Here is a 288,358-nt window from a genome sequence, read left to right as displayed (position 1 = left end):
GTACAAACATACACTTAGAGGAAATCATTTCTAGTGTTTGAAAGCACAGTGAAATGACAGTTAACAACAATTTATGGTATATTTCAAAATAGCTAATTTGATTATTACACATTGTATGCAACATGTATTTGTGTTACAAAATATCACATGTACCTCATAACAACTACACAGCTATATGTGTCAATGAACACACACACACAAAGAAAAATAAGATTGTGAATAACTAAAGTTTAAAGAAAGGATTAATGAGCTGAATTAACAAAGACAAAAGCTGAAAAGTCAAGAACTTTTCAAAAGCTCCAGTGGGGCAATGCAGGCACTGGGAGTGGAATTGTGAGCTTGGAATGAGATGTTCTGACATCCTTCTTGTCAGCACCTCGGATTTTACGTCATAATCATTGCTCTGGTCTTTAGGCTCACTAGCTGAGATGTTATAAAAATGCCACCCATAAACTGTCTTAGTCTGCTCTCATGCTGCTAATAAAGACAAACCCGAGACTAGGAAATTTGTAAAAGAAAGGGGTTTAATGGACTTAGAGTTCCACATGGCTGGGGTAGCCTTACAATTGGTGCAAGATGAAAGAAGAGCAAAGACACATCTTGCATGGTGGCAGGCAAGACAGCATGTGCAGGGGAACTTCCCTTTGTAAAATTGTCAGATCTCCTGAGACTTATTCACCATCACAAGAACAGCACAGGAAAATCCCCACCCCCCACCATGATTCAGTTACGTCCCGCCGGGTCCTTCCCACAACTTGTGGGGATCGTTACAATTCTAGGTGAAATCTGAGTGGGGACAAAGAGCCGAACTCTATCATAAACTGATCCATTTCAATGAACAAACATGAGGAGACCATGAATAGTATTATTTATATGGCTTAAGAAAGCGAAGCCCTGTGTTCTCATAGTCACACTCTTGTGAATGCTGATTTCTAAACTTACTGTTGTAATTAGAACATTTTAAAAATGATATGAGGAAAATCCTAGTTTCTCCGCTTACCAGCTCTTTGACCTGGAATATGTCACTCAGTTTCTTAGAACCTCAGTTTTTTCATTTCTGAGTTGAGGATAACAATGCCTATATTGAAAAGTTATTGAGAGGTAATATGATTTATTTTCTCCTCATTTTCCTTCTGGGCTTTTCTGTGCGTCCCAGGAAGAGTATAAACTATTTAAGGACATTGCATGTGCTATTATTCCAGTGCAAGGTGGTTTCTCTCCCTCTCTGTTTCTTCACACCTGCATGCATTCACTCAGCAGATTGATTTTCTCCACTGCCAGGCAGTAATTACAAACAGAAAGAAGTCCTGAATGCCTGGCTCCATTCACTTTGGGCAGCTCTTTCGTGCACTCTGTGCTGCCCAAAATAAATATCTGTTATTTTCTATTATTTATGCTGCTGTCATTTCTATAAGATCCCACATAATTTATACTTTGTCAAAACAGGGTCACTATTCAGACTTCATCTGCTGGCATGCTCCCGCATCCTTGCAAAGCAGGGAGGCAGTGCACTGTTCAGTGTGGAGCTCTGTAGCTCCCTCACCTGCATCCTTCTCCCATTTCCTGCCCTGGCATTCCAAAGTTCCACAGAGTGATGGCCAGAATAGAAAAGAGCAGAGAAATCTGGTATAAAATGGAATTTCCTGCCATGATGACATTTTGGAGACCAGGGTGACATTTAAATGGTGCTTGGCTGAATTTGACCTTCACAAGGATCTCTGTTATCTTAAAAATCTGTTATTTTGTTCTAGCCCAGGACATTTGCTGACAAGTGGCATTTCTCAGTAATGTCCAGGAGAACCCCTTGGAGGAAAAAGCTCAGAATCAGGAGGTTGACAGTCAGTGTCTTTTTGCCCAAATAACCTGTGAATGAGAGGGTAACTTTAAACATGAGTTCCTGGATCCAAAGGGCTTTTTAGAAATACCTGTTAAGGGCTACTTTAGAAAATCAAGTAGAGGGCCAAGTTTGGGGCTCCAAGCCCTCCATACTTATTTAAATCAGAGCATCTAGAAGCTAATCTATTTTTAATATTGTAGAATTATTTATGAGATTAAAAAAAACAGTTGTATTACTAAAAAGACATTTGAGCACATCTGAAATGATGCCTTTGGGGCCTTGTGTGGAAACGTCCAATTCCTTCCTAGACTAAATGCCCTTGTGCTTTTTGAAAATCCGTGACTTTTAAATAACTATTAAAATGCAAAAGATGTTTAGGGGGAAAGAAAAAGAGTGGTCAGAACTGGGAAGGGTCTCAGAGCCAGAAAACTTGTAAAAACTAACAATGGCCTTCTATTTCTTCACTTCTCAAAAATATTACTAATTTCACTTCCTTACTGCACATGAACAATTTAACTCACTCTTATCTGACTTCCATCCTCATCACTCACTAAAACCAAAGTCTTCCTGTGACTTAAGGAAATGAGCATTTCTTAGTCCTTCTCTCATTTGGTAGCTCAGCAGTATTTTACACTGATGGCCATTTTTTTAAACAATGCAAATCCAATAGATTCCATGACCTCAAAGGCTTCTGGTTGTGACTCTGCTCCTCAAGGGTCTTTTTGAGCATTCATCTTTCTTTTCTCATCTCATCAGTTTTGTCCTAGGTTCTCTTGTCTTTTCAGAGTTCTGTCATTTTTTGTGAACTCATTCACTCATGATTTCAGTTATATCCAAGTGCTAATGACTACTAAATGTTTTTTCAAACTTGAGCTGTAGATCCACAAATCCTCATTTGTATTTTTCATACACATCTCATTTCAAAATGTCCAGAGCCTATTTTGCCATCTTTCCTGTAACCTGGTCCTACACTTTTAGTTAGTAGAGTTATCACTATAGCCATCTGTGTAGCTGCCCAAGCTAGAAACCTGGGCATGTTCCCTGACTCCAGAATCCCCAACCATTTCCCAGCCCTCTTCGCCATCCTCATGTCTAATCAACCATAAGAGAGCCATTTTGACTTCTAAATATTTCTCATATCTTTCTGCCTCGCCTCTACCCTTCCACTTCTTAGTTTAGCCCATCCTCATCTATCTTCTGAATAGCAGCCATTACCCCTGGTTGGTCTCCCAGTATGCAACTGTAACTTCTTCAGCTTATTCTCCATAATTTAGGCAAACTGATCTATCTAAAATACAAGGTTAGTTATGTCTACACGTTAATACCCTTTAGTTTTTTCTTTGGTAAATTCAAACTATAAACTACTTTAACATGACTCGACAAGACAGTGCATGATGTTACTCCAGCAGCACACTAAAGCCTCCCTTTTGTGTGTTCTGTCAAAATTGGAGCCCATACATTCTTGTTGTTCTGCAGCCTTTCCATGTGTTGTTATTGCTGTTAGCTGGAATGATCTTCAGTCTCTTCCCAGTTATTTACCTGAATAACCATGACTTTGTCTTCAAATTGTAATGCATACATTACTTCCTGCAGAAAACAGTTGCTAATCCCTCAAGCCTTGGTAAATTTACTACCTATGTGCTCCCATTGCTGCTCTTGCTTATTTTTAAAACAACACTGATTGCATTGCCATTGTCTGGTTATGTTTTTAACTCCCATCTAGACTCCAGACTTAAAAAAGATAGACCTGTTCTATCTCTAGCATTTAGCAGTGTGCTTAGCAGTCAGTGAAGAATCCCCAATGAATGAACTAATGAATGCCCTCTAAAAAAATAGGAGAAAATGCCTTAGATTAAAGACTCCAGAGAGTTGGCATTTTAGATGTATTAAAAAAAAGAAATAAAAACAAGCAAACAATGGGGAATTTGCTTCCAACATTGAAGGGATTATTTCACATCACTTCAAGTATGAGTCATATTACTGAAGACCAAATATGAAGGATATAAGTGTTTCTGGAATTGACCACATAGATGTAAAACCAGGCTACATTTTTTAAAGGGATATCTCAGATTGATATGGGATACTACATGGTAGAAAATGAAAACCTTAAAAGTAACAGAGAATCTCAAATATAAACCCTAAATCTTTGAGGGGACAGTACTCAATAAATACCCAACAAATACCTCTTCTAAGTAAGGACTGTGCTGGGTGATTCAGAAATGAGTTAAACTCTGTTTTCTGATTTAATGAGTCTACAACACTGACGAAAGAAACCAACAATGACAGCAAAAAAACGCTGTAATGAATTGGTAAGTACAACAGCTAGAATGAAGGAAATACTGTAATTGCATAAGAAGGGAACTACTAACTCTACTTTTCAGGGAGATATTCTAGAAGAGGTGACAATTGAACCAAGTCACAAAGAACAAATGAGTAGGATGTGATCTGATGGAGAATAAAGGTAGGGGAACTTTAGGGAATTTTGGACAGAGAGAGCAGTCATCACAGGACGAGAATCACTAAAGAAAAACATGGCATGTCCAGGAAGAGCAAGCAGATCCGTGAAGCAAGATCACAGCAGTCATGGGGAATAGTGGAGGATGATGAGGCTGAAAAGGCCAGTAAAACTCAGACCTTGACCACCATGCTATGGTGGCTAACAGCAATGAGTAACCACCAAGTTTTTAAGCGGTATTAGTAATGTCATCAGATTTACCCTTTAGAAAATCTACCCAACTTATTGGAAAGTGGGGAGACTAGAAGAGGCAGTGATGAGTGCTCAGGCAATAACGCAGGGATCTTTAGGTGACTTTAAAAATAAATGACTCATAGAGATGATAGACTGTGTGTGTGAGTGGTGTAGGGTATATATGTGTGTGTGTGCACACGCACATGTGTGTTTGTGAATTTGGGGAGGAGTAAATGTGGGGGAAGACAGGTTTTTGAGGGATGGGAGCTGGATTACAACCTCTACTTCTCTAAATGCTGGATTTTCTCACAAGTGGTGCCTTGGCAATCTTATTCTTACACACAGTTTGAAAAGGTCAAATTCCCAAATTCATTTCATAAGGTGAAGGGCAACTCACAGAAAAGATAATGAGGCATATCATGAGAAATAAAACAAAGTGTTTCCTAATCTGCAGAATGACTTTGTGCTATCTAAGTAGATCCATCTGCCAGGCTTCACCTTGTCTCTACGGCACCTTTTCTTAGATGCTAGGGCAGTGATTTTCCCCAACATATTTTACATGAAATATTAAAATCTGAGGTAAATGCAGAATGCTAAGACCAATGCATTTATTAAAACGTCAATACAACAAGAACAGCTGGCTTGTACCCTTCCTTGGAAAAAAAAAAGCTTTCTGAATGTTTCTGGCAGATCTGTCATCTCTTCCTCAAATCAAGTGACAAGTGAGTTATACAATGGGGCTTCAAAAGGTTCAAACCATATTGCACAGCAGATGCTCTAAAACTATTTTTCAGAGAGTCTGCTCGGGCCCCCTACTGCCCTCTGATTCCCTTTAAGCAATTTCTGACCTACTCTCTTTTTACATTAGTTACACCATGACCACATTAATTCACAAGATGCATTAACCTCACCTCTACTTCAATATTTCTGAACACCCCCACCACTACACCCCCACCACATCTCACCACCATATATACACATTATTCTCTTTCACATATTGTCTAACGCAGGATTATTCCAGAAATATATCAGTGTCAAAATGACCAATGTGCTACACACTGAACTTTTACCTAATGCACTGGTTCTGGTCCTTTCTGCTTTTGTTTTACCATAAATCCTCCAGCAGCTTTCATTTCTGAGGATAACGGTCCTTTTCTCATTTCTATTTCATCTTATTTCCCAATCAATCTCACCTTAAAATTAACCTGGGTTAGCACTTCATATGATGCTCATTGTATATGAAATTCTATAGCTCGTCCTTGGATCCACATTTTAGAGGTGGTCTTCATTATAGTGCTACTTTCAATGAATTCTTACCTTTGACATATTGAGACTACAAAATACTTTGCATTTATAGATCTTGTTGAATTCATGACTATTACCTATACAGCAGCAAATCACGAAAATTAGAGTTAGTAAAGTCTCATTAGGATTGCGAATTCATCCCCAGAGGCTATCTAAGAATGTTACTTATAATTCAGCATTTATTAAGCCCTCAAAATAGAGTATGTTCTTTACAGAACAAAAAGCGGCACAGAGTTTCAGCCTAAGTTATTTACAATAATGCACCATCACCCTGCCCATTTTTCTTTGTAAGGGCTCCACAAATGGGGCTTCTAAGGTGTGTTCTACAAACAAAGTTTGTGTAGCTTGATAAATTTTTCTTATGAGAATCAGGAACAAAATAAACATATAGAATATGAACTCTGGGAATAACTCCTTTCAGAGTTTCATCCAATTTTCTTTTCTATATTCAAGTAGGACAGAAGAAAACAAATTTGCAGGCTATATCATTTCCTACTTTGTAATAATTGAATAGTTGAATAATGTCTCCACACTCCTATCCTTCTGCTTTCTTCATCTCCCTCTCAGTGAAAATACATTTGTATACATACCTATCATTTAATAAAATACATTATACAGTGCTTGACATATAGTGAGCACGCAATACATTTTTGTTAAGTAAATGTGTAATAAGTACACATTTCTTGGAAAATGTGATTGTGGTATGCCTGACTCATCTTTGCATTGTTATATGGAAAGTACTAGGGGCAGTATGCTAGTACTTTCATTATTCACTCTGCTTTAAAAAAATCCACTGGTTCAAATGCACAGTTCTTCAACACCCTCAAAGATATAGAGAGTCACAAGTCAGAGAGAATTTAAGGCAACTAACATTTGCACCAAGGTTTTGATTGTCATTTAAAAATTATTTTAATTAAATATACCACTGTCCACCGGAAGAGTTTTAAAAAATATACCATTGTCACCGGGAGGAGGAGTGGTAGAAACTACCAAGATAACTAATGATGTCCCCCCTACACTTTTTTTTAAACTTTTATTGAATTAATTGTACTGAACAGTTATTGGTCTCAGATATAGATATGTTATTTAAATAAATATGCAGGTGCTGTGGAAACTATATAACCAATTGATGAACTGAATATATTACTACATTTCACTCCTTATTTCAGTGCCAGGATCTATGTATTCAATGCAAATACCTCAGTGTGCAATTTGTTACCCACTCTTTCATCTTGGCTCTGGAAATAGAGTAATAATTATTCTTTTAAAAAACCCTGTGATATTTGCCATACAATAAATAAAACATCGATCCTCTATTTTCCTGCCAAAGAGAAATGGATGTTGGGCAGTAGTATTTCTCTTCTAAATGCTCTCTTGACCTATCACACCCTTTCTTGTATCCTCATGGAACTCCCACCCCAATCAAACAGTGGGGACACTTGCATTAGTATTACTAATGCATTTGCCAAAAAATAAAAATATTTGTCATAAACTAAGTCTACCATTCTGAAATTTATGTTCACTAGATGTGAATAAACAAAGTGTGAAAATATTTGCAATTGAAAGTACAAAGATGATCAGTATTTAGATTAAGTGGTAGGCAATTGCAGTAAAACTTTGCTTCATTAGAAGCCTCATTTAGGAGCTAAATATATATAATGGCTACAAAAGAAATCTCTACAGCTCTGGTTTGCTAGTCAGAAATCTGTGGCCTCAGATCTGCCACTAATTAACCATGCAAATTCCTGAAATGCATGTCCTTTTCATGGTTTTAGTTTATTTGCTTATGAAATCAGGAAGATTAAAGTAGGTGATTTCCAGGATCTTTGCTGCTTAATAAATCCCATGCTTTCAAAATGTCACGCTTTCAAAAAGTATGCTTTCTAGATTTTTATATATTATAGCAGATATGATTTGACTCTGGATATCATAACTATATACAATAAAGTTCTCATATGACATTAAACACCCATAAGGCAGATATAAGAAATTTCTTTCCTTACTGATCATTAGCATTTCCAGATGAAGAAACTGAAGTTCAAAGAAGATAAAGAACATAGGTTCTAGTGAAAGGTGGAACTGGGATTAGAATTCATATATAACTGCAAAACCTGTGCTTTATATTGTAACAGACTGGATTTTAAGCAACAAGTTAGAGTTTGGTGTGGTGCTGTATTTATAATTTTCTATTCTTTTTTATTCCAGGAGCCACTGAAACATAATGATATGTAATATACTTTTGCCTTTACATTGTGCCAGACATTGTTCTAAGCACTTGACCTGTGCTATGCCATTTAAATTTACAATAATCTTAAGTAGAAACAGAGGGGGACAAAGAGAGAGATCAAAGTCATAGAACAACTAACTATGAGATGAAGATTGAGATTCGTATCCCTATTTCTGACGCCAGAGGTTGCTACCTCATACCGACTCTACACAAAACACCTCTGGATTTACACTGAAGTGCTTTCTTAAATAAATGGAGAAAATACTTACAAAGCAAAGTCCCTGCATAGATATCCGAAGGAAAAGTATTTTGGGGGATAGGTCTTATTGTGGGTCCTACTTCCTAGCATTTCAAAACATAGAATATGTGGTCAAATCTCTGCTCTCTCATACTGCAGACAGCTCCAAAACATTTCTGGGGCAATCAGTTATTTACCTATTATGTTCTTGCTCTATTGCCTCTCTGAACTTCGGTAGTAAAATCTCTAACCTGCTTCCATTTCATATGAGGCACCTGATAGCCTTAATAAATATATGTGGGTCGTCACAATAGTGAAGGTGTGCTTTATTACTGAACACGCTGAGTATTAAACAATTGAGTATTTAGTAAGTATTAATAGTACATACATTGGATAAGTACCAAATGAATCATACTTTGTGTATTTTAATATATGGGAACCAAGAAACATGTGTGCATGTATATAAAACAGAGACTTTTTGTTTTATTTAAAATGTAGCTGCACTGGATTTTCAGTTTGTATATATCAAGTTTTCATAAAGGATGACATAGCAGAAAAATGGAATGTTTGGAAAAAATCAATTTCGAGGCTCTCTTTTTAAGGAAAAGTGCGATTGCACAACCCACTGGCATTCTCCTTGTTGGCAGGATATGCATTTATATTAATCATGCCTAGAACTATCATCTTCAGTGGGTAGAATGCATAGTCTCCCATGACCCAGAAATGCTCAATTGTTTGTTTCCTCACAAGGGTTATGCTTTTGGTTGTGACACACTGAATAAATCCATCATATTTTTGTCATAAAGTAGTATCCCAATTTATATTCTTTAGCCCAAGCAATCATATTGTGTCCACAGATAAAAATGAATGAAAGAAAACAACTAGCTACTGACTGAATTCAACAGTTTCCCCTTTACCATCTTCAAACAACCGGTTCACTACATTTATCCATATACCCAAGCTAGTTTGTACATAAAAGCATAGTAAGACATATTTAGCTTCTTAGTATATTTCACCTTACTCAGTAAAAAGGACATCTGTTATTGACTGATACCCCCTTAATTTGATAAATACTATCAATCTTGATTTTTGAGGCTCTGAAATGATGAGAATCTGGAAAGACTTCAACAACTCTATAGAACTAGCTGTTTCTTGTATGTGAAATGCTCCCCTACAATTATCTGTATAGCTCACTTCCTTTTCTATTTCAGGATGCTGCATAAATGTCATTTTGTGCTTAAGGCTTACTCTGATCAGCTCATTTTAACTTACCACTGTACTTTCTATTTATTTCTCAATGAATTTCCTCAGTGGCACTATTCCATCTAAATTTCCATAATTTTTTCCTTGTTTTTATGGTATCTTTCACCACTGGAATGTAAATTCCATGAAGGCAGAGAGTTTACCCTATTTTGCTCTCTACTGCGTTCCTAATGCCTAGGGCCCATCGTGGGTGCTCGATAAATATTTATTGGATGACTGAAAGAATGATATCCTCCAAATATAGGTTTGGAGCACTTGTTGTTGTTGTTGTTGTTGTTTTTGAGACAGAATCTCACTCTGTCACCAGGATGGAGTAAAATGGAATGATCTCGGCTCACTGCAACCTTCACCTCCTGGGTTCAAGCAGTTCTCCTGCCTCAGCCTCCTGAGTAGCTGGGATCATAGGCACACACCACCACGCCCAGCTAATTTTTGTATTTTCATTAGAGATGGAGTTTCACCATGTTGGCCAGGATGATCTCGATCTCCTGACCTTGTGATCTGCCCGCCTCGGCCTCCCAAAGTGCTAGGATTACAGGAGTGAGCCACCACGCCCGGCTGGAGCACTTTTTGAACATCCTATAACGTCCAACTTTATATTTAAATGTAGTTTCTAACAGAGATACACTCTATCCAAAGGCAGATTTTCTTTTCCTAATTATAACAAAAGTGTTTGTTGTAACATCCAGAGTCTTTCTTTCAAATACTTCAAATATCCAGGAACCTGACAGCTGCAAGATGTGTTCCAATCTTGGTCCACCATTGTCTACAGCAGGGTGACCTTGTTCAAATCACTTAGATTCTTGGAGCCTCAATTTCACGGTAATATAAAATAAAGGACATAAACTAAATGTTCTTTTTATTTTATTTTATACTCTGAAATTCTATGATTCTTTAAGATAGCTTCTTCTACCCATCAAATGTTTGTTTTCCTTTTTAAATTTTAATTTTTAAATGTTATATATTTATGCAGTACAATGTGATGTGTCAGTACATATATAATTACCATTTCTTTGTGGTGGAACATTTAAAATCCACTCTTTTTAGTAATTTTAAAATATACAATACTATTAACTACAGTCACCTTGCCATGCAGTAGATCACCAGAACTTATTTCTCCTGTCTAACTGAAACTCAATACCCTTATCAATCAAATATTTTAATCATTCCATGTGTATAGACATGTGGTGGTTAATCCAAAAAATGTAGCGAAGATGTAAGACCTAGTGCTAACACTACAGTTGTAAGAAATAATCAGGAAGATCTATTATCCAGGATTTTATATGTAAATTTATGTGAAAGTCACTTAAAAAAACCAAATGCTTCTGCTTCCTTACCATTACTCCCACCATTGACAGTTCTGAACTTGTGAATTACACCCTACATGAGCACAGTTCCTTAACTCATTTTTTATCCAGATTACAAAGCCACTGAACTGTCTTTTCATCTTGGATGCTCCATTGAACATACCATACAATTTTTCAACACCATAATTTGATCTGAGAACATCTGCAAAAAATCAGGAGCACATTTTTTTCCCCCTTCTCGGCACTTGACTTCAAGCCTCACGTTTCAGACATTGTTCCGCAGTTCCTGTGACATATTATTGAACAAACCATCAGCTATGCTTCTGTTTTGGAAGGTGTCAACATGAATAGAAAATGAGCCAGACTCACATCACCATTAACAGAATTAATTACCTGCTTAACCTTGTGTCTTCTAGAAATAAGAATCTCTTGGCATTTTCTCCACTGTTATTCTTTTTTTTTTTTTTTTTTTTTTTTTTGAGACAGAGTTTCGCTCTTGTTACCTAGGCTGGAGTGCAATGGCGCGATCTCGGCTCACTGCAACCTCCGCCTCCTGGGTTCAGGCAATTCTCCTGCCTCAGCCTCCTGAGTAGCTGGGATTACAGGCACGCGCCACCATGCCCAGCTAATTTTTTTTTTTTTTTTTTTTTTTTTTTTTGTATTTTTAGTAGAGATGGGGTTTCACCATGTTGACCAGGATGGTCTCAATCTCTTGACTTCGTGATCCACCCACCTCGGCCTCCCAAAGTGCTGGGATTACAGGCGTGAGCTACCGCGCCCGGCTCCACTGTTATTCTTTATTTAAAATGGCTTCTTATAACCATTGAGATTATTTCGTTCACATATATATATATTTTTTTCAAATAATCTGAATTTCCTGGAAAGAACTGCAAAGTTTTCTCTGGGCTCGGTGCTTCAATAGGTGAAAGTTCAATGTAAGGAAGTTCGACTGACAATTCAAATTTTATCTCAGTCACGCACACATGAAACCTAACAGTTACCTCCTCTTACTCTCATTCCATGCCTATGAGTCTTCTACGCCTTGTTTTCTCCTTCCCACAGAAATTCAGTGAGAAAGGCCACCATATTCTTTAATTCTAAACTCCCCACTTTTCTCCTTTCTTTCCTACTTGCATCCCATTTTCATGGGGAGTTCCTCCATCTGCTACTTTTCTCTATTATTATTTTTATCGGTATTTTATTTTATCTATTTTCTAATTCTATATTGGTTCACTAGGGCTCCCATTACAAAATGCCATGGACTGGTTAGCTTAAACACGGACATTTATTTTCTCAGAGTTCTAGAGGCTGGATGTTCAAGAGCAAAGTGTCAGCAGGATTGGTTTCTTCTGACGCTCTTTCCTTGACTTGTTGATGGTTAACTCTCACTGTATCTCCAAATGGTTTTCTCTTTCTGCATGCTTCCATGTCCTAACCTCCTCTTCTTAGGAACACCAGTTGTTTTGGATTAGGACCCACCTATATGACCTCATTTCATCTTAGTCACCTCTTTAAAGGCCTTATTTTCAACAACAGGCACATTTTGAGGCACTGGGGGTTAGGACTTGAACACATGAATTTTGGGGGAATATAATTTAATACCTGTGTTTCTCATTTTTCTTTCTCTTTGCTTACTCAGCTACTTTTCTTCCATTCTTTCCTATTCTTTTTTTATAACTTATATTTTAATGTTGGTCTCTATCTTTCAGATCCATCCCCTTTGCAGGACTCAGGGACACTACTTTCCTGGGTCACCCCTCTTTCCAAGCATCCCAGCAAATGGCCAAAACTTGTGGCTTTTGGTCTTGAGACTGAAGAGGGAAGATAGGAGATAAGATGAGACAGCAATCATGTGTGCGCACTCCACCCTGAATCAGATCCCAGGAAGTCTTCTGTGGCCGACCCTCTACTACAGCCAATAATAGGAAAAGGGGCAGAAAGACCAGTCTGCCAGATTTTGATCTTTGTGTTTGTTTCCATAAAGAATTAGATGTGTACTATCAACTTTGTTCATTTTAAATTTGCTGCTGACTCTTCACATTTAATAACTGAGCAGAAATACATCTGTTCTTCTTTCAAGTCTACTATATTTACAAGATAAATTGCTATCGATCTTATCAATTACCAGCCAAAACGCTGCACTGTGATGTTGAACCGTGGGCTTCACACTGTGTAGCCAGAGAACCTCAGAGAAGCTCTCCATGTTTTCCTTACTTAGAGGTGCGGGGTGACTAACAGCTCCTGACTGTCCCTTTCTGCTTCAGGAGGCTTGACCCCAATTCTCTTGCTCCAAGTGTTGATTGAATTGGAGCCTTCATTCTCTTTTCTAATGTAGAGTACAAGAGTAATACTACTGCTCTGGAGACATGTTATGTCTGTGATGTGTTGAGTTAGTTCTGAGTTTCGCAGGAGGCAGAGTAAGCCTGTGTTTAGGGCACCGTGCAAACCAGGAACACCAAAAAGATGTTTGAAAGGTTTTTATGTTTATTAATTATATATATTTTTAAATTCATTTATTTTCCTTTCTGTTCTGTGAGCAACGATGTATTTTTTTAAAAGCACCAAATGAGCTATCTTTGAGGGGAAAGTAAGATCTTTATTAGACTTCTTTCTTTTACTTTACATCTTGGTCTTACTATTTTTGTAATTTTGAATTAAATATGTGAAAAGAATGGACACGGCGTAAGATTTTTTATGCCGCTCTGTCTTAGTTCAACTTGCTTTATGTTTAAAGTGCAATTAGAAATGATAAACTTTTTATTTTAAAAAATCTTGAATGGAACCAGCATTTTAACTTGTTTTGAATAGACTTAGTTTTTAGAAGGCTCTGAATTCACGACATCCATAAAAAACATGATTCATAATATTCACTGGTTCTGGGCTTGCAACGTGTTTGTTCCTTTGTAAGTTGTACATATATTTTTAAACCCTCTTAAATTCTTACCTGTTGATGTCTCTAAGTATTTCTTTCATGTAAACTAATCCAACAGGAATTTCTGAGAGTGACAGCTCAATCATTGGCCTAACCTCATCTGCAGACTTCAGCCTCATCAAGAAACGAAGACAAAACTTCTTTCCATTAGGGGGGACTTTAAAGATCTCTAGGTTAAGAGAAACAAGACAACAAAAATATCCAGTTAGCCTGTTTGCCCTCCTTGATCTCAAGATCCAGTAACTGAATACTGGTATTGGTGAATTTCCCAATCCCTGGGGGATTATAGTCTTTCTCCCATTCTTCCTAAAGGACTTAATTTCAGTTCCTGCAGTACAGTGTCTTTTCACCACAGATGTTCATTCCACCTAAAGACAGAACTGGGAGGGGATTTATGGCAGATATTAGCCTATTTTTCTAAGTATTTTCTACTAGTTCTACCAATGAGAAAATTAAAGCTCAGTGACTCGCCCCAGGTCCTATGTCTTAAAGCCAGGTCTTCTGATTTGGCCTTATAGATACTGCTCTCACCTCTGCTTCACACCATTGCCCCTAGATAGTGTGCTTCCACATTCCACAGCAAATTTGACAACCAAATCAGAAAACTTTAAATGGGATTTAGTCACCCAGGGGTTATTTAAGAGCAAAAATTAGAAACATAGGTCGAAGAATCTGATCTAGACCAATTTATACTGAGTCTACTTTTGACTCTCTGGGTGACTGTGGGCCCATCCCTTAACCTACAGGTTTCAGTTTCCTCTTTTCTAAAATCAGGGAGGTGTTCATACAGTTCTGCTCAAAGTGTGGCCCATTGTCCTGTGCATCCACTTCACCTGGGAACTCGTTCCAGTGTAAGTTCTCAGGCTTCACCTCAGAACTTTCTGGGGAATGGGACCAATATCTATGCTTTATACAGCCTTCCAAGTAATTCTGATACACACTAATGTTTGTATGTGTAAAATACGAATCTATACCAGGGTTCAGCAAACTGCAGCTCTCAGGCTACCTATTTTTGGAAATAAAGTTTCACTGGAACACAGCCATTCTCATTCTTTATGCCTTGTCTATGTATGCTTTTGCACTCCACTGGTGGTGCTGAGTAGCTGTGTCAGGGCCAGGTGCAGTGGCCCAGGCCTATAATCCCAGCACGGTGGGAGGCTGAGGTGGGAGGATCATGTAATCCCAAGAGTTGGAAGCTGCAGTGAGCTATGAACCACTGCACTCCAGCAAGGGTGATAGAACAAAACCCTCTTTCAATTTTTTTAAAAAAGATGCTATATGGCCCCTAGGGCCTAAATGTATACTATCTGGCCCTTTGCAAAAAATGTTTGGCAACCTCTGGCCTAGGCCACCCTTCAGTTCACTTACTAGACTCAAATTACAGTATTTAAGGAGTTGGGCATCAATAATCGACCACTGGTAGGATTGTTCTGAAAATTTAGCCTTAAACAATAAATGAGATTACAGACATAAAAGAATATGATTCAAAACTGAGGAATGAGGCCTTGGAGCAGTTCATGCCCCTCTGCTTGCCCACTCTACTTCTGGGAAAGAGAAGCCAGTATCAGCTCCACGCTTGACCTCTTGCACTCCCCTTACCCATCTTACATTGCTTTCAAAAGCCCAGGGTTGGAAAGTCTAATGCTGATTCCTGACCATGCCAATCAAAGCTATCTTTTGTTTGACTTCTCTTGCTCAGCAATTTGCAGTATAATTTTTGTCTGTTGAAAGCTGCAAAGCTCAAAAAGTAAGGTAAATACTAGAATAATGTACAAATCAATGTTGCATTGACTAGAATCCTTCTTTTGGTTTATCTAAATATTTTTTACCCAAATGAACTTTAAATGACTCGTACATAGTGTATGTCCTCATTACTAGAAGAACTACTTGAATAATGCTGTTATTAATATGCATAGTCACACAAATTTGGCCCATGAGTATAAATATATTGCTCACATAGTGTACCTACATTAATACTTATTCTCTAAAATAAACATCTCTCCACTTAACTGGAGGGAAATGTACAATATTTAGTAGAATACTGAGCATGTAAAATGTACTAAAATGATGCCTATGTGATGGTGCAATATTAAGCATGTAGCCACATTACTGAAGAAAGCTCTCTGTAGTAAAGTCCACTAAGCGGGGAAACTTCTTGCTGTGCTGTTACACAAGATAATGTGTGAAAGCTAATGTATCACAGATAGAGAAGCAAATGATTTGAAGGAGTCTCTAGTCAAACCTCCAGAGGGATATAACTGCTTTCCAGTTTCGGCTTTTGTTTTAAATCAAAGCAAAGCAGTAACCATGTAAATAACCTTTGCAGGAAGAGTGTGTGTTTGCTGCTAAATGTTTCACTTACTAGGAAAAGGACTGAATGGGTGGAGTTCCAGTGAGCCACGTTTCCTAGCAGGCATTCTGTCCTAAAGGAAGGAGGAGGATTTATGAAAGGTCATTATGTGGTAAGAAATAGTAATAAGAAATTGAATGCATTATTTGCAAATATCTTCATTTGACAGATGTACAGTGAGACTCAGAAAAGCAGTGCAACTTACTTAGGGTCACAAAACTAGTCAACAACAAGCCAGAACCATGTCCAAACCTCTGAATTCTCTACCTCTACCTGTGTGGTATTTGGAGATGGGATAGAGGCTTAAGACAGTCAACTCGTAGTCAGCATAGGAGGCTATAAAATAATTTATATCTGTAAAATCCTTCTTTCTTACACTGACTCACTAATCTGTAAAAACTGAGGTAGGAAATGAGCACTGACATCAAAGAGATTAGTTATCATTAGCAAGCCTGTCTTTTTCTTCTGCTCCTAGAGCTGCCTGTGCCCAATTTCACATCATCACAGGCTGTTATCCAAGTGGCAACAGGAACTTGTCCAGGACAGATAAGGCAAGTGATAAAGTCAAGGTAGACTTTCTGAGTTGGGAAGGATCTGAGAGGCCACCTATTAAAATGCGCCACCCATCACAGAAATCTTCCCTGTAATGTTATTGTTGATGGATGGACGATTTGACCTTTGTTTACTATTTTGAGTGTCAAAGTTTGCTTTGTGCTGAGCCAATGTGACCCATCACATAGTGCAGTTTATCTGGAAATTGGTGATCAAGTCTATATAGTATAGTTTATAAGCATTTTGCGATCTGCAAGCAGATGTTAGGCTAAGCAGAGAGAGGGGTAACTCGAATCCAGTAGTCCCATACCCTGCAAGTAATGGTCTACATGGACGAAGGGACATTTTTGTATATAACACTTGTCAGCAGTTGGACTGGGGGAAGATGGAGGGGAAAGGACACACAGGTATTTTTTATATATACAGATGGGGTATAGGCTAGCTGTGGTCCTAGTGGGAACATGCATGCATAACGCTTCCAGACATCAAGTGAGATCGGGAAGAAAGGGATGTAAGAATCCTAACCTGGGTACTCAAGCCCAGCAGTACATTCTGCGATGTGCTAACTAGATAAATCAATCTTTTAGTTTTATACCACACCAGTGAGTTTCTGCATTCAACAGACGCCAAGTTTGCTGTATCCTTTGGAAGGAAAAAGGAAGCAGGACTTGGAGACCTGGACAAGCTTAAGGATGTAAGTAAAGAACGTACTGCTGCTGGTGGTCTGGGGCACTGCATGATTTCTGAATGAGGCAACATACCAGATTCTTTTAGCATCTGGGCTCCAATCTAACTTTCCAGCTTCATTTCCTGCCATTGGACCCCTCCCTTATCTTACTTACCACTCCCCTTCCCCAAACCAACACCGCCTTTGTTCCAGCTGTACTATGCTTTCCAGCAATGCACAAACCCCTCAACAACGCTCTATGCCAGACTTTTCCCTCAGCTTTGTCCAGCCTGTCCTCTAAGTTTGACCTGGGATGCTCCCATGCATACTCCTGACCCACCTTTGCGAAGCATGCCCTCTTCCAAGGTGAGGGCAAAGGCAACTGTTTCCATATCCCTCAGGTTTTCAGGATGGACACTGTTTCTTACTTACTTCATGTGCTTGATATTTAGAATAAATACACAAATATTCAGTGGTATATAAGTGCAAATTAGGGTTGTCCTGAAACAGTCTTTCCCTGGAATTAGCTTTTATGTGGTTGTAATGTTCCCACTCTATCTTCCCACATTTCTGAAATTCTAAATCTATGGGATCTTTAGAACTTTAGTTTTTTATTTAAAATTGAGGCAATAGCATTAATACCTCATAGGTTTAGAGCATTAAATGACATAATGTATTACCATGCTTAGCAAAGGGCCTGGTATATGAGCAGGGGCTCAGTTATCATTGGTTTATATTTCATTCTCATGGTGCTTATGCTTTTATTGATTGTTCTATTGATTTTTGATCAATTTTGACTATCTGTTTATATGATTATTCTAATAAGACTGAAGAGGGGATTTACGAGCTAGTAAGAAAGGCTAAACTTCTACATCTAAAACAGGAACTCACTGGCCTTACACTAAAAAGAAAATAAATGTGATATCAATGGAGAAAATCTTTGCTTTAAGTTGTGACCCACATATTTCTCAGCAGGAACTTGTTGCTTTGACGTTTTTGAAAACTAACTTCCAGTTCTTACCTCCAGGAAGAATAGAAACAAACCACGTAGGGTCAAATGGCATCTTTGCCCTTGATCCATTTCCCTTTGTGGCTTCTTGCAAAAGCTCAGTATCGGCACTGTGGAGCAAACTGGTCCTAGGTATAGCCCAGATATTTCACATGGCATTTAAAATCCATTTTCATTGCTCTGAATTTGGTTGGCATTAAGATCACCCATCACCTTCTTCTACATAAAATATATTTTATTATAAATTCAAATCATAGGTCATGATTTAAGCATTTCCTTCATGAGCCAAAAATCATCTCATTCCTCATAGACCCCATTTGCATCATATTTTTAAACTCTACCTAGTCTGAATTAAAAATCACCCAAAAACTTATCAAATTGGTGCCTTGAATATGCTTTTTAGTTCATGAAAACCAATGTCATTGCTGCATTCATCTGTATCAAAGAACAAGTTTAACCTTATTCAGATCTGTCACAATTATTTGTTAGGCTGAAAGCTATTGACTATTAATGGTAATTACTTGCTTAAGGAGTCCCTCCCCAGGTCCTGAATTTCAAATCATAGCACCTCCAGGCTTACCGGCAGGGGCTATGACAGAGGCTGAGCCAAGAGTGGGGAGCTGAAGCTGCCCCGTTTCCTCTGGGAGGCTCCCAAGGAGATTGATGGAATCACAGATAGTCTTTAACCAAACACCAAGCCTACCTGACAGGAACCACACAGCAATTCAAAGGGTCCCAGAGCAAGAGCGATGCATTTTAAACATACTCCCAGCCTTCCCTCTGTCAGTAACAAATTAGATTTGTCACTTTCTCCAAGCAGATTTAGTGAGGACATTACCAATGTTAATGATCTGTGCTCGCCACAGGAGGAAGACTCTGGAAGCAGAGTTTAGTAGGACCCAGGGAAAGCTTTCATTTCTTTCTTTTCTTTTGGCTGCATGGTAGCATGACAAGGCTGCTTTTCTAGTTACCCCATTCTCAAGTTTGGGGAATTTCAGGTGATACGATGTGAAAATCTCATATATTTTACTCCTCAAAAGACTGGCCAACACTTACCCACTGTTGGTTCATATGCACTGGTTCAATTTGGGAAAGTCAGAGGAATTACCCTCTACAAACAGTGTGTGTGCTGGGAGGCAAAGGAGGGAGGATATTCTATAGGACACAGGCTCTCCAAAGTTGCCCGTTGAGAGGTAATGTTGCTTGTTTGTTTTGAGACAGAGTGTTCCTCTGTCACCCAGGTTGGAGTGTAATGGCGTGATCTTGGCTCACTGCAACCTCCGCCTCCTGGGTTCAGGAAAGTCTCCTGCCTCAGCCTCCTGAGTAGCTGGGATTACAGGTACGCGCCACCATGCCCAGCTAATTTTTTGTATTTTTAGTAGAGACAGGGTTTCACCTTGTTGACAGGGATGGTCTCGATCTCTTGACCTCGTGATCCACCCGCCTCGGCCTCCCAAAGTGCTGGAATTACAGGCGTGAGCCACCACGCCCGGCCTCTTCAGGACTTTTTTCTTTTCCTTGTCTTCTTGCCTCTCCCGTATGCATTTCTTTGGCACACACTTTACTTCTCTCTTCCCTTTTCCCTTTTAGAGCTGCCATCCCTAACTGGCCATTCTTAGTCAAGAGATGACTAAGTTCTCTGAGACATCTCCACTGGGAACCTTGCCTCAGTGTGTGCAGGTTTGAATTGCAGGCTGGCTGCGTTTTTGATAACTCCTGAACATAATGTATTATCATCTAGGGATAGAGGAAGCCAGTGGCATTTGGACTGAGCAGCTCAAGGAACATATTTTTCGATGTATTGGATTTTGCAAAGTCTGCATTGGATTTCGCCCCATAGGTATACTGCTTATTTATTCTTTTAATTTTCAGGCTTTTGTGGATTCGAGAGGGCCTGGATCCACAGGAGCCAATTATGCTGAAGCCTTTTTAAGTTTGGCTTAAAATCTAAGATGCAAAGAAGAATATTCTGAACTTTGTAAGAAATAGTTTATTGCCAACATGTTAAACAACTGTGTTTAAAATCCAGTAGTAAGCAAAGGATAAGCATGAAGTAACATCTGTTAACATATGCATGTGTCACCTTTTGCTGTGGAAGCAAGGAAACCCAAACTTTCAGTTGTTTATACCACACACGTTTATTTCTCACTCCTGGGTTCTTTGATTGGCGGTGGCTCTCCTGGGCTTGGCTGGGCTTCTCTGGGCTTGGCTTCAGCTTGGGTTCAACTCTATTCCACTAATCCTCTTTCTGGAAACCAGGCTCAAGAAGCATTTGAGATGGATCAAATGCCCCCTGAGGGCCTTCCTGGTACCCCCAAAACGCACTCCCCTCCACCTCCCACTCCACACACAGCATGGAAATAAAGGGAAATCTTCAGGTCCTTCAGGGAGCATAGCTAGCCCTGAGTAGTAAAAGAGGAGCTTGATATGCAAGAAGGTAATAGTAGCTTAAAACAATAGCCAAGGAATAGTAGCTTAAGACAAGTCAGTGACCTTTGTTAGAGTCACAACATGTTTTGTTTTCTGTAGAAACTAAATATAACATCTTTTCCTTTTTAAGATTATCACTCTCTATTACCCAAGCTGAAGTGCAGTGGTGTGATCATGGCTCACTGCAGCCTCAAGCTCGTGGAATCAAGTGATCCTCCTGCCTCAGCCTCTTGAATACCTAGGAGTACAGGCATGTGCCACTAAACCCAGAAAATGTTTTAGTTTTTAGTAGACATGGGGTCTCACTTTGTTACCCAGGTTGGGCTCTAACTCCTGATCTCAAGCAATCCTCCTGTCTCAGCATCCCAAAGCACTGGGATTACAGGCATGAGACACTACATCCAGCCAACATCTTAACACATGTCCGCGAGTTGTTTCTCAGAAACTCAGACTACCACCAAATAGTTCCTCTGACACACAGATAAAGGGAAACTGAGGCTTGAACTCTGATCACTGTTCTTTGTTCTAAATTTCTTCCTGAGGGGCCTGGAAGAAGCCATGTCCATGAGCCAAAACTAACATTCTTTTATGCTGTTCCCAAATGTTTAGATAAACTGTTCCCTCCTTAACCAATGGCAAAGCAGAAAATCTTTGCATTCATCTATGACCTGTGGGGCTGTGCTTTGAGATGCCCTGACTTTTTAGAGCAAACTAATGTGTAGTATTTGTGTATTGATTTATAACTTTGCCTGTAACTTCTGCTTTCCTGCCTTTAAAAATCCTTATGTAGCCATTAGAGAGCTCGAGTCCAAGGCATAAACTGCTCGATTATCCTTACTTGGTGCCCTACAAATGAATGCCCTTCTTTCTCCCACAGCAAACTTTAGTGTGGATGTTTGGTCTTACTACAGTAGGCACACGGAACCCAGCATGGTTCAGTAATACCTTTACTATCTGGGGCAAGCTGTTCAGGTGACAAAGGACTGAAGCTCAGGAGGGAAGTGGAAACATGGATTTCTCTTAAATTCTTTCCTTGGGGCTGGTACAACATCCCTGCCATCCACATTTCATTGTTCCAAGCATGCCATTGGACAAAGCCCAAAGTCGATGGGACATAAAAGGTTCCTGACACATAGGTCTTAAAATCCTTGGAATTTACTCTCTTTTGTATGCTCATGAAATAACTAATTTGGGAGGGAGTCTAGATAAACTTCAGGAGGGGCAGGCTGTTCCCCAGGAAACAAACCATTTGATTACAGAGTTAGAACTTCTAGCCTTACCACCCTGGGATGGAAAAGAGACTGGTGATCATATTTAATCGCCAACCCCCAATGATTTAATCAATCATGCCTATGTGATGAAACCTCCGTGAAGACCACAAACAATGAGGTTCAGGCAGTTTCTGGGTTGATGAACACATCCATATGCTAGGAGGGTGGTGTTCATACCCAGATTGGGCATGGAAACTCTGTGTCTTTCCACCCTGACTTTCTTCCAGGCATCTTGTTTATTTGGCTGTCCGTAAGTTATATCCTTTATGGCAAACCAGTAATCATATGCGATGCACTTTCCTGAGTTCTGTGTCATTCTAACAACTGGACCTGGGGGGAAACAATTCATTTTAATCCCAGAATTGGAAGTGTGGGTAGCCTAGAGACCCTACCTTCTCCCAGCTGGTGTTTGAAGTGGGCACTGTTTTGAGGGACTGAGCCCTTAACCTGTGAGGTCTGTGTTAATTATGGATAATGTCAGAATTGAATTGAATTGATAAACACCAGGTCAGTGTTGGAAAAATAGCTGGTGTTGGAATAGAGGGTATTCTAACCACAGGGAAATCAGGCTCTAGGGATGAATAAATATGAACAAATCATGCAGTCTATCACAAGGTATTTTGGAACAGATTTAAGTGCATTGCAAATGCTTAGCACTGTTGAGTATTCTCAAACTCCAATTTCCCAGTTCATTCCCTACTCAACTGTGGCAATGTCTCCTTCCTTAATAAAAATATCAACGTCATTCAGCATTAGACTCAGGAACTCTTGTTTCCTAGTGAACATTTCATATTACTTTAAATGATAAGACAGAATTATGAGTATAGATTTTGGGTCCCTAGCGAGGCTTTAAGAACTTGAAGGAAGATGCTCCATCTTATCTATTCTGTGTATTTATTTATGCAAAGTCTGGCGCACAGACAGTGGCAGGTGCATTTTGCCTATTGATACCCTATAGGTAGCAGAGGTCTTATTATCATATAAGTATAATTATAAAGACATGTACTTAAAGAATGTTTAAGAGTCCCCTAAGAATATCACATATTTGTTTACTCAAGCTTCCCACCCATCTCTGACTTGTCTCCCACTCAAATTATATGATGAAAAAAAAGCAAAGAAATGTAAAACAACACAGAGAAGTCCAGCATAGTCCTGGGTGCTTTCCTTTCTTTAGCAACTTCGATTTGCCTACAGTTCTGTGAGAGGAATATCAGAGCAACACTTTCACCCCCAGTTGTCCAGATGAGGAAGTAAAGACTCAGAGACATAGTGTCATAATAGAACAATTAGCAGGTAACAGAGCCACCAACTGAACTTAGTCCTGTACAACAAAAGCTTTACTCTCTACTTGATATTTTTCCACAGCACTGGTCCCAGACCACATCTTAAGGAATTAGCAGCTAAGAAATGCTGTCATCAATAGTATGAAATCTATCAAATGTTACCCACATGTGAAAAAGAAAAAGATAAAGTAAGGAGAAAGGAGCCTGGTGTTAGCTGTCTCTGGCAAACGTTATTGTTTATGACCAGGGTTCATTTGCTTATTTTCCAGAGCCCGCTATGCTCATTATGCTTAAGTATACCATAAACAACCCTCCAAAAGTTGGCAAATTTGTGAACTGGCAATTAAGCAAAGAAGATAAACAGGCTGAGTGCAGTGGTTCACACCTGTAATCCCAGCACTTTGGGAGGCCCAGGTAGGAGGACTACTCGAGGCCAGGAGTTAGAGACCAGCCTGGGCAATGTAATGAGACCTTGTCTCCACAAAAAAAAAAAAAAAAAATTAGCCAAGCATGGTGATGTGCACCTGTAGTACCTACTACTTGGGAGGCTGAGGAAGGAGGATCACTTTAGCCCAAAAGTTCAACGTTATGTTGAGCTATGATTGTGCCACTGTACTGCAGCCTGGGTGAAAGAGTGAGACCCTGTCCCTGAAAAAAAATAAAATAAAAAAATTAAAAAAAATAAACAGATGGCAAATAAGCACATGAAATGACACTGACACCCAACATTATTAGCCATTAGGAAAATGCAAGTTGAAACCACAGTGAGACACTGCAACACGTTAGAATGGCTAAAATGAAAAAGACGGACGATAACAAGTGGTGAATGGTGTAAAGTATAAAGTGACTGGAACTCTCATACACTGAATGAAAAGTAAAATTGTATAGCCAAAACTGTACAATCACTTTGTAAAATAGGTTGGAAGTTTTTGAAAACTAGTATATGAACTATATAACCCAAATATTTGACTACTAGGTACTTAAGAAAAACAAAAACATATACATACAAAAAGTCATACACAAATGATCATAGTAGCCTGATTTATAATAACTCCAAACTGGAAACAACCGAAATGTCATCCATGGATGCATGCATAAACAAAGTGTGGAATGTCCATTCAGTGGAGTACTGCTCAGTGAATGAACTGTAGATCCACATAACGTGTAACTGTAGATATACATAACATAGATGAATCCCAAAATAATTGTGCTGAGTGAAATAAGCCAGACCACCCAAAACACTATGTTCTTCAATTTTACGAAATTCTGAAAAGTGTAAACTGATCTGTAGTAATAAAAAGCACATCAGTGATTAGACAGGGATGGGAGGTGAGGAGATACGGAGGAAGAACTACAAAAGGGCATCATGAAACTTTTGCAGGTGATAAGTGTTTATCATCTTGATTGTGGTGATTGTTTCATGGCATCTACATATGTTAAAGCTTATTAAATTGTACCCTTGAAGACAGAAAAGTTTACCATATGTCAGTTATACCACAAAAAGTTTCTTTTATTAATTTATTTATTTAGAAACAGGGTCTCTCTCTCCCTCTCTCTCTCTCTCTCTCTCTCTCTCTCTCTTTCTCACCCAAGCTCAAGTGCAGTGGTGCAATGACAACTCACTGTAACCTCAAACTTTTTGACTCAAGTGATACTCCTGCCTCAGTCCCCCAGGTAGCTAGAACCATAGCCATGCACCATCACACCCGTCTAATGTTTTAATTTTTTTGTAGAGATGGGGTCTCACTATGTTGCCCTGGCTGGTCTTGAACACCTGACTTCAAGTGATTTTCCTATCTCAGCTTCCCAATGTATTGATATTGCAAGAGTAAGTGATGGCACCCAGCCAAGCTTTTTATAAAAATCATATCATATAGGCATAGTGTAAAGAAAAATTATTTCAGATATGAAAACTTAGATCAGTGTCTGGCACATTTTAAATGCTCTATGCATGCTAAGATCTTGTGATTATTATTCTCACTGTTATTGAAAGGGATGTTGCACCATTTGCTGGTATTATATATAATCTGTAAAGATCTACTTTGTACTCTCTAAGGTAATTGCCTTCTTATGTCACCACTCAACCATGACAAAGTTGACAAAATCTAGGACAAAGCCTTAAGACTAACTCTCACCAAAGAACATTCTCTCATGTCTACCTTTTGCACTGTGAAAAGTATATTAGGAAAATAGGATCTCGTCTGTGTGAAGCCAATTCTTTCTCCTGAGGAAGGCTTTTGATAATCCTTAACATGACACAGTAATTTAGCATTACTGAGCTCAAGAATGCTGAATAGGACTCAACAGTTTCTAAATGTTTCATTATTTCATGGGGAGCCAGAAGTGAAGCTAGCCTCACTGAAAGATTCATCAGAATCCAGGTGTTTTGGCAGTTGTGCCTATTTTTTCCCAGATATTAAAAAAGATTATATTCTCATCACTTCTTTACTCATGTACTCATGCATGATGGTATTCTAATATCATTGCTAGGTGTTTCGACTTCGTGGCGCCCAAATTCCTGTTGAGACCCAAAGACTCTACAGGAAATAGCCTTGAAAATGTAAGTAGTTCAAGAGTTTCTCTTTAGGTTAGAACTGTGGGTAAGAAATAAAAAGTTTACTAAGAGTACTGGGTACTGACCAGCAGCCACCAGCAGAATGAATGTAAGCTGTAAGCTATGTCTTAAGTGAGAATGTATAAGTGACTGCATTTGCAGATTAGGTCTGGGCTGATTGGTGATCAAAGAAATAATGGAGATCTGCAAAGATTAGACTTGAAGTGTGTTACCAACATGTCTAAGCCTTTTAAATATACTACCCTGATAGCTTTCATCTTCATTATTTAATGGCAATATCTTCTGCTCTCAATTTTGTCTCCACTACTCTCTATATAGGGGCTCTCTGTTTTACTGACCACTAGTGGGAGAAAGAGGGGTGAAAAGATAAAATTCATGATATTTTTATTTTCATTATCAGGTATTAATTTTGCTTATTTTCTCCCTTTTAGCAATCTCCTGTATGAAAATTAAAAGAGAAGGCTGAATTCAGGATGGATTGAACATAATCCTTGTCTTCATATTTACAAATAAGCAAAATGCAGCCTCATTGAGGTCAGGGGAAGTATCTTGCTCATCATTTTTTTCACAGTACCTAAAACATATTGGACCAAGAAACCACAGTGTATGTAAAAGAGAAACGGAAACAACCAAACAACCTGTTTTATACACAGGGAAACCGTTATTCATTCACCTCTATTTCTGAGATGGGGAAAATAAGAAACAGAGTGTACGTGATTTTCCAAAGAAGAGAAAGCAAGGAAGTTACAGAATCAATATTTTTATACGGAAACTTGTTATTGAAATATAAAAATATACAGAAAAGTCCACATGTGCTAAATATCTAGCTAAAGAAAGTTTGAATTTAAATGACCAGCTTGGGGTGGAATTGATTTCTTAAAATTTTGAGTTTTCTAATTCATGGATATAGTAATTTATTTATGTATGTCTTCTCAAATTTATTTCAGGAAGTAGGTTTCAGTATAAAAATTGTATCCATATTTTATTAGATCTGCTCCTAAATAATTAATGTTATTTGTGCTTCTATAAATTGTATTTTTAATAAATTTCAAATAAAATTTATTTTAGATGATACATTAAAATATAATTGATTTTTGTATGTTGACCTTAAATCCAGTGACCTCATTAAACTGGGTAACTATTCTTTTGCATTTTTCTGTAGATTTATTTGTATTTTGTCTTCACACACTAAGGCATGTATGAATAATGACAACTTAATTAATCCTTTTAAATGCTTACAACTTTCATTTCATTTTCTGACCTTTGTGCATTGCCTAGGGTTTTATTACATATTGATTAGAAGTGGGAATAAATAAATCCTTACCTCAGTCCTGCTTTTAGCTGGCAGTTTTGGCTATTTTTAGCTAAATACTGATCTTAAGAATGTTTGTTTCTATCGCTAATTTGTAATGGGTTTTTATTACGTATGACTAATAGATTTTTGGCATCTTTTAAAATGAATATATTATTTTTCTTTCTTTTCAATATTAGTGAATTCCACTGACAATTTTTCAAATGTTAAGCCAAAGATACAATCATAAAATAATCAAATTAGGTCATTTTATAAAAGGATTACTACATATAATTACATACAGCTGACTAATATTTTATTAAAACTTTTGTATATGTGTTCATGATTTACTGACCTCTAATTTTGTTTGGCTTTACTACACCGTCATTTTCCTAATACCTTGATTTTGATACTTAGGTACTTAATTTCTAGTCTTTCTTTTTAAAATATACATATTCATATATACATAAACATATATGTGTGTGTGTGTGTATATCTGTATACACACATACATTCCATAAACTGCACTCTGCAACAGCTTTAGTTTCATTGCACAAATTTTGATAAATTGTATTTTCATTGTCATCTACACAGCAGGATTAAAATCCAGAATTTCTAACTACATTCTAGAATTCTTTCAACTGAAGGTGTAGCACCATTTTCTTTGTCATTCATAAATAAATGATTTTCAAACTTTTAGTTGAAAACAAATATCAAAGGAAATAAAATTGCCATTTTTAGTTTGCAAACTCTGCTAGCAAGTGTGTCATGCTTGTTCTTTGTTTCTTTATGTTTTTAGGTTTAACACTTACAACAATCTTGGAGGGATGTGCCTTTTTACCCTCTTTTCAAAAATGAAGAAACATATGCATAAAGTGATTATGTGATTGTATCTATCCAGCTAAGAAATATGTAGCTGAGCCAGGATTTGAAGATGAACTTCCCCAGCTCCCACATCTGTTTTTCTTCCATGCCCCCTACTCTATGCTACCTCTACACATACCCCATGCACTCAAGTCATGTCATCTAGGAATTACAGCTAGAGCAAGCAAGGTACCTCGGGCCCTTATGTCTTGCAAGTAAGAAAACAGTCTCAGAAAAGATGCCTGGCTCATGCAAGACCATTTTGCTAGTGAATGGTTGAACCAGAACCAACTCTAAGGTGTCCTAATTTCTAAGGTAACCATCTTCCTGCTTTTGTAAACTGCATAACAGCTCGCTTTGAAGAACAGGCAGTGCTGACCCACCATCAACAATGCTTCCATGAACAGGTAGTTCAACTGGTAGAAAACCTTAAGAAGAAATTAAAGGCATTTGTCAGGATTCTTCTTTTTAAAAAGTAAAGAATACTGACATTAGTCCCCATTAGCTCCTTTACATTCTTTGAATAACTTCTTTAAGTTGTTGAAACAAAAGTTTTATTGTATCCCATTGGCAGTCACTGAAGGGAATTAATATGGAGAGTAGGTAATAAGAATTCCCAAGTTGTCAACAAGAGATTTCCTGGAAATGCCAAAAACTGTTAACTTGGCTTAAACTTAATTTCAGTGACCAGAATTCAGGCATGTGAATTCTCTGAGGGTTGACTGCTAATCCACCTGCTACTTTTTTTCATCTTTTTTTTTTTTTTAAGATGGAGTCTTGTACTGTTGTCCAGGCTGGAGTGTAATGGTGCCATCTTGGCTCCCTGCAACCTCCGCCTCCTGGGTTCAAGTGATTCTCCTGCCTCAGCCTCCCAAGTAGTTGGGATTACAGGTACCTGCCACCATGCCCAGCTAATTTTTGTATTTTCAGTAGAGATGATGTTTCCCATGTAGGCCAGGCTGGTCTCAAACTCCTGACCTAGAGTGATCCTCCCACTTCAGCCTCCCAAAGTGCTGGGATTACAGGTGTGAGCCACCACTCCTGGTCTTTTTTTCTTCTCTTGGCCTCTGGCAGTTTTGGATGTTACCCCTCTAATCCCCAGGCAATTCTTTCAAGGAGACCCAACGCTTTGAAATTGCATCCCTGTGGGCTGTGATAGCAAAGAGAAGATAGTCGCTGCATGATTTAACTTTTCTTCCTTATGTACACCCCTGTCAGAATCTCTGTCACACAGTCTAGAGGCAGAGATGAAGCCAGTGAGAGAAAATATAAACTGTAAAACTCTGTTCTGAGAAAACACATCATCCAATGAATGCCTTGTAGCTTTCGCTGAGAGACAATAAATGTTACTGCTCTACAGTAAGGAGAAATGAGAAATCCTATTCCCAAGGGAAAGAAAATATATCTCCACATATGACAAGTAGTTAACATTATGGATGGTATCTGCCTGGGCTCTTATCATGATGTAAATTTGTTTTCTATTCACTGGCTTGAATAGTAACAAAATAATATTGAAATGTGAATAAAGAACCATATTTGAATTTTATTACAGCTTCACAGTAATCTGATTGTGGGGGGGATGTTTAGTAGTAAACAAAAGCAGAGAGCAGTTAGTCAACTTGAATATATATACTCCATATTGGAAAGTCAATCTGTTTATTAATAATAAGCCAAATGCTTATTGGAATGAAGCTTGTTTTTTTGTTCAGCATCGCCAACATTATATGATTGGAGTTTACATAAAGTTCCTAAACTGGTTTGTACTAACTTGTTGACAAGACTGTTTATCATCCCTTTTGAATGAAACATAAAATAAAATTTTGGCCACAAGGCCCATAAAAACTATCTTAAAACTATCATAAAAACTATCTTCTGCCTTTTTCTCCCCCAGGAGTAGACACACTACCTGTGAGGTTCTGGATGAATCTCCTTCAGATTTATCCTTTATATTAAACTGTTCAGAGACAGAACTCATAATTCTTATAAACTTAGTGTAGCACATAGGTTTAGGTGAGTTTGAAGGTGTACAGTGACAATAATGAACTGAGGACTTTTAAGACTTAAGGTGATGCAGAAACTCCTAGTTCTGCTGCATGAAGTGAACTCTAGCATTTCAAGTAGACATAGGAGATTTTTTAAGTTATCTTTTTACTCCTTGTATCCATAATTTCATCAGGTCTGTCACTGAACTTTTAGAGAGCTACTGATTTTTACCATCTGCTAAATTAGATGTTTACAAGTCCTTATTTGAAAAAGGAAAGTTAATGACGGAGGTGTCATATCTTGAAGAACTGTAGAAAGGTCTGTTTACTGTTGAGGGATAAAATAAAAAGTGGTACATTTATTCAGTATAATGTGGTCAATAACCTAAATCACATTATAAAATAATTCTCTCTCTACCATCTTAAGTTAAAAAAAAATTAGTCCTGGTGAGGATATGGAAAAATGTAAGGAAGTAAGAAAATACTGAGTGTTAGAAAAGTCAATGAATTTGCTGAAAAATACATTTTGACGTTCTTGGCATTATAAAGACCAATCCTGAAGAACGTAAGTGGTGACCGCATTGTGTTGCATAAGACATAGGGATGGATAAGGCTGTAACACAGGTAGGGGAAGGAAGAGGTAAGAGAGACAGAGAGAGACACAGAGAAAGAAAGAGCAAGCACGCAAGTGAGCCAGGAGGTGACAGAAGATCTTGCATGCTGCACTATGACATCTTCTTGTGACCACCCACCTTTTATTTTTATCTATAAAGAAAAATCACAAAACTTGAAGAAAGAGCCTTGTGTTTAGGTTGGTGCAAAACGAATTGCAGTTTTTGCAATTACTATATATATTTTTTTGAGATGGAGTTTGGCTCTATCGCCAGACTGGAGTGCAGTGGCACAATCTTGGCTCACTGCAACCTCCACCTCCCAGGTTCAAGCGATTCTCCTGCCTCAGTCTCCTAAGTAGCTGGGACTACAGGTGCACCACCACACCCAGCTAATTTTTGTATTTTTAGTAGAGGTGGGATTTCACCATGTTGGCCAGGATGGTCTCTATCTCCTGACTTCTTGATCCACCTGCATTGGCCTCCCAAAGTGCTGGGATTACAGGCATGAGCCACCATGCCTGGCCTGCAATTACTTGTAATGGCAAAAACCACAATTACTTTTGTACAAACCTATAAAAATCAGGTAATTAACTGGGCTTGGCATTCAGAGAGTCTGCAGGTCTCACAAAGATTAGAGGAAATAATGTTAGGGCTCAGGGCCAGGCATGGTGGCTCATGCCTGTAATCCCAGCACTTTGGGAGGCTTAGAGGGGCAGATCACTTGAGACCAGGAGTTCAAGACCAGCCTGTCTCTACTAAAAATACAACAATTAGCTGGGCATGGTGGCAGATGCCTGTAATCCTAGCTACTCAGGAGACTGAGGCAAAAGAATTGCTTGAATGCAGGAGGCAGAGGTTGCAGTGAGCTGAGATCACACCACTGCACTCCAGCCTAAGCAACAGAGTGAGACTCCATCTCAAAAAACAACAACAACAAAAAAGTTAGAGCTCATAACCAAAGAGAGAAAATGGAGAGACATATAAAGCCTTCAAAAGGCACCGGAATAACAAAAGGTCTTCACATGGCAGCCAGCTCTACAATTGGAATTTCAGCTGTTCACAGATCTGTGAGCGGTGGCAAGGTAGGGTGCAGCTGACATTGGCCACATGTTTACAGTAGGACAACACTGTATGTACAACTTTCTGGTTTTTAAATTTTGTTTTGTTTTGCAGCAAAGAAGGAGTTTACTTGACATGAGGCCAGCCTTCCAGGAGGGAGACGGAGTTATTACACAAATCAATTTCCCTGAAGTGTGGAAGTGAAGAGTTTCCAAGGATAACTTGGTGGGCAGGGGACTACAGAGTGGGGAATGTTGATTGGTTGGGGATTAAAATATAAGGGTGTTGAAAATGGTCCTGTACACTGAGTCAGTCTCTGGGTGAGGGCCACAGGACTTTTTATATATGTGTGCATATGTGTATATATGAAGGAATTACATATATATGAAGGGATTATATCAAACATTGATAGTATTTCTCTCTCTGGATGCTAATGTCATATGGGAGTGTTTTCATTTCTATCTTCCTCTATTTCCTTATTTTCCAAATTTCTATAATAAATACTTGCTATTTAGTATACATAATTAAATATAATTTCCCTAACAAAATCCAAAATTCTAAGTTTCCCATTTGTATCTTTCTAGTCTTTTAGATTTTGTGGGTAATTTTTAATAAAAAGTAGTAATTTTCACCAGCTAACTAAAGTAGGACTGGTTTTTATGAATATCTTTGCTACTGCTATTTCTTGCATATTGCTTTTTTCCTTGGCGTTCACTTTTCCTCAGGCTGACGTGTTTTAAAAATAACCTTCAGTGAGGGTTTATGAATGGTTAAGTTTTTAAATATTTGTGGATCTGCAAATGTCTTTACTTTGCCCCTTAGTTTTTAAATGATAGTTTATGGGAGTACAGAATTCTAAGTTGTCAGTTATGTTCTCTTTAAACTATAAAGATATTACTTCATTGTCTTCTGCCATTTATTATTACTGACGAGGAATCTAACTGCCAGTCTACCTTTTTACTTAGAAATCTGCCATTTCTGGTAACAACTTTCTATTTCCAAATTTTAAAAAAGTTTCAGATACATCACACATACAGACAACACTAAATAATAATTGTAGTGTAAACACCCAAATAAGTACTGTTTGTGTCAAGACATAGAGTCTCACCAGCATCTTACATTTACAATGTGCCCCTTCTCAACTGCAATGTCTTCTCTTTTCTCTAGGAGTAACCAGTAGTTTGGCCTTTATGATAGGTGTATTCTGATTTTTTAAAGTAGAGTTTAATTGTATTATAGAGATCTCTAAACAATACAGTAGAGTTTACTTGCTTATGAAAATTTATTAAATATGCTAAAACAGACCAAGACCCCTTACCATCCCCAGTAAAGAGAACAATTTTCTTTCCTTTCATTCAGTATTCTGGTAGCTTTTTAAGATGTCCTCTTTCCTTGGTCATCTGCACTTTCACTGAAATGTGCCTACATATTATTTTTATTTATCCTTCTCATTATACACAGTGGAATTTCAATTTGAAACTCATTTTGATCTGGAAAATGCTTATCCATTATGTCTTCAAGCACAGTTTCTTGGAAAGCTCCCCTATTTTTTTTATTATTAAACTTCTTTTAGATGTACATTGTCTCAAAATCTGTGCTTCATGCCTCTTAATTACTCACTCCCATAGTTTTAAAAGTCTCTGTCTCTCTCTGCTGTTCTATGTATTTCCTTACTACAATCATTTGACTAGTTTTATGGCTGTGTTTAGTTTAGAGTGTGTATACTTTCGAATAAATATTTATTTTGGTTACTATATTTTCATTTCCAATATTTCTAATTAATTCTTTTTTCTACCTGTTTTTGTTTTGCTTCTGTATCTTTCTTTTATATTAGTAGTTGTTATACATATATTTCCTTGATGATACAAACATGTTACAGAATTTTCTCAGAATGTTTTATTAATTTAATATCATCTAGAAAAAATACGATGTTCTGGCTGACATTTTTGTAGTCTTTCTTAGCATGAGTTTTCTACTTGTGTTTTGGATTGTAATTTGCAGCCATATACAGTGGGGGTTATTTCTCCTATGTCTCTTCATATATAACTACTTTCTGGTTATAGGATATCTTTACTCAGTCTCTTCTATGCTCCCAGCCCAGAACCTAGTCTTATACTGGTAATCTGAAGACAGCATAGATCTAGTTGCAGAGCCCATGGGTGGTTTGGCTCAGGTCTGGTCTTTTTTTTTTTTTTTGAGATAGAGTCTCGTTCTGTCACCCAGGATGGAATGCAGTGATATAAGCTCACTGCAACCTCCACCTCCTGGATTCAAGTGATTCTACTGCCTCAGCCTCCTGAATAGTTGGGACTACAGGCACATGCCACCATGCCCAGCTAATTGTTGCATTTTTAATACAGATGGGGTTTCACCATGTTGGCCCAGATGGTCTCAATCTCTTGACTTTGTGATCCACCCACCTCAGCCTCCCAAAGTGCTGGAATTACAGGCATGAGCCACTGTGCCCGGCCCAGGTCTGGTCTTAATGTTCATGTCTTCTCATTTCCCTCCCTCATCTCATTCTAAAGCTCTTATAAGTATGATTTCCCTTGTACTTTCTCAAATGTCTGAGATGCAGCCCCATCAAAGCCATAGATTCTGGTAACTCAAGAAAAGCATTTGCAGTTCCCTTTCAGAAATAAGTTAGGAGAAGGGGGTACCTCCCTCGTCTCTAATTTCAATCTATAATTTTGTCTTTTACCTATTTCTTTTTTTGGTGTTTGTTGTTGTTGTTGTTGTTTTTGAGACATGGTCTCACTCTGCCACCCAGGTTGGAGGGCAGTAGTGTGATCATAGCTCACTGTAGCCTGGAGCTCATGGGCTCGGGATCCTCCCACCTCCACCTCCCAAGTAGCTAGGACTATGGGCACACACCACCACACCAGCTAATGTTTACACATTTTCAATAGAAACTATGTGCCTAGGCTGGTCTCAAACTCTTAGCCTCAAATAATTGTCCCTGAGATTCCTGTCTCTGCCTCCCAAGTTCCTGGGATGACAAACATGAGCCACCACACCAGGGACCTATCATTGTGAAGGGTTTGGATCCACAGAGTAGTTTATTTCTGAAAGGCATGTATTACTTTAATAAATTAAAAATAATATAAATAATATGGTTTTCTTTAAAACACAGTTTCATGTGAGATGCATTCACTTACGCTATTGAAAGTCAATTTTAGAATAATCTAAGTACAGACAAGTGATCTCAGGTTCTGGAGAACAATTTCAGTGTTGAGAGTGTTAACAATTATCATTGATTTCAATCGTTTCATTTTAAAACTGTGGAACTGAGGCCAAGGCTGTGAGTTGCCTCTCTAACACCCAGAACCCAAGCCTGTGGGAATGAGGGACAGAAGGAGATTCCATTCTTTCACTAAGGCCAAGTCTGTGATAAGCCTTCTCCCCCTCAGTATGCTGCCCAAGGACCAAGGGATCTTGCCTGCATTATGAAGGCAGAGAAAAGGAAATCAAACTGTTTCGAATCTTCACTACACAAACTACAAGGCTGAAGAAGAGAGGTCAATCAATATGTGTGTCACTGCATTTAGTGCTGGCTGGAACACTATCACAGACAAGCCTTAATTCCAGTTTCTGGTCTTTGTAGCGGCAGAAGTCTGCCAGGTCCCTTCTGCTGAGTGCTTATTGGTAATAGTCTTTTTCCAAAGTGCAAAATATCAGTATTCTGTGACTGGATGGGCTGTTTACATCTATAAATTGATTCCAAGACCCAAGTGAGAACCCTCTTAAAGTGACACAGTCAAATTAACTTATACACATTGAGAGTATAGTGACTAGAAAAGAAGTATGAGAAAGATCTTGCTAAAACTGCTGAATTCCTGATACACTTTAGCAAGGAAGAAGTCACTGGCAGGAATATCAGAACATTCAAAAAAATTACTTGATAAATTTAGATTTCCTTCCACCCCAATAGCCAAATATAATAACATTAAAATCTTAGGCTCAGGTGCAGTAGCTCACACTTGCAATCCCAGCATTTTGGGAGGAAGAGATGAGAAGATCGATTGAAGCCAGGAGTTCAAGATCAGCCTGGGAAATATACTGAGACCCCATCTCTACAAAAAAAAAAAAAAAAAAAAAAAAGCCGAATATGACAGGGTGCACCTGTAGTCCCAGCTACCCGGGGGCTGAGACAGGAAGATTATTTGAGCTCGATTGCACCACTGCACTCTAGCCTGGGAGAAAAAGTGGGACCCTGTCTCAAAAATAAAATAAAATAAATAAATAAAAATTTAAGACTGCTTTATGGTTTTTACATATCTTATATATCCCAATTCTCAATCAAATGATAGGAATTAGATATTGGGATAGCTACTGTTGTCTCCACGCAGGTGTCTTTGCCACAATCCCTTTCAGCATCTGCAAGGAAATATCAGCTCTGGCTGCTCACAGCCCCCGTACTCCTGAGTAATTGTCCTCAGCCTCAGAGGATGTCCATACCTAAAATTTTGCCACCTTCCAAGATGTCACCTGTGGCCACCTCCAAGGAGAATTTACACTATTGATCTGGCAAATGCATTATTTTCCCTCTGCATTGGAAAAGAGTTCAGAGTGGTTCAGAAACCACTCCCACTCATCTGGACTGATGGATCACAATGTACTTCTGCAGTCTCAACTGTTATTTATTCTGCTCTCCCCCGGGCCCTGGATTGTCTGGTTTTCTCACAGCTTATTAATTGGTCTACTCTGTTGATGATATAACACTAATTGATTAAGTGAGTAAAAAACTAAAATGGCAAGTACATTGGAGGACTTGGAAGAATATGCTTCAGAGGATGGAAGATAAAACCTAGAAAGACTCTGAGACCTGCCATATTAGCAACATCATGTTATAGGTTTTGTGGTCTTGGTGCACTAGGATGTCCTCTTCTATTCACATAAAAGACAGGTAGCAAAGCAAATCAAAAGTAAATTTAATTTACTTTATCAATCCAAAGTAAAGCAGACATTGTGTCTGGCACCTCCCATCACTAAGAGAGAAACACAATGTCAGTGTTTTCCCACTTGGAAATACTGCACTTAGCCATAATGAGAATCCCGTGGACTCAGTGTGAGCCAGGTCTAGGTCAAGATTCCACGTGTTTTCTGAACACTATATACGCCACTCTATCGGGGTGACAACTTTGTGTTCCAGAGTATCGGTGTCAGCTTGGACCATGTATCCAACAGTCCTTGAAAGGGCCAAGATTTGTCTTTCCCTAGCAAACATTTGCTGAGTGAATGATGGTGATTACACAGATTCTGGCTCTGAGAACTGGCTCATGCCTGGAAACTGAGCAGGGATGCTGACCATGTATTAAGGTGTTTGTTTTTTCCTCAGTCCCCAAATCATCTATTCTCAACTTTTTTGTTGTATAAAATAAATATTATTCTGCTCATTTATCTTTCGCCAGAAATACTGTGTCCTAGTGTTTCCAGAGGTCTGAAAGCCAGACTTCTCAGCTACTGCTCAGACCTTCACACTTGTTGCAGTAATTGTGCCTACATGACTTTGCTCCAAGTGCAGCTACCTGGACCCTATAATTTCCCATCATATCATTCCATTGTTATTCAGGAGGCCAACTGAGTCTCCTGGCCTACAGAAGACGGAATACCACTTAGCCTCTTAGTGATATTTTTGCCCAATTCTCCATGGCATTTCATATTGATTTGGTAATCAGAGTGTCCTCTTGAACCCTCTAGAACACTGTTGAGAGGTGAGTTTTCTGGCCTCCCTCTAGCATGCTCATTCTCTAGGCCTTCTTATCCTTCTTTCCATCGTATGTCATGAAAGTTGTGGGTCTTAGCTTCCCCAAGCTTCTAGTAGCATCTCATCAGCATATTTGCACCATTTCTTGTGGTCCTTGCCAGCGTGTTAAATATTATGCTTCCATATTGATATATTCTTTAAAGTGAGATATCATTGCATTCTACTCCTTTTAATTTGCATCCTCAGGTTCCAGTCTCATGTGCATGCTCCTCGCTCTTGCCAACTAAATGCTAAGTTCTGTCAACTTATAGGGCCCTTTCCTTCCTTTGCAGATCCAGCATTTCCTAGGCAGAGCTGTGTTGAGACTTGACTCTAGTTGCTTGACCAATGAAGGCTACAAGGGTTGGGGGAGGGGGTGACAGACAGATTCTGAAGACATGTTGCCATACAAGGCAAATGTTTCTGCACAGACTTCAAACAAACAGGAGCACCAGCCTATTAGCAGGGAGACATGAGTCATTCCAGCATCCCTAGAGAATCTGAAGCAGTCTGAAGAGTCAAGATTTTCAATTGCATGAACTCAGGTCTGCCAACCCAGGTGACACAGTATTACTTCTTCCCATTACAGCTCTGGCTTTAGTATACAAGGCTTGCCAAGGCTGAGAGGCCAACCCTCTTTGGAATTTTGCTATCCTTATAACTGAGTCCTTTTCCTGATCCTTAGCTTTCCCTGGCCTCCAGCTTGAGGATTTCTTTACGTTCTGCAAAGAAGATCTCCAGCGTATAGCCTTCATGTTAAATTGATGATTAACCATTCTTTCATTGTCTTTCCCTGAAGCATCAGTAGCTCCCAGCCACAGACATCCGATTCTAAAGCTCTTATAATTGTAATTACTATTTTCCCTGTATTTTCTCAAATGCCTGAGACACTCACCTGCCAGAGTGCTCCCTTTCACCTGTATTCCATCCCAATATGCCACCACTGAAAGCTATAATATTGGCATATGCTACAGCATCACTGGGTTCTCAGCACTCAATCTACCATTAGTGGTAGGTTCCTTTTATCCAGCCGGACTGCTCCTGGTCCAGCTCCTCCAAAATGTCATTTTAAATCTTGGTTCCCAGGAAGCAAACCATCTTAAGTCAGGTTATCTGGGAAATGGATTATGAGACAGAGATTTTTCTTTAGGAGGTTTTCTGGGAAGTGGAAGTGAAGGAAGCAAAACTGGGCAGAGGGAGGTGTTGAACTGTGATTAATTGCATCAGAGACCTGAACTGTTCCTACAGCTACCCCTAGAGCTAGGATGCCACTTCAGAATTGTCTCAAATCACTGTAAGGGGCTGGGCCCTTATACCCCTACATTAACTAGACATTGGAGAGGGGGCATATTTTGGGTAAGACAAGCTCCCTTTGACAAAGGGTAATTCCAAGAAAGAAACTCAAATTTGAGACATCAGCAACACAGAGTTCTGACAGATGGGGGAATGAGTACTTCAGTTATAAAAAGGCAATTTGGTCTGTATACCCACAGAATCTACTACAGTGGCCCTCAATTTAGATCCCTCAGGATAAGGGTCTGAATCATCCCATCAAGCAAACTACCTAGACCGGCCAAAGTGCCAGTCAAGCGGAAGGTAACTCTCAATTGGGCAGAGCAGGAAGGGGCTAGTGAATATCCGTCACAACGTTAGGATCCCCTGCAGCAGGAGTGACTGTAGTGTGGGTCACTGACTCCTCTCTTGTGTCTTTAAGAATGAGACCAATGAGAATCTTAAAGAAAGTGTTCCTTTAGAGGTACACTTACTATGTGAAGTAAGTAGATCTGATTCACATAGGACATAGACTAAAGACAATTTTGTCTGGATCTCCTTTTTAGGCCAAATCATCTACTCTCCACAACCAAGAATATGAGCTGGTGACAGGGTAGGGCTGAGTCCATCACTGAAAATTGCCCTTCACCAAGGGATCTTCTTTGCTCAAGATTTTGCCCCATCCCAGGGGGTGTCTTCAGGTAGTGGCTGGCTGAGATGAGTGACTTGCCTTCACTTGGGTCCATAGAGATCTCTGGCCCTGATTTGGCATGTGTTTGAAGGGTCAACCCAGTTCCAGAATTCTCTATTGGATCAGCCGAGCCCTTAGTTGCAACCACATAGCAGGTAGTTTCTCTTTCTGCACAGCAATGCACTTTTTACCTCCTAGAAGACATGTATTCCAAGAATTTCTTTCCCATAAGTCTTCAGCATTCAACTGTCTGTCTCACAGATTGTTTCAGGGAACCCAGTTTAGAGCCGTTATTAAGCCCATTCTCATTTATATGAAAGTGACGCTTGCCAGAGTCCCAGGTGAGAGTTGGAAGAGTCAGGCCACTTATCCAAATTTTCTGACATCAAATGAATTTGTATTCTGCTCCACCAAAATTCTAGCATTTGTCCTTTACTCTAACACTATGCCTGGGGAGAGGATTAAATTTCCCACTGGCTTGCCTTTGAGTTGTAATGCCACCAATAGAAGGCATATCTTGACAGATGGAGTAATAAGCCCTTCAGAGGTAAGTAACAAATTCCTTAGCAGAATATCCAAGAAATCTTTCTTTAATGGCACTATTTATTCCAAATTGATGCATGAATTCATAAGCTTCCTTTCTACCTACCAGTGTTACAGGTAGGTTAAAGATGGAGTTCAAATTCTCAAAGAAGCCTTTCCCTGTTTGAAGTCACATTTTTCTCTCTTCTTTAACACAAACAGCACTGAATATACCATTAAGTCCTCAATAGTCAGATTGAGAAAGTGTCAAGGTTCAGTCATTAATGGATTCTTGGGATAAATAATGTCTCGTACATGATTTTAGAAGTGGTATGGTATTAGGTAGTTAGGATAAAGGGTTTCAAGTCACTCTAACCTAGGTTTAAATTTTAAATCCATCATTTATTAGCTATGGGCTCTAACAACTTGAGAAAGTAAATTAAGCTCTTTGTGACTCAGTTACCTCACACTGTCAAATGATAATAATGATGGCCACCAATGCAATGAGTCATTTTAGCATCATGAATAGAAGGATAACAAGTTGCTGACCTGAATCCCGATGTATTGCACTGTGCTTTTTACACAGCCACCTATGAATATTTTTTGCCAAAAATATCTAACCTGAATCTAATCAAGCCTTTAGAACTAACTTCCACTTAAGAACACAGGAAATAGACGAATATGTTAAACAACATATAAAGGAAATAATTTGAAAAAAAATCAGAATTTGCAACATTCTACGAAGTAACTATGCCTCTCTTTTTTAAAGCAAACCTTATTTTTTATTTTTTTTATATAGAGAAAACTTGCAAAGGTAATAGACAATTCCCACATACCCCCATGCAAAGGTAATAGTCAGTCCCCACATACCCCCATGCAGTTTCTTGTATTATTAGTACCTTATGCTGGTATAGTGCAATTATTATAATTAATGAACCAGTAACATTATGTTATTGTTAATTAAAGTACCTATTGCATTCAGATTTCCTTTGTTTTTACCTAATGTGTTTCTGCTGTTCCAACATCCCATCAGGATGCCCCACTGCATTTGGGCATTCTATTTTCTTAGATTTCTTCTTGACTGTAGACTCTTTCATAGACTTTCCTTGGTTTCATGATTTTGACAATTTGAGGAGTACTGATCAGGTATTTTGTAGAGTGTCCCTTTTTTAGAATTCATTCGATGTTTTTCTAATGACCAGGCTGGGTTTACAGGTACTGGGGAGGAAGACCTCATAGGTAACGTTCCATCTTCATCGCAACACATCGAGTGCATGTTCTGAACATAAACATCACTGTTGATGTTGACCTTGATCATCTGGATAAAGTAGTATTTGTCAGAGTGCTTCCTTGTAAAGTTGTTCTTTCTTCTTCTTTCTATACTGTATTCTTTGGAAAGAAGTCACTATGCACAGATGATGCTGAAGGAGTAGGGAGTTATTCTTTATCTCCTTGAGAGCAGAGTATTTACATAAATTATTTGCAATTCTTCTGCATGGGATATTTATCTACCCTATCCCATTTATTTTTTATTTAATAATTTATATCATCATGGATTCACAGATATTTAATTTATATTAGTGGTTATGATCCAATACTACTTTATTTTGTTGTTCAAATTGTTCTAGCTTTGGTCATTGAGAACTCTTTTGTTTCATTCTTTTTTCCCTTTGACATAGCTCTATGTGGGAATTTTTTAGCATTTCTTTTATTTCTGGCATTACAAGATGCTGTAAGCTTGTCCTATATATTTCCTGTCCCAGTCTTAAAAATCAGCTATTTATCTAAAGACCCTTGGGAAATGGCATTAGAAATCAAGATCTGGGCTGTAAGTGTGCTTTAATATTATAAAACTAGTAGTAATATTAGTTTTATAAAATTTATTAGAAAATATTATCTCCACCTCTGTTTTCTGAAAAACACTGTAGACAATTGATATGATTCCTCATATCATGTCATTGCTTCTAGGCCCACTTAGCTGACAGCAAGGAAATGTATGTGTGTTTTTTAATCTATGTATATACACCTATCTATACTCCTTTCTATAAAGATCTGTGTTTATATTAAGCTGAACATTAAATTCAAACTGATGTCTCCAACTCTAATCCATTACTGCATGGTTATTCTAGCTTTCTTTCCTGAATATCTGTAAAGACCCATTCCAACAGTGAGAAATCTGGCTCCAGCCATTCACCATCCCTTTCCTTTATTGTTAAATTCCTCAGTATTGTGTTATCTATTTTAGGTCTTTTCTTTCCATGTAAACTTTAGAACAATTTTGTTGATATCCACAAAATAATCTGCTGTTAATTTCATTGGTACTCTGTTGACTGTATAGATTAAGTTGGGAAGAATTGATATCTCAACAATAATGAGTCTTCCAGTTCACGAACGTGGACTATTTCTGTTGTCATTTAGGTTTTCTTTAATTTCTTTCATTACACTTTTGTAACTTTTCACATATGATTTCTGTGCATATTTTAGGAGGTTTATCTTATTTCACCTCTTGGATACTATTGTAAATGGTATTATGGTCCTAATTTTAAATATAACATGTTCATTGCTGGTATATAGGAAAGCCATTGACCTTTGAATGTTAACCTTGTATCCTGTAATCTCGTTATACTCAGTTATTAATTTCAGGAGACTGTTTTGGTGAATTCTTTGGGATTTTCTACACAGTCATGATATCTATGAACCAAGGCAATTTTATTTCTTCCTTCCCAATCTGTATAACTTTTCTTTTCTTGTTTTGTTGTGCTCTATCTTGAGGAAGAGTGGTGGGAGAGGACATCCTGTGTGTTTCCTGTAAAATTTCTGAAATTACAGGGAAGCATTCAGTTTCTCACCACTAAGTATGATATTACCATAGATATCCTTTATCAAGTTGAAGGAATTCCTCTATTTCTAGTTGGCTGAAAGTTTTTATTAGGAATTAGTATTGGATACTGCCAGATACTTTTTTTCCTGCAAATTGATATGATAATTTTTTTCTTATTTAGTCTGTTTATACAATGCATTACACTGACTGATTTTCAAATGCTGAACCAGTCTTGCATAGATAAAATTAATTTTACCTGATCATAATGTATCCATCTTGTACACATTGTATTCAATTGCTAATTTGTTTCTAACTTTATGGAGGTATAATTGGTACACTAATAAACTGCATGCAACTAATGTGTATCATTTGGCATTATATTCATCACCTCTGAAAGCTTTTTCTTCCTTCCTTCCTTTCCTTTCCTTCTCTTTTTTCCCTTCCTTCCTTCCTTCTTCCTTCCCTCCCTCCCTCCTTCATTCCTTCCTTCCTCCCTTCCTTCCTTCCCGCCTTCCTTCCTTTTTTATGGTAAGAACACTTAACCTGGATCCACCGTCTGAAAATTTTAAGTACACAATACCTATTGTTAACTATAGGCATGTGTTGTATAGCAGGACTCAGGAACTCAGTCACCTTGCATAACTGTAACCTTATACACATGGAACAACAGCTCCCATACACCCTATTCACTAGCCCCTATTTGTTGATAATTTCTTCATTTGTGTTTATGGAAGATGTTTGTCCATTTTTTATTATAATGTCTTTGATTTTGGTATTAGAGTAATACTAGTTTTATGAAATTTATTAGAAAATATTATCTCTGCTTCTGTTTTCTGGAAAAGACTACAGACAATTGATATGATTCCTCACAAATGTTTTGTAGAATTCATCAGTGAGCTGATCTGGGCCTGGTGCTTTCTTTTTGGAAAGTGTTTTCATTATTGGTTGCATTTCCTTAATAGATATAGGTGTTTTTCAAATTATCTACTTCTTCTTGTATGAGTTTGGTACTTCATGTCTTTCAAGACTTTGGCCTATGTCATCTAGGTCATCAAATTTGTGGGCACAAAGTCGTTCATAGTAGTTTTTCATTGGTCTCTGAGTATTCATAAATCAGTAATAATGACCCCTATTTCATTTCTAAAACTGATTATTTGTATCTCTTCTTTTTTTCTCATGAGACTGGCTACAAATTTACCAATTTCATTTATCTTTTCAGATAACCAGCTTCTGGTTTTGTTGAGTCTCTTTATTGTATTCTTAGTTTCAATTTCATTGACTACTGCTCTAATTTTTTTTTTTTATTCTGCTTGTTTTTGGCTTAAATTGTATTTCTTTTAGTCTTATGTGAGAGAAACTTAGATATATTTTCAGATTTTTCTTTCTTCTAATGTATTCAATGCTATAAATTTCTATCCAAGCAATGCTTCTGCTGAATCTCACAGTTTGTTAAGTAATATTTTCATTTGTATTTAGTTCAAAGAGATTTTTAAATTTCTCTCAAGACTTACTTTTGACTCACGTTATTAGAAGTAAGTTGTTTAATGTTCAAATATTTTTTATTTTCTAACTTTTTTCTGTTACTAATTTACAATTTAACTCCCCTGTGGAATGAGAACATACTTTGTATGAATTCAATACCTTTAAATTTGTTCATGTGTTATTTGTGGCCCACAATGTGTTCATCTTAGTCAATGTTCCACATGAACTTGACAAGAAAGTATAATCTGCTCGTATTGGATAGGGTATTCTACAAATGTCAATTCAATCAAGTTGATGGATAGTGTTGTTCAGGCCAATTATATCCTTTCTGACTTCCTGCCTGCTTAATCTGTCAATTATAGAAAGAATATGTTGAAGTCTCCAAGTACAATAACGGTGCTGTCTATTTCTTCTTTCAGTACTGTTCATTTCTGCCACGCAAATTTTTATGCTCTGTTGTTATACATGTACTTATTAAAGATTGCTATGTCTTCTTGGATGATTAACTCCTTTGTCATTCTATAATGAACTTCTTTATTCTTGATAATTTTCCCTGTTCTAAAGTTGGTGTCATAAGAAATTAGTATAGCTACTCCAGTTTTCTTTGTACTGATGTTAGTATAGTATATCTTTCTCTGTTTCTTTACATTTAACCTATCCGAATTTTTATATTTAAAATGTATTTTGTAGACAATATGTAATTGTGTTTTGTTTTATTTAACTCTCTCTGAAAATCTCTGTCTTTTAATTGGTGCTCTGGACAATTTACACAAAAATTGCTTATTGGCATAACTATATTAATATTGGCCTTGTGTAACTTCTTTATATTTGCTTATCTCATTTTTTCCCTCTATTTCTTTCTTATCTGACTGTAGTTGAGTGTTTCATGATTCCATTATATAATTTCTCCCTGGACAACAATTATGCTTCTTTTTAAAATTTTTAGTGGTTTGTCTTTGCAGTCTACTATATTTACCTTCAAGACACTACATGCTTGCACCCTATAACACAGCGTTCCTATTTTCTCCCTGCCATCACTTATTACATCGCAGTCATTCATTTCCCTTATAAAATATGCTATAATCACCTAATAGATTTTTACTGTTATTATTGTAAACAGTTATATTTTAGATCAACTAAAAATAAGAAAAATACAAGATTTATTTGTATTTACTTTTTCTATGACGCTTTTTCTTTCTTTACATGGATTCAAGTTTCTAATCTTTGCCATTTTCCTTCATTCTGAAGAATTTAAACATTTCTTTTATGATTTTCTGCTGTTAATGAATTCCCTCACTATTTATTTGTCTAAGAAAGTCTTTATTTCTTTTCTATTATTCAAGAATAATTTTTCTGGAAATACAATTCCAGTTTGGCTGGTTTTTTTTTTCCCAACCCTTTCAATATTTCAGTACACTCTCTTTTTGTTCACATGTTTTCTGACAAGAAGTTCGCTGTAATTATTACTCTATAATAAATAAGGTGTTTCATTCTCTGGCTTCTTAAATAATTTTTTTCCATCATTTTTTCTCCTCCTTTAAATATGATGTTCCTGGGTGTGGATTTTTTGGCATTTATTCTGCTTGGTTTTCTTGGAGTATCTTTGATCTGTGATTTCTTGTCTGTCACTAATTTTAGAAAATTTTCCATGATTATTTCAAATATTTCCTTCACTCCATTTCTGCTTCCTTCCTCTCATATTTTGATGAAGTGTGGGCTATGTCTCTGATTCCACCCTACAGCTCTCTGATGTCTTACTGTTGGTGTTTCTTGTTCCTTTTCTCTTTGAATTCCATTTTGGTAAGCTTTATTGATATCATCAAGTTCATTGACTCCTTCCTTGGCTGTATGCATTCTCCTGAAGAATCCACCAAACACATTCTGTGTTTCTGTCACAAAGATTTTTATTTCTAGCATATTCTTCTGATTTCTTTCTTAGAGATTTTCTTTTTCTATGTACATGACCCATCATTCTTGCATGCTGCCCATTTTTTTCCATTAGAGCCCTCCATATACTAACCACAGGCATTTGGTTATATCCTAATAATATTAATATCCTAACATGTGTTGTGTCTGAGTCTGGTTCTGATGCCTGCTTTGCCTCTAAGATTGTGCTTTTACTTTTGTTCTAACACACCCCGCAATTCTTGTGGAAAACCTGCCATAATGTGTCAGGTAATAAAAACTGAAGTAGATACCTTTTGTGTGTATTTTTTAAAATATTAATCTGGCATATAGTTGGGCTAGGTTTGTTTTGGTTCTGTTTTTATAAAATCTTTCTAGCCAGAGCTGCATGTAATGCCTGATGTAGTTGTAGGCTCCAGAGGCTTCTTGCCTTAGTCTTCTTGCTTTAGTCTTCTTTATTGTCAAGGAAGGCTTATATAGAGTCTTTATCTTACAGCTCTTTCAGTCATAATCCAACATTATACTGGACCCTGTGGATGTGCTGGTAGAGTTTGGATGAAGGAAAGCATTCTATAATCTTATGATTAAACTTTGATCTTTAAATGAGCCTGTGTCCCTGAGCTGTGACTTTCACATGTGTTTCTTTCTGCCTCCCATTACTTCACTCACCTTGGATGAGACAGGAACCCTAGGGAGGACCGCAGCAGAGCAGATGCCCTTTCTTCAGCTGGGGTAAGTGACAGTCAGTATTTTCCTCTAGAGAGCAGGGCTTTGGGAGAATTATCATAATGGTTACTTCTCTGCTTCCTCAGCCAGAACCATGAGAAGATCTTTCTCAGTTCTTCAATGTGAGAACCTATAGGGTTCTTGTAAGTAAATACTCAATAAAGTTTTGGGATCCCCTAGATTCTGGCCCCCAAGAGTTTCTAACTTTCATTTTTATTTCTATTCAGCCTCCACCGTTTTATCAAAATTACCCTTTAAATGTTCCTACCACTGTTATTGCTCAGCAATTACTGTTTCAGGTAAACAGATCTTGGCTGAGGCTCTCTGGATTTGCTTAGGTCTCCAAATTCGGGGTGGTAGTTTTTTCCTGAGACCTCAACTCTCTGAGAGGTCCAAAACTAGTAACTGATTATCAGTTTATTCAGCCTTTTTCATGTTGCAAGGACAGGAGTTATGATTTCCAAACCCTTTAAATGTCAGAGCCAAAACTGGAAGTTTCCTGGTCTCTTTGAACACTTAATGCCATGAAAAAGAAAAGGACAAAGGTAGGACTGTCCTAGAGGAAAAGTGTGCTAGCAAATATGTTACCAGCTGGGTGCAGTGGCTCACATCTGTAATCCCAGCACTTTGTGGGGCTGAGGTGGGTGGATTTCTTGAGTCCAGGAGTTCAAGGTCAGCCTGGGCAACATGATGAAACCCTGTCTCCACAAAAAACACAGAAATTATCTGGATGTGGTGGCACAATCTTGTAGTCCCAGCTACTCAGAAGGGTGAGGTGGGAGGGTCGCTGGAGCCTGGGAGGTGGATGTTGCAGGGATCTGAGATTCTGCCACTGCACTCCAGATGGGTGACAGAGTGAGATCTTGTCTCAAAAAGAAACAAATAAGCAAAACAAACAAACAGAAAACTCATAAATACTACCAAGTGAAATGAAGGCTACTATATTGGATCTTAGTTTGAACAATATGTATTTTTTATATGCCACATAATCTGTGTTCAACTGGGAACATTGTAATGTGAAATTGGTATTAGGTAATATTAAAAAATTGTTGCTATCCTTTGGTGCTATAATGGTATTGGTAATTGTTATTTTGAAACTGCTTACATTTTAGAGATGCATACTGAAGAATTTGGGGTAAAATTCTATGATGTCTATAATTTATTTTTAAAAACTTAGATAAAGTAAATGTCAAAATGTTAAATCTAGTTAATAAGTATATGGATGCTCATTGCACTATGCCACCAAAATTTTTAGAAGTTTTAACTTTTTCATAATAAAATTTAAAGGTATGTAATAAATAAACCTATCTTGCCATGTTAGCAAGTATTAAATGGTACACATGAGACAACATAACGTATAATCCATGGCATATAAAAGGTGTTCAATAAGTGATACATAATTTGATCCCCAAACTGGGAATTTTTTCTTCTAGGGTAAGGATTCTGTATTCATTTTGAATAAATAACGTAGTCCTCTAAAATTCATTTCACTTTTCCTACCACTCATCTTTTTAGAGTAATGCAGGGTAAATCAATGTTGCTTGTCAAACAAACACTATTAGCATGAATGCAGCATATGTCTGTGCCATGGCAGCTTAAGGATAAACGATCAATAAAAGAGGTAGACACCTATAACATCATCATCCCTGTGTGACATTTGGTGGTCATCCACTCAGTGATATATGCTTAGTGAAGGATTGGCAGGTAGGTCAGCAAATTTTTTGATTTTCGGGGCTTCTGAGAATGCTTCAGTCCATGAAAATATGCATCAACGTGATTAACATGTATTTAGTACATACATAGTTTGCAAACATGAAGTTACAAGTCTTCTTCACACACCATTAGGCTATTTGAACATTCTACATTCTATGAGCTATGAATTGCTTTCAAAATCAATGAGAACTTAAACATCATCTGAAACAACTCCCTCATTTCAAAAGTGATGAAACTCTCAGATAAATCAAATGACTGCCCAGATCAGAAAATAGGAAAATAGGACTCTCAGTCCTCAGTTCTGTGTCTTGATTTATATACATAACACATACGAAGGATGCTTTTAAAAAAATATTTGAATGTGACTTCAACATAATGCTTAGAAATCACCCTGTATTTTTCTCACATAATTTTAGTTCAATCAGACACATATTTATTAATCACTTACTATGTGCCAAGTAATAAAGCTGCTAAAAGAAATGAACTGTTTCTTGCCTTCAACAAACACATAATCCAGTGGGAAAATGCAGTGAGAAATGAGAAACAAGTCAGCTGTGGGTTGTGGAGACATCAAACAGGGAGGAATTAACTCCATGAGAAGAGAGGGTTGATGTCACCAAAAAAAAAATGTATTTGATGTGGGTCACAAAGATAGTAAGTGTGAATTCACTGGATGAAATCTGAGAGGCAAAGGACAGAGCGATCAATGGCACAAAAATTTAGAAGGACTTAGTGCCTTTAGAGAGGGGTGAAGAGTGTGGGTAGTTGTGATGTGTGCAGCAGGGAGGTGTAATAACAGGAGTTTAAGTTACTAGGATATGATCCTCAGCTACGGCTGTCTATTAGAATCACCAGAAAACATTCTAAAAATCCTGATGCCCAAGCCCCGACTTCCAGATCAATTATACCTGGACATCTGGTGGTGGCTGCAGGCATGGATATTTTAAAAGTTCCCCAGGTGATTGTTAAGTGCAAAATTGAATACCAGGGAATTAAGAGCCTGGGCTCTGAGGACAGTGCTGGGCATAGTAGCCCCAGTTTCTCCATTCTTTTATTTATTTATTATTATTTTTTTTTATTGCATTTTAGGTTTGGGGTACATGTGAAAAACATGCAAGGTTGTTGCATAGGTGCATACGTGGCAGTATGATTTGCTGCCTCCCTCCCCTTCACCTGTATCTGGCATTTCTCCCCATGCTATCCCTCCCCAACTCCCCACCCCCCCGCTGTCCCCCCCTCCCCCCCAACAGACCCCCGTGTATAGTGCTAACATTCGATCAGAGGACTTCCTTCTATCAATTCAGTTCAGCACTTCTAGCTTCAGCCTCTCGTTCTTTAAACAATCCATACAAATGACAAATTTTGAGCTTGATTAAAATATGGAGTCACTTTTCCCATCCCTTCTCTTATTATCCTCTTCCACTTGTCTTCCATATTAATCTTTTAAAAGCATCAGTGTCACTATACACCACACCCTGCTCAAAAATCTCCAGTAGTTCCCCATGACTTGTAGCAGGCATTCTATTGACATTTATAAACCTCCTTTCTCTGCCGTTTTTGAGGACTACTGTTGTGTCAGCTCCTGTTATTGAGATGAGTACGGCCCAGTCCCCAGGTATATTAGAATGGAGAATAAAATACAAACTCTTTACACTAACTGCAGTTATGCCTGACTTCTCTTTTCTGTTCAGTCTTACGAACTTCTGATAAAGGTGCATTAATGCACTCTGTTATCAATTCACCTTCCATATTCCTGCCTGAGATGTCGATCTTTACCCTGATTCTCCTACCTAAAACGTCCCAGTACTTTTGATCTCTTTCTTTCTTTAGCAATTTGTTTCTCTTGAACTCTCTCTCTTGTTATTATTTTAATCCCTATTTACTTAAACATAAAAATCGTCTCTTGAGAAATCAGGGCTTTGTTTCATAAATGTGTGCCTTGCTCATAGCACCTAGAAATACTGGGCACACAGATGCAGTGCTGGGTGAATGCAAGAGCTTTAGGTTTAGAAACTGCAGACCTCAGTTTAAGTCTAAGAGCCAACATAATCAAACTCATTTTCCATATATCTAAAATGAGAATTATGGCACTTGCCTTTCAAGTACCAAAGAGTAAAATATTAAATCAAAGTTTTTTTTACAAAAATAAGTAGAGATATGAGGATATCAATTTGCCAACAAAGAAACATACCATTGAAAAAACTTCACTTAGTTGTTTACTAGCTAGAGAAAAAGAAATCAAGGGAGTTTAAGTGCTGGAAAGGAGGAGTTAATGGTCGTTATGCTAGTGAAGCTTTGAAGACTAGCACTATAGGTAGAAGAGAATGAGTCTGTGGGTCCAGAACAATTGGTTGAAATGCATCCCATTGTTCATGGGTTACAACAGCGTCTTCATTTATGTCCAGTAAGAGTCTAGAGTACTGGAGTCATTCAAAAGTCATGTCTTCCATCTGTTTCAGCTGGCTAGAGTAACTTATGAAATACAACAGTGAATTTTAGTATCTTCTAGGAAAGTGCTGGCGTCAGTGAAAAACGTCGTTTATAAAGACTTCTTGGAAAATATCTTAAAAGCCAAGTAATTAAAATGTATACGTTGTCCAGCATATAGTAAGCATTTAACAAAATTATATGTGGCATTCTTATTGAGTAATATTTGCTCATTAATTAATTCTTAGATTGGTCCCAAAAGGCTTGCCCTTGAGTTTTGGTTATCTTTGGAAATAATTTTGAAAATGAGAAGTAAAATTATTTTAATAAATATTATGTTAGAAGCTGTATGGCTAAATTGTGTCCCCACCCCCCACCCCCCAAATTTTTGTGTTTAAGTTTTTAACTCCCAGTACTACAGAACATGGCTATTTTTCTATTTAGGGCCTTTAAAGAAGAATTACAGTAAAATCAAGTCAAAGGAAGTGGGGGCTAATATAATATGTCTGATTTCCTTATAAGAAAAGGAGATTAGGACACAAACACATAAGAGAGGTCCCAAGAATAATGTGAAGACACCAGAAGACAACCATCTACAAGTCCAGGTAAAAGGCCTCAGAAGAAACCAACCCTGCTGACACCTGTAAGGTAAATGCACCTGACACCAATAATTTAAACATACACTTAGAATAACCCTGTATGGCAGACACACTTTAATGTGTGTTCTGAATGATCGAATCTGGGAGTGGCCAATATGAAGATTCATTTCTTGTCTATGATAAACATCTAAGCCCCCCGTCCTGTCCCATGAAACACGAGCTATACAGGGGATTGAGGAAGGCCCTGAGTTTTCGGTTAAATGAGGTTCCTAGGTGGAGATCATTAGGGGAAGGGTGTTAAGTGAAAATTCGATATAAACTGCATGACATTCGGAGGTGATTGTGTTTTCCTGTCCAGTTTGCTGCCACTGGGCCATGCAGTAATGTTGTTCAGCCTGCCACCACTGGACCATTGCTATAAGTAAGTTGGATTTCCTGTCTAGCCTGCTGACACTCGACTCTCCTATATGTAAGACCTGGTAAAACCCTATGTCTCATTTACTGGCTCTGGGTCTCTTCTTAAGCCTCTTGAACCTGGTTCCTTCCCAGCTGAAGTTACTGGGGTTTGGCACAATGCCACCTTGACATTGGCTTCTAGCTTCCAGAGTTGTAAGGGAATATATTTCTGTTTAAGCCACCCAGACTGTGCTCGTTTATTATGGCAGACGTAGCAAACTAATACAGAAGTTTCATATGCTATATCTACTTCAATCATAACCCTGTGTAGTAGATAATATCCTCATTTTACAGATTCAGAAGCTGGAGTTAGAAAAATTAGGCAAACTGGCTTGTATTTTTATAGTGTCCTAAATGCTAGAGATCTCGTTGAATCTTTAGGATCAGGGTTCAGACCAAGATGAGGCTGGTGAAGTACTTGTCTCAGGCTCAAAATTTAAGGGATGCCAAAATATTCATCAATAAAGATAAATGGGCCGGGTGCAGTGGCTCACGCCTGTAATCCCAACATTTTCAGAGGCAGAGATGGGTCGATCACCTGAGATCAGGAGTTCAAGACCAGCCTGGCCAACATGGTCAAACTCCATGTCTACTAAAAATGCAAAAGAAAGGTTAGCTGAATGTGGGGGTGTATGCCTGTAATCCCAGCTATGTGGGAGGCTGGGGCAGGAGAATCACTTGAACCTGGGAGGCAGAGGTTGCAGTGAGTCAAAATAATCCCATTGCACCCCAGCCTGGGTGACAAGAGCAAAACTCCATCACAAAAACAAAACAAGACCAAAAGATAAATGGCTCAATGCAATATATTTTACTTTCAACTTCTTTTGGGGGTAATTGTAGATTCACGTGCAGTTATAAGAAATATTACACAGATCCTTCATGTACCCTATTCTCAGTTTCCCTGAAGGATAACATCTTCCAAAATTATAGTACAATATTATAGCAGAGTATTAATCTTGATACAGTCAGATACATAACATTTCCATCAGCACAGAGACTTGTCCTTTTGTAGCCACACCCACTTTCCCCATCCCCACTCTCCCACCAACCTCTGAAAGGCACTAATCTGTTCTCTATTTCTATGATTTTGTCATTTCAAGATTGTGAAATAAATGAAACCATAGTAACTAAGCTTTTGGGATTTTTTTTTCATACAGCATAATTCTCTGGACAGTCATCCAGGCTGTTGTGAGTCTCAGTCGTTTGTTCCGTTTTATTGCTGAGCAGTGTTCCATGGTGTGGATGTACCGCAGCTTGTTTAGCCATTTGCTCATTGAAGGATACCTAGATACTTTAGTTTGGGGTTTTTAAGAGTAAAGCTGTTATAAACATTGTATACAGAATGTTTTGTTTGGTTTGGTTTGTCAGAAGTTTTCGCTTCTATTTTCCTTTATAAAATTTTTTCCTAGCTTTATTGAGACATAATTGACAAATAATATGGTGCAGGGCTATACGTCTTCATTTCTCTGGGATAAATACCCAAGTGCAATTGATGGGAGTTGAATGCTTAGTTTGTTGAGAAACTACAAAACTGTTTTGTAGAATGGCTATATCACTTTACTTTCCTACAAGCAATGTGTACCCAACCCAGTTTCATCACTTCCTCAGCAGCATTTTTAATTTTAGCCATTCTGACAAATTAAGGGATAGCTCATCGTGGTTTTAACTTGCACTTCCCTAATGGATAATGATGTTAAATAGCTTTTTGTATGCTCACTTGTCATCAATCTATCCTCTTTGGTGAAATATCTGTTTATATCTTTTGTCTTGTTCTAATTGAATTTTTTGTTTCTTGCTTTAATGCTGAATTTTAAGAGTTTTTATTAGTCTACATACTAGTCATTTGTCAGATTTATGACTTGCAAATATTTTCATCCTCTTAAAAGGTCTTTTTAAAAAGTTTTTAATTTTGATTAAGTCCAGTTTATTATTTTTCTTTTATAGGCTGTGCTTTCGTGTTGGGTTTAAGAATTTCTGCCTATTGCTAAATCCCAAAGAGTTTCTTTTACATTTTCTTTTCTAAAAGTTTTACATATTTTCTGTTTTACATTTAAGTCTGTAATCCATTTTGAGGTAATGCTTGTATAAGATATGAGACAGGTTGAGATTAATTTTTTTGTCAAGGATGTCCACTTTCTCTGAAAGGCTACGTTTACTCCATTAAATTATTTTTACATCTTGGTGAAAAATTAGTTGGTCATATTGTATGGGTCTATTTCGTGGTTCTTTAATCTGTTCCCTTGATGCATGTATCTGTCCTTCTGCCAGTCACCTACTGTCTTGATTACTAAGAATACATAAATATTGAAATCAGTTTGCAAGGCAAGGAACACACTTGCCTTGTTCTTAGAAGGAAAGCATTCTGTCTTTCACCACTAACTGCGGGGTACCCTGCAGGCTTTTGGTAGATGTTCTTTGTCAAATTAAGGAAGATACCCTCTACTTCTATTTTGCTGACAGATTATTTTTTTTAGTCTTGAATGTCAGTTTAATCATGTCAAACACGTTTCCTACATTGACTGATATGATTATGTGATTTTTGGTTTTAGCCTTTTAATGTAGTGACTTGCATTAATTGACTTTTGAATATTGAACCAGACTTCCAGCCCTGGAATAATCCCCACTTGGTCATAGGAATTTATAATAATTCCTATTATATGTCACTGATATATGTTTGTTGATATTCATTTAAAAAATTGTACTGTCTATCCATGAACTACTTTGATCTAAGGGTTTTTTGTTTGTTTTTATACTGTTGTCAGATTAATGCTGGTTTAATAAGATGGAAAATGTTCCTTTCTCTTCCATTTTCTGGGAAAAGCTCTTTTGAACTGGTGTTAATTTCTTTTTAAAAGTTCAGTAGAATTATCCAGTGAAATTATTTAGGCATAAAGATTGCTTTTTAGGGAATTTTAAAATTATAAGATCAATTTTTTAATATTTATAGGGCTATTAAAATTTTCTATTTACATTTATTGAGTTGTATTTTTTCTGACATACTGGTTCTTTTCATCTAAGTTGTTAAGTTTATATATGTAGAGCTATTTGTGATATTCCCTTATTATCATCCTGATGCCAACAAAATCTCTGATGACATCCCCTATTTCATTTCTGATTTTGATAATTTGTGTGTTTCTCTCTCTGTCCTTTTTTCTCTCTCTCTCTCATCAGTCTTGCTAAAGGTGTTTGTGACTTTTATTGATGTTTTCAAAGAGCCAGTTATTTGTCTTATGACTTACTGTTTTTTTTCTACTGCTTTTCTGTTTTAATTTTATTTATTTCTGGTTTTATTGGCATTGTTTCCTTCATTCTCCTTGTTTTTGGTTATTTGGTTCTTCTGTTTTTAGATTCTTTTTTTTTTTAATTGTACTTTAGTTTCTAGGGTACATGGGCAGATCATGCAGGGTTGTTGCATAGGTACTTATATGGCAAGGTGGTTTGCTGCCTCCATCCCCCGGTCACCTGTATCTGGCATTTCTACCCATGTTATCCCTCCCCAACCTCCCCACACCCCTCTGTGCCTCCCCTAGCCACCCCCCAGCAGACCCAGGTGTGTGATGCTCCCCTCCCTGTGTCCATGTGTTCTCATTGTTTAACACCCACCTATGAGTGAGAACATGCAGTGTTTGATTTCCTGTTGTTATGTCAGTTTGCTGAGAATTATGATTTCCAGATTCATCTACATCCCTACAAAGGACATGAACTCATCCTTTTTATGGCTGCATAGTATTCCATGGTGTATATATGCCACATTTTCCTTGTCTAGTCTATCATTGATGGACATTTGGGGCTTTTAGTTTGGGGTTTTTAAGAGTAAAGCTGCTATAAACATTGTATACAGAATGTTTTGTTTGGTTTGGTTTGTCAGAAGTTTTCGCTTCTATTTTCCTTTATAAAATTTTTTCCTAGCTTTATTGAGATATAATTGACAAATAATATGGTGCAGGGCTATACGTCTTCATTTCTCTGGGATAAATACCAAAGTGCAATTGATGGGAGTTGAATGCTTAGTCTTTGCTATTGTAAGTCTTTGCTATTGTAAACAGTGCCACAATGAACATAAATGTGCATGTGTCTTTATAATAGAATGATTTATAATCCTTTGGGTATATACCCAGTAATGGGAGTGCTGGGTTGAGTGGAATTTCTATTTCTAGATCCTTGAGAAATGGCCACACTGTCTTCCACAATGGTTGAACTAATTTACACTCCCACCAACAGTGTAAAAGTGTTCCTATTTCTCCACATCCTCTCCAGCATCTGTTGTCTCCAGAATTTTTAATGATCACCATTCTAACTGGCATGAGATGGTATCTTAATGTGGTTTTGATTTGCATTTCTCTAATGATCAGTGATGATGAGCATTTTTTAATATGTTTGTTGGCCTCATATATGTCTTCTTTTGAAAAGTGTCTGCTCATATCCTTCACCCACTTTTGAATGGAGTTGTTTGTTTTTTCTTGTATATCTGTTTTAGTTCTTTGTAGATTCTGGATATCAGCCCTTTCTCAGATGGGTAGATTACAAAAATTTTTTCCCATTCTGTTGGTTGCCATTTCACTCTAATGATGCTTTCTTTTGCTGTACAGAAGCTGAATTTTAATTCGATCCCATTTGTCTATAGTTTAGATATTATTCGTTGATGGTGTTATGAGTTCTTTTCCACATTCTTACTGATTTTCTATTTAATTTTTCTATTAATTATTAAAAGAGGAGTGTTAATGTCTCCAACTATAGTTGTAGTTTTTGTCTTTTTCTCCTTTTAGTTCTATCAGATTTTACTTCACATATTTTGTAATTTTGATGCTTGACACATACATATTTAGATATCTTTTTGGTAAAACTACCCTTTTATTATATAATGTCCCTCTCTGGTGATTTTCTCTCCTCCAAAGTCAAGTTTATTTGCAGACTTTATACTTGTATCAAAATATCACATATATGCCCGAAATACGTACAACTATTATGAATTCACAGTGATTTAAAGTTTTTTAAATGAAAAATTAAATTCTAATTTATGTAATGTTAATATAGCTGCTTTTGCTTTATTTTATTAATGTTTGCTTGATATATCTTCTTGCATTCTTTGATTTTTAATCTGCATATGTCATTTTGAAGTGATATTCTTGTAAACAGCATAAAGTTTGGTTATATTTTCAATCCATTGTGCCAATCTCTGTCTTATGATTGATATATTTATATCCCTTACATTTAATGTAGTTATTGTACCATTTTATTTCATTTTCTGTGTTTTTTTTCTTTCTTTTTTTTAAATCTGTTTTGTTTTTCCTGCCATGTTAGGAGGCTACTTTAACATTTTTTAGAATTCCATTTGGATCTGTTGAAAGGATTATTAGTGTATCTCTAAGTGTAGCTTTTTTTTTTTAGTGGTTGCTCTAAGTATCACCTAATTTAAATATAAATTATTGTAATCTATTGCTGTCTGTCTAAGTGACATATAGAAAGCTTATATTTCTTTAAGTCCTTCTACCCTTTCTTATATATCATATAGTTGGATTAAATATTTCCTCCTGTATGCATTTAGAATTACATCATATAGTGTTATAATTTTTGCTTCGATCATCAAAAATAAATTTAACACTGACAGAGGAGAAACCTATAATATTTACCTATATTTTTGTTTACTGTGTTCTTTCTCCCTTCCTGATATTCTACGATTTCTTATTCTGCTATTTCCATTCTGTTTGGGGAGTTTCTTATAGACATTTCTTATGATAAGTGTACTGGCAACAAATTATTTTGGTTTTCTTCTATTTGAGAATGTATTGATTTCCCCCTTATTTCTGAATAATATTTTGGCTGTCTATTGAATTCTGGCTTAATAGTTCTTTTCCTTCAGGACTTGAAAAATATCGTGCCACTTTTTTCTGGACTCGATGTTTTCTAATGAGAAACCCTGTTGTCATTGAAATTGTTTTCTCCCATATGCAAGGTATCATTTACTTTGACTGCTTTAAGATTTTCTTCTGTCTTTATATTTCACAGCATTTGTTATGATGTGTTCTTAGTGGATTTCTTTTAGTTTATTCTTTTTAGAGTACATTCAGCTTTTTGAATTTGTAGGCTTATGTGTTGTGCCAAATTAGGGAGGTTTTCAGTCATTTCTTCAAGTTCTTTCAAGCCTCTTTCTTTCTCCTCTTCTTTTAAGAATTGTGAAACATTCAAAAAGTCCATGAAGTGCTGTCCATTTTAAAATTTAGTTTATTTACTCTCTGTTGTTCATATGGGCAATCTCCAGTATTCTACCTTCCAGTTTACGGATTCTTTATTTGTTCACTTTATTCTGCTCTTGAGACTAAATAAACCCTGAGCTTTCCTTTTGGTTATTGCAGTTTTCAGTTCTAAAATTCAGTCAGATTTTAGTTCTGAAATTTCCACTTGGTAATTCTGCATATCTTTATTTTTTTTTTGCTGAGATCTTCTACCTTTTTGCTGAGGCTTTTAAATATTTTTATTGGCATGTTTGTAATTGTGCACTGAACCATTTTATAATGGCTGCTTTAAAATTATTGTCAGAATTTTAACACCTCTGTCATCTAGATATTAGCATACACTGGTGTATTTTTATACACGTTGAGGTCTTTCTGGTTCTTAGTGTGATGAGAGGTGTTACCCTGGATAGCTTGGATTATGCTATGGGATTCTGAATCTTTCTTAAATCTTCTGTTTTAACTGGCTTTGGTCGACACCACGGCAGCAAGAGAAGGGAGAATGCTGTCTCATTGCTGTTAATTGTAGGTAGAAGTCAGGGTTTCTTACTAGTGTACCTTTGACATTGGAGGTTGAAAGAACTTTTTGTTACTGCTGATGAAGAGTGTAGTGCTGGTTTATCATGTGGGCTCTACTGATCCCATATTTTTTGAGGATTCATTACTGTTGGGCAATAGTAAAAGCCTGACTTCTTTAGCCCTGTTTTGACATTGCCCCAGAAAGAGAGGAGAGAAAAATTTTGTTACTACCAGTGGAGAATGGGAATGACACTATCACAGGATGAGACTCAATGCCAGTCAGGGGGAATAAAAATCCTTGCTTTTGGCCCAGCTGCCGTTTAAGAAGCTTAGAAAATATCACTCTATCCTAACAACAAATAAAAAACTGAACAAACTGAAAAATACCAAATTCCAGCTCACCCTCACCGTCCTATTCCACTTATGAAGGGTAGGAGGGGCTACTGAGAAACACTTGTGAACTACACAGTCCAGAGACATAGGCTCACTAAATGACTGAGACCTAATTTTAAAATTATAGAATGATTACCAGCACTCAGCCTTTACCACCACATTAACAAAGGCCTATTTACTACATTTTCTTTTAATGAGTATCATATCCAACTATCAAGAATAAATCACAAGGCATATTAAAAAGCAAAAGCAAACACAGTTTAAAGAGACAGCACAAGCATCAGACCACACTTGGATATGGCAAAGGTGTTGAAGTTATCAGACCAGAAATTTAAAGCAATTCATTAATATGATAAGAACTTTAATAAATATAACAACATGCAAGAACAGAGAGGAAATGTAATCAGAAAGATGGAAATTCTAAAATAGAAAAGAAATACTAGGGATCAAAAATACTATAAAAAATAAATAATACCTTTAATGGGTTTATTAGTGGACTGTACACAGCTGAGGAAAAATCTCTGAACTTTGAAACATCTCAATAGAAACTTCCAAAACTGAAAGGCAAAGAGATAAAAGACACATATACACCAGAAAAATCCTATAATGTCCAAGAACTGTGTGAAACAACTATAAACGGTATAACATTACCAGAGAAAAATGAAAGAAAGAGAGAGAGAGATGCAATATTTGAGGCAATGATGACCGATAATTTTCTCAAATTAGTGTCAAATACCAAACAACAAATCCACAACTTTCAGAAAACATCCATCAGGATAAATGCCAAAGATAACTATACCTTGGCATGTTATATTCAGGTTATAGAAAATAAAAGATAAAGAAAAAAATCTTGTAAGAAGTCTAAGACTAAAAAATAAATAAAAAATATCTTACCTAAAGAGAAGCAATGATAAGAATTACATTTGACTTCTATTCAAAAGTAATAAAAGCAAGAGGATGGACAAATTCTTTAAAGTGTTCAAAGAAAAAACCACCAACCTAGAATTCTGTACCCTGAAAAAATTAACCTTAAAAAGTGAAGGAAATATAAAGACAGTTTTGGAAAACAAAAATTGGAGGAATTTGTTGTCAATACACTTTTCTTGCAAGAAATTTTAAAACATGTTCTTTAGAGAAGGAAAATTATATAAGCCAAAAGCTTAGACCTACATCAAAAACTCCAGAGTAGCAATAAGTCAAGGTAAAATATGAAATTTTATTTTCTTATTGTTATTTGATCTATTGCTTGCCACTATTCTTCTGGAACTTATTCTTAATTGATCTGACAGATAATAGGTTCCTTCAAAATTGTAATAACAGTGTATTTGAATACATACACACACACAGAATTCTATATGCTTATATATAAATGAAATGACTACGAACAATGACACAAGGGACAGGAGGAAAGAATTAAAATTATTTTGTTATTATAAGATACTTTCACCACCCATAAAGTTGTATAATATTTGAAAGTGGACATGGATTACTTGTAAATGTGTATTGCATATTCTAGGACAATCATAAACAAAGTAAAAGATGGCCAGGTGTGATGGCTCACACCTGTAATCCTAGCACTTTGGGAGGCCAAGGCAGGCAGATTGCCTGAGCTCAGGAGTTCAAGACCACCCTGGGGGCAACATGGTGAAATCCTGTCTCTATTAAATTACAAGAAATTAACCAAGCTTCATTGTCATGGTACGCATCTGTAATTGCAGCTATTCAGAAGTCTGAGGTAGGAGAATTGCTTAAACCTGGGAGGTGAAGTTTGTAGTGAGCTGAGATTGCACTGCTGTATTCCAGCATGGGCCACAGAACAAGACTCTGCCTCAAATAAATAAATAAATACAATAAAAAAAGGAAATATAATGTTTATAAGAAAGGTAGAAAATAAATCATATAAAATGTCCAACTGAAACCACTGAAGGTAGAAAAAGTAGAAGACAAAAATAGAAACAAATAACAAATAACAAGGTCAACAAATAGAAACAGTAACAAATATGGTAGATATTACTCAAACTGTATCAATAATTACTTTAAACATAAATGATTTAAATACAACAACTAAAGACACAGATTTCAGAGTGGATAGAAAAACAAGACTCAGTGATGTCATATATAAGAAATCTTTAAATATAAAGACTCAGGTAGATTAAGGGATAAAGAAACATGCTAACAAAGGAAATTATAAATAGTAAATAGCTATATTAACTTCAAACAGCAGACCGTAAAGAAAGTAAAGTAATTTTAGTAGAGAGGGGGTTTCACTGTATTGGTCAGGCCTCCCAAAGTGCTGAGATTACAGGCATGAGCCACTGTGCCCAACCCTCTCTGTTTTAGTTAACCCAGTTATCTCTTTAAGCATTACTTAATGATACAGGGTTTAATTCTCCAAGAAGACATAACAATCCCTAAGGTTTATGCACCCAGCAATTGTGCATCAAGATATATAAGACAAATACTAATAGAACAAGGAGAAATTGATAAATTCACTCTTAGAGGCATTAACATCCCTCTATCAGAAATGAACAGACCCAGTGGGCAGAAAGTCACTAAGAAAATAGTTGAACTCAACAGTACCATCAATCAAATGCATATAATTGACCTATAGACTACTTCATCCAACAGCAGCAGAAAATACATTCTTTTCAAGCACACATGGAATAGTCACCAAAATAGATCACATTCCTGTCCATAAAACACACATTAACAAATTTTAAAGAATAGAAATCAAACAATGTCTACTCTGAGACCACAACATAATTAAATTAAAAACCAATCACAGAAAGACAGCTGGGAAATCTTGAAACAAATGGAGATTAAACAATACATATTTCAATAACACACAAGTCAAAGAAAAAATCTCAAGACACATAAAAAATATTTTGAACTAAATGAAAATGAAAATATAACTTATCAAAATTTATGAGATTCAGTAAAAGCAGTGATTAGATGGAAGTTTATAACATTGCATACATATATTAGGAAAAAGAAACATCTAAGATAAATAATCTAAGCTTCTATTTTAACTAGGAAAAAATAGCAAGTGAAATCCAAAGTAAAAATAAAGAATAGAAATTAGAGCAAAAATCAATGAATTGAAAACAGGGAACCAATATGAAAATCAGCAAAGCTAACCGCTGTCTTTCGTTTTCGGTTTTCTTTTAAAGACCAATAAAATCAATAAACCTTTAACTGGGTTAACTAACAGAGAGAGGGTTGGGCACAGTGGCTCATGCCTGTAATCTCAGCACTTTGGGAGGCCTGACCAATACGGTGAAACCCACCTCTACTAAAATTACAACAATCAGCTGAGCATGGTGGAATGTGCCTGTAGTTCCAGCTACTCTGGAGGCTGAGGCAGGAGAATCGCTTGAACCCAGGAGGTAGAGGTTGCAGTGAGCCAAGATCAGGCCATTGCACTCCAGCCTGGGAGACAGAGAGAGACTCTGTCTCAAAAAAAAAAAAAAAAAGAGAGAGAGAGGACATAAATTACTAATGTGAAAAATGAAAATGGGGGCATCATTACAGATACCATGGACATTAAAAGAAAAATAAATAAATACTGTGAACAACTATATTCCCCAAAAATTTATAACTTAGAAATGGACCAATTTCTTGAAAGACATAATCTTCCAAAGTTCACACGAGAGGAAGTAGACAATCACAATAGGCCTATATCTATTACAGAAATTAAATCAGTAATTAATAACCTTCCAAAAGAGAAAGCAACAGACACAGATGGGTTCACTGGTGAATTCTACCAAACATTCAACAAAGAAATTGTACAAATTATCTCCAATTTCTTTCAGAATATAGAACCAGAGGAAATACATCCTAATTCATTCTATGAGATCAGCATTACCTTAATATCAAAATCAAAGACATTGCAAAAAGAGAAAACTATTACAGGCCAATATCTCTCATGGACACAGATGCAAAACTTTTCAACAAAATATCAACAAATCAAATCAAACAATGTATAAAAAGAATTGTACACCCCAATAAGTGAGATTTATCTCAAGTGTGCAAGGTGGGTTCAACATTCAAAAAGCGATTAACGGAATCTGTCACATCAATAGTCTAAAGAAGAAAAATCACATTTTATATATAAGTAGATGCAAAAAAAGCATTTAACAAAATTCAACAACCATTCATGATTTAAAAAAAAACTCTTAGGAAACTATGAATAGAGAAAAATTTTGTAAACTTGATTTTTAAAAACTCTGTATTAAACCTACAACTAATAGGACACATAATCATAAGAAACTAGAAGACGTCCTGATAAGATTAGAAACAAGGCAAGTGTATCTTCTCTCACCACTTCTTGTTGATATTACTCTGAAATTCCTAGCTAACGCAATTAAGACAAGAAAAAAAATTAAAAGGTATACAGATTGAAGAGGAATAAATAAAATTGGCTTTGTTCACAAATGACAATTGTCTATGTAGAAAATCCAAAAGAACTGATTAAAAAAAAAAAAAAAAAACCTTTATTTGGAACTAATAAGTGATTAGAGCAAGGTGCAGAATAATACAAAGTTAATATTTATAAAAGTTGGCCTCTTTTCTATATACCAGCAATGAATAAGTACAATTTGAAAGTAAAAATACAATACCATTTACATTAACACCCACAAAAATGAAACATTTTTGTATGAGTCAAACACAATTTTTACAAGATGTAAATGAGGAAAATCACAAAACTCTCAGGAAAGAAATCAAAGAACTAAATAAATTGAAAAATAGTCTATATTCAAAATCCAGAACATTGACAATGCCAAATGCTGGTTTGGACGTGGAGCAGTGGGCACTCCCATTCACTGCTGGTGAGAATGTAAAATGGTATAGCCATTTTGGAAGACAGTTTGGTAGTTTCTTATAACCTTAAACATACTTTTACCATACAATTCAGCAATGGTGCTCTTCAGCGTTTGCTCAAATGAGTTGAAAATTTACGTTCATGCAAAAACATGCACACCAATGTTTAAAGCAGCTTTATTCATAATCGTCAAAACTTAAAAGCAACCAAGAAATGTCTGTTTTATATATATCCATACAGTGGAATATTTAGTCCTAAATAATATTCTATAGAGGGAAATGAAATAATAATATTCCACCGTATGAAATATTATTCAGGACTAAAAAGGAATGAGCTCCCAAGCCATAAAAAGACATACAGGAAACTGAAATTCACATTACTAAGTAGAAGAAGCCAATCTGGAAAGACTATATATTACACATTTCCCACTATGACATTGTGAAAAAAGGCAAAACTATGGATACAGTAAGAGGACTAGTGGCTGCCAGGGATTAAGGGGAGGAATAGAAAAATAGGGAAAACACAGAAGATTTTTAGGACAGTGAAACTACTCTATGATACTAGAATGGTGGATCCAGGTCATTAGCATTTGTCAAAACTCATGAAAAGCACAACCTCAAGAAAAAAACCCTATTGTAACCTATGGACTTTAGGTATTAATGATGTGTCAATGCGGGTTCATCAATTGTAACAAATGTACCACTCTGGTAGGGCCATAGATAACAGGGCAGGCTGTGCATATGTGGGGACAGGAGACAGATGGGAACTCTGTGTACCTTACAATAAATGTTGCTGTAAAACTGCTGTAAAAAATAAAATCATTTTTTTTAAACCTGTCTTCATATTGGCCTTCTCTGACACAATCCCTGGGAGGGTCTTGGGCACCTTGTTTCATCTTCACAAGTGTCCTCACTCAGTTACCAATTTAATCTTTGCTGGCCTGGGTGGAGCAGAGCCAGAGTTTCTCCATAGTATTGGATAAAGCAGAGTAGCTATTTTCTAAAAGTTTCCTGTCTTAGGAGCCTCCCCTTTCCTGATCCTTTGACTAGTGAGAGCATCTGTTTGCTGCTAGGACTTGTTGTCTCTGCTCTAACTGGCATTTACGGGTTCCCTGCTTCTTCAGTTACATGTGCAAGTGACACAAAGCAAAAAGAAACTCGAGGGAGTTCACTGCTGTGTCACTCCTCTGGTCCTGACGGAGCCTTCTGCCTTCTGCCATCATTACATATAGAATGCATGTCCAAGGTTTGTAGTTGTACTTAGTAGAAGGAATAGGTGAAAGTATTTGTAATTTACCTTTCAGGAGCACAAGTCCCAGTGCAATAATTCAAAAAATCAAAATTAATCCAAAAACAATCCTTGATGAATAAAATACCAAAACTACAAAGACAGGATCAGTATTACTAAAGTTTCCTCTTCTCTGAGCCTCCAGTGTGGCCCTGTGCAGCACTGTTATTGAGCTTGTCTATATTTACCATTTAGAATTTGCCTTCCTTTAGCAAAGAAAACAACCAGTGGCTTAAACAAGAGAGGAATGTTTTTGTTTTTTTGTTTTTTGTTTTTTGTTTTCTTGCAGAGAGGACGTCCTGAATCAGCAGCTATGGGCTAGGAGATACTCCATGGTGTTATCAGGAATTTGAGCTTCTCCCTGTCTATTTCATCATCTTTAGCCTGTGGACTCTTTTTCAAGGTCATCTTGTGGTACTCATGGCTAGTTGAGGCCAGAAGGAGGAAGAAAGGCTGGAGAGCACAGATGGGCTTATGTTCAGCTGAGGCAGCATTTTTCAAATAGCCTTTCTACAAGTTCTACACATTTCCATTCGCATTTTCCTGGTAAAGACATCCTTTTGCCTCTTCTAGCTAAAGAGGAAGGTTGAATGTAGTCTTCAGTTCTGAGCTGCAATATGCTCAGCTAAGAATCAGGGTTATCTGTTTGAGGAAGAAGAAGAGATCAAATGTTGGAGGAAGGGAATTAACAATCTCTGTCATACATATGCCACTTGGTAAAGTCTGAAGGAAACTGATCCAATCCCTGTTTATCTCACGATGCGTAAATGTTAGTAAATAGGAATAATTTCTGTGGAGGGAGAAGCAAAGTCAAAAGCAGTTAAGTATAAATGCAAGACCTCAAGGTACGTGCACACTGAGCACGTCTGGAAAACATCAACCCTCAGAGTTCCTGCCCACCCTTTTCCTAGGGCTGACTTGGAATTTCTCACTTATCATCCTGGTCAATGTGAATGGATGCTATTTTAGATCCAAAGGGCAATATGTCCTGTTCGCTGATACAAAGTGTATGTTTTTATTTCCTAATATCAATCCCATCGCTCTGGACATTTAAGAGGCAAGTTCTCATCAGCATTCCGGATACTGTGGATGATATCAGTATGTTCACACTTCCTGCTGTTAAACTTTCTGTTTTCACTGCTGACAGCTTTATGGGGTGAGTATAAAGTTTTCTTGAGCAGCTCATCAGTCCTAAAGCAGCATAGCTATTCGAGAAGGAGGGACAGAGCCCCTTACCGTAGCAGTTTTGAACAAGGTCAGAGTTTTTCTGGCATGACCCAACCCAATGCAATAACAGGACGAGAGCTCCAAGCCAAGGGCTGAAAGGCAGAATTTTATTAAATCTTCAAGAAAAGAGAGGGAAAAAGCCATAAATCTGCAACAGAAAAATTTGTGTTTGTTTAAAGACCAAATGTAAGTAAACAAATAAAATCACAGAAAAAATATAAAGCACACACGGAGTAAAACATACCTGCTGGTTTTCTAGTTTTCATTGTTTTTTTCATTGCTTTTTATATTTTAGTTTTCATTGCTTTGTATATTTTATATAAATGTATATTTTTATATTAATTAATATACCTTTTGATACATTTATACATTTGTATACAAATATATTTCATTCACCTGATTTATACTTTTTAATGTAACAGATCTTTTTTAGGTTAATTCAGAAAATATTCTCATATAATTCAACTTATGCAAAAAAAGAAAAATGTAACACTTGAAAAGGCCTTTGCAGATATTAGGAAGAGGATTCTGTCATTACCGCCATCCAAGAGCTAAGCATTCAGTCTTCCCTCTCAGAGAGATGAAAATATTGCCCAAAGGTTACACAAATAGGAGGAGTCAGAGTCAGGACGCAAACCGATCTAAACTTCTACCTGCAAAATACATGCTGCTGTCCAGGTACAGGGACACGGTAGGCATGAAGAGCAGTGACGCACAGTAGTGCAACAGCCAAGCCATACTGGAGAACACAGAGGGCGGGAGCAGCCGCGGTGCCGGGGTTCCCCAGTGTTCACAAATCCCAACATTATCCTCTGCCGTCCACTTAGCTAACGGTCCTCATGTTTCTTATACCTATTATTCGTTTTTTTAAATGTGATATTCCTGTGTAATCCCTGTTCGTAGCTCTCCAATTCTTTTCTACTCTTGAGCCACATAAAGTGCCTCTGGTGGTGGATTAGGAAGAAATTGTGCACAGGATTAAACAAAAATGACCACATCTTTGACCTTGGAGGAAAGTGAAGTTAAAGCTCCTTTCCTCCCCTAGGCTGATGAATTCTTGCTCTGATTTATGAGGTTAGCAGGAAAAAGTCATTCTGCACCTACCTCCGCTTCGTTTATTGTAAGGCTGCATGCAATTGTATGAGAAGGTAACGACTGCCCAGTTGGTCAGTGGAGTTTCTGTTTCTCTCTCTCTAACCCACTCACTTCTTTTGCCAAGTGCTGTCAGTGTGAGGCCACTTGTCCCAGGGCACTTTTGAAATGGGAATATGTGTTCCTCCACTCAGTACCCATTTCTCTAACTTGCCCTTTATCTCTCTTCTGGAAATCTCAAGAAAATAGTTTTTTAGTTCATTAGCAACTTGTTAGCATTGGATTGCTGTATCAATTCTTAAGAGAGATGTTTAAGTTAACAGAAGAACCTGGAAACGAAAATCTCCTAATGCTAAGGTAACACTTGCCTGTGAATACAACACTATGGAGAAAATAGGTAGGGAAGTTGGAACTTTCAGTCACTCCACAGAGATTTCTGCCAGAATCAACCTGGTCCCAAGGGTCGAATTAGGAGCTCCCTGGCAGGCTTCTGACTTGAAAGAAATATGTGGAAAATGGTCATATCCCTTGTCCTCTGAAGCGCCACTGGTTTCTGTGGGCACTGGGAAGATCCAGAGATTGAGAATGGTTTCAAAAACGGTGCTTTTGTAATGGGGAGAAATATCTGCACCTGTGACTTTCACCTCATGGATTCCAGAAGATCACTTATATTTCACTTTGCAATTCAAGACTGCATGGGTAGCAAAAAAATTATGTGGCATATCAGAAGCATGAAGTAAAATTTAAAATAGTAAAATACTACATTCGGTCACATCACTGTATATAAATATAATCCTGTTTAAGAAATGGTTTTTTCCTTTGTTTGTTTAACTTAGTCTAAAATTCCAGCAGATATCTGAGGCATCATTGTAATATTTTAAACCAAGGAGATTAGTTCAGTGTGTTAAAGCGGAAGAAAATCTTTCTCTTCAGAAATGTTAGTAAAAGTGGGTTGAAATGTTGACTATCATTCCTCTCAAATAATGCTGACAGCATATAAATCACTCTTAATGTGTCTTATCCTCTTCAAAAAATGCACCAGGAGAAAATGATCTCTGCTCTTCATATACTGGGAAGGGTTTTAATCCTCGCTCATCTTCTGACTTAGGTACAAAACAAAGGACGCTGAAGACCAAAGCAAGAGCTTGGGTTTTCATACTAAATGAGATTTCTGGTTTATTTAAGCTGCCACTCAATCCAGAAGAAATCATAACCTCAGAACAACTGCCATGTTAGGAGGCAGTTCTGGGTTTTCCTATCACCTGCCATTTTCTTAGTTTGCCCTTTGTGCAGACCCAGAGTTTATTTACACGTTAATCAAATTTGCAGAGTTACCAGGTGGGCTGGACCACCTGACCTCATGAGGTTAGCTCATCTGTTTCTCAAATCATGAGCAGTCCCCTAGTAAGAGATGATTTTTGTTAACAAGAAGTAGAAACCGCTATTCATGACCAAAACAACTTTGAATTAGAAATACACAAATGAGCATTTTCTGTAAGATATTCTCCACTTAACAATTAAGACATTAAATATTTAAGTTTTAAATAGAAAACAGATTTTTAAAAGCCTAGGACCCTACTGTATTGAAGCTTATAATTTATTGGAATAATCCATATATGATTGCTTTCTCAAATTAGAAACACTAATTACTTCAGCAAGTTCGTCTCTGATTCATTTAGTGTAGACTTATACCTTTATGCATGAATTTGCTAAGCCAGGATGATCCAAGAAATCTTAAAAAAAAATCTCCTTTATCCGCAGACCTAGGCTGTTTTGGCTCAATCAGTATTCATGAAAAATGTCCTCACAATTAGCAGTGAAAGAACAGAGAGAGTTTGATAAACTGAAGCTCAGAAAATCTTTAGGATTCAAAATGGTGAGATAGTTTAAGGTAGAAACTCATCACATAGATTTCAGTTCTGGATTCCTAAAAACAAATGTAGCAGAGGATTTCAGGTACAGACTGATAAACTCTTCTTTCCATGGCTTGCCCAGCATAGTATGTTATTGAAATTCTGTGGTTAACATTGATGCAGAAAGGAACGATGTCATATAGTTTCGTAAGTATGTGGTCAGTGATACGCATTCTAGGCTAACAGGACCAAGGCTAAAGTTTTCTGTAGAAAACCTAAGGTTAATCTTGGCTAAATTAAGGCTGTAGGATGTTTAATTAGAGATGTCATAACAGAATCCATAACTAGGAATCCAGAATTCCAACCATATCTAGGTGCCAAGGTCATACAGATTTTATTTACTTGAAGGACTGAAAAGGGAACTGATATACGGGGAGCATCGCTGCTGCAACAAGACAAGGTACTCGATGCTCTTGGCAGACATCATTTATTTCCATGTTAGCAAAGATCTTATGAAGTAGTTACGATGCCTCTTCAAGTTCACGTAATTTACTAGCAAGTTATAGCACCAGGTTCAAGTCCAGGCCAGTGTGACTCCAAAACCCATACATTTCCCACTGCATTATACTGTTTATGTAGAGGAGGCAATAGGCATTGGACAGTAAGTAAAATTAAGTTAGCTAAATTACAAATGCATTCATGCTTTGACCTATTCTACTTGGAGTAATTTACTTTGAAAATATACCTGCGGAAGTCCAAAACATAATTCACAAAGTTATTGACTGCTGCATTATTTGTATTAGTAAAAGCCAGGAAAGAACACAAAATGTTTCCTAATAAGGGAGAGGTTAACTAAGAAATGATGCAATATACATTAACTTACTATGCAGCCAGATAAAAAGGGTGAAGAAAACAAATATATACTTACATGGAATAATCTTTAGAAAAAGTTAATGAATTAAAAAACTAAGATGCAAAACATTGTATATAGTATTAACTTATTTTTATTTATTTAGTTAGTTGGTTGAGAAGGAGTTTCACCCTTGTTGCCCAGGCTGTAGTGCAATGGCGCAGTCTCAGCATCCACAACCTCCTTCACCCGGGTTCAAGCGATTCTTCTGCCTCAGCCTCCCAAGTAGCTGGGATTACAGGCAGGCACCACCACACCCAGCCTAGTGTTAACATTTATATAAGAAAGAAGAGGAAATAAGAACATACATATATGATTTTATATATTATACACACACTTAAAATAAGAATCATCAGAAAAAACAACCAAACATTTTTTAAATGTTTACCTAGAGATGGTGGAGAGTTACGGGGTGAAGGGACAGAGATAGAAACTAAATATCTCTGAGCTTGTTGTTCTGACTTTTGAACCATGCAAACATCATACAGTGCCTAAGCAAATAACAATAAAAAAGAAAGAAAAGCAATAAAAATTTTAAAGTGAAAACCGTCTGAAACAAAGGAATCTTATAATATTGGTCACATGAAGCAAATCATTATTTAACTGTCATAAAAAACAGCACCAATCTAACATTGGAATATATTCTAAGACAAAAAAAATACAAAAATTAATTAAAACTTTATCCAGGCCGGGCGTGGTGGTTCACGCCTGTAATCCCAGCACTTTGGGAGGCCGAGGCGGGCGGATCACGAGGTCAAGAGATAGAGACCATCCTGGCCAACATGGTGAAACCCCGTCTCTACTAAAAATAGAAAAATTAGCTGGGCATGGTGGCACGCACCTGTGGTCCCAGCTACTCAGGAGGCTGAGGCGGAAGAATCGCTTGAACCCGGGAGGCAGAGGTTGCAGTGAGTCGAGATGGCGCCACTGCACTCCAGCCTGGCGACAGAGCAAGACTCCGTCTCAAGAAAAAGAAAGAAAGCTGTGGAGTTTGATTAGGTCCCATTTGTCTATTTTGGCTTTTGTTGCCAATGCTTCTGGTGTTTTGGTCATAAAGTCCTTGCCTACGTCTATGTCCTGAATGGTTTTGCCTTCTAATGTTTTTATGGTGTTAGGCCTTATGTTTAAGTCTTTAATCCATCTGGAGTCAATTTTAGTGTAAGGTGTCAGGAAGGGGTCGAGTTTCTGCTTTCTGCATATGGTTAGCCAGTTTTCCCAACACCACTTATTGAACAGGGAATCCTTTCCACATTGCTTGTTTTTATCAGGTTTGTCAAAGATCGGGTGGTTGTAGATATGTTGTGTCGCCTCTGACGCCTCTGTTCTGTTCCATTGGTCTATATCTCTGTTTTGGTACCAGTACCATGCTGTTTTGATTACCATAGCCTTGTAGTAGAGTTTGAAGTCCGGTAGTGTGATGCCTCCTGCTTTGTTCTTTTTGCTTAGAATTGACTTGGCTATGCGGGCTCTCTTTTGGTTCCATATGAAGTTTAAGGTGCTTTTTTCCAGTTCTGTGAAGAAGGTCATTGGTAGCTTGATGGGGATAGCATTGAATCTGTAAATTACTTTGGGCAGTATGGCCATTTTCACGATATTAATTCTTCCTAACCATGAACATGGAATGTTTCTCCATCTGTTTGTGTCTGATAGACTGGACAGGAAAAATGTGGCACATATACACCATGGAATATTAGGCAGCCATTAAAAATGAGGAGTTCGCGTCCTTTGTAGGGACATGGATGAACCTGGAAACCATCATTCTCAGCAAACTGACACAAGAACACAAAACCAAACACCACATGTTCTCACTCATAGGAGGGTGTTGAACAAGGAGAACACATGGACACAGGGAGGGGAGCACTATACACGGGGGTCTGTTGCGGGGGAGTGGGGGGGACAGCCGGGGGGGGGGAGTTGGGGAGGGATAGCATGGGGAGAAATGCCAGATATGGGGGAGGGGGAGGGAGGCAGCAAATCACACTGCCATGAATGCACCTATGCAACAACTTTGCATGTTTTTCACATGTACCCCAAAACCTAAAATGCAATAAAAAAAAAAGAAAAAGAAAAAGAAAAAGAAAGAAAGAAAGAAAAAAAAAAAACCTTTATCCAGAAATTTTTTTTTTTCTTCAGTGGTAATGTTTATGTTCTTGTTTTGAATCAGTTTTGTGAATATTGTATTATGCTACAAATAAATAGTTGTTTATTGTTATAGGTCAAGATTTCATCTGTAAGGGAAAAGAGATACAAATCTAAAGTTCAAGAAGTTAAATAAATCTCTTGCTAAAATTAAAATAAAAACGAAATGATAAATTCATGATTTAACAAATATATGTCCATGAAAGGGCTTAAGAGCAATAATATCTAAGTAGTATTAAGCACCACTTATGTCCAAAATTTGCTTTCTATACACCATTCTTCTCTGAAGAGGACTGTTCTTGTTTCTGAAAACAGCTGTTTCCAGATCTAATAGGGAAAGTACAGTGTTGGGACATTTTTTGGTGCCAGAAACAAAAAGCGTTCCAAGACCAATGGAGTTCTTTCAAAAGAACCCAGAGCCCAGTCAAAAGGGATTCTACCAATCAAAGTTGAACAATCTGAGTAACAAAATAAAGTTAAATGTACTTGATTGAAGCATATTAAATATATACCATTTCAGTCTACAATGATACACACACACACATACCCCTACACACTCACATAAAAAAGGCTTCCATTAGAGATGACAATTATACAAATTCCTTTTGTGGAAATGGGTAAATTAATGAATTAAGTAATTATACTTTTATTTTATTGACCATAAAGTGTCATGAAATAGCCTTAATGGATGAGGGAAAACTTTTATTATAGAAAAACTACTAACAATTATATATGGAGTGACAGGGGAAATAACACCCCCATTTAATAGCTACTAATAAGTATTTGATTCAGGTAAGAATCAGGAATGAATGCTAAAATCATTAAGTGACAAGTTGATGGTGTTAAAAATACTGCCACACAGATAATCTCCTAATTGTAAAGGGAAAAAGATAACTTTACAATGGAGAAATCTGACTGCCATCATCATGAAAAATGAATCAACCAATTACTTTGTGCCTACTGATACGATACAACATAAAGTACCTAACATCACCAATAAATTATTCTGTTAAATTGTGATTAAATATACACAACTTAACATGTACTATTTTAACTGTTTTTAAGTGAACAGTTCTGTGGCATTAAGTGCATTCATATTGATAGGCAGCTATCAACACCATCTATCTCCAGAACTTTTTATCTTCCTAAACTTACCACCCATTAAACACTAACATCTTACCTTCTCTTAAAAGCTATGGTCACCATCATCCTACTTTCTGTCTCTAAGAATTCAACTACTCTAGGTACCTTATGTATGTGAAATTATACAATATTTGTTTTGTAACTGACTTGTTTCACTTCTCAATGCTTTGATGTTGTAGCATGTATCAGAATTTTCTTCTTTGAAGGATGAATAATATTCCATTGTGTGTATTACACTAACCATTGTCTGAGCATTGGCCTGTTTATTCCCCCTAAGATGATCATTTATGAACCCTCAAAATGGCCACATTTCTCTGATACCCCCTTCCCCTATTAAGATGGATATACAAGTATGTGTATCTCATTGGGCCATTGGATAATTATCCTGAAATTCTCCAGTGCTTATGCACATTAAATGTATTTGTATGCTTTTTCTCCTATTAATCTGCCTTATTATCAGTTCATTCTTAGTGAATCTTTAGAGGGGAGAGGAAAGATTTCCCTGGGCCCCTATATAACAATTCAATTTCCTAAATAGTTAGAATAATATTCAACTATCTTTCTTATATAGGGTAATATATATTATAAAAAGTTGTTATATAACAAATTTATTTATTCATGCAACCATTGATGGGCACGTAGGTAGTGTTCACCTTTTGGCTCCCATAAATAATGCTGCTATGACCATGAGTGTATAAAGATCTGTTTTACCAGATTTACAAGAAAAAAACAAACAGACCCATTCAAAAGTGGGTGAAGCATATGAACAGACACTTTGCAAAAGAAGACACATATGAGGCCAACAAACATATGAAAAAATGCTCATCATCACTGGTCATTAGAGAAATGCAAATCAAAACCACATTGAAATACCATATCATGCCAGTTTGAATGGCGATCATTAAAAAAACCTGGAAAAAACAGATGCTGGAGAGGATGTGGAGAAATAGGAACACTTTTACACTATTGGTGGGAGTGTAAATTAGTTCAATCATTGTGGAAGACAGTGTGGTAATTCCTCAAGGACCTAGAAATAAAAATTCCATTTGACCTAGCAATCTCATTACTGGGTACATACCCAAAGGATTATAAATCATTCTATTATAAACACACATGCACACATATGTTCATTGAGGCACTGTTTACAATAGCAAAGACCTGGAACCAACCCAAATGTCCACCAATGATAGACTGGACAAGGAAAATGTGGCACATATACACCATGGAATACTATGAAGCCATAAAAAAGGATGAGTTCATGTCCTTTGTAGGGACATGGGTGAATCTGAAAACCATCATTCTCAGCAAACTGACACAAGAACAGAAAATCAAACACTGCATGTTCTCACTCATAGGCGGGTGTTAAACAATGAGAACACATGGACACAGGGAGGGGAGCATCACACACTGGGGTTTGTTGGAGTGGGGCTAGGGGAGGAACAGTGGGTGGTGGGGAGGTTGGGGAGGGAAAACGTGTGGAGAAATTCCAGATATAGGTGACAGGGGGATGAAGTCAGCAAACCACATTGCCACATATGTACCTATGCAACAATCCTGCTTTTTCTGCACATGTACCCCAGCACCTAAAGTACAATAATAAATAAATAAGAAATGTTTTACTCAATGCCTTCAATTTTGGAGGGTATATACAAAGAGTGGAATTGCTGAATCATATAATAATTCTATGTTTAGTTCTTTGAGGAATTGCTCTACTATATCCCATAGCAATTCATCATTTTACATGCTTATCAACAAGACACAGGGTTTCAGTCTCTCCGCATTCTGGTCAACAATTGCTTTTTCTGGTTTTGTTTGTTTTTTTAACAGTAGCTATCCTAATGGGTGGGAATTGAAATTTCATGGTGTCTCTCCTGCTATTATTCTAGATCTGCCTATTTGTCCCTCCAATTTTGCCAATATTTGCTTGATATATTTAGAACTCTGATGTTTGGTGCATACAAATTTAAAATTGCTATGTCTTCGATGAATTGACCCTTTTATATTATGTAAGGTCCTTCATTATCTCTTGTAACAGTTTTTGACTTAAAGTCTATTTTGTCTGATATTGACATAGGAAACTCTGCTTTATTTTGGTTAATATTTACATGGAATTTCCCCCCTTTTTTTCCACTTCAGCCTATGCATGATAGCATATAGCTAGATCCTTTTAAAAAAAATGTATTCCATCAATCTATGTCTTTTGTTGGAGAGTTTAACCGATTTATATTTAAAGTAATTACTGAAAAAGAGCACTTACTTTTGACATTTGTTTCATTTCTTTTTCATATATCTTAAGGAAGTTTTTGTCTCGTTTCCTATATTACTATTTTTTTGCTTATTTAATTTTTTATGGTGACATATTCTAATTACCTTCTTATTTCATTTGTGTATACTCTATAGATATTTTCTTTTTGGTTACCATGGGGATTATATTGGTCTCCTGAAGTTCTAATAATCTATCTTAAATGAATACCAACTTAATTTCAATTGCATACAAAAATGCTACTCCTTTGTAGCTCTGCCCCCTTTATGTTATTTATATCATAAATTACATCTTTATATATGTGTAACTGTTAATAGAGTTATAATCAATTTTATGCATTTGTCTTTTAAACCTTATCTAAACCCAAAGATTGCATTTCAAGACAAAATTACAATAACGGTTTTTAAAAATGTCTTTGCACTTACTTTTATCAGAGAACTCTATAGTTTTGTATGACTCTGAGTTGCCATCCAGTATCCCTTTATTTCAACATAAAGGACTACATTTGGAAATTTCGTCGAGCAGATTCAGTGGTTACGAACTTTCACAGATTTTGTTTATCTGAGAAAGTCTCCATTTCTCCCTGTTTTTTGAAGGACAGTTTTACCAGATATGGAATTCTGGTTGATGGTTTTGTTTTATTTATTTTATTCAGCTTGTATATATATTACCCCACTGACTTCTGGCCTTCGATATTTCTTCTGAGAAATTCACTGATAATTTGGGGACAAACTGATAATATTGGGGAGTCCTGTGATTTATCCATGACATAAATAGTCATTCTGCTGCTGTTCTTTTCAAGATTCTTTCTTTGTCTTTGACTTAGCAATTTGATTATAAGGTGTCTCATTGTAAGCCTCTTCAAGTTTGTAGGCCATTGAGCTTCTTACACTTGAAGATCCATGCCTATCCTCAAATTTTGAATGTTTTCAGAAATTATTTTTCTCAAATAATCTCTCTACCCTTTTCTGTCTTTCTGCTCCTTCTGAACTCATATCATGTATGGATTTGCCTGTTTAATGGTGCCTCATAAATTCCTAAGGTTCTGTTCACTTTTCTTAATTCTTTTTGTTCCTCAGATTAGATAATTTCAAATGTCCTGTTTTCAAATTTTCTGATTCTTTCTTTGGTCTATTTGACTCTCTTGTTGTTTTCCCGTGATAAGCATTTTTAATTCAGAGATTATGTATTTCAGCTTAGGCACTTCTGTTTGGTTCTTTTTATTAAATAACTTCCAGATTTTTTTTACTATTCTCATAGTGTTCACTTATTACTTTCCTAATGTCTCCATTTATCTGTCATGTTTTTATTTAGCTCTGGAAAGAGTTAAGACAGTTATTTTAAAGTATTTTTTCTAGTAAACGTGATGCCTGTGTTTCTTTAGGGATGATTTCTGGAGATGTATTTTCTTCCCTTGAATGTGCCATGATTATTTATATGACAAATATGAGAAAATGTTCCAATTGTTTCATTTAGGTAGAGAATATATGGGTAGTAATTATATTTTTCTACCTGCTTTGAAAGATATTTAAAACTATTAAAATGCTTAAAATTTAAGAGGTCTTAGTAGAGTAGAACATGATTAAATCACTTACAAGAGGAGAAATTTGTGGTGGAAACAAACAGGGGCTGGAAGTAGCTAAACACAGTTCACAGTGGTTGGGATACTCCTCGGTCCCATTAATTCTTCCCTCACTCATATTACTCTAGTATGTATGTTACAGACAATGATAAGCTGTGAATGCTTGTACCTCTAGATCTCAGATGAGGTTGATGCTTTCCTTCTCCATAGATTACAGGCAACATAAATATAGAAACAGTATTTTCTGTTCCTTTTGTCACACCTTATAGCATCTACCTTTACAGACACTGCAATGGTTATAAATGACTAAGAGGCTTACGAAAATTTTAAGAGGGGAGTGGCAGATTATAAAAATTGTCGTAATTTTCCACTTCAACCTTTGTCCATATTTCTGTGCAATGTGACTTTACAGCACTTCCCGTCAAAAGGTAGAATCTATCCCTTAATTCTTTGCATCTGGGCTGTGACTTGCTTTGACCAATAGAATGCAGCAGAAATGATATCTGTACCAGCTGCAAACCTACTCTCCAGGAGGCCTTGCGTGCCTTCACTCTCTCTCTCAGAGCCCTCCTAGCCACCATGTGAACCAACACAGGCTAGCCTGTTGTGTATTAAAATATACTTGCTCTGTTCTCCCCAATACCCCAGCTAACAGACAGCCAACCTAGCTGACCATAAGCTGACCACAGATGCATAACTGACAACAGAACAGAATAACTGGACAGCTGAGCCTAGCCCAAATTGCTGACTCACAGAACTGCAAGCCAAAAGGAAAAGAAGTTTTATCTTTAAAGAGACAGAGTCTTGCTATGTTGCCCAGGCTTGCTACAGACCTGTTCTCAAGCAGTCCTCCCATTTCAGCCTCCCAGGTGAGATACATGCTGAAGCAAATGTCTCAAGTGGTTGTCGTTTTAAGACATTCAGTTTGAGGTGGTGCTTTCCGTAGAGAAAGATAAATGATGCTAAAGATGAAGGAGAATGTTTTTAAAAGGAAAAGAGAAGAAAGGAAAAAGAGTAAGAGAACTCCTGGACATATGTATGACTTTTTTTCATGGATCTCTTAAAAACTATTTTATTTAATCATAGTTTCTGTTGCATTGCTAGCATTCAGCAAAGACACAAAAGTTATGTTGCATTACTTCTTTTTCTCATGCATGGGATTTGAAATATTTTTACAGACAAAAGAATTCATTATAATTCCGGAGAGCTTATATTACTTGTCATTAGTTCATAGCTACAGATACAGCATCTGTCTTCCAGCAATGGGCAGCTACTTAGTCTCACCTAGCAGTTTTTCCTTTGATTAATCTCACATACCAGAATTTTTGTTGTTTTCCTGTGTCTGTTACAGCTTTACTTTCTTAACTGCTTTACTTTTTTAAAGCTGTTAGTAGAGTGCTGAGTGAGGTGACAGCGCAAACATTGACTAGATTCCAGAAGACACAAGAATTCTGGTCTCCATTTTGAAACTCCTAACTTCTTCCTCTATCTCCACTATATGCTATCTCTGAGTATAAGACAATATATCAGGAAAGACATGATGACTCTTATCCAGTAAAAAATACTGACAAGGACCTTAAAAATGATCAATAGCAAAGTCTACACTAAAGGTATTTATTTGAAATATTTATTAACAATCACAATATCAGTGTGCTGTCTTGATACTGTGTAAGGACCTCAAAGAATGTCTGTGGACAGAGGAGATTAAAGAAAAAGTAGAAGTAAATTTAGAGAAATATCAAACTAAGGCATCTCTCAAGTGCCTACCCTTCTCCCTCCTCCTCACCTTTTCCCCTGTCCTACCAAAGGTTTTGAAAAATTGCAAGAAGTCTGGGGAATCCAGAGGCTGAGCAGGACAGAGATGCTTATGTTCATCAGAGAATAAGTTGGAATAAAAAAGGAGAAGCAGAAGAGACATCTGATCTGCTTCTGCTTCTGCAATATTGGCTTCAGCTACCTTTCTCTTGGGTCCTGATCTTCTCATTCAGTGAGATGCTCTGACACATTGAAACAGAGTGATTAATGCCAATAAATTTAATTAATGGACCTGTCAAGCAGTTCAGCTGCAGTAGTTAATGTACTTCTGTGGCCCTCTCATCCCTCCCCACCTAGGGTGAGAAGGACAGGGAACCAGTGGCTCCTAACACACAATGCAAGAGAATTGCCCAGATACATTAACTGAGAAAGTAGACAAGGCTCTATCCCTGACCCACACTGAAATCACCATATTTAAGGATGGGGATATAGTAATTCAAATTCAGAAAACTATCTCAGTTAATTTTCCTGCAGCCATTCTGACACTGGTTCACAGATAAAATTTTGGAAATCGCTGGAGAAGATGAAGTTAAGATCAAGATTTTATGATGTAATATTTGTAGATGTTTTCACAGAGTTTGTTGAATTCTGTGTAATTAGTTCGGTCACTTCCATAAATATACTATTTGAGTGAGGCTCTAAATCAGACAACACAAATATAAATACCTACAGAATAAACAGGCAAGTGGAAAGTGCCAAAAACTGGAGATAAAAGCCCGCTCACATCCGACCGGGCGCGGTGACTCACGCCTGTAATCCCAGCACTTTGGGAGGCCGAGGAGGGTGGATCACGAGGTCAAGAGATCGAGACCATCCTGGTCAACATGGTGAAACCTCGTCTCTTCTAATACAAAAAATTAGCTGGGCACAGTGGCGCGTGCCTGTAATCCCAGCTACTCAGGAGGCTGAGGCAGGAGAATTGCCTGAACCTAGGAGGCGGAGGTTGCGGTGAGCCGAGATCGCGCCATTGCACTCCAGCCTGGGTAATGAGTGAAACTCCGTCTCAAAAAAAAAAAAAAAAAAAAAAGTCACAGCCCATGACTGCCATTTAGAAATGAGGGCACAGTGCGATTGTTCAAATACATACAAACATTTAGATATATTAAAGTAAAATTTCTTAATTTTAAAATTGTAACAACTTAGTTTCAGAAATTTATAATCCTGTCCTAATTCCTAACCAGATCTTTCTATGGGTCTGAATGTGATTGCTCTGGGAGCTCCTTTTAGGTATCTGCAAATAAATTGTTACCTTTGTAAAATTTCAATCTAAAATAAACATTCTGAAGTATTCCAAGTATCAAAAGATTTTAAGGACAACAAAAAATTAACCCAGATTGAGTAATGACTAACCTTTACCAAATATAATTTTTTCACTTGATATGCATTAGGGTAGTATAGACCCCATTCTAAACACAAACTCACATGGCGCTCAGCAACACCCCCTCCCCAAACACAAATTTGAACACATGTAGATATTATCTTTCAGGGTCTATCTGTATGATGTTATATATACCGGCTGTTTGTTTTAGGCTGGAGGAGAACACCTTATTCGGGGATACTTGGGATCATGAGATAATGAAACAACTACCACTGCTGTCAGCGCTTCCTGAGCGGTGATTTTTGACTCCTTGTGGAGAAAGGTATTAAAACCACAGGATAGAAGAGCTGTTTCCTTGAGTCCTTATGGGACTCTAAGTGCTACTTAGGGGCCTGGGGCAAGACAGTCAACACAAGCCAGGAAATTGGTATTCTCTATTTCTTTCTGGTTACTCTAAAGCTCCAGCACTTAGAGTGCTGAAAGAGAATATAGCTTCATTTGGTTTCACTGGGATGCTGGAGCTTTTATGGAGGTGAGGTCAGGGCTTCAGCATCATATGGAGAGGTAGCCCTGACAGTGCCAAATGATCAACTTTGAGTCACTTGTGAGCAGGAACCACCTACAAAGAGATCACAGTTGATATACGCCCATTTCTTCCTATATCTCAATGAAATTCTGCAGGGAACTCCCAGAACATTGATGCCTCCCCACCGCATACCTACCACTGTTATCATCCATGCCCTGCTGAATGCCTTGTCACCCTAAAGATTTCTGTTAAGAATAGACCTAAGACAATTTAGCCATTCAGAGTCATCAGGTTCTCCTTGGAAAATATTGGTTGCCTCCAGTGACTAGTGATGGCTGGAGCAAGTTGTTTTCTCTACAATGTTACTGACAGATGCTATGTTAAAAAAACAATACTAATTCTGAAACAAGTACCAATATTTATTAATGAGCAGCCATCAAAACATGCAAACGATGAGGTCTTGCAAACTTGAGGAACTGCCAGCTCTCCACCCTTCCCACTCTTCTCTTTTGCACTCCTCAAGGGCACTAAATAGCTCACACTGAGACAGCCCTACAAATATTCTGATGGCAGAAAAGCAATGTTTCTGGTCTCATAAAGCAAATAATTCTCTGTCGGCGAGGAAGTTGGGAATAAGTGCAGTTTTAGAGTTGAGGTGCTACTCAAAAAATATTAGCCTGCTGGGATCATAGAGAATTGATCATGCAAGAGTAAATTTTTCTAAACAAATCTTTCCAGCCAACATCTATGGAATTCTATTTATTTCTCCAACAACATATTTTTAATATTCCTTATGTCAGTTATAAACCCTCCAATACTGAATCAGACTGTGATATGTGAAATGCATTCTGTGTAGCTACTTCTGTGAAGTGTAAACTGTGGGATAAAGTTTTCTAAATTCCAAACATCCACCTCTGAAGCATCCTGAAGTGGAAATTACTGGATAGCATTCTTAATTTATGTGATCATCCCTGCAGTATAGGTTCTTATTAACTTGCACACACATACACACTTCACAATCTATAGATATATTTTAGATAATAGAATAATATCCCACAGAACACTATTTTTGGACCAGGAGCCTACTTTACAGTGAATTAACATTACAGTGAAGATCAAACTCATGGGTTTCACTGATCTTACTCTCTATTCAATTATCTAGAAGCAGCTGGCTCTATAAAATACAATGGTATGTGAAGACTCTGGCACAATGTTAATTAGGAGAAGATACCAAATGAGACAAAGGTATTTCTCATAGGTTTGGTATTCACTCTAAACAGCAACCAGCAAGGGGTTCTTTCCCCCTGACTGTACATGCACAGAATTCAACAGGTTGAAGTGAAAGGAGTTCCTCTTATTTTTGTATACTTAATGGTCTTCTCACAAAATTTTACCTTGTGCGGCAGCAAATATATCTCTCCTTGATAATCAAGATCAATTTTATTTACCAATATTATAAACCTCCTTTCCCTCTGTTATAATCAGTGGTGGGAGAAGCCCAAATTTATCAAGTGGATGTCTCAGCTTCTTTTTTTTTTTTTTTTTTTTTTGAGACGGAGTTTCGCTCTTGTTACCCAGGTTGGAGTGCAATGGCGCAATCTCGGCTCACCGCAACCTCCGCCTCCCGGGTTCAGGCAATTCTCCTGCCTCAGCCTCCTGAGTAGCTGGGATTACAGGCATGTGCCACCATGCCCAGCTAATTTTTTGTATTTTTAGTAGAGACGGGGTTTCACCATGTTGACCAGGATGGTCTCGATCTCTGGACCTCGTGATCCGCCCGCCTCGGCCTCCCAAAGTGCTGGGATTACAGGCGTGAGCCACCGCGCCCGGCCTCAGCTTCTTATACAATGGAACCATTGTTCATTCTCCTGCTGGAAGCACCAATATTATCCTGAAATATTAAAATCTTGAAACCATGTGAGCCTGAGGTTTATCTTGTATTGGGCAATGCAAAGGGTGGTATGTGGCAGTAATAACACTTGTTGCCTGACCATTTGGTATGATTTGGCTGTGTCCCTACCCAAATCTCATATGAAATTGTAGCTCCCATAATTTCCATGGGTTGTGGGTGGGGCCTGGTTGGAGATAATTGAATCATGGAGGTGGTTTTCCCCATACTGTTCTTAGGGTAGTGAATGAGTCTCAATGAGATGTGATGATTTTATAAAGGGTTTCCCTTTTCGCTTGGCTCTCTCATTCTGTCTTGTCTGCTGCCATGTAAGATGTGCCTCTCCTCCACTATGATCATGAGGTCTCCCCAGCCACATGGAACTGTGAGTCCATTAAACCTTTTTCTTTATAAATAACCCAGTCTCAGGTATGTCTTTATCAACAGTGTGAAAATACTATTATTTGAATCTTCTTTCACTACTTGGGGAATTGTTGAGGAGAAGCACAGCATACCCCTGACTATAGAAGCTAATTATTCCAGGTAACCACATTCCAAGCTGCTTTTGTAGTTAGTGCATGGCACATGGTCTAACTATAGCATAGCTAATAACAAGCACTCATTCTGTAAGTTGAGTAAGAAACTGATGAATCAAAGAATCAAGATAGGAGGAAATTTCTCTGCAAGCAGATGAGAGGTATGTCTAGCTTCCAAGGGCACCAACCTATGAAATGCCAGCAACAGCATCCAGTGACGAGTGTCACAATGAGCCCCATACCCACTGTGGTGCTCAGGGATCATATTAATTTTCTATTGCTGTATAACAAATTATCACCATCTTAGCCCTAAAAACAACACAGGTTTATTTCCTCACCACTCTGTATGGCAGAAGTCCAGGTAGGTAAGACTGATTTCTCCATTGCAGGTTTCAGAAGGAAGAAATCAAGGTAGTGGCCAGCCTGAGCTCCTATCTAGAGGCTTGGGAAGGAATCTGTGCAGAAGAATGGGTCTTCCACGGTTTCCTGGTGACTTAGGTGCATGTATTTACTTAGGCCATTCATGCAAAGGCTTCAACCACAGCTTACCTGAGGCTTAGAAGAATGCTTTGTGATCATTCCAGAATTGGAGAGGCTAGGAGGAAGATGAGGAGCTTCTGTGAGGCCATCTCCCACTGGAACTCTCTCTCCCAAGAGGCTTTCACAGATGATATGGTTTCTCGTGGCTTCCCAGGTTGTGGGGAGGGATGGGAATGTCTTCTCTGCTCCCCAGAAAATGGAGCTGTAGGATATAAAGCTGCTTAACTATAGTCTAGAATTAGCTCCTCAGCAACATCATAGCCCATAATCCATATTACAGCCCCCTTTTGTTTCTGTGTCATTCTTTCTGGTGCGAGGGATGAGGACCAGTGGGAGCTGCAGCCCTTGGCTAATCTCCTGCTTGCCGTCTATGTAAGTAAATCAACTGTTTGAATCTGAAAGTGGCTTATTGTATTTTTACTAGTTTAAACAGTAAACCAGCCTTGCCTTATCTTGGGTGTGCTTGGCGACCTGCTTCCAAACTCATCCAAATTGTTGGCAGAATTTAGTTTTTTGTGGATGTGGGCTGAATCTCCCATTTTTGCTGACTGTCTGCTGGGAATGGCTCTCATCTCCTTCAGACTATGGAAACCCCTCATCATGTTGCCACCTCCATCTTCACACCAGCAATGGTGCAGTTTTCCTCATGCTTCAAATCTCTTTGACTTCTCCATCTGATCTCTTCTTTCTCCTTTCAGAAAAAGTTGTGTTTTTGTTGTTGTTGTTATTGTTTGTTTGTTTTTTTGAGACAGAGTCTTGCTCTGTCACCAGGCACCAGGTTGGAGTGCAATGGCGCTATCTCAGCTCACTGCAACCTCGGCCTCCCAGGTTCAAACAATTGTCCTGCCTCAGCCTCCCAAGTAGCTGGGACTACAGATGCGCACCACCATGCCCAGCTAATTTTTATATTTTAGTAGAGATGGGGTTTCACTATGCTGGCCAGGATGGTCTTGATCTCTTGACCTCGTGATCCGCCCACCTCGGCCTCCCAAAATGATGGGATTATAGGCATGAGCCACCGCGCCCAGCCAAAGTTCTGTGTTTTAAGGCTCATATTATAGCATGAGCTGAGTAATATGGGATAGTCTCCCAATTTTTAGGCTCTTAAACTTAATTACATTTGCAAAGTCCCTCCTGTCATGTAAACTAACATAGTCACAGGCTCTGAAATTACAGTGTGGATATCTTCTGGGATACATTCAGCCAACTGAAATTAAAAATGATATTGGCATTTCATCAGACCAGATTTGTGGCACAATTTTGACTTTTGCTGTGGCTAGATGGTTTTCAAGCTTGGTTCTACAGGGCTTGTAGCTACTCAAGCTACTGTGAGCTGTGAGCTAGTAAATGTTCCTCTACAAATTCCTCTCCTGCTGTCAGAGTCACCTTTTATTCCTTGCAAGTAAAACTCACTGATACAGATCCACATCATTTTTAGCACTGTTGACAAATATTGGATGACATTTCTTGGGACCTAAAAATTTTTGCCAAATGACCATAGCCCATAGACTGGCATACAAATATATTCTTCACAACTTTCTAGTAACAATGACATCTTGGCATAAAAAGCTTCCTTTTCTTTGTTGAGACAGTTCCCTCTGGGACTTGTGATATCAATGTCTGTAACTGTCTTATGAAATAATTCCTTATTTTCAAATGATCATTATAACAGAAAACAATTGAGAAAGTAGTCACCCGAAGACCAACACCTTACCTCTCACTTCCAATGAGAATCTTCTATCCTACTCTCCCCTCCCTCAGTCTTATTCTCAGTCAAGGTTGTTATACAAACATCATCTGGAATTGCAGAGGAACCAATCATTCTTTTTTTTTTTTAAGATATCCAACTCATGATAGAGAATAATTCTCACAAGATCTGATGGTTTTATAAGAAGTTTCCCTTTTCACTTGCCTCACATTCTTCTCCTGCCTGCTGCCATGGAAGGAGTGACTTTGCTCCTCCTTTGCCTTATGCCATGATTCTGAGGCCTCCCCAGCCATGTGGAACTGTGAGTCCATTAAACCTCTTTTTCTTCTAAATTACCCAGTCTTGGGTATGTCTTCATCAGCAGCATAAGAACAGACTAATATACAATCCTGTGGTCTCTGCTCAGATTGCAACTTATTAAATGAGCCTTCCATGCCACCCCATCAGAAGGCACTCTACCTCCACCCCATTTCTTCTCTAGCCCAACATTCTGTTCATTTCCTTCATAGCATGTGCATTCTGAAGTTTTAAAAATTACTCTATTCATTTGTTTTGTGTATGTTTATCCTCACTAGAATAAGCAAGGTCCTCATCTTTCTATTTCACAGATATAACCTCAGTACTTAGAATAGTGTCCAACACGTTAAGAAAAATTACTGAACTGAAATTAAGTTAAAATAACTATATACCTAATTCACAGTTGCATGAAGTTCTGCCTTGATGTTTTACCCAAACAGGCAATTTTCCTACTGCTATTGATAGAATAGTAAGCTTCCTTCCCACTAACACACAATGTTTTATGACATATTACATAGTGATATTGGGTCTGTTTCATGATTTTCTACTCTGTCACTTGGATGCATTTGATTGTTCTGGCAAAGCCAATCGTTTTTATTATTGTGACTTGATAAACTTGGTAATAACTAGTAGGACAAGTTTCTTTTCCTCTTTTAAGCTTTTCAGAGGAAGTCTCTTTTATATGGATGTTAGAGTTCCACCTATTAAGGCACTTTCAACGTACTATGACAATGGAGTAAATTATGAGTGAAAAAAACTATATTTGATTATATAAAAACATAAACACTTTGGGAGGCCGAGGAGGGTGTATCACCTGAGTTTGAGGCCAGCCTGGCCAACAAGGTGAAACCCCATCTCTACTAAAAATACAAAAATCATCTGGGTGTGGTGGCGCACATCCATAGTCCCAGCTACTCAGGAGGCTGAGATAGGAGAATCACTTGAACCTGGGAGGTAGAGGTTGCAGTGAGCCGAGATTGCACCACTGCACTCCAGCCTAGGTGACAGAGTAAGACTCCGTCTCAAAAAAAAAGAACTTTCGTATTTTGCAAAACACCAGAACCAAACTTGGGAACAGTCGAACAATATGTAGCAGTATTTGTGTTGGGGTCTGACAGAGGTTCTTAAGGAATCAGGTCAAACCGTCCTTGGGACCAGCCTGTACCTGCCATCAAGCTCCCAAAGGCCCCACTGCCACAGAATGCCCAGGGACAGGGCGGGGATGCTGCACACAACCTGTCACTTGGAAATATCTGGGGGCCAGTGTGAAAGAGAGGACAGCAACCCTGAGCACAATCAGGATTTGAATGTATCCACAGATCTGACAGATGGATGGCAGAAAGCAGGAAATGGAGAAATGTGTCTGGAAGAAAGGGCTCGCTGTTTGATGCATTAGAAGCCTTGAGTTTTTGAGCAAAGAAAAGCTTTTTATTGTAGAGTAACCAACAAAGAGAGTGGCGTCAAGCTCAAATCTCTCTCCCAGTGCTGGCCTGGTATTTTTATTAGAAAAGGTTTAGGGGTAGATTTCGGGATTAGTGGGTGACTGGTCAAAGGAAAGGGGAGGTCTGGAAAGTCCTCAGACATGTGTAGTTGCCTTTTCATGCCTCCTCCTGGGTTGTATGTGTACATTCACAGGGAGTTAGCATGAAGCATGCAGGAAATGTTTGAACAAGCTTGTTCTGTGCAAACTTTAGTTGGCCATATTGGTTCTAACCAATTTCAGCCAATCTTGTTATTTTATAAGCAGAGGGAGTTTTAGCATTTCCACAAGCTGGTTTTATTTTTTATAACGTCATCATGTAAACTCAAGAATTGATCACTGGTTTCTTGAACTCTTTAGGGCACAGTTTCAAAAGGATCAGAGCCTAAAGATCAGTGGAAAGGCTTCTCAAGAAGTGTGTGAAGCTGGCCTGGCCATGCCTGTTGCAGCCCCTGTATTCTTGGAGCCTTCTGCTGTCTGAGAAGGAGAGACCTAAGGCAGGAAGGAGCAGAAGGAATTCTGTTTCCAAGAACCCAGTGGACTGGTGTGGAAAGCCTCTTCTGAAGAGCTGGTCCTGTCAGTAAGTCACAGAGAAGATCCCCTTATTGGTTCAGGAATGTGGAGAACAGCATCAGACTGATGGCCAAACACGATGAGACAGAAGGAGCGGCCGTCACAGAAAGGTACAGATGCCTGGTTTTCTCGCCAGTTCCTCCCTGCTTCTAACCAAGTTCCTAGAGAAGAGTGGGGTGAGGGGAACCCCAATAGAGTTTGATCAGGGATGGAGACTCTAATTTGGGGAATTTGGAATTGCCAAATATTTGTAATCACTGGTAGGTGAGCTCAAGACACCTATGAGCTACAAATAAGAGAATCAAAGGGTTAATAGTATCCTCAATGGAAAAGAGGTTCTTAACTCAAATAAAGGACTGGGTTTCCAATGAAAAAACAAATCAAAGGATATCAACAGATAATTTACTAGTGAAGAATTTACTAGTGTGACTAGTATTTATTAGTGTGAGTAGTAATTACTAGAATTTACTAGTGTGACTTATACATGCACAAGTACAAATATGCAATTTGAAAATAAAAATTAAATTGATAAAAGACATGAAATGATCAACTGAGCTAATACATTTATTAAGTGTTAAATATAGTAGTGTGGGTGAAATGGAGAAGACCTGGGAGTTCCAGTAGGCATAAAAATATTTCAAGCTTTCTAAGAATAGCTTTGGCAACAAATATCAGACACTTTAAAAGAGCTCATCGCCTTTGACATAGTAATTTTACTTTTAGGACTCAACCCAAGGAGCTCACTGAAGATGGAGACAAGTATTTACAACGATGCTTATGCAGCATTTTTATAATAAAAACATTGAAAACACCCTAAATATGTAGGAGATGGCTAAATAATTAAGATAATGTAATAAGCATTATGCAGTCATTTAAACAATGTCTTGAAGTAATGTTAGTGACATGGAAAATATTCAATATGTAATGTTCAATAGAAGGAAAAAAAGATGCAAAATGATATAGTGTGATTACCTACAAGCCATAAAATCACTGAACTGTACCTCAGGCATTACCCAGGCCCCTGTAATCATTTTATGGATGAAGAAATTAAGGTTCAGAAAAAAAATTAAAGATCAGAGAGGATAAATGACTTCCTCAAAGTCACAGAGGTAGTTTGGATCAGAACGAGGACTAGAATTCTGAAGTCTGTCAACTCTCCACTGAATGTTTCTGAAACTGTCTCACAATAATTTTCCTTAACCATAATATGCATTTATGTGTTTTGAGGAGCTTCCATCCTCCTACCCATATCACTACATTTATCTCTTTCTTTCTCTCTGTCTCCCCCCTCCTTTTTTTCCAATTATTATTACCCTTATCAACCTATTAGGACTCTGGCTAAAACTGTCTTATCTCCAAATCCTTATTCTGACCAGGTAAAGAGAATTCTACTAAGCTCAGAAAACTGGGGCTCATAAAATAATTTTTTTATGTTCTTTTCATCTGTATCAGATCATTAACACTTTAAGAAATATACATTCATGTCTATCGCCATACCACATTGAACGCGCCTGATCTCATCTGATCTCAGAAGCCAAGCAGGGTCAGGCCTGGATATTACATGTACGGGAGAAATACACATTCATGAGAGGAATGTCCCGAGGCCGTCTCAAATTCGCAAATCTGAAAATACCCCATTACATATCATTTTTTCCATAAAATGCTATAAAAAGTATCACTTAAAATTTTAAGTGACCCCCTTAGACAATTAATGACTCTATAAATCCAGTGCTAAAGGCTTTTACACAGCTATTAAAATTAATTCTGGCAGGAATCGTTGCTGAAATAGTTTCACAGATTGTTCACTCTTGTTTCTCTGTAACGTGCATGATAATTCTGAGTTGAAGTCATGATTTGACTCTAATTTTTTTTTTCTTTTCTGTCTGAGAAGTATAATCTTTGGAACCACTTAACTTTTATCCCAAACTTAGTTATTGACTTTCTTTTCATGGTCATTTTTCCAAAAGAAATAAATGTGATAAATGTGTATTTTGGTGTTTTGTTGTTCTTGCTGTTTTGTTTAATTCAGTCACTACCCATAGCAAAGAGACAGTGCTGAGCAGAGAATGGAGTTGTGCCTAGATTTAGAGACAGGAAAGCCAATTACACACTCACCTATTAAGATCACTCTAAAATACTAAGTTCGAATTCATGATGCTGTTGTGGTGGTGGGCACCTGTAATCCCAGCTACTATGGAGGCTGAGGCAGGGAGAATTACTTGAACCCGGGAGGTGAAGGTTGCAGTAAGCTGAGATCAAGCCACTCTGTCTAAAAAAAAAAAAAAAAAAAAAAAAAAAAAAAAAAATGACCCCCGCAAAATTGTTAATTACTGTGTTCCAAAATAATTGAAATTGTAAATGTTATCCCAAAATGCCAAGTTTTGTTTTCTTATAGCGTTTCTTTCCTAGTAAGACACTTTATGATCTAGAGTCTATTTTTTTAAATATTTTCCTGTGCCTGCCTATCCCACTTCCAATTAGCTGAGGTGGCTATTGTGTGCTACTGACCTCGTCTCTAGCCCAATGACAAACACGTTACCAGTTGCTCAGTCCTTACCTGTTTGTCTGACAAAAGATCTGCAAACACTTCAGGCCCAGATTGTTAGAGGGATGGAGGGAGGAAAAGTCTAAAATGTATGCTCTTGAGATAGCCCTGTGGTCTTATATAACCCAGTCTTTGATTTTCTATATTATCCCAAAGCAAATACTTTGCTCTATCATAAGAGATTGAAATGTACCGGGATCTATCAAGTCTTTTCTTTAATGTAAGTAGAATGAGAAATATGTCAGTTAATATAGCAAATGAAAGGGAGAAATTGCATTGTAAAAGTATAGTAGAGGAATCAAATTTCACTGTCCCTTGCATGAAATAAAATACAGATGGACATTCTAATAGTCATGTTCTTCTTCGCTTACCTAGGAAATACCAGTTCACCTCAGAAGTATTGGACAAATGTGTCAAGACATAGTCTGGCCTCATCATGCTGACAACCATGAAGGTTCTAGAATGTGGCCTAGTGTGCTGGAAGCCCAGACCTCTCACTGGTGACCTAGGGACAGGCCCTGTTCATTATTACATACATATTTGGGACTTTGAACAATTCAATAATTTTTTTATTTGTACTTAATTTGGAATATCTTTCTGTTAAAACTTCACTTTTGTTGAGGGAACATTATAAAGGGCACTTTTCCTACAATTAGGATAAAGCTCACCAGCTGTTAACAACCCTTTGCATCTAGGAAGTAAATCTCAATTAGATTTCACATGATAAATACTAGTGTGTTGCCACCATTCCCATATGCAGTCATAAACAAGTCATCACTATTTTACTCATGCACATCTCTCGATTCCATCCACCCTTCTCCCTTTCACCCTCATCCAATTCCATGCTGTCCTATGATTGCGTACTGACTACCCTCTTTCATTCTGGTTCCCCGCCAATCTCTTCTCATTGCAGAGAGAGGAGAAATTTAGAAAATGTAAATCTACTGTCAAGTCTAGGCTCAAATGCTTCAAAGATTTTCCAGTGCTTTCAGAAAAATAAATGCACAGGATAAAAAATCCCAGGACCCAAGAGCCTCACATACTTGGCCTGACTCTAGCCATGTCTCCTTTCACTGTCTGCATCTTCTCCTCACCTCAACCCGGTTGTTCTCCAGCCCACCAGGTTTTCAAGGTTATGTTACCTGGAGACCGGGACTTGGGCGGGAGGAGAGAAGGGAGGGAACAGGCTAGGGATCATCTGTTAAGTGTCCCAGGTGATTCTAAAATCAGAGTTGAGAACTGTGCCTCTCAAGTAATTTTGGATCAGGTTACTTTATTCTGAATTCTTTTTTTTTTTTTTTTTGCAATGGAGTCTCACTCTGTCTCCCAGGCAGGAGTGCAGTGGCATGATCTTGGCTCACTGCAGCCTCTGCCTCCCAAGTTCTCATGATTCTCCTGCCTCAGCCTTCCAAATAGCTGGGATTACAGGCATGCACCACCACACCCAGCTAATTTTTGTATTTTTAGTAGAGACATGGTTTTGCCATGTTGGCCAGGCTGCTCTCAAACTCCTTACCTCAGGTGATCTGCCCACCTCAGCCTCCCAAAGTGCTAGGATTACAGGCGTGAGCCACTGCACCCAGGCTCTGAATGCTTATAGAAACTTATCATCTTCATTCATAGTACTTATTTTTATTTGTAATTTTACACTTGATCATTCACTTGCAAGCTGCTTGGGAGCAGGGACTCTGTGCAGCATGATGGGTAAGTACCTGCCACCACATAGAAGCTTCTCTGTAATGACTTGTTCAATGAATGAATGAATAAAGGAACAACGGCAAGCTAGCTGATTATTTTACTTAAAATATTTGCTATGATACTGTGCATTTTCATTTTAAAGACAATGAAAAGTATATTTTAACAGTTTTTTTTCTTTCTTTCTTTCTTTTTCAGACAGGGTTCACTCTTGCCCAGGCTGGAGCTCACTGAGGTACTCACAGCTCACTGCAGCCTCAAGGACACCTGGGCCTCCCGCCTCCATCTCCCGGCTAATTTTTTTTTTTTTTTTTTTTTTTTTTTTTTTACAGAGAGATTCCCCTTATGTTGTCCAGGCTGATCTCAAACTCTTGGACTGAAGTAATTATCTCACTTCAGCTTCTCAAAATAATGGAATTACTGGCATAAACCACTGTGCCCCACCACAAATATATATCTATTTTAAATACGTATATTCTCACACTGAAAGATAGCAAATGACCCTGTATGACAATTCCTTCTGGTTTTTCTCTAAGCATACATATTTTGATATTATAGGGATAATACTGTACATTTAATGTTGCTACTTTAAAACGTTAATATTCTTTCATAATTTCCCATTACTATAAAAGGCAAGATAATCCATCAATCGATGTCTTTTCATTTAATAATTAAGTGCTTTCCATTATTTTTCCACTAAAAATATAAGTTCTTCTTTTGAAGTGTTTTCTGAAGTTCTAATTACTTCCTAAGGATAGATACCTTAAAAATGAGTTACTGGGTCAGGCACTGTGACTCTCGCCTGTAATCTCAACACTTTATGAGGCAAGGTGGGCAGATCACTTAAGGTCAGGAATTCGAGACCAGACTGCAGAACATGGTAAAACTCTATGTCTACTAAAAATACAAACAATTAGCCAGGCATGGTGGTGGGCACCTGTAATCCCAGCTACTCAGAAAGCTGAGACAGGAGAATCACTTGAACCGGGGAGGCAGAGGTTGCTGTGAGCAGAGATCATGCCACTGCACTCCGGCCTGGGCAACAGAGTGAGAATCTGTCTCAAAAATAAAAATTAAATAAAAATTAAAAAATAACATGAGTTACTGAGTTAACAAAATAAATATTTTGATACTTCTGCAATATTTACATTTTTAACAGCATGAGGCAACATTTTTGCACTCATGACAAAGAAAACTTTCTTTGAGTTTTCAGATTGTTATCAAATATTAGCTGTTGTCTTTATCATTGAATGTTCGTATTTCCTTCCATTTTTCTGATAGTGTTCAGCATTGCTTAAAATTGTATGACTTACTTATAAGAGATACCAACTTTTGTACCAATTATTTATTGTAAAAATATATTGCTTGGTTTTAATTTTATGATGTTTATGAACTATAAAGAATTCATCATATAAGCAAAGAAATCTATTTTTTGGTTATTTTTTTCATTCTTTTTATTCTTAGAAAGTCTTTTCCCCTACCATATCATATAAATAGTAACTAAATTTTTTTTCTGGTTTGAATTTTTTCTGCTTAAAATACATTTATTAGTAAATCACGCTCTAAAATTAAGAGGAGACATGGTATGCTTTGGAATCAAAAGACTGGGCCTTCTATTCCTAATTAAGTCTGTGATCTTAGACACATCAATTCACATCCTAGAGTTAATTGGGCATCATAACACTCATTATCGAGGACTGTTATTGTAAAGGAACTCAAAAATGGCTAGATCTCAAAAATGTTATTTCTTCCTCCTTCTTTCTCCCCTTTTCACATATGTTCATTCCTACATTTTATGACATTTTCTCATTTGGAATGACTCTGTCTTCTTTATTCTCTGAATTTTACCTGGTCATTATTACTCTCTCTTCCTTAAAAACAGTACCCGATCTCTTTGGGTTGCACTCTTGAGGCTATAATTAAGTATTAAATTTTTTTCATAGTTTTTCATTTTGTGTGTGTGTTTGCTCTCTTCACATAGCTATCTCTTCCAGTAAACTCATTGTTTAAAATATGAACAGATTTTGCAAGATGTTGTGGAGGATGCAAAAGAAGATCTGAAATTCTGTTTCCTACCCTACCCAAACCAAGGAGATAGTACTTTAAAAAGATAAAGGGAAGGAACAACCTAATCCCAGACATGTGCACCAAGCAAGGAATGCCAAACGACGTATTATAGGTTATAGCCTCTTCCTGATGCATTTCAGAACTCTGGAACTGTTCCCAGGTTCTCAGCACAGTCTCCAGAGTTCAGACCTCAAACCTGAAACACTTCCAGATGACCTTGACTCCACCTGCTAGAGCCCACTTCTTCCTGTCTCCCAGGGGACAACAGTTCCTGCAAAGAACTACACCCTCCTAATCTGGCTGCTCCTCAGGAGAGCTCTTGTCTGTGTAGGCTGCAAAATGCAGCTAATTACGTGTGGTGACTGGCTTCAGCCTTTCCTGTGCTCTTCCCTTTTCTCCCATTCCCACCCCCTTTTCTTTCTTGTTAGACTGAAGAGGTCCCCTTAGATACAGCATGATTTCCAAATCAGAGTGGTGGAGGCAATCAGGAGAGTTACATCAAGCCATTAAAGATCCTTCATTAACATGGAGTGCCCCTTTGTAATGAACCATGTAGCCAGAAAGAGGAAAGAGGTTTAACCTCTCTGCAGAGAAAAAGCCTCAGATGCTGAAGATTTCACTGCCCAAGATAAAGGCAGCAGCTTGCCACAGATCCGTCTGTAAAGCTTAATAGTGAGAGCAATGATTCTGGAGCCTGCTAGACTGAGCTGTGAGTCAAAATCACCACTTATTGGCTCAGAGACGATGGGCAAATCACTGAATGTCTTCGCCTCTGAAATTTTTAATCTCTAAAGTGGATCAATTTATATCTACGGTGAACCCCAAATATCTAAATCAGGTCTCAGTCAATTTAGGAAGTTTATTTTGCCAAAGTTACAGCCACACGTCCGTGACACAGCCTCAGGAGGTCCTGACGACATGTGCCCAAGGTGGCCGGGGTGCATCTTGGTTTTATACATTTTAGGGAGACATAAGACCTCAATCAATATATGAAGATGTACATTGGTTTGGTCCAGAAATGTGGGATAACTCTATGCAGAGAAGGGGATCCAGGGAACAGGTAAATAAGACACAAAATGTTGCGTTCTTCTGGTTTCTGATTAGCCTTTCCAAAGGAGGCAATCGGATATGCATTTATCTCCTTTGAATAGAATGGGAGGCCAGTTTGCCCCAAGCAGTTTCCAGCTTGATTTTTCCCTTTAACTTAGTGATTTTGGGGTCCCAAGATTTGTTTTTCCTTTCATGCTACTATGCATTCACTGTTGAGATGATTTAGTGAGGCAGTCTGCAAAGAGTGTTTAATATAGAACTCTATGCTCAATAAGTGACAGCTATTATTACAGTGGTTCCCCTTTATCCACAGGGCATATGTTCCAAGACTCTGAGTGGATATCTGAAACCTCATCCATGCATACAGTACTCTGATTTCTCCTACACATGCATAGCTACAATAAAATGTAATTTATCAGTTAAGCCCACTAAGATATTAATGACAATAACTAATATCAATATAGAACAATTACAACAATATCTTGTTCACAGTTTCACAGATAGATTTGCTCTTACTGTATCTCTTAGCAACCTCAGCATACAATTTCTTTTCTTTCCTTATGAAGAACTTTCACCTTTTCACTTAAAAAAGCACTTGATGGCTTCTCTCTGGCAGATCTGAATTGCCAGCATCACTGAGGTTGCATTTGGGGGCCATTATAAGTGAAACCGCGTCATTCATCTCGGGTAATACCCGAGGTTTGTTGTCCCACGGCCATGGAAAACTAGGATTTAGATACACCAGGGTGAGGCTCAGAGCAGAAGTTATATTAGCAAAAGAAAGAAAAGCTCCCTTTCTGCAGAGAGGGGTCTCCGAGAAAACGAGTTGCCAGTTTGTTGGTGAAATGCACAGGGTTTTAGACTAGCTTGAGGAGGTGGTGCCTGATTTACATAGGAGACGAATAATTGGTTGGACCAGATGTGCCGTTCACATAGTGTGCAAAGCGGCTTGCCACCCCACTCTAATATGTTATCCTGCAGACAGGTTATCTATCTGGCTGGGGCCATGTTGCCTGCTTCTTTACTGTACACATGACAACAAAGAAAAGGGAAGATGGAGCCTCCATGTTAAGCATGGCTGGCTTCCAAGTAGCCCCTGTCTATTGGCACAGCTGCTGGCACTCACCCCTGCAATATTCCAGCTTGCTTATCTATATCTGCAGCTCCATTTTTCAGGCCGCTCTTTTTTAGGAAAGAAGTAATTTGGGGACTGCTTTTTATTAAAAGAAAAATTCTACCGAGGACTCTCTTACCTTCACTATCTGCCTAAATAGTTTCTTTTTAGCTCCGGTATAAGGGCGACTTGAACCCAAGCACTACGATACAACAGTCGGTCTAATAACCAAGAGAGCTCCTAAGTGACTAGTGGGTGGGGAGTAGAGACAGCGTGGGTCCCCTGTATAAAAGGATTCATGCCCTTGGTGGGGGTGGAGCAGGATGATGCAAAATTTTATCACACTACTCAGAATGGTGTGCAATTTAAAACGCAACATTTTTTATTTCTGAAATTTCCTACTTAATATTTTCAGATTACAGTGCTGAAAGCACGGAAAGTGAAGCTGTGGATGACGGGATCGCTGTATTGAGTGTCTGAGTGCTGTCAAACTTGAGGGCTTGATACTTCAAATTTAGAAAGTACTTTACTCATAGTACTTAACTTGATCCTATACTATCTATGAGGCTTCACGGTAGGTATTTTATCTCCATGGATTCTATAGGGTGTTTTTTTTTCCAGATCTGGTAAGTTGCAAAGCCAGGACTCAAAGCCCTCCCTGGAGGATCCAGGGCACTTGTCCCCTGACCACAGGCCCTCTTGCCTTTCCAGTGGAGGAGCTCCAATTCATGGAGGCTGTGATTTCCCTGTGAATAATGAGCTTCTAAACAATGCACGGTGGTTTGTTTGGGTTGTTTTCATTCCATCTACTGGAATCAGCAAGGTAGTATTGAAGCCCAGATGCCTCGCTACTGTGTGCTATCAATTTGTTCAATGATTATTCGAGGAGCAGGTGATTTCCATTAGATTGCCCATTAAATGGGAATGTTTGTTTTTCAAACTGGAAACTCTCAGCAAACAGAGAAGCAGAGCTGGCTGGTCTGCCACCCCTCCTCACCCAGGAGCCACTGTCCCCAGGCCCACCTTGGGCGGGAAGGGTTACAATGCAGTTATCTGAGTGTTGTGTGGTTAAGCCGGGGCTCTAGACTCTGAACATGGCCACTGCCAACTGTTACCTTACTCCATCAGTGAGAAGGATATGAGATGGATCAGGGAGGGAAAATGGCAACCAGTGTGTGACAGAGAGGTTTAGAGGAAGACTCCAGAAACCAAAATTGCTCCCAGAAGCTTATTTTCTAGCTGGAGAACGGGTTAGAGAGAACTCACAAAGCCCAGAAAGAAGTCCTGGATGATCCTTCTAACATCACCATAGTCTTTCTGGGGAAAATGAGTTAATTTCCTTCTGCCTTTCTGTGTTTTGTTTTGTATGGGCACATTAAATGGGGAAAATGGTTAAGACTCTCCCACCTATGTCTTGATTTCTGTTACATCTTAATGATCTATGATTGAGATCATCTTGCAACATGGTCTTTGCTGCAAGAAAAGCCTGTGCTCATGAAGACATTTTGAGGAGAGATGCAATAAATGAGTTTGTTTTTTAGTTCTTTCACTAAGTTTGCTAATCCAAGAATGGAAATCCAGGACAAGGATGAACTTTGCAAATCTAAATCCTCTCTGGATTTTCACACATTACCTGTGTTACACGTAACAACCCTGCCTAGTCATACTAATAAGATTCACATGCACAGAACCAAGCATGTGTCCTTCCAGCTTCATTCAGGTGAGCACCAAGGTAATTGCCAGGAAAGTCATCAAGGGCTCTCCTGTATCTCATTGTTGTCCCCCCACTCTGATGAGTGACTGCAAAGATGTGATTTCTGAAGGGTTTATTTGGCATACCCCAGGGCAAAAAAAAAAAAAAAAAAAAACTTTTCCTTAAAAAGGAGGTGGAAGGTGGATGCGGGGGGGTTGGGTGTTCCCTAAGAGCAAAAGTTAGACAATGTTGTCCCCTAGTGGCAAAATTTCCCAAGAACAACCTTTGCTTTGGAGAAACTGCAATGACACTGGCTTGTCAAGAACTGAACACAGGGTGCTCCATACACAGCACACACCCGGAGGGGAAGGAGTCATTTGCTCAGAGATGGCCATTCCATAGAATTTTGCTATCTTGATAAGCAAGTAAAATCTTGTCACCAAATTGCTATGCTTTCTTCTTTCACTATCTCTGCACGCCACAAAGGATTTGATCTTTATCTTATCTGTAGTACTCTCTTTTCTCCCATCAGTTCAATGCTTGTTAGAAATAAGATTAGAAGATATTTTACAACACACAGGATTTGGCAAATTAAAGGTTTTGCCATTAGTCCTTATGGCTGCTTGCCATCATAGGATTTTCTTTTTTTCTCCAAAATACTATGCGTTTTGATGAATTGGGGTAGCTCTGCTTTTGCAGTTTGAAGAACAAATTCTTCTGCCTGGGTCTCAGTTTTCTCCTTTTTAAAAAAGAATGAACAGGACTAAGTGCTAAACAGCTTTAATGCCCAATGATTCTTGAACCCCAATACTTATCTATATGGATTTTGCATTTTATATTCCAAAGTATTCCATACTTCAAGGACATGCTGAAAAAAGAATATAAGTGTATTAATGCAAACAGCTCCACATCAAGGGCATTACATAAAATGGCAGTTTTCAGACAAATGCAATTAAAATCACAATACTGATGAAGAAAGTCTGAAATACCAATAAGGAGGGCAACATTACCCGTTAATGGGAGAAAGAAAGCCGGGTGAATAAGTAAAGCTCTGCATGAGAATATGTTAATCAGTTTCAGGGTAGTTCATTCACCTCGTGCATACACCTTATAGCATTTGTTTGAATTTTTTTGTAAATATATGAATTAAAATAAATTTTATTATGGAGAGTTATTTTATCTATGGCGTTTTAGCTTCTCTCTTAATTGAAAAACTACAGGGCTTCCCTCAAACCAAAGATGGACCTAATGGCCAGTCCTTTCAACTCCTGCCAGAGCTCACAAGGAGAAGGGGGTTTGTGGCGAGGAGTGTTTGCATGAACGTGCGAATTCAACGGGCTCTGATACAGAAAAGATGGCTTTCATCTCCTATGCTGGTGGTGACAACTGTTTTTTAACCCAAGCCTCGTATTGGGACTCAAACAAATGCACAGTTCAGTGTAATTAGGATTTTGGAAACACGTTCACACAGCACCCACAGAAACATGTAACCAGCCATGGGCCAACGCTTGGTGATTTGCTTTAGCCTTTTAATGATAGACCACTAATTCCAAACAGGAGCGGTAGAAACGATGGGCAAAGGGCTGGCACTGGAAGCTTGGCCAGAGTTGCTGGTCAGAACTGCCAACAGTGAGCCTCCACTGTTGTCTCCTTCACTCCGCTTTGTGGTGGACATTAACATTCCAATAAAATCACCAGCTTGATGCTCAGCTGGTCTGATTGCGGAAGAGACTGATTGCATTATTCATTCTCATGAAAAGATTTTTAGGACTCTCAAGGATCTATAGAGATTATATTTTTTAAAAAGCTCCAGAGTTATCAACAGTTTAATTTATCTTTCTATTCTCTTAAAAGGAACAAAATAACAGAAGACGACAGACAGAACCTAAACAGAAAACAGGTTTTTGCTGAGGTGGAATAAGTTTGGAAGCCCCGCATGTGATGGGATTGGTGCGCCCCTCTTAGTCTCTTATTTTCTCTTACTCATTCCCCTTTCCACTTTTTTTTTCCAGACAGATTCCTCCATCTTCTTTAAAAAATAAGTAAACAAAAAATAAAGAACACCCTCCCCACCAAAAAAAGAGCACCAAAACAACAAAACAATAAGAACTCGCTGCTTGCTGATTCCCTATAAGATACTTCCACCTACTGGCTGAATGGAGAAGACTCATTTCTTAACATTTGATGTTGAATTTGTACCACAGTTTACGAACACCACTCTTCAAGCATTTAATACAAAAAAATAGAAATCACAAGTCCGAAAATTAAAGAAATTGAGAAATGTTTTACTTTATATTTAGCAATTGACTCAATGTATTTGATATAGGCATGAACATACGAATGCACTTTGCAAACACCCAGAGTGAGGCACAGGTCTGTAGGACTGCAGAAAGCAAATTAGTGAGAAAAAAGGAATTGAGAGACTAGGGAGAGCAACAGTAAGAGATGATCTTTCTATCAAGCCGGTCAGGATATTTTAAATCAGACCACATAGGGAACAAGGCTGTGGCATTAGAGATGAAATCAGAGACAGTGACCAAGGTAACCACATTCTCTCTATGAAGAAAAGTAATTCCGTGAGATCTAAAAAGAAACCAAATTGGATTTCAAGTTATGTTATTAAAGGGGATGCCTTCAATAAAAAGCCATTCAGAAATGGTGCTTCTTCCTTTGTGTTCATTTTTTAAAAGGGTCCATTTGGAGAATAAGGTCAGATTCTAGAAATATGGTAAGGTGTTTACAATCTATTACAGAAATGATCTAAGATTACAGAATAAAAGATTGGTAGTATGTCAGTGCCAGAAGGGATCTCAGAGATCAGTCTAGACTCTTCTTTATACTGATGAGAAAACTATGCTTCAGGGAGAAGAAGAAACTTGTTCTGAATCTTATATTTTAGAAGTATATTAACAAATTCAACAAAAAATACAAATAAAACTCCAGGTTTCCATATGGAGTTTAAATGCAATTACATTGTTCATAATGTTAGTTTCTAAAAGCAGATCCATATGCACACCAGAGCATCACAGGCATCCTGCTATTGGGTTAACGTTCATATCACAGTGGAATGCCTTGCTGCAGTTTGTCCACTAAGAATAAACAGTTAACAACAGACTGCAGAGAAAGTACAGTGCCTTTTTCAAAGGTTAAGTCTCAATAGGTCATGGGGCTAAATAAAATATGGATTGAATTATGTTCCCTCATTAGCTGGGCATGGTGGCGCGCACCTGTAGTCCCAGCTGCTTAGGAGGCTGAGACAGGAGAATCACTTGACCCTGGGAGGCGGAGGTTACAGTGAACAGAGATCGCGCCACTGCACTCCAACCTGGGTGACAGAGTGAGATCTGTAGGAAAAAAAAGTGCCCTGAAAACGAAGCTTCTCTAAAAGTAATTAATATGTTATGTACCCTATTGATGAAACTTAAAAAGAAGAGTTAAACCAGAAACAAATCCTTAAGGAGGTCTAGGGTAAAGACTTGGTGACTTAAATAACTCCATGTATACACCTTGAGAAACTGAAGCTCTAATCTTTAAGTCAATTTCTGTGGTGATAGATAAAAGAACACAGCAAGAAGAGATTCACCAAGAAGCAGCTGGCTGGGATGGGCTTTCACCATGACTCTAGGGCTCTGTGGCATTACAGCCATTTCCAGCCCCAGTTTCAGACCTGCTTCTTCCATTGACTGGCTGCATGAAGTGAGGATTCAGGCTTAGCATTTCTCAACAGTGCAATTGCCCAATGGTATAAATGGGATCTAAGGATATAAAATAAACCTCTGCTTATAGAAATAGAGATATGTGGGGTTACGTGCAATGGATGGATTTAGGCATTTAAAAGGCAACATTACAATTTAATTTATTACTTCCAGAAGCATTGCAAACACACACACACACACACACACACACACATTCATGAGTGCTGCTATCTACACTTAAAAATGTAATTCTTACTTTCCTTTCCCGGATATGGCATGTTTCTTGAAGAGAGTAAATTTTAAAAATTAAACATTTATTCAATCCCCTTATAAAGTATAATTTTCCAGAATATTTGAGTACCCAGAGGTAAATTACAGAAATGTGTACAAAGTGAAGCGATTTTTCTAATCAAATCAGACATGGTAAAAAATTCTTCTGAACAAAAAAAGAAAAAAGAAAAGAAAAAGAAAAAAAGAAATATTCTGTGGTACAGCCTTCATTTCTTAGATTTACTATTAAAGACACAGCAGTGAAAATTTCCCAGAACCACCAAGAGATATCACTCAGAGACCCAGGATCAGCTTTGATGCTTCTGGCCCTCACGTCCCAAATGCTGACTTTTCTCCCAGACATCACTCACACCTGCCCACTTGTATCTCTTCCCACTAGCCCCGTCCCATCAGGACTAGTGTCCTGTCACTGTAGAGACCAGCTGTCTCTGCATGGAAACCAGTGTGATCCTTTTACAATGGAAATGCAATCACTTAACTCCCTTCTTTAGAACTGATCAAATATTTCCTCTTGACCTTAGAATAAAGTTGTTCTTGGTTTTTAGCCTAAGCTGGAACAGAAAACCTTGTGTAATCTGCTTCCCTTTGAGACAGCCAGGTGGAAAGGGTCCCCGGAAAAACTCCAACCAGCCTGTGCACTAGGAGGAATGTGCACTGAGGTGGAGACACAGAAGTTCATGCCTTTTGCCACAGGAAGGAGCCTGGCCCCTCCTCTTCCTGTGTAGCACCTGGGATTCAAGCTGCAGGTGGGAAGCGACTCAGCAGGGACTCTGACCTCAGAGTCCCTGTTTCCCCCCTTTTCTTCCTCTTCACCCAATAAAACTCCTATTCTGTCACCATTCTAACCATCTGCAGGCCTCAATTTTCAAGGCCATGGGACAGACAAAGATCCCGTCTTTAGCCGAACTAAGGAAAAGTCCTGCAACATCTTTATACAGGCCCAGCCTTCTCTTGGGTCACTGCTTTCCATCTGGCCAATGGAATGCCCTTCAGAAGTTCATTCTCCTTCCCACATATTTTCTCTGCCTGATCATGCTTATCCCAGCCTCCTTAACCCCTTAGTGGTCCTGCCCTGGGAAGCTTCCCATCCTTCAGACCTCAGCTTCAAACATGACGTACTTGAGGTAGCTTTCTTGACCTTCTCCTCACTAGATTAGTTTATTTTCTAAACACTTTTTGCAGTTTGTCATTGTAAACATCTTCCTCAGTTAACTCTATCCTCTATGAGGGAATGAACTAGATTTGTTCTGGTGACCCTGGTGCTCCCAGTGCTTGGTATAAGGTAGTTGTTCAACACACACACACACCCACACACACACACACACACAGACACACTTGACGAAGATTCTAGCTTGCAGCTGGTAGTCAAAAAAATAGTTATTATTTTTTATTTTGAGCAAACCATCAAGGACAAGGCGAATACTACCCATTGCTGTGAAGGGTATTATTGCTTCAAAGTTCTCTACCTTCCAAGTTCTGAATACTGAACTACTCCCAAACTACAAAGATCTGTGCCTAGTCACATGTCACCCATCACCAAATAACTCACTAACAGAAAATAATTACCAAATTTTTTTTTTTGAGATGGAGTCTTGCTCTGTATCCCAGGCTAGAGTGCAGTGGCGTGATCTCAGCTCACTGCAACCTCCACCTCCCGAGTTGAAGCAATTCTCCTGCCTCAGCCTCCCAAGTAGCTGGGAATACAGGCACCCACCACCACATCTGGCTAATTTTTTTTTTTTGTATTTTTAGTAGAGAGGAGGTTTCACCATGTTGGCCAGGCTGGTCTCAAACTCCTAACCTCAGGTGATCCACTTGCCTTGGCCTCCTGAAGTGCTGGGATTACAGGTATGTGCCACTGCACCTGGCCATAAATTTGCAAAGATGGTGACACTTTTTCCAAATCAGGTGCCCTTTTCATGACACACACATACACACACATACATGCACACACACTATGAACCATGCATTACACACCATGGATGGTGCTTTTGTCACAAGAACAGTTTGCAGTCAGAGGTGAGAAATATGCAGCAGAGAAGTCTGGATGACATGGGTTAAGGTTCATGCAGATTTAGTATTTCATTCACCTAACAAATATTTTTGAGGATCAACAATGTATTCATTCAATCACCAAATATTTATAAAGTGCATACACATTCCCAGGCATGTGCCAGGTACAATACTAGACACAGAGTATTCGGTGACGAGTAAAGCAGCGATGATACCCTGTGCTTGTGGAGCTTACAGTCTTGTGAAAGGAGACAGAAAACAAACCAGGCAACAAGTAAATCACATAACAACAAATCTTGAGTACTATGAAGTGCTATAAAAGAAGGGATCAGAGGGCCGGGCGCAGTGGCCCACGCCTGTAATCCCAGCACTTTGGGAGGCCGAGGCGGGTGGATCATGAGGTCAAGAGGTCGAGACTATCCAGGTCAACATGGTAAAACCCCGTCTCTACTAAAAATACAAAAAATTAGCTGGGCATGGTGGCACGTGCCTGTAATTCCAGCTACTCAGGAGGCTGAGGCAGGAGAATTGCCTGAACCCAGGAGGCGGAGGTTGCGGTGAGCCGAGATCGCACCATCGCACTCCAGCCTGGGTAACAAGAGCGAAACTCCGTCTCAAAAAAAAAAAAAAGAAAGGGTCAGAATGCCATACTAGAGACCAAGGGAGAACTGAAGGACAGCAAAATAGCAACCACTACTGAAGGGAGTGCTCTGGGCAGAGGGAACAGAGGCATTGTGTTGTAAGGGCCTGGAGAAGAGAAAGGTTTGCATGTGCTCGTGGCTAAGAGGAGGCGGTATAATCAGAGCGCAGCATAGATGATGTGTGGTGGGATGCAGGTGACCAGTCGCTGCGGTTTGCCAGGACTGGGCGGTTTCTCAAGGCACTGGACGTTCAGTTTTGAACTTGGAATAGTTCTGAACAGCGATTGTTGGTCATGCTAGGTTCAAGATGGGTTTGAAGAGACTGACTTTGAAACCACCTGCACAATTTTCAACTCATTTGCTGACTCTGGTATTATTATTACGATAACAGAATATTAGAGAAACAAACTACCTGCCTGTTTGAATTGAATGGAATGCCTTTTATGGATTCATAGAGCAATATCTGCAAAAAGAGAAGAGATGCCCAGGATGCATCATAATACAGCAGAATCAAAATACATTCAAAATAGTGTTAGGCCAACCAGCCCCATCCTGTAAACCCCTGCCATTTTACACACCATGTTTAGGGTTGAAAATTCTACAGGAGGAGCTTGGGCCATGAGAAACATTCTGACTGCAAGAAATTCCTCCCTTATCATATCCTGCAGTTCGGCTACCCATACTGCCCCACCTCCCCTGTCCAGACCTACAACTGCTCCAGTCTGAAAGCCGGGCTTAGACTCCAGCGCTGGCTGGTGTGCCCCCTTTGCAAGTCTGTTCAATAAGTCTGTGTTGATGTTGAGCCGACCCACCACCGCCTGATCTCTGTATCTTTTCTCCATCCTAAGAAATAGTAAATAGCAAAAGTGAAGAAAATGAGAAAAATTAAAGTGAATAATGATAGCTTAATCATTACTTAAGAGGGAAAATACTAAGTAAAGGATGTGGATGAATTTTGGCTTGGAAACTCTGATCTTGTCCGAATAGCTATAAGAGTGTGTGTGTGTGTGTGTGCATGAGTGTGCACACACACACACACGATTTCTCCCCCTTTCCCTTACTTCCTCCCTCCTTCCCTCCCTTTCTTCCTTCCTTCATTCATCTTTCCCTTCCTCCCTCCCTCTCTCCCTCCCTCCCTTTACTTTCTTCCTCTGCCTTTCTTTTTCTTTTATAATTAATGTCATTCAAAAAAGGAGCAGAAATAGCTAATGGCATCTTATATTGAGTTTTATGCTTTTCAAAATATGTTCACACTACCTTTTTGAATCCCCACAACTATCAAGTAGGTATTATCTTCCACATAAAATCAAAAGACTACAAATGTTTAAATGACTCGTTGGACATCACACAGTAAGTTAATAAAAGGACTGGGCTGGAACACAGGGCTCCTAACTCCTAGACCAGTGTCCTTTTAAACACAACTCAATGACAGGATTTTGTAGAAATGATAGGTAAGCTTAAAGGAAAGAAATGTAACTGTGGCAGCCGTCCTAGGAAATGCTACAGTTATCTTCTGAAACAGCCTGCCCAACAGTGCAGAGTCATGGTGGGCTCCAAGGACAGCGCGGCGATTTCTCTTGGGTCTCTTCACCTGGTGTCAGGTCATCTTCGTAATAACTGGGGTGAACGAGGCCTTCCACTGGGTTCTGACATTTCACCTGCCACTCGTGCACACTGAAAGGCATGACATTTATTATACCTTTGAAAACATCAGGGAAAATCAAAGAAATTTCTCTCATTCTGAACTTTACCTCTGCTGGACCAAAAGTTTTGCTGCCAGAGCAGTAATAAAAGCAAGAAAGGGGAGGTTTCCATAAAGAAGAGATAAGTGGAACAGATTTATAGGCTGAAATAACAATCAACCAGTAACCACACTAGTTAAACTGCCTTTTCAATACCAGCATCTCTACATTATGCCTTTCTTATGTAAAGAATAAACAAAACCCTTTTTTTCTGCTTCAAGGTAATCTTGATTTTTATTGTGTGCAATTAAGGAGTATAACATATTTTTTGGATTGATGCATCATAGATACACATATTTTCAAGGCACATCTGATAATTTAATGCATTCACACAATTTGTACAGAGCAAGTCAGTGTACTTGGGATATCAATCAACTTAAATATTTGTATTTTCTTTATGCTAGAAACATTCAAATTATTCTCTTCTAGCTATTTTGAAATGTACAATAGATTATTATCAACTATAGTCACCTCACTGATCCATAGAACATTAGATGTTATTTCTTCTATCAAATCAAATATTTATACCCTTTAATCAACTTCTCTTTATCCCAATTCTTTCTTCTGCCACCTTTCCCAGCCTCTAATACCCGTGAATCTACTCTCTATCTTTATGAGATCCACTGTTTTAGCTCCCACATATGAGTACAAATGAAAAATGCTCTTTCAATATACTTTCAATATACTTATACTGCAGTCCAGCAAATTCGCATATCTATCATCTCACATAGTTCATCTTTTGTGTGTATATGTAGCAAGAGCCCTTAAAATCTACTCTTTCAGCAAAAATCATGAATACAAAATAATTTCATTAATTATGTTCTTTGTTCTGTACACTAGATCTTCTAGACATCCTGCATATCGGCTCCTTTGTTTAAAGGATAAACAAAAACCTTAAAGTACTTCTCTCTCCTCTTCTTCCAAGCTCACTGAGAACATGGCACCCTCCCAGATGGAGAACCAACTCATTCACACACGTAGTTGGTTGTCATTTCGCTCAAAAGAAGTTGATTTGAAATTAGTTCACTGCATTAACAGATAACTAGCTGATCATTGCTACAGAGAATCGGATTTCCTCAAGGCACAGAGAAAGTAACAATCAGATCTAGAATTCTGATTTTTTTACTACTCATATTGCAGGCTCATTCACAACCCACAAGCTGGCACCAGGGGTTTGGCAGACCTTTGTTCCTGGAACCTCTCACTGGTTATCACACCTAGCATTGGAACACCGTGGTACAGTGAACTTTGACTCCTGGAATTGTTACCAGGTGACCATTGTGACATCAAATGGCCCAGCAATTCTGTCTACTGATGTCTCAAACATGTTTCAGACATGTTCAGACTAAGTTCAGACTTAGTTCAGACTAAGCTAAAAGATGAAAATGGGGAAGACACAGCAAAAATTTCCTGTACAACTGAGATCCAAACAGCATTCATTCTCTCCTCCTTTATAACCTTCTTCGGGGGACTCATCATCCTATTGATCTTCAGGTGGATCTGGAGAGTTGTTAAAAAATGGAGAATCATCAAGGGAACAGGAATTATCTTGGTCAGTTTCCTTATTAGGGATCGCTGTGTTTGAAGTCAGAGACGGGTTTGGGGTAGGTTTGTGTTTAGCAAAAGATCTAGGCTTCATTCAGTGTTTCAAGCTAACAGACTCAGCATCTATGACCTGGTGCCTCAGAAAGCATAGTAAGCCAGACCCCAGGCCACATTTTGAAGCCTGCAGAGACAGGGCCAGGCCTCTTCTTTTTCCCATCACTGGAAAAAGCAGTGTCTTATGTGGATGATGATTAATGTTAGCTCTGGAAACAGAGGTCACTGTTCTGAAGAAAAGGTTATAAACATTATGTCCATGCCTCTATCTTGAATCTTAACAAGACAACTGTGCTAGGTCGTAGAAAGGAGGTGAAAAGGAACAAGACATCAACGTCAACCCCACTTTCATAAATTGTTTGTGCATAATGCATATGTACTGACATGCATACATTGCCTTTTGTATACCATGTAAAGACAACACATTGAGTTACACATACACACAGAAGCCCACGCACACATTCATGCGCCATCCAGCCGTAAATGCAAGGACACTTCTTATACCCAAACAAGCTTAGCAGGAGTTGATGTTGTTAAATAACAGCTGGCAAACGATGATGAGAACAAATAATGTATTATACAGATAAGACGTTGCTTAAGAGCTTGAAATAAAGCTCTCAAATGCTGTGTAATGGATGATCTATTACCAGAGGTCAAAGGTGAAGGGTTCTATTTACTCTGTGTAGCTTGTTTCCATTTTTGCTTCCCAAACTTTCTTTCTCTAATAGATTATACCAATTTCCATAACAGAACACATTTCACCTGTGCATCATAATATTGAAAATTTACTCAAAACATTTATTTTAGTGCTAAAAATCTACATAAAAGGTAATGTATAAATTGACAAATTTTTAAGTTATTGGTAATATGGAATTTTGACTTCTGTATTTGAAAATTGTCCAATATTGAAGCTTATAGATTTTGCTCCCAAACAAGTTTGCTCTATTGATTATTTCTACGTTAAGGACTTTGAGCAGTGGTGTAACAATTGTAGAAAGAATTGTAGGATACTAACTTATGGGTAAATAGCTATGATGAATCTGCCTCCTGGTTTCTACCTTGTTGTGTTGTTTTTAATGCACAACTCAATTTGTAGGATTTTTAAATCTTCTTAGTCTTATGCTCCAGGCAATGTTCTTCTTCTCTATCATGTTCTTTTTTGTGTGATTACGAGTACATTTTTCAATTTCATATATTTTTCATCTCTTACTTTGGGTGTAACTTGTGTCTATACTTCAATCCAGATGTACCCTTTACTTACAAATATTTAGCAAATGTTACAACATGTTAAGAAGTGAGCCTGAGTAACCAGAATGCTGTACTATTCTGCTTGTGAATCTTGAGGAAAGAGTTGGATCAAAGTTGAGTTACTTTTTGATAAGTTGTTTTGTTTCATTAAATTGAGAGGGCCCTGTTTTTCTCTAAGCCTTTGGAGAAGTTGGACAAATGTAAAACCAAAACAAAAGTTAGAAATCTAGGTGTACTGTGAAGAACTATTTAAAAAAGTATTTGGAGAGTTATAATTTCTCTCCTTAAATGTGCATTTTAAAACATTTACTACATCTATAAGTATGATTTTGTTATATCTTAGGACCAATTTGTTTTTCCACAGAAGTTAGCTCCAATTTGATAATGGAATTCAAATGAGTGTTCTGTACTAATGTCATACCTAGTATTTTTTAAAATTAGTTCTCAGACAACATTTAGGAACACACATGAGTCACTGAGTATTAGAGGACAAAATCATTGATCAGGATGTGAACTTTATCAAAGCGTTTTTTAATGAGACTTCCCTTCCTATCATTCAGAAAATATAAGTAGAAAAATTAAGTGATTTTGAAATCCTGGCTTTATATAAAATGAGCTTTTTTGAAAGTCAGAGAGACTCAGTCAGCTTGGTATGCCTAGTCCTTGTTGGTTCAGATATTTCTTCGTGATGAGTCTAGATTATTATCAACAAACAATGGATGCTAGCTCAGGCTCCAGCCTTTCCTCATTGCCTGATATTAGGAAAGTCATTCAATTTCTTCATATCCTGGTTTTCATAGCAATATAAAATTGATTTAATTATGCCTAACTTTATCATATGGGATTACTATAACATTTAAATATAATCAGTAAAGACATTCTATAAATGTGAGAAAGGATTACAATTTCAGAATATAACACCAGGCAAAAAACTAAAAGCAACACAAAAATGCTGAAAACTTCCCCCTTCTCTCACAAAATGGGGACACTTAAGTAATCACCAAAAAATCAATTTGTCATCTTTTTTTCTTTGTCCACATATCTCGATGGAAACTGTTACACTTACATCCAGAGCAGAAAGAAGCACGCTGCTCCTAATTCTGATCCTTGCAGTGATGTCAGTTTGAAGGGTGTGGGACTGAGTATATGAGAAAGACGTGGAGGAAGACTACAGAATTCAGTACAAAAAAGCTGTGCAGAAAACCAGGAAAATGCAAATCCAGTAAAATCCGTATTATGAAATATTGAATAAGCAACTTCAGGGTTCCCTGGTTTAGACAAGGTAGAATGATTTCCAACTGATACCACCACAAGAGGCTCTATCAACATAAGTAAAACAGATTTCTTTCTCTGAGATGCAGCTCACATCTTCAATTTCTTTCTCTTGATTGTAGGAACTATTCACATCAGGTAGCATCGGTAAGGACCCTGTAAGAAGCCTCCGCTTCCAGGGGCAATTTCATTATCATATACAAATGTTGCTTTCAGCCCAGACATTTGTAGGGCAAGTTTTGGTAAGTACATTTTCAACGTTAGCTTGCTAACAAACTGTAGCCATAGGTGTGATTATAGTCAGTATAAATCGATTCTCCAGGTAAACATCTGATGTTCTCTTGGTCGTCTTGTCTAAAATATCACCACCACCCCCTCTACTGTTTTGTAACTCATTATCTTGCTTTGTTTATCTCTGGAGTGAATATAATTGCTAATAGTTATATTGTATTGTTATAATAATTTTATAATAACAAAATCATATTTTATATATTAATATTTTATAATTAATAATATATAATACCCTATATAATGATATATAATTATATAATATATGCAATAATTATATTATTAGTAACTATATTCTTACTAATTATAATTACTTAGATAATTGTACATTAATATTTATAGCAATAATATAATTATGTTTGCTAATTATTTAATTATATATTTATAATTATATAATTGCTAATTGTGCATTATAATTATATTTTATATTTATTATCAGTCTCTCTCCACTAGGAAGAAAGCTTTGTTAGGGCAATGGTTGTGAGCATTTAGTTCTCCTTATATATGCAGATGGATATGAACATAGATATTTTCAAAAAATGTTTAGTAAACTAATCACCCTTAAATGTATAGCTACTTTCCTCTCCTTTGATTCCAATAGACCTCTTTATTTCATTAGCAAACTAGTCTTTAGTGCCCCTCTATGATATTTATCACTCTGCTTCCTATTTTGATCTCAGTAATTTGAACATATTAAATCTCACTTCGGCATTATCTCCTAGGGGCATCCTAACCTTACCTCTTTATTGGGCTAAGAGCTCCTCCTCTAGCTTCTTTAATTTCACTTAGCATTGCTATTAAAATTATCTGTGCTCATGCCTGTCTCTCTCAGAGTACGGTGAGCTCCTGAGGATTACATACTATGTCACGAAAATGTTTATTTCCCATTGTCTGGAAATAGCAGATGCCCTATAAATGAAGATTGCAGTGATCATTATTTCAGGAGTGTAGTTTGATCTAAAATATGAAAAGATGAATTTTTTTATTGGGTATGCTGCTGTCAGATGATCTTATAGTGGAAGTAGGTTCATGTGAGCTAGAGATTATCATCTGCTTTTTATAATTGGCAAAAACATGGCTCTTTTCCAGTTACTGCTTAATTTCTATGTAATGCATTGCTAAAACTTGCTTGGAAGTATATAAGTAAAACTGCTTTCATAAAAGCTCCAAGGAATGTTGAATCATCTGGAAATGTGCCTCTCCATTTTCTGTCTTCTAAAGTTTTTGATCTCTTTTCCTGAAATCTCTATGGGTATGACCCATTGCAGAAAGATTTTGTAATTCTCTCTGATGATATTAGGGATTTCTTGGTTAGGATCTCTTTAAATGTTGAAGTCATGTTTGTGTGAGAATAACTTTGGGAATAATGTATTAAAGGTCACTGGGGTGAGGGAGAAGAGAACTTACAACATCCATTATATGAGTATTGCATATGGGAACTGGGTGGAAAAGGGATGATTACAAATTATATACCAATAAAAATTACTTATTTAATCAAGGGAACCCGTATTATGTTAACCTATAACAGCTGGTGATTATGTGGAACAGCAGGAGATATGGAGTAAAACGTAGACTCGAATGAATACTCTAGGCCAGGTGTGGTGGTCATGCCTGTAATCTAGCACTTTGAGAGGCAGAGGCAAGAAGGTTGCTTGAGCCCAGGAGATCAAGACCAGCTGGTGCAAGAAGTTCTCCAACTTTCCTAGGTTCTACTTCCTAACGTTGACGAAGCTGAGAACCCCACATGCCCGTTTTCCTTTTCTCTACTACCATTTCACAATCCGTTTTTATTTCAAGAGACGCACTATCATTATGTCCTTTTTAAATGAGGAAACTGACACATATCTCATAGAAATATAATGTAAAAATTATAAAATGGAGATGAAAATACTATCTATAGATTTCAATAAATGAGCTATAAGAATGAGTTAAAAGTAATCATTATTGTAGTGTTGTCATTATTACATGAGTTGCTAAGTATAAATATATGTAAGTTGTGCATATAATAAACGTATATGTTATTAATATTTTTAAAAACATCTCATGACATATAAACATATATGTTATTAATATTTTTAAAAACATTATCTCATGACATATCTATTAACATAAACAATGACTAATATTGATGTTGAACCCTGTCTCATTCTAACAATAAGTGATATCTATAAATACCTATATTAATTTTAAAAATCCATCTCACAGATGAATTTTTTATAAAATTTTACTTTTTATGTTTTATAATGATCAGATTATAATATATTTATGTTGTTTAATAAAAATTATAAGGACAATTCAATCCAGAAAAATATATAAAATAGTATTTTGAGACAGATGTCAGGAAATTTAGATTCCCTTTTGGTTTCTTGCACCTATCTTGAGATTTCAAACCTGCTCTCCCATTTATTGGAAACAGTATTTGTTAGAGGCGTTAAGCAGTAATTACTAACCAACATGACATTTGATGTTGTAGCTAGGATGATCATAAATGCAGCTTTCTGCTAGCTGTCCCAGTGTAATTGTTAATAGAGCCTCTTTTATTCTTTAAAGTCTGTATGTTTGGACAATAAATAATATAGTCACCTTGATTTTAAATGAATACAAGCCACAGGTCATTTTCCAAGGAAGAGGCGCCAACATAGAGAGGACAGCTTTGTCTCTCCTTGACTGCCCCACAGATTAAATTCCAGCTTTGGTTAGAAAGAACCTTTTTTGTTCTTGTTTTTGTTTGGTATACCTCTCTTTCTCTAATTTGCACCCTTCTTCCCCTTTCCTCATGAGTCATGTTCCTTCTTTTTGGTCTCATTTTGCCTTTTTGGAGATATGTTTCATTAGTCTCATAAAAAAATAGCTTTATTCATTAATTCTACATACATAAATATATAGATACCTCAGTGTGTGTAGAATTTACACACACACATATGTATAATTAATATCTTCTTTAGCCTTTTTAATTTTAGTTTTTTTCTTAATTTTCCTTTTCTGCCCCTCTAGTCAGTTTGCTTAATTTTCTTAATTTTTCTTAATTTTCCTTTTCTCCCCCTCTAGTCAGTTATAATGAATGTATCACTTGCCACATCACAACTTCAGGATGAGAATTTTCTCATAAACATTTTCTGATACCCAAACTGTTTCCTCTTTCCATCCAAAAGTCCATCCTGGCGAGACGTGGTGGCTCATCCCGGTAATCCCAGGACTTTGAGAGGCTGAGGCAGGAGAATCACTTAAGCCCAGGAGTTTGAGACCAGCCTAGCAACATAGTGAGACCTCATTTCTACAAAATAATAAAAACATAAATACCCAGGTGTGGTGATCCACACCTGTGGTCCCAGCTACTTGAGAGGCTGAGGTGGGAGGATCTTCTGAGCCCAGGAGGCTGAGGCTGCAGTGAGCTGAGATCACACCACCCACTCCAGCCTGGGCAACAGAGCAAAGCCCTGTCTCAATAAAGAAAATTTAAAAATAATAAAATAATAAAAAATAATAAAATAATAAAAGTCCATCCTAAGCTGAGGAAAGAGAAGTCTGATTGGGTCCTAAGTCTCTTAGGAGGAAACCCTAAATCCACATTTCCTCTTTGCAAGGAGGTGGGGCTGAGAGAGCTAATTCTGCCTCCAGGGCAAAAAGGATTAATGGGTAATACACACATTGCTCAATGGTTCTTGTGAAGCTTGCCCTTTACAAAGAACATCCTTAGCACAGGTGTTTTCAGCAGCAGTGGCTCACACTGTTAGCTATGCCAGAGGGGCCTGGGCTTCTTCCCCCGGAGCCTCTACCTGCCTCTGTCACCAGCAGTGACTAGACTTGGACGTCTCATGCATCTGGCACTTTCTTCTAATCACTGACCCTGATTGCAGAAACCCAACAGCTCTAGCAGTACCCCACCTCACATCTGGCATCCACATCCATGCCTTGTCCGGCTCTAAGTAATCATCCACTTCAAGGCCAGATCAACAAGAGGCACAGGGACTTGGTAGAAATGGCCCCCTGGAGGATGGGTACCTGACCTCTCCCAGGCTGGCACCCCAGTAAACTTCCTCAGTGGCTGGTGAAAGGTGGTATGGGGTTGGGCTGGACACTTACCCCTTCCTTTGCAGAAGCAGTTTGGTAATTTCCAAATTTCTCTTGTCCATAGTTCCCTGAGTCTGTGTCCTGAAGGATCTAGCAGTACTTGACTTCCTCTTTTCAACATTGTGTTGGTGAATTCACTAGACCACTGGATCTTCCAACACAGAGCTTGTGTTCTTGGCTGGAGCAGCTTCGATGAGTGTCTTTCTGAGATCCAGCTCATTCTTTGCCCTCTGGGTTAGCTTGGCCATTGGATCGGGTAATATTTGTTGTCAGGCTGGATAAACTTGTATTCAGGACCAGAGTTTCATCACCTTGCTCAACTTAGCCCAGATACAGAAGACAACACCACAAGCCCAGGCTAGGTCCCACCATCTTGCACAGCCTTCACAGTAGAAATAGACATCTGTGTTGCCTGAATTTTCCAGTTTCTTGAATTGAATTTAATTTTATCAGAATTTTTCCTCAGAGTAGTTCTTTGGCTATATCTCAGAGACGATGTCAAGTAATGCTCTTAGTTTTAGTGATGCAGAATTCATCTTTTAAGTTGTTTAATTTTTTTTTTTTTAAGATGGAGTCTCACTCTTGTCACCCAGGCTGGAGTGCAGTGGCACCATCTTGGCTCACTGTAACCTCCGCTTCCTGGTGTCAAGCGATTCTCCAGCCTCAGCCTCCCCAGTAGCTGGAATTACAGGCATGCACTGTCATGCCTAGCTAATTTTTGTATTTTTAATGGAGACGGGGTTTCACCATGGTGGCCAGGCTGGTCTTGAACTCCTGACTTCAGGTGATCCACCCTCCTTGGCCTCCCAAAGTTCTGGAACTACAAGCGTGAGCCACCATGCCTGGCCAAGTTGTTTAAATTTTAATTTTGATTTCTCGTTTGATTCATGATCCATTTAGAGAAATGCATGCTTTCACTTTCCTTGGATGGACGAGTTTTTGACCGGGGATAGAGTGGCTATCTTTTCTACTTTGGTAGAAATTTATGGTCTAAGAATGTGAAAGCTTTTATGATTTCTACTTCACAGAATTTATGGAGAAATTCTTTGTTGCCTAGTACATAATCAATTTTTACTACTATGTAATGGAATTTTTAAAGACTATGTATTATCTACTTGATGTATAAGCAATACTAATTATGTTATATGTGTTTTCCATATCCTTAATTATATGCTGAATGATTGAAAGGGACATGTCAGAAAGCTTCATTTATAATTTTTTAGTTTTATTGATGGTCATGTATTTCCAGCAGACTTTGAATGATATATTCTTATATGATATCCATTGATAGACAAAGTCATTTTTATGTCTTCTTGGCTGATATCAATATGAATCTTCTTGGCCTTTTGTCAATATGAAATATCCATTTTTGCCAAATTTTGTATTGTTTTTGGTTTTGTTTTGCTTTTGCTGGAATATTTTAGAATGCAATGTTAATATGTAACATTAATCTTTCTGTTTTCATTTTGTTCCTACTTGAATGAGATATCTTTGCCTAGCTCTCTTTCAATCTTTCTTTCTTATTTCCTCTTAAGTGTGTCTTTTGTAAGTGTCATGTAGCTGGATTTTTGTTCTTGTGTTGATTTAAAAATGCATTTATTTTTTAATTTGCCAGGGGAATGTAATCATTTTCCTTTATGGTGATCTATTTTATTGGTTTTTATATTATAATATTTAGAGATTAAATTTACTGCATAATAGAATATCTAAATATTGGCTTAAACAAACAAAAGAGAGATCTGTTAGTAAAGAAAGAAAGAACAAATATTGGACACACACTAGGAGCTCTGCCAGGGTCTGAATTTCATATCTCAGTAGAGAGGCTGAACTACATGCTTGTGAATTTCAGGAGATTTGGGTTCCAACACTCACTCCTCCACTTCCTACTATGTAATCTTGAGTGAGTTAATTTTTCTAAATTGAAGTTAATTCACATAATATGAATATAAAGGAGGTTATAATAACACCCATTAGAGTGTCACAGGGAGAATTCTATCATAATACATGTAAACCACTCAAGGCAGAGTAAGCACTGACCATTGACTGATATTTACATTTCTACTTTATTTTTTTATTACTTTAATTTATTTTTTGGCATCCTCTAATGTGGATAATTTAATTTTAATAGACTGTTATAAGCATTATGTAAATCAAATGCAGAACAAACTATCTGCCCTATATTTCTTTGTGTGGTTTTTATATCTATATACTCCTTTTGCATGAGAATAATTGCCGGCGGATTAAGTAACACTTTCTGAATCTTTAAGAGTCAAAAAATGTTTTTTTCCTGACTTTGAATTCTTGGCTTGCAATCTGTTTTCCCTAAAACCCTGTAAAAGCTGCTCCAGTGTTTTCTAGAACTTAGGGCCACATGCCAGGTACAAAGCTATTGTCTAGCAGCTCCCAATGTAGTGTCTCTCCTCTGTTTTATGAGGTGGGGCCGGAACTCAGTATGTCTCTTCTGTAAACTTGCTCCTAGACTCTGCCAATAGGGAGTACGAGATGAGGCAGGAAGCCTAGAGGTCAGAAAGAGAACTGTTTGTTGCTTCCTTGTTTTGTATCTGTTCCTTTCAGTCTCACCTAGTCAATAATAGATTTGTAGACCAGTTGTTGTACTCAGTTCTTGTTTACATTTTTTTTTTCCAACACTGCCAGGAGCAGCTCACAGTGTCTCTGCGGAGGCACAATTAGCGTCTGTGCCAGGATCCTTCCTCTTAAGTCTTGAGGAGTAAGCTCTGATATTTTTTATCTTGTCCAAATTCCTATCTAAGGGATCTGGGGAGTCATGCCCTACAAACCATAAATTCTCATCAGATTGGTTTTATTTAACACTAAATATTGTGACTTAACTTTCCACTCTGACTGGCATAATACTATGCCAGAAGAAGAAAGTCAAAATATTTTACCCCAAAACATGTTTCTTTGCCATATATTGAAACAGCCTTGCCTTTGCTGTCCTTTATGGGGGAATATGTGCCTCTGTAAATAATCTCTGTTAACATAGCTAGATCTTTTTATTCCAGGCCCTCCCAATCCTAAAGAGATTAACTAAGAGTCTAGCACCTTTTAAAGATCTGGATAGGAAACATTTGTCATGTATTGTCTCTAAGGGCAGCTACCATAAGACTTCAAAGAACCCTGGTCTCCACAATCTTTTACCTTAACCAGAACATTTCTATCAATCCCAGGTCTTTAGACAAAACAACCAATTGTTAACCAGAAAATGTTTAAATTTATCTATAGCTTGGAAGCCCACCCCACCACTACTCTGAGTCCTGCCTTTCTGGACCAAACCAATGTATTTCTTAAATGTATTTGATTGATGTCCCATGCCTCCCTAAAATGTTTGAAACCAAGCTGCATGCTGACCACCTTGGGCACATGTTCTCAGGACCTCCTGACAGCTGGGTCATGGGCCATGGTCATTCATATTTGGTTCAGAATAAATCTCTCCAAATATTTTACAGAGTTTGACTCTTTCCATCAAAAGTCTGAATCCCAACCCCATAGAGCACCTCTTTTAAACTACTAAATCTTGAGAATTCCAGCCTCTTTCTTGTTGTTCCCCCAGCCACTGGGGTGCAGAAGCTCCGAAGCTCACCGTTATTTATGCCCAAATTCCTCTTCTTGCCTTTCTGCTACTCCAATTCTACTTAATACGTTTTTAAAATTCAATTCTCTTAAAATGAATGGCATGATTTCTGCTTTCCCTGCTGGATCCCGATTGATAACAGATTAGAAAGGAGAACTACAAAGTCAGTCTTATTTTCGCTATGATGTGGCTATGTGTGTGTCTTCTTTCAATGTTTTCTCCCTGACAAGCCTTAGTGGGCCTTTTCAATCTAGACTCAGTACAATTTTCAGTTCAGGGAATCACGTTTTGCTTTTTTCTTTAGCTTTTTTTTTTTTGGTAAAAGTGTTTGTCTTATTCTTTTAGAATGCCCATTATAGTTGTTTGTCTTGCATATACCCTGCTCTTTTCATTATAATTTTTATCTTGGATTTTTTGCTTGGTGGTCTTAGAGAATTCCTTTATCCTAGTTCACGTTCATCAGTACTCATTCTGCTATTCAGTACCTGTATTGAGATTTTAATTTTGTCAATCACATTCCCTCCTGCCCCAAGAACTCTCTTACTCAATTATTGTTCTTTCTGATTGTAGGCTGCATTTATTTTATCAGTATTATAGCCTCTCAAATCTCACTAGAAACTCTAATTGTAATTTTAAAATGTTGAATCTTAACAGATTCTGAGTTAATACTTTCTGAAAGTCATTCTGTGTACTTTCTTTGCCTGATCCTCCTGTTTTCCTATATTTCTCATAAAAAGGCACTTTTCCATGGTAAGCTCATATTCCCAAAGGTTTAGCGTACTCAGGGTGACCTTTTAGACTGCACTGGATTTCATCTCTTATCTGAAGACCCCCAAAACTATCCACTAGCTAAATGGATTTTTAGATCCTGTTGTGAAAATCAAAGTCACAGGTTTCTATGTGTTTTCTCATAAAGAAAAGAATGGGGAATAAGGCTGGGGCCAGCAACTCTACAGGCAAGGCTCTGTCTGGATGAGGTCTCCACTCTTTTAGTTACTTTTTCTTTGAGTTCTTTCTAATGTGCCTCCTAGAAAAATGACTGTTGCTACTAGCCAAGAGCTTCCTCCTCTGGGACTACTAAGCCTCAGAGTGTCTCCTCTTGGTCACTTTTGGCTGAATGGCCCCATCTCCAATCCATGGCCTCTATGGCTCAGGTACAGGGCTTTCTACCCATCTCTGAATAGCCATCTCTTCCAGATTTTGCTCCTCCCATCCAAGAAAAATGTACAGCTCTTCTCAGAATTATTTCTCATTTCTACCCGGACCACTGAATAGTGTCCGTTGGGCGACGTGGCAGAGCCCTGACATCAGAAAGTAATCATCTTGAGAGTTGGTCAGAATGACTGACAACACTATAGGTTTGAGAAAGGAAAGTGTTATTGGAATGAAGGAAAACTGCAGTAGAGCTCAGCAAGTTGCTTCAGCAAAACAGGACTGAGTGTGCCAAGATGGACTTTTCCTTAGGGGTATCTCTGGACCTTAAAGCAGGAGCTTAAGGGTGATTTGGACCATATTAGCCACATAGGTCATAATAAACGATTACATTTGTAGATGTTGTGGGCCCTGATGTCAACAAGGGTTGCACAATGAGTTTCAACCCGCCTGCATTCTGGAGATGTATAGACATTCTGGTTACTTATAAATTAGGGGGAAAGAAACCTGGAACCAGATGCCTGATTTAGATAATAGGAAAGTCCAATGACTTCTAAATTCCTCAGGTAAAGAGTTTTGTCTCTGGATGGTGTGCTTGCTGGGCACCAGGTGACCTTTTCTCTTTTTAGTGTCCACAAAGCTGTCTGCTCTCAGTGCCTTCTTTTGGTTATAATATACATTTTGCTGTCTGCTCCCTGTGATTTCTAGATAATATTCTTTGGGTTTGTGGTATGCAGTTCTTAATTTTGATAATTTTTTTCTTTTTAAATTTACTTACGTGTTTTTGTTCATTTCCATGGTTTAGGGGGGTTGTAAACATATGGCGTGTGTGCCATCATCTTTCCAGAAATCTGTCAATATATGATTTTTGCATGAACCTTTTATGGGATTTCATGAGAGAAACAATGTACATAATCATATGTAAAGAAAAGCAAAGTATTTCACTAAAATTAGTAATTACCAATATGCTGCTATTAAAAGATGTTAGAAGTGGAGATGTATGTGTGTGTGTGTTTATATCTCCACTCCCAACATCTTTTCTGAGCTTCAGATCACACTTGTAAATGAATAGCTGCATGAGACCCTCAAACTTAGTACTATCTTCATCAACACTTAACCTAGATTTTTAAAATGTAACTTACAATAAGAGCTGAGACCCCGCCCCTACCACTTACAAAGCAGTTGAAAGAAAACCAGTTGAAACTCCCAGCCTCTTACCCAATCACATGTAAACTAGGGTGAATTAAAAATAGAAAAGCATTTTTGGAAGAAGCTTTGCTGTTGCAGAAATACGGGGGTGCTTTCCTCTCATCTCAAACTTAGGACAGGAAGCTGAAGAGGGACCACTCAGAAATCTCAATTTGCCTCCTTTGGAACTTGGGGAGCATGGAGGACAGGTCTGTGGCTCCTTTGTGGCTCACTGTTGGGCTTGCTGCTTTGTGTCAGATGAGTTGCCACCCAGGGCATAATCTGTCCCTTCCAGTGTTTGTTGGAGCAAAGAAACTTTAAGAGTTTCCATGGGCCTGACATGGATCACATGGGAGAGACTTCTATAACCAGATGAATGGGGAATCTGGGAGGATAAGGGTTCCAGCAGAAAACAAAAGAGAGAGAACAGTTGCAGTGAAAGAACACGCTTCACCAAAATCAAGGGAACCAAAAATGGAATGCTCAGCCACTAACTGTCAAAAAGACTGTCTTCCCTCTTCCGCTTCCCTTTGCATTTCTCCCCTTTATTTTGCTTCCCTTTATTTTCATAGCATTTAGCTTCTAACATTTCAGATAATTTGCATATTAATTATCTTCATTTGTCATCCTGGCTGTGGAGGGCAGGGATCTTTGCATATATTGCTCACTGATAAACAGAAGAGTAGTTGGGTCATAAGAGGAGCTAGAGAAATATTTCTGGAATTTGAATATGAATTAAGTTGGAATCTCCAAAGAGCAATGAGACCACCCATGAAAGTAAACATTAAAGATCTTTCATACCCAGAGAGCCCCAGGGTGTGGGCATCATTATCTAATACTAGTCCAGCAAGACAGTTTCTTGTCTTATCTCCCCTTTCTATTCCCTCCCCACATGGAGCTACAATTCTGGAGAGGTTAGAGGTAGCCTAGTCAGCAGAAACTAAGAATAAAAACCTAAAAATAGTTAATAGAGGTGAAACTGAGTCCTTTCCTAATACACCTAGGCCACCCAAGGAACATCTGAGCTAAAATAAAGAGATTTGGCTGGGCACAGTGGCTCACACCTGTAATCCAAGCACTTTGGGAGGCTGAGGTAGGCAGATCATGAGGTCAAGAGATCATCCCAGCCAACATGGTGAAACCCTGTCTCTATTAAAAATCCAAAAATTAGCTGGGCATGGGGTGGTGCACATCTGTAGTCCCAGCTACTTGGGAGGCTGAGGAAAGGGAATCACTTGGACCCAGGAGACGGAGGTTGCAGTGAGCTGAGATTATGCCACTGCACTCCAGCCTGGGGATAGAGTAAGACTCCATGTCAAAATAAATACGTAAATATAAACAAACAAATAAATAAAAGATTTAATCATAAATAAAATTCAGAGTTTCATTGTTAGAATTACACTCAACTAAACATGTTCAAAAGCTGGATGGTTTGGAAACTATAAATAACTGGAGGAATGCTAAATTACCTAAAATTAACCTGAAATGTCACAAAGGCTGCAATAGATTTTATCCAAACACATCCAGGGCTTTGAATGGACAGTTTCTAATTGCATTCCCCAAGTTCCCCCTGTTTTACAGACCAGAGGCATTGGCATGGTAAAATCTCACCTTCTTCTCACTTGTAGCATTTTCCCTACTGTGAAAATTCTGGCTATCCTTTAGGGAGCACATGTCTGGAATTATTTCTTCTATCATATCACCAACAATTCAAATCTAGGGTCTATTTCCAATAGCTCCTTATTTTCTAGCATGTTATAAATTGCATAATGCCTATTAAGCACTTAATAGATGTTTGATGGGTGAATACATGATAGGACATCTTGAGATCAAAGATTAAAAGTCTCTAGAAACAGAAAGAACAAACTCTGTATTCTGAAATGTGTGTGCTAGTTAAAATTTGGTAAGTAAAATGGGTACATGTTCATTTTTTTTCATACTCAGAAAAGGTCCAATCAAGTTTTCTTGAATGGATAAATGGATGAATTATTGAATGCTAACATAAGTGATATGTGAATAAATGGCTGCATGTACATAGGTTCAACAAAAAGAGACACATACGTTTATTGATTTATTTAATGTCAATGAAATAGATTTAGACATTTGTCCCTGTTTTTCATTTTCAGATGATCCTTGTCTTTGTACTAAGCATCGGGTCTCTTATGATCTATTTAATCAATTCTACTGAGTGAGTACAATGTCCAGTCATGCTTGTCTGCTGTATCTGTATGTTGCTCGGCTAATTTATAATTTTCTCCTCAGGAATAATGCTTAACATACTTTCACACACACACATGCATGCACACATACATGCTCATAAAAAAGAATGATGTGTTTAGCTTCCTCCACTAAGCACTAAGCTCAGCTCTGCACAATATACAAGAGTTTCCTTATATCCTGTCACCTTCCACTGCTAGGGATCAGGGTGTTGTGCACCCCCCACCCCTGATTTGCTCTGGAGTCCCTGGAGTGCCAGCCTTCAGCTTTCTTTCCCTCACTCAGGCCACTCATGAGGGTTTCAGGTGCCTTTGGTTTCCTTAGGTGCTGGAGTAGAAACTCTATTGTAGTTTCAGGGTTTCTCATAGGTTTCAAGCAACTTTGGATGATACTGAGAAAGGAAAATGCCAGCCCTCACCTGTGACAAAGAAGCAAATTGTTGACTGCTGTCCTCTGAAAGCATTCCCTTTGTATTTCTCAGTTAGGGCAGATATTTTGGACAAAGTCCAATCTAATCTGAATTCCATGTCAATCACCTGGGAATTATATTGGATTTCTAGCTAAAATGGAATCGGGATTGCAAGGCCACAAAAACCAGGCAACTATAGAGAACCTAGGGAAACTGGTTGTTTGCACTATACATTCCTAAGAGATATTTTAGGAGATTTTCTTTGAATTTGGTTCAAATCAATCCATTTGACCTAGAGTATTTCTGTATCAGAAGAGAACAAATGTCGAAATATCCTGACCAGATAGATGTTCTTGCAAACCAAGAAGAGCCCCATAATCTCTCTGGCTCTGAATCCCCATTGTTAAAATGGAAATAAAATCCATACATCCTATGAAAGAAATTGTGGGTAATTTTCCTGTTATTTCCAGCTCCATGGGCAGTCCGCTGGTTTTGTTCATGCATTCCTCTACTCCCAAGAGAAAAGCAATTTCCTTGAGATCTGAACTTAAGTGTCTGGAATCATGGTGAATAATGAAAAATTTTCCTATTCTTTTCCTTTAGTTAGTCTTATATAGACAGTACTTTTAAAATGTTCATCTTTGCAAACTGTCCTTATTTCTTTTCCAGCCCTGTTAGAAGCTGTTCGTCATACGAAGACAAAACCATCCCTATTGATTTGGCTTTCAATGCTTTCTTTAGTTTCTATTTTGGATTGAGAGTAAGTACCTATCAAAAGTGGGAGTAAAATCCAAACACCACAGGCACAACATTCAGAGAACTAACTGTGCCTCAGTTGATCCTACACGCTGCCCGAGTTTTCAAACTCTAAAGATAGATGGTCTGTGCCCTAACTTGTTAAATATATACTGAGACCTAAAAACTCTCTCTCCTGCACTTGAAACAATAAACCAGGTTAAAACTTTCAACAAAAAATGAAAATGGAGCTGAAAAACACAACACGAGAACTTCGCAAATCACAGACAAGTTTCAATAGCCGAATTGACCAAGCAGAAGGAAGGATATCAGAGATTGAAGATCAACTCAATGAAATAAAATGAGAAGGCAAGATTAGAGAAAAAAGAGTAAAAAGAAATGAAAAAAGTCTCCAAGAAATATAGGACTATGTGAAAAGACCTAATCTACGTTTGATAGGTGTACATGAATGTGACGGAGAGAATGAATCCAAGCTGGAAACCACTCTTCAGGATATTATCCAGGAAAACTTCCCCAACATAGCAAGGCAGGCCAATATTCAAATCCAGGAAATACAGAGAACACCACAAAGAGATTCCTCAAGAAAAGTAACCCCAAGGAACATAAATAGCAGATTCACCAGGGTTGAAATGAAGGGAAAAATGCTAAGGACAGCCAGAGAGAAAGGTGGGGGTACCCAGAGAGGGAAGCCCATCAAACTCACAGCAGATCTCTCAGTAGAAATCCTACAAGCTAGAAGAGAGTGGAGACCAATATTCAACATCCTTAAAGAAAATAACTTTCAACCCAGAATTTCATATCCAGCCAAACTAAGCTTCACAAGCGAAGAAGAAATAAAATCCTTTACGAACAAGCAATTGCTCAGAGATTTCATCACCACCAGGACTGCCCTTCAAGAGCTCCTGAAAGAAGCACAAAATATAGAAAGGAACAACCAGTACCTGCCACTCCAAAATGTACCAAATGGTAAAGAGCATGGACACAGTGAAGAAACTACATCAACTAATGGGCAAAACAACCAGATAGCATCCAAATGGCAGGATCAAATTCACACATAATAATATTAACCTTAAATGTAAATGGGCTAAACGCCCCAATCAAAAGACACAGATTGGCAAATTGGAACACATGGACACAGTGAGGGGAGCACTATACACGGGGGTCTGTTGTGGGGGAGTGGGGGGGACAGTGGGGGGGTGGGGAGTTGGGGAGGGATAGCATGGGGAGAAATGCCAGATATGGGTGAAGGGGAGGAAGGCAGCAAATCACACTGCCACGTATGCACCTATGCAACAACCTTGCATGTTTTTCACATGTACCCCAAAACCTAAAATGCAATAAAAAAAAAAAAAAGTCAAAACCCATTGGTGTGTTATATCCAGGAAACCCACCTCACATGCCAGGACACACATAGACTCAAAATAAAGGGATGGAGGAAGATTTACCAAGCAAATTGAGAGCAAAAAAAAAAGGAGTTGCAATCCTTGTCTCTGATAAAATAGACTCTAAACCAACAAAGATCAAAAGAGACAAGGGCATTACATAATGGTAAAAGGAACAATACAACAAGAAGAGCTAACTATCCTAAATATATACACACCCAATACAGGAGCACCCAGATACATTCAGCAAGTTCTTAACAACCTACAAGGAGACTTAGACTCCCACACAATAATAGTGAGAGACTTTAACATTCCACTATCAATATTAGATGGATCAACGAGACAGAAAACTAACAAGCATATCCAGGACTTGAACTCAGATCTGGACCAAGAAAACCTGACAGACATTTACAGAACTCTGTACCCCAAATCCACAGAATATACATTCTTATCAGCACCACATCACACCTACTCTAAAACTGACCACATAATTGGAAGTAAATCACTAATCAGCAAATGCAAAAAAACGGAAATCATAACAAACAGTCTCAGATGGCAGTAAAATCAAATTAGAACTCAGGATTAAGAAACTAACTCAGAACCACACAACATCATGGAAACTGAACAACTGGCTCTTGAATGTTGACTGGATAAACAATGAAATGAAGGCAGAAATAAAGATGTTCTTCAAAACCAATGAGAACAAAGACACAATGTACCAGAATCTCTGGGACACATTTAAAGCAGTGTCTAGAGGAAAATTTATAGCAATAAATGCCCACATGAGAAGCAAAGAAAGATCTAAAACCAACACCCTATCATCAAAATTGAAAAAGCTAGAGGAGCAAGATCAAAAGAACTCAAAAGCTAGCAGAAGACAAGAAATAACTAAGATCAGAGCAGAACTGAAGGAGATAGAGACACAAAAAACACTTCAAAAAATTAGTAAATCCAGGAGCTGGTTTTAGACAGACCACTAGTCATATTAATAATAAAAAGAGAGAAGAATCAAATAGATACAATAAAAAACGATAAAGGGGATATTACCACAGATACCACAGAAATATAAATTACAATCAGAGACTACTACAAACAACTCTCTGCACATAAACAAGTAAAACTGGAAGAAATGGATAAATTCTTGGACACTTGCACCCTCCCAAGCCTAAACCAGGAAGAAGTCAAAACCCTGAATAGACCAATAACAAGGTCTGAAGTCGAGGCAGCAATTAAGAGCCTACCACCCAAAAAAAGCACAGGTCCAGATGCGTTCACAGCCGAATTCTACCAGACATACAAAAAGGAGCTGGTACCACTCCTTCTGAAACTATTTCAAACAATTCAAAAAGAGGGAATCTTTCCCAGATCATTTTATAAGACCAACATCATCCTGATACCAAAACCCAGCAGAGACTCAACAAGAAAAGAAAATTTCAGGCCAATGTCCATGATGAACAGAGAGGCAAAAATCTTCAATAAAATACTGGCAGACCGATAACAACAGCACATCAAAAAGCTTATCCATCATGATCAAGTAGGCTTCATCCTGAGGATGCAAGGCTGGTTCAACATACGCAAGTCTATAAACATAATCCACCACATAAACAGAACCAAAGACAAAAACCACATGATTATCTCAATAGATGCAGAGAAGAACTTCGAAAAATTCAACAGCCCTTTCTGCTAAAAACTCTCAATAAACTAGGTATCAACGGAATGTATCTCAAAACAGTAAAAGCTATTTAAAACAAACCCACTGCCGATATCATACTGAACGGGCAAAAACTGGAAGCATTCCCTTTGAAATCTGGCACTAAACAAGGATGCCCTCTCTCACCACTCCTATTCAATATAGTATTGGAAGCTCTAGCCAGAGCAATCAGGCAAGAAAAAGAAATAAAGAGTATTCAATTAGGAAAGGAGGAAGTCAAATTGTCTCTATTTGAAGTTGACATGATTGTATATTTAGAAGACCCCATCGTCTCAGCCCAAAATCTCCTGAAACTGATAAGCAACTTCAGCAAAGTCTCAGGATACAAAATCAATGTGCAGAAATCACAAGCATTACTATACACCAATAACAGACTTAAAGAGATCCAAATCAAGAATGAACTGCCATTCGCAACTGCTACAAAGAGAACAAAATACCTAGTAATACAGCTAACAAAGGATATAAAGGACCTCTTCAAGGAGAACTACAAACCACTGCTCAGGACACAAACAGATGGAATAACATTCCATGCTCGTGGTTAGGAAGAATCAACAATGTGAAAATGGCCATACTGTCCAAAGTAATTTACAGATTCAATGCTATACCCATCAAGCTTCCTATGACCTTCTTCACAGAACTGGAAAAAACCATCTTAAACTTCATATGGAACCAAAAGAGAGCCCGCATAGCCAAGTCAATTCTAAGCAAAAGGAACAAAGCTAGAGGCATCACGCTACCTGACTTCAAACTGTACAACAAGGCAGCAGTAATAAAAAACCGCATGGTACTGGTACAAAACAGAGATATAGGTCAATGGAACAGAACAGAGACCTTGGAGGCAAAGCTACACATCTACAACCATCTGATCTTTGACAAACTTGACAAAAACAAGCAATGGGGAAAGGATTCCCTGTTTAATAAATGGTGTTGGGAAAACCGGCTAGTCCTGTGCAGAAAATAGAAACTGGACCCCTTCTTGACACCTTACACTAAAATTAACTCCAGATGGATTAAAGACTTAAACATGAAACCTAACACCATAAAAACCTTAGAGGAAAACCTAGGCAAAACCATTCAGGACATAGGCATAGGCAAGGACTTTGTGACTAAAACACCAAAAGCATTGGCAACAGAAGCCAAAGTAGACAAATGGGATCTAATTAAACTCCAGGGCTTCTTCACAGCAAAAGAAACAATCATTAGAGTGAACCAGCAACCAACGGAATGGGAAAAAATTTTTGCAATCTGTCCAACTGACAAAGGACTAATATCCAGAATCTACGAAGAACTAAAACAGATTTACAAGAAAAAAACAAACAAACCCTTTCAAAAGTGGGCAAAAGATATGAACAGACACTTTTCAAAAGAAGACATATATGAGGCCAACAAATATATGAAAAAATGCTCATCATCACTGGTCATTAGAGAAATGCAGATCAAAACCAAATTGAGATACCATCTCATGACAGTTAGAATGGCACTCATTAAAAAATCTGGAGACAACAGATGCTGGAGAGGATGTGGAGAAATAGGAACTTTTACACTGTTGGTAGGAGTGTAAATTAGTTCATCCACTGTGGAAGACAGTGTGGCAATTCCTCAAGGACCTAGAAATAGAAATTCCATTTGACCCAGCAATCCCATTACTGGGTATGTATCCAAAGGATTATAAATTGTTCTGTTATAAAGACACAAGCACACGTATGTTCATTGTGGCACTGTTTACAATAGCAAAGACCTGGAACATTCCAAATGTCCATTAATGATAGACTAGACAAGGAAAATGTGGCACATATACACCATGGAATACTATGCAGTCACAAAAAATGATGAGTTTGTGTCCTTTATAGGGGCATGGATAAACCTGGAAACCAAAATTCTCAGCAAACTGACACAAGAACAGAAAATCAAACACTGAATGTTCTCACTCATAGGTGGGTGTTGAACAATGAGAACACATGGATACAGGGAGGGGAGCATCACACACTGGGGTCTGTTGGGGGGCACTAGGAAAGGGACAGTGGGGCACAGGGAGTTGGGGAGGAATAACATGGGGAGAAATGCCAGATATAGGGGACGGGGATGGAGGCAGCAAACCACATTGCCATGTATGTGCAACAATCCTGCATGTTCTGCACATGTACCCCAGAACCTAAAGTGCAATAACATATTTTATATATATATATATATATATATATATATGTAAATGAAAATGATTCTTTTGTTAAATGCCATCATCATGTTGCCATGACCTCCTTACTGGATTCCCGTCTTTACTAATAATGACAAGCTAGCATAACTTAGTACCAAGTCTCTGGAGATGTCCTTGGTTCTTCCTGTGGCATACATGCAACATAAATATGGAAAACAATTTTGTATCTTTGTTTTATTTTGTTACACTCATTTATGAAATATTTATCTCATTCTAGAAGCATTTATTAAGACCTGTTCTAGATCTAGATTTCAATGTCATTATTCATTCCATGTTTGTGGGAGACTGTGTGTATATAAAATATACACATACATGTATGTATATATAGGCATGCTATATATAAAAACATTTTTTTTTTAAGAAAGGGTCTTGCTTTGTCACCTAGGCTAGAGTACAGTAGCATGTTCTCGGCTCACTGCAACCTCTACCTCCCAGATTCAAGTGGTTCTCCTGCTTCAGCCTGCTGGGTGGCTGGGATGACAGGCACCTGCGATTACAGGCACCTGCAACTGCGTCCAGCTAATTTTTGTATTTTTGGTAGAGACAAGGTTTTGCCGTGTTGTTCAGGCTGGTTTCAAACTCCTGACCTCAAGCTATCAGCCTGCCTTGGCCTGCCAAAGCATCTGCATAGCATATAAATATTTGTGTCTGTATATATGTAAAATAGGAGATCGGGGCTCCAGTTGATAAGTGAAATGTAGCTGGATAATGGCATCTCTTGTGTTCTCTTTTAAATTCTTAAGGGTAATAAAATTTGTGTTATTCTGTTTCCGTTTCATAGTTTATGGCAGCTGATGACAAGATCAAGTTCTGGCTGGAGGTGAATTCGATCGTAGACATCTTTACTATCCCGCCAACCTTTATTTCTTATTATTTGAAGAGCAATTGGCTAGGTATGTGTGCTGTGGGAATTGGGAGCAATATCTATGAAAAAATAAAAACTCAGCATTCATTTATAAGTATCTATTTTTCATTTTTCCTTAATGCCTGACTGTCATTTTAAAAACTTCTCACCTTAATAGTATGGTTTTGTAACACACTTGCAGAAACCATTTTTTTACTTCAACACTTAGCAGTGCAGCAGGCACACAGTAGGTGTTCAATAGTTGTTGATGGAATTGGCTGCATTTGTAATGTGAGACGCAAGCCTCCAACATCCCATTCCCCTCATAGCACCTTTATGCTGGGATCCCACAGGAACAGGGGGAGATGAAAATCCTCCCTTTGTCTTTAAAAGCTAGTCATCATCTCCATATGTGCTATGACATTTTAATTGTTTAATTAGGTGTTTTGTCTTTAAAGCGGATGTGTTGACAGTGCATGAATATTATGTAGCTTTTATCAGTTTCACGTAATTTTATATTATAATTTATTATCTATAAACTAAATATGAATTCTATTCCTTGCTAATATTATCATGCCACCTAAAGAAAAACATCGTACAAACATTGTGAAGCATCTCATAGAGATTGTATAGTCAGGAGTTTAAGTGGTTAAGGGTAAATCTGCTCTCCATTCTAAAGAAGAGTTAAATAGAGTAAAATGAATAGTCTCTGTAATATGTGAGGCATGCTTCTACATGCTTGATATAGATGCAACAACTCTGTGAGGTTGTACTATTGTAATAGCACCATTCTACATTTTACATTCCCATCTTACAGATAAGGAACTAGAGAAGTCAAGGGGATTGCCTTAGGTTACAACAGTGTCAGGGCTAGTATTTGAACTACAGGTTATGCTGTTAAACCTATAACATGAGAATAAATTTGGAACATATCAGGGAGAAAAAGAATGCAAGCAATTCCAATGGCGTTATAAGGTAGGCTCCCTCTGGGGTGACCCTCTGGTTTTGGCAGCTTTCTTCTTTCCATTGGTTTGTAGGTTTAAGGTTCCTAAGAGCATTGCGGCTGCTAGAACTCCCTAGAATCTTGCAAATTCTACGAGCCACCAAGACCAGGTAAGTAGTCCTGATCAAAGTACTGCTCACATACTAGTTTGGATTAGAAAATGAATGTATTAACTGGACCTTAAACTCAATACATGTCTTATCAGAATTTCAGTGCAAAGATCATGAAATTTCTCAGCTGCCAAGATAATATTTGTTCACATTCTCCCATTATATTACATCTTACATTAGCTGAAAACTTTGCAATCACTTCAAAGAACTGGTTTAGTCTTTGTTTTGTAAAGCTATGGTATATAAGTTTATTTAGGTTTTAATTCTAGGTCCCTCCACCAAAAAAAAAAAAAAAGGCAAAGCAATTCAGAGGCATTGGTTCTACATATTTGACTCATGTGTCTCCTGGCTAGGTTAAAAAAAAAAAAAAGAAACAATTCTTCAAGCTTTGGAGTATAACACAATTCCTCAAAGCATAATTTACCCAGTAGCAGCAGTGAACTATTGCTTACGGAAAAATAGCCACCTAAGTATTTCCAGACAACAACAAGAACGTAATCCAAACTACCTTTGAGCATCAATACTTGTAAAATTTTCAGCCGTTTGGTCTGTCCCACTCAAAATCTCCATACCTTGACAGTAAAATTAGAAGCATCAAATATTAGAGGCCATGTGGATTTCACTGCTACGTGTTTATGAATTATGGTGAAGCTGAAGGAGAAAAGACTGTTCCTGTGTGACAGGTGGTCCTGCCTGAAAACCATAGAGATCTTAGCTAAACTCTAGGGCTCTACTTAGCTGACAAGGGCTCCTCTAGTCCTTCTTCTCTAACAGACCCTGTTATCAGTTCAGCAGTCTGAGTGACTTTACATTTTTGTGTTCTGCTCAGAATTTTGTTTTGCAAATCTGCTCCCTGGATTTCTACTCCTTAGACTCCTGGCATAATGCATTGTATATTATTATGTTGGACAATGTAACAATCTCTATGATCCACATGTAGTATATTTTTAAAAGTGATGTGAGGCCAGTGGCTATCACAGCAAAATTTGAATTTTTCAAACAAGCATATGGGACTAGGCGAGTTTCAGAGCTGTGTTTCTCAACCTCTAATGTGTATATGAATCAGGCAAAGAATCTTGTAATGAATGCAGACTGGGAGATCGGTGTAGTGCCTTGGATGCCACATTTCAGATATATTCTCTGGTAACACCATTCATTCTGGTCCATGAGCCACACTTTGTGTAGCAACGTCTTAGTGAATGAGGTGTTTATGTTGTTCTGGACTCTGTTAGACCCAACCGCTCTTTGTCTTTCTTCCTCTAGTGACTCAGTGAAGTTTTCCAAACTGTTGTCAGTAACTCTCAGTACCTGGTTCACAGCGGCAGGATTCATTCACCTGGTAAGCATCTCATCATAATCCCTGGTGGTGTCTGTTGTTACCAGCATCCTTTTATTGAAAAATGGAAGGAAACCTGCTGAGCCTCTGTCTCCATCACCGTAAGCCAGTAAGAGGTGTGTCTTTTTACTTCCCATTATCAGGTTTTCTTTACCTCATATTCTCACAAATATGCATCTCCTACAATCAAGGTATCTCTGTTCCCTCTTCCAACTTTCAAAACCTACTCTTAGGGAAAGACCTAGTAAGCTCCAAAGGTATCAGCAATAGGTAAAATGTAGCACTATATCTTCATGAGCTTAGAGTCCCGGCAAACCAGGGGAGCAGCAGCTGTTAGTGTCCCTCTAGAGACCTCCTGGTCAGCACAGGATGCCAAAGGAAAAGTCATTAGGACTTTTTTCTTTTTCCTTTAATAGCTGTTTCAGTGAGAGGCTCTAAGGCTAAATGTGGCCTACAACTACAAGCATATTATTATATTTGACCTAATTATGTTTTTATTTTTTGTTTACTATTTTTTGTCACTTGCTGACTTTTATAAAGAGCTCGTATAAAAATCAAATTTCTTAATTCTTTGGGAAAATATAAGGTTCTAATTATCCCACTCTCCCAAGGCCACCAACAGCCATAGCTGAAGAATAGTTTCTCCCTATGTACAGCAGGTGCTCTCGGGTATAACACAGGCTCTGCCAGGCCTACTTAAATCCTTATATTCTTGCTCCAGTCCTCCAAGAATGTGAGCATGTTTCCCTGCCGGACATCTGGTCTCCCAGGAAAGGAGACTTCCAGCAAGGATGTAAGCACAGAAAAAAGAAAAGCAATCAGATGGCTTGTGAATTAAACGGTGCCCTTTGAACCATACCAGTTTCTAGAACATTAAAAAACTAAAAGAGCTATATCCCAGAGCAAATAAAATAGCAGATTTTATTGAGAGGTTATTTGAAATGGCAAGCCAAAATAAGAGCTATGGTTGTCCTAATTCACCATCTTCCCATTCTCATACTATCCTTCAGCTAAAAGATGATATTATTCAAAGATGAGTTTTAACTAGAAAGGAATCAATATGGCACCTGTGCCTAAATTCTGCTAAAAGTAACTAGAAGGTGTTTTGGAGCAGAAGTTACAAAATAAAACAGTTATGAAAGCAACAATTAAGATAATTTGTCCAAGAGAACAAAGGAAAAGTTAAGAGAAAAAAAGCCCTTTATATTTAAAAAAATACAAATAAGTTTTTTAGAAAAACTAAAACTGATTCTTCATATAATATTTATAAGGTTTTAATTAAGGGATTATTAAACAACAGAAGGAATTGAAAGTGGGCCAAAATGTATCAGAGAAAAATAAGAATAGTATTACAGAGCTAAAAACCACATTAGAGGGAAACAAAATGTAGCAAATTTGACAAAAACACATTCAGAAACATGATGGACAGGCCTGGAGCAAAAATCTTGACATGGAAAATAACAAATATACTCAAATATGCTCAAATGTAAAGAAGAAGAAACATCAAAGGGGGCTGTATTGATTCAACCTACTGTAAATACCATTAGTGTCTTACAGAAAATAACAGAACAAATTGTACCAGAAAAGTGTTTTAAAATAAGGTGTTGGCTGGGTGCAGTGGCTCACGCCTGTAATCCCAGCATTTTGGGAGGCCAAGGCGGGTGGATCATGAGGTCAAGAGATCGAGACCATCCTGGTCAACATGGTGAAACCCTGTCTCTACTAAAAATACAGAAAATTAGCTGGGCATGGTGGTGCGTGCCTGTAATCCCAGCTACTCAAGAGGCTGAGGCAGGAGAATTGCCTGAACCCAGGAGGCGGAGGTTGCGGTGAGCCGAGATCGTGCCATTGCACTCTAGCCTGGGTAACAAGAGCGAAACTCTGTCTCAAAAAAATAAAAAATAAAATAAAATAAGGTGTTGAACTTGTAAAGGATAGACTGTATTCTAGGAGAGATGATTCTAAATTCTTAATTCCAATCATATCTTGGAGCAGTTACCGACGTTCAGGGATAAAAAGATAATCCAAACAGAACAAAGCAAGGTCTATACAGGGGGAAATCAAGGAGACTAACTTCAGATTTCCTGGCAATACTGGTCAATACCAGAAGATGATACAGCAGTGTCTATAAAGTTTGCATAAAAGAAAGTGTAACCTGTCCTGTCATTTAAATCATGCAAGCTGAAATGCACCAGCAAGCTTCTTTTGAATCTGTATTAAAACTTAATGATACAATTTAGTCGCATAGAAAATCAATGAAAAGAGAATTGAAGAATGGGGAAGCCATGGTAAGAAGTAGTGGTAGTGGTCGGGTGCAGTGGCTCACACCTGTAATCCTAGCACTTTGGAAGGGAAAGGTGGGCACATCATTGGAGGTCAAGGGCTGGAGACCAGCCTGGCTAACATGGCAAAAACTCATCTCTACTAAATATACAAAAATTAGCTGGGTGTGGTGACAGGTGCCTATAATCTCAGCTACTTGTGAGGCTGAAGCAGGCCCATGACTGGAGGTCAGGAGTTTGAGACCAGCCTGGCTAACATGGTGAAACCTTGTCTTTACTAAAAATACAAAAAATTAGCCAGGCATGGTGGCACACACCTGTAATCCCAGCTACTCGAGAGGCTGAGGCAGGAGAATGGCTTTAACCTGAGAGGTGGAGGTTGCAGTGAGCTGCGATTGCACCACTGCACTCCAGCCTCGGTAACAAGGTGAGACTCAATCTAAAAAAAATAGAAAAACTCTGATATTTTGGCCAAGCCTGGTGGCTCATGCCCATAATTCCAGTGCTTTGGGATGCCAAGGTAGGTGGATCATCTGAGGTTGGGAGTTTGAGACCAGTCTGGGAAATCCCATCTATACTAAAAATACAAAAACTAGTCAGGCATGGTGGCAGGCACCTGTAATCCCAGTTACTCAGGAGGAGAATTGCTTGAGCCCAGGAGGTGGAGGTTGCATTGAGCCAAGATCATGCCACTGTACTCCAGCTTGAGTGACAGAGAGAGACTCCATCCAAAAATAAAGGAAGAAGAAGAAGTACAGTAGTAGTAGAGATTACTGAATGGTTATAAAATAGAGCTAAGACATAGCCAAGGTAATTATCATTACAGACTAGAATGTAGATTCACAATGTGAAAGTAATATAACTAATACAAATGTTGACGGGCAGGTAAAAGGAGTTGAAAGAGTGCCCTCATATTCTTCTTCTTCATAGTGTGTCTTACCTGAAGTTGAAACAAAGTTTAAAATAATAAAAATTCCGTTTTGAAATGTGGAGTTAAAATAGATAATAATTCAATCTCTTAACATTAGTCCATAATACTTTATCTTAACTGTATTTCCCACCTTGGACTGATGGGTCAATGCTAATATGGTTAAGAAAAAGAACAGTATAAATAAGTAGATCCACAGAAGCCTGCCAGCTCCTTTCCTCCATAAACTAAATAAATACTAAGGAAGTGGAAAAGGATTTGAAACACCAAATTATTATTCCCAAGGACAATTAGTTAAATTTTAAAGCATTCTTTAAATTATTGTAAAGGGTACTGTATTTTCAGGTTAAAATAAATTTAGTTTTACTTTGTACATGTTGTGTAGGGATAATATTGAATCCCTGTATTACGATGTTGTAAAAGACAATATGGGATTTTAGCTTAAAGGGAACTGTGCCAATAAATACGAGTGATTTAAATCTGTGTGACTTAAATTTGTTTTTTGTGTGTGTGTGTGATGTACTAGTGTTGGAAAATAGTGAAGACTCCAGAAGTTAGTGACTTTGCAGCAATAACCACTATTGACCATGGGAGTTAGAACAGAAATATAATCCCTTTCTTACTTCTGAGTGGAATATTATAGTAGTCCACACTCTTAGCATACTCATTAAACTTAAGAAAGGGTCAGCACTCTGCACGTCACTTTTGAAAAGGGAACAAATATCTGAGCAAACCACAGGGTTTCTAATTTCCATCCCGGTTCTTAACAACAAAACAAAAAACCTACTTCCCCTAGTCAGACATCTCTAAGATATTATCATCTTTTGTGCTAAATGGATATGGAAAATATCTAGAAAATATGTGAGATGAGGAGGAAAAAAGGTCTAAAAAGAGAAAACAAAAAATACGTAAATATTTTAGTATAAACTATATACATATATAAATATGTTATCTATAATACATAATATATTATGTAATATTTTACATACATTTATAAGAAAATTATATATGATATAAATGTCTAAGTTACTTCATTTATCTAATATAAAGAGATAATCTGATAAATTTAGTTTTCTTGACAGGTGAAGGCCCAAAGGATAAATCAGAGACAAATATTTAAAAAAAATTTTTTTTAATCACTGAAAGGACCATTATGCAAAGAGGGAAACTACCTGGAAAACCTGTTTATTTTTCCTTGGATACTAGCATTCTATGTGCTTAAGCTCACTGAAATGAAGTGCACATTTAAGTGCTTCTTTCCTTAATGATAACCCTAATCTGGTTAAAAAGTGAGAATAGGTCATAATTGCTCAGTCTGAGATGAGAGCCTTTGGAGTCCCCTGGCTCCTGGATGCAATGCTTGTGCCCACTTGAAAAGGGAGCACAGGGACATCTGTCCCCTGTGGAGCTTTTCAAATGCTGAGCTGGAGCCACGAGGCCCCTCAGATTTTGGCAGTGATCACAACTAAGGAAACCAAGACTTTACAGTTACTACCCATGATTTACAAACTCTTCCATTTATGGAAACTCTTCATAGCAACCTGAAAACCACTCAGTATTTCATTTGAATTGAATGAAGTGCAATTAATCTAATGTTTTGCCTATTCTCTAAAATATTTTCTTGGATTCTATTCAGAGACCTTTCCTGATTCTTCTCTGTTTGGACAGGTGGAAAATTCTGGTGATCCCTGGCTCAAAGGTAGAAATTCACAGACTATATCATATTTTGAGTCACTTTACCTCGTCGTGATAACAACATCAACCGTTGGCTTTGGAGATGTGGTACCCAAGACATCCTTAGGACGGACCTTCATGATGTTCTTTACCCTGGGGAGTTTGGTGAATATTTTTAATATATTTTGAATATAGCTTCATAAACCAGAAAACATTTGGTTAATGATAATCAGTGAAGCAATATAGGTTTAAGAGTGAAAGTTGCATTACTTGGGGAAAGTGTCAAGGGCAAATAAAAACATGCATAGATCCCATATTTTCCAAACTGCATCCCCTGGAACTCAGGATAAAATTGCTTGGTTGCCAGGGATGAAGGATGGTAGACAAAAGAAGCAGACTTTCCTTATTAGGCTCTACATTGATTTGAGCAAACCTATCTTCCTTCATAGTTTGCCCATAAAATTAAAGTCTTTCTTCTAGAAAGGAAGGATACCTGAGATTTAGTCTGAAGAAAATTCCATTCCTCTCAGCCCAAATGAGTAACCTTTCACCAAAACAGCATTTAACTTTAGAGATGTGAACATCTGTGCCTGGCTTATCAATGTAGCAAAGGCAAAAGCCTCCTTTTCTTTTACTGACTTTCATTTCAATTTCTTAAAAACTACAACAGAGGTCTCTACTTTTTTGATATCTACCCATCCACCAACTCACATCCCTTCATTTTAGTCATTGTCTCTTAACCCTCCTCTGTCTCATATGCTTTAATTTTTCCACATGGTGGTAACCACTTGGGAGTCTGAGGCAGGAGAATCACTTGAACCTGGGAGGCTGAGGTTGCAGTGAGCCCAGATCTCACTACTATGCTTCAGCCTGGGAGACAGACTGAAACACTGCTTCAAAAATGAAAACAAAAAAAAAGTGACAAAAGGATAAGACATGCGAGGAAGTCATCTTGCCACTTTTCTTTGCTTTCATCATTTTGAATGCAGAAAAGCCTTATATTAAATGTTAACAAAATCCAAAGGCTGATATAAGGAAGAAAAACAGGGTCAATGCTAACATGGTTAACATGCTATTATGTGCTCTTAGATGACAGAAAGTTTTATATACCCTATTTTTCCTTTCTAATCTTGAAATTTTTGGAGTATCCATCAAAATAATGAGACCTAAGATTTTATTTACTGATCAATTTTAGATATTATTTGCAAACTTTATACCTGAAATGGTGGAACTGTTTGCCAATAAGAGGAAATGCACCAGTTCCTATGAAGCACTCAAAGGAAAGAAGTAAGTTGCATTTTAAGTAAAATTTCTACAGTTTGAGAAATTCTGTTAGCCACATTTCTCATTCTAGACATCTATTATCTGGCTTAGCTGTAGAATCCAAGTTAAATATATCAGTAACATCCTTCATTCACTAAAAAGAACTATGCTCAACTGAATACCATAAGAAAATGATATTTGCTATTTGATACAAACCACTACATAGATGTTCATAAGAACACTAAGTCGACTAAAATTACAGATAATGTTGTAATTCACTGTTAATAAGTATTATTGATTATGGCCCTATTTGTACATTCCTTATCACTAACGCTTCCCCTACAGCCATTACCAATTGTCTTACTCATTTTCCTTGTATGGGTAATTTACAGCTAACTTTACATCAGACTAAAGCCATGATTCCAATTTAAAATAATGAATTTAATTCTATTTTCTTAGCCAAAGCTCCACTAAACCATCTGGGGCTCATTTATGGATGAGGATTTGCCAGCATGATTAGAAGTTTCTACCCTCTCTTCCGTAGCGCCTCTTAGATGACTGATTTTTTTTCTTCTTCTCCATGCCACAGCCATGTGTTCTCAGGAGGAAAAGGGAATGGAGTTGTTTTTCTAATATTTATTTTGTGGATTTATGTTACCTTAGTTTCCATTTGGCTTTTTTCCCATCTAAGACAAAAAGAATGAAATGGAGATCTTAAATTAGATGTGATCCTTTTTAAAATTTACTTCCTGTCTGCTGTAATGAAAGAGGCATAATGGAGACAGACTCCTTCGAAGCAGCCTCTTAATACAGTTGGATGAAAACTATAACTGATCTAGGACTATAAAGGGAAAAAGAAACATATGAGGAAATAAACAAAAAATAAATAATAAGAAGCAATGAATTTACCTAGATAAGCCAAAATCTGCCCTCATTTGCCCCAGGAAAGGCCTATGGGGCACATACTAAATCAGTCAATGAGGTTTGGGAACTTTAACATTAAGTTAGGCTAAAATCATGTTTTCAGTTTTCTTCAATGATTAATAGGAGAAAAATAGCTCCTTTAAATGCATTAAACCTAAGACAATTTTTCATGACAAAAACTATGTGCATAGAGTTCTGCACCTGTCTTCAATGTCTCTCCACTGGGCTCACGTTTTTGTAACTACTGGATATTTGTACACGTGGAAAACAAGCTGAAACAACCTGGAATGTGTTGCTTTCTCAGCCGTGGTATTCGGCTGTGGAAGAAATGATGAACTTTGCTGCTTCTCAAGGAAAAAGCAAACAACAACAACAAAAACTCCGTATCAGACAACTAAGAATCAAATGAAAAAGGGAATGAAAAGTCTATTATAAGCTATAAATAAAGGTGAAATATCTAGCAATAATGATAGTTACTCTTGCATTCTTAAAAACTAAGTGCAATTTAAATGTTTGGAGTCATATTCTACTTGAGATGAGATAAAAGACTATGGATATCTGATGTTTCTTTTGTATTAGAAATGCAGTCCTTAGTGTTTCTATGTTTAAAATCTGGGTGATGCAAATACCACATTTATTGAAAACCAAGTTTAAGCTAATTGTCCCGCTCTAAGTGCTGACAGGAAGGTGTTTGTGTTTCTCGGATGATCCACCTCACCTGTTCTTGCTGTCTAGGTTCATTGTGGTCTGTGGAAATATCACTGTGGACAGTGTGACCGCTTTCCTGAGGAATTTCCTCCGCCACAAGTCAGGAGAAATCAACACTGAAATTGTTTTCCTGGGAGAGTAAGTATATCTGTATGGCTCATGGTTCTAAATTAATACTTAAAATATATACGAATATTTTTATTGCAAGAAAATTACCTTCACAATATTTATAGAACATTTAGGAATGGATCATAAACAAAAGGAAAAGGAAAAGGAATATCATGACCACAGCTAACCTCTGCAAATATTTTGAAATACATCTCGTCAGATGTTTTTCTGCATAGGTACTAGTATGATTTAAGTGATTATTATTTGGCATTTAGGTTACTCTACACATTATTATCAGACATGACTTCAATCTTCTGCAAAAGCCTGGTGCACTTTATAATTATTATTCTGTTAATTCTCAGAATTAGAAATGTGAAGCTCAAATCAATGCAGAAATGATTGTTCTTGATGGTGTTTTTGTTCTATTCAGTCTGTCTTTCCACTAGCAGAGTCTAAGTCAAATATTTTGTCAAGCACTGGGAAATAAATGTTTAGTAAAGAAAGATTTTAGGTATAGTTTAAGTATATAAAATGATTTCTTATGTTTACATTTTATAATTTTCAATTTGGTGAGATGGACTAGTTCATGTTTTGACTGTTGGCTTTTCTTTTTGAAATTTCCCGTTCTTTCTTTCATCCCCTCCTTTTAGGTGAATTACCTGTTGCTTTATTGACTTTTCTACCCAATATATGTTGATACTAGTCCTTTGTGTTATATGTTATACATGTTATTCTTTTCGCCTTCACCTTTTCATTTTTTCTGTGTTTTTGTTTTCTTACAGAAGTGTTTGATTTGCACGCGCTCCAGTCAGCTCATTCTTTTTGGCTCCTTGCTTTTCTGAAATTCTCTGGCCTCTCTGTTTTAGAATTAAGTGTACATTCCTCTACCACTTTTGTGTTCCTACATTGTAATTTTTGGAATTTAAGATCCATGGAATTGCTTTTGCCTGAAGTGTAGAGAATTAACTTTTTTATTTTTCTCAAATTATTAAGAACTTACCCAAGTATCATTCACTAAATAAGTCAGCCAGATTTGAAATGATATTTTGATCTTATGCAGGATTGTATATGGGATGGCCTCCATCTTCATGCACTGTGTAGTTGAGCAGTCTACTTTCACGTTATGACATGTTCAATTCACCATAAATTTGAGCCTTCATGTATGTAATAACCAATAGCTGTTTGAACCATTCTATGATGTTACTGCAAGCCAAGAATTCTGTTTAAGTAGCATCACTGTGCCCATCTTTCTAGCAATTTGTGCATTATTCAAATTTTTTTGTTAGCAAACAGTAAAAACAAAAAGTGCTAAACCTAGGGATAAGAAACTAATTATTATAATCCAATTGAGATAGAGGGGAAATCATTAGATATGTGACATGTTTTATCCACCTTTGCATTTTTATGGGCTAACATGCATTATTGTATTTGCTTAACCAAGATAATGAATAAAATTTTTTAATGGTGAAAATATAGAAAGTATCTATCTAGAATTTGTTAATTTCATCTATACTCTGATAACTCTGAAAATTTGCATCCTTTATTAGACATTCTTTGTGGCTTCTTATATGTATACAACTAATTACCTTCCGGATATTTTAACTGTAATATTATGAAGGCCCATCAAGCTCAACATTCTCAAAAGTGTACTCATAATCTTGTGTTCTCCTTTCCATCTCAAAGGCAAGCAAACAAAAATAAAACAAGGAAGGCAAACAACATTTTTTATTCTAGTAAATGAGACTTGATTAATATATTTCCTTAAAACAGAAAACTGAGTATGTCTCTGATACTCCTGTCTCCCTCAAACCTGATGTACAATTTCATCAATACCATTAATTTTGTCTCATATAAATCCTAATTCTATTTCTACCATTTTTTCTCCACTCTCACAACCCTATTCATAGCTAAATCTTGTCTTCTCAAAATTTCTCCAAAGATTGCTTTATTGGTTTGTTCTTTGTGCCCTAAAGCTCTTCTTCTCCCTTGATATGACCGGTTAGTTATTCCCATTCTTCAGCAGAGAGACATTCCCTATGCATGCTATCTAAATTAGTGTTCTCTAATTTCTTTCTATCTTATTACTCTGTTTTATTTCCCTTGAAGAAGTTATCACAATCTATAATTGTGGTAGAGTTTCCTTCAACACAGCTGTTAACATGTCCTCCTTTTACTATATACTCACGCCCCTTCTCCCATTTAAATGTGAAGTCTCTCTTCTACCTTTGAACCTGGGCTGACCTGTGGCTTGATTTGATAAATACAACACAGAAGATGAGACACTTTGCTACTTCAGGTCTAGCATTTAGGAGGATTAACAGTTCCAGCTTCCACTTAGAGCCCTGGGTCATCATGTAAAAAGCCATACTTCCTTGCTGGAGAGCAGGCCTAGTCAGCTGTCAGCTACTCTACTCATATAGCTGAAGCAACAATTGTGTGTATAGCCACTTCGGACATTCCAGCTCCCTGTCAAGTTCCTGGATGAATGTTCCTATGTGGATGGCTCTAGTCAACAATATATGGAACAGAAGAACAACCTGGCTGAGACTGGCCAACCTACAAAATCATGAATATAGTTTGTTATTGCTGCATAAGATCAATAATTTCTAGGATGATGTGTTTTGCAGAAATGGATAATTGATAAAACAAGTGGTACTAGAAGTGGGGTGCTACCACACCAAGAACCAAAATGTAAGCTTTTCCTTGAAACTGGTGGAGACAGAGACCAGAAGAATTGCATGGAGACTCAGTAAAGGCTGGAAGAGCAATGAGGAAATTACTGCTGGGTACTGGAGGAAGAGCAGCCCATGCATGGCATCATGGCAGAATGAAAAAAAAGTCAAGAGGAATAATGACCTCAGAGAGAAAAAAGTCAAATTTAGGGTGCAATCTATAACATTTGACTTCAAGGTCAAATTCAAGGATTCAAGCTGTAAGATCATTTGTTAAGACCTCAGAAAGATTTAACATGGTGACTTATAGAGGCTCTCAGTCAAGCAAAGGGGCTGCAAGGAAGCTTAAAGACGTTTTTCCCAGAAGCCTTACATTGTCAAAGTGGAGAGAGATCTGTCTACAAGGCATCATGGATCTGACTTTTAAGGCATGACATGAACCTGAATTAGGTTTATAGACTATTCTTGGGAAGGATGATGACTCAGGATCAGAGGACAGAGAAAAGAATTATGGACAATAGATTAACTCAGGAACACAGAACTGGGCCATAATTGAGAAGCATTCTCTACCTCTAATAACATATACTGAGATTTCAGAATTTCTGTGGACCCGTGATTTCTTGGTGCCCTCCATTACAACCCCCACCACTTTTGATGTGGCTTGTCTATTACAATTTTTCTATGCTTGTTGGTGTCATCATGGTGTGTTGACTATTGTAGTGGGGGTAATCACTTATCCATTCAGTTCACAGGTCTTCACATCAGGACCAGATGTGTTAAGGAGCTCCCATCCAGGTCTAGGTCTAATTTAGATGACAAGATCCTGGACATAGAGCTGATTCTCTATGAAGAGAATCAAATTAGAGTAATCAAATTAGAACACAGGATTACTCACTCAAAACCACACAACTACATGGAAACTGAGCAAACTGCTCCCGAATGACTACTGGATAAATAATGAAGTGAAGGCAGAAATAAAGGTGTTCTTCGAAACCAATGAAAATGAAGACACAATGTACCAGAATCTCTGGGACACATTTAAAGCAGTGTCAAGGGGGAAATTTATAGCACTAAATGTCCACATGAGAAGCTAGGAAAGATCTAAAATTGACACTGTAATATCACAATGAAAAGAACTAGAGGAGCAAGATCAAACAAACTCAAAAGCTAGCAGAAGAGAAGACATAACTAAGATCAGAGCAGAACTGAAGAAGATAGAGACAAAGAAAGCCCTTCAAAAAATCAACAAATCCTGGAGCTGGTTTTTTGAAAAGATCAACAAAATAGATAGACCACTAGCCAGATTAGTAAAAAAGAAGAGAAAGAAGAATCAAATAGATGCAATAAAAAATGTTAAAGGGGATATTACCACCAATTCCACAGAAATAAACTACCATCAGAGATTACTACAAACACCTCTATGCACATAAACCAGTAAATGTAGAAGAAATGAATAAACTCCGGACACTTACACCCTCCCAAGACCAAACCAGGAAGAAGTTGAATCCCTGAATAGATCAATAACAAGGTCTGAAGTTGAGGCAGTAATAAATAGCCTACCAACCAAAAAAAGTCCAGAACCAGATGGGTTCACAGCCGAATTCTACCAGAGATACAAAGAGGAGCTGGTACCATTACTTCTGAAACTATTTCAAACAATACAAAAAGAGGGAATCCTCACTAACTCATTTTATGAGAACAACATCATATTGATATCAAAACCTGGCAGAGGCACAACTAAAAAAGAAAATTTCAGGCCAATATCCATGATGAACGTTGATGCGAAAATCTTCAATAAAATACTGGCAAACCGAATCCAACAGCACATCAAAAAGCTTATCCATCACGATCAACTTGGCTTCATCCCTGGGATGCAACATATGCAATTCTATAAACATAATTGATCACATAAACAGACAAAAACCACATGATTATCTCAATAGATGCAGAGAAGGCCTTTGACAAAATCCAACAGCGTTTTATGCTAAAAACTCTCAATAAACTAGGTATCCATGGAACGTATCTCAAAATAATCATATGAAATGTTTATCTATTTATTTTGACCATTTTTATGCTGAATCGTTAGTCCTTTTTTATCTGAATACAATATGATGTGATTTATGTGATTTGAACCTTTGTCAGGTATATACAAGATAAAGTTTATTTCAGATTAAAAAATCTACCAACTCAAAGTTAATGCCAAATTTTATTAAATTTACCTTAACATTTAACATTTTGTTCTATTTATCTCTTGCACCTCTGCTCTTCCTTCCTATTGCAACGATTTTCTTCACGCCAAAAAGCAAAAATATTTTGGTATAAGTTTATGGGGTACAAGTGCAGTTTTGTTACATGGAAACATGGTGCAGTGGTGAAGTCTTGGCTTTTAGTGTAACCACCACCTGAATAATGTACATTGTACCCATTAAGTAATTTCTTATCTACCACCCCCAAAACCTTAAAATTTCCCGTAAGTGCAGATCTACCAGTGACTAACTCTGTTGGGTGTTGTTTTTCCAAATGTAATGATATATATATATTTTTTAATTCTTGAAGGACAATTTCACTGATACAGAGTTACAAGTTGGCAGTTTATTTATTTAAGAACCGTGAAATATTATTCCATTTACTTCTGATTTCTGTTGTTGCTATTAAGAGGTTTGTTGAATTACTTTGTTAAAAGAGCTATCTGTTGGAGGGCAGAGGAGGCGGCGCGGCCCGGCCCGTCCTCTCCATGAGGCTGCAGCAGGCGCCGGTGTCGGGAAAGGTGTTCATTCAACGAGACTACAGCAGTAGCACACGCTGCCAGTTCCAGACCAAGTTTCCCACGGAGCTGGAGAACCGGATTGATAGGCAGCAGTTTGAAGAAACAGCTCGAACTCTAAATAACCTTTATGCAGAAGCAGAGAAGCTTGGCGACCAATCATATCTTGAAGGTCGTTTGGCTTGTTTAACAGCATATACCATCTTCCTATGCATGGAAACTCATTATAAGAAGGTTCTGAAGAAAGTCTCCAAATACATTCAAGAGCAGAATGAGAAGATATATGCTCCACAAGGCCTCCTCCTGACGGACCCCATTGAGCGAGGACTGCGAGTTACTGAAATTACCATTTATGAAGACAGAGGCATGAGCAGTGAAAGATAAACCATAGAATTAAAGATCCCACTTCCAGCCGGGCCCCTCATATATCAACTGGCCGACCGCAGAGTGTCCCTACCTCCTCTCCAGAGCATCATTCCTTTCTATCTGCTGCCAGAGCCACGGTGCCATTTACTCCAAGGACTCACTTTCTATAATTCCACACCTGGAGTGACCTCTCGTCGCTCAGCATCCACTTTGTGTCTCCAAATTGTGTAGGACTCTGTAATCTTTTGATTAGTTCCTGAGAAACACAATGAAGCATTTCACTTTTTTATTCAGAGCCATTTAATAAAACATACAGTTGGTCAGCCCAGTGCAAAGCTTATTTCTTATCTGCCACCAGTACGTACCATTGGTTCTCTTCATTCCTTGGGCCAGCTTCTCAGGTGGCTTTAGACCTCAACAAGTCGTATCTTAGCCAGTGTTCCATCTTGTTCCCCTAAATTAATAAAATGCTTTTCTCCAGGATTTTGGTGAGGGGTTGGCTGTGACTGTGGTTTTGCTAATTCATCTCCCAGATTTCAAAGAATTACCAGTTTTGACTCAAATCTTAAGATCTGTTTCTACTATTTAGTTTCTCAAACCGAAGCTCATTGAAAAAATAATGTATAAGGTTATTTGTTTTATTATAGCAATTATTCCTAATTAAAGCAGTATTTAATGCAATTTCCAGTTATTTCTTTGGAGAATTTTATGTCATCGTTGCATTACCCTGAATGTTGAGAAGATGTGATGTGTGTTGCTTGTTCATCAAAAATCAGTAAGCACAATAAAGTGGATGCCAAACCATCAGACACTTAGATGTTCCTGCCGTGTCCGTGGATATGTAATAAGCAAGTATAAAAAATAATTGTAGTTTTGTTATAAATATAACTTATGAGAAAAAGAATTTGATAGGAATAATACTGTATATTACTAATTTTTAACAATTCCTACTGGCAAACCTTATGACTCACAGAATTTTCTCATATACAGTATTCAGTGCACAGAAATCTTATGATTGGATCAAGTACAGTAAGTTACTTCTCAGAAAAACTCTCAAGTCCGAGTCAATATTTGTAGCTCTCCTTTTGACTGTATGTTCCTAGGATAAGGGCTACTTAATGCCTTTCATTCATCCTTGGGGTTTGAGAGCACTGTATTTGGGAGAGAGTTTAAAAATACATTAGGAGAGGGAAACTATTAAAAGTTTCACTGTCAGAAATATTGTAGGTGCTGATACTGGATTTCGTCTTTCAGATTTAATTTCTTTTATGCGTCTGTTAGTCATTCAATAAATCCTGTAAGTATGTGTAACATTTTAATTGTGTAAAACTTGTTTGTTACCTTACAGCCTGTAATAGTGTGTCTGCATTTTCAACCCGTTGCAATAACTTTGCTGAAATATTAACACACTAATAAAACTTTTCTTAAACAAACAAAAAAAAGAGCTATCTGTTTTAAAGATCATACATTTTACTTTAAATGGATATGTGTTATAATTTTCCTATGTGTGTATAGGTTTGAATTTCTATTAATTTATCACAGTTAGGATGCATAAATCTCCCTGAGTCTCTGTATTGGTGTGTTTGATCATTTCTGGAGGATTCTCAATTATTTTAATTATTTCTTCAAATATTGCTTGTGTCACCTTTTTGTTTCTCCTTTTCTCCTGGGATTCCAATTACAGGTTAATGCTGCTAGTCTTTTTCTTTTTTATCATTCCAGTTATATAACCTGAATTTTTTTTTCTTTATTTTTTTTTAAGACAAGGTGTCGCTCTGTCACCCAGGCTGGAGAGCACCAGCATGATCTCGGCTCACTGCAACTTCCACCTCCCAGTTTCAAGTAACTTTCCTGGCTCAGCCTCCCTAGTAGCTGAGATAACAGATGCCTGCCACTAAGCCCTGCTAATTTTTGCATTTTTAGTAGACACAGGGTTTCACTGTGTTGGCCAGGCTGGTCTCAAACTTCTGACCTGAAGTGATCTACCCACCTTGGCCTCCTAAAGTGCTGGGATTATAGGTGTGAGCCACTGCACCCAGCCATATGTCATGAATTTATTACCCTCTCTTTTGAACTTATCTCCTCCCTTTTTATATCTCTGTGTTGCATTCTGGACAATTTATTTTGACCTAGATTCCAGTACCTTAGCTCTTTTTATGTATTTAATCTACATATAAACCCATCTATTACATTTTCAACTTCAGTTATTATATTATTTAATTCTAGAATTTACATTTGATTCTTTTTTTAAAAAATTAACTTTTGTTTTGATTTCAGGGGTACAGGTGCAGGTTTGTTATGTAGGTAAACTTGTGTCATAGGGTTTGTTGTACAGATTATTTCATCACCCAGGTATTAACCTCAATACCCAGTAGTTATTTTTGATTCTTTATCTAACTCTACTGTTTTTATTTATTAATTTATTTTTTGCATTTCTACACTTACCTTTTGTTTACTTCAACAAAATAAGCATAATTATACTGTAGCTAGTGTCCATAATTGAATGGCTCACGTCTTTGGTTTTACTGGCTGCTGCTTCTGCTGGATGTTACGCATACCGTCTTGTTTTCTTTGTATGCCTATTGTCTTACATTATGCACTGATTCCTGTATTGCACAATTATACGTGGAAACACTGTGCACTTAGAAAGACGATGTTACCTTCTTCCAGAGAGCGTATTTTTTTACTTTTGTGAAGTAAAACGGGGCACTTTTGCCTCAGGACCGTCTTAATCCAAGCACAATGCTTGAAGCTCTCTTTACTTCCCAGGTGACAAACTCAGAATGACAGCCCATTTAAAAGTTAGATTATTCCATTTTACCGTTCTTCTTTGCTTCTACGCTTTTGTTATGGCAGCTTATATTTTGGAAAAGATATCAAACTCTTCATTTTGTACGTCAGGGGAACTGCACTTTTTGTCCTTTGACGTGTGTGACCACCAAATGTTATCTCAGTTTGGTAACTGCGTCTTCTGAATTATGAAGTGTCTTCATGGGAAGAAAATTGGTCTTCACTCGATTTCTCTCAGATTTTGGCCTGATAGTTCTTCATTGTGTGTTTATATCATGGATGATTTCTTAGGAGACAGTTTTAATATTTCATTCAGCTTTTTTATATATCCTCAGTAGGGAGTTGGCTGAAGTTACCTAATTTATTATTCTTGAAAGTATAAGCTCTCAGTTCTGTTAATATTTTCTGTATGCAAACATGCACAGAGCTCTCACTTGTCCACATATACTGATGATCCTACATCACATACTGAATGCAAAGTGTTCTAAGGAAAAAAAGGAAGTTTCATTCCAAAGGATTGATAACTTCAGAGTATTTGAAAATATTGCAGTTGGTAGTGGGCCAGATGATAAAGGTGTCTTGAGTCCGTTGTGGAGACTTGACTTTAAGAAAGGTAATTTTCTTTGTGTCAGTTCTGATTGTTGGAGTACTGTGAGTAGAGGGATGACATGATTCTGCATCAGTTATGAGAATTGCAAATCTCTTCTTCCTGTTGATAATTTATTTGTCTTTTTACTGAATATTGCAGGTTTTTGTGATATTTAAAAGTTTTTAATATTATTACAATCAAATATTGAACATTTTCTATTATATTAAATCACTTCTTGTTTTTTGTTTAGAAAATATTTCCCTATCCCAGTGTTTAAAATATGTTGAACTACATTTCCTACTAAGATTTAATTTTCTTCTTTAATTGGTTTACACATAAGCACATTTTGGTTATTTATGTTACTACTTATTTTTAATAATGTAAGCACCAATGCATGAACTCACCACCAAGATGAAATTTAGGACAATAACCCATATCTAACTGTATGATCCTCTCCATATTTCAACCTACTGTCAATTTTTTAAATATCACTACCATTCTTTCTTACTCCTATGTTTTATTAAATCTATATACACATCCAAAATGTGCATATTACTTTAGACATGTTAAACTTTATAGAGGGAATACCATACCAGTGTAATAATTGGGGGGTTAGGTTTTATTCACTATATATTATATTAGTAAGATGCTTTCATATTTTTGAGTGTTGCTGTAGTTAATTGGTTTTCCTTGTTAGTAATATTCATTTTCCTCAGTTCCGCACTTCTTTTGGTGTGATTGGGGTTATCTCTAAATTTTGCAATTGGAAATAATTTTGTTATCAATGTGCTTGTACATGTGTGTGCTTAATAGTGTTAAGTATATGAATGTTCATTTTTAGGCTTTTTTCCCAAGTTATTGCACCATTTTGCAAGCCTTTCAGAAATGTGTAAGAGTCTTCACATATCTATATATCTACATTCTTTCTAACAATTGGTATGGTTATTTTTTAAATCTTTGCAATAAAAATCAATGTAAAATGGAACCTTCTTGTGGTTTTGATTTCTATGCCCTTTATCACTACAGATGTAGAGCTTCACCACGTTTATTAGTCACACATCTTTTTTCTTTCCATGACATACTCATTCATGTGTTTTGCCTATTTATTTTTTTACTTAACTATTTAGTGTAGTTTTTGTTATTTAATTTCAGGAATGCGTAATATATTATTTACACTAATTCGTAGTCAGTTGTGGGAACTGCAATTTCTTCTTCCAGTTTATAATTTGCCTTTTTACTGAATACTATGTCTTCTGATACTATTATTATAGCCAAATATTGAATATTTTCTATTATATTAAAGCACTTCTTGTCTTTGTTTAGAAACTCTTTCTCCGTTCCATTGTTTAAAATATGTTGAACTACATTTCCTACAAATAATTTTAAATTTTTGTTTTTGTCATTTAAGTCTCTAATTCATTTAGAATTTTTTGTAGAGTAAGACACATTTATAAAGTTTTTACCTTATTCCATACAAATATAATTATTTTGTCAATGTCAGTTATTGAAAAACCCTTCTCTCTCCTCACTGATCTGGCATGCCACCACTATAAATAGTGTACTTTCAATTTTATATAGAAATTGCACATATTAATCTTGTAATTAATTTTGTATATCAATCTTTTTTCTAACCACATAAACTTTATTTTTTTGTAGCAATATTAAGGGTTTCCATGTAAATAATTATATTTATAATTAATTGTATAATTATTTATATTTGTATTATAATTATTTACATTAAATTAATTTATGTTTATTTTATTATCTTTATAATAAATATAAATCAAGATTTATAACTCTGTATAAATCTTCATTAATTTCTCTATCCCTGTATTAGTGCTATATATAGTCTTTTAATTACTTTATAGCTAGTCCTATATATCTATAGGGCAAGTCTTTTTACCTTTCATTTTGTTTTTTGATAGTTGACAAGCTTTCCTTGGCCCTTTATATTTTACATAAATTGTAAAATTATTTTATCATGTATATTATTTTATTATGGAAAACTGTAGAAATTTAGTGAAAATCTAATCAAAACTTTAGATGCAGCATTGACTACTTTAGGCTACAAACTCTTCCCAACTTTTACTATACTGGAGTTATTCATTTATTCAGTTCTAATTTAGTACCCCTTAAAAATATGGTATAATTTCTCAGGTGGAGAGCTTACTAACTTTTATTTCTGGGAACTTGGTATTTTCTGATATTAGTGAAAGTAATATCTTCCAGTTGGGTTTACTTATTGTTTGCTTTTATACAGGAAAAACACAATTAAATTTTGTATATTAGTTTTTATATCTAACCACATAAATTTTATTTTTTTCTGTAGTAATATTAGGGGTTTCCATGTAAATAATTAAATTTATATTATTTTTGTAATTATTTATATTTGTATAATTATGCTTATAATTATTAACATTGAAAATTTATCTTTATTTTATTATCTTTATAGTAAAATAAATCTTTGTAAATCAAGATTTATAAATCTTTATAAATAAATCTTTAAAATAAAATCAAGACACAATATACGCCTAAGGATTGGAAAGAAGGAAATAAACTATCTTTATCAGAAATAATATGATTGCTGAGACATGAAATATAATGTTGAAATAAAACAGTGATGATATCTTTTCTTCTCATTTTAAAAAAAAAACCTTTAATTCTTTTGTTAAAGATACCTTTTTTAATTTAAAGATATTTGTTGGGTCAAAAATATTATCTTCTACTTCTAATATGCCATGAGTTGTATTTCTTAACTATGAAGAAATATTTCTATCAATTTGTCTCTGCATGTGAGATGATTATATAATTGTTGTTTTTAAATTTGTTAATGTGATGAATCACATTGATATTTTTGATAACATGATTATTTTGTCATTTTTAGTATTGGTTAGGAGCTATTTCATATTTTTAATGTCTTTGAAGGGCTTTGTATAAAAATGGGATTATGTGTTACTTTAAAGTATGGTAGAAGTTAAATATGAAACCATGTAAAACCAGTAGGTTTCTACATTTTATTGACAGGGAGTGTGTTTGGTTGTGTAGGTTTGTGTATGAGTTTGTTTTTGTTGTATTTTGAGAGATTTTAAACTACAGCTTCAATTTATTTAACAGTTATAGGGCTGTTTAGGCTTTTTGTTTCTTCTAGAGTTAGTTCTGGTAAGATATATTTTTAAGTAATTTGTTCATTTTGTTTAAGTTTTCAGAGCTGTTGACATTTAGTTATTTGCACTTTTATTATTTTTTATATCTACTTTGACTTTATATGTATTATATTTTCTTTATTCAATATTTACATCATTTTTATCTTTTCTTTTTTCTCCATTAACTTTATCAAACTGTTGCCTATTATGCTAGGTTATTTTTCAAAGAACTGACTTTTCATGTGGCTTATCTTCTCTGTTTTATCTTTTCATCCCTTTTTCATTGTTTCTTATTCTTGTTTTTATTATTTCTTTTCTTCTTATTTCCTTAATCTTATTCTAATATGTCTCTAAAGCTATAAATTACTCCTAAGGCACTGATGTTATTGTATCTGGAAAATATATGTTTAATATTTTCAACATAATTTATTTCTGAGAATAATGATAAAGAATTGTTGTAATTTCTTCTTATCCCATAGATTTCTAGCAATCTATTTTTTTTTTAATTTCTAAATATGAAAACTGTTTTTGTTTGTGTTTTGGTTAACGTCTAAGTTAATTATATTGTGATCAAAGATCACTATATATAATAACTATGTTTTGTAATGTGTTGAGGCTTTCATTATCTGTCAAGTAAAGTACTACTTTAATAAATATTTGTGTATTCTTTATAAAAATTAGTTCCTCTAAATGTTCTTTTCAGAATTTATAAATATCAAACACGTGTGTTCAAAATCCATGATGATTGTTTTCTGCTTACTCTATCAATAGTTTAAAAAGATATGTCAAAATCTCTCATGACAGTGTCAGATTCATCAATTTCTCCATCTAGTTTTTTTTTCATTTTTGCTTCCTGTATTTAAAAGCCATTTTATTAAATTTATAGCTATTTTAAAATATTATGCCTGTTTTGGTAACTCAGTTTTTTAAACTAAATAGTGAACTTGTTCATCATTAGTAATTACATTTAAAAAAAATTAACAATTTTTTTCATATTACTATGAGGGATTCTACTAAATGCACTATATAAGTTATAAAAACCTCTAAACCCAGAGTCAATCAACTTTTTTCCCTCATTGCTGCCACATTCTTTTTTGTCCAGGACCCCTCCTTCTTTGGAACTTGAAACCATATTTAAATGCTACTTGGCCTACACAACGTTCATTTCTGGATCTGCAATGAAGTGGGAGGATCTGAGACGAGTTGCAGTAAGATCTAGTTGTTTTTGTTCCTTGTAGTTTTCCAAAGCTGCAACAATTAAAATGATAGGATATATAGTTTTTTGAAAAGGTATTATATCAGCTTCTTTAATTGTTAGAAAATATGATTACCTCAACTTTAAAAATCATAAAGGAGGTGTAATAATTGACCTCCAAATCTGATTTGACAAATGTCAAGCAGACCTCACTGTTTGCCACCACTTATATTTAAATTATTTATTTCACAAAATTCTCTATCTAAATCAGTTTTATTTTATCAGCCTAAGAGATCTGAAAAAGGTATGGATAGCAAGATGTGTTTGATATTGCCACACAAATAGAATTCTTACCAGAAGGCAGATCTCTGAGTCTGTCAGCTTTAATCAACTTCTCCCAAATGCATGAATATGCTTTCCAATAGGAAAAGCATAAAGGAAAATAGTAGAAATACCATTAAATTTGGGACTAAAAATAATGAGCAACAGCCAACCCTCTAAACAGGTTTGGCTTAAGATCAAATGCAGCTTCCTGTCATGTTCTCAGTCTTGGAGAAAACAGAAAAATTTCTGTTTAAAACCGAGATCTATAGAGTAAACATGAAGAACTGAAGCAGAAAATGACTGACCCAGAAAAATCTTTCTTATTTCTGCAATTTAGTACTGTAAGAGCCCCTTCAATAATTTTCTAGAACTTCGAAATTCACACTCCACCAATATTTAATAGCTGCTTACTGTGAGCCAAGTAGACTCCCAGTTCCTCTGTTCTTTACTGTCCTGAGAGACAAGTAAATACATAGACAATTGCTTCTAAAGGTCTTATGGCTTATCCCTAGGCATCAAACAATGGTTATGGATGGTAGGAAAAATATAACTCTGTATTTTACCCATTTGAAAGCAATCTTTCACCTGTGTCACAGACCCTGTGCCCTGGCCCATCAGCTGCAGCCCTTTCCCTTTGCAGCATTTGCAGGACAACAATCTAATGTAAAGACAGCCTAATTACAACTCATTCCGAAGTGTGTACTCTTTTTTGTTAGCAATTTTATTACAAAATTCTGAGAAAACCCGAAAGGGGAAGACCAGAGCATGTCCCATGTAATTAACAAGATGGCTGCTGTCTGATCTTGAATGGTAGGTAGAATCTGCAGAGGCATGCCTGATCATAGCCAACCCTTTGTGCAGTGATTCCGATGCTGAAGATATTTCCAACATTATGAGGTAAGAAGCTAGTGTTGTGTTTTGTATACTATCATGATTATTTTTTCTGTCTCTTTTAAAGTAATGCCCAGTACATAAGAATAAACAGGAGAAAATGCCATCTATTATATCACTAAGTTCATTATATTCCAAGGTTCTTCCTACTTTTTGTCCTCTCCCCAAGACTGTGCAAACAGATGCGAAATGAAATGAAAATAGAGCATCTGAGAGTGTACGTGCTTCTTTATATAATTCCATGAAGTTTCATATGTATACTAGCTACCTGAATTTAAAAAGCAAGCATACAAATAAGTGATTATTATTCAGATTACACCACTATAACTAATATCCTCTCCTCAAAAATAAAGATGCAATTGTATGAACCCTATTGGTGCACTTTATTTATTGAGATTTTTCTCCAGTAGTTGTGGTGAAAGATTGTGCATGGTGCGGAATGATGTGCTTTTGAGCATCAGTAAGTATTTTCAAGATGGCTAGAGTCTGTGCTATGACATTAAACTATGAATTCTTTGAGCAGGAATCTGACTTGTGGTGACAAAGATCCAACTGTGATTATGATGTCAATGGCATTTTGCCTAATCCAGATGAACTTCCAATCTCCAGAGTAAAATAAATACGTGCAGCTGAAGGTGACATTACATATAGCAAGAAACAGCTGAAAATTTGTACCATGCGCAATACAGTAAATCTGAGATAGATCTTAGTTTCTTAATTTGTAAAATGAAATAGTTGAATCAGACAATCTATGAGCTATTTCAAACTACAGACAACCCATCAAATTTCTATTTTTACCTGTAATTATTAGGTTTGGATTTGAAGGCTAAAACATGAAACTGTTGATTTCCTCCTCAAGAATTGATCTCAGAAGAGCGCAGTCTTCTAATACCAAGAGATAATCATTCCATAGATTTGGTTTGCAAAGTATGAAAACAATTATGCTCTTCTATGTATGCTACTAAAAACATTTTATAGGAAATAACATAACGATAAAATTTATTATATGCCAAGTTTTTCTACACTTACCTACATATCAATTTAACTCTGAATTGAATTACATTACAAAACCCTTTGGATATGACACATCATTAATGTGAGTGTTTGGGATTTATATAGGGTGCTCTCAATCAAGAACCACTTCCCTACCAGCAGAGTCATCATACAGATACTTCAATCCCATAACAAGGTATTGTAACATTCTAGCATATTCAGTCTCCCCTTCTTTTAATCAGTATAGCTAGTTGAACATTTTTATTTCTAATGGATGTGTAAATAAAAAGTTTTTGCTAATCCTAGGTAAAAATTGGAGTCTCATTAAGATGGATAATCACTTAAGAATGTAAATTGGGGACAGAATTCAAGGTTTAAGCCGTTTGACCTGATTTTGCAACTCTAGCTACTTTTGCTGCAGAACATGAGAGTCATTGACCACTAACCACTTTCAAATGCTGAATTTGTTCTTATCATTTTCATTGACCTGGGCACCACTTTTATGTGCAAGAATGAAAAATAAATGATTTCAAGTAAATTAAAGAAAGTAAGACATTCATCCAAAAGGGCTTTCTTGAGGTGTGTTTATTCCTAATGCTTGACCTGCTTTGTACCATGGAACAGGTCTATCTGCCGAAGATTCCCAGCTGGAACTGGAGCACTGGAGACAACATCATCTGCTTTGCTGAATTAAAGCTTGGATTCATCGCCCAAGGCTGTTTGGTGCCAGGCTTGTGTACCCTCCTTACGTCTCTATTTGTGGAGCAAAACAAAAAGGTAACCTTGTAAATTAATGTCGATTCTTGGTTCTGTCCCATGTCCTACATATTAACATCAGAAGTAGAAAAAAATTTTTGAAAGAAGCATGAAGGCCCCAAGAAATGAGATTTGACTTCTGCTTGAGCTGAAAGGAATGAGAAGATCTGGATTTAAAAGTCCTAGGTACCACATTGACCTTGAAGAAATCATTTATATTATTCCTGCCTTAGAGTATTTATCTACAAAACAGAAAAATGATAACTCTGCTTCCTAACTACAGTCCAGGATGTTATAAATCAAAGTAAATTCATCAAGGTAGAAGCATTGAGTTATTGAAAGTGAAAATATAAATAAAAGTTATATTATTAATGGAGGATTCATATATTCCAAAACAAGTTAAATACAAAATAATAATTGGTATAATAATAATTACATTCATCAAATAGAAATAATGATACAAATAATAATTAAAATCTAATTTTTCCAGGTTGTTTTAGGGAGAATTCCATGCTGGAATAATAATAGTGACCACATAATGAGTGCCTACTGTCTTGTACTTCCCGTCAGTAGTATTTTGTTTCCCAGCAGTGAACTGGTGAAACTAACTAATTTGATCACAGCGTAAGTTGGTGAGCTGCAGAGCCAGAACTGTCTGGTCCACAGTGTTGTTACCACAGTGCTCTGTGCCTCTGGTGTTATCTCCACACACTGTCTCACATCAAGATTTTTGATACCTTTGTCTGAGACAAAGTAAGGGGCTAAAAGTGACTCTTGGGATAAAATTTTGTAGCTAAAAGGTGGTCTTCCAAGTACCATTTTCATGAAATGCTTCAGGCAAGGTGTTCTAACCCTTGGCTGGTCCTGGTCTTCCTTTTCTAAAGCCCTTGCAGAGAATGACCTTACTTTCCATTATATTCTGAGTCCATGCTTCCTTTTATACACTTGACTTCCCTCTTGACCTCTCTTTGCTCACTCTTTCCTCGGTTCTCTTTCTTCTGTTCAGTACAAATGTTTGCATCTTTCTCTGTTTCTTCCCTTGTGCCATTTAAGAAAAAGCAAAAGAGGTGAGAAGTGGTCTGGCCAGTTATATGCTAACTGCAACAAATGAAATGTTTCTGTGATTCTTTCTGTGAATGTAAAGAGATAAAAAGTACAGATTAAAAAAAAAATGACAGTCAGGGTGTAGGGAATGAGCCTTCATGCAGCTACAACACATGAGCTTTTATTTTCATTTAGTGGTTACTGTATAAAGCCTAGAAAATGGTCTATAAGGACATTGTCTTTGTGTTGTGTATTTGGAAAGTATCAGAAAACATCAATATTTCTTGAGATTATTGTGATTTCAATCTCCATGGTTGGAGAAAATAAATGAAAATAAATGGAATGAGAAATCTATATGAAGACTTAGCCTCCTTCATGAAACTATAAAAGATAGAGATGTAAAACCATCCTATTGTGTTTCTCTTTAAGAAAAAAAAAAAAGCTAGGGTTGTTGTCGGGAACAGTGGCTTATGCTCGTAAATCCCAACACTTTGTGAGGCTGAGGCTGGTGGATCACTTGAACTCAGCAGTTTGAGACAAGCCTGGCCAACATAGTGAAACCCTGTCTCTACTAAAAATACAAAAAAAAAAAAAAATTAGCCAGGCATGGTGGCATGCACCTGTAGTTCCAGTAGCTGGGGAGGCTGAGGCAGGAGAATCACTTGAACCCGGGAGGTGGAGGTTGCAGTGAGCTGAGATTATGCCAGTGCACTCCAGCCTAGGCAACAAAGTGAGACTGTGTCTCAATAAATAAGTAAGTAAATAAAATAAAAATAAGATCTAGAGCTGTAACGTCCTCACTAAAGATGATCGCCCGTCATTATTTATACAAGATGGATTTTAGCTTATAGGAGTTGAGAGATATTTGTGGTCTCCATAATTTTTTTTTCTTGAGTGAAGTCTGAAACCTGCTTTCAGGAATCCTAAACTGAACAGAATCGGGCAAGATGTGTGAAAACTGAATTCTTCTCTGGTGCTTTAGATTCTGTAACAAACTATTGACTTTGCTTTAATGGCCGGGACTCCAGAGTTTTATGCTCCATTTCTCTCAGAGTAGGCCCTTACTTTCCCTGACTATCAATTTCTCTACCTATAAAATTAAAGTTATTAATCTCATAACCAGCTTTTTCCAAGTATTGAGTTAATATTTGTAAAACTTCTGAGAACTCAGATTAAAAGGCCTTGAATCAATGCAATGTGTTTTAATTATATTGATCATATTGTGAGAAATTGTAGCTTGAAGAACATTTCCGGTTGGTTCTTGGTTCAGAGCATTGCCTTAAACTTAAATTTAGATTAGATCTGATCCAACAGGCTTACTTGAGCACCCAGATTCTACTATCCAAATTCCCCCTGTTTTCTTTTCTGATCTTTTAAAAACTATCTCAGGAAGTCTTCTCCATCCCCAGGTTGTCATTTTTTATCTTCTTTAAAAAATTGAAACATTTAGAAATAAGCCAATTTCTTTAGTTATTGGAAATTACATAGTGGTATGAACCACTCAATGATCAGAGTCCTCCTCATGAGAGGACTTTAAGAAAGTGAGAAAAGGAAGAAGATTCATTCAGCTGAATCTTGGTGGTGGAAGCAGGCACTGGATTGCCCGAAATAGTCTGTCTTTTTTGGTAGGGCAGAATCGTTTGTCTGTGTGTTTGTTTTTGTCTTGCTTTTCTCATACTGCATCATGACCATTTGAAGAGAATTTCTGAACCAGCCATATCTCTACAGAGCACAGTGCTCCTAAAGGTTTAGAAATTCAAGATTTTCAGCCGAGAGTGGTGGCTCACACCTGTAATCCCAGCACTTTGGGAGGCCAAGGCGGGCAGATCACAAGGTCAACAGATCGAGACCATCCTGGCCAACATGGTGAAACCCTGTCTATACTAAAAATAAAAAGATTAACTGGGCATGGTAGCACACACCTGTAGTCTCAGCTACCGGGAAGGCTGAGGCAGGAGATTCACTTGAACCGGGGAGGCAGAGGTTGCCATGAGCCAAGATCGCACCACTGCACTCCAGCCTGGTGACAGAGCAAGATTCCGTCTCAAAAAAAGAAAAAAAAATGGAATGCAAGGTTTTCATCTGAGATTCTGGGCTTTCAGAAGCCTGTCTTGCTGTATCAGAGCAGTGTGGTGGTGATTCTCATGGCAGTAGGTGAAGAAGGATGAGGAGAGGATCTTAGACAAAACATCAGCCATAAGTTCCTAACAGCCTTTCTGTTAGGTTTGGTGCCTTTAGCCTTTTTGAGATATCTTTCTCCTTTCACATCTCCCATTTCTCTAGAAATATACTGTTTGCCTTGATTTCTCCATTCTCTCTCTTCCATGTATCAGGATAGCCCTTCAAGTTCACTTGAGCTTACGAAGTGTTCTGATACTGGGCAGAAGTCTGAGTATTTGCTTCTTTGAGGTACATGGTTAGAAGAAAGCTAAAATGTTTTAAACCAATTTTGAATAGTCATATCCCGAAAGAGGTAATTTAGATTCCACATTAGCCTTACCATCTGATTTTTACTAACTCAAAAGCTGAAATCAGGAGCGGGCAATGGAGAATTCTCACTGCCAGCAAGGAAACTTGAATGTCATCTGGGAAGAAAATAAGTCATGATGTGTCTGCCTCATCCTGAACTCTGGTAAAAATAGTTGAGATGGAGTTAACTTTTTAGTTATTCCTTTAACATGTCTCTAGTTAGGAACTAAGATAAATCTCCTTTTAATAAATCGTTCGCTGCTTAACAGAATATGCAATGTGAATTCTAACATTCCACCTTCCTTGTCATTTTGCTTCATGTGTCATGATTGTGTGTTCCAGGTTTCTCCTAAACAGACCTGGCAGAAATATTTCTTGAATGGCATGAAGAACAAAATTCTGACCCAACGTCTCTCTGATGATTTTACTGGAATGAGTTTTCCTGAAGTTGCCCGGTAAATGAAGTGAAATACTTCCCTCATTTTTCAGGCAACAACATTCTTTCAACAAGGTTCATTGAGGGCTTACTGTAGGCCAGGCTCCATTACACACTGAACATCTAAGAATGGATCGCCCAGGGTCCCTGCCACTTAGAAGTTTACAGTTGGGGTGGGGCAATTTCATCTCTTTCCCAGTTGGCACATTGACTCTTGGTTACTTCAGGTGGATTCCCTTACAAGGAATCATTCCATATTGGGAGTTTTTACTCTAAGATGTTGGTTTTCTCCTAGGCACAGGACACAGAGTGTTACTTATTTTCTTGTTCACTGGTACCCTTATGTTCTCTCTCTCCTTACAATTCCTCGTCTTCCTTCCCAGGCTCTGCTTTCTGAAGATGCACCTCCTGTTGATAGCCATTGAATACAAGTCCCTCTTCAATGACGGTTTCTGGTACCAATAAGTCTGCTCATCTTTTAAGTTTTTTTTTTTTTTTTCTGGAGAATCTTTGTGATTAAGACTTTTTCCAAAGATGCAGCCATAACTAAGCTTTTTTCCATTGGTGGGTTGGTTGAGAGGCAGCCTCTGGGGCTCCTTGGCTCCCTTGCTGTGGTCATACAGTGCAGTCTCTGATGGCTGAGGTTAGGGTGGTAACCCTCGTAGGTAAACACTTCCCCTTTGTTCCTCAGACCCTGCCCCAGTTCTCTCTCAGGAGCAGAGAAAAGAAGAAATGGTCACCTATTCAGATCTGTTTTCCTTAATAATATTACCAGATCTTGACCATGAAATAATACTACAAAATTGAATTATTTGTGATAAAAATGTTCCCACAAACACTGGCCATGGAAAGTAAAGGACAAGGCCAGGCATAGTGGCTCATGCCTGTAATGCCAGCACCTTGAGAGGCTGAGGCAGGAGGATCACTTGAGGCCAGGAGTTTGAGAGGCTGAGGCAGGCAGATCACTTGAGGCCAGGAGTTTGAGAGCAGCCTGGCCAACACGGTGAAACCCCGTCTCTACTAAAAATACAAAAATTAGTGGGGCATGGTGGTGCACCTGGCCCTGTAATCTCAGCTACTTGGGAGGCTGAGGCACGAGAATTGCTTGAACCTGGGAGGCAGAGGTTGCAGTGAGCTGAGATCACATCACTGCACTTTAGCCTAGGTGACAGACCAAAGTTCTCTCTACAAAAAATAATTTTCAAGAAAAGTAAATGATAAAATATGGCAAAATGGGAATCTGACCAGCCTACTGGACAAAGGCTATTATTGATAGAGTGGATAAAGAGGAGGTAACATCACCAGACATCAGCATTTCCCGAGAACCCATAAGTGAATAAATATGAGAGTAAGAGAAGTCATCACATAATGCAAAATAAAAATTCAGAACAAATGAAATGTACATAAACCTAAATGGGAGAAAAGGGGGGGAAAGAAAGACAAACAGATACTATAATATAGAGAAAAAAGATGCATAAAGAAAAGGGCTGGGACTTAAATGGGATGAGGGCAAGAAAGACTGTATGTTGGCTCATGTGTCCATTTTAGTGAAAAGTTAACTTGTGCTAAATAGGAATTAACAGACTAGATTCTGATCCTGACTATTTTACTGGCCCTGTGATTGTGAAGGATTCATCATTTGTAGAATGAGGAAATAGAGTTAATGACTTTCTCACACACCTTCCAGTTCTAAAATTGACACTACCAGAAATTCTAAAATTTTAGGAAAACATTCAAAATGAAATAATTTAAAATTATATCAGATGAACTATAAATGAATTATTAGATGTGAAAGGTTGGAAAGAAGAAAAGATCTGAGTTAAGAGGATGTAGAAGACATCTGGGTAGAAGACATCAGTGGGATATTGTAAAAAGCAGGTCACAAAGAAGAGAATAAGTAATACTGTCTGTCTGGCTAAGTTCTGTTTAAAAATTCTGCCATGCTCAAGAAAACCTCAAAATCAAAACCTCTGAATGTAAATATCTGCATAAATGGGCCTCCTACTAGAAACAGGTCATAGTAAAAAGGGTAGACTTGGAATCATAAGCCAGGTAGTTTGGGTTTCAGACTGGCCTAAAATTTTTATCAAGTTTTAGTAAAAACTTTGGCTTTCAGCCACCTGGGCTATATGTCAGAATTATTTACAAAATTTTAAAAGACTTACAGATTCCAAAGCCCCACTTCTGACTGTGCAAAATCAAAATCTTCAAGGGTGAGCCTGAGAATTCTTTCTCAAGTCTCCATGATATAATTGGTTCATTCACTGGAATTTGGAAACTACAACCACATGCCCTTAAGATCCTTTCCACCTCTTAACAATCTAGATTTCTGTAAACTTTATTCAGACGGCAGTTAGGACATCACAGACCAGAAACATGCATATTTATTTAGCAACTAATCCCACGTAGGTTTAAGAAATCCTGTTTACTACTCAACACACATGTGCCCTGATGAAAGAGGGAACTGCTGAAACAGTTTGGCTTCTCACTGGGAAGTCTGGTGAATCAAAGAAATTAACTTCTGATTTGGCAAATCTATTGATAATAACATTCTTTTACGTGATTGATACTTTGTGACCAACACTGCTATAGACCCGTTACATGTGTTAACTCTTGAATAATCCTCACAACAGTGCTGTAAGATGTTATTATTAGTCTAGTTTTACAGAGGAGGAAGCTGAACCCCAGAAAGTTAAATCATTTTCCCAACCTCACACAACTCCCAAGTGGCAGAGCCAGGATCTGAACTCAGGTACTCTGGCTCCAGGGCTGTGCTTCTGTCACCATCCTGTAGTAAATTCACTGCTGCCATTATTGGTAGAAGGAAGACTGCACATTTAAATATCTGGGCTTTAAGCAAATACATTGAAATTCTGGGGAAAAAAACCTATCTTTTCTGATCTTTTAATTCCTCTTCTAATTGGCAAGCTTGAAGAGATCCTAAGACTCGCAAAAGGCTTGGATAATTTTATAAGAGTTTTTCTTAGGGATCTGACCCCAGTCACACAGTGTAATGATTTTGTTCTGGGGACAAACATTCTCTGATAGAGCAACTGGGCAAATCATAAAGAGGGAATCACGAATAACACCACTTTAGGAAAATCCTTAAGAAAGGCTAACCTCTTTTCTCAAATACAATTGAATATATGTTTTATTGTGAGAGTATCTTCATAGCTAGATATTTAATATGAGTTCAGAGAAAATTCTTACCTTTAAAAAAAAAAAGGAGTGGCTGGGCACGGTGGCTTACACCTGTAATCCCAGCACTTTGGGAGGCTGAGGCGGTGGATCACCTGAGGTCAGGAGTTTGAGACCAGCCTGGCCGACACGATGAAACTCCATCTCTACTAAAAATACAAAAAGTTAGCTGGGCATGGTAGCTTGTGCCTATAATCCCAGCTTCTCAGGAGGTTGAGACAGGAGAATCACTTGAACCTGGAAAGCAGAGTTGCAGTGAGCTGAGATGACACCATTGCACTCCAGCCTGGGCAACAAGAGTGAAACTCTGTCTAAAAAAAAGAGAGACACAACTAAGACACAACTAAACATGTATCTGCTAGTTAGTGAGCATCAGCCGATAATATTTAAGGGGTCACAGCTGTTATGTGGTAGTTCTACTTTTAGTTTTTAGTCTTTTCCTTCCAAAGTTAAAACCAGTTATTACACTCATTAATATAAGTCAGCAAATACTCAGAAAAGGCCATCCATTGTCTTAGGTAGTAATCTTCCTGAACACAGCTATACAACCTGGGTCTATTCTTGGCATAGGGCTGAAGAACTTTGGCTGTGCAAGCCCATTTATTTTTGTGAGGGTTCTCTAACACTTGAAGGTGTGAGTATCCCAACAACAGAATAAGCTTTGCCAGAATTAAAACTTCACCTCATTTCCATGTGAATACAAGATGAGGGATGATTTTTAAAAGAGGAAAGAAGAACTTCCATTCTGGAAATAAGGAGAATTATAGGATTGTAAGACTTCACCATATTAGACATCTGAATTGAAGGAAATAAAGGCAGGAGATCCTGATAAACAGGAAGAAATGTGGGTAATTCTAAAAACCGTAGCAGAGTAATGCATCAAAGAGTATCATGGACAGAAAACAATAACACAGTATTCTAAAACACATAAACCACAAGAAAACAGAAAATCAAAAGATTCAAGTAATATAATAATAGAAATAATTCACATGGTTTCTGCTCTCAAAAATCTTGCAATCAACATAAACAAAAGTGAAGTCAAAAGAAATGCACAACCTCAAAATCTGCATAGGCAAATACAAGGAACTTTTGAATCCAACTGGTTAAAGATTAATTTTAAATGACAAGTGGCCCAAAGAAGAACACTACTAGGATGATGCTAGGCCTGGCAACTGTATGGTCTTGGTGTATTTGTCATTTGATAGCTTAAATCAGCTAGGTGTCATGCACCTGAGTTGGTTGGACCATCTCAGATGCATGACACAATCCGGAAGGAGCGTCGCTGCGCACGTCCACTGCGTGTTCAGCTCACTCATCAGATTGTTCCCTGGCTCCCCTTTGCATAGTCAGCCACAATCAAACAAAGGATTACAAATGTCAAATTCACATTCTCCAGCAGTAAGAGGAGATTGAATCTGGTTAACTTAGCAACTTAGAATCCGTTGATCATAACAGAAAGAAGCACCAACTGTTGCCACTGAAATCAGAGGGAAACATTACCGTGTGTTTGTTTTCGTTTCCAGTGGTCTGATACTAAATCCACCTGCACAAGTTAAGATACATAGGAACACATTAGGGTTCTTTATTGCTGAAACTCCAAAGGAAGTCAAAAGGTAATTTTTTTTATTACTTTATGGGGGGAAAGCACTAAAGCAGAAACAGCTTAATGGGAGGCCTACTGAGTCAGCACCTCGCCTCCTTGGTGTTAAGACGCACGTAAGCCATTCTTGCTTTTCTTTCCTTGTCCAGAGCCTTGTTTTACTGTGAGAAGTGTCACAAAGATGTGTTTATTCCTGAGCGAATTACAAACTGTGGCTGCAAAAGCAGAAACCGGCAGCGCATCCCAGGTAATTGCACTTTGTATCTGGCTGTCCTTAGCTCAGCCTCTAGGGAACTGCCTGAGGAAAGAGAAGAGGGTTCCATCTCTTAAAAGGCAATGTCCATTTGAACTTGGCCAGGAAGTGGAGGCACTTCCTCACCGTTCACATGAGACATGAGAATCAGTGTTTTGGAGCTGGAAGAAGCCTAACTAGTTAGCTAATTCAATTCCTTTAAAGGGAGGCAAATGAATTTTCTTTTCTTTTTCTTTTTTTTTTTTTTTTTTTGAGACGGAGTTTCGCTCTTGTTACCCAGGCTGGAGTGCAATGGCGCGATCTCAGCTCACTGCAACCTCCGCCTCCTGGGTTCAGGCAATTCTCCTGCCTCAGCCTCCTGAGTAGCTGGGATTACAGGCACGCGCCACCGTGCCCAGCTAATTTTTGTATTTTTAGTAGAGACGGGGTTTCACCATGTTGACCAGGATGGTCTCGATCTCTTGACCTCGTGATCCACCTGCCTTGGCCTCCCAAAGTACTGGGATTATAGGCTTGAGCCACTGCGCCCGGCAGCAAATGAATTTTAAGAGATCCAGTCACGTTGTCCAAAGTCATATAGCCAGTTAGTGGCATCACCATATTCAATCCCAGGCATGCTGACTTTCAGCCCATTGCTTTGTCATGATTTCACAGTTTTTCACAACTTTGGACTGAAAACTCAGCCTATTACTCGACTGTTTCATTGGCCATGAGGATGCTACCTCATGATCATACTTTGAGTACTCTGTTTCCTTAATGGATGGCAAGAAGTTTAAAGTTTACTCATCCTGACTTGGTGCTGAGGGAATGTAATTTTCTCTATTTTCTCTAACTGAACTCAGCAGTTTACCAGCAACCCTTTCCACTTAATGGCAGAAAAGGAAAAATTAATCTAAAGCATTCATAATCACTTAATCCCTTCTGGTTTAAACCTTAGCCTCCTCCAAGTACATTCATACTCTTTGTGTAAAACCCCAGTGTTTCAGAATTTAAACTTAGTCAATTCAAAATAGGAATTTTCTACCAGGACTATGTTCATTCCTAAGGTTTCTATTCTCTCCTTCTTTCCAGAATGTTATTTAAATGCCAGAGTAAGCCGACTTAGCACCATGAGTGTTCTTGCAGTGAGCCGCAAGTCTTCACTGATTTCTCCTGAGGTTTCTAATTAACTTTGGTCTGTAGTTGTCTCCTTCCGTCACCTCTGCATCAACAACCAGTGAATCTGCTCCTCCTGGCTTTGGGTCAGGCTCTATCACTTGTTACTGAAATCCATTCTCCTAGTCTTGAATCTGCAAAACCCTTTTCAGTAATCCTTGTCTTTTCATTTATTTTTAAATTTTTTTCCTATTACTTTTAGTTCACATGTTAATAATTGCATATATTTTTGAAATACAAATATTTTGATACGGATATACAATGTATAATGATCAAATCAGGGTAATTAGCATATCCATCCATCACCTCAAACTTTTGTCACTTTCTTTGCGTTGTGAATATTCAAAATCCTCCCTTCTAGTCTTTTGAAAATACGCCTTAAATTATAGTTAATTATGAAGGACACTAAAAATTATTCCTCCTGTCCTGCTGTAACGTTGCATTCTCTAACCAATCTCCCCCTTTCTTTCCCTCTCTCTCTACTTCTCATCCTTTAGTAACCGTAATTTGACTCTCTATTTCCGTTAACTCAATTGTCTTTTAGCTTCATGTGGGTGAACATGTGGCGAACCTAATGTTCTCCAGCCTCAACTACCTTGCTGCAAATGACAGGATTTCATCCTTTTTAATGACTGCATAGTATTTCATTGTTTATATGTACCATATTTTCTTTATCTATTTATCTTTTGATGAACATTTAGGTTGCTTCCATAACTTAGTTATTGTGTATAGACCTACAATAAACATAGAAGTGCAGATTCTTTTTGATACACTGCCCTTCTTCTTTCCCTCCTCCTCCCTCCTCCTCCTCCTTCTCCCTCCTCCTCCTCCCCTCCTCCTTCTTCTTCTTCGTCTTCTTTGATAGATATCCAGTAGTAGAATTGCTGGATTATACGGTAGTTCTACTTTTAGTTTTTTGATGAATTCCTATATGTTTTCCATAGCAGCTCTACTAATTCACGTTTCTACCAAGATAGTTTAAGAGTTCCCTGTTCTCCAAACCCTTGTCAGCACCTACTGTTTTGTTTTGTTTTGTTTTGTTTTGTCTTTTTGATAATAGTCATTGTAACTGGAGTAACATGACAGCTCATTGTAGTTTTGATTTGCATTTATTTGATAATTAATGATGTTAAACATTTTTATATACCATTTGTATGTCTTCTTTTAAATGTTTATTCAGGTCATTTTCCTATTTTTAATCAGATTATTTGGGGTTTTTTGCCATTGAGTTCCTTGTATATTCTGGATATTAGTCTCATGTCAGATAAATGGTTTGCAGATATTTCCTCCAGTTCTACGGATGTCTCTTCAGTTTGTTGATTGCTTTGCTGTGTGGGTTTTGGTTTAATATAGCACCAATTGTCTATTTTGGGTTTTGTTCCCTGTGATTTTGAAGTCTTAGCAATAAAATATTTTCCTAGTTTAACATCTTGAACCATTATTTTCTTTTAGTTGTTTTGTAGTTTTGGGTATTCCATTTAAGTCTCTAATCCAAATTAGCTAGGTGTGCTACTCGGGAGGCTGAGGCAAGAGGTCACTTGAGCCCAGGAGGTGGAGGCTGCAGTAAGTCAAGATCATGCCACTGTACTCCAAGCTGGGTGATAGAGTAAGACTTCTCTCAAAAAAATAAATAAATAAATAGGCATTTATATCTAAAAAATTTTCCTCTAAGTACCTTTAAGAGCATGGTGTATTTTTACTATGTTATATTTTCATTTACATTAATTTAAAATACTTTATAATTTCCCTTGTGTTTGCCATTTTCTTTTTTTGTATGTTTTTGACCCATTATTTAGAAAAGTGTTGTTTTTACTTTCACGTATTTGTGAATTTTCCCAATTTTCTCTTTGATTGTATTCTTATTTAGTTGGAAAGCATACTTTGACAAATTCTTACAATTTTTTTTTTAAGACTTGCTGTATTGTAATACCTGGTCTATCCTGGAGACTATTCAAAGTATACTTGGGAGGATCATGTATTATTCTGTTGTTGGATGGAATGTTATATGGATGTCTGTTAAGTGTAGTTGGTTTATAGGGTGGGTTAAGTATAGGTTGGTATATGTATATATGATTTTTTATTTCTTCATGTGGATTTGAATTACTGCCTAATGTTCTTTTATTTCAACCTCAAGGAATCCCATTAGTATTTATTGTAGGCTTTGTCATATATCAACAAGATCTAAGTTCTTGTTAACCTTTAAAATGTCTTAATTTATCTTTTATATTTGGAGGATAGTTTTGCTAACTATTAAATTCTTTGTTGGCAGTTGTTTCTCGTTCGGCACTTTAAACATTTCATCCTACCTCTTTCTGGCCTCTATTGTTTCTGATTAGAAATAGCTTTCAATTTGATTGGTCATCCTTTGTACATGATGAGCCACTTTTGTCTTGCTGATTTGAAGATTCTCTGTCTTTGAGTTTCACATATTTGATTATGATGTGTCTCGATGTGTGGATCTCTTCAAATTTATCTTACTTGGAGTTTATTGAGCTTTTTAGTTGTATAGATGAATATTTTTCAACCAATTTGAGAAATTATTGGCCATTATTTCTTCAAATATTTACTCTACCCTTTCTTTACTCTCCTTCTGAAACTTTGATTAAATCTTTTGGTACACTTGATAATGTCCCAGCAGTCCCTTAGGCTGTCTTCATTTTCCTTAATTCCTAAGACAATTTCAAGCATGGTAAAAAAAAATTGTCCCCATGTAATTTCCTGAAATACCTATCGTCTATAGGGTAATTCAACTGAATGCTTGAGTCTAAAGAATACTGTTTCTTAAAATGTCTTCAAGACTTTATTTTGGGACTGGAAATTTAAACATGAACGCTTTACATTCAATAAAAACGTGAATCTTTTTTAAAGCAAGGGATGAGTCTGACTAAATAGGAAGAGAGTCCCATTAAAGGAAGGGCCTCTAAAAAAGAACAAGATAATACACCAAAAAGTATAATCTCGCTACACATACCATCTTATTATATGTAAATTTAGTATAGTTTCATGCAGTATACATATGCCTGTAGACACAGTGTACAAAACAAACTTTCTGTAAATAAATTACACATACAAGGACACACATGCATATATCTGTCATTCTGCAAACTAAAATGCTTTATAAACGTAAACAATCATCCCTTTTTATCTGACTTTTGTGACTTTACTATAAACACTTTCTGTATAAAAAGGAAAATTCTGCCTTCGTATTTTTAGACATGCCAAATTTTAACCACTTCTATGACATGTATTTTATGTTACCTAGGGGATAAATTAATGAGACTTTCAATTTACGATCTAATTTCTTAGCTTCAGTGTGGTCATCATACTCTTCAGAATCTTTCATAACTCTTATAATAGAATCATTTCTTTTTCCTACCCTATACTGATCCTGAATCACAACTATTACCAAGTCTATTTCACTCCAGCCAGAATTCTATTCATCTGGTACTGAGATTCTAAAGTAACAAGCAGCAAGCAAGCAACTGTTACTGACTTCAGTTGGCCAGATGATGGCAGCAGAGTACCGTGAAATGCTCACAGATCAAGCAGCTAGGGAATGGATTGGTGTGTGAATTTGAATCTGGAGACCCTGGTTCTAACTAAAATGTGCCAAAATGAACATTATTTTAGAAGGGTGCTGCTTAGCCACAAAGGTTTAAATGTCATAATAATATTTGGATATTCTCCTAGAGAATTCACTTTCAAAAATGACTTAGGAATTTATCAATAAATGGCAGCATAGAAAACTTACAATGACTGAATTAGTACAAATATCAGGTTGAATATTTTATGGTTTTAGAGCCAGTTAAGAGTATCCTCAGTCCACCTCCTTCAAATATTTATCTCTCTAATGAGTTCATTAAATTTCCTTGATCCCACCACTTTCTCCCTTCTACTATACTCAGTGAGAACTCAGAAGATTTGAGTTGTGATCACAGTTATTCCACTGATTACTGTGGCTGGGGAAAGACATGTCAGCTTTTGGGGTCTCAGTGAAATCATCTCCAAAGAGGGGAATCTTCATTGTCTCTATGGCCCTTTTCAATTCTGATGCTCTATAATTCTCGAATCACTCTTTTTTTATTACTTCAATTTTTCTAAACTAGAACCACATTAGAGATTCTCCACTTAAATTCATAATACAGTATTTTACAGAGACAGCTTAGAGTGGTGGTTAAGAACATGAATTCTGCATTGGTCACTTACTAACTGTGACTTCAGGCAAATTATTGAAATTTTCAAAGTGCTTCAGATTTTTTTGAAACTTTGATAATAACATAACATATCTCAGAAGGTTAAATGAAAATATTAGTGCATAAAGAGTACACAGATTGATTATATTAATATAAAAAGCATTAAGCCTAGTGCCTGGCCAATAGTAAGTTCTACATATATGTTAATTATTATGCCACCCATGGAAGCATAAACTCAAAAAGAATCTTTTGATTTTTTTTTCCATCAATGAAGTACAGATAAAATAAGAATTGGAAGAGTATTCCTAGTAGATCGTACTTATTTTAACCCATTCCCTGAATGATTTTTCTTTTTTCTTTTTTTTTTTTTTTTTTGAGACAAAATCTCTCTCTGTCACCCAGGCTGGAGTGCAGTGGCACAATCTCAACTCACTGCAACCTCCACCTCCTGGGTTCAAGCAATTCTCTTGCCTCAGCCTCCCAAGTAGCTGGGACTACAGGTGTGTGCCACCATACCTGGATAATTTTTTGTATTTTTAGTAGAGATGGTTTCACTGTGTTAGCCAGTATGGTCTCTATCTCCTGACCTCATGATTCATCTGCCTCAGCCTCCCAAAGTGCTGGGATTACAGGTGTGAACCACCATGCCTAGCCCGTTCCCTGAAGATTTTTGGGTTCAGAGCATAAACACCACTAGGGCTAAGCCTTCAGAGTAGAAGGGATAATTGTCTTTCTGACCTTCTGCTTAATGGAATTAGGTAAGATATTGGGCATAAAGTTTCCCAGGTTCAACTCTACAGTTCACTACCTGCTATTTCTTTATTGCAGTTTCTAACACCTAGAATTTAAGAATAGTAGTATTTAACCAGGGCAAGGAGGGGTGCATAAGAATCTTTACATATGATAGAGCAGAGGGAATGGGCAATTTGAAAGTAGCCCTTAGGAAAGTTGTGTCCAAATTTCCCAATCCCTACCCCTTGAGAACTGTTTCAGAATCTGCATTAAAATGCTAATATTCTGCACTAGAGTCAAATCTAATAGAAAGCAGAAATCTGAAAAGGAAATTGGAAAGAAGGTACAAAGGAAGTTAGGGACAGAAAAATAATGATAAGAAATGGGTTGAGTAGGTGGTCCAAATGTGGATTTATTCTACTTTACAGTTTTATGTAGATTTGGCCGTGGGTTACTTTTTTCATAAACATTTCAGACTATTAATTGACCTTTTTAAGAAGGAATTACCTCAGCCAACATTTCTTAGGGAGGAGAACTCCAAATGCATAAAGTAGAATTTAGCTACCCTAATAAATCTACCAGCTCATCTTTCCAGCTTGGCTTATTTAAGCAGCAATGAAGAACAGTCAGAGGTCCCAATGGCCTTAGGTCAGGTAGGAGAAAGAATAGAAGATGGTTCCTGCATGACTCTTTTTCTTCTCCAAGAATTCGGGGACCATGTCACCAAATTTCAATAAAAAGAAAAGCATCTTGGTAACAAGTCTACAAAGACCCTACACAGATATATTGCACTCCTATATATTTGTGTCAGTTGCAATTATTCTTCTAATGGTACAGTTGACTATGGCTTTTCATGATTTCCAGTTTAGAAACATCTCTGCCCCAGCTCAGGTCTTCTTCCTCATCCTAGTGATTATAATAGCTTTCTACCTGATCTCCCTGGCTCTGGTCTTCGTTCATGCTAATCCATGCCATTTTTCGTAGCCATAATAATTTTTATGACATTCTGATCATTAATGGATATGTAAATAAATAAGGAATAGATGGGTGACTGCTACCCCATTTCTGCAAGACCAATGCATGGGCTTTCTCTGTTGCCCTGTTGCTTTTTCAGCTCCTAAAAGTAATGGTTTTTATCTAGAATATGTAATGTCACTTTTTAGGCATGTCACAACGAGTGGTAAAGTACTACATTTTATAAATAATTGTAACAATTTAGCTATTTTGTAAATTGGAGAAGATTGGGGATAATTTGAATAATATAGGCATTATTTTCACTCATTTGAACTATGATAAAACTTCCTGAGAGAGATAGAAATAAGTAGAATTATTGCTATCTATATGGAAATCACATATGAGGCATTTCTTAAGAAGCAGTCCTATCATGTATTCCAGAAAAGGAATGATTTGCTTGTTGCTTTCAAGGAAATCACTTCTTGAAAGAGAAAGATAACCAAAATGTTGGCCATGTATGTAGAAGAACTTTCATTTTTTCTAGTCATTTACAGGTCTCAGATTCCATGTCTTTTTTGGTATTCAGTGCTTTGTCTAGAAATCTGTAAGGTATCCATAGGGAAGTCATGGTAAGCAATGACAAGACATTAACAGTCCAGCTAAGGTGTTAGGAAAAATTCATTTCAATTTTTCTTCCCTAAAATATATTTTAAAAATGACTTGCACACTGTCAGCTATAGGTAGGTAGGTAGATACATAGATAGATAGATGATAGATTGATAGATACATAGAATATAAATAAATAAAATGATTAAAAAAATGAAATCAGAGAAATTTCACTGCTTATCTACTGTCTTGAAAAAGAGACTTAGTTTTCTTATTTTTTTCTTAATTTTTTTCCTCAAATACTTGAAGCAATATTGAAACTGGGGATAAACTGTTGCAACTTCTTTAACTTCCCTATCTTGTAACCTGGTAAATAAACAATTTTCAACTTTCTTTTTGAAAGCCATTAGAATTATAGAACTTAGAGCTGGAAGGAATCAGAAGAAATCACTTCAGCCAGTTTGTCCTTGACCTTCAGGTGGTCAACACCAACCAGAAATGTCAGCAATCCCTATACAAACTGTTCTGTCCACCCCCCACACATGCACGTTCTTCTATAATTATGAAAGCTTCCAAAATTATAAAAATCATTCATGTGTTTTCAGGTGAGGTTTTAAGAATGATTCAAGGAAAGATTCAAAGCTTTAGTAAAAATTTTGAGATTCACAGAAAGTGGAATAGATTCACCTATCCCACTTATCCTTCCCCAACCCTCATTTTTTTAAACAGCGGCAAGTGTTGTTGGCTGGAGAGTTAGGCTTTGAGAAGAGGAGAGACCAATTTGGGCATGTTGTCTTAGACATCTCATAACTCAGTTTCCATCACAACCGGCCAGCCTTTAGAGTCTGACGTAACACAGCTAGGCCTTGCTCAGATTTTACTTTGGGTGTTCCCTTCCCAAGCCATTCCCCCAAGGGCAAAAGGTAACCTCAAAATAAGGAAGTATCAGAAAAGTGAAGGCTTCTGAGGATTACAGGTAGAGTAAACTTATTTGAAACTCATCTCTTCACACACCTGAGTGATGCAGTCACTACCAGTTTAAGCTGAGAAATCACATATCCAGAGGATGTCCTTCTTCTTCTAGGGTATGTTTTGACTCAGTTAAGGTTTATGGATTCAAATGGTTCAGAAAAAAAGTTACATCAAAAGAAGGAGGGATACCAAGACATTTCTGTGGCTTTTTCTGTCTGCCACTGATCAAAATGAGGTGACATGTGGGATTAAGGGCTTGTCCTACATGAACTTCCCACCGTGGCTAGTCTAAGTACAGAAATAATGCTTATGTTGAGACAGTAGGAAAGGTCATGTCTCCTTTCTCCACTTGGGTGGGCAGGGGAAAAGAAGTATCAGTGATGACTGCCTCTTGATGTGGTCCATCTCCTTGGGAACTTCGCTGAGACACTCTCTCCATCTCTGATCAGCAAGTGATCAGTTTCTGGCAAGCATATCAAACAGGGTCTTTAAAAACCAAAGAGAAGCATTTAACTTGCAAAGAGTTATTTAGAATGTGATTTTTAAAAATCACAACAGCAAGTGCAAATTCTTATTGTGTGACAACGCCTATCTAGCCCGGAGGGTTAAAAATGATTGTGGGGTTGAATCTGGGTCCCAGGATAAGAACTGCTTGATTACATATCAACATACAGGTTCAGGAAGATGTAATGGCTCACCTGTCACATTTCCATATTAAAGTGGCTTCATGGTGCTCATTGAATCTATTAATTTCAAGCATTCTTGCATGTATCCTTATAATTACCTTTCGAAGTCATGGTAGTATATCCCCATACTGCAGCAGAGAAAATTATTTGCTATTATTTCCAGATTTGGAAATACACAAAGGCTTCAATGTGCATCTACTGTAAGATCAGGATTCCTCAAAAGTCAAAATTAATAATAAACCCTCGAAGAAAACATAAAGCAAAAGGAGGTGATGTGCGAGCAGAATGAATTGCAAGCCTGGGCAGTATCTGCAGGAAGGAGACAGGGTTGTTGTAGAGTGATGCTTTCTTAGAGTCCTAAGGTGCCTCTAGACATGCTGTAGCAAGAAGACTCCTCCAACACACTTGGGTGAAATGGGAGGGGCCATGGATTAGAAAGGTGCAGCAGCTACTCGGTAGGTACTTATTTTAAACACACCATATGGAATTGAAATCCTCTTGTACTCTCTGATTCTGCAGAAGGAAACCAAAGAGTTTGCTACAATTCATTCTTTTAGAATTAGGCTGTAGCTGAGACTCCCCAGCCTTTCCCTAGTCAAGGGGTTATAAATGGCTCAGCCAAGGGGAATAGTCCAAAAATCCCTTGTGAATATATGTGCCAACTCACTGAGATTTCTATGCTATTGCAGTGCCGTCGGTAAAGTTAGTGGAACATTGCATCATGGGATTCTCCTCTCGTATAGCAGCACAGGATTCTCCTCCAAGGGAAGGTGCAAACACTACGAACATACCAAGCGTCACCGCCAGGTAAGAGCTGCAGAGAATTCTTGCCTCCTACAGTTTTTTGAGAATCAGTGGGCCATACATATTGTATTTAAACCAGAATATTTGCTTTATAAACTCCTATACTGACCAGTGGAATTGTTCCACCCCAAAATGAAATCATCGCCACCTTCCCCATATCACTAAGCTAAGCAAATATACCTCTTCCTTCCATTGCTCAAATTATCTGTACGCATAATAACCCAAAAGTTAGATACGCAACTTTCTTTCAGACCACCTTTCAGGCGCTTTACAAATGTAAGTTAGAGCCAAATGATAGCAACTCCAAATAGCTTTTCTGTTGTTAATTCATCCCCTATTTCCAGTACCTTCAAGATGCTATTGCCTGAGTTTTTGCATCTGCAAAATATCGGCATCAAATCCCTCCTTCCTGCCCTTTTCCTTACAGCTTTTTAGTACACTAAAACCTCCATTAACCAGAAAGTGGAGTTGGAGGAGGGTGACGTGCTTACTTGATTTTAATTAGAGGGGCAATCCAAAAGTTCTATCATTCCAAACTTTAATGAAAATAACTCTGTAATATGTTGACAACATTTCAGTTTAGTAGGTGTAATATACCAGGAAGATCTTTAATGATTAAAAATTGTGATTACCTAAGGATTAATACATTATCAAAGAGCCATTATAACCTGGCATTACATAATGTTATAAATATTTTGTAGGTTTTTTATGGTGATTAAAAAAGATTAGGTATTTAAAGCACTTTGCTGCTGCAGCCAGTATGAAAAACAATATGCAATTTCTTCAAAAAATTAAGAATGAAACTACTATATGATCCAGCGATCCTATTTCTGGGCATTTATTCAAAGAAAACAAAATCAGTATTTCGAAGACAATTCTGCGCTCCCGTGTTCATTACAGCACTAGTCACAATAGCCACGTTATGGAAACGACCTAAGTATTAGTCAGAAAATGAATGGAATAGGGCTAGGCATGGAGGCTCATGCCTAAAATTCCAGTGCTTTAAGAGGCTGAGCTGGGAGGATTGCTTGAGCCCAGGAGTTCAAGACCAGCTTGGGGCAATATAGAAAGACCCCCATCTCTGCAAAAATTAAAAAAATAAAAATGAGCCAGTCACGGTGGTACACAGCTGTAGTCCTATCTACTTGGGCTACTGAGGTGAGAGTATTGTTTGAGCCCAGGAGTTTGTTACAGTGAGCTGTGTTCATGCCACTGCAATCCAGCCTGTGTGACAGAGTGAGATCATGTCAGAAAAAAGAATGGATAAAAGAAATGTCACACACACAGAGAATATTATTCACTCTTAATAAAAGAGGAAATTCTGCCATTTGCAGCAACATGGAGGAACCTGAAGCACATTATGCTAAGTGAAGTAAGCCAGACACAGAAAAAGAAGTACTGCATGATCCAAACTCATAGGCACGGAGTTGAATGGTGGTTTTCAGAAGTTGGGGGTGGGGGAAATAGGGAGTTGTTGGTCAAAGGGTACCAAGGAATTACTTTGCTTGATTCCAAGCTGCTAGTATGTCCTCATTAAATGTCTCTTATTTATTGCAATGATCAATTCTTACAGCCAGGAAGGTGTTTACAGTTGAGCCAAATGGATAATAAGTGCAAAGCCTTCCAATAATGTAGATTTTGCAATAAATATTTTACTTGTACTTGGTTTTGATGCAGTGTATCTGTTTCTTTTAACATAGAGAGTCCTATTCTGTTTACCTGAGTATTCTGGATTGGTGGGTCTGTTTAATGGAAATTTTCCTGTACCCTCCCAAAGCTGGGTAGTAGTTGAATCTCTGAGCCACCAAAAGTGCCCTCCCTTCTATGCACTTTCTAAGAGCAATATAAAAGTCCTGAACATTACAGTTTGTGTTCTTCCTGCCTTCCAGTCCCAGATTTTATAAAGTGGGATGAGATAGCCTATGGGAAAGCACTGGGAACTAGTTGAGGGAAAGGTCTTGGGACATTTCAGGGACCAGATTTTACCTAGCTGTTTCCAACAACAAAACAGTCACAGATGAGCACTGGGATCTGAAGATGTTTTTTCTCCAAAAATGGTTGGTAAATAGACATATATTGAATAGACTGTATGTGCTAAGTAGGCACCATGCTTGACGCTTTTGTAAATATAGAAATCATGTTTCAACTTCTGTGCTGTCTAGATGGGTAAACAAGACAGATTCACATAAAATGAGTCAGAGGCCAAAGAAGGAATAAGTGCTAGCTTTTGACAGCACAGTAAAGTGACTATAGTCAACAACAATATATTGCATATTTCAAAATTACTGGAAGAGGAGATGTGAAATGCTCCCAATGCAAAGAAAGGGTGCACACGTGAGTCAGTGGGTATTCCAAACACCCTGACTTGATCATTATACATTCTACACATGCATCAAAATATCACATGTACCCCATAAATATGCACAAATATTATGCATCAGTACAAATATAGAGAAAAGAGAGGTTAATTTTCTTCTCTAGAAAGTACAGGGGAAAGAAGTTGGAAAACTTTCACAATAGAAAGTTTTTGCAGTTTGAAGCAAACACATAATAAAAGTCAATCAATCAATCAGCGACCAATAGACCCTCCTCCAGAACCATCCATGCAGCACTCAAAAGCGGTATTCTTTCAAGTGTCTCATGGATGGTTCTGGAAGAAGGTCAGAGGAAGATGAGGTCAATGAGGGCTGGAAAGATTGTTCTAGAAAGCTTCCTGTGGGAAGTGGGATTTGGAAAGGTGGGAGACAGTGGGAATCTCAACTCCTGTGAACAGTGTGACATGGATAAAGCCTGGGGGGAATGTGGCATTTTCCATGTAGCAGCTTGCCAGCCTGACGAGAGGATAGAATGCATGGTAGAGTGTGGTGGGAAAGTCTCAAATTTCTCAAGAACAGTCTTGGATTTTGCTATTGTGCATGTGTGCATGTGTGTGTACACTATATTTATGTTAATGCAAAGTTGTTATAAAAACATGATTCAAATTTGAAAATTGTTTGTGAAGACATAAAGACAACATATGTGATAACACAGAGAATGCTCCAATCATGTTTGTGCTTTTGTTTATTCTCTCCCATGACTTCTTTGTGATGGTAAAGGGTTGGCAAGCCATGGATAATCAAAAGCCACAGAAAATTCTCAATTGTAATTTTACCCATTCAGTTTCACACTCGCTTTTCTTTTCTTCTTTAGCACAGCTGTAAAAACAAAGTAATTTAACATATTAGTATTTTTTCCTTTGGTTTTAATTCCCATTGTCTGTAATAAACAACAAAATGGTTTAAAGCAGGTATCTAAAAGGAGAATTGATCTAGATAGCCTGGTTCATCTGCAGACCTGGTCTATCAGCCCTGTTTCTGATTGGGGATCCTAAAATATGCTTTTGACCCCGAGTAGACCAGAGATTGTGATTATAACCCATGCAGATGATTGCTAAAGCTTATGATTAATTCCCTTGCACTTCTTAATTCAAATTCAAGGTATATTTGCATGAACTAAAGAGCTTTAAAGAAATAAACAAGGGCCACACTGCAGAATCTTTTAGATGGTGGTATATCCTTGAACATATACGTTCCATTTGAGGATGAGTCTCTGTGACATTTCATCAATGAGTTGGTTACGCAGGTGACTTACACACATTGTTAATGGGTCAGTGGTAGAGTACCCCCACTTAGTACCATAGAAAATAGTTTGTGTTCATTTGTTTAGTGTTTGTGTCGTAGGACAAAGGGAGTTCCAGCTCTCAAATTGGCAACATATGTCTAGAGGATCTGTGTTTGCCATACAACAATAAGTGGTAAAATAAACTGGATGGCTTAATAAAGACTAGTAGGCATTATTGGAAAAAATGTAAAGTGTGTGGTATGTGCTACTTGTGATCCATTTTTGATGTGTTAATAGTCTTACATTAAAAAACCAAAAGCAACATAATATTATCTATAGTTTTTCTTACAGTGAGTTTGCCGTTTTTAAAAATGTAATCTTCAGGCCACCAGTGGGTTTTCTAGTAAGTTTAGAACCTACATCTTCTATTCTTAGTACTTAAAGCACTACAGACAGCCCTAACTTATACAAAAGTTATAGTCCAATATTTCATTGTATTCCTGGTGTCTTTTCTTTTTCTATAGACTAAGCAATGTTATAAATAGCAGTTATGCTGTCAGACTAGCGCACAAAAGACTCTTTAATAGATGGTAGTTAAATAAATATTTGTTGAATGAATAAGTAAACAAATGTTAGCTCTCTTTGCTTGAATTTTGTGTCCTTAAATCAAAGGATCATGTGATATAAGAGAGAGAGAAAGTATTTCCTCTTACTTTTCAGGGAGATAAGTTAGACCTGTGCAGTGTTTTGTAGTAAGTGAACATGAGTCTCATTCATTTCTGGAGCTCCCTGCTTCCGGTTTCTTTACTTCGACCATTCCACTTTGGATGAGTTAGGACTGTTTTGCCCACTGTACCTGTTACACAATTGCTTACTATTCTCTGCTTCTTCTCTATCAAAAGTCTCTTCTTTAGTAAAACTGATTTTAATTAGATATTAGAAAGAAAAGTTTTAGATACAACTGATTTGTATGATGTTGTGACCGACAAATAACACCATAACCACACTAAATTATCCAACTTTTTAAAAATTAGGTGTGAATAAACTCAAGTAAATACTGCAAGATGTTTAATCAGCGAAGCAAGGCAGAAGTTTCCAAGCATTATATAACAGACCTGGGTCAGGAGACAAAACCGTCTTTAATAAAATTGCTTGTTTTGTTTGGGCCTATCAGTCTTTTCCTGGAAATTCTCCCCTGGGTCTGCTTAAGTCAACTTATGGCCCATATTGAAATCTAAATGTTTTTTCATTCAACATCCCTTCCCACCATGTCTTAGTAGTATCTATGAATGAGATCACATTTATAATACCAACTTCATCTCCATCCTTTCTTTGTTCTTTTACATATACCAGGGACCCTAAATGTCACTTTTTTCTCTCTTTGCCAATGTCCAACCCAGACTTAATTCTTTCAAGAACAAGTGGTCCACAAATATTAGCCATGAGCAATAGCACCTATGGCAGGCATGAGCTCCAGATCGCCATCTTCTTAGCCTGGAAGCTTCAGTTTTCTCATCTGTCAAATGAGATGATACTAGAATCTAAGTAATTGAAATGTTGTGAGGATTGGATGAGACAGGAGTGATTAAATTCTTATGTAGTGCCTAATAGACATAGTGAAAATACAACAAGTGAAAAATGGTTCATGCTATTGTCATTGTATTTCCTGTCACCCTCTGCCATCGAGTGTCTGGTTCTTAGACTTCTATGTTTTTAATACCACTTTCTTTCACATTTGAAGGACAGGGTACACAGTTCAAGATGTGCCAGGATTTCATTCACTGTCTACAACCACCATCTATAGACCATCAGTCCAATAAGCATATCAGCAGGGTTTTCAGTGGACATCTATGATGCAGTAGTTCCCATTGGCAAGGTCACTTTGCCATGTCCAAGTCTGCCTGTAACTTGCCATTCTCTCTCCAGAACATTCTTTTCCATGGCATTTCCAGCTCCTCCCTTGGCTATTTTCCAGTGCCTTCCAGTCATTGATCTTATGGCAGTCTTTCATTTCTGAGCAAACTATAGTCTGTCCAAAAGGACTGCCAGGATAGCCTTTGCCAAGCTGGAAGTTTGCTAGTAAGTAGTGCACTGGCCATAAGGATGTGGGAGGATCTCTCCAATTGGGAGAAGTTGTTTGTTTCTTTTCTGGCACACCTATTTCCAGCCCTACATAATTTATGCCCAGGCATGACTCCTGAGACACCTGTCCCTCTGACCTCTCACTTTCATGCCTCCTCTGCCATACATATCTTGTTTTCTCAGGAAAAGAAGTCGAGCTCTTCCTCCCTTTTTACTCTCAGATCTATACACTTTATTGATTATTATCCCAAATTATTCAGGCAAGAGAATCCCCATCTTTTAGCCTCCATGATGTCTGAACTCCTACTGATAGCTAGCCTCTGAGTCCACCTAGGGGGCAGGAGATTGGATACAAATCACCATACATGGCTCTTTTCATGTCATATCTGAGCTTTCTACAGAAACTGATCAGATGAAATTATCTGAGCAACTCCTTTTATCCCTTCTTTTTTCATATTAAGCTTTTAAAACTATTTTCCCTCCAGACAAGCATAGACTTTCCTATTTGAGTGTAATGTAGCCCATAACTAGTAGATCAAAAGCATTCTCTGGTTCTTTCATTCATATATGCTCATCGAGTGGTGCCTTTACTGTCGCATTTCAAATCATGTTCTGGAAATCTACATTCACTTAACGCTGCATAGCAAGTATTTCATCCTGCAGAGTTACCTTTCTCCAAGAGTCCAATCGGCACTTAACGTTTCCTATTCTATGGTTTCCACCTGAGATTCTAGAACCTCTCCAATATGCTTTCTCTTATTCTAGTTGATGGTGTAATTTGGGACTAACAGAATCCCTAGCAGGGCTTTGGGTCTGCAATAATGTTTAATAAATATTTTCATTAAGTCTCAATAGCAAGACCAAAGAAGACAGCAGGACAAAATATGTCCACATATAATTATAGGGATAGTCTAGGGATAGGGTTGGAAATAAACATACACATACACATATAGAAACTATACTGTTAATCCCAATGAGCCTGAGTTCCAAAGACAGATGAAAGAGTGGCAGGGACTATAAGAATAAGAATTTTGAAAGGACAACTAGATATTTTCCTTTAGACCCTCTAAATACCTCTTTTCTAGTTGTTAATTTTGTATTCATAGGCAAAAACCCATTTCTGAGAAGCAATGTGCCACAACCCTAACAGAGTACCATATATATAGCAATAATTCATCAAGTATGTATTGAATAAATTGATTCTTTGAATTAACAAACAATGTTTTATTGTTATTGCTTAAAAATGGCAGAAAGAATAGCTTCAGCCTTTATAAAAGCATCAGAATAGTACCTTAGAAAACTCAGCATATCTCTTCCATTACTCTCATCTTCCTCATCCCGTCTAGCTTAACAGACTACGCTAAAGGAGGGACAAGGCATTTTGTGAATATTGTTGTGGATCTGTGGACAGGTCTTTTGAAAAAATGAAAACAAACTCTCCTATGGGTATGGAAATTTCCATTGATTTGGCTTGGTGCTGACATGATGAAGTGGCCTTCAGAACATTGGGATAAAAATTACAATGGGATGACTGATCATTTACTGAGTGCATATATCTATTTGCATTAATTAACTAGTATTTGCATGCTTGTATTCTTCATCTTATTTATAATCTTCTAAAAGGCAGGAATGAGACCTTGTCTGTTTGGGGTCATATATAAAAGACCAACTCTATAAGACAAGGTGAAGGTTATGCAAAGCTTAGACACTGTTTCTAAGTAAAACTCTTCAAGGCCTTGAGACATGACTTGCATAGTTTCTAAGAAAAAAAATGTGAAGTAGGCAAATGGTACTGATTTTCACTTTGTGTTATTTGCCCTCTGAGTAACACTTCACCATCATCTTTCTCAGGGGTTCACAGTCCCCAGCCACTTAAATGTCCTCATCAACATCTATTATCTAAAACTTCATTTACGAAAGCAGAAGAATAAAAATATTAACCCTTCTGGGGAAGCTTCCTTTTCATCATGGATCAGGGACTTCAGCTAAGGGACAAAGCCCTATCTAAGAAATTTCAGGTATCAGTATAAAGGGGAGGTATAATTTTAGGTGACATCCAATACCAGTCTTCTGTGTATATCCAATACCACATCTTGAAGCCTATTGCATGCTATAGTATGTTGGCTTTTCGGTTTCAGAAAGAGAGATAAATGAAGATGCCACCCAGTACTGTAACTATGGTAGGGGCTACGGCAGTAAACTCTCGAGTGTCAGATCTCAGCTCTGTGATCCTCAAGCTCTGTGACTATGAGCAAGTCACCTACTGTCCTGTGGCTCAGATCCCTACCCAGTAAAATAACTAACACCAATTTCATTGAGATGATGAGAAGATTAAGTGTAAGACTTTGAGAGAAGTTCCCAGCATTGAGTAAGCGCTCAATAAATGCTAGCAATCATCACTACACATGAGGCAGGAGGGTCCCACAAAATAATTGAACCTAAGGTCTAGAGAGTCACCATAAAGCATCTTTCTGCTTAAATTATATTAAAATTCTGCATTCGTGCCAACACCAACAGTTTGAGTAAGTGAGAGAGGATTTAGAGATAAATGTCATTTCAATTTACATCTTGGGTCAGGCATGGTGGCTCATGCCTGTAATTCCAGAACTTTGAGAGGCCAAGGCAGATGGATAACTTGAGGTCAAGAGTTCGAGACCAGCCCGGTCAACATTGTGAAACCCGGTCTCTACTAAAAATACAGAAAACTAGCCAGGTGTGGTGGCAGGTGTCTGTAATCCTAGCTAACTGGGAGGCTGAGGTGGAGAATCACTTGAACCAGGGAGATGGAGGTTGCAGGGAGCCAAGATGACACAACTGAACTCTAGCCTGGGTGACAAGAGTGAAACTCCATCTGAAAAACAACAGCAACAACAACAATTTAAATCTTTGGGGTGGCAAAGTGGCAGCAGAACTCACCTTTAAAAATGAGATAGGTAGATCCTGTCTCATTCTCCCCAAAAAGCAATGTAGTCCTTCCCCACCACCACCCCTTTCTTTAAAGATAAGAGAATGTAAGAATTCTCCACCTATATTGGACCCATGCTTGACTCCTAAAGACCACACCAGCTTTGATAGTGAAAGTCAAGGACACAACCATAATTGTCCTCCTCAACTTAGCATCAAATATAAAGGCTGTTTACACAAAGCTACAGATTATTGGCTTACCCAACACAATATATGATTGGCTTTCATGCAATTATTTATACCTTTTAAAATAAACACCATGAACAAGTGAGTGTGGAATCTGTAACAGTCCCCATTTAATTGGGAAAATCTTTCTTATGGAGAGAGGATTGAGGAAAGGCACCTTGAACAAATTCTTCTCCTTGAAAGCCCGTTTCCCTCCCTGCCCTCTGTTCCACAGCTGGCTGATGATTGCCAGCACAGGCAGGCAGAACTTGAGGGTTGCTGGGCAGCTTTACAACTCAGCAGCTGTCTTCGGCACATGCGCAACGATCAGGACAATAAAATACTGTTCATTGCTTCTACCCCACAACCAATTAGGTCAGCTGTAAATATTGGAATTGCTTGGTAAACATGCTGGAAGATTGTGCTGACTTGTTAATATAAGTGAAAATGTAATTAGATTTATAACACTTTTTTTCCAAGTCATAATTTACAACAACAACAGGAGAAAAAAAATTCTCTTGCAACCTGCTGAAATATCATTATTAAAATGCACATGAAAAGTCAATTATGCCAGAGGGAGGTATTTAAGAGAAGTGAGTTTCCATACCCTGGGATTACACCATGGGGGTTACATATTTCTTATTTATTTTTTTCCCTGGATCTTTTTTGCTGCCAAATGAAAAGGAACAGATATTTTACTTATTTCACCCTGAAATATTGCTGCAGATAGTGCTAAGAAGTAAACCAAATAACCTGACTCCCTGGAAACCTACTCAATTCTCTTCAAAGCCCCAGGAAAAGCCGAGTAGTCACCATTCTTTTTTATTTATAAGTTCATCTCGCTTTAAGCAATAGTCATGTCCCTTAAAACATGTGGAAATAATTTTTTTTCTAAATGCTATTCTGTTTTACACTCTAAATGAGTAGATTATTATATAGAATTCTGTGGGGGCAGTCCTTACATAAAGATGAGAAACAAGCCCTCATTTTCATTTTAAAATTTGGAGTTTCCTCTACTCACAGGATCATAGTGGGAGCGCCACTCTACCCTCACACAAGGGTAGTACAGAGTGGCAGGACATTCATGTGATATCTCAGGCACAGGTGCCACCTCATCCCCACCCAGGCAGGAGATCTTGGTGACATCATCCCTGAGCTGGGCTTCATCCCATGAAGGGGGTTGGGGGCTCTGTGTGCAGGTGAGGACACAACCATAATTGTCCTCCTCAACTTAGCATCAAATATAGAGGCTGTTTACACAACACTATAGATTATTAGCCTACCCAGCACAATATATTATTGGCTTTCATGCAATTATTTATATCTTTTAAAATAAACACCAAGAACAAGTGAGTGTGGCATCTCTAACAGTCCCCATTTAATTGGGAAAATCTTACTTGCTGAAAGAAGGTTAAGAAAAGACACCTTGAACAAATTCTTCTCCTTGAACATCCCTTTCCTTCCCTGCTCTCTGTTCCACCAGAGGGGTTCTGTTCCTTTCTCCCTGAGAACACCTCTGTTCCTCCCAGAGGGATTCTAAGCCCAGTTCCAATCATAACCCAGCCAGGTTGCTGCCCCTTTGCTTCCTGGTTTCCTCCTAATGAATGTAGGTGGTATTATATCTCATCTGCATTTAAGGTACCAGTGGGGGAAAAGCTAGTTAAAAAAAAATCATAAAGCCATGTGTAAGTGTGAAAGAAGCTGCCATTTTCTGTCTGTCTCAGAATTCTAAAATGTTCTGTTTAGATAATGGAAGAAATTTTCTAATGCCTTTTATTTTAGAATTGCTAGTGCATATGTTGAAGATAAATTACTTTTTAGGGCAAGATTTTGGTGTTGCCACATAAGAATCAACCAAAATAAATCATATAAGTCATACATACATATGTATGACTTATTTATACATACCAGTATATACATACATGCATGACAGACACATATATACATACACACACACATATACATATATATACAGATACATATGAATGACTTATTTATACATACCAATACATACACATACATACATTACAGACACATATATACACATATATATATATGTGTGTGTGTATATATGCACATGAAGATCTAGTAGAGCCAAAAATAAGCAGTGGCAAAGTTTACAGACTTTGATTCAAAGTAGCCTTTTAATCCAGTGATATGGCTTTGTAATTGACAACAATGCAAATGACCTTCCAAAATAAAAATATCCAGTTTTTATGTATTTATTGCATGTAATAGTGATTAACACATTTATATTTGCATGTTATTACAAGAGCACATTAAAATTCCTAGTTCATAAAGTAATATTTTATGAAAAATATTTTCATCCAGATTAGCTAGATTTGCTTCAACTGAAATATGGTTTGATTTTATACTCAGTCAAGTCTGATGCCTGGATTTTACACTGTTTAGGTGTAAATATAAATATCCAGAGGCCTTCTTTCTAAAAATTCCTGGTTTCAGCAGTTGCCCACAGCATAGGTATCTGCCTCCAGGACCATGGGCAACACGCTTTCTTTGTTCTCACTTGACATTTGTTTTATTCCTTTGAGAAATTCAGCCTTGGAAACCAGTTTTAAGAGACTTAGAGATAGCTCAGAGGAAAAAGATAACTGGAAGGGATTTTTCAGGTCCAGGTCAAGTATCTGCTTGGCTTGTGAGTTTAGTCTTCCAGGGACAGTTCTCAGTATCTCCTGCCCACAGCCCCCCAGGTCCCACTCAGATTTCCATCATGCATCCCCTAGACTCACCCAAGACAAGTTCTGAGCTGGGCAAAAATAAATAAATATGTAAAGATAAAAAAATCTGTGAACACAGTGGTAGAAAGCTTTGACTTCTCTATATGGTTTCTATCTGGGTTTCTTTACAGCTAATCTGTAAAGATTTGGGTGAATGTACTAAAATAGAAAATAGACAAGGAACTGTCCTGAGCATCTTTTACTTTTTTTTTTTTTTTTTTTTTTTTTTTTTTTTGAGATAGAGTCTCACTCCGTCTCCAGGCGCCAGGCTGGAGTGCAGTGGCACGACCTCGGCTCACTGCAACCTCTGCCTCCCGGGTTCAAGCAATTCTCCTGCCTCAGCCTCCCAAGTAGCTGGGACTACAGGCATGCACCACCATGCCCAGCTAATTTTTTTTGTATTTTTAATAGAGACGGGGTTTCACCATGTTGGCCAGGATGGTCTCGATCTCTTGATCTCGTGATCCGCCCGCCTCGGCCTCCCAAAGAGCTGTGATTACAGGCGTGAGCCACCGCGCCCGGCCTTTTTTCTGTTTTTCAAAGTCAAAGAGCTATGTCAGAGAACTCTGAATCTTTAGCGAACCAGGAATAAGGTCATAGAAGAAACGTGTTTGTATAATTACACAAGCAGATCATCTCTGTCAACCCTGACTCTCTCTCTCCTTCCAACAATCTTTCAGGGTCCACCTTCCCATCTAGAACCATCTTCTTTTTGGAGGCAGGGAAGGGTAAAGGAAAGGCATTCCTGATGAGGTACTCTGTCACCAGACATCCTTACACCTACCTCCGGATCTGCGGAGCTGCCTCAAGTTCTCTTCCTCCTTTCCCTTCTTCCTTCTTTCTTCTCCTTCAGTTTACTGTTGCAGCCACTACATTTGATCCTAGTAAGAGTAGAGAAGAGATGAAACAGTGCTTTCCAAGGTGGGTGTGTATGTAGGTATAGATATGGATATAAAAATTTCAGGGGATAGGAGGCTTCTTCAAACCCCTGTCTAATAATACACACCCTGGCTGGACTGTTTCCACCCTGAGAATCACAGCACACACAAAAGGCCAGATGTTGGTGATGGGAGCGCTGAAGCAGAAAGGAGGTGAGGAGACAAGAGAAGAAACAGAGAAGTAGGAAGAACAACTGAATTCTGGAAAAATAATATACTACATCAAATTAGGGAATAAAATTATAAAATCAAAACTTTTCCCAAGCACCTGATTACTCTCTAACTCTCTATTACCTGCACACAGAAACACACTCTAAAGGAAGCAAAAATGAAAGGCGAAGCAGACAACAGGAAACCTAGCAGGGGCTGCAGACTGCTAACACCTGGGCTAGCAGTCTGGGTAAGGGTTCATAGAATCAAGTGAGGAAGATGTGAGAGGGGTTTCTCTCCTCAGCTCAGTCAACCCTCTTGCTTCCTCTATTTTATTCCTAAGAATTTCTTAGAAGTGCAGACATGGACTTGGAAGAAACTCCAAAGGATTTACTCCAAATAAACACAAGAACAATAGTCATAGTATATAAATACTTTTAAGCATCCTCCTATCATTTAGGGCATATGTATATATTATACATATATAAAATAGAAATATACATACATATATGTGTATATTATATATATAATATAACATACATACATATATGTGTATATTATATATATAATATAACATACATACATATATGCCTTAATTGATAGGATAATGCTTAAAAGTATTTACATATTTTATATAAAATATATATTTATATTTTATATGTAGATAAATATAGAATACATTTTTGTATAGTATATATGTTTTATATATTTTACATATAGTATATATTAAAAATTTTATATATAGAAAAATGCAGATTGGCTTTCCCTCAGGTGAAATTTACCTAGGAACTCTCTAGTTTTTCCTTTTTCTTGAGACGAAGTTTCACTCTTGTTGCTCAGGCTGGTGAGCAATGGTGCGGTCTGGGCTCACTGCAACCTTCACCTCCTGGGTTCAATTGATTCTCGTGCCTCAGCCTCCTAAGTAGCTGGGATTATAGGCACCCACCACCACGCTCAGTTAATTTTTAGTAGAGACAGGGGTTTCACCATGTTGGCCAGGCTGGTCTCGAACTCCTGACCTCAAGTTATCCTCCAGCTTCGTCCTTTTAAAGTGCTGGGATTACAGGCATGAGCCACCATGTCTGGCCTAGTTTTTCCATTTTTAATTCTAATCCCAAACCAAGATACCATCTTCTCTTCCTAGACAAACACTGAAATATCCTCAAATATGGTCTTCCCACATCTATACGTGTCCCTTCTCCATTTTTGTATCACAGTTTGAGGGATGCATGAAAAATGAAAACGTGAAATACTGCTTCCCTGGAATAGTTCTTCCATGTCCTTAAGAATGAGATCAAAATCCTTAACAATGCCCTTTATCAGATAGCTCCTGCCTCTCAAAAGCCCTCTAAACTCAAACTACATTCTAACCCCTCACTTGTCCAAATATGCATTGTGCTTCTCAACTTGCCTTAGTCCTGTGTTTATACATAGAATGTACTCTGTCTTCCCAGTGATGCCTAGTAAATTCTCACTACATTCCAAGGATATTCCAAAACTCAACTCTAAATACCCCGTATTACAAAGATATAAAGGACTTTGTATTTTATTAACATCCCAAAAATATCTATCTTCTCATAAGGAATGATCTCTTTTCAAAGAAAAAACGTCTCTCTTGTAGTCTTTTAAAATGCTGATTTAGCAATAAAATATAGTTTAAATAATGCCCAATTAGTTGCAAGTAAGAGAAACCAATTAAAAATAAAGACAAGAAAACTTCTGATAAGGAATTTCAGATCAGAAAAGCTCTAAGGGAGAAATGATGTTGGTTTTCAGGTGAGACTGGAACCAGAAATGGGAAATCTGTGTGCCCCACTCAGGGAGGCTGCTCTCTCAGCCGCACACTGCCACGAGTCCATGTGAACTGTGGTGTAGACCTCACCCTCGGCACAGAGGCTCTCTTTACCTCTGTAAAGTGCCATTGGTTATCCCTGTCCTGAAGTCATGTGCCTGCTCACAAACTAAGTGACTAGCTTCTCGGTTTCCCAGTTTCTCATTACAGAAAGAGAGTATCCAATTGACTCAGCTCAAGTCAGGTTTCTCTGTTATATCAGGAAGTGGAGACATTGGGAACAAACTTGACCATTGGGTGGGGGATGAAATAGTTCTCAAAGAAGTAAAGAAGTGCAGACATGGGCTTGGAAGAAACTCCAAAGGATTTACTCCAAATAAACACAAGAACAATAGTCATAGTACATCAATACTTTTAAGCATCCTCCTATCATTTAGGGCATATGTGTATATTATACATATATAAAATAGAAATATACATACATATATGTATGTATATTATATATATAATATACATACATATATGCCCTAATTGATAAGATAATGCCTAAAAGTATTTATATATTTTATATAAAATATATATTTATATTTTATGTGTAGATAAATATATAATACATTTTTATATAGTATATGTTTTATATATTTTGCACATATTATATATTAAAAATTTTATATATAGAAAAATGCAGATTGGCTTTCCCTCAGGTGAAATTTACCTAGGAACTATAATAGTAAATCACTGGGACTTTGCTCAAGTCACTTTCTCAGATCTTCTAGAAGGCCTGCCATAAGTGGGCACTGTAAAAGATCAGTTTATGGCTCGGGTATTGGTTGGATTTTAATAAGGCTTGGAAATTTCAATGTTATTCACTGCAGCTGTCAATCAAATACTTGTGCAATTAGGGCATATGTGTATATATATATATTTATATCTGATATATAAAATACATTTTTATGTTTTATATATATATATGCCATAATTTTATACATATATGTGAAATTACATGTTTGCTACACCTACTAGGTACACAGTGGTATAGCAAACACTTGTGGTATAAATCTAACCTTGAGAAGTATGTGTCTAGTATGCAAGAAAAATTAGCCATCAATTAATTGCAGAATCGATTGAATTAATTAATGCAGAGCATATTTCCATCTAATATTTGGTGAGTGCCTTTGATATGCGTTGTGCTTTCATGAATTCATTAATGAGAAAATTCTGTTGAGGGATGGGTCAGGTATTGTGCTAGAGATCAGAAAATTAGTGAAATTAATAAGGAAGGCTTCCTGCAGGAGGCAGGTCTTGAGCTGCATTTGAAATGCCAAATGCTTCAACAGCTGGCATACTGTGATCTGCAGGAATAAGAAAAAATTAGCACAAAGCAAAGCAAACCTGATTGAAGGAAAATGCAGATTGGCTTTCCCTCAGGTGAAATTTACCTGACAACTATAATAGTAAATCACTGGGACTTTGCTCAAGTCACTTTCTCAGATCTGGAAGGCCTGCCTCGAGTGAGCACTGTAAAAGATTGGTTTATGGTTCGGGTATTTGTTACATTTTAATAAGGTTTGGAAACTTAGATGTTATTCACTGCAGCCGCCAATCAAGTACTTGTGTAAAAGCAAGACAAACATAACAATAAATGCTAAGCACTCCAGTGTGCAGCAACTCTGGCAGGATGTACTGTGAGCTTTATGAACGTATGAGAGTGAATATACAGAAGCTTGGGAAAAGGTCACTGGTATTTTTGGAGCAATAAATCAAGTATGGAAAGATTTGCATTTTGGCTGTATAACATGCAGGACTGGATTAGAGGGAGAGAATACTTTGAAGTAATATTTCTCTGCTGACTTGTTTTATTAGCTTCTTTTAAACACGTTACATTATTGCTTATAGAATTTCATTTACTCGGATTGGCAGCTTGATAAATACGTCTATTGGCGATGATTTGGATTGCTCTGGGCATTAATATTATTAAAACCTGTCACAAGGAAATGTCTGAAAGATGACTTACTGTAAAGATTGCAGCATGAAATAAATCATCCAGTGGTATTTGTTACCATTTATGGCCTCTTGGAGCTGAGTCAATCCCTTTTTATGTTGCATTATTTTTCAAGTTTTTATAGCCTTACATTATATATTGCTGTCAGGAATGAACAGATGGGGTGTCGAACACAGGCTTTCTGAATAATTCCCACCCTCCAGTTATTGGTATGAAGGACAAGTGCAAAACTGTGTGTTCTCAAGCAAAAGGGAGCGAGAAGGAGGTGGGGAAGCTGCAGTTGAGGAAGGGGATCCCTTTGTCAGATGGTTTAGGCCAATCCCACCAGCTGGTTGGAATCCCTGACTGGCAGTCACCCTGTTTGGGTTTCAAGCAAGAGATAAGGTGGCTGTATCTGACACCAGCAGCCAAAAATTGCAGTTTTCAAATGCATTTTTCCCTGAGTGCTGAGATATCCACCTCCACATTTGAAGGTAAATGTGTCATATCGCTTGTTCCTAAAAAGCTGAGAAATATCAAAAACAAAACCAAACCCAGTACAACAAAAAGAAAGATGCATAGAAAGAATCAAATATTCTTTGAGCGAGTCACTAATACTGCAAACATCCTGTTGTGGGGCAGGAAGGCAGGAAGGATTCTGAGCACTGTGGATTGCTTTGCAGGGCCCTGGGCATCAGTATGAAAAATAAAATAAAATAAAGTAAAAGGAGCACCCTAGAAGTTCTCAACATCTCATAGAGGAGGCAGGAACACAGCGCTCTCAGACGTCCTACACACTGAAAGGCAATGTGCCCTTAGGGGTCATTAGCTGCCCCCTCTGACAGGGCCAGACCACTACCAAACTTTGCAGGAGCCCTTCTGCAAAGTTCTGAGGCTTTGCAACCATTGGAGGAGGAGAGAAAGTTAACTTACTAAAAGGCCAGCCAACTGATTTTTTGTTTGTTTGTTTGTTTTTGTTTTTGTTTTTGAGACAGGGTCCTGCTCTGTCATCTGGGCTGGGGTGCAGTGGCACCCTCATAGCAGACTTGAGCAATCCTCCCACCTCAGCCTCTGGAGTAACTGGTACTACAGTCATCAGCCACCATGCCCAGCTAATTTTTAAAAACTTTGGTAGGGATAAGGTCTCACTGTGTTGCCCAGTCTGGTCTCAAACTCCTGGCCTCAAGTGATCCTCCCACCTTGACTTCCCAAAGCACAGGAGTTACAGACCTGAGCCACCTCATCTGGCCAAACCAACCAACTTTTTAAGAGGAGAGGGGAAACATGAAATTTTCCTCACCTAGTCTCCACATCCACTACTACGTTCATTCTGAATAGTTGTACAAAGTACCAGCATATTGCAGAGGAACAGATAATAGACACAAAGCCTGAGTGTCTGGAATTCAAATTCATTGCTCACCATCTTGGGACTTTAAATGAGTCATTTAATTTCTCTTCATCATAAAAAGTGGATAAAAATATTTTTTTCTGCCTACCTCATGGTGGTGTTGTGAAAAGTCAAATCTCTCTCTCTCTTTCTCTCTTTCTCACACACACACATTCAAGTTTACTGGCCCCTACGTTTGTCAAAGATAGGTATTCGAGTCACCATGTTACAGCCAGATTCTTACCTCCTCTCCTGTAAAGCTCTGCATCTTCACAAGTTTATCAATCTGTTACTCACCTCCTCATCCCCAGATCCCTAAATGTTCAGCCTTTTCTCTTAAAATTGCTACCTTCCTAGGAGTGATTTGCAGGCAGTCAGCTACGGCCTCCCCCAAAAAAGAGACCCATTCTCCCTTACCACACCTCTTGATTCCCTTGTCTCAATCACTTCTTCCTTTATGTCTTTTCCAAAAGGACCTTACATATGAGTTTCTATTTGTCTCATTCGTGTGAGGATGTCATTTGTATAAACCCATTTAAAAGTCCATATGTATCAGTCACACCTAAAACAGGCAGGGCTATAGAGGACTGTTTCCTTCCAGGCAAAGTTCACAGCATTGTTCCTTTTCATTTGAGATCTCATTCTTGAGTAGCACAGAAAGTTTTCTGTCCTTAACCCAGTGTGTAAAAGGGTGAATTTCAGATAAGTTCATAAAGGCAGCCAATTAGTTATGTATGCCTGGCTAGAATTTCTGTATTCCTGTGAGAGATTCTTCTTGCCCCTTCTCTGTCTCTTTTTTCCCATTGCCTCTCCTAAGGGACATTTGTATAAACCCCACTGTCCCCACCAAATTGGCTGCACTGGGCCCCCATAGGCTGATATGTAAACATGTAACTCTTAAATGTGGCATCAATCTATAAAATATGCATTTCTCATTTTTCCTTCTTCGCCTTCCCTTTTTTCTATCCATCTCTTTTCTCTCTTCCTTATCTTTTACATTTTATTTACTTTTGCTTATCCAGAGATATATTGAATGAGTCATTGAAGTTCTTAGCTTCTTCTGAATAGCATCATGATGTCTGTGTTTCTGCTTAGTAATTCTCTTGTCTCATGAGAGGTTATGATTCACCAAGCTGAACAATCAGTAAATTACCTTTTCTTTCCCTGGACACTTAGTGTGAACCAGCGATCAATGTTCTCTCACCATTCCCATGCTGAGAAAGGTGATGCTCACCAATTTCCTTATCAGTTGGTGGCTTATCATGCTTTAAAGAAGAGACACGTGGCACCAGGCTTTATGTCTGGCTCTCTTATTAATTGGCAGCCATATATTATCTCCAGGCTAACTTTACTATGTGTGAAATTAGAAGATGAGACATAATCATCTAAAGCTTTGAGCTTTATCATTTACTCCTGTTCCAGCTGCCATATCCAAAACAAACTTCAGGGTAACTAATTTCTTGTTCTGCTTTGACTTTCCTGGAAGGAAAGGCTTCCACTGGCCAAGCACCATGGCTCACACCTATAATCCCAGCACTTGAGAAGGCAGAAATGAGAGGATCACTTGAGCCCAGGAGTTCAAGACCAGCCTGGGCAACAAGGAGAAAACCTGCCTCTACACAAAATACAGAAATTAACCAGATGTGGTGGCACATGCCTGCAGTCTCAGCTACTTGGGAGGCAGAGGTGGGAGGATCATTTGGGCCCGGGAGGTCGAGGCAGCAGTGAGCTGAGATGATGTCACTCAACTCCAGCCTGAATGACAGAGAGCCAGACCCTGTCAAAAAAAATAAAAAAAGACTTCTGCTGATTATAATTGCCAAATATCTGTGTCCAACCAGTTCCAAAATACTACCTCATGCAGAGTTCATAAATCCTTTTCCTTCTCGTAGTTTACCTCTCATTTAAAAAAGTTATCATAAATTCACTAAAACTATTAAACTGTGTATTAAACTATCTTAAAGGTAGGGATGCATCCTCGGTGTGTCGGGTGCAGGGTTGGGAAGACATGCAACTTTGACCCAAAGTGACCTGACACAATGAAGTTTCCTAGTAATGGCTAATTACTGCTACCTACCTCTTTATTACTAATTCCTCAATTCCAGCACATAAACTAACTTCATCATTTTCAGAATTTTCATGACTAATGGAGTGAGTTCTGATAGAATAAGGATAAGCTTCATAATTAGGTTTTGCTGGGAACTTGTGCAAACCAGTCTATTTATAATTTGGTCAGCTCCTGATTTTTAATGAGGACATTGAGAGGGACTGAAGCCTCTGGCAGCATTCACTTCATATTTTAATTACCCACAGTAATTCTGACAATTACACATATGTCATAAATCACATCATAATGACCCGTGAAGAAAGTGTATTTAATTACTGAAAGGGGAGTTCTCAGGTTAAACGGGTGGCTGAGATATGCCATGATGTGAACCACATTTGAAAACCAATAGCCAGGTGCAGTGGCTCACACCTGTAATCCCAGCACTTCGGGAGGCTGAGGCCAGCGTATCACCTCAGGTCAGGAGTTCTAGACCAGTCTGACTAGCATGGAGAAACCATGTCTCTACTAACAGTACAAAATTAGCCAGGTGTGGTGGTCCACACCTGTACTCCCAGCTACTCTGGAGGCTAAGGCAGGAGAATTGCTTGAACCTGGGAGATGGAGGTTGCAGTGAGCCAAGATTATGCCACTGCACTCCAGCCTAGGCAACAAAGTGAGACTCCGTCTCAAAAAAAAAAATAAAATAAAATGAGCTGGGCTGGAGGGGCTGGAGGCGGGGCTCTCCTAGAGGCCCCTGTCCAGCCAGGTCTTGTGGGCTCTGGATCCTGAGTCAGTGATTAACTGACGGTGCTGCAGGATTGGTGCACTTGTTGGCAGGTGGCAAGGCACTGGGCAGGTGGGTGGCAGGAGCGGCTCGGGTCAGCACAGCGGCCTGGACTGCCTGCCCCTCCCCTGCCCGCGCTGAGCAGCAGAGCGGGATGAACTCCAGCACAGCCTGTGTTTGCTGAGCAGTCTGGGGTCTGAGGCTGTGGACACCGTGGGCACCCCGTGTGTGTGCGCACGCATGCGCGTGTGCGAGTGTGCGTGCATGCAAGAGAGAGCTAGTGTGAGGTGAGTACGACTGCGCTTGCCGGGTGGAATTCATGACCGTGGCAAGGCCCCTTTCAAGCTTCTGGAGGAGCCCGTGGTGCCAGAGTCGCAGGAGGGTCCTCACAGCAGGGCCAAGAGGAGGGGCCCCAAGCTGAGCAGGAACGGCTCCCCCGGCCAGCGCCCCGAGGCTGCGCCCAGCCCTGGCTGCCCCGTTGCAAAGGTCCTTGTTGCAGCAGTCCAGGTTCTTCACCTCCGAATTCAGAAGGTTCTCCACACCCCCGGGGATTTGGGGCAGACCCTCCGGCCGGAACGCCTGTAGGGTCTTTGGGGCGTCCTCGCGGGAGGGAGCACAGCTCTTGAATCCTACGGTAATCTCACCGCCATCATTCACGGTCAGGACCACGTCGCCCGCAAAGCAGACCCGGACCCGGACGCACGGGGCGGTCTGGCACTGGCTGGCTTCCTTGACGTTAACGCAGTTGTAGCACTGCAGGCTCAGGGCCCGCCTGGAGCACAGCAGGGACGCCAGCAGGAAGAGACAGGCGGCTTTCATGGCTCGGGGCGGCTCCCGCAGCGCGGCCCAGCTCCCCGAGCGCTCCTCTGGCCGGCAGCTCCCACCCCGTGGCCTCTGACCGACTGCAGCCTGGCCCCGGTGCACCCGACTCTGGAGCCTGTTCCCCAGTGGGCCCAAGCATTTGTACTGAACCCCCCTCGTTTCCCCCGCCCGGGGAATGCAAGGCGTTTTCCCACTAGTGACACACAGATATTACAGGAATAACCGGAGCGGTTAAAGAAATCACACTGGAAAACAAGGACACTATAAAGCTTCAAGATTGCTCAGCATTATGTGAAGAGGAAGAAGAGGAAGATGAAGGAGAAGCTGGAGATATGGAAGAATATGAAGAGAGTGGATTGTTGGAAACAGATGAGGCTACCCTAGATACAAGGAAAATAGTAGAAGCTTGTAAAGCCAAAATTGATGCTGGTGGTGAAGGTGCTATTTTGCAAACCAGAACTTACGACCTTTACATCACTTATGATAAATATTACCAGACTCCACGATTATGGTTATTTGGCTATGATGAGCAACGGCAGCCTTTAACAGTTGAGCACATGTATGAAGACATCAGTCAAGATCATGTGAAGAAAACAGTGACCATTGAAAATCACCCTCATCTCCCACCACCTCCCATGTGTTCAGTTCATCCATGCAGGCATGCTGAGGTGATGAAGAAAATCATTGAGACTATTGCAGAAGGAGGGGGAGAACTTGGAGTTCATATGTATCTTCTTATTTTCTTGAAATTTGTACAAGCTGTCATTCCAACAATAGAATATGACTACACAAGACACTTCACAATGTAATGGAGAGAGCATCAAATCTACCCTAATTATTGGTTCTGATTTTTAAAAAATTAACCCATAGATGTGACCATTAACCATATTCATCAATATATACAGTTTCTCTAATAAAGGGACTTACATGTTTATGAATTAAATAAAAATATGTTCCACTACCAAAAAAAAAAAAAAAATTAGAGAATTTTCTTGGCCCATCAGTAAAACTGAGGTTATAGGGAAAACCATCATCCAGAAATGTGGAGAATTGCAGCAATGCTTTTCTTCATCTCTAACTTTATACTTTTAATTTGCAAACCAAAAATCCAAAAATGTTAGAATTATAGATAATTCATGAAAACAATTTCCATTAACAAATGCCACTGAGTATTTGTGATATCTTTGGTACATGTAAATGCTATTTTAAAATGTTGTCAGGCTGCTTTCTAGTTTAGAAGTCAAAATCCACTTCACTACGTGTTTTTATATGGTTTGCCATACAAAAGCATTATGTTTAATTTGCAATTAAAGTATAGCTGAGGTAAAAGAATACAATATATGTTGATATTTTCAAACTTGGCACTTATCAGGATATTCTCAATTCACAGGTAAGCCACGGTTAGAAAAAGTATGCAATTTTGAAAGACTATCTTAGCACAGCAGAATTTGCAACCAAAGTTTGTTTCTGAGTGACTCATTTGTTAGCCAAGCAAGAGAAGTCATTTACTGATGGTGAATCAATTAAATTGTGATTGCAGCAGACAAAAAAATGTATACAGACAAAATAAACCTGCCAAAATAAACCATTAATCTTTCAGCAAAAATCATTACTGGAAGAACTGAAGACATTAGAAGCAATATCTATCAGTAGTCACTTAAAAATAAGGAAAATAATTGCGAGTGGTTTCCCTCAGCTTTTAATGTATTAACATACATTACTGATACAACTTAGTTATTGTTTATTCAAGGAGTCAATGCAGAGTTTGAAGTGCCTAAATGGCCTCTGTGAATAGTCTGCATGGCACAATGACATGTGAAGATATAATCAAAGAAGTTCAGAAAACACTAATTCAGTACAATCTGAAGAGGAATCTGCTAAGATGTATTACAACTGATACCAAAATGCATGTGGAGCAGAAACAGTCCTAGATAAACAAATTTACGAAGTTAATAAAATGTAAAATGCCTAAAGACTATAGTTCCTTATTGTGTTATCCATCAGAAAGTATCCAGTGAAAAATATATGAATTTATCACAAATTATTTAACCAGAAGTGTCAATGGTGAATTTCATTAGCTCCCCTGAACTTCACCATTGTTAGTTCCATAAAATTTTTTAAGAAATAAAAGCTGAATATCCTGACTTACCCTACCACATATCAGTTTAAGAACTTACAATAATGAAGTTTTTGTGATTTTTATTTGTTTTTGTTTGTTTTTGTTTTTTTCTTTTTTGAGACAGAGTCTCGCTCTGTCACTCAGGCTGGAGTGCAGTGGCACAATCTCAGCTTACTGCAACCTCTGCCTCATCAGTTCAAATGACTCTCCTCTCTCCTGCTTCAGCCTTCCAAGTAGCTGGGATTGAAGATATTGACCATCATACCCAGCTAATTTTTATATTTTTAGTAGAAATGGGGTTTCACCATGTTGGCCAGGTTGGTCTCGAACTCATGGCCTCAAGTAATCTGCCTGTCTCAGCCTCCCAAAGTGCTAGGATTATCGGCATAAGCCACTCCACTGTCCCTGGTCTTTTGTGTTATTTTTAAAATCTGGATCAAGATTAAAATGTTTCTGAATAAGAAGAACTGTGCTCTCAACCACTATTTTGGAACACTAAATGACTTCAAAACTTATCATTCAGTGCAAGTTTCATTATCTCTATTAACAAATTTAAAATTGAAAGTCAAAGGAGAGCTAATATGTGAAACTTATGATAATTACAGTGACAATTATCAGTCTTTGAATCACAAGTAATGTCATGCTTCTTTATATACTTCCCATGCTGTTAAAAGCTAAAATAAGAAAAGAGATCACTGTTTCCACACAAATTTTTTGTAGTTATGTTTTCTGATCTCAGTTCCAGCATTGTCTTTTTAGACCTTGATGGAAGTGCTAAGGAAATTACTATATTTCAAAGTTTATTTAACAGTGCAGTTGAGAAATTTCTACCTAAACTTTCATTGCAAGTGATTAATCTGTAGTATAATGTCATGCTAAAAGGCAAATATTAAAAGAAGAATCTAATAAAATTTTATAAATCCCTTCAAAGCAATAAATATGCTCAATTATTATAGAATCACATGCTCTTGGAGCACTATCAGTATTTGGTAGTACCTATCTGTGTGAAAAGACATTTTAAAATATAAAATATGTTAAATTTTATTAGAGGTCAACATTAACATATAAACATTTGAAATTAATTTTGATTATAAAGAATATTAATTATGAATGTCAATTTTGAAAAATCTCTTAGAAATTATTTTCTTTTCATTAGTAAACCTACAATTTAAGAAATTTAAACTACTAAACTATTATATTTTAGATATCAAGTACCTACATAGTGTGGATTTAGCCTCTCAGCCTGCAGAGCTTAAAATATTTATTATCTAGCCCTTTACAAAATAAAATTTATCAATTCTGTTCTATAGTTAAGATGACCAGTATCACCTAAGTTGTCTGGAAACAATAGTTGAAGATTAGATTTATGATAATTTGACAAAGGCAATAATTTTCATTCCAAACTGATAATAAATGTTTTGAGTTTAGATTAATATGTTGTTGGAAAATTGAGAAAAGTAAGGGTAAATAATACTTTCAAAGAGAAATTGACTCAATTACATAATTTCAATTTTCCACAGAAACAAAAAATAATAGTACAGTAGATAAAGCAATCAAAGAATAGAATGTGATAATCATTAAGACACCTAAAATTTGGTGTAGTTACTGTTTTTCTATTACCCTGGAACCCTGAGGAGGAAGGTCAACTCCTTTAAGGTCAAACAGAAGGAGTTGGAAGAAGATTTCAGAGAACATGCATTTTATTTTCTTTTTCACACAGTAAAAAGAGCTTAGACATGATTGGGAATCTATTTCAATGGAGCTTTTGATATGAAAAAGAAATATATTGTAGGAAAACATTTTTTCTTGAAAAATAATCAAGAAACTGATCACTAGGAAGGGAAATATTATTTATATTTGTATTAAGTTAGTTTCATACAGATACCAATTGATCCTAGTCTATAAAAGCCAAAGCTGCTTACCTAAAAAAGCTTTGACAGTACACAATTTTGCATCTTCCATTTATTCCACAAGAGCAGTAAAGAGAGAGAGTCATGTGCTGCCTGAGTTATAACTAGTGGTAAACCATGGGGAGATTTTGTTCTTGCTATGAGACAATAGCAAAAAGAGTCTGAGTGAAAAGTCACTTACCAGCATGCACAGTGGTTCCATTGTACAGACATTTTGGTTAGATATAAACAAAATATATTTCCAAAAGCTGTGTGTATGTATATGTTTGGTGGTGATTTTTAAATTGTGGAAAAATTCCCACAAAGTTTATAGAATCATTTTTTCTTTCTCTGTCTGTCTTTTTCTCTCCTCCCATAAATGGTTGCAACTAAGTAAAAAACATTTACAAGGAAATAAATGACTTCCAGTATTTCCCTCTGGAACTTTAGGATAAGAAGTGGAACATCCATATAGTTTCTTGATGCAACAGGTCTTAGCTTCAAGGAATCCACATATGAATGTCACCAAGAGTCACACACCAGGAAAGCCTAGGACTTAATGACCTTTAGAAACTTCATTTCAAATTCTAGGTGAACAGAGCAGGGTGAATATCCTCCTTTTTACCCCCATGCATTCTCATTCACCTTTAATTTAAGCAACCAAATTGTAGGAAACATCAAATATTAGTGCCCCTGCCTTACTGAGGCTATCTCACCCTGCACCTCTTCTATGGTCCACTAAAAAATCCTGACACTTACCCTCCAACCCTAGTCACAACCCTACACTAATCACATCTTCTTGTTAAAGAACAGTATCCACAACCTTTTCCCTCCCACAAGAGACTCCTAATGCTAACTTTTCATCTTTAATCAAGGCATGCCCCTTTTAAAAAATAGCCATTGTGTAACATACAGACTGGGAGGACTCCATGTCGTGAGTGATCCCAAATGGCCTCCATTATCTCCATTGCTTCTTGACAGGTCGCTGGTGCAAGTAAAAAGTTATAACACTCAGGATGCCTGCACTCACAGGCTTTCCTCCAGTGATGGCTTCCAGATGTAAGGAAATTTTTAATGTCTGTGGCCCTCAACACATCATTGAATCCTTCCAATGTTTTCAAAAATCTGTAATCACCAGCACACTATATTGACTCCATTTCAACATTCAGCCACAGGGATTTCAGAGAAACACAGCAATATGAATAAGAAGACTTCACAAATGGCTTCCGATTTCTAGAGAAAAGGCAGTCATAATATCCACATACTCTGTAATTATTTTAGTTTCCTCTGCAGAGTTTGATACCTACCACCTCTATCCCTCTCTCACACACACAAACACATGTGCACCTCACACCAGTAACATTTTGAGGGGTGCTATTGTTTCCCATCCCAATTCCTTTGGGGAAATATTAATGTTGATGATTTTCCAAGCCAATCCTCCTAACCCACTGCATAAGGAAAGCATTGATGTCATGTTGAACTCTGACCTGAGCTCAATCCCTTACAACCTTAAGAAGTGGATCAATACAATGAAAACAGAGGTAGTTTTCAGATACCTCATGTTTCTACTCCTCATAGCCATACCTCACCAAAAGGAGAAAAAGTAAAAAACAGTCTTGTGTCTGAAATTTGCATTTGTTTCAGTAATGCGTTTTAAGATTGGAAGTGTCCGAGTAACTGACTTCAGTGTTCAGTTCCTTGTCCAATACATGAAGAAAACTGTATCCCACAGCTGTCTATGAGAGGGAAGTATCTTTTATTTAGATCAATTCTCTATGCTTACTATGCCATTGATATTTAGAAAGTGTTGGAGAGTGTAAGGAAGAGCACCTAAAACTACAACCGTATGCTGAAAAAAATTGGCTGAGGACATTACCCCCGTGAGGGTTGAGACTTGCTCTGAGCCCCAGGCTTTTCTGCACAGGGCACAGACTCTGACTTTTACTAAAGGTACTTGCTGCTCTGGGTCATGTCTCATTTGTCCTCACATTGTAGAAAATCCCAAATGCAATATCCATGAAATACAAAGGGACTTAGATGAGGGTTCATCTGCAGAATGGGTAAGAAAGAGGGAAATTGTCTTTTTATCTTTCTCTTTTCATCTGGTAACAATTTATACTCAAAGATACCTACACAAATGTTTTCACAGAAAAGACTCTGCAGAAAAGCTGTCAGTTTTTACCCATCAGAAATAAAGCAAAGCTTAACAGAGAGATGCTAAAATACGTGCTCAGATGTGGGCTCATCTAATAGAAACTCCATCCTAGTCTTGCCTCACCTGGGCTGGGGCCACTCTGACCTTGGATCTAACTTCTAAGCTAGGAGATAGAAAAAAAAAATGGCTTTGTGGAGATTTTAGATTGTAAATATTGAAAACAGAGGCCATGAGTTTGATGGAGACCATCTGTAAAGCAGCATTTAAAGGCAAACAGAACACTCTGTTCACAGCTGATCAAGCTTACCTTATAACACAGTTTACATTCTCCTACATAGACTGAAATAAGATTATACTGAATACAATTATATCCTGAATTTTCGTATACTTCCTTTTAAAAATGCCATTTATAGATATTTTTTAAACCATACCTACTATCCCTACTATTAAAGTTTATAATTTTATAACGACTTCGTGAAGAATCTGCATGCGCAAAGAATCAAGAATGACCAGGAAGCAGAGAGAGGTTAAGGAATACAGAACCTGTTTATCTTAAAACATTTCAGGGATATTGGCCACCTAGCTATCCTCTCTTCCATTAAACATCAGTAGAATTCGTCAATAAAAACTGAAGTGTAGAAAGTTTTCTGCACAACCATGGAAGGCTTCCTAGGCATAATATTTCAAGTGTTTTGTTCTTTCTTTCTTCCTCTTCCTCCCAAGGAGCTTTTCAAATTAGCACAAAGAAGTATCCCCATTTGGGCAACAGAGTGACCAGTTTTAGCTCTGAAAGTCTCCATGTCCTGGGATACCCGAGCAAGATAGAATGGCTGGTAGACAGTGGGTTTATTTTCCTCTTCCCAAATGATTTCTTAAAGTTTTTTCAGATGGCAACCAAAGGGGCTTGGTTCTTTGGAAGTAACGAGGCTGTTGTCAATGTATGTCACATCCCATGAGATTTCATGGCAGGTCTTTGTAAAATTTTACCTAGTAAAGGAGTAGCAGCAAGGATTAATTGGCCAAGCTAGATGCAAGCCACAGAGCTTGGTGTCTGTTTCACTCCTCATGGAAAAGGAAGGGATCACAGAGGCCTTTCTAACAGGGAGGGTGAATTATGTCCCCAGTTGCTTGGTCCTGAAAGTTTCTTGGTGCTCACAGGATCTCTTTTCATCTTGCCCATATACAGGTTCTTGGGGAAATGAACTATATAAAATTGTCAATTTTTTTAAACCTCAAATTTCCCTCCAAGGTAAAATAAAATGCCTCGTAATGAATAAACGGCAACTAGATGAAATCCAGAAAAATTAAATCATAATGTGGCCATAAAGATTAGGCTCAGACTCTAATATTTGACTACAGTATATGTGTAAGTGTGGGAGGAGATATGTGAATAGAATCATATTGATTATGTAACGGGACCTTACATTTCCCAATTTTAGGTGATTTTTTCCCCATAACATACAGAAGTCATCAGAATTAACATAAGTGAGTATTTAGAAGTCAGGTATAAATTGAATACAAAGTCATTGAAGAGAGGGTAGATGTAGCCCTTCAATATACAAAAATCTCAGAACCATCAAAGACATCCTGGAATACAGGATTTTTTTCTCAATTTTTGGTTAAAACTTGACTATTATGTTCAAGACGCAGTTACAATGGAGTTTTCAAAAGATTGAACCAAGAAAGCCACTCAAACTGCTGGACACACAAATGCTCCTCCCTCCTTCTCTCTATGCTAGAACTTCATGAAAGCTGTTATTTTTGTAAAACTCAAATCTTGCCCCCAAAATATATTGCTCTGCATCCAGGCCAGAACTCTCTCTTAAGAATTTACAAGCCAACTGTGGAGTTTTAAGGAAATTTCAAGTAGAATGGTAGTAAGCAAGGATTATCTAACACAGCTGAAAATGAGGCCTACAAAAGAAAAAAAAATCATAGTGGTTTTTTGAACTTCCTAGTAAATATTGTGAACAGTGGAAGGTCTCATTTTTTGGCAGATCACTTTTAAGAACCATCTGAGTCAAACCTGTAAGTTGGAGAAAATAATGATGACGAATTTACATTCTTGGAAACTATGCCTCCTGACCTGGCACAGTGAAACCTAGTCCACCATCTTAATAGCAGTTTTCTTACATGGTTTGGTCTCTCTCTCATCAGGTGCCACCGCTGGCAACCAAAGGCACAGGGTTTATTTATTTTTTCCTTTAACTGATGGGATTTATACAGGATAAGTTGCTGGAAAAATGGGAGAATAGAAGTTCTATTCAGAACGGTCACAGAAAACAGAGCTGCCTTTCCCTGCTGGAACACATTCAAGCATGCACTCATGAAACGCGGTCTTCATGCATATCAAAGCAACCCAAAGAAAAGCAGTCATCAGAAAGGAATGCTGACCTGTGTGCTGCTCTACACAGCCACAAGTGGACAGGCTGCAAAAATTGTTCTTATCCAGGAGGAAAGGTGGAAGATGGACATAGGACTCTGAGAGCATTTCAAGGTTCATTGCTTCCTGCATGCTCCCAGGAAGCAATGACCCTTGGGCAGTTCATTCTTGGGCAGTAAGAAGCAAAACTTTTGACCAGGGAACCAACCCCATCCTCATCCCAAACACATCCTGCTGAAGGCCACTCCATGTAACTCCCAGCATGTTTCTTGCCAGACTCTCCTATACACAAAGCCCCTCCTTCCTCCTTGGTCAGGCTTCAACAGGTGTTTTTTGAACTGAATGGTACCCCATGGCTACCTTTCCCTGTTCCTTGCTTCCATGTTCTAAGACTGCTAGTGCTGAACATTCCCATAGATGATCTATTAGTCTCTTTAGGAGAGTATGTTTCTGTGAGGACCATGTCATTTGCAAAGCATATGGCAGAAGGGAGCTTTAGTTAAGTGATGGTGATGTAAATTGCATTCGGTTTTGCTTTGGCAAGGACACCAGATGGATGCCTTTATGATGAAGTGGGTTTCCTCCAGCATTTTTTAAAATATCGGTCTCCAACAGGTGTTTCCTTTAAGGCATATCTGTTTTTCATAACATTAGAATGAAGAAAAATGTTGTCTGTGACAGCTTGTATACATATATCACGCTTTTATTATGATAAAAATGTACAGTGATTGATTCACTATTCTGAGTCATGTGAAAATGTGCTTGGGAGAAGATCATCTTAAATTTGCCAAAAGGGCATTTAATTACCAGACCAAAGACTCTTCATTTATTATGAGGGTGGAGAGGGTGGAGAAGGAGGGGAAGTGGGAAAAGGCTGAAAAAAGTGACCAGAAGGAAAGTAGTAGTAGCAGCTGTAGACTTGAGTGCTGAGGCAGACAGCAGGGAACCACCTCCTAGAAGGTAACATAGCTATTTCCAAATTGTTCTTAAAGAGTTCCTGAAAGACAGTCACTACCAACTTGATTACGGCATGTAAACATATGTTCTGAGAAATCCTAGGGAGAGTGTCTAGGAAGCGACTCATGGAGAGAAAGAGGTTCTATGAAAATGAATAATATCATTCATCAGTTCTCCAAATCCTGATGAAAATCAAGACCAGACTCAGGTATTAGGTGTGTTTGTTGGTGAGTCCCATTAACAAGCTTGGTATAAGGCTATCACCAGGGTCCTGTCTGGTACAATTAAGAGAGTCTGTGGGGCTTTTGGAATTCGGTGTTGGAGAAACACCATGAGTTAGAACTCATGACTTATAGATATGTAAATTGCCAAAAGACGTGTTAATTTGAATGAACAGAGTAACCCATTTTGGTCAAGCTGACCTTGAAGCTTATGTGTTATGTTGTCTAGCTAGGCAAATGATTAAAATTTACTAAACCCACTAAGTTTATAGGTAGTTCTTAAGTGCAAGAGGAGATTAAGGACTGCATCAAGATCTTGGCCACTTTTATTAGGAATTACCCTCTCTGCCTTTCCAAATCCGTTTCTAGTGTCCCATTCCCCCTACCCTGGCTTCTCTGCCTAGGCCCTCTGTCCTATTACTTTAAGTTTGACATGCCAATCTAAGTTGGAATAAGTTCTTTTGTCTGAAAAAAAAAAGATTTAAGATAGCGATTTAGAAGCTAGCCTGTTTGAGGAAAGCAAAATTGCTTGTCATTATGTTGAAGTCTGAATTTGGGGGCCAGGTGTTGAATAATAAGCTATATTAATTCACAAGGAAACCCCTTAACCCTGAAGCATGAAGGGGAATAGGTTGTATTTCTCCCAAAATGTAGAGTAAAATCTCATGGGACAGCATTGTTATCAGTTACATCTGAGATGAGCAGGACCGAATCTGTGGTGTGACACACAGTACAGTGTATTCCAAAAGATTTTAGGGGATAATAACAGATACTTTTAAATAAATAAATAAAATAAGTAAGCATGTAAGTAAACATTAAAAGCTTTTGTGGTCAGACAAATTGTGAAATACTCGATTATCCAAATTTTAAAGGATTTCTATATTGCAGAAATCCTTTTATATGCTACTGTCAGAACATTTTACAGGCCAAAGTGCACTGTGACTGTATTTGTCCATTCTCACACTGCTAATAAAAAGATACTTGAGACTGGGTAATTTATAAAGGAAAGAGGTTCAATTGACTCACAGTTCAGCATAGCTGGAAGGCCTCAGGAAACTTAAAATCATGACAGAAGAAGAAGCAAACAAGTCCTTCTTCACATGGTGGCAGGAAGGGGAAGTGCAAAGATAATGTGGAGAAAGCCCCTTATAAAACCATCAGCTCTCCTGAGAACTCACTATCACAGAAACAGCATAAGGGTAATCATCCCCATGATTCAATTACATCCCACTGGGTCCCTCCCATGACACATGAGGATTATGGGAACTACCATTTAAGGTGAGATTTGGGTGGGGACACAGACAGACCATATCAGTGGCTCTCAAAGAGGGGCCATTCCTCTCAAACTTTGGTTACTCTAGGACATCTCCAGTTATGAATATACCATGGAACATGTGTTTTGCAAAAGGAATTGGTTTTAGAATGGGATGGACTTATGCTCTGGTAACAGCTATGAAAGCTCAGTGGCTGAGCACATGAAAGGTTTATTTCTTATTCGCATTACATGTCCAGCACAGACTAAGTAGGCCATGGCACTCAGTTCAAGGTGCCCACTGGAGCAGCCAGGTTGTTCATCTCCATAGCAGGCTAGGAGAGAAGATTTACCTGAGAGCTTCTCACTGCCTGACCCATCTCTTCTCATATTTTATTGGACAGAGCTAATCACATGGCCCCACCTAGAAAGCAGAACTGAATATGGTGAGGTTGGTACATCAAGCTCAGTACTCTATTCAAACGCCAGATTTGCACTTTGTTAGATCTTTAACTTTTATTCATAAAATAAAGGAGGGTAGTCTTTAAAGTCTTGGCAGAGACAGAAATGCTCACCAAACATTTCAAGTTACTTCCCATGTTCCCCAGGCCTCTTAAAGTCAGCAGGAGCCATGGGACTAATGAGATGAGAGCAAAAATAAAGCGAGTCACCCTGGGCCAAGGCACTGAGAGACCTGGGCTTGGTTCTCCAGTTCCTTTCTTCTCTCCTGCCTGATGACTGAGGAGGATGCATGTTTCAGATATTGAGGCCATAAGATGGTAGAGCCTCTGTTCCTCAGGCTCTAAATGGCTGTGTGGAGCAGTGACACCTTTTCACCTGAGTGAAATATATAGTGTAGGTGAGAAGTAGTAAGCTGTGTTGTGTTAGGCCCCGGGAACATTGAGATTTTTTTCTGCAGTATAAGCCTAGATCTTCCTGAATTATATAAGTCTTTCTAACCCTTGATTTTCTGTAATTTGACAAGGGTTTTCTTATTCTCTGACAGCAAATATGCATTCCTTAGGATGAGAGTGGGATTTTTCAAAAGATCATCCAACCCTGTCAAAGATTGAATATATTATGAAACAAGCATGTGTCTAACTCCAGTGTGAGATGACCACGTGGATGGCATTGCTAAGACTTAGATCAAGATCAGAGCAAGGTCTAGGCAAATGCAGACCAGTGATGAAAGCTTTAAAGAATGCAAAAAGTATTTACTAAATAAAGATGTTTCAACAGGGACTCATTTGGGAAAATACATGGAAAGGAGAGGGGAGGAAAACAGGCTAACAAGAGAAATGTCACCTATGATTGAATCTCTCACAGCTATTTAAATTCTTTATTAAGGTGCCAAAAACACTGCTCGTGATATCTGTCAATGAATAACAGTATCATATAGTATCAAAATTAAAAGCAGAAATAACTACCTTCAAGGTATGTATAATCTAAGGCCAAAAAAAAAGTCTTGATGTTGCTTTTGCCCAAAATGCTTAGTGTGTCTTCAGCTATGATACAATCTGGACTCTTTGTGCTCTTCAGATATGAGCCTTTATTCTAGAGTCTTGCAGACCTGATGTCATTCTACTTATGTTATTCTCCTCTTTGAGTTCAAGTTTCTAATGAGTTTCACATCTTGGCTTTGTTGCAGAGGAGCTCTAAATAGTCCCAGACTAACTCTCCATTCTTCCCATTTAGGACCCTTCTACAAGAAGCGGAACAAGATTCTGACCAGCTGGATAGCAGTGGCATGTTCCACTGGTGCAAAACAACCCCTTTGGACAACGTGATTCTGGTAAGTGATCTTGCATCATCATATCTCAAACAAGACAAAGCATTTCTTAGGGTAAATGATGTTCTTATAGTAGTCATAAGCACCTGTCACTTCTCTTTGTAAACTGTGAATTTGTCAAAAAGAAAAAAAAACATACCCCAACAGCTATATGAATAATATGCAAAGTCACAGGAGACATTTGACAAAGCCTATGTGAGTAATATGCTGGAATTTCAAACAATTATATGTCTTCTACTATTTCCTCTCTCCATTAACAGTTTAGCTGACTCAGTTATTCAGAATAATGGTCTCCTGAAGTTTTGCTGTTTTCCTAGTAAATCTAAGTAATTTAAATGCACCAGGGAAACATACTGTTTACAAGTAAGCTGCAGTCTTTTTTTTTCTTAAGTAAATAAACATTTTTCTAATGTATTGATTTTGAAATTTGGATTTTCTGTAGTAGTTTTTTCTTAAAGCTGACTCTACTTAGACTTAACACATTAGCCACAAATATGCCTCCTAAATGCTCCATACAACCAGGGTGAATCTTTGTAGACGTTACAGTCATGTCCTTATCTCTCTTCTCAAGGAGACAGACTAACTCAGCTCACAAAAATGCCTGCAACTAAGATGTAAAACGTCTTGTATCCTAATCCGGGTCTGACACTTGCTTTCTAGATGCCCACCTACTGTAATTTTCTGGAATTGGAAACTCAAGTATAATCTCAGTGATTTACTTTAAAAGTAGTAGCTGATAAATTTAACTAATAAAAATGACTGTGGCCGGGTGCAGTGTCTCAAGCCTGTAATCCCAGCACTTTGGGAGGCTAAGGTGGGCAGATCAAGAGGTTAGGAGTTTGAGACCAGCCTGGCCAATATGGTTAAACCCCACCTCTACTAAAAAATACAAAAATTAGCCTGGCATGATGGCACATGCCTGTAGTCCAGCTACTCAGGAGGCTGAGGCAGGAGAATCGCTGGAACCCAGGAGGTGGAAGTTGCAGGGAGCCCAGATTGTGCCACTGCACTCCAGCCTGGGCGGCAGAGTGAAACTCCATCTCAAAAAAAAAAAAAAAAAAGATTGCTTGCATGCTGTATGAAGCCTATATATATTTTTTCATATATGACTAATTGATACATATATATATACACACACACATATATGTGTATAGATATAGATATAGATATATTCTTGCTTTTCAAAAGTAGTTTAGTTTACTTTTTTTTTGATAGAGGCACATGTGCACACGCACACATCTTTGTGGCTCAGTGCCAGTGTCCTGACAGAATATATTCCAACTTTTGTAAAACCGTGATCAATCATTTGATCAGAAACGCAAAGCTGTCAGAGCTGTCATACCAACTGGAAGACTGTTAGGGTTGCTGAAACTCACCATTTTAGCAATTATGTCTTATTCTGAACTATACAAAGTAAACATCCGTTTAGCAGGAAACCAAACATATTTTCAGTGGGAGGCAAATCTTTAGAAAGGTCAGGAAGTTGGTTGCAGATTGACACATTTGAGACCAAAGGATGGAAATAGCAGAAGTTTTATTAGATCATATTTATTAAGAATGCAGACAGGTTGCCATGATTGATATTTCCCTTATGATGGTCTTTTGTTATGTTTAGGATGCCTTCTAGTTTTAAAAATGCTAAAGAATTTGAAATGTGTGCCCCTAGGAAAGAAGTATCTGGATTGCAAAATTCAGGAAGGCTTCAAACTTGGTTTTGTTTGCAAAAGGGTCAATAGAAGTGGTCAGTTTAAGTTACTTTGAACAAATAGGACATCCTCCCTTCCTCCAATAGCCACCATCTTTCTTAATCGAGAGACAGTTTTCTGCCATAGTTTCTTAGAGAAATTGCCTCTCTAGCTGTGCTCATTAATGCACTCTGCCATGGATCCTTTTTTCTAATTGTTTAGTTCTACTCAGAAGGGAAATTGTTGGACTTTAGACATATTACATTAAATACCGTTAGAGGCTTCATTATTCAAGTTAAAACTAACCAGATTAGCTAGAGACAATTATTTAATAGATTTGGTTAAGATTCATATCACTCTAGAAAGGCTCTCCAGACAAGTAGCTTTATTTTCCCTCGCAGGGAGATCCCTCTTGGAAGAAGAGTACAGTATAGTATTTCCCAGTATATGCTAATTTGGTAAACTCTAGTTGTTGAAATGTTAGATGTTACTTATTTATCCTGTTAGATTTCATCAATGCCTGTTTCATAGAAGCTTGCCATTTAACCCAACGAAGGACTGGCAAGAGGAAGAATGATAGATCTATTTGAAGTATTCTGAGTCTTTGTTTGTCTAGGAAGTAGGAAACGCTCATGCTGAAATTTAAATGCATTTAACTTATTCTATACCAGATTCTAGGTGTCCTCCTTTGGAAATTTAGAAATTCAATAACTTTTAGATTTGATCAGTAGTTATTGAACAACTTTTAGAGAATAAGAAATATATACTTTCAATATATTGCATTCTACAACAAAATTAACTTTTTGTTGTTTTTTTTTCCATTTTAAACACAAAGAAATTAAGAAGGAGAGAGGTTAAGTAATTTGCTCAATCATATAGCTAACAATAGAACCAGAATGCAAAATCATGTCTTCTGACTCCAATTCCAGGGTTCCTTCTGTCACATCCCAGTGCCATTAAGAGGAGACATTAGCCGTACTCTGAAAGAAACCACACATAGGCTAAAGATAAGGTTTCTACAGAAATATCATTCTTTAAAGGTTACATTTATTGTTTTTATGAGTCTCTATGAATGTGGGAGAAACGTACATATGTGTCATGTATATTATTTTGTTTTCAACTTAGAGACACAGAGGTGATGTTAACAATTGGCAATGCTGATAGTAGTATGATACATATTCAAATATTTGAGATCAAATGAAGTTTTTATAACATTTCTATTTCTTCTATGCACTTTGCATGATGAATTTCCTTGATACAGGAAAGAGTCTACAGAATCAGTTCAGTGTATTCAACTGAACCATATAAAATTGCCATTGTTCAACCATTTTTGACCCGTAATAAGGCAAATTCATATGGTTCAAACTAATGAATGAAAACTCACTGAGTGCTGCAATATGTTATACAGCTCGCTGCAATTTTCAGGACTCACTAGAAGACATGATGTAGCAATGAATTTGGAATGTCTTAGGTTTTCACCAAATTTTGGTATGGCACATACAAGGCTAAATATATGTAATAAAAATCAATAAATACTTTGCCCATTTGGTCCAATGATTTCACGCCCTGGGGATGATGCTGATCTGAGTTTTAGTTGATGACTCCAGGCTAATAGTAAACTAAAAAGAAAGTGAAATAAGAAGAAATTCCACAAAAAAGTAAAAGGTGTAATATTGTGCCACCTGTGCATTGGTTCTGTCTTTTATAAACAATTTGCAAAATTCTATTCACCTTATGAAAGTAGGGCTGTGGATGTACCTAGATGAGTTGGGAGGAGAAGAGGAGGCCCACTTGGAGGGATCCTCGTCTTGTTTATAAAAATGACCAGACTCTGGCATGCTTGTCCTTAGAAACGAACTGACAAGTTGAAACACGAGTTTCAGAACCACATTGTAGCCTGCGTATTTGGAGATGCCCATTCAGCCCTGGTGGGGCTTCGGAACTTTGTAATGCCCTTGAGAGCCAGCAACTACACCCGGCAGGAGCTGAAGGACATAGTATTCATTGGGTCTCTGGATTATCTACAGAGAGAATGGCAATTTCTCTGGAATTTTCCCCAGATACATATTCTGCCTGTAAGTATCATATAAGGAATAGTGAATATTTATAAGGATTATAATATTAATAGGACTAGAATTAATAATGATAATAATAACTTGCAATTCTACAGTGCTTACCAGATGCCAGAAACTGTTCTTAGATACTTTACTTATATTAACTCATTTAATTCTCAAAACTACCCTATGGGGTAGATATTAAATTTGTTGAACTTTAAGAATGGAAAGAGAAAATAACTTGACCAAGATTGCACAGCCAGTAAGTAACAAAATTAGGATTTAAATCCAGATGTTGTGGCTCTTGAGTTAATGCTTGAATCTCACCATGTTTTATGATCTTTGTACAAATAAGAGTTTCTCTGCATTTCTGAGTCTGATTGTAATTTAATGGTTATACTTAAGCTAATACTGGTCAGCCTTTGGTGCTCTAACTTTTCTATCTTTTCTGGAGACATTTTATATGGACCACATAATGCCACATGGTCCCTGAAAGCCATATGAAGAGGAGGGATTTTGCTTATGTGGTATTGTGGTTGCAATTATATTTTTCCTGAAGTTACATAGATCTATATCCCACTCTATGCCACCATTTCCCTGGTTGACAAATCCATTATTTGCACTAGGAAATGCCCCAAAGCATTTGAATTTTCATGAGATAATACTGCCAATATTATTACTTTTGCCAATTACTTTAAATGGCAAAAACCGTGGTTCCTTTTGCATTAATCTAATATAATAAATTTTTCAAATTTCAAAAATAATTCTCTCAAGAAGCAAATTGCATTTGCTTTCTTAAAAAGCCACCGTAAGATTCCCTGTAGTACCTCTCTTGCTTAAATTCATTGAAAGAAATTTTTTTAAAAAGATCAGCTCTTCCTGATCCAGCTAGTAGTAGAAATTTCCACTATATTAGACTCCAACCTACCTGAAGACAGAACCAGATCGATCTCTGTTTTACCACCAAGGAAAGAAGCAACTTCCACTTTGCTAGTTAACTCAGAGAGTGCAAGTTGGGTCACCTGTTTGTATTAGCAATATTGTGAGGATGCACATTTTGCCTCTAGATCCATACCCTCTCTTTCCTCTGAATGTTTTTCCTCATCACTGTTACCCTGACCCTGCTCTCTTCTTCCACCTGAGTCAGTGGCAAGGACTTGTGTTCCTCCCTCCCCACTCTCCTCTTTCTCATCCAAACTTGCTTTCAGGAAAGAATCTATGAAACTTATTCACACTAAAATATTAATGATTGATAAGGTTAAATTCATCAGATATGAGGTAACTAAGTTTTAACATCAACTCAGTGAAGGCTGGAGCTCAAAGCTCAAAAATTGCATCACTCGCAAAGAGCCACCACCATGAGCCATGATATAACATCCCTCCATCAGACAAGTGCCTCCTCTCTCTATTTTCCTCTCATTAGGGATCTGCACTTTATCCTGAAGACCTCCATGCGGCCAACATAGAGCAATGTTCCATGTGCGTTGTCTTGTCCCCTCCATCCAAGTCGTCAAGCAGCCAGATGCTGGTAGACACAGAAACTATCATGGCAACGCTCATCATCAGATCCTTGCAAACTGACTCCTCCTCTGACCCATCCCTTGCAATGCCAGGTGAGAATAGTACCCCTGACAGGAAGAAGCTAGAAAGTATGGAAAAAGAAAAGGGAATTAACTCCTCTTTGAAGTATTTAATTATGGGGAGCAGGAGGGTGAGCCAGATGTCGTCTGAGGTCCCTTCCAACCCTGAGAATCCTATGGTAGAAATAGCCCACAGTTCAGTGCTCTGGAATTCTAAGTCAAATGGAAAATGATATGCATCTTCTAAATGAAGTGCACATAACACTGTTTTTTTCATTTTGAAGGAAAAAAACACAATTTTGAAGTGTTATCATTTTTGTTATCAGTGAACATAGCAAGTGGTATGTTATTTTAATTAATGAGGTACTATTATAGTTATGATTATTATTATTAAGAAATTCTCATTGGATCTTATAGATCTAATGCAATCCAGTTAAAATTCTTAGTTTTGTGGTTGAGAGAATAAACCATGATTCTCTTTTACTTTTTGAGATGATTTCAACACATGAAGTTTAGAAGACTGACATCTTTTCTAACATCTATAGATTAAAAATGTCATCTTCAACTTCAGACTGGAAGGAGATGGTGAGAGAGAGAGATGCAAGGGTCTTTCCAGGATGGAGATTATGATTCTTTTTCCCTTTGTATTTCTCTCAGCTCCTATTGCAATTACTGTCATTTAGTTGATGTTTAACAAATACCTGTTTGATTGCAGCAAATGAGCTGTGAGCCAGACACCTGAGGAACTTCCACACATTTCACTGTGCCCAAAATGTGCCCATGGTCAATCCTCATGACAAAATTGTGATTTTTCTTCTTTCCTAAAATGAGAAAAAGTGTATACATTAGTCTATTTCTAAAAATTGGCCACCATCCCCTTGACCTAATCTGAAAGTACTATTACTGAAGAATTTTCTGTATCTAAAACAGACTTCCAATTCAAGAAATAAAAGTAAGTCATGATTGGAATCTCCTGGATCCAATCATGTAACGCGGGGATGATTGATTCTCTGTATCAAGATCAGATACTCAATCTTTGGGTCATGCAACCTCGGACCACAGCTGTCCCACTTTGCATGGCAACTGAAGAGGTTAGCACTGAAGGCATTGCAAGGCTTTCCATGATAATGGCTGTGGATAAAAACGTTCATGATTCAAACTGGGAAACCAGAAAACTCTCTCTGACTCCTAGACACTGTTGCTATGCAAGAAAATATAAGGTTATTGAAACAAAGGAAAAAACAGTAATCTAATCTTTGGTGGGCAAACTGAGTCAGCTGTTAGACAGACCTTGACTAAGCAACCAATGCTGACCCAGCAACCAGGATTTCAGGGTGTTTTGCAAAGCAGAATTAATAGCAAGGCACTTCATGAATATCAAAGTGCCTGCCAGGAGCAGCCACACTCAGGAGGGGTAAGCCATACCTCTGCTGAGCAAATTTGAAGATCCATAAAAGTGCTGTTGTATTCTGCCATAGGAATCCTTAACTTAGCAATTAGGGTCACTCCGCAGATTCACTCGTCATTTGTGTGTGTGTGTGTGTGTGTGTGTGCACGCGCACGCGCATGTGCATGCTTGTAACTGTCCATAATTGGACAGAGAAGAAGTATTCACTTTAAAAGCAGTATAAAATCATATACAAATGAAAATTCATGCACAATGTGAGCCCAGGATAAACTGACAACACCATAAGTAATTTATAAATTGATGGTCTAGGTGAATAATTCTTCCTATTACTACTATTATTAAAATTTCACCTTCAATATGGACTAGAAAAACAAAAAACTTAAGATTCGAATTTTAGTTTCCTTTATATCTAGTGATTTTAATAGTGTATTCATTCAATCAACAAAAAATATTGATTTTGTATGATATACCAGGTACTCTGTTACCAAGAAGGTTGCCCTTAAAAGAGGAGCTGACTGGTTTTGGGGGAAGGAGATTGAGGAAAGAAGGAAAAAGAATTGGAAAGGCGAAGAGAAAAGGAAGGAAGGTCAAAGTATTGAATCATCATGAATGTGCTTATTTGAAAAGATGAAAAGCAAAGGTTAGAGAAGAATGTGCTAAGTTGGGCTTGTTTGGATGGGATCATACCCATTTGTGTGACAGGGAAACATAGATCCAGACAGACTCTAAGGACCTACCTAATGAAGGCATCAGGTCTGCTTATCTGGCACTGTCACATCAGTGAAGTCACATTTTAAGAACATTTTGAGGCCAGGCACGGTGGCTTACGCCTGTAATCCCAACACTCTGGGAGGCCGAGGCAGGTGGATCATGAGGTCAGGGTGACCAACATGGTGAAACCCCATCTCTAATTTTAAAAAAATACATAAATTAGCTGGGTGTGGTGGCATATGCCTGTAACCCCAGGTACTCAGGAGGCTGAAGCAGGAGAATCGCTTGAACTGGGTGGTGGAGGTTGCAGTGAGCCAAGATCTCACCACTTCACTCCAATCTGGGCGACAGAGCAAAATCTGCCTCTAAAATTAAAAAAAGAACATTTTGAGACAACCTATGAATAGCAAAGGACCATTACCCAGAATTTTCCCCAATTACTCTGGCATCATAAGTCTCTGTCTGGAGTTTGTATTAATAATATAGATATTCCCAATTTTCACAGAAGCCTGTTTGGCCTTCTTAATCATTCTCCCCGTTTCTTAATAATACTCCTCTTGCACCATACATAAGAGGTAGAACCAGGAATACCCACCTCCAAGAGCTGAAATTATGAAAGATTGTGAGATTCTACCAGGAGGCAGAAAGCATGGTCCACAATGAACACTAAAATAAGATTTGTTGGTAGGCAGTTTTTTATCCCTTTCACTAGGGGATAAGGTAGTTCTCAACCAGTAGCAATTGGTCCCCAAGGTCACCTTACAATGGCTGGACAGTTTTGACTGTCATCATTGTGGGGATGCTATCCCCATCTAAAGGGTAGAAGTCAAAGATGCTGCTAAACATCTTTCAATACACAGGATGGTCTCACAAAATTAGAAAATGTCAACAGCAGCAAGGTGGAGAAACTCTGCCCTAACCTATCTGGAGAGCCCTTTGAGGGATCAGTGGGTTTTTCCTCATGTTCGTAGTCATGATAAGCATAAATGTGAAGCCAAGCTAAGATCACCAAGGCTATTCCCAGTAGAAATTCACCAAGGGACATTGGATGGGATGGGGGTAGGGGGAGCAGCAGAGTGAGTACTCTCTGAAGGATCAGTGAGAATGCCAGCCCTCCTGGACAGCTCCATGGGAAATTTTAGTTTTTTTCTGTAATACTCTAATTACTGCCCTGTCACATCACAAGGAGAACAGGTTGGCAAACCTAGGTACTGAACTAAATAATCTGTGGCATAATCTAAACATATAACGGTAATTAAGCCTGACAACTTAATATGCTACTGAAATTTAAATGTACAGAAGTAATCTACAATTAAGCAATCTTTTGTAATAGCACCCTGCCAGGCTGGAAGATTTCAGGTATAATACCATGTACTATTTGGTAGCAAAAATATTGACATCAGTAAAATATACCCAGGCTATGATCTGACACATTCAAATTAACCATTGCTCTAAAAGGGATGGAGTTAATGTGAAAATTCAGTTGCTCTCCTTCAGCCAGCATCAGAAGCAGATTTTCATACAGTTGCTTCAGCTGATGTGAAAGTGTCTATACCCAATTAGAACACCAGACTCTAAAAGTCAGTCTCAAGTCCTTTATTAGCAGATAACTGAAATCAGAAAGTGGGGTTCAAAAAAGGATTTCCCCATAGAGAGGTTTCTCCTTTGTAGGAAACTGATTTCAATATTTTACTGAAAATTCCAGTCAAGCCATGTATATTTTAATAGGGCTACAAAGTAGGTACCCTGAAAAGGGCATGGGTTTTGAAGTTGGTGCTGATCAGGCTGTGAAGCCTCATCCATTATTTACAAGCCATGTGATCTTGGGCATGGTATGTAAATCCTGGCTGCAGTTTTCTCATCGTCAAAGGTGATCTCGCTATGATTAACTCACAGGGTACATGTAAGAGTTATCTTACCTCTTTACAGTGTCCACTGCTCTCAGCAGCCAGAGATCTTTTATACATATTCATCGGATAATCTCATTTCCTTACTTTAAACCCTATGATGTTGACCCATGGCAATTAAAGGAAAAACTCAGATCTTGCAAGCCAGCAGGAAGCTTGGATTCTCTGCTCCTTCATCCTGTTCACACTGGCTATTTCCTACCATGGGTTCTTTATCACATCCCTCTGCAAGATGGCTTTTCCTTATTCCTCAGACTCTGTCCCAAGGTCAGAGATGCCCCTCTTGGGACCCTATCTAAAGTTGCATCTTCAACTTCAATCACTAGCCTCTAAAGTTTGGGTTTTTTCATTCTCATCAATATCCAAAAATATTTTGTATTTGCAACATGTAATATGTAACTGGGGCAAGAATGAACATAGTTATAGCATGGAGTAGATACTTTAAAAATATTTATGGAAGGAAGAAAGGGAGGGAGGAAGGAAAAGGGAAGGAAGAAAAGTAAAGAAGGAAAGAAAACAGAAAAAGAAAAGAAGGAAGGAAAGGAAGAAAGGAAAAAAGGAAGGAAGAAAGGGAAGAAAGAAGAAAGGACAGGAGGAGAGGAAGGGAGGGAGGGAAGGAAGGAAGAAAAGAAGGGAAGGAAGGAGGGAGGGAGGGAAAGAAGGAAGGAAAGAAGGAAGGAAGGGTAGGAGGGAGGGAGGAATGAGGAAGGGGAAAAAGAAAGGAAGAAAAGAAGGAAAGGAAAGAAATTACAAAGGAAAAAGGGGAAGGAAAGGAGGGAAAGGAAGAGAAGGGAGAAGAAAATGAGGCAAAGAGGGCACATGAAACAAATAAGGCATCTTAATCTGAGAATCAAATAGAACTTTAATTCCCTCAAGTATTCCTGCATTATGCAAATCTCAGAGATTTTTTTTTAAGGAAAAGTAATTTAAGGTATTTAGATTTCATCAAGAATAAGAACTATCAGTGAATCAGGATCTCTAGTCATCCTTGTAAATCTTCCTCTTTAATAGCTGTGCAAATCCAGTTAGCCCTCTGGCCTTCCATTTCCTCACCAAAAACTGAAGGATTTTGTGAAATTCCTAAGGTCACTGACAGTTCCAGACATAAACCAAATGTGTTGGGCTCTTCAGTTTTTATCCTACATTCATTACTCAGAAATGTAGGCGAAACCAGAAATATATTCAGCTGTACTCTGCATTAACAGGAAGTGGCTCTTTTCCATCTCAGTGGCAAGATGGAAAAGGTGTGAAATATCGTAGTACGTAGTATTCCTTCTGGAAACCCATCTCTCTTTGGATTTCCCCTTTTCCTGGTCTCCACCTCAGTGGCTCCATTCCTTGTCATCTTCTCATTGTCTGCTTCTCAGGGGGCCTTAGCACAGAGCTCACCTGCATTCATTCCCCTTCTCACCCTACCAATTACCTCACTCAGGAAACAAAGGACCTTCCAAAGATTTCACTCTCTTCGAAGCAGCAGGGAATCTTAATTACAAGTACATCTTGACGGTTTACAATATTTTTTTCCTCTTATGTAATAACCTCAGAAAACTTTAAGAAAGTAACCAACAGTTGTAAGCACAACTTATAATGACATTATGACACTTTTTAAAAAATGACACCATATTTTTCTATTTCTCTCCCCCACCAACTTCTCTTTTTTGAGATAGGGTCTGTCTGTCACCCAGGTTGGAGTGCAGTAGCGTGATGACATCTCACTACAAGCTCTGAACTCCTGGGCTCAAGCGACCCTCTCACCTCAGCCTCCTAGGTAGCTGAGATTTCAGCTGTGCACCACTACACTCAGTTATTTTTTTTTTTAAATTTTTGTAGAGAACGGGTCTATGTTGCCCAGGATTGTCTTGAACTCCTAGGCTCAAGTGAACCTCACATATGAGCCTCCCAAAGTGTTGGGATTATAGGTGTGAGCCACTGCACCCAATCTTCTATTCTGTTTATTTTCCCTTATGTTTTTAGTTTAAGTCAGAGACTATAAAGCTGTTTCAGGCCAGTGCCACGCATCCCCTGTTTTGGAGTCATGGCTCACAGAGGTCACTGCAGTGCCTTATCTCCAAAGACAGGAGGGAAAAAATGTCTATAACCTGAGCACAGAGGTCAAGGGCCCTGAATGACATCCCAGCCCAGTCTTTAAGAAACCCCCAGCTACTCAGGAGGCTGAGGCAGGAGAATTGCCTGAACCCAGGAGGCGGAAGTTGCAGTGAGCTGAGATCACGCCATTGCACTCCAGCCTGGGTAACAAGAGCGAAACTCCGTCAAATAAAAAAAAAAAAAAAGAAGCCCCACAGCCTTCCATATGGAGGCAGGCAGGCAGCCAGGTCTGCAGAGACATCCACAGTGCCTCCATCCAGTGAGAAGCTCCAAGAGGCAGAGAGTACGGGAGCCAGCAGCCACTCGCAGTGTGCCCTAAAGCACTCATGAGGCAGTACCACCCCTCTATTTGCAGTTTCCTAAAAATGCTACAGGCAAATTGATGTGGTTTGAGCCACTGCCTGACTGGGTTGTTACCTAGCACAGCCACTCAGTGAAGAGTATGCATGTCTTAATTGTGACATCAATAAGAAACTATTGGGAGAACTTTGCCGTTTTGTAAGTCATTTAAAGTGCCATTTAGATAGAACAGACATAGCCAGGCATGATGGCTTAGGTCCATAATCCTAGCATTCCAGGAAGCCAAGACAGGAGGATTACTTGAGGCTGGGAATTTGAGACCAGCCTGGGCAACATCGTAAGACCCTATCTCTGCAAAAATAAAAATAAATTAGCTGAGTATGGTGGCATGTGTTGGAAGTTCTAGCTAATCAGGAGGCAGAGGCAAGGGGATAGCTTGAGCTCAGGAGTGAAGGCTGCAGTGAGCTCTGACGGCACCACTGTACCCCAGTCTTGGAGATTGAGCAAGACCCTGTCTCAAAAAAAGAAAAAAAAAGAAAGAACACACACACACACACACACACACACACACACACTCCCCTTCCCACATTTATCAAAAGGAGATGCTGAGGAAACCCAAATAATAATTTTTTTGCTAAACATAGTAAAGGATTTGAGATTTGCACATGAGAGTAACTTTGCTAAGATAAAGTACCAAGTTACATGATGTTCTTCTACATTTTGACAAGTTTTGTAAGGCATTGTGTTTGTATTTATCACCTCTTTTCTTCTTTGCAGAGAATACTCCAGGTTACACAAGTGGACCTAATGGGAAATCAAAGCATCAAAGAGTCCCTATCCTCACTGAATTGAGTAAGTTGTGTTTCAAGGGCAAAATTCAATGGAGAAATGTTTGTGATATATAACTGATGTCCCAAGGTTCTTTTTGGAATGCACAGTCAAAGGACTCAGGAACCAGAATGAGGCTCAGAGCTTTAAGTGCTTGCCTGGATGTTACACTGGGCTTTGATCCAACTGGGAATGTCAGTATATCTGATGTCAGTGTGCAGAAATGACATCTGCCTTCTCCACTCTTCCAGTTACCAAGAGAGGGAGGGGGACCAGCAACTGGCAGAGTCTTATTCAGAGGGAGGGACCACAGATTGGAAAACTGCTAGAAAGAATCTCCCTGTACTGACTAGTCAACCCCATCATAGGACTTTTGGTCCTGACTATGAAGATGTGGAGAAGCCCACTGATCCCTCAAAGGGCTCACCAGACAGATTAGGGCAGAGTTTCTCCACCTTTGTACTATTGACATTTTCTAACTTTGTGAGGCCATCCTGTGTATTGAAAGATGTTTAGCAGCATCTTTGACTTCTACCCACTAGATGGGGATAGCATCCCCACAGTGGTGACAACTAAAACTGTTTCCAGCCATTGTAAGGTGACCTCAGGGGACAAATTGCCACTGATGAGAACCACTCTATCCCCTAGAGAAAGAAATAGAAAACTGCCTACCAGCAAGTCTTATTTTAGTGCTCATTGTGAACAATGCTTTCTTCCTCCTGTGAGGTAGAATCTCACAATCCTTTATAATGCCTTCCTTTCCAGCAGTGACACCAGGGCTGGGGCCAGGATAAGGCAGGAGAGACATGAGGGGTACAGACTTAGACAAAGTGCTCATCCTTGGTGTCCCCAAATTTTGTGTCCTATGTATTTTCCCCATATCACATTAATCCCAGCCCTTAGTGATACTTCCTTAAAACGGCCAAAAAAAAAAAAACTCTCAAAGAATTAACAGAATATGCTGTTATCTCTCACCAACACCAAACAAAGCAAGAAACCCCCAGGCACAGGGAACTCTGGGAACAGAAGACAAGGAAGGGAAGGGTGCCCAAGTGCATTTGGTGGGGTGCATTGCTGGGGCGCCAGGGGACACATTGGATTTACTACTGAGTATAGTTGAAGAGAAAAGGAGAAAATCCCAGAGAAGAGGCGAATGGTGCCATTAGCACAGATTGAACCAATTCAGAGATGATCTCTAAAAACTGGTCCTGACTGTGATTTGACCCGATTTTACTAAACAGAAAAATGCATAATGGGCATTTTATGAGCTAGATTACCTAAACCATTGGGATTTATCCAAAATTAGATGAACATGTAGACCTCTTATCCTACAAACAAAGCAGAGAAACTTAGAGAGGAATCGGCAGGTGTCACTGCCACATGAGTTGGGAGTGACAGTGTCGCAGGTGAGAAGTGAGGCACTGCCTTGTTGTTACCTGGCTTTCCTGGCCATTTTCTGGAGCAGAGGCTCTTGAAATTCAGCTTTGAACATCCCAGACCCCTGGATCCTAGTACCTGCCTGTCTACTTGTAACCACCTCGAAGCAGTTTTTAATTACGTTTTATTTTTTTCCTCCACTTTGAACTGTCTTTAACTCCTGAGCTGTATACAGTTGGCTATCTGTATCTGTGAGGCATTGGTTCCATAACTCACTCACTCCCCACTCCTCCCCTGGCCCTACTTCCTGAAGACACCAAAATCCATGATCTTCAAGTCCTTTGTGTAAAGTGGTATAGTACCATCAACCCTCTGTATCCACGGGTTTCATCTCTGGTTAGTTGAATCCTTGAATGCAAAACCTGTGGAAATGGAGGGTCAACTGTGTATGCCAAATGCATTAATTCAAAGAAGACTATAAGCCAGAGTGGTTGGGAAGAAATCATCCAGTTTCTCACTGACCCAGAGGTGCATCTTGTCACTCTCCAGGGACTTAGAGATTTTGTTTCTGGCACCAGGTGGTGCTTGTCAAGTTAGCCTAACACGCCACCTGCCAGCTCACACAGGTTCTTGTTGTCTGACTGGCTGGAAAGGGTCACGTTGACATGGGAATTGCAGGTCTGATGTTCTGCACCGCTTTGGTACAGAATGCATGGGAGTCTGCAGAGAAATAGCCAGGAAAGCTGAGACCATTAGTTTAGGGTGATACAGCAGGATTTGGACAAAGGCTCATGGAATGTGTGTGTGTGTGTGTGTGTGTGTGTGTGTGTGTGTGTGTGTGTAGGGTTCACAATGCAAGGAGAGGAATGTAGATGTGCACAGGAGATGTGGGTTGATATTAGTCATCCTTGCTCATCTTTTGTAAAAATAATGCTGTTCTTGAAATAAAATGATTAATTAATATCACTTCCTTCATTAATGTCACTTCCCCCAAACTTACTGAGGAATAATTTAAGGCCCTGGGGGATAATCCAGTCACAGCGAGCAATGGATTCTGAGTTGCATGTCCAGTAGATTTGTTTGGATTGGTCATTTAAATAACTGTAGTATCAAGAACTGTGGAGAGTCTAAGACTATCCTACTTGCAAAGCAACAAGTTCACCTGCCCCAGTCTCATGGATGCTGACAGAAGATATGAGACTCCTGGATCAGAGACCAAAACAAAACAAAACAAAACCAATCAGTTGATTACTCAGAGTAACAGCAGCCAGAGTATTCTCACTTCTGTGTTGGTTGCCCAAGCCCTGCTTTCCACAAAGTGGCATGAAGAGGCCCAAGTGACACCTGTATCCACAGTAGATTGCTCTTTAGGATAGGAACCTAAGCTCAGGAGACCAGAGTCTTTTATAACACGCAGTAAGCATGCCTTCCTTTTGCTCCCGTGGAAGACAGCATCTCTACCTTCCAATGCTGTTCTTCAGACAAACACACTTTGGGAGGCTGAGGCAGGTGGATCATTTGAAGTCAAGAGTTTGAAACCAGCCTGGCCAACATGGTGAAACCCTGTCTCTATTTTCAGTACAAAAATTAGCCAGACATGGTGGTAGACACCTGTAATTCCAGCTAGTTGGGAGGCTGAGGCATGAGAATTGCTTGAACCTGGAAGGCAGAGGTTGCAGTGATTGCACCACTGCATTCCAGCCTGGACAATGGAATGAGACCGTCTCAAAAAAAAAGTCTAGGAACAAAGGCAACATTGTCTCCTAGGGGAGAACAGTGTCTCTCCTCTCACACTCTGCAAAGACCAGCTATATTCACCTCAGAGGCTGCCTACAGGGGTCTGGGGCCAGAATAGACATGCTGATGGAGCCTGTGCCAGTATAGACATGCTGATGGAGCCTCTGCCAGTATAGACGTGCTGATGGAGCCTGTGCCGGTATAGACGTGCTGATGGAGCCTCTGCCGGTATAGACGTGCTGATGGAGCCTGTGCCGGTATAGACGTGCTGATGGAGCCTGTGCCGGTATAGACGTGCTGATGGAGCCTGTGCCGGTATAGACGTGCTGATGGAGCCTCTGCCGGTATAGACGTGCTGATGGAGCCTCTGCCGGTATAGACGTGCTGATGGAGCCTGTGCCGGTATAGACGTGCTGATGGAGCCTGTGCCAGTATAGACGTGCTGATGGAGCCTGTGCCAGTATAGACATGCTGATGCATAATTTGGCTACTGCTATACTGGCCTCAGTTAGGATGATTCCCTAAGCCCTTGCCACACAGAGTGCGATTCATGAATCAGCAACCTCAGCAGCATCTGGGAGCTGGCTAGACATGTAGATTCTCAGCCTACACCCTAGACCAGTGAATCAGAATCCGCATTGCAACCAGATCCCCAAGTGATTCCTATGCACATTAAATTTTGAGAGGCACTGGGCTTATGTGACTCTAGGAAGCCAAGTAAATGCCAAGTCATCCATTGCATAGTATTTTGAGAAATAAAAGCTTTTAACTGGGCTGACCACATATTCCTATTTATTCCTATGATTTCAGGGCAATTTTTAAGCATGCTCTCTTTTGCTCCCCAAAATATCCTGGTTTGAAGGATAAATTATACAAGGATGGCAATAAGAAACACTTCTTTAGAAACTAAGCCTGTGCTCCAGGAATGTCCCCTTGATGGTGAAGGTACCCAACAGATCTATCTATCTTTTTTGGGAAGGAAGACAATTAGAAAGAAAGAAAAATGCACTTACTGAAACAGTGGTAGATCCCACAGAGACCCCAAAGTAGATATTAGATCTTCTGATCAAGTGGTCACCCCTTGGCCTGCATGGATGGCACTTCTTATGTTCTTAACCTGGTCTGCTTGTCTTTCCTTTTTGCCTCTTGCCTTGCAGAAAATCCTTCCAACATTCACTTTATTGAACAGCCCGGTGGACTGGAAGGGTCTCTCCAAGAAAGAAACCTGCATCTCAGCACTGCCTTTTCTACAGGCACTGTTTTTTCCGGCAGCTTCTTGGATTCTCTCTTGGCCACGGTGAGAACAGCTGAGTAATGGAACCCCCAAGACCAAGCCCCCTGCAGAGAAGTAAGCAGGTAGAGTGGGGCCGTGTGGATGATAACCCGGTTCCACATTCTCTTTGATTTTCCAAAAGAAGCTTGTTTCCGCACATTAATTTATCTTTTCTCATAACTACTTGGTATGGGAAGCAACATTTTCACATTTTCAAGATTAAAAACTTGAGACCCTTGGAGCCAGAACCTCTGATGCCAGGAAGAGTGAGTGCTTCAAAGGCATCTCTGCAGACCAGGCCCCTTGGTGTCAGAGCTCAGTAGACACGGCTTTCCTCTCCCTCTAAAATCCTCCCAACCAGTCATATGGAAATAGGCCATAAAGGGACCCAGGAAGACTTTCAGGCCATACAGGGTTTCAAGGAAGTTGCTCTGCCCTTTGCTGTTGTGAGTTTTGTTCAGAGCTAAGTCAAATCTCCCTCCATGTTGCTCCTCTCATGGGGTGGATTATTGACTACATGGTTGTTCTTCAGTTTTCAGCACCTCTTTAGCCACCTGGCAGATCGTTTCCATCCATTAGGATTCCCCTGAGTGGAATTAATTCACCCTACAAATGCCCACTGAACACCTACCTTGTGCAGGGCACTGTTCGGGTGCTGGGGAATCAGTGTGAGAATGACAGAAGCCTCACCCACATGGGGCCTGCTGAGTGGAGGAGATTGGCATATGCATGATAAATAAGTAACACAGAGGGATGCCAGTTACAAGGACTAAGGAGGTGTGAGGTAGGAAATGTGGACTTCAGGGAAGGAGTTGCAAGATTCAGTAACGCCTTCTCAGGGAAGGCGGTACGGAGAAGGCGGCAGGCGAACCCAGCTCTGGCGGAGAGGAGAGAACACAGCATTCAGAGGCAGTGATGTGGGAGCACTCCCCAAGGTGTTCAAGGAATTTCAAGTTGACTGAGACTCACAAGATCAGTGTGTAGCCATTTGTGAATGACTTGCAAGAATTCTTCCAAAGGAAAGCCACATAACCGTTACCTCACACACTCCTCCCATCCAGGATTTTCAAGGGGAGAGCTGCAAAATGGCTGGATGTCAATATTCAGATGCTGAAATTCAGGAGAGTCTGAGCAGTCGATGAACTTGCTGCCTTCTGAAAGTGAACTTGGAGAGGCATCATTCCTGAATTTCAGGGATGCCTCAAGGCCCAGTTTGCAAGTTTAAGGGATTAGGGCTGGGCATATGCATCCCCTTCCTGACATCAATGTCATTCAGCATGGAAGGGATTGTGTTGCCCTGGGCTCTGCCTCTCTAAGCCATGGTACGGGTCTCATACACCCCATCAAGCTCTTAGAGAGATAATACCACTTTAGCAGTAGTTTAACATTAAACGAATTGGTAGAGTGCATGGCTTCTAAAGAGTTAAGCAGCTCAGCCTTTGCTGAGCCAGGGAGGCACTGGAGAAAGTCAAGTCAGGTTACTTTTCCAAGAAGGTGGTTGTGTCGGAGAAAATGTTATACCACTGTCTGTCACTGATATGTCAATTAACTCGCCTGGAATTAATGACTGGAGTGTCAGGCAGGAGGTGACTTTCGATGAACTTGACCTGTCTGCAGATTCATTTCAGATGGGTTTCAGGTCCCAGTTCTCTTCAGAGATACTTAGATGGCAGGCAGCTTCATGCTTTAAATTAAACTTGAGACAATTAAATACCACCAGCTCACACAGGCAGGAACAGAACCACAGACTCTGTTTAGAGTTGGTCAGAAGGGCAGGATGGACAGAGAAGGGCTGAAAGAGTAGGGACAGCAACAAATGAACACACAACACAAGCCAGCATGAGGAACATAGACTTGGTCATAAGAATCCTGATGCCTCCCACCATTCAGCAACTGAGCGTGACGTTGGCCTTGGGTGGTCTAAAGAGTGGGGCTTCTTCCCAGGCTGCCTTCAGATATTGGGTCAGTGGGCTTCACTCAGTGGAAAAGGAAGACTCTTGCTGGAAAACAAAATGTGCTACATAGAAAAAAAAAAGGCCACACAATGTGACCTATTATTGGGGTTGTCGCATGAGGTCACACCCACAGCAGATCATCAGCTTTGCCTTAAGAACTCTTGGTAAGTACTTATTTTAGGACTGGCACTTGCTCAAATGAATTTGGGTAGGGATGGCAATGGAGCATCAGAGAAAAAGGTGTCTTTTATGTCAAGGGTGCCAAGTGAATCTTGAACCTCTAAATCTCTACCTAGCAGTCTTCTGCCCCAGCTCTTGAATCTTTCTGGCACAGCAAAATGAACATACTGTAACGCTATTTAATGATGGGCTGAACTAGGCCATTGAAAATAATTGTGAATGTTTTCCTTCTCGTTTCCCTTCTCCCTGCACCTGACTCTACTGCTTTTATGTGCTTCCTTATAAGTGTGGGTGACTTCTTATCACCAAAGAAAGACCCAAGGGTCAAGCCTGAGCCTCCAATCCCATTGTCTCCTTTCTTCCGGGGACCACTGATCTTGGGTGGACTCTGGATCTTACCACCTGGTCACATGGAAATACCCTTGGAGAGAAAGAGAACATTTATCACCTTTCAATAAAAACATCTGGAGTCACTACAGAGGCTCCTGAATACGTTCTCAAACACTTCAGATATTCTCCATATGTGCTGGAGCATCTCCTGGCTGAGGGTTGGTAGGAAGGCAAAGACCTTGATCTCCCCATTAAGTTAGAAAGGCAGTTATGGGTCCTGGAGCTCTGATCCCCCACAGAACCCCAAGGCAAACATTACTGAAGATCACAGTATTCGTCCCCCAGATCATACCTTTCCCTACATAGGTCTCTAAGCATCTTATTTTGATGAGTTTTCTTGTTGAGATAGTATCAAGAATAATAGCTATCTATCCTAAGAAGAGTAACATTTCTCAAGCACTTACCCAGAGCCAAGGAGTTCACTAAGTGTATTACCTCCATTACCCGGTTTAATTCTCCTGTCAAATACGGAAGCTTAGCTGGCTAAATAATCTCCCAAAGGTTGCATCATTTACAAGTAATGAGTTAGTTTTCAGATCCAAGTGTATGTGATCCCAGAGTCATTCCTTGCTGCCACAATCAACTGGTCCTCCAGAAATCCATTTCTGTGATGATCAATGTCCTTGCCACACAGGGATTTTCAAGTTTAGGTAAGAGGGCTTCTTCCCTGAGAACGCTCGGTGCAGAAAGGAGGAGATGTGCCCACCCTGCCTTGCTCACTCATACCTCTTTCCTCCATCAGAGCAACTCTACTTTCATCTGTGGCATATTAGAGGCACCTGCATAAGATTCGATTGCACGAGAGACGTCTGTTGTTAGATTTTGGAACTCATTCCCTTGAAATTAGGATACAGGACCAAGAGAGAGGCATAACATAAACAGAATCCTGTTCTCCTCTATTCTGAGACAGGGTTCCAATTTCCAGCCAGAAGTCCTGTGCAGGAGGCAGGAGTCACATCTTGCCCCATTTTTCATGTCCCTTTTTTCTCATAATATTCCTCCCCAAAACTTGTCTTCTGTGTTTGACACAACCTGCAGCCCAGCTTAATGCACCAAGAGATTGTGTCCCATTGCAACACAGAGGTTACAGAGGTTACAGTTAGACTCTACCCACACTACACAGAAGGTCAAGGCTAAGAGCAGATGCATTCAGGACAGGTTCCCTGAATGCATATGCTAATGCCTCAGCAGTTTCTGAAACAAGATGAGAACACTAGCCAGTACTTCAGTCCTGGTGAACTACATTTTCAACATGATATTAAGGGCCCTCTTCCTTCCCATGTGTACTCAGACACCTTCATAGTGCTCTTCCACCATTCTCTCTCCATCGCCCCTAATAAACACCAAGAATAAATGTGTAAGTCCCAGGAAGGCCATAAAGCCCACAGTAATGTGCTGTGAACTTGTCACTGCTTAGAAATACTAAGGGTTTGTTTAAATTTTCATGCAATTTTAAAAATTCTATCCCTTGATAGGCCTGTGCAATTTTTTTCAATGTAAAATAATGGATTTTCCCTACAAACTTTATGATGCAGTTGACATTAGAATGGCTTCAAGTACCCCTGGTATGTTACCTTAAACTGACCCAGCTGAAGAAATATGCCTACAGGATACAATTCAGATTTGCTTTTAATCTTCTATCAGTTCAATGCTATAAAAATGAAAATACGGTGGCGCAGGCAGGCTCATATGCAAGATTCCTATCTGGTTCTACAACAAAAGACTTTCAAAACTAGATGTGAACTTGGTGAGCATGTTCCTTTACCCATAAGGAAAGTCAAGCCAACAGAAGTTACATGACTTTCTTAAGGTCACTTGACTTGTTAGTTGCAGGTTTCCTATCGTATAATCTCACTCTGAGATTAGAAGTATTCCTGGAGGAATGCTTGATTCTTAAGGCCTTTGAGGATTCTCAGAATGCAAAGCAGCATTTGGCTAGGATGTTAGCATCTATACCATTAGGTAATATTCTAGGTTATGACAGGGACCACAACATTCACAGTAGCTAAAAGTTACAACATTATGAGCAGGAACATTTTCTAACATTGAAAGTCCAAGTTCCAGTAAATAAGATGATATTAGAAACATTGACCAAGTTTGAAAGTCTGAAATATTCCAAGTGCTCTTCAACTTGCAGATTTTCATGTGAAAGACAAAAGGGATGGAGAGAGAGAACAAGAAGGAGGGAGGGAGGGAGAGAGGGAGGAAGGGAGAAAGGGAAGGAGGGAGGAAGGAAGTAAGGAAGGAAGGGAGAGAGGGAGGGAGGGAGGGAGGGAGGGAGGGAAGGTATGTTGAGAAAGGTCGGTGTCAGAGAACCCCAAATAATAACAGGAGATGAGTTCACAGAATATAGGTGACATGTAAATCCCATTATTTTTCTCAGTATAGAATTATAATCCTTTTGATGTCAGAACTGAAAAAATGATATATTCAAAGGCTAAGCCTCTTTCAGTTAAATATGTAAAGCACATTTTTCCCCAGAGCCATTGACACCAGGATAACCCTAGAATTTGCACCTTTTCTTTAATCAGTGGAGAATTATTCTAACAGCATTATGCTTGATCACTGTACACTATGGCCACATGTTCTTAAATGGATTGTAATTCAACCTGGATTTATGTCCTCCACTCCCCCACCAGATATTGGGGACTTTATTCCAGAAGCACCTTTCTGGGTGGTAGTGGAATGCAACAAAGAAGAGACATAAGGAGGAGGACATCACTCAGGAGATTCTTGTAGTCTGAGGACTAAAGTGAAGTCGTCTTTTAACCTAAAAAATGCTGGAAAAGTTATTTTTAGTATCTTGTTATTCATATAGATTATATTATTACTTAATTCAGTTTGTCCCAATCACATCTACATTTTATCAGAATATTTGTTTATTTGTTAAAAATTACCTATCCATTGAAGTCAATATTCTTACAGCTTTCAAACACCTGCCTTGTTCAATGCACTACTGAGGATATGAGTGTTATGTAGACTTAGTCTGTCTTCTGAAGGAGCACATTATCTTCAGGAAGTATTGCTCAGTCTGATCTGAGGACTACCAGTGTCAGAACCTCTCAGGGTGCTCTTTAAATCCCAATTCCCACTCCTGTCCATATATTCTGATCCAGGAGATCTGGGATCCCAGAAATCTACACTCATTAATGTCACTTCAGATGATCCAGATACATGAGAAGAAATGATAAAGAAAACAGAATTTAGCAATGTGTGCAATTTATTTTACTTAATCCTGCAACCAATGCTGGAAGGTAAGTGTTACCATGTCAACTTTAAAGATTATAAAACTGTTGCTGAAAAAAACAACCAGACACGGTGGCTCATGCCTATAATCCCAGCACTTTGGGAGGCCAAGGCAGGTGGATCACATGAGGTCAGGAGTTAAAGACCAGCCTGGCCAACATGGGAAAACCATGTTTCTACTAAAAATACAAAAAAAATAGCCAGGCCTGGTGGTGCACACCAGCAATCCTAGCTACATGGGAGGCTGAGGCATGAGACTTGCTCAAACCCAGGAGGCAGAGGTTACAGTGAGCCAATATTGTACCACTGCACCCCAACCTGGGTAACAGAGTGAGACCCTATCTCCAAAAAAAAAAAAAAATTATGAATTGCCCAAAGCACTCAGCTAGGATATGACAGTCCAAGATTCAAACTCAAGTGTGTTCCATACAAGCAACTAACTATGAAATATAGAAGAATGAAATAAAGTAAAAGTCAGTGCCCATGGAATCCCAAAGAAAGAGAAATTTCCTTCTACTGAGAAGACCCAGGAAAGAGTCACCAAGCTGATGAACCAGAGGTTCAAAAGCAAATGCATGAAGTGGTAAAAGAACCACGTGAGCACCTGTAGATAGACTAGCATGCCCCAGAGGGAACAGGTCATGGAGGAGACAAGCCTGGCAAGGGAGACTGCATCTGATCCCAAAGGTTTTGAAGGCCATGGTGGAGAGAGAGGGCCTCGTTTTATGTCAGGACACTAAAAGGTTGAGGAGATAGAGATCATGATCTGATTTGTGTTTCTGGGAATTTCTGGGAAAGCATTGTAAACAATGGGGTGCAGATGAACAGAAAATCAAGACAGAACAAGAAGTAAAGAGGTTCTTGTGATAATCCAGGTTTCAGAAGATGGATCCCTGAATTTGAAAGTAGAGAAAATAAATGGTAAATGTTTTAGAACAGTAACAATTGAAGTTCTTCCTGCCATTTATTATAAAAACAAAATGATTGTTTTTAGGTAATATATAAAAATAGAAATTCTCATTTCTAATAAAGCCGAAGTCTAATTTAAATACAATGAAGGATGGAAAATTTAAAAATGTTATATATTCAACACATTTGAGAAAATCTAGTGGGTAATACATTCCAATGGCCTTTCCATGTATGTTAATGCCTGGTCCACACTGAATGTGGTAGCAATCCTGGAGAAAGAGAGTTTATTAAAATGGCTGGGATTATTCAAACTCAAGCTCATTTCAAAATAAGAAGTGTGCCATGTCTTCCTCTAGTTTCATTTGGATGCCAAAGATTCTGAAACCCTATTTACTTAATTATTAAACACCTATAATTTCTAAAATATAATGAGAGCTATGGGAAATCCAAATGCTAATAAGACCTAAGTCAATATCTGTCCCTAAGTAGGTCACAAACAAAAGGATTATAAGTAAATTCACATCCAGAAGGCTCAAATAGGGATGACAATAATATCAGCAGTTCCCTACTGGAAAATCTATAGAAAGTTTCAGTAAATATATATATTTTTAAATATACATTGATGATGATTAGGGTATCTGTGGCCTGACATATATACCTCCTCTGGTCATTTTGGGAAGAGGGGAATCCTTGGTGTCAGTATCATTATCCAGTTTCTTCTTCATGTGCAGTGTAATCTCCAAGGAAGAACTGGGTTAGTGTTCCTTTCTCTGCACTTGGCCTGACCTAGCACAGTACCCAAACTGTAATTCTTCAGTTGCATTCGATAATTATAATGAGAAACACCGTTCTACACCATCAGGTCCATGTTAAACAGCAATGCCCTCTAAAACTCCAAACCTATGCTTCTCCACTGTTCACATATTGGCTCTTCTGACTTTGCTTGTGGCTTGTCTTTGTTTTCTAGGCCTTCTACAATTATCGTGTCCTGGAATTGCTTCAGATGCTGGTGACAGGAGGAATAAGTTCTCAGCTGGAACAACATTTAGATAAGGATAAGGTCTATGATCTGTCAGATAGCTGCACGACGCTCTTGTCTGGAAGAAAGCGGTGTAAGCTGGGGCTTCTGTCTTTACACCAAACCATTTTATCAGACGTTCAAGTGAGTCTACTCTTCTCCAAACTCAGTTTTTCACTTCCTTACCTCTCTGAGCTTCTGAAAATGGTCCAGGCTATTTGGGTTCATAGATATCCCATAGCACAGAAATAATAACAGCAAAAATAACAAAAAAAAAAGAATAGAACTTTATATTCATAGAGTATTTTACAAATCACAGTGTGTTCATATGTTATATTTATTTTTTACAATAATTATGGGACGTAGATAAAGCAGTTGTTATTATCCCCATCTTCCAGATAAATAACCCGAATCTACAGGGAGCATCAGAGAGGCCCTGCAACTTTGTACCTTGACAAGAGTATTCATAATAATTATAACAGCTAACGTTTATTGAGTATTTTCTCTGTGCTTGTCTACTTTAGTATTTTTTCCACTTAATCTGCTCATGGATTTATATGGTAGGTATTATTACTAATTCTATTTAACAGATCAAGAAACTGGAGCTCACAGAGGCAAGGACTTGCCGGGGACCACATTGTCAATCGGTGTCAGAGCAGAGACCCAGCTACAGCAATTTGACCCCAGGCCTGCCCACTCTCCCGATACTTAAAATGCTAAAGAAATCAAATAATGTCAGCTGAAATCAGCCAGAAGCCTTCTGTACTTGGGTCTAAGAATCTGGCTGAACTAGCGAGTGAAAAGTGCTTGAGTTTTCTTAGCCAAGGGAGCTGGTAAACAGTAGGTTACAGCAAGGGAGAAATAATAATTCTGGAAAATTCCAATGGAACATCCAGGCATTTGGAAATCAGAGTAGAGTCTAGCCAAGAAATGAGAAATCAACTTGTCAATGTGGTGCCTTCTGGTTTGGTTTTAATTGGCATTGCACTCAGGTGTCCAGTGTTATTGCTAGGGGTAGGCCTCCAAGGAAACATCTTTTGTTGATTCAGAGGACATTAGCAAAGGCCCTGGGTAGAACACTATACCCGGTGCGTGTCGATGTGTGCTGCCAAAAGGGTCAAATCCCATATTCTGTGCGTTAGCGTTCCAGGTGTAAACCACATTCCAGAAGCTCCCTCAGTGTCATTCGGTTCTTTGCATTTCTGTAGTACTGGGTTCCTCACCTACAGGTGGACTTGTGAGTGTATATAAGCCCAGGAAACTGCACTAGCAACTTCCTGTTGGCATCAGAGAGGACGGTAGGCTTGTCCCCACTCCTCTCCCTCCTCTCTACATTTATGCCATGTCTTCCCTTTGTTCTTTATCCTGAGGAATTACAGAACTGAACAGATTGATCTCTTTTGATCTTGCTGAGCCTATTCGCTGCTGCAGGGGCTTGAAACTGTTGTCTATTCATGTGATCTTGTCGGCTATAGCCCAAGAACAAGGTCAAGATGAGTATTTGGGACTGTGATCTGTTTTACAGCAGGATAAGATGACTCTCAAGATGTTATTTAGCATCCCCTAACTCAGTATGTATCTCAAAAGCTGCATTTTCCAACCTGTTGCTCATTGTTATTTCATAGTGGTTGCCAGAATGGCAATAGTAATAAAGACAAGCACAACAATATGTCACACCACACCCACCAGAAGCTCTTGAAAGAGCCAGAATGGTAAAAACAATCACTGGGATTAGAGTTTCAGAACTAAACATACAGTTAACTATCTATCCACCTGACACTGCCACCACAAAGATATTGGGAAGTGGCTTACTTACCAAGCTTCTACTACCAGGAAAAGCAAACCACACTCCAGTGAGTGCTTATAATTGCTTAATCAAAGTGCCCAGCAGACATATGTTTGTCTCTTCTTTCCCCAGCCAAGAGACAACTTTGGACAACTGTTCTGTGGCTCGTTAGATCTTTTTGGAATCCTATGTGTTGGGTTATACAGAGTAATAGATGAAGAGGACCTCAACCCGGAAAACAAAAGGGGAGTATGCTAGATTGGAAAGCACCATCCACCCATCCAAGCGTAAGAACCGAGGCTACTTTATACAATGTGAAAGGGAATTCCAGAGCTCCGGGTCCACGGTGGCAAGGAAGGGTGCATGGAAAATAAAGAACTATGTAAGAATGAGGAGGGATGGGTATAAACAAGAGGGGCCTGGATAATTAGGGTCCAATTAATGCTGGCCATGTAAGGAGAACGGAGTTTCTGTCCCCCAGTGAAAACTGAAATGTGGAGCTAGATTTTAAATCAGCTCCACATTTCAATTTTGTGACTTACTCCTCATCCATGTCTGTATAGCTTTCCAAAGCTGAATGCCACTATCCAGATTAGAAAGATGTACTAGTTTTCTGCTGGACTCATTGGGTAAATATTGATTAAGCTCTTCTTTTCTAGCCATGGTGCTTTTTACATATAAATCATGGGAATGATATGTTCGGCTTTCGATTTAAAGAAGACCACTCTGACAGCCGCAAGGAAGACAGAAATGCAGGTAGAGGGCAAAGGAAAAGGAAAAGTTACAGTCTGGAGACAACACAATTGTGTATGTCCAGACTAAGATCCCCACAGAGAGAATGGACAGGATTCAGTAGGGAAGAAGAAATTGAAAGGAATAGGTGGAAATAGATTGATGGGACCTGTTCCAGGAGAAAGGAGAAGGAAGCCAAATTACTCAAAGTGGAGCGGTCTTGAATAGAAAATAACAACAGCAAGTTTTCTGGCCCAGAGGAGAAAAAGAGAAAAAAAAAAGAGATGCCAAGGCAGATCTAGCTCTAGGAGAGGGCTAGGCTTGCCGGAATTTTTATCTCACACTAGGATTTCTCAGTGCACGTGCAGTCATTGCTGAGAGAATGATCGAAAGGAGTCAACGTTTAGATTAGCTATTGAGAGGAGTGGAAGCGGAGGCTTATTGTGAATTTGTGAAGAAATACTAGACCATATAGTGAAAGAACAAAGACTGGAAATCCCAAGGACATTGAATAGTAGATGTACTCCAGGTTAAGGGAGTGAGAGAGAAAGTATGACGAGAAGCTGTAGTCAGCAATGATTTATTGAAACTTAAGATTTTAAATGTGGAAGAATTTTAGAAATTATAACATCTAGGACATGGCCAGAAAAGTGATTTGGAGGTAAAGATTATTGGGTCCTGGAAGTCATAGCAATGTGCCTGAATGCTGGAGTTGTAAACCACATAGACACTGCAGGCACATAAAAGAATGGCTGCACTTGAGTTTGAAAGGAAGAGCATGTCAAGTGCCAAAGGCCAAAATCAGAGTGGAGGTCTATAGAAGACTCTGATGGATATGGAAAGAAGGCACTTTATAGCACCCACCTCCAAGACAGTAGGGGAGGAGTGATGTTCTGGAAATGGCTCTCCCTCTCTCCCTCTCTGCCTGAACTCCACTCCTCCCCCAAACACCTCTGTACAGCCCTTGCAACATGGTAACTGGGAGAATATATAGCTTATATTAACACTTGAGGGGACCAGGGTGGGGGGTGGTGGAATTGTTACTTTTGTTTTAAACAGAATATGTGATCTTGTTCCAGAGATTTTTTTAAGAATAAAATTGAGGTTGTAGAGGACTCGGTGGGAAAGGTAAAACTGGGTAGGTTATTCAGTGAAGGAAGTTCAATGGTGCCTCGAGATCTACGCTATGAAAGAGGTGATCATTTGAGGCACTAGCGAGACAATGCAGGACGAAAGTCATACAAGGCTACCCTGCCTCAATATTCCCACATAAGCACTGTTGCCCTCACATTGGGCATTTGCTGCGTACTTGATGCTGTGTTAAGGCTTCTGGGTATTCTTTAGGGTTCACTGACATTTGTTATTTACTTGCCAGTCAGGGTTTCAAATAGAACATTTTTTAAATGCTTTTCTCCATTGGCCAGGCTACATTCCGTGTGAAAGTTGGTGGCATAAGTATTAGGTTAGAGCAGGTCTAAGCCAGGATGAAAACACCTGAAATACATGTCATCTTCCTATTGACAAAGCTTGGCTAAGTGGTCAATATTGTGGCTGCTGAATTCATGAGTATAGTGTCTATTAACAGCAAACAGACCTGGAGTAGGGCCATTAGACATCAACCAATCCAAACCACAGTCTTCCCCGCTCCCACGAGAACGAAAGATGAGCACAGCAAGGCATTTCTACTTCAGAACCTCTCCTCTTGCACTGTGCTTCAATAGTAAGTATTAAATAGATATTTACTATTAATCAGAAACCCAAGAAGCAAAGCAAAACAAAAACATTTTCTCTTTGGGCCCAGCAAGATGACTTCTTTATTTGGGCCACTGCCTGTCGCCACACTGGCCGGCTGCAGAGCCTCATCGTTTATCTTTGACTTGTCTTACAGGTTTGTGATCACCCGGCCAGCCAATGGCTTCACCTTGCTGCCCTCAGATCTTGTGTTTTGTGCCATACCCTTCAGCACTGCTTGTTATAAAAGGAATGAAGAGAGCTTACTGCAAAAGTCAAATGAAATTGTAAATAATGCACCACAGACAACAGAGACATATTCAGACCCAAATTTTCCTCCTACCATTGATCCAGGTGATGAAACATTATATTCACCAGTCTATCCTTATGAGTCTAGAAGTAAGTCTCCTTTTGCTAAACAAACATCTTGGGAACAGAGTAGAACACACAGTGTTACATCATCCCCGATACTTTTAGGTGACAGTGCAAATGAAAATGGAAGGCAAACCTCAGACAAGGAGGTTTATGATGAGGACTCCTTTGCATATTCAGAGCCGCACTAGACCTGCCCATATTCTTCATGTGCTCTTCACTTGCTTCTTACAAGTCATCTCCCGAGATGGTAACTTTGAACAAGGAAAATAAAAATGGAAGCATGCCATTTTTGTGCCCATTGCTTAGTGGTTCATGAAGGCCACACTGTTTCAAATAAGACAAAAGTCTAATCCTACTGGAACTTGTGTGATAAATAAAGAATACATGATAAATGCCTCTGTAAGGAAAGTTCATTGCTCCGTTGCCTTTGAGCAGAAATCATATACATTTTTGAGCTGTGTTTAAGAAGTCCTCCAGTATTTGCTGGATTTCCCAGGTCAGGAAATACAAGTAATCAAGATGAAAATGAGAATTACTCAGACATAGGAAAGAAGAAGTAAACAGCCACCCAACCCCAGTCAAGAATCTTACATGTTTTAATCCCAGAACTGGCAAATAGTAAACATATATATTTACCTCTTTCCCTCTCCATCATACTTTTTGTTATTTCATTGTATTTTTATTTAATTTCATTTTTACAGGAGGTGAGAAACACCAGATTAGATGTGATTGGAATTGGAAACCAATTTGACTGTAAGACTTCCCCTGGAAGTCTTATAGGCATATGCCTGAAACACAGTAGAGGTTTCATAAAGAATGAATGTTAGCATATACTGGGATGGGGTGCCTAAGTAAAATAAGATAGATTAAAGCATGTAACTTTCCAAATTCTCTAATTCAAAAATAGAGACATCATTGCATAAAAGGTCTGAAACATTTCCCCGTTCCGTGTTCCAAAACAAACCAATCCACTGCTCTATGAACCTTATCTTACAATTAAGTCATTTCACCTAGAGGTTGCTCTGTTTACATTGTAAACAAAAGTTCAGCACACCTAGGAGGTATCTGCTCTCGATCAGTTGTCTTACAATAATGAACTTTGTAAGCAAGCTCCTTGCATTATCAATACAACACAGGTAGGGGGATAGTGGGGATGGGGGGAAAGAAAGGAAATAATTAACCATTCCTCATAAATTGTTTTATGTAACATTTATTATATCCTTGACATTTTTAACAATATCTTTGCCGATTTGGTGTTATTGCTTCTGTTTTACAAAGCAAGAAACTATGTCACAAATAGTGTTGCCAGGTGAAATAAACACACCAAGTTAAATATGAATTTCCAATAAAAGAACAAATAATTTTTTTTACTCTAAGTATGTCCAAATTATTCTATTCAGCTAGTAAGTTATTGAATCAACATCCAAACCTGGTTTATTTCACTCCAGCACTTGTAGGCGTTATACTTTGAAATATACTAATAAAGGAAATAAAACAAACTAAAGAAACACAAAAATATCCATCCACAGGAAATGCAATTTTGCATCAGTTAAGCTTTGGTTGTAAAGAAATCTACTCGATCTATGTGGAAAATAGAGTAATTGTAAGGAAATTTGTCAGGAACCAAGGAAATTAAAAAACAAAATTTAAAGACTACCAAAGTCATCTCCATCCTTCCCTGTTTTCAGATGGACTTTCTTTGATTTTCCATTTATATGGCAAGATACATCTTCCTGCAATTCCAAATTTATAGGTAGAGTTATAAGTATATCAAAGCTTTAACTGACTGTCTCTAAATCTCAATCCTAATTTTTAAAAGTATGTGATGGGTTCAGCTTTGGCCACTCCATTCCAACTATTAAGGGCCGAGGATCAGGGTGACTCTGGATGAAGCACTATGCTCAGGGAAAGTAGGAGGGGCCGTGGCCTGGGATGAAGTGGCACCAAAGTCTATTGCAAAGATAGTATTAGTTCCTTTTCCCCATCCCCCTGGCCAGTCTGTACACACAGCAGGTTTAGTACAGACAGAATTTACCTGAGAAAGAAATTATGAATTGGCCCTATGGATATTCACAATCTAGTATTTTAGTATTTTAGGGAAATGAGTACCTGAAAATCTGGCTAAGGAAATATCTGGTCGTATGTATCTACAGCCAGTGTGTGAACATTCATGTTGTCAGCTTTGATAAAGTTGGCAGAGTACCCCTAAATTTATGTGCCAGGTGATTCTCTACCTCCAGAACCCAACTCCTCACCTATAAGTGACAATATTTTAATAATACAGGTCATAAACACCAGGACCTTTGGCAATATGGTGAATATTTAGTTCATAATAATTGTTGTATTCTTGTTAATAGAAGAACTTATATGAAGACAAGGGAAGCATACAAGCAACTTAGTTCACAAACAATATGTGGGCCAGAAGTTCTTCAGCTTTTTGATGTTTTAATACTTTCAAAATTGGATGAAAGCCACAGACTTCCTCCTCAGAAAAATCTGTATATGCATATACTTCACAAAATTCATCACGTAAGTGGGAAGGAGGACGTGTGTTGCCCTATAGTCTATTTATTATCTTTCAAAATCCCTGATACAGACTTCTTATAACCAGTAGAGTGGGCACCAGATAGAATATAGGAGAGCAGAGTCAAGAGACCTGAGTACATGTTTTGGTATCTCATTAAAGCTTTTGTTTTGTTTTGTTTTGTTTTTAATATTGGGCAAGGTCTTAAACCTTCCTCAGCTCATTTCACCGTTTGCAAAAAGATAAAGTTGAACTAGAAGATGCTGAGCGTTGCTTCCGTCTTCATTTATTTAACACGTTTTTTCCCTTCCTACTACGTATCAGGCGCTGTGCTAGATGTCTAGGATAGAGCAAGTAACCACGATGGTAACCAGGAACCAAGTAACCAAGACAAAGTTTCTTTTTCCACGAAACATACATTCTAGTTGAAGAAGGCAGGAAATGAGAAAGAAATCTAGCATCGTTAAAGCATAGTGAAAAAAAAAAAGAGGAAAAGTTATATGAGATGAGATTGGAAAGATAGGCAGTACCTAATTAACAAAGACTCTATAGACAAAAAAAGATTACATTTGATTCTAAGTGTGATGAGAAGCTCTCTAACAATTTTAAATACTAGAGTGAGTGATGTGATTTACAGCTGATCCATGACCAACACGAGTTTAAGCTGCATGGGTCCATTGTATACAGCTATTCACTCTCTCTTGTGATGGCAAGACCAATCCCTCCATTTTTTACTCCTCCTCAACTGACTCAACATGAAGATGACAAGGAAGAGGCCTTTATGATGATCCACTCCCACTCAACAGTAAATGTATTTTCTCTTCTTCATGATTTTCTTAATAACATTTTCTTGGCCGGGTGTGGTAGCTCATGCCTGTAATCCCAGAACACTTTGGGAGGTTGAGGTGGACAGATTATGAAGTCAGGAGTTTGTGACCAGCCTGACCAATATGGTGAAATGCTGTCTCTACTAAAAATACAAAAAGTCAGGCATGGTGGCATGCATCTGTAGTCACAGATACTTGGGAGGGTGAGGCAGAAGAATTGCTTGAACCCAGGAGGCAGAGGTTGTAGTGAGCCAAGATTGTGCCACTGCACCTCAGCCTGGGTGACAGGAGATTCCGTCTCAAAAATGTTTTTTTCTTTGCTCTAGCTTACTTTATTGTAAGAATACAGTATAAAAAAAGATATAACATACAAAAATGTGTGTTAATCAACTGTTTACACTATCTTCCAGTCCAGAGTAGGCTATTAGTAGTTAAATTTGAAGGGAGTCAGAATTTATATGTGAACTTTTGACTGTGTGGTGGGTTAGGGCCCCCAACCCCTGTATTGTTCAAAGGTCAACTGTATACTTTTCAAAGATCAGTTTGGCACTTAGGGTTTCAGAAGAATAACTAACTGAATTCAAATGGATTTTCCCTCTGCTACAAATACTCAGAAATGCTAGGTAAACTATAGTAATTTTTAAATATATATAGCAGTTCCCTTTTTTTTCTTTGAGATGGCACCTCGTTCTGTCACCCAGGTTGGAGTGCAGTGGCGCAATCTTGGCTCACTGCAAACTCTGCCTACAAGTTTTAAGCAATTTTCCTGCCTTAGCCTCCTGAGTAGCTAAGACTACAGGCACATGCCACCACACCCAGTTAATTTTTGAATTTTTAATAGAGATGTTGTTTCACTATGTTGGCCAGGCTGGTCTCGAACTCTGGACCTTAAGTGATCTGCCCACTTCAGCCTCCCAAAGTGCTGAATTTACAAGTGTGAGCCACCATACCTGGCCTATAGCAGTTCTTTAAATAGAAAGAAAACTCTCAGGCAAAAGCGAGAGGGAAGTCATAGCCAGAGAGGGTGTCTGTGAGAGATACAGGAATAATAAGTAGGACTGCTTAGTCAGTGGCTGAGATTGATGTCATGGGGGAACCATAAGATGAGATGGGAACTGAGAACCAATATAACTTTGATCTGGGAAGAAGAGCCCATCTGAGCAAGAAGCAACAGACAGCCTCCTTCCACTGGTCAAAAGAAGAGCAAAAACATTTATCTTTGCTTAGAAATCTGGGTATGAAAAACACTTATCATGAGAAATTGAAGCCCCAAGCTCAAATAATGTGCAATGTAATGTTCAAATTTATGCCATGTGTAGCAGAAATTTGAAACTGAAAATGTAATAAAGAAAAACCTGGTTCCAAACAAGTACCACTCTTGAGATGACAGGAAAAAGCAAGGAAACACTATACTACCAAGGAAACAAAATAATTCTCCAGTAACAGATCACAAATAAGAGGAAATTCACAAAATGTTACAAAAGGAAATCAAAATAATAATCTTAAAGACATGCAGTAAAAAACAAGAGCATAAAGACAGACCATTCGATGAATCAGGAAAAAAGTTCATGATCTAAATGAGAAACTCAACAGGGATAAATACCATAAGAAAGAACCAAACAGAAATCTTAGTACAGAAGAACTTAATGAATAAATAAAAATGTCCAGATCTTATATAAAATACTAGACTAAGCAAGAGAAAGAATTCCTGACCTGGAAGGCAGAACTTTTGAAATAACCCAGGCAGATGAAAAAGAAAAAGAAAAAAAGAACTTAAAAGAATGGAGAAAGTTATCGGCTGGGCATGATGGCTCATGCCTGTAATCCCAGCACTTTGGGAGGCCAAGGCAGGTGGATCACCTGAGATCAGGTGTTCAAGACCAGTCTGGGAACACAATAAAACCCTGTCTCTACTGAACACACAAAAATTAGCCAGGCATGGTGATGAGAACCTATAATCACAGCTATTCAGGAGGCTAAGGCAGGAGATTGCTTTAACCCAGGAGGCAGAGGTTGCAGTGAGTCAAGATCGTGCCACTGCACTCCAGCCTGGGCAACAGAGCAAGACTCCATTTCAAAAAAAAACAAAGTAGAAAAAAGCATATAGGATTTATGGGGCTCAAATAAACAAACAAATATTCATGTTATATGAGTCTCAGAAGGAGAACAGACAGGAAAAGATACAGAAAACATAAATAATGAAATAATAGCTGAAAACTTGCCAACTCTAGGAAAAGAGATGGACATCTGTTCCAGACACAACAAAAATCCCCAAATGCCTTCAACTCAGACAGATCCTCTCTGAGGCATGTTATAGTCAAATTTTCAAAAGTGAAAGAATTCTAAAAATGGCAAGATAAAAATGTCAAGTCACATGTAAAAGAATCTTCATTAGACTAGTGCAGATTTCTCATCAGAAACCTTACAGGTCAAAAAAGAATGGGATAATACAGTCAAAGTGCTGGAAGAAAATAAATCTGCCAACCAAAAACACTGTACTCAGAAAATCTATTCTTCAGAAATGAAGAAGTAAAGTCTTTCCCAGACAGGCAATAACTAAGGGAATTTATCATACTGGACCAATCTTACAAGAATCATTTAAGATGGTCCTACATTTGGAACTAAAAAAGCAATAACAATCATCATGAAAACAAAAAAAAATTCTAAAACTCACCTGTAAAGCAGATACAGAAAGAAAAAAAAAGTCAAAGCTTATTGTGACACAAAAACAACCAAACCACAATTATAAACAATAATAGAGGTGAAAATTTTAAAAGGATATACAAAACAACCAGAAAACAATAAAATGACTGGAGTAAGTTCTCCCCTATCAATAATTTTGATGTAAATTGATTTCCCAATTAAAAGACATAGACTGACCAAATGGATTAAAAAAAATAGACATAACTATACACTGCCTATAAGAATTCAATTCACCTGAATAGACACAAATAGACTGAAAGTGGAGTGATGGAAAAAGATATTCCTTGGAATATCAAATGGGTACCAAAAGCAAGCAGGAGTAGTTACATATCTATCAAATAAAACAGACTTTACATCAAAGGCTGTAAAAAGAGACAAAGAAGAACATTATGTAACAAAAAAGGGATCAATTCAGTGAGAGCATAAAACAAATGAAAACATACAGGCATTAACACCAGAGCACCCAGATATGTAAAGCAAATATTATTAGATCTAAAGAGAGAGAGATTCCAGAATAATAATAGTTGGGGACTTCAACATCCCACTCTCAGCATTGTACAGACCATCTAAACAAAATGAACAAAGAAACACCAAATTTAAGGTGCACCATGGACAAAATTGACCTAACACATTTATAGAGCTTTTCACCTAATAGCTGCAAAATACACATTCTATTTATCAGCACGTGGAATATTCTCCTAAATTAACCATTTGTTAGGACACAAAACAAGTCTCAAAAATTTTAAAAATTTAAATCTTACCATGCATTTTTTTTCTGATCACAAGAAGAACATTCAAAAATATACAAATACATAAAAAATCAACACCATATTTCTGAGTGACCAATGAGTCAAGGAGGAAATTAAGAAGAAAATTTAAAATTTCTAGAAACAAATTACCATAGAAAAGCAACATACAAAAACCTATGGGACACAAAAAAGGAGTATTAAGGGACAAGTTTATAATAATAAATACCTATATCAAAAAGTAGAAGTATTTCAAATGAACAACTTAAGAAGACACTTCGGCCGGGCGCGGTGGCTCACGCCTGTAATCCCAGCACTTTGGGAGGCCGAGGCGGGTGGATCACGAGGTCAAGAGATCGAGACCATCCTGGTCAACATGGTGAAACCCCGTCTCTACTAAAAATACAAAAAATTAGCTGGGCATGGTGGCGCGTGCCTGTAATCCCAGCTACTCAGGAGGCTGAGGCAGGAGAATTGCCTGAACCCAGGAGGCGGAGGTTGCGGTGAGCCGAGATCGTGCCATTGCACTCCAGCCTGGGTAACAAGAGTGAAACTCCGTCTCAAAAAAAAAAAAAAAAAAAAAAAAAAAAAAGAAGACACTTCAAGGAACTACAAAACAATAACAAACCAAACCCAAAATTAGAGAAGGAAAGAAATAATAAAGATCACAGGAGAAATAAACAAAACTGAGAATATCACATCACATAAAACTAAAAATAGAAACCACATGATCATCTCAATAGACGCAGAAGAGACTTCCAATACAATTTAACATCCCTTCATGTTAAAAACATGAAGCTAAACATGGAGCTAAACATGGAGTACCCATGGACATAAAGATGGGAACAACAGACACCAGGGCCTGCTTGAGTAGAGAGAGTGGAAGGAGGATGAGGATGGAAAAACTACCTCTTGGGTACTGTGTTCACTACTGGATGACAAAATCATTGGTACACCCAACCCCAGTGACATGCAAGTCACCTGTATAGCAAACCTGCACATATACTCCCAAACCTAAAATAAAAGTTTAAAACAATACTAACTTTTTGAAAAATTATCTTTTTAATGAAAAATCTTTAGCTATGCTAAGAAAAAAGAGAAAACTCAAATTAATAAAATCAGAAATAAAGAAAAATGTTACCACTGATACCAACAGAAATAGAATCACTAGAGGCTACTACCAACAACTATAGACCAATAAATTTGAAAATCTAGAGGAAATGGATAAATCCTCATATACATACAACCTACCAAGAGTGAACCAGGAAGAAATAGAAAACTGAGCAGACCAATAATGAGTAACAAGGTTGAATCAGTAATAAAAAGTTCCAAGACAAGAAAACCCAGGAGCAATGGCTTCACTGCTGAACTCTACCAAACTTTTCTTTAAAAACTAATACTAATTCTTCTTAAATTATTCAAAAAAATTGAAGGGAGGATAATTCTTCCAAACTCATTCTGCAAGACCACTTTAACCCTGATCCTAACAGCAGATAATGGCACTACAAAACTACAGGCCAATATTTCTGAGGAATATAGATGCAAAAAATATCAAGAAAAAAAAAACCTAGCAGATTGAATTCCACAGGATGTCAAAAAGATTGTACACGATAATCAAGTGTGATTTATCTCAGAGATGCAAGAATGGCTCAACATATGCAAATCAATGAATGTTATATAACCCATCAACAAAATGAAGAACAAAAGCAATACGATCATTTCAATGGATGTGGAAAATAGTTGACATAATTCAGCCTCCTTTCATGATAAAAAACTCCCAATAAATTAGGTATAGGAAAAATGTCCCTCAACACAATAAAGGCCATATATGACAAACCCACAGCTAACATTATGTTTAACGGGGAAAAGATCAAAGATTTTTCTCTAAAAACCAGGACAAGACAAGGATGTTCACTCTCACCATTTTAATTCAACATAGTACTAAAGGTCCTAGCCAGAGTAATTAGGCAAGTGAAATAAATAAAGAGTATCCAAATTGAAAAAGAGAAAACCAAACTGTTCTTGTTTGCAGACAACAAATAATATATATAGGAAAACCTAAAGACTCCACCAAAATACTCTTAGAACTGATAAATTCAGTAAATTTACAGGACACAGAACATTAACAATCAGTAGTGTTTTTCTACACCAACAAACTAGCTAAAAAATATATAAAAAGCAATCCCATTTACAATAGCTTAAAAAAAAAAAAGAAAAACCTAGGAATAAGTTTAACCAAGGAGGTGAAAGGTGTCCACCAGGAAAACTATAAGACAGTGATAAAAGAAATTGAAGATGCAAGCAAAGGGAAATCCCACGTCCACGAACGGGAAGAATTTATTTTGTTAAAATGACCCTACTATCCAAAACCATCTACGGATTTAATGCAGTCTCTATTAAAATACCAATGACATTTTTCACAGAAATAGAAAAAATAATTTTAAAATTTGTATAAAACTGAGACTGGGTCCTGGGACCCGGGGAAGGCTTAGCTCGCTCCCTGGTGGGTGGTGTTCTTCCAGGTTCTTGGTTCCTCACTCACCCAAGAATGGGAGAGAGGATCCAGTGCACTCGTAAGTAAATATCAGACCCCAAAGAGTTTTTCAGAAAGTGATTTATTTAGGCAGAAAGAGAGGAAAAGGAGAAAGAGAAAGAGCTTCCATGAGGTCATGGAAGGAGATCCAGATATGGAGTCAGCCCCAATATGCGGGACAGGGACTTTTAACCTGGGAGAAATTCCCACCCCTTTTAAGTTTCCCAGCCTATAAAAAGAGTTCCCTTAAACTTCTGCTGGAGTGATTGATCTTTGATTATTTCCAGCATGCAAGAAAGTTTAAACAAAAACCTCTAAGTCCTGGGATGGAGGAGTGGATATGGCACTGGGAAGTTCTTGCCTTTGAAACTACGCCCCCTTGTGGACTTGGGAAGAGAATACATGCTCTCAGAACCATCAAAGTTCCCAAATAGCCAAAGCAATTATGAGAAAACAGAGCAAAGCTGGAGGCATCATACTACCAGACCTCAAAATATACTACAAATCTTTGTATGATAAACAAAAGAGCATCATATTGGTATAAAATGGATATATAGATCAGTGGAATAAAATAGAGAACCCAGAAATAAATACATATATTTACAGCTAACTTATTCTTGACAACGGCACTAAGAACATGCATTAGGGAAAGGACAGTCTCTTTAATAATTGGTGCTGAGAAAACTGTATATATATATGCATAAGAATGAAACCAGACTCCTATCTCTTACCTTATGCAAAAATCAACTCAAAATTGAGTAAAGACTTAAATGTAAGACCCAAAATTGTAAAATAACTAATAAAATAATAAGTGACAAATGCTTCAGGACATTGGTATGAAAAAAAGATTATATAAATAAGACCTCAAAGGCACAGGCAACAAAAGCAAAAATAAACAAATAAGATTATATCTAACTTAAAAGTGTCTGCACAGCAAATGGAAACAATCAACACAGTGAAAATATAACCTACAGAATGGGAGAAAATATTTGCAAATTATTGATTTGACATGAGATTCATATCCAGAATATATAAGAAACTCAAGAGCAAAAAAAAGAAAAAAAATCATCAGGTTAAAAATACAGCAAATAATCCAAATAGACATTTCATAAAAGAAGACATGCAAATGGCCAAGAAATATATGAAAAAAATATTCAATATCACTAATTATCAGTAAATGCAAAATAAAACCACAATGATATATCATCTCAGCCCACTTAGAATGGCCATTATCAAAAAGGCAAAACAATAACAACAAATGTTGGTGAGTGTGGGGAGAAAGGAAGGAACCTCTTACACACTGTCTGTGGGAGTATAAACTAGTATACCTATTATGTAGAACAGTAAGGCGATTCCTCAGAAAATTACTAGTAGACAACCATATGGTCCAGCAATCCCACTGCCGGTTACATATCCAAAGGAAAGGAAATCAGTATGCTGAAGAGACGGCTCCACTCCCGTGTTTACTGCAGCACTGTTCACAAAAGTCAAGATATGGAATCAACCTAAGTGTCCATCAACAGATGAACAGATAAAGAAAATGTGATAAATATACACAATGAAGTACTATTCAGCCATTAAAAAAAATAAAATCCTGTGATTTATGGCAACATGGCTGAGCTTGGAGGACATTATTTTAAGTGAAATAAGCCAGGAACAAAAAAATAAATACTGCATGTTCTATCTTCTATGCAGAAGTTAAACAAGTTGATTTCATGGAAGTAGAGAGTAGAATAGAAGTTACCAGAGGGTGAGAAAAGGATGGGGTGGGAGAAAAAAATGGTTAAAGAATACAAAATAACAGCTAGATAGGAAGAATGAGTTACACTGTTCTATGGCACCGTAGGATGACTATAGTTAACAGTATGTTATTATACACTTTCAAATAGCTATAAGAGAGGATTTTAAATGTTCCCAACAACAAAAAAAGATACATGTTTGAGATAATGGATAGGCTAATTACCGTAATTTAATCACTGTACATTTTATTTATTGAAACATCACTACATACACCATCAATATGTACAACAGGCAAGGTGGCTCGCTCCTCTTATCTCAGCATTTTGGGAGTCTGAGGTTGGAGGGTTGCTTAAGCCCAAGAGTTCTCTAGACTAGCCCAGGCAGCAAAGCAAGACCCTGTCTCTACAGAACAAATAACAAAAATTAGCCAGGCGTGGTGGTGTGCAACTGTGGTCCCAGCTACTTGGGAGGCTGAGGTGGGAGGATTGCTTGAGCCCAGATCAAGGCTGCAGTGAGCTGTGATTGCACCACTGCATTCAAGCCTGGAAAACAGAGTGAGATACTGTCTTTAAAAAGTCGGGCAAATAACAACAAACAGAAAATAACAAGTGCTGGCAAGGGCATGGAGGGATTGGAACACTTGTGTACTGTTAGTGGCAACGTGAAATGTTGTAGCCGCTATGGAAAACAGTATGGAGGTTCTTCAAAAAGTTAAAAATTGAATTACCATATAATGCAGTAGTCCACTTCTGATTATCCAAAAATGAAAACAGTATCTAGAAGGAATATTCCATGCACCCATGTTTATTGTGGCATAATTCACAATAGCCAACAAGTAAAAGCAACTTAAATGTTCGTCAGCAGATGAATGGATAAAGAAAATGTGGTATAGGCACACAATGAAATATTTAACCTTAATAAGAAAGAAAATATTGTATCCGCGCTATTACACAGATAAACCTTGAGGACATTAAGTGAAATAAACCAGCTACAAAAAGACAAATGCTGCATGATGCCACTTACATATGGTACCAAAAGTCAAACTCTTATCGAGCGTAGAATGGTGGTTGCGAGTGGCAGGGGGAGAGGGTAAAGGGGAGTTATTTAATAGGTATGGAGTTTTCGTTATTTAATGGGTATAGAGTTTTCATTTTGCAAGATGAAAAAGTTTCCAATATCTGTTGCATAACAATGTGCATATAGTTAATACTTTACTGTAAACTTAAAAATGGTTAAAGTGGTAAATTTTATGTAATGTGCTTTTAACCACTATGAAACAAATGGTTGTATACATATAAATTAGTAAAGAGAAGTGAATTTGTAACTTTATATGCATATGTAGGAATAGATGATTTCTGAAACGTTAGTTAATTTTCAATTTGTTATAGTAAATTAGAGAAAGGATGATGAAGTAAACTGACGTAAGCATTCTAAAGGAATGCTGCATTGTCTTCATATTTCCCAACATACTTGGCTGGAACAGGAAACCAGAACACAAATCAAGACTCCGCTTTACTTGATAACTAACCATTTGTTATTTTGAGAAATAGAGAAAACATCCTCTATCAAATGAATTGTTTTATTTAAGTAGCCTAAAGAAATACTGAAGCAACGTCTGAACAGAACTGAAGAGTAGGGCAACTAGGGTAAGATGAAGAAGCTTGAGGCAATACATGAAAATCCCTTTAAGATGTGCTGTTCAAAATACGGTCCCCAACCGGCAACATCTATATTACCTGAAAGCGGGCCCCAGGCCTATTGAATCAGAATCTGAATTTTAACAGGATTTATAAATGATTCATACATTAAAGTTTGGAAAGCAATATTTTCAAGGGATATATACATGTGCATGTATGTATGCAACATACATGTGTCATATAGTATGCATGCACACATACATATACTGATACACATACATAAGTATGCATACACATATAAACACATATACACAGTGGTTTCTGAAAAATTTTAAAGATATGGTTTCAATTAAAACTACCTCATAGGAAAATATACATGTGCATATGTATATGCAATATATATGTGTCATATAGTACACATACACACATACATATACATATATATACACAAATATGCAAACACATATAAATACAGATGCACACACACCCAGAGGTTTCTGAAAAAATTTAAAAGATCTGGAGGTTTGGTTTTAATGAAACTACCTCCACCAATATTCTGCTATTTGGCATGTTAACTTCTATTTAAGACATATCATATCTTCCAACACCTCTAATTAATTACAAAATTCTCAAGCTGCATACTTTCAAACCATAAAGGAGTTAAGGGAGGTTAAACTTCAATGAGGTTGATGTATATTTTCCTGGAGGAAAAACAACTTAAAGCTCAAAACTTAAGAGTTGTTTATTCCAGACCATCTAAAAGTCATCTCAAGCCAGTTCCTTGATTTGCATGCGCAGGGAGCTCTGAACAGTGAGAAGGAAGGGAGGCAGTGAGAAGAATGAAGTGCTGCTGGGGACGGGAGGGAGCCAGGGAGGAAAGGCCCTAACACTAATTAGGTTTGAAAGACTACAGGATGAAGCCAGCCACGGCATGCTGAGAAGAAAGGAACCTGAGCAGCTGATGCTAAGTCCAGACTAAACTAGCTGCAAGTCCCCTGGGGACGTCCCAAGGTAAACCTGATCGTCTCTGTCATTTACAATCATTATCAGGCAGGCTGCTTCTGTAATTTTACTGGGGAGCCAATTAACAGATCCCTGAAGCTAGGGGGGAAATGTCCCAGCCCTCCTCTTGTTTTTGTAAAGAAAAAATAAGGCAGTCCCTGTGCTGCTGTCTTCTGAGTGCTGCTTTTTCTAAAGGCAGGAAAAACGACTTCATACAATACAGATACAGTGACTCCTCAGGTCAGGCAGATGGTGGGAGTCAGTCTTTTTTTCTGACTTAATTTACTCTTTCCTCTAGCAACCTAAATTAGCCTCCAGATAGCCCAGCAAGCCTTGCTTCCTCCTTTTCTGAGACATGGAAATGCTGACCAGCTCTTTTACTCTTCTTTGCCTTCAAGAAAATGTCTTTGCAGCATTTCATCTGGCATGGAAGTGGGAAAGGCCAGCTAATGTGCTAAGGAGGCAGTAAGGAAGATCACTCTTCTATTTATCGCTCAACTGCACATATTTTCTCCTGCCCCCATCCTTTCTCTTTCCTTCTTGTCACAAACTTGGTAACTAGTTGTCTATATTCACTACTTTATTTCAACATCTCTGATTCACTACACAAACCACACAACCTGGCTATAAATCTTCTAAGAATGCTTTTCCTAAGATCATCAATGACATTTATGTCACTCGGGATACTAGAATATTTCGTGCTAGCCTGACTTGAAGCCTTAGCAGGACTCAGTACAGTTGATCCTCCTCCATCCTGAAACACTGTCTTCCCTTGACTTCCATGATATAACAATCTTCTAGTTTTTCTTTACTTCTTTGGCTATGCACCCTCACATTACTTTTGATTCTCCTTTTCTACAACACAGTTACGTATTGGAATCACTCAAAGCTTGATCATGGACCCTCTTCTTCTTTCACTGTCAGGGATCCTTTAGTTAGGCAGACCAAAAAAAAAAAAAAACAACCCTAGTGGAAAGCATATAACTGAGATGAAAAGGACAGGGACTATTCGCCTCTAGCCACTGCTGTCATGCAAGAATGTGGGCTCAGTGATGCTAGTTTTTTTTTTTTTAATTTCTAAGAGAAACTGGCAATTCTGATTTATATATGACATTGTCCTTTTAAATTTTGGTTTATGGCTGTGATAGAGTAGCTGTAGCAGACAAACCCTCACTCCAAGAAAAAATTAAAACTAGATAAACATTTTAAAATTATCTATTTGAAGTAAGCAGAGAGCTACAAAGTCGGTAAGGCCTTGAAAGGCTATGTACAATCCAAGAAAAAGGAAAAACTTTGAGGCGAGGTCGCCATTCTCTGCCGCTCTTTCCTTAAGGCATCTGGCAATTAGTACATGGTCTTGGACAAGAGGTCAGGTTGAACTGTAAGGCTCATAGTTTTGAGCAGATTCATGGGCCTAGGAGAAATAAAACAAGTGGACGGGGCTATCAGGGTAGCCAGGTTTTGAGAGGACTAGGTTTAGGAGAAGAGAATTGGAAAGCAGTCAGCATAACTTCCCATGCTGCTTTTCTCCTTAAAGAATTTATTTATTCCCAATATTTTCAGCATGAGAGACTGAGCAGCTAAGAAGAAAGCATTCCCTAAAAAGCTAGAAAGCTAAGCAGAGCTTTTGCCCTTCTCATAATGCTAGAAATATAAAAATTGGCATTCAAGTCCTGGAAAGGAGAATCTATCCCAAAAACCATCTCTTTGCTTTCACTGCAGTGCTTGAAAGGCCCTACTTTAGGACTACCTCAAACTAGGAATGGAGCAGTTCTCACAACATCTGAAATCCAGTTCAATGCCTCCCATTCCCTCACCATGTAAAGGTGATAAATCCCTACTATAACTGCCTATAAGAAAAAAAAAGAAAGGTAAATCATCTCTGCTAGAAGTTAACATTGTCCAGAGCTTTTCTACACTCTTTTTATACACAATATCAAGCACTCAATAAAAATGGTTAGATTCAGTCTTATCTCTGCCTTTATTTACTCTTTAGGTAGGGCAGCAAACTTTGGTTTCTTCTTTTCTGAGTTACAAAAATATGGATCATCTCTTATTCCTTTTTTACCTCTGCAAGAAATAAATAAGTAAATAATTATCCTAAATAGCAGCAACAGAGAAAGTAAAAAAAAAAAGGTAATAATAAACTAAAAGCCAAGAAAAAATAGATAATGGAGATGGCCCCCAGGTGATATGGATATCACACATCAGACATGGACTTTTAAATAACTCTACCATGTTCAAGACATTGGGTGACAAGATGGAGAAATTTACTAGAAAATGATAATTTATCCAAAAATTATTTTTAAAATACAAGAAGTAAAATTGTAAAGGTAAGAAATAGGTTTAACAGTTGTTTGGGTAAAAAAGAAGGTAAAATTAGAGAATTGGAAAAAATGTTAGCAAAATAAATATCAGTAAAGAATGGAGAAAAAAATGCATAAATATGTGTAAGAGACATGGTAATAATATCTAAGATATAATTAGAGCCCCAGAAAAAACAGAAAAGATAGAGCAAGTGGAATAGAATTTTATGGAAATACTAACCAAGTATTACTCTAAACTGAAGACACTGACGTACACATTCAAGAATTTTTGTACCTCAAACACAAAAAATAAAAGGAACTCCGAAACACATCATGGTGAAATTTCTTTGTATTAAACTAAGATAGAACATCTTAAAGCATCCAGACCAAAAAAAAAAAAAAAAAGACATATCATCTTCAAAGAAGCTATGATAAATTTATAGCTGACTTTTAAATTGAAACAATGAAAGTCATAGATCAGTGGAATAAAACATTTAGAGGTTTGTAAAAGAGAAGAAAACTAATTTCTCAGCATCCTATACCCAGTGAAAATATCCTTTATAAATAAAGGCAAAATACAAACATTGCCAGAAATACAGAAAGTGAAATAATTTATCATCTTCAGACTTACACTGTAAGAGACACCAAAGGGAATTATTTAATTAAAAGAAGAGACGATAAATAGTAATACATAAATACAGTACTGAATAAAAAGTAAAAAAATTAAAAACCTGATAAATATATGGATAAATGCAAACTAATACTGTCCAAGGTAAATGATAGTAATTACCTTGCAAAATTTAAAATAAAAAAATATGAGTTACCAAATGGAGTGAAAGATATCTAAGGTTTGTACATTGCTGGAAAATGGTTAAAACACCAGTGAAAATACTAATTCATAGTAACTTTATTAAGAGAAAGATACTCATTATAATTTACCAAGTAAGCATTAAGAGAATAATAAAAGGAATGCATAATGAACCATAAAAAACAAAATGGGAAAAACCGATTGGTCAAAAGAAGGCAAAAGAGAAAAGGAAAAAAGGAAAAAGCTACTGATAATCAAATAGCAAGATGATAGGTTTTAAAAATATAAACCGTTAACTCAAAAAGTAAAAATTTTCAGATCGAATAAACAACAAACAAGGTATATAATGCCAATGAGACACAGCTTAAACATATGGCACAAAGAGATTGAAAAAAAAGTATAGAAAATTTTATACCATAAAAATAATAGGAAGAAATCTGGCATAGCTATACTAATAGCAAATAACACAAACTTGAAGCTAAGAAACAGTAATAAAGATATTCAGGGACATTTTGTAATGCTAAATACATTAATCTAATGAGAATGTTTAAAAATTCTAAGTTATATTTACAATAACATGTTCTTAAAATATTTAAAACAAAAAAAAAATGACAGCGGAGACGGAAAAACTAAATAAATACACAAAGTAAAACTTTTTAACAAACGTCTCCTGGTAACTGATAGATTTAAGAGAAAAAAAATCAGTAAGGATAAGATTTAAGTAGCAAAATAGAATAAATCAACCTAATGAAAAAATATGGAACATAATTGCAACAACTGCTGAATAAACATTTTTTCCAAGGGCACATGGGACATTTACCATTTAATCACATTTGGACCATAAAGAACATCTCAATGAATTTCTAAGGACTAAAATTAGTTGAAGTACATTTTCTGACCACAGTAAAATTAAATCAAAAATTAATGTTTAAAAAACTAGAAAGCCTCTCAAATAACTTGAAATCAAGCAATGTGCTTCAAAAAAAATCCACAAATGCAAGTAAAAAAGAAGAAATTAGAATACATTGGGAATTGAATTACAATGAGAATATTATATACAAAATTTAAGAAATGTCGCTAAAGCTATACTTAGGAAATTGATCATTTTAAATAGCTACTTTCAAAAGAATGATTAAAAATTAAGAATCTATTTTTCTCAGTAAACTATAAAAAGAAAAGGAGCAGCTAGGCATATTGGCTCAAGCCTGTAATCTCAACACTTTGGGAGGCTGAGGTGGGCGGAACACAAGGTCAAGAGATCAAGACCATCCTGGTCGACATGGTGAAACCCGATCTCTACTAAAAAATACAAAAATTAGCTGGACTTGGTGGTGTGCACCTGTAGTCCCAGCTACTCGAGAGGCTGAGGCAGAAGAATTGCTTGAACCTGGGAGGCAGAGGTTGCAGTAAGCCAAGATCCTGCCACTGCACTCCAGCCTGGCGCCTGGCGACAGAGCAAGACTTTGTCTCAAAATAAATAAATAAAGTAAAAAGAAAAGGTATTCAAAACCAAAGAATCTGATAGTAAATAAATTATAAAGAACAGAAGTTAATAAAATGAAAACAATACAACAAAGAAATGTTAAAAGCCAAAAATTATATCTTTGTTAACATTAATCAAATTGGTTTACTCTATCAAAACTGAAAAAAATAGTGAAGCCATAAATGATCAGTATTAGAATTTAGAAAGGAAATATTGTATAGATATTACATATTAAAAATATATGAACAAGTTTATATAATAAATTTGGCAACATGGATGAATTGGGAAAAAATTCCTGAAAAGTACAATTTATCAAAAATTATGCTTTCAATATAAGCAAAACATCTGGAGCTTTCTTGTATGAGTCAGAGGTCAGTCAGGAATGAAAATCTCACCACTAACTTAAAAAGAGATTTAATATAATAAATTATAAACTGATACCAAAGGATTAACTGTTAAGAGAAGTAAAGAGAAGTCTGAAGAATAGAAGAGCGGTGTATTTAGGAAGTAGTCATTACCTAAGTCCTAGGGCTGAGGAGGATTACACAAGACACCCCACCACCACCACCACCACCACCACCACAAAGCTGAGCTGTGAGCATCATTGGGTGTGACTGCAGCCCATTGGGTGCCAGAGAAGTTGCTGAGGTGCCGAAGGGTGGAACTTGTGAGCAAAAACCACCTCCTTGAGTGCAGGTGAAAATCACTAGAAACAAACCTACCTGTGTGAAGTGTGACTCTCTGGGAAGCCACCCACTTCGATGCCAGCACAACTCATTGGGCTGCCACCTGCTAAGGAGCTGGTACAATTTCTAGGAAGCCACCCTTAGAGGTAAGTGGGAGTTAAATAGGTATCACTAACCTCTATTTCGTTCAAGCTTTTGATTGTGGCATTAACTTCTGCAGCTCACTCACAGATGAGGTATTATTCCTGCTTTACTACCTTGGTAGGGAGGGGAAATTCCAGACACTTTCATTTAGCACTTATTACCATAATAGCACTCACACCCATGGGTCCAGAGTGCCATTGAGCAAGTTCTGTCAGTTCTCAAGTATGCCTGTTCCAACCACACGCACAGGAACTACATGTGGGGGTGAGTCAACATACCAACTGGAGCCATTGAGAGAGGGACCCTGGCTATTACTTTATCACTGTAAGCCTCCAGGTTGGCTAGGGGACCACGACGGCATTTTGGGGCCATGGGAATTAGGATCAAAGCAGGGGCAATGTCTAGTAATTTTTTAAAGGTTTGAGTATTTCCTTTTCCCAAAGGTACAATCATTTTAATAAATGGCCTGTTCCTATTGAGAGTTAATGTTTGTTTAAAAAGATAGTGACATAAGCCTACATATAAATGGAGACATTTCAAGATTTTTAAGAAATAATAATATTTAAAGGAATGCCCATGAAAGAGAGAAAGACAGAACAAAAATAATATAAAAGACTCCAGGCTTAGGAACCACACTTTGTGACTTCTATTTTCATAGAATCTTTAATTTATTATCATTTCAATTTTGAGGAATAAAGTCTTAGAAATAGTACAGAAAACATTTATATGTCCATTATTCGCAAGTGATTGTTATCAGCATTTTGTTGTACTTCAATTTTTTAAATAAAAGAAAATATTACAGACAAAACTTTAAATTTTATTGGATCCTGAACCTAATCCCATTCAATCTGTCCTCCTAATTGATGTGTATGAAGGTAACCATTACCATGAATTTAGTATATTCCCTTCTAGTTTATTTTTAACTTTTGTACACATGCACATATTTGTGAACTATGTATACTTGTCAGTTTTTTAAATATGCAAAAATGGAATTTTACCATTTTTATTCAACATATAGATATATTCATTGAGATATAAATAAATTTAGTCCATTTTTCTACATTTTATCATCTATTAAACATATTTAATACATTTAAAATAATATAAATAATATGAATATTATGAAATATAAAATATTGTCAGCATCCTTGAGCCTCTCAACCAACCCAAGAATTAGAAAATTTTTAATAACTTGCATCTATTTCTGCATACCTTTTATATGGTTTTATCACATTTAAATATGTATCTGAAATGGTTTTTAAAATTAGTTTTGGTGAGTTTTAAACTCTATTGTATTGTTTTAACACTTACCTTTTTCTCTCAACATTGCGTTTCTAAAACTAATTTGTGATGTTTTGGTAGTTCTCATCTGTTCATGGCAATGGCTGTAAAGTATTCCACTGGGTAAATATATCACGATAAAACCATTTCTTATGTCAATGGACATTTAATTTTTTGTTTTGTTTTATTCATCATTGTAAAAAATTCTGTACATTTTTACTGATGTGGTACATATGTGCAATAGTATCAAAATAATATATATTCCGGAATACAAAAATGTAATTGCAGGATTGTAAACTATGTGAATGGCCATCATCACATGATGTTTTTTCTTACCTTTTCTTCCCCTCTGGCTGCTCTTAATATTTCCTATTCACCACTGGTTTTGAATGATTTCATTATGAAATGCCTTAATAAAGTTTTCCTCCTGTTTCTTGTAATTGATGACTCACTGAGTTTCTCATATCTGTGAGTTTAGAGTCTTATTCCAACTTAGAAAAATTTCTTGACTTTCTTGTTCTCTACCTCCCTTCAGGGATCTTGTTGTATGTATAATTAAGCTTGTTGTAGTTTCATAACCATGATATATTCCTTCATTTATTTAGCTCTTAATTTGTCTCAACAATGTTTTGTGGTTTATAGAGTACAAATCATGCACATATGTATCCCTATGTATTTCATAATTTTTGACGTAATGGTAATTGGTACTTTTAACGTTTGAACTGTGCATTTTCTGTTGCTAGCATATAGCACTACTGATTTTTGTATATTAACTTTGTGATGTCAAACTCACTTATTAGTTATATTAACATTTTCCAGATTCCTTGGATATTTTTACATCGATATTTATGTCATCTCTGAATAAAGTTCATTTTCCTTATTCCTCTCTAATGTTTGTGACTTTTTCCTTTAAGGCACTGTCTGGGACGTCCAATATAATATTGAAAAAGCAGTAATGATGTTTATTTCTTTAACTTCAGTATTCTAAAGACATTGTCTTCAAAGTTTCATAGTTTCATATGAGAAGTCTGCTGTCATTTTTGTCTTTATTTCTCAGGATATGGAATTTCTTTATTCTCTGTCTGCTTTCATGATTTTCTCTTTATTTTTTAATTTTCAGCAGTTTAACTATGATATAGTTAGGTGTGTGTGGGTCTGTGTGTGTCTCTGTGTGCGTGTCTGTGTGTTTATGCTGCTTGTAGTTCTCTGAAATTCATAGATTTATGTTTCATTAAATTTGGAAAATTTCAGCCATTATCTCTTCAAATATTCCTTTTGCCTTATTTTCTATTTTCCATTCAGTATTCAATTACACGTATGTTACTTATCTAATATGATCCCTCAGATTTTGGATACTCTGTTCAGTTTTTATTTGTCTATTTTTAAATTTATCTATTTTTCTCCTTGTATTTCAGTTCAAATCATCTCTTTGGTCTCTTTTTAAATTCCCTTATTCTTTCCACTCATGTATCAAACTTTTAATAAACCAATCATAGAGATTTTTTATCATTCATATTGTGTTTTTTTAATTCTAGCATTTTTATTTCGCTCCTTTCTTTGCTTTCCTTTTTCTATTGACATTTTCTATCTATTTGTGTATAATGTTAATCTTTTCCATGAGTTATTTTAACATATGTATTATTTTTATTTTGAAGTCCTCATCTGACAGTTTCAACATCTAGGCTAACTTAAATTGTTTTGACTGCTGTATCTCTTGATAATTAATTTTCTTTTGATTATTTTTTTCTCACAATTCTTGATTGAATGCCAGATATTTTATGTAGAACAGTGGAGGCTGAGGCCTATGTGCTAATTTTGTGGTGAAAACTATTTTCAAAAAATTTGTGTTGAAAATTAGCATAAATCTTTTTCTTTTAGGTAAAGAGTTTAGGGTTTAGTTAATGATTGAACAGTATTTGGGTTTTCTTGTTGAAATAGCTACTTTGAAAGCCCTATGGACCTGAAATTCCTCCAGCAGCAGATATTGCAACTTTGTGGTCAATATTGGGTGTGAGGTGTTGAAAGCTTGTCTCAATTTTTCTACTTCAATTTTAGCTTTCTGTAGGTCTTGTTTGCCTCTACTACATAGAATATTTCTCTTTGTGCTCCGTCCTTCCCCAAGCAGTAGAATGCTACTACTGGTTAATAGTTATAAAATGTTTGGAAGGAGCAGAGATTCTGCATTCTCCTGGTTCAGCCTCAATTTTAGTCAGGTACTGCGTACTTTATGTAATGGTTAGGGCTTTCTCAGTATTACTGCCCCTCCCTTCTATGGCAGCCAAACTTTGCCAGGTACCTATGGGGAGATCTTGGGCAAGACAGCACTTCCTGCTCCTCCCCAGTAGCTGCCAGGCTTTGCTTTGTAGCCGTGCAACATCCTCAAACTCAGCAGGTTTTCCCCGTTCCCAGTGGAAAGGAGTTCTTTCACTCTTCCCTCAATGCGTGTCCCTTTGCTTCTCACTTAGTACTCAGCACGAGGATTGTGATTAAGGATATTTCCTACATCTCCCTTAGGAACATACAGGTTTGGCTTCTGTTTTTATCTCAGCATCAGTTCACCTTTTCCTGGGACCCTGAGCAGGAAGGTTGCCTAACCCATTACCCAGAATCAGAAGGCTTTTTTCCCTCTGCTCTTACACGAGAAGAAGGAATCTTTGTTGGGGTCTTGTGGGAAAGAGGTTTTCATGCTTTCCCTCAAGCAGTTAAAGGTTTGTATTTTGCATGAGAGAAAGGGACTGGGGAATGAGGAGGGGTCTTATACCTGTGCACCACCAAGGAGTCTCTCTCAAGTCTCCTGCTCTGTCCACAATCTTTTGAATAGCACCTGATGAAGGACATTAAAAAATAATTTTTTAGTGCATGTGGACTCATTTTCTGTCTGAGGTTCTCAGGAATTCTCAATGTTCTGTCAGCCCCTCAGAATTAACAAAATGTGGATGTTTATTCTTACCTACTATTATGTAGGTCACTTCTTCCTTCTGTGCTCTGAAAAGATGGAAAGATCTATGTGTCCTGTCTTTGCTGAGAGGGTCTTGTCAGATTTTGGAATTTAGGTCACCAAATTGCCTTGCAAACTCAGCTCTCCATTGGACTCTTGAAAAGTGATTATTTTGTAGATCGTCTGGGGGTAGTTTGTGCATTGTTATTGGCTTGAGATTGATTTTTTTAATGGCTTTCTAAATTCTAAGGTAAATTCTAAGAAGAATTCCTAAAGTCTTTTTTTATAAGCATCTCAAATTAAACATCATCTTTATGATAATTCTATAAAGACAATGTTTATTTGGATTTACTAGAGAATTCACATTTTATGTTTGCATCATGTTGTCTTTTTTATTATGGTAAGAATATTTAACATGAGGTCTGCCCTCCTAACAAATTTTTAAAGGGACAATACATTATTGTTAACCATAGACACAGTGTTTCACAGAAGATCTGTAGAATTTAATCATCTTGCATAACTGAAACTTTACACCCATTGAATGGCAAATGCTTATTTCCCTGTTCCCTCAGCTCCTGGAAACCACTATAACACTTTACTTCTACATGTTTAAATATTTTATATGCTTTATATAAATGGCATCAGCAATATTTGTCTTCTGTTACTAGATTATTTCACATAGCATAATGTCCTCAGGGTTTATCTGTCTTGTCACATATGGCAGGATTTCCTTACTTTTTAAGGCTGGGAAATACTCTACTGTATGAATATACCATATTTTCTTTATCCATTTATTTGTCAATTGACATTTAAATTGTTTCCACATCTTGGCTATTGTTAATAATGTTGCAATAAACATGAGAGTGCCAATATCTCTTCAAGATTCTGTTTTCAATTCTTTGAAATTGAAGTAGTAAGATTACTGGTCATATGGTATTTCTATTTTTCAATTTTTGAGAAGATGCCACACTGTTTTTCCAAAGCATCTGCACTATTTTACATCCCCATTGACAGTATACAAGGATTCCAATTTCTCTACATCCTTACCTGCATTTACTATCTTTTTCCTGAATTTTTTGTTTTTATAATAGCCACCTTAACAAAGGTGAGATGACAAATCATTTTATTTTGATTTGCATTTCCCTGATTTAGTGATGTTGGACATCTTTTCATGTAACTGTTGGCCATTTACATGGCTTCTTTGAAGAAGGGTTTAGTCAAATCATTTACCGATTTTTAATTGGGTTATTTGGTTTTTTGTTATCAAATCGAAGGAGTTCCTTATATACTTTGGGTATTAACCCCTAATCAAATGTATGGTTTGCAAATATTTTCTGCCATTCAGTAGATATTCTCTTCACTCTGTTTTAGTTTCCTTTACTGTGCAGAAGCTTTTAAATTTGATTTAGTCCAATTTGTTTATTTTTGCTTCTCTTCCCTGTGCTTTTGGTGTCATATTAAAGAAATCATTGCCAAATCTAATGCCATGAAGATTTTTCCCTATTTTTTTTTCAAAGAGTTTTATAGTTTTAGGTTCTATGTTTAAGTCTTTAATTCATTTTGAGTTGATTTGTGTGTGTGATATAAAGTAAGGTCAAAATTTATTATTTTGCATGTAGATACACAGTTTTCCTAACACCATTTGTTGAAGAGACTATCTTCCCCCCTCCCCTGCCTCATTATGTAACCTTGACAGCCTTGTCAAAGATTAATTGCCCATATATGCTTGGGTTTATTTTGAGGCTTTTCATACCATTCCATTGTTCTACATGTCTGTTTTTGTTCAAGCAACATACTGCTTTAATACTGTAGCTTTGTAATATATTTTGAAATCAGGAAGTATGATGTCTCCAGCTACATTTTTTTTTTTCAGGAACATTTTTTCTATCTGGGTTTCTTTGTCATTTTCTCTAAACTTTGGGGTGTTTTTTTTCTGGTTTTGTGAAAAACACCATTGGGATTTTGATCATGATTTCATTGAATCTATAGATCATTTCGAATAGTAGATTCACTTTAACATTAATTTTTCAAATCCATGAATCTAGGAACATGGGATATATTTCCATTTATTTGTGTCTTCTTAAATTTATTTCATCAATATTTTAAAATTTTCAGTGTATAAGACTTTCACCTCCTACATTCATTGCTAAGTATTTTAGTCTTTGTTATAATATTAATATTATAAATGAGATTATTTTCTTTCCTTTTAAAGACAATTTATTATTGGTATATAGAAATACAACAGATTTTTTAATGTCGAGTTTGTATCTTGCAACTTTACTGAATTCATTTATTAGTTCAACAATTTTTCTGTGTGTGTGGAGTCTTTAGAGTTGTCTACATGTAAGAGCCTGTCACCTACAAACAGAGATAATTTCTTCTTTTCTAATTTGGATGATTTTCACTTATTTATTTTTATTATTATGTTTTTGCCTGTTGTTCTGGCTTGGACTTTCAGTACTGTGTTGAGTAAAAGTGGTAAGAGTGGACATCCTTGCCTTGTTCTGAATTTTATACAGAAAGCTTTCAGATTTTTACCATTGAGTATAATGTCAATTATAAGCTTTTTATATGTAGCCTAAGTTGAGGTAATTTCCTTCTATTTCTAGTTTGTTGAGAGAAATTTTAAAAATCATAAAAGGGTGTTGAATTTTACCAAATACTTTTTCTGCATATATTGAGATGATCATGTGATTTTTGTCTTTTGTTCCATTAATGTGGCGTATCACATTAATTGATTGGTGTATGTTGAACCTAAGGATAAATCCTACCTTGTCATTGTATATGACTATTCAGTGCTGTTGATTTCAGTTTACTAGTATTTTGTTCAGTATTTTTCACGTCTATGTTTATCGGGAATATTGGCTTATGGTTTTCTTGTAGCATCCTTGTCTGGTTTTGGTATCAGGGGATTGATGGCCTCAAAAAATCAACTTAGAAGTGTCTGTTCTCTTTAATTCTTTGAAAGTAATTAAAGAGTACTGGTGTTAATTCTTCTTTAAATGTTTGGTAGAATTCACCAGTGAAGCTATGTGGTCCTGCACTTTTTTTAAAGTTTTTGATTACTGATTTATTCTCTCAAGTAGTTATAGGTCCATTCAGAGTTTCTATTTCTTCATAATTCAGTTATTGTAAGTTGTACATTTCTAACAATTAATTCATTTCTTTTACTTTATCTGTACCACCTTACCTTGCATCTCAAAATGTTTTCCTGTGATAACGTCTCTTCTTTCAGAATTGCTTAAGAAATTTTTGTAGCAATTGTCTGGTGATAAACTCTCTCCATTTTTATATCTCTGTAAATATATATCTCATCCTCATTATTGAAGGGAATCTTTGTGATTATAAAATTCCCTGTTGATAGTTATTTTCAACAGCAAAGACCAATCACCTTAGTAGTTTAACAATTCTCCTGAGTGGTCAATTGATTTTCTACATGGATTTTACCTGTATTTGGTGCCTGAATCTGCTGTAAGAGCCTCCAAGCAAGAACATCAGTTAACTTAGAGTCAGGTGATGAGTCCAATCAGCACAGTGCTACCTAGAGTCATGATTAAAATCTGCTTTCACCTGATGAGTATTCTATTGAAAAATGAATATAGAATGAACAAATATTTGAGAGCTGTCGATATTTCTTGTGCGGTCACCCCCATTCTCATAAAATGCAAAGCAGGCAACTACCGTCTCAGCTGACAGACTTCCTGAAATTGTGTTGTTCTGGACTCCAAAATAGCCTTAAAATAAGTTCTACTTTGGCAGCAAATCTATAAAATGAATACTCAATAAGCCCTGGGCTTTTTCCAAGGAAACATCCATGATCATTTTCTCCTGAAAACTCCTGCTTCACGTCACTTTCATGATATCTCACTTTTCTGGTTTTCTTCTTTTCTCACTGGTCACTCCTTCCCAGACATATTAGATAGATCCCATTATCTACTCTCTAGAGTTGGAATGTTCCACAGATCAGATCGAGGCTGACTCTTTTTCCCCATGTTTATTATCTTCCTTAGTGGTATCATCCAAGTCCATAATTTTAAGTATCTTCTAAATGAAGATGACTCTAAAATTTATATTTCAGTCCTTACATCTCCCACTGAGTTCCATGTTTCTGTTAATGTCAACATCAACATCATCATATTGGATGCATCTGAAATTCAATATGATCAAGAAGAAACAATGAATTCCTCCATTCCCTTGGCCCCAGGCTTATCTTCTCTGTCGCTCTGTATCTTAGTTATTAACATCACCCTCATGTACCCAATTGCTCAGGCCAAAGGAGAAAGGCCTCAGCCTCTTCTTTCCTCATGCCCACATCCAACCTATTAGCAAATCTGTCACTTCTACCTTTCAAACATATTCTGGTTCTGTCAACTCATTGCCTCTCTGTTAAATTGCCACCACTTAATTTACTCAAGTTCATCACTTTAAGTTTTAATTGAGTTTGTTTTAGGTGGGATTCTGTAAAAGACCCATTCATCCCATTTGCTACTGTATTCTTGTTATTTAGAAAGTGCTTTGTACATACTAGATGATGAATTGATATTAAGTGTGAGGTTTTATACTGAAAGATCACTTTTCACAGTTTTACAAATTCTCACTTAATTCACCGATAAATTCTTTGTCAGAACATGTGTCCTGAAGTTTTATACCACTGAAGACATGAACAAAAGCAGTTCAGGATAATAGCGGCTCATTATTTTGTTGCTCAGAGATACTCTATTTGAGCATCTTCATGCATAGGGTTCTGATCCAAGACTCAGAGGAAATCTTACTAGCCTCATGCCAAGAAATTAGTACTCCATAAGCCTAAGAATAATTATTATTTTGAAGACATTCTTCAAAATAATATGCCCTTTATTAATCCATGTGTTTAGAACATGTTAAATATATAATTAAATAAATAATATGTTCTAAACACATGGATTAATAAAGGGCATACAGTTAATAGAATATCCTACTTTCTTAAGTCATTCCAGCAATTCTCACACCTTCTCCTCACTGTATAGCCATTTTATTATTATTTGTAAATAATCCCAAACCCAAATAACCTCATCTAACACTATTAAGCAAACATCACCTTCCTGTTGAGGTGATAAAAATCTGAGTACCAGAAATGGGTAAAATGGAAGATGAAGAAAAGACTCTGGTTTTAATGTCAGAGAGGCCCAGGCTCCAGGTTTGGTTCTGTTGCGTTGTGGGGCATGAATTTGAGGAGGTAGCCTACCCTCTGCCAATCTCATTTTTCCTACCTAAGAAAGGCTGCCAATATTGCCTCCCTTGCAAGGTGCTTAAAAATTATAGGCATAATCTACCTGGCTGGGCATACAGGGGAAAAGTGCAGGCCCCATGCCTGGAGCTACTTAGCTTTTTTTTCTTTTTAACAGAGTTTTGCTCTCGTTCCCCAGGCTGGAGTGCAATGGCACAACCTTAGCTCACTGCAACCTCCACCTCTCAGGTTCAAGCAATTCTCCTGCCTCAACCTCCAGAGTAGCTGGGATTACAGATATGTGCCACCACACCCAGCTAATTTTTTTGTGTTTTTAGTAGAGACGGGGTTTCACCATATTGGCCATGCTGGTCTCGAACTCCTGATCTCAGGTGATCCACCCACCTCAGCCTCCCAAAGTGTTAGGATTACAGGCGTGAGCCACCGCACCCAGCTGCTGGTAAGCCCTCCAAGGGCTCTCTTTTGACCACTATTGATCAGCTGTTACTGACTACTGTAACTAATAATTCCAGTGGCAGGGCCTACCTCTTCCCAAGATCCAGACAACTTGGGGAAAGTAAGTAGTGGGGAGTCCTGAGACAGTTGCCATAAGTCTCATTCATTAAATTAAATGTGGCTACCCAATCTGGCTACAGTAAAATGGGAGATGATCAATAAACATTTCAGAATGAATTAACAAATGAAGATGGAGGTTGTTCTTCATCAATTACTTCCTAGATAAGTAGAGCCACATGTTTCATTGTTTTGTTGTACTTTATAGGTCAGAAACCTTTGGACTTAGCAGATGGTACAAAAATGAGTGCTATCATGTTGAGGGACTCAGAAACAAGGAGGGTCAGGGGTGGGGGAATTATGAGCCAAGGGAGAGCAGAGATTTGATTCTGAAGAGAAAATCCTTACTGGGTCAAGGTCGCTTTTGCATAATTCTGTTATCACCAAGAAGAAGAGAAATAATCATATTAGGTGTGTGCTATACTGCTCAACGTGGCTTGTCTTACCTTACTTTTTGAAGTCATACAGGTTTAAGTGCTTTTTGTGAGTGAGTTGTTCAGAGGCACCTGATCAATAAGGCATGTGCTGTCAGGGTAAAGCAGGGAAGTTTTTGATGTTGACAATGACATACATTCTTGTGCGGAAAGGAGTAATCCATTTGGTCACTATAAAAAAGTTGTATGTGTGTTGCTTTGGAGAACAGAGGCAGTGCCATCAGGGAAGGTTGCTTCCAGGCAACCCGGCCACAGGACATCAGCATGCTGGCGGGTCAGCCCATGAGCAAGAAGAGCCCTTCATCATGCCTCCCTGCCCTCTGTATGGAAAAATGGGCATTTGCACAAGCAATTGCATATTGTTACAGATATCATTGGCTCCACCTCATCTTCTGATTATAGTTCCCAGGCATCTCATTAGTTAACATCAAGTTTCTGCCCAGCATTGCCTCTTCCCAAAGCCCAGCACAGTTCACAGTAAGACCCGTGTCCATTCGGGCTCTGCTGGTTCCAGTTGAGGCTTGTCCAAAGCCTCCCCTACAGTGGACCAGAGGTGGCCAGAGAAACATTAGAGCTTCCATCTTTTCAGCCCATAGCTCTTGTTCTCTTTCTTCAGATGAGGTATCTCCTTGGCAGTGGCCAGGTGAAAACAGATCAGAGACAGTCTAAAGAAGAGTCCAGCAAATAAGGAAGCTGTCAATCTTTTTAAAGATGTAAACACTCTCCATCGTTGAACAGTGTTGGCTTTGTAACAAAATGTCCTCCTTTCTAACTCCTCTATTCTATCTCAGCCTTTACAAATGATGCCAGGTTTGGCATAAGATGCTAAAATGCTTGTTATAAAGAGGAAAAAAGCTATCTCGCCTCAAGTAGCTCCCAGCTCATAGTGGAGAAGCAGTCTGCAAAAACAAGCACTGTGAAAAGAGGAGGTAGCAATGCATAGCACTTGTAAGTGCCGGCTGTAGAAACGGGGGCTTCGTTCTTCCAAATTCCACCTTTCCATCTATTCGCTGGGCATCCTTACCTACTTAGCCCTTCGATACCTTCAGTTTTGTCACTTCACAACTCTATAATGAGGACAAAATTGATTATACATGTGATCTTTAGCATGATTTGGGCATTTGGTAATTATTTAATAAATGTTAATACTTTAAATAGTAATTACTATGGAGAAATCTCTGTACTGGGTTCTACAGATGCACAAAGAAGAGAGGATCCAATTCTAATTAAGAGTATGGTAAACAAAGGCTTCATGTAAGTGAATTCTGAAGGGTGATAATGATTTTTATGTGACAATTGTATTTTAAAGCAGTTACTGTGTCCTGGTTCCTGTGTTAACTACTTACAGGCAGTGTCTTCTATGTTCACAAAACAACCACAAAAATTAAGTAAATTGCCCTTACTCCCATTTTATGGATGAGTATAAGTAAGTATAGTTTGATTAAAAACAAATAATCTATGAATGCATAGAGAAAATAATGAAATACTATTCAGCTTTCAAAAGAAGAAAATCCTTCCATTTGGAACCACAACAATGAAACTGGAGGTGATTATTCTAAGTGAAATAAGTCAGGCAAAGGAAGATAAATACTGTATGATCTAACTTAAATGTGAAATCTAAAAAATTCATAGAAGCAAAGAGTAGGACAGTGGTTATTAGGTGGCAGGAGGTGGGGGAGGTTGGGGCATGTTGCTCAAAGGGCCTAAACTTTAAATTGTAAGATAAACAAGTTCAAGGAATTGAACGTGTACACCATGCTGTACATGGGTGGTGAAGGATGTGTTAATTAATTTGAGTGTAATAATTATTACACAATGGATATATATATACACAATAATCACATTGTATGCCTTGGATATATACAATCTTTGTCAGTTAAATATATTTTTAAAAATCTAGTAATCTAGTTAAGAAGACAGAGCTGAGAGCTTCCAAATGTGCCCTTACATAGAGTATACAGACTTGCCAGGTAAGTACAAAGCCAAAGTAAACTTTATGATCAATTGTCACCTCTCTGGCCCCTGTGGGAAGGAAGGAGAGAAGTTCAGAGTTTCAGCCAAAAGGGTACTTGGAGTCCATCTCTCCAAATGAGAAAAAGGAGGAACAGCACAAGACAGAGGGTAGTCCTGTTGTATGTCTATACCTGTTCAGAGAAATTAGAAGATAGTCTAATTGTCCTTGTCCAAATAAAGGATAATGAGTCCTGAACTAAGGCAGGAGCAGAAAGAATAAATAAGAGAGGACAAATATAATAGATGTTAGTGAAACAGAGATGATAGGACTTATCGGTTGATTGGGTGCCAAGGTGAAAAAAAAATGAAAACATTCCAAGGGGCCAATAGAAGTCTGTCTCATCATGGCTCTTGATCAGAGCAGCCAGGTATTTGCCGGCCACTCACATTTATGCAGATATTCCACAAGTCCTCCCAAATCACAGGGCATTTGCAATGAAGCTACTGAACTATTACAACATTGCATTCTCTTGCTTAAATCGTAAGAATTATAGGCTTCTACTAGTTTAGGCAAGAGTTTAGTGAGCAAAGGGAAAAGACCTTATTAAAAGCTAAACTGTTTAGAGCATCCAGATAAGAGATTTTTCTAGGGATCATTCCAGTAGGTATTCTTCGGACAGAAAGAACATGAAAGGGCACACCCAAAACAGTGTTAGGAGGGTGAGAATAGTCACAGAACTGTGGGAAGGCATGGTGTGTATTCAGTGCTTATCAAGTTCTTCAGTATGATTAAGGCTTAGAGTGTTGGGGGAGGGTAGAAAAAGTTAAGGCCAAAGAATTAGGCCTAGGCCAGTTACAGAGGACTTTGTACTTAAAATTAGTGAGCTCTGACTTTGTTTTGCATGCTTTCAAACTATTTTCTAGTTGCTTAATGAGTCTTGTACTCACATTAGCACTTACAGCAGCTAGAGTAAAAATACGTAGCACAGGCAACCACTGCAGCTTTTCATGCCCATGGCAGACATTACTAATTGATCATAGCACTCTACTCCCTGCGCCTGGAGGCAATTTAAAAAATCCTTCATTGGAGCCCTCTAGACAGCTATTAACAATTGATCAGAGTTTTCATGACTTAAAACCTATTTTCCATCCTCAGCTTATGAAGAAGCCAAGTGTGTATGTGACAGAGATCAAGGTAGAGTCTTCCTGGCTGAGGCCCTGGGATGGTCAAGGAGGTGGAGACAGTGGTGCCCTAGGACTGACTTCACATTTCTTCCAAAATCCAATGATGCTGGTAAGATTGAAATTGGCCACGGTGGGAGTATCTGTATTATATAAACTAGTCAAATCTACAAATAAGGACTTTGTGGGAGGTTTTTGTTTTTATTTTTTGGGAGCTAGTTGTTAAACATTTTCCAGCACAATACTAAGCTAGGGGATGGGGGCAGAAAAAGGGTGTCTACACTTCAAAGCCCTTAATTGCCCTATCTGCCCACTCTTCACTGTATCACTTGAGTGAACCTCTCCTTTAGGGTGCCAGTCATGGTAGAAAATGACCAGTCAAAAAAGCTTTTGATGAGATTTGTACTCTAGAAAGGCAACCCTGGCACAATGTATTGGACCAACTGAAAGGGTGTAAAATCACAGATACTATCAGAGGCAAGGAAATTAGAAGATAGTCTAATTGTCCTTGTCCAAATGAAGGATAATGAGTCCTGAACTAAGGCAGGAGCAGAAAGAATAAAGAAGAGAGGACAAATATAATAGATGTTAGTGAAACAGATGATAGGACTTATCGGTCGATTGGGTGTCAAGGTGAAAAAAAAATAAAAACATTCCAATTTCAAGTGAGTTTGCTATTCACTATGACAGAGTACACAGAATTAGCACATTTTGGTGGAAAATTCATCACTTAGGTTTAAAGCAAGTTTAGATGCCTGCACAGTAGGTACAGTAGGCTGAGGCTCAGAGCCACAGGGTTAACCAAAATGCATTTTCAAAGTCAGAAGATGGTGGGAAGTTGACGCCAGCTGATTAGAGGGAATCACTGGGGAACAATATGAAGTGAGAGGAAGTCTAAAGAAGAAACATGGAAACATGATGTTTAGAGGACACATGAAGAAATGAGTCAGCAAAGGACAGAAGGATTGGCCAGTGGAAGAGAAGGAGAACTGGAAGATAAGCAGAGGGAGATAGAGGATTGGATGGCTATAGACGCAAAATGTCAGGTTGGGGTCAAGGAAGATGCACTCCAATGAAGAGTGAGTGTCGCTGTGAGAAGATCATGAGGGCCTTTTGCCAGAGCAGTTTCTGTGGAGTGCAGGGAGAGAAAGAGCCAGACTGCAGTTTGTTCGAAGAAGGAAAACTGGGAGGTAAACAGATGGAAAAGAAGACAAGAAGCAAGAGTTTGTAGGCTGGGATGGTAAGAAAAGGAAGGGAGGTGTAGGATCAGGGGAGGACCTTAAGATGGACAACAGGCTTGATCGTAATTGCATGATGTGAAGAAGGAACCAGTCCAGATGGACTTGCCCATTTGGAAAGGAGAAAGGGAATCCCAGGTGCAACGGGGTCCTTGGGGAGATAGAGGCATTGTCAGTTAAGGGTACATGTGGAGTGAATGGCCTTAAACAAGAGAAATAACAGATCTTCCTACAAGACCTGAAAGAGGGCGAGACAATAAACACAAATATGAATAGCTTTTCAATTGCTGGAGATTGAGGGTGCTTACGCCTGATAATCTCAGCTATCTCTTGAAGTCTGAAAAAGTTAAGTAGAGGGGTAGAAGTTTGAAATAAGTACTGTAGGGAATAGAACAGGGCATAACACTCTGCTTTAACCTACATTACATTTTAATGGTATAAGGCCCATGTGTGATTTTATTGTACTGTTGTGTTTCGCCTATTTCATGTCTCCGTTAGTAGCTGTACTGTCATAGTCATAATAGCATGGCTCGCACAGCATTACTAGTGCTCATTTGCTTACCTGCTTTCCATCCAGCAATAACCCTAGATAGGGAAGGAAGAGTGTGTCTAGCCTAGCAAAGCACCTGAAATATAATGAATGCTTAACAAATGTTTGTTGAATGGATGAATAATTGAGTAAGGAGTAGATGTCTAAAGTAGTCCAGTCTTTCCGACTAAACTGTTAACTCCAGGGTGGGGATTGTGTCTTAAACTTGGTTGGATTGATCAGCATATTTGGTACAAAGAAACTACACAATAAGGAGACATTAAAATGAATAGAAGGTCACGTGCAGTGGCTCACACCTGTAGTCTCTGCATTTTGGGAGGCCGAGGAGGCAGGAGGATCATTTGAGCTCAGGAGTTTGAGGCCAGATGAGCAACATGGCAGGACCCTCACCTCTACAGTTTTTTAAAAAATTAGCCAGAAGTGGTGGTGCACAGCTGTGGTCCCAGCTGCTTAGGAGGCTGAAGTGGGAGGATCGCTTGAGCCAGGAAGTTTGAGTCAGCAGTGAGCTGTGATTACATCACTGCACTCCAGCCTGGGCAACAGAGCGAGACCCTGTCTCTAAATAAATTAATAAACAAATAAAATTGAGTTACATAAAGACCAAAGTATAGATGTGAGAAATCAAGAAGTGCCTTCCAAGGGAGGAGCTTGAGATGAGGTGAAATGAGGGAGGAATGAAATTCAAAACTAGCTAAAGCTTTAGAAGAAAATGCAATCTTCTTCCTAACAACTTTCTGTCATTACTATTTAAGTTTTAGGTAAAGGATCCTTTGAATGTCCCAGTGCTTGGCATTTTCCATTTCTAATTGGAATGGTTCAATCATTACCAGAATCTCTCACCCAACCTGTTCTCTGGCTTCTTGGACCTTAATCCCTGTGGTCTAGAGACTGAGGTCCAGATAAAGTAGCCAATTAAGGTTGACTATTTCCCCGCTTTGTGTTTTTTCTGGTTCTAAAACCTGGCTCCCAACTACCAGCGCTCTGTAACAATGAGAGAGAGAGAAGCCCTTCAGGCAAGCAATGAGAAGCAGCTTCTCTCTGCTTTGCTCTGAAATGTCCCATAGCAAATGACAGTGGCAGGGAAATGTCTTAATAGAGTGTGTTGTTTAGCATAATTGATGTTCAGATGCAGGGTTGGTAGAAACAAGCCCAGTTAATTGGTCTCTCAACCTACATTAGCTGTGGCATTGCAGCCAATTAGGCAGGGGCCAGAGGGCCCCCTGCTCAGTCATTAGAGCCCTGCGTGCTGAGGCGGGAAAGGGCAGCAGTTAGGGAGCAGAGCTGGCATGAACGGCTTTGATGAGGCGTGTGTGCAGCTGCACCATGGCCGGAGCCATCTGTCCATTTAGGAGTGTGAGACCCTCAACGACCAATCTTAAAGGTGACAAAAGGAAGGTGACATTCAGGAGAGGGAAATCTGGGTGCTCCCCAAGGGCTGAAGTGCTAGATGAAACTTTGAAGATCATAGATTTGAAGAATGTTGCCCTACAGCAATATTTCTAATGAACGAAGAGCCTGTCTGTATTCTCTGAGCCTTGATGTTATGAGAAATGCTCTGGATATGAAAATGAAGGACCAGGCTGGGCATAGTGGCTCATACCTGTAATCCCAGAACTTTGGGAAGCTGAGGCGGGAGGATCACCTGAGGTTAGGAGTTCGAGACCAGCCTGACCAACATGAAGAAAACCTGTCTCTACTAAAACTACAAAATTAACTAGGCATGGTGGTGCATGCCTGAAATCCCAGCTACTGGGGAGACTGACACAGGAAAATAGTTTGAACCTGGGAGGTGGAGGTTGTGGTGAGCCAAGATCGTGCCCATTGCACTCCAGCCTGGGCAATAAGAGCGAAACTCTGTCTCAAAAAAAAAAAAAAAAGGAAGGACCTATTTCAAGGAGCCACCCTACAGCCTTGCTTCTCAGAGCCAGGTCTGCGGATCAGTGACACCACCATAATCTAGCAATGTCCTGGATAGGCAGGCCTCAGACTCACTCCTGACCTGCTGAATAGGAACTACAGTTTAACAAGATCTCTAGGTGTTTCACATGCCCATTAAAGTCTGAGAAGCAGTGCTCTAGACCAAGGGTCAGCAAACACTTTTCATTAGCACACAGCCACGTCCATTCCTTTACCCATTTCTCATGGCTGCTTCCACACTTCCATAGCGGAGCAGAGAAGTTGCAACAGAGACCTAATGGCCCACAAGCCTAAAATATTTACTCTCTGGCCCTGTTTTACAGAGAGAGTTTGCGCCACACTGACTGGATGGCAGAAATCTCTATAACGAACCCATGTGACAAACATTTCTGTTCCTCCTCAGAAAGCAGGCTAACCCAAGATATTTAATTTATTGTTTGAATATAGTCATAGGGACCCTGTGTGGTGGCTCATGCCTGTAATCCTAGCACTTTGGGAGGTTGAGTGGGTGGATCATTTAAGTTCGGGAGTTTGAGATGAGCCTGACTAACACAGTGAAACCCCATTTCTACCAAAAATACAAAAATTAGCCAGAAATCACTTGAACCCAAGGGGTGGAGGTTGCAGTAAGCTGAGATTGTGCCACGGCACTCCAGTTTGTGCCACTGCAACAGAGAGAGACTGTCTCAAAAAATAAAAATAAAAATAAATAAATAAATATAGTCATAGCTGTGTTGTGTCGAACCCCTATTAACCTCGGTAAGGAAGGCACCGGGTTTGAGAGGCTGAAGAAGAGACTCAGAGCAAGCAAATGAGACATGGAGCTTTATTGGGGGTTTATATACAGGGGAACGAGTCCAGGGGTGGCAGGATCTATATTCTACAGTCCAGGGACAGCAGGCTGAGCAGGAAAACCACAATCACCTGCAAACATCATGTAGTTTCTATGGCATTTTCACTTCACACCCTCCACCCAAAGGCCTCTACCTAGCAATCTTTATTTAACGCAGAACTGGGAACCTCAATTCCCTGTATGACTGTGTTCCACAAGACAGGCTCAGAGCTTGATGCTTATCATAAATAAGGAACAAATCTCTAGGTTGGCCACGCCCAAATTCCCTTGCTTGGAAGACACATTCAGGTGCATCTGCCCTACAGGGTCATTTTAAGGGTTTGCTTAAATCATCACTAGCAAATACATTTACCTTATGGGATCCTATGAACATGTAGAGGGATATATGTTAGGCAATAATAACCACGATTTCTAGAGCCTCCGAAGTTCAGCAAAAATTGGTAAAAACTTTGAACTTCCTGCTACCATGACTGAGTCAAATGGTTTTCAGAATTCTTTCCTCCCTCTTTCACATAGAGAATAAAGAAAAAATGATAAACTGAAACTAGTAATAAAACAATCACCACTTTTCTATATTGTATTCTTGAGACCATGTTTATTGTGACTACCAGGATCTGCACTTTTCCCAAATTTATCGAGAGGTGGCTTTGACTTTATTGCTAGAGCTTGGGGATAATTTTACACCCAGTGAAGTACCCAAAGAGACCATTTTCTTCCGTCTTGTTTTTCAGCAGTTTGAAATGTTACAGAGACATGGACTCTTTCAATGTTTGAGGCAGGTGTGGTGGCACACACCTGTAGTCCCAGCTACTCTGGAGGTTGAGGCATGAGAATCCCTTGAACCCAAATTCTAGTCTGTAGTGTGCAAGGATTGTGCCTGTGAATAGTCACTGCACTCCAGCCTGGGCAACATGCAAGACCTCATCTTTAAAAAAAAAAAAAGGCTTGGCTACTCTGCTTTATATATAGCAAAAGAATTGTTGGAAATATGCCTTCCTTAGTGCATCTGCCCATAAAGAGAGCTAGACTCCACAATAACCAATGCTGAGGAAGAGGCCTACTAAACCAACATTTCTGAAATAGCTGAAATATTTTGATGGGAAATTCTGGCTCTTCGAGCTTCTAGAAGACATGCATTTACAAGAATAGTAAAGGGACATGTCACTGTTTTCAAAACCCTTGGAGTTTTTCCAAGTTCTTGCTACCCAAGTCTGTCTCTGTCCCTCAGTCTCACACGCGTGCCCACATGTACACGCACACACACACAGCCAACAATAGCCAGGCTGCAGCCCCAGACTCCAGACACATGCATCAATCATAATTGCAGCACTGCCGGCAGTCATGTAACTGCTTAAAGACCTCAACAGCCTTCTGGCACTTAAAGGGGAAAAAAAATCTAATTAATCACAGGTGAAACAGCTTGGACTGTCTCCAAAAGCCCCTGAATTTACTGCCAAGCTTTGATGCTAATTTTCTTTCTAAGTAACCCCCTAAAGAAATTTACGATTAGGTAATTAAAGTAATGAATAAAGAGATACTTAGGTGGAGGGAAATTAGGAGAGGGAAAAAGTCTGTATTTCCATCCTGCAATAAACACCTCTGGGTATGCATCATTTGTGAACCCCAACTTAAAGGTTCCCAAGTGGCTTTCTCCCGAAGAATATTTTAAAAATCAATATTTATTTGAAAGACCAAAATGAGGCACGTAAATGAAGTTAGGAACAGGTCATTCACTAGGACCTGTTAGGGAGGGAAAGCTGTCTTCTGCCAGATACTTAACTCTTAACTTAAAAAAAAAAATTAATGTCATAGCTTGTATCCTCTGGGAAGGTTGGTAGTGTTTTCTCTCTGTGAGTTGATTGGATGACATAACATCACTGGGTTTGATTTAGAGATCTCATCTTCCTCCTATTTCCCATGTCCCTGCTGGGATGGACTCTAGATTTCTGGTTTTAATTGGTTGAAAAGCAATTGCTCCAGTCTTTTGTCCTTAAAATTGGAAACGTCCAAGGGAGGGCTTTGGATTTTATTATGCCAGCCTTGATCCTTCCCTCGATCTCTGACACTTGCTATTGGAACACTCCAGGAATGGGCAACTTTAGTTAATTGGTTACTTTAGATTACAGAATTGAACAGAAATGCTCGTGTTTAAATAATTCATCAGACAAGTTTCTGCTAAACTCCTAACACCTAGAGCTTCGACTCCTGCTGAAATATCTTTTTCTGACAATAAATATGGCATAATAAGCATAATGCTTTTTTAAATAATTCAGAATCTTGAATTTTTGATTGAGAAGCTCTTTGCTCTGATTTCTGTGTACAAGCTTCTTCAAGGAGAGATCAAAGCAGGTCCCCATGTTGTCTCCTTCCCATGTCTAGCAGAGCATGAGTGCCTATTATTTAGTACTGCTCGATTGTATTACAGTTTATGCAAAGAGGGTGTGAGAGTTTTTACTAAATAAACACTGACGGAAGTGTAATTGCCTGAAAATATAGGGCTTTTTTCCACTAAGTTACCATATGAACTTACATTTTAGTTTTGTTCCCCTCCTGAAAAAAGAAGAGTGAAATTGTAGATTTAGAATTTTGACTTGGAAGTGAGGTTGGCGATTTTATAGTCTGAAGCTTCATTTCTGAGCTGAGGACACGGAGGCTCCGAGAGGTAAGATGATTTGGCAAAGATACACAGCCACCTAAGGGGTTGTGAAGATCATACACTCTGAAGCCAGATGAATCTGCATATTATAAAGCTCTTCTGCTACTTACCAGCTGTGGACCTGGAGAAACTACATGTCTTCTGAGTTTCTTTTTCTGACCCATACAATGAAAACAATAATATTCTGAAGATTAAATGAGCTAATATGAGAAAGATGCTTAGCATCATGACTAGGATGTGATAAACAGTAAAAAATACTTTAGCTCTTATTAGTTTTATTTATTCATTGTTTATTTTAAAGGATCTTGTATTAAATGATAATTTTATATTTATTTAACAAATTTATTTTTGTCATTCACAGCCCCTTGTGTCATTTACAGTGATGTAAGTGAATTATTTTCATCATTCGCAGTCCAAGGAAGGTGGAGTCTTCGTCAAAAGTGGTCCTTTGGTTGCTCACAGCCAGATGGGTGTAGAAATTCCGGTTTGCAGGAGCTGGACCAGAGCTCCAGTGCTCTGCATAAGAAAAAGCTACCCATTTTCAGGCAGGCGTGCTGGCTCACACCTGTAACCCCAACATTTTGGGAGGCTGAGGGGAGCTGATTACTTGAGGCCAGAAGTTTATGACCAGCCTGGCCAACATATTGAAACCCAGTCTCTACTAAAAATACAAAAATTAGCCAGGTATGGTGGTGCTCACCTGTAGTCCCAGCTACTCAGCACACTGAGGCAGGAGAACTTCATGAACCTGTGAGGCGAAGGTTGCAGTGAGCTGAGATGGCACCACTGCACTCCAGCCTGGGTGACAAAATGAGTGAGACTCTGTCTCCAAAAAAGGAAAGAAAAGAAAAGCTACACATTTTAGAGATCTTGAATTCAGTGCTTTGTCTTCTTCCTAACCAGTGTAGAACAATATGAGATTTGAAACTTATTCCTAATTGAGGATTAAAAGATACTGCCCCCAAATTTCAGAACATGGGTGAGCCCCCATAGAGAAGTGGAAGGTAGAGGCAGGGGTCATTTGAGGATGTGGGTACCTCCCCGCTCCTCCCGAATCAGCCAAAGTTGATGGCCACCATCCACACTGCCTAATCTCTCTGCTCTACTTCCCAATCCTAAGAGCCTCAGGTCCTGGCTCTCCTCTGAGTCTTTACCTGAAAGGCTAGAGAAGTTGGAGAATCCTGCCAAGTAGGAATTAAAAATGACAAAACAGCCGATTAGATCTGAGGTGACAAGAATGAGAAATATAAGCCATTACAGCCCATTTGCAACGTACCCTCAGCGAGTCAAGTTTCAAGGTGTTCCTCCGAAGATTATTAATGGCGTGACAGTGTTTTCTGGGCGGGAATCTGATACGTGAAATAACACCGGTGTACATACGCTGCATTCTCGATGGTAAGAGGGGCCTGCCCTCATTTATTTAGTTTCACATTTTTAAAGAGACGTCCTAATTCAGCTGTCAGGGTGAGGGTCAGTGTGAGCACCCAGCACTTGAAGAAACAGATTTCCACGGTAAATAGTTTTCCTGTAGAGCAGGGATCAGCCATCATGGCCCAGGGGCAAACCTGGCCAGTTGCCTAATTTTTGTACAGCCAATGTGCAAAGAGTGTTTTTGCACTTTAAAATGGTTGGTACAAAAATCAAAACAAAACCATGTTATGACCCGTGGAAACGTTGTGAAATGTATGCCAGTGTTTATAAAGTTTTATTGGAATACAGCCTCCCTTGTGTGTTTATATTGTCTATGGATGCTTTTGGACCACGACAGCAGAGTCCGGTGGTTGTGACAGAGATGATGGGCCCGGAAAGCTTAAATTATTTACTATGCGGATCTTTACAGAAAAAGTTTACCAACCCGCCTTGTGTAGGGTAGCTTGGCCATGTTATTAACATTGCTTTTGCAAAAAGAAAAGTTGGCACAACACAGAAAAAAACTAGAAGGGTTTCCTGTACCAGACTATCGCCTCAGTTTAGAATCACAGCATGGCAATCAATTTATCCACACTGTCCAGGGACAAGCCACCTAATCCCAAAAGCAGCAAGTTCCAGATTTTGTGAGAAGTCACCGGAGTTAAGGTCCTCCAGGTCCCAGGTGGCCATTCAGTCCTAAGGAAAGCCAACAGCTCCAAATGGCATTGTAAACATCTTATTCTTTCAGAAGTCATCTCAGGCTAGTAATTAGGAATCCTGTGTAGTCGGTTACCTTACAAATTATTTGCATTGATAAGGGATAGGTGAGAGCTTCAGAGAAGACATCAGTCCTAATTATTTTCATCTCCACCTCTGCCTTATCATGCATCCCAGTTTCATTTCTATTCCTAGACATTTTTTGCAAGATTTAATAAAAATGGGATTTTACTTCTTTCTACAAAATTCCCCCCTCCCCACAAAAAAAATAGCTGTGGCCCTCAACTAGTACTACCAATTGTATCCAAGATACCTGTTATCCTAGAGTGACATATTGCTTACAAAGTCACTTTCTGATAAGTTTATTATTCTATTTTTATAAATAGGAGCAATATGGTAATCTTGAGATGAAGAAAAGCGTTGCTGTTGTTTGGACAACCCCAGGGGTGAGGATTGACAGGGAGGAACCACACTCATCCCAGATGGCTTAAATGCCAGTCTCTATGAAACCAGTCATGAAAACTCTCCCTCCCCGACATGCTCAGAGGGCATTAGGAGCCAGTGACCAGCAGCTTCTTATCCAGCAGGACAGATGCAGCCACGTGTTCACAAACAACACAGAGGAGAAGGTAGTTCAGGTCCAAGAGGAGGGACTCACAACAAACAAATGGAGAGGCCTTCCAGGAAAAGGGCACAGTGGATGACAACTTAAAAGAAGGAGAGTTGGAATTGAGTGGTGGAGAGCGGCAGATTACACCAGTTGGGGGGGAAATTAATAATGATTTTGAAATGAGAAAACTCTTAAACACTGAGCCATTTAACATCTTCATTACAGTGATGGCTTTGTCCAGTAGCGCTGCTGTAACAAAATACCTTGGACTGGGTAATTTGTAAACAACAGAAATGTATTTCTGACAGTCCAAGAGGCTGGGAAGTCCAAGATCAAGGTGCTGGCAGATGCAGTGTCCAAAGAAGACCCATCTGTCACAGTCAGCACTTTCCCATAGCATTTTCATTGGGTGGAAGAATCAAACTTGCCCCCTCAAGCTCTTGCAGAAGGCATCAATTCCATCCATGAATCTGGAACCCTCAGAGCCTAATCATTTCCTAAATGCCCCATCTTTTAATACTATCATATTTGTGGTTAGGTTCAACATAGAAATTTGGGGGGAGACACATTCAAATCTTAGTAAACCAGCTGGTCACAAAGCCAGTCTCTTCATTTTTTAATTGAATGCTCTTTCAAAAAAGTGTGCACAAAGAACATTTAACCAGTGTCTCAATTGCTAGAGGTAGGAAGCATTGTAGTATATGATCTTTCAAACATAAAATGCTGCTTTGGTAGTCCTGTCTTTGGTGAGGTGTAGGAAGAAAAAGTAATTCAAAATCCCAGCAGATTTTGAATCCTGCTTTTTTATAACAGCATGAGACAAAGTTTGAGCACTCTCGCCCCTTGACTAATGGAACCACAACAGCTTCAGTTTGGGGGACTCCCCTGCAGGATAAATAACCTATAAATTAAATTGCGGAATGCAGCTCAAGGGCCCCCAAAATGAATTCTGAACCAAGTGCAGGACCAAATCATAGAAATGACATTTCTTCTCCTTCAGTCTTTAATTGTTCTTTCTCATAGGTCTTTGAGGTATTTTCCCCTCTTTTTTATAGTGTAGAATCTCTTATTTATGAATATTGAGGTTTCTTTCAATCAAATGTGGGAAAAAAACTTATTTGGGATTGTGATCTCACAAAGGTATAGATGAGAGGGGAAGTGTGGGGTTAATTTAAATGACTTCAAAGGGTCTTTTTTGTTTTCTCTAAATGTTTCTCTTTTAAAAATGCGTCCTTGAGTTATAAGCAGGGAGTCACATCAAACTGGATAGGAATTGTGAGAAAATCAAGTTAATGGTCTTGCAAAAGAGTAGGTCATAGGGAAATCTGACAGAAATTGTGTCTGAAAGTGGGAACTGTGACATAATCCCCAATCCACAAATAATATCACAATCACTTCAGAGCATCATAAGAAAACAGATATCCTATGAACAAGAGGCTCCATTTCAGCACTGCCCCCTGTGGCCTCCTTCTGGGGGTTGTCAATAGTTAAATTATCAAAGGTTGAAATTTTATATGACCCAAGTCCCTGCCCCAGGTGTCTGTACAGCTTTGCATATGCCATCAAGTTCCTGTCCTTTGGGAAATGCAGAGGACTGTTATTGTCATTGGGTTATGCCCAGTGCTTCAGAGTAAATTTCCTAATAATTGAGACCCCTGCCAGGCCTCCCACCTGGTCATTCAGCTAATAGAAGGGCAGCCTCGCTGGAGAGGTTGGCAGTGAAAACCTTGTTCTGCTCATTGCCTTCCAAATAGCTGGTATAAATCTTCTAAGAGGCATGAGACCACCTCTAGCCCAGAAAATATCAACAGGGAACTGAAGGTGAAAACAATTGCTCCATTTAGGCAGAACTGTATATTTCTATGTATAGAAGGCAAGATACTCCTCTCTCTCCATGTAGCCATGAATACGTACGTGTTATGTAGGGGAAGTATTTCTTTAGGGGGAAAATCCCACTAATTGGCAATATGCTATTATTATAATTAAAAGCCCCTTTAACTAGAACAAAGTTTATTCCTGCAGAAACTCAGAAGAGGGCAAGGTGGTTGCAAGTTCCACCCACAAGTGTCAGCAGGCCTGAACTTGCCTCCTCCTCTCCTCTCCTCTGACAGTCACAGGAAGCCTGAAACCCTTTGACACCTCAGCGATGACAGATCCTCCCTGAAGGCTTGACAACGGCAAACAAATGCATTGTTCTCCTTGTCAACTCGCTATTGAAAGGTGATCCACAGCGAGCTGCAATTGGCCTCATTCGTTAGTGTTAGCAAGTGCTGGGCTGAAAGCTCATTACCCTGAAAAAAGAGAAAGCAGAACAAGTTCCTGAAATCAGGCTACAGAATCAGATATACCTGTCAGCGAGGCCTGAGCGAAGGAAGACACCACCTCCAATGGGTGAAGAAGCCTGGCTTGTCCCTCCCTTGGCTTGCCCCATCCCCACCTTGAACATCTCCAGAAAATGGAATCACAGGCCTATTGTATACCGGGAATGTGAATTTCAGTTTTCTCGTCCAGTTTTCTTTTCATCACTACACAGGGCCTCCCTATGGAGTGAGAGAACCCACAGACTAGGATTCTCAGGAGCACTTGGAACCTGTGGCCCTCTGTGGCAGGCGTGATTTCTCCATCGTCGGAGTCCCTATAAATCTTGAGCCCTTACCCATTTCAGCATCACACATTGAACTGCATTGTGCAATGTGTATGGCTGCTTAGACGATTATGTGTCAGGCTATCTTTATGAAACTGAATTCCTTTAAAAAAATAAAAAAAAGGGGGGGTGCCAGGTGCAGTGGTGCATGCCTGTTGTCCCAGCTACTCGGGAGGCTGAGGCTGGAGGATCTCTTGAGTCCAGGAGTTCTGGGCTGTAGTGTGCTATGCCGATCAGGTGTCCACACTAAGTTCGGCATCAATATGGTGACCTCCTGGGAGCAGGGACCACCAGGTTGCCTAAGGAGGGGTGAACCGGCCCAGGTCAGAAATGGAGCAGATCAAAACTCCCGGGCTGATCAGTAGTGGGATCGTGCCTGTGAATAGCCACTACACTCCAGCCTGGGCAACATAGCGACGAGACCCCATCTCTAAAAAAAAAGTTAATTAAATTAAATTAAATTAAATAAATAAAAGGGGATTTGGGGCCTGTCACAGTGGCTTATGTCTGTAATCCCAGTACTTTAGTAGGCTGAAGCAGGCGGATCACTTGATGTCAGGAGTTCGGGACCAGCCTAGCCAACATGGTGAAACCCTACTAAAAATACAAAACTTAGATGGGCCTGATGGTGCGTGCCTGTAATCCCAAGTTCTCGGGTGTCTGAGGCACAAGAATCTCTTGAACCCAGGAGGTAAAGACTACAGTGAGCAGAGATTGTAACACTGCACTCCAGCCTGGGCAACAGAGCAAGACTCTGTCTCAAAAATAAATAATAATAAATAAAATAAAGTCAGGGGTTTTGAAGACAGGGATGGGAGCATGGGCTTTGGACTGGTTCAAAAGCTAGCTCTACCATATCCTCAAGGTTAACTCTTGAATCTTTCCAAGGTTCAATTTTCTACCTACACAATAAAGAAAAGAAGTAGAGGGTGTTATGGGCTGAATTGTGTCCTTCACCTAAAATTCTTATGTTGAAGTCCTCACCTGCATTATCTCTGAATGTGACTTTATTTGCATATAGGGCCTTTAGAAACATTGTTAAGGTTAAATGAGGTCATCAGGCCACCCTGATGCCTTAATCTGATGTGACTGATGTCCTTACAAGAAGAGGAAATTAGGAACTAGACACACACAGCAGGAGGACTATGTGAAGATACATGGGGAAGAGGGCCATCTGCAAGCCAAGGAGAGGGGCCTCAGAAGAAACCTCCCCTTTCCAGACCTTGATCTTGAATTTGTAGCCTCCAGAATGGTAAGAAAATGAGTTTCTGTTGTTTAACCCACCCAAACTGCAGGACTTGGTTACGGCATCCCTGGTCAGTGAATACAGGGTGGTATGAGCTACATTTGGCCCTAACAATCCAGGCTTTTTGTTTGTAACTTTGAGGATCACACACCCCTTTGAGAAGGTGCTGGAGGCTACTAGGGACCCTCTGGTAAAATGCACATAGGCATAGATGTTTGCAAACCATTCAAAACCTCAGTGATCTAATTATGGTTCTTAATGCCCTAAGGCCTCTGGAAACTTGATTGGCGATTGAGAAGGAGAAAGGGAATACAATTCCTAGGTGATAATGGGATGTTTCTGAAGAGGTAGGGCATGGTCAGGTGAAAGAGTTAAAATCTGGGGGGAAAAATAATGCAACTCTCACTTTACCTCATATTCCCTGAAAGGCACTTGAGTCCTTTATTTTAGGGGAGAAAAAATTTGAATCTCAGATTCCTCAGATTTTTTTTTGTTATTATTATCTTTGGAGAGACATCAGAAAGAAGAACCCCTCAGGGCATTTTTCTTCCTTTATCAGCTTTGCTTAAAAACACAAATAAACCCGACAAACTTGATGTGCTATGATATTCAGGGACATAAGGGACATTTTTCTTTTCTGCCCACATCTAAAGAATGAAAGCATTTGGGCATCTCACTTTGTTTGAAGGAAAATGGTATGAGATGGGCAAGGAAATGATGTGACTTAGATTATAGTTCTAAAAATGTTTAGCCTTTTCAAAGTCACTGCAGTTTCACAGAAATATAAAGACCCAGACTTTCACTAGAAAACTCTAAGTAAGCCTTAACATGTTTCTTCTTATTCTTCCCACCCTGGTCACCCACCAATGATCTAAAACTCAGCATCACCACCTGTACTGGATATTTCTGTATTCTCCTTTTTCCATCCCCCCTCCCCCATTTCTTATTATGTAAAATCAGCAGGTTGAAAAGATCTCTATGGCCCCTTTCAACTAAAGTAAAATTCTATGATTTTATGATTCTCTGAATCCCAGTGCTGCGGTAGCGCTAATTTCAGGCTTGTCTTTAATTCTTTGCTTTGCTTCACAGAGCAGGAGAATAGCTTATGTTGCAAAATGCATCCCAGAGAGTAGCGCCCCAGAGACCAAGAACAGGGCAAATGCAGGCCTAGCTAACACAGCACTGCAGCCTGACAGGCTGGAGGAGGGACGGAGTCTTGTATGTGAAAAGCTTTGCTTGGCAATTTGGCTATGCTGGCAATTATGGGAGGGAGGGTGACAGGGAGTTAAGTGATGGTGAAGATTTCTGTTAACAGAGCTCTTCCAGGGGTTCTCCCTAACTTAGCTCTGTTGGAGAATTGGGAGAGCTGGAACAGCCAAGGATAAACTTTGCAGGGAGTAATTCAGGTTCTTTACCTGCCTATTCTTAGGAAATAACTCATGATTTCTGAGCACATTGCTTTTCTTCTCTTTTTCTTTTTCTTTTTTTTTTTTTTTTTTTTTTTGGTCCTTTTACAATACTGGAGGAGACCTTTCCATGAAACGGAAGGTCATTGACTCGTCCTTAACACTTCTTGTAACATGTCTTCTTAGACAATCCTATCGGACAGAACCCAGGATAAGTCACGCATAATTTAAAGAACTTCCATAGGAAT

The 288,358-nt window shown here is 38.1% G+C and overlaps 3 protein-coding genes across 3 annotated transcripts; all 3 read left to right on the top strand.

The window, feature by feature from the left end:
- The first annotated feature begins 108,128 nt into the window (after positions 1-108,128).
- KCNU1 (potassium calcium-activated channel subfamily U member 1) lies at positions 108,129-240,345 on the top strand. The gene is made up of 27 exons (XM_064368685.1): positions 108,129-108,344; positions 111,034-111,153; positions 123,329-123,390; positions 124,498-124,588; positions 130,671-130,782; positions 131,771-131,846; positions 133,110-133,185; positions 138,061-138,231; positions 139,262-139,353; positions 140,989-141,099; positions 154,496-154,601; positions 155,727-155,809; positions 156,923-156,992; positions 157,421-157,573; positions 161,408-161,520; positions 161,885-161,956; positions 166,223-166,312; positions 166,449-166,546; positions 176,540-176,657; positions 210,776-210,872; positions 214,405-214,629; positions 216,032-216,221; positions 223,398-223,472; positions 227,720-227,859; positions 235,483-235,677; positions 237,452-237,562; positions 239,938-240,345. Exons 1-27 carry the CDS (start codon positions 108,129-108,131, stop codon positions 240,343-240,345), a joined length of 3,471 nt encoding a protein of 1,156 aa, XP_064224755.1.
- Positions 146,441-147,688, top strand: LOC105733588 (golgin subfamily A member 7-like). Its single transcript, XM_064368610.1, has one exon. The coding sequence runs from the start codon at positions 146,476-146,478 to the stop codon at positions 146,887-146,889; it is 414 nt and encodes a 137-aa protein (XP_064224680.1). The 5' UTR covers positions 146,441-146,475; the 3' UTR covers positions 146,890-147,688.
- On the top strand, positions 198,308-199,069 carry LOC105733587 (ubiquitin-like-conjugating enzyme ATG3; the record flags this gene model as incomplete). Its single annotated transcript, XM_012476093.3, has 1 exon — positions 198,308-199,069. A coding segment is annotated over one exon (606 nt), but the record flags the coding sequence as incomplete, so codon positions are not given.
- Positions 240,346-288,358: the final 48,013 nt, after the last annotated feature.

This window comes from Aotus nancymaae, unplaced genomic scaffold (assembly GCF_030222135.1).
Source record: "Aotus nancymaae isolate 86718 unplaced genomic scaffold, 86718_ANA_hifiasm-v0.15.2.pri h1tg000079l, whole genome shotgun sequence".
NCBI lineage: Eukaryota > Metazoa > Chordata > Mammalia > Primates > Aotidae > Aotus > Aotus nancymaae.
The sequence above is the reverse complement of the archived record's forward strand: the minus strand, read 5'-3'. Positions and strand labels throughout refer to the sequence as shown.

What these genes read in the sequence shown, in the direction of transcription:
- KCNU1 (XM_064368685.1), top strand. Translation starts at nt 108,129, where the DNA reads ATGTTCAGACTAAGTTCAGACTTAGTTCAGACTAAGCTAAAAGATGAA. An exon ending in TCTTTACCCTGGGGAGTTTG is followed by an intron (nt 138,232 to 139,261) that starts GTGAATATTTTT and finishes GATCAATTTTAG; the next exon opens with ATATTATTTGCAAACTTTAT. An exon ending in AGTTTTCCTGAAGTTGCCCG is followed by an intron (nt 161,521 to 161,884) that starts GTAAATGAAGTG and finishes CTTCCTTCCCAG; the next exon opens with GCTCTGCTTTCTGAAGATGC.
- LOC105733588 (XM_064368610.1), top strand. Translation starts at nt 146,476, where the DNA reads ATGAGGCTGCAGCAGGCGCCGGTGTCGGGAAAGGTGTTCATTCAACGA.